General features: G+C 40.3%; 4 protein-coding genes across 7 annotated transcripts; 3 read left to right on the top strand and 1 right to left on the bottom strand.

Annotated features, from left to right (window-relative positions):
* The first annotated feature begins 49184 nt into the window (after positions 1-49184).
* Positions 49185-248821, top strand: aif1l (allograft inflammatory factor 1-like). Its single transcript, XM_067438630.1, has 7 exons — positions 49185-49190; positions 221663-221725; positions 221927-221988; positions 229046-229112; positions 233601-233642; positions 236665-236827; positions 247107-248821. Exons 2-7 carry the CDS (start codon positions 221701-221703, stop codon positions 247198-247200), a joined length of 453 nt encoding a protein of 150 aa, XP_067294731.1. The 5' UTR covers positions 49185-49190; positions 221663-221700; the 3' UTR covers positions 247201-248821.
* Positions 89319-220477, top strand: lamc3 (laminin, gamma 3). Its single transcript, XM_067438629.1, has 28 exons — positions 89319-90086; positions 111296-111600; positions 137392-137522; positions 140698-140864; positions 167469-167657; positions 170245-170362; positions 172985-173083; positions 173552-173688; positions 174914-175030; positions 183276-183474; positions 184717-184820; positions 186518-186751; positions 207147-207335; positions 207554-207805; positions 208353-208506; positions 209652-209794; positions 210233-210411; positions 210787-210979; positions 212755-212996; positions 213108-213184; positions 213270-213404; positions 213509-213761; positions 215343-215486; positions 215724-215826; positions 216600-216802; positions 217827-217970; positions 219173-219272; positions 219521-220477. Exons 1-28 carry the CDS (start codon positions 89717-89719, stop codon positions 219769-219771), a joined length of 4932 nt encoding a protein of 1643 aa, XP_067294730.1. The 5' UTR covers positions 89319-89716; the 3' UTR covers positions 219772-220477.
* Positions 248822-251748: 2927 nt separating the features above from the next.
* Positions 251749-265794, top strand: gfm2 (GTP dependent ribosome recycling factor mitochondrial 2). 3 transcript variants are annotated; one of them, XM_067438625.1, is made up of 21 exons: positions 251749-251798; positions 251879-252048; positions 252352-252436; positions 252535-252580; positions 252947-253044; positions 254194-254319; positions 255576-255664; positions 256820-256908; positions 257053-257113; positions 257194-257379; positions 257888-257968; positions 258056-258204; positions 258300-258440; positions 259007-259106; positions 259387-259576; positions 259664-259740; positions 262462-262600; positions 264127-264306; positions 264998-265113; positions 265195-265377; positions 265559-265794. In XM_067438625.1, exons 2-21 carry the CDS (start codon positions 252013-252015, stop codon positions 265685-265687), a joined length of 2301 nt encoding a protein of 766 aa, XP_067294726.1. In that variant the 5' UTR covers positions 251749-251798; positions 251879-252012; the 3' UTR covers positions 265688-265794. The 3 variants fall into 3 exon arrangements, with proteins under 3 accessions (XP_067294726.1, XP_067294725.1, XP_067294727.1); XM_067438624.1 differs by having other exon boundaries at positions 251755-252048; XM_067438626.1 differs by lacking the exons at positions 264998-265113; positions 265195-265377; positions 265559-265794 and having other exon boundaries at positions 251755-252048; positions 264198-264306.
* Positions 265795-266031: 237 nt separating this feature from the next.
* Positions 266032-285691, bottom strand: hexb (hexosaminidase B (beta polypeptide)). 2 transcript variants are annotated; one of them, XM_067438627.1, is made up of 14 exons: positions 285111-285691; positions 284793-284941; positions 284409-284474; positions 281310-281356; positions 281076-281186; positions 278823-278924; positions 276944-277076; positions 276650-276830; positions 276458-276544; positions 275023-275095; positions 267806-267983; positions 266995-267085; positions 266750-266854; positions 266032-266329 (listed from the first exon to the last, which is right to left on the bottom strand). In XM_067438627.1, exons 1-14 carry the CDS (start codon positions 285350-285352, stop codon positions 266266-266268), a joined length of 1629 nt encoding a protein of 542 aa, XP_067294728.1. In that variant the 5' UTR covers positions 285353-285691; the 3' UTR covers positions 266032-266265. The 2 variants fall into 2 exon arrangements, with proteins under 2 accessions (XP_067294728.1, XP_067294729.1); XM_067438628.1 differs by lacking the exon at positions 267806-267983 and adding an exon at positions 273866-274040 and having other exon boundaries at positions 285111-285679.
* Between the last annotated feature and the right edge of the window lie 2667 nt (positions 285692-288358).

Here is a 288358-nt window from a genome sequence, read left to right as displayed (position 1 = left end):
CAAGGACACAAGAGGACTCAGACATTATCTTCTGTCCGGAGTGGCATGAGCATCCAAGCTATAAAATCTTATGAATGTGTGCAAAGAGGACCAACATGCTGCATCACAAAGGAGTGTCCCTTGCTAATGCAGTAGAAGAGGTAAATCCCCTGGTGGAGTAAGCCCTTAATGCTATAGGTGAAGCTTGACCGCACACCTCATAGGCAAGAGCAATAGTATCCCTGACCCAATGTGACATTGTTTGTTTGGACACAGTCTGGACACAGTCTATGAAGTCTCTTCTGATCCGGTGTTCTGAATGGCAGAGGACAGAAGGTTTCAAGAGTGACAGGATGTACAGTCGAGAAAGGACCCTTAGGCAGGTAGTCAGGATGAGGATGCAAAATGACTTTCACCATTCCTAGGGCAAAGTCTAAGCAGGATGGAGATGTTGACAGAGCCTGCATATCTCCAACTCTTTTTAGAGAAGTTATTGCCATAAGAAAAGAAAACAATTTAGGGTCAGAGGTTTGTCAGATGCTGACTCTAGCAGTTCAAAGGGGGTCTCAACCAGTCCCTCGAGGACTATAGTTAAGTCCCATGAAGGGATCTTGGTTCTTACAGGTGGTCTTAACCAAATGGCGCTCCGAATGAAGTGAGCAAGCAGAGGATGCCTCCCGAGCGGTACACCACCCACCAAGGCATGGCAAGCCGAAAGAGCGGCCACATAAACCCTAAGAGTGGAGGGGCAAGTGCCTGATGTCAACTTTTCTTGCAGAAAATCCAGAACTGAAGCAATCTGGCAGAAATTTGGGTCTGCATTACCTGTCGCACACCATCTTTCAAAGACACCCAATTTATTGGCATAAACTTTCCGGCCTCAATAACTGCAGGTGAGAGCCTAGTGTCTCTCAGTTGGTGCCCATCAGGGGCCAAAAACGAAGGTTCCACAGGTCGGGCCTGGGAAGGAATATCATGCCCTCGGACTGATTGTTAGGCTGCATTAACTAGGTCAGCCGGAACTGGGAACACTTCCCATAACACCTGATGTACTTGTTACATAAAAAAGACTGGCATCTACACTAATGTTTGTCTCTCTGTTTATCCCAAGGTTTACTGCACTCGGCCGGATCCAGGCCGTGTCCGGATCAGATGGTGGACATGCGTCTGGACATGACCAACACATCCTGGTGTGTCTGCTGAGACAGTGTCATTTGGTGTCTCCTCTGAATTTACCTCATCGGCACGTCATTCTCAATAAACCCGTCTCCAGCACAATAACGCCGATCTTGCAAGTATTCATATTCTTGTGTAATCGACGCGCCATCCTAAATGAACCGGTCTCTTGCATGATACCCACCAATTTTGAATATTCCTATCTAATATGATTTATGACCTGTAAGATTGCCAGAATAATAATTATACACTGTTTAATAATAGGCCAGAGGAGAACTGGTACCCCGACTGAGTCTGGTTTCTCCCAAGGTTTATTTTTCTCCATCATGCCCTGATGGAGTTTTGGTTCCTTGCCACTGTCGCCTTTGGCTTGGCTTACTCAGTTGGGGACACTAAAATTATGATTCAAGTTATTCAACTAAATAAACAAATAAAATGAATTATTAGGTCATATTTAATCCTATAAACTATCCAAATCAAACTAGCCAAACCAAATTTTGTTGCAATATTGTCCTGTTTAACACGGTGAAGCTGCTTTGAAAATCGTCTTTTAAAAAAGCGTCATATAAATAATGTTGATTGATTGATTGATTGATTGATTGATTGATTGATTGATTGATTGATTGATTGATTGATTGACTCTGCCTGAAAAAGAAGGTCCTTCCTCAGCAGGATCGCCCATGACAAGCCTTTGAGGAGAGACTGTCATGATCCTGTTTCTCTCTCTCTTTCACTCATCACTGTTATTTCCTCATTGACGCACACACCCTCTCATTTGATCTTTATTCCCCTCAGCTGTTTCTCTTTTACTATTAGCTGGCGCATTCCCTTCCTCACCTGATTCCTCTTTTCCTCTCATTAACGATCCTATTCCGTTTCCCCTCTTCCTACCCGTCTTTGCCTGAGTATTACATTATCTTATGTGCACAGAACGCCTGTTTAACATGATCTCTGTCGCGTCTGAGTCCTGACGTGTTGGGAGCTGATTCATATTAATAGAATTCCTCTGAGTCAGAGAATCGTCACTCGTCTCCACCTCTCCCTGGGAAAGGCCTGCCTGCTCCTTTTCCCTGTCACATGGAGCCCTTACTTGCTTCCTTATTACCTCCGGGCTGACTGCAGTACTGCTGTCTACAAGCCGAGACCTGAGTTTGAACTTTATTCTACGACTGTTGTTGTGAGTTTCTTTGAGAACCTTTTCTGTTTTGTACTGAACTCTGGCAAGCCCGATTTCTATTAAAGTGACATTATTTCTCCGCATCTGCTGTGTGATCCTTTTACCTTCATGAAAGAGACACTAGTAGTGTTTCCATTACCCTTCAAATTGTGCAAATTGAAAATGCGAATTGAAAATATGTCCATTTGAAACGCAGCAATTTCGCAAAAACTCCCATATATCGCAAAAAGGTTTTTACACTCTCATGAGCAATTCGAAAAAGGAAATTTTCGCACAGCTGCATTGGAAACGTTTTTTTTTTTCTCGCATTTACAGGTCACCTGGTGCGGTGACGCATTGCTGCAACATAGGGCCTATATATTATTTTTTCCACTCAGTTGTGTTAGTTTCGAAGTTAGGCTGTTTTCTTTAACCCACGACCGATTAAGGCACCAATTTCCTTCTTCCTTTAAGACAGTAGCAATACTCTGTCATTTTTACCTATACAGATAAGTTCAAGACAAAATTATAAACTATAAACAGTATAATGTCTACTTTTATTTGTGGACTCATTGAACAAATTATGTTGCATGCACTCACTCCAAATGCTACCTTAATTTCCTAAAAAAAATATTGTGTTCATTAAATGCCAAATCTTTCTTTTCAAAACATTTCTAAATTCAGTTCATATTTCCAACAAACTAAATTTCTAGCCAAAATAATGAAAGTGGTCCAAAAAAAAAAAACCCAAAAACATTTGAGTTACCATGCAAATTCAAACATTTCACTCTTCTGATCTGATCTGACACACACACACACACACACACACACACACACACACACATGTTGGTCTATGTGGTTTACAGGGACTCTCCATAGGTGTAATGGTTTTTATTCCGTACAAACCGTATTTTCTATCCCCTTACACTGCCCCTGCCCCTAAACCTACCCATCACAAGAAACATGCTGCATTTTTACTTTCTCAAAAAAACATAATTTAGTATTTAGTATGTTTTTAAGGCCATTTGAATTATGAGGACATTTGATATGTCCTCATAAACCACATTTATAGTGTAATACCAGTGTAATACCCATGTAGTTATACAAATTTGTGTCCTCATAAACCACATAAACAGGCTCACACACACACACACACACACACACACACACACACACACACACACCTCATATTTGTGCTGCTTAAGTAACCTAAGAGGCTTTCCTTGCCATTAATGCTTGGATAACACACACATATGTGACCAGTCACGGAAAGTAGGGACACAAGTTGGTTCTGGGGCATTTGAGTTATTCACGGATTCTGAAAGTGTAGTCTCCAAGCTTTCCAACGATGTGTAACACATGAAAATCTGATAATATTTGGAGAAGTTGTGGCCATCTGAATGTAGGCCTTTAGAAAAGTTTAAACGAGAGAAAACAGCCTCTAAAATTTTGCAGTTCTCACCTGTTCTCACCTGCTGGGAATGACAATAGAGCTCATTTACATCTCATTTAGATAAGCCATACCCCCTGTAAAGCTGCATGGTTTCTAGTAACGACAGACGCAATGGGAAAAATCGGACCGCATACTACTAATAATAAAGATGCCAACATTACCATCTAAAAGCCCATTATAGTAATGGGGCTTTTTGGCAAATTATAGGATGCTAACAATTACAATTAAAACGACAGTTAAGAACAATAGGTAGGTATGGGAATCCATCCTTCCCTTGGAGGGCGGGGCAATAACAAAAGCCAGTATGAAAATACACAGAGACAAAACAAGGCAATTTCAACCTCAAAATATATGCTTTTAAATATACCATTAATGCCATCTCAAACACGGAGAGGCTTCTTCGTGATTTCAGCTAACAGATTCTGCAAAAAATCGCTTCTTTCTCAAGTTTCTCAACGCTTTCCCCACGAGCACCGAAGTTGTTCTACATGGCTTTGTGGGGAGGATTGGTTTATTTAACGAAGATGCCGAACCAGGCTAGAGATAGCCCGCGAGCATCTCTTCAACCTGTGGCATCTCTGTATACCCATAGGGGAGAGACTGATGTTGCGTTCAATCACTATCAATCAAATACTAACTCGAGTTGAGTTTTAAAGAGAAAAGAGAGAGAGAGAGAGAGAGAGAGAGAGAGAGAGAGAGAGAGAGAGAGAGAGAGAGAGAGAGAGAGAGAGAGAGAGAGAGAGAGAGAGAGAGAGAGAGAGAGAGAGAGAGAGAGAGAGAGAAATTTCAGAAAGATTTTTAAATATTTTTAAAAATTTAGTCTTAAAGCAAAAAGACATAATGGCTACAGCTGGAGCTCATCTTTTTATAGCCTCTTGTAGCAGGTGATGACGTCACAGACCGAGGCTATAATACCTTTTCACACTATTTTCACAGCTGGTTGTGATAAGACACTTCTCATTTGCATAAGCTTATGCAGCATTGAGTGTAGCTTTTGAAAGGGAACCTCAGTTTCTAACAGCATCACGGTATTAAACAATTATTTAATTGTATAAACTGTATAGTTAAATTATGGTTGTTATCATTATCATCAGTAAAATGGCTGTTAAATGTATGAAAATTTTTCTTTCTTTTTTCAGTTGAACAAATGCTTTACTATAACAAACCATTTGTTTGTTTTGTTTTATTAAAATAGATAGATAGATTTTTATTGGTATTGTCACATGTACAATGAAAGTAAAAGTGCTTCCGGTCAATGTATCATTAATTGATTCTATATAAATATAAACATAATTAAGTGTTAAAATTACTAAGAAAATAAGAATAAAGACAGCACCATAAACATACACACACTCACACACACACACACACAGGCATTACATTATACATAACATAACACTGTGCACATTATTTTTGGCAGCATTTACAGTGGTTATTGCAGTTGGATAGAAATTTTGTTTGAGTCTGTTTGTCCTTGCATTGATTAGTCTGTATCGTCTGCCTGAAGGCACCATTTCAAACAGGGAGTTCCCAGGGTGTGAAGTGTCTTTTATGATGTTCTGAGCTTTTTTGAAGCAATGCAATCTGTTAAGGTCTTCCAGTGCTGGGAGATGGCAGCCCACAATCTTTTGAGCGTTGTTGATGACCCTCTGGAGCGCATTCCTCAGAGCCACTGTACAGCTGGTATACCAAATGCATATGCAATAAGTAAGTATGCTTTCAATAGAGGCTCGATAAAAGGACACCAGCAGTCTTTGTATGATGTTATTCCTCCTGAGTATTCTCAGAAAGTACAGTCTCTGATGGGCCTTTTTTCAGTAGCTCAGAGGTATTCACACTCCATGATAGGCTGTCCTGTATGTGGACTCCCAGAAAGTGGAAGTCTGCCAGCCTCTCCACACTGTCCCCTCTAATGAGCAATGGTGTAATCTCTGTCTTCTTTTTCCTATAGTCTATAATGAGTTCTTTTGTCTATGAAGTGTTAAGAAGAAGGTTGTAGGCTGTGTACCAATTCAACAGTTGTTCCACTTCTTATCTATAGCCAGACTCATTCCCCCCAAAGATGAGCCCCACCACTGTGGTATCATCTGCAAACTTCACAATGGTGTTACTGTGATAGACAGGGGTTCAGTCATCTGTATATAGGGAGTAGAGCAGGGAACTCAGCACACAACCCTGAGGAGAGCCAGTGCTGAGGCTAAGGGCAGTGGATGTATGATGTCCCACTCTGACTCTCTGTCTACGACCTGAGAGGAAGCTGCTGATTCACCTGCATGTGGTATGTGGAAGGCCGAGGTCTCCAAGCTTGACCACCAGCTTGTGTGGGAGGATGGTATTAAATGCAGAGCTATAATCCAAAAAGAGCATCTGCACATAGCTCCCCTGCTGCTCCAGGTGTGAAAGTATGGCATGGAGTGCTGTTGCCACTGCGTCTCCTGTGGATCTGTTCAATCAGTAGGCAAACTGGTGGGGGTCAAGACTGAGGGGCAGGGCTGCTGTAATTTGCAACAGTGACCCAGTTTTTTAAAGAACTTCATCACCACTGGAGTGAGTGCCACTGGTCTGTAATTGTTGAGGCTGGTGATGTGTGGCTTTTTGGGAAGTGGGACTATGATGAAGGACTTCAGGCTGGGTGTAACAAAGGACTGTGCCAGGGATTGTTTGTAAATCATTGTAAAGACTGCCAGTTGGTCTGCACACTCCCTCAACACACGTCCTGGGATGCCATCCGGAACAGCCGCCTTCCTCGGATTCACAGCCCCGATTGTGCACCCCACCTCATGTTCCTGAAGAGTGAGGGTTGTACTGCTGTGGGCTGTTTGGGGTAACTGTACCACCTCTGTTGTTTGGACCTCCTCTGCAAATGCAAGGTCACCTTCAGCAGCTCTGAAGTTGGTCCTGTGGTTGTAAGCTGCTGGACGATGATCCTCAATCCTCCTTCTGAAGTCTGATTTGGCCTCTCTGATGCCTCTCTTCAAGCTGGCTCTTGCGGTACTGTAAAGATCACGGTTGCCAGACCTGAAGGCAATGTTCCTATCCCTCAGCAGCTGCTGGACCCTTTGGGTCATCCAGGGCTTCTGGTTGGGGTAGATCCAAATGTGTTTGTCCACTGTGACACTGTCTATGCAGTTCTTAATGTAGCACAGTACACTGTCTGTGAACATTTCCAGGTCCTGATGATCAAAGACCTCCCAGTCGGTCTTATCAATGCAATCCTGCAGCTGCACAGATCATGTAACGATTTAATATTGTACATCTCTACTTTTGATTTATTCATTCATCCATCAGTTTGCGTGTTTTACTGACATCTGCATTATACTGTAAATTCAATTTCCATGACTGGATTCCAGGAGTCCCTCTGCATCACAGAAATCGTTCAGCCTTTAGTTATAAACATACCAGTGGTGTGCATTATGGTGTTTTAAAGTGAGGAGGCCAAAAATTGTTTTAATATATCAAATGTCCCTGTTAAACATAATTGTTTTGTGGTTAAATGAACTTTACATTAAAAGAGGAATTTTTACACTGTCATGTTCTATTCATTAAAGGGGTGGTGAAATGCTGTTTCATGCATACTGATTTTTTTACACTGTTAAAGACTTGGAATCCCATACTAAACATAGACAAAGTTTCAAAAGTTAAGGTGGACGTTTGATGGGAGTATTTCTTTGTCAAAAATACTACTTCCGGTTAGTCATAAGTTTCGGCAAGTTTTTTGCGATCATGTGTCCCCTTTGACGTTAATGGGGGCGGAATTTCCTTGTATGGGCCTTACGGACAATTCTACCGGAAGAGCGTGAGAGAGAGAGAGGGAGAGAGCGAAAGCAACAGGCTATGCCCATCAAAGCGCTGGCTCGTAGGCTGCGCTGCACAGATAATGTGCACAATTAACAATGACATCAAAAAGTGCGTTTTTGGTTGCCAAACCAAGACAGTCCTGCACAGATTCCCCAAAAACCCCGCGGTAAGGCAACAGTGGATGGAATTTGTTTTTCCGGATCAGCAACTGAGTTGCGCGAATGTTTATATCTGTTCGCTGCATTTCGGTGCCGACTGTTTCATAAACAAGGCCCAGCTTGACGCCGGATTTTCCAATCACCTAATGCTGAAGGATGGAGCAGTCCCAACGATAAAGGTCCCAACGTTAGAACCGCGGGCGGTGAGTTAGACTGCTTGAAATGTCTGTGTTTTTGCCTATGCTCATCAAGTAGCCCAAACATGATCACGTATAGTTACTATATATATTACTATATATAGAAATTGATCAATGGAGCATGCGATGTGTAGTGCGTGTACATTTGTTTAGCTGGCCACTATATGTGTAACTTTATGTTTGTGTATTGTAAAAGCACTCCAAACAACAATACACAAAGAGTGGGGAAATATGTTGAACTAAATAAGCGCGCTTCTTCATTTAAATGTGCTACTATTCCGTGTCTTTCTATGTAAATACTAACTTAGCCTGCCGTGCAAAACCAGTCCTCTTAATAACGTTACAATTGTCTACACAAACCACGCGTAAACACACACACACACGTGCACAACTGCACTTCTCACATGTACACCTTCAAAGACAAAAATACGACGATATAATTCAAGTATAAATATGTAAATAACACAAGTCGCTAAGCATATTATATAGTTAGTGTATAACTTGTACCACATAGAGACGTCCTGCTCTAGTCGTTTTTGCTGCTGCTCCTGTTCAACTGCAGCCTCTGGGTCTGATTCCGGATCATAGATGTATGGCTGTATCTGATTAAAAGCCATATTTTTATTTTGAATAAAGTTTTTCCCGCTGTTAGGGATGACACAGCTTTACGACGCACTCAACACAATAGCAGCGGCGTGCACACGTCATTATTTAGCTCCGCTCACATGATACGCCCCCACCCGCTCTGCTTTTTTCGGAAAGACACGGAACAGCGCATCTTTCTTATATAATTATTAAAAAAATAAAGACTTTTCGGAGATATGCAGGATGCAATGCTACTCTATAGGTACTCAAGATTGACATGACACTGACTGAAACTGAGTGTTTCACCCCCCCTTTAAAAACAAGTATAAATGTAATCAAAATATGCAGTTTTACATTTATTCCAAAATAATAAATAAAAGCTGGTAACAAAAAAAATGTGAACTAATGTTCAAATTTTCTTTTAATCATATTTTTAGCAATCAACAAGCTTGTACACATGGACATGAATATGTACCTTTAATTTTCCCAAAGCTGATTGCTCACCAAAAAAAAAAAAAAAAAAAAAAATCAGGTCATTTTAAGTTTGATGTAGATATGACATAAAGTGGGGATATGAGTTGCTTACTTATCAATAGACTTTTCCCCATTAATTTATATTACCCTACACAAAACTCACTGCACATGTTAGGGGCTCTGTTAAAAGTCAATTGGGAGAGAGGAGGCATCAACTTAGGGCCACTATGCTCGCTGACCCACTGTAGGTACGTTCTTTGTGCCACTGGTCCTGCTTGTTCTGTCTTACGGGCGGAGATTGTAGTCCTACTGGTAAAGGACATGATAGAGCCAGTCCCTCCAGCCAAGGTGAAGACTGGCTTCTACAGCCTATACTTTATTGTACCCAAGAAAGACTGTAGGTTATGGCCGGTTTTTGGATATATTCGTCCCCAGAATTAGTTTGCAGATTTGGGTTGATTGACCTGAAGGATGCATATTTCCATGTATCGATTTTCCAACGACACAGGTCAGCCCTAAGCTTTGCATTCAGGCATATCAGTACAGGGTACAGGAACAGCATGAGCTCCCAGGAGAGTGGAGACTCCACCCCCAGGCAGTCCTGGGGGTGGCTGATTTTGAGGTGCTTTGGGACCACACAGGTAGATCTGTTTGTCACCACGTTTCACTGCCATCTGTTCTATTCCCTGTCTGAGGGGCATGGATGCACTGGCACACAGCTAGCCCCAGGTCCTGTGCAAATATGCATCCCCCCATGAGCATTTTAGCACAGATAATTGTGCAAAGTCAGGGAGGACAAGGAGGAGGTCTTGTTAGTTGTGCCCAATTGGCCCAACCAGACCTGGTTTCGGAGCTAATGCTCCTTGTGACAGCACCTCCTTGGCCCTTTCCTCTAAGAAAGGACCTGAGAAGGGGCACCCTCTGGCACACGCATCCAGGCCTCTGGAAACTCCACATCTGGTCCCTGGATGGGATGCAAAGGTTCTAAATGATCTACCACAGTCCGTGGTAGACACCATCACTTCGCTAGAGTGCCTCTATACGTTTAAGTGGAACCTGTTCCTTGAGTGGTGCTCTTACCACTGGGAAGACCCCTGAAGATGTTTAATCAGTTCAGTGCTCTCGTGCTCCTTTCTGCAAGATGGAGTGAAGTGAAGGCTGTCTCCCTCCACCCTCAAAGTGTATGTTGCCGCTATCGCCGCACATCACAATACAGTGGATGTTAAGTCCTTGCCTTGGCATATGAATATGCATACAAATATGTCATGGAAGCCAGTACTCCTGATTGCATTTGCCTCCATCAAGAGGGTGGGGAACCTGAACGCATTTTCAGTAAACAAATCATGTCTAGAATTTGGGCTGGCTAACCTGAGACCCCTGCCTGGTGGCCAAGTGCCCAAGGTTCTCAAGGTTCCGGGACCAGGCAGCGATCCTGCAAGCGCTGCCCTTTGAGGAGGCAGACCCAGTCCTTGCTTTTGGATAGAACACAAAGCTTCAGGACCTCAGATCAGCTCTTCATCTGTAACGGGGGCCAGCAGAAGGGGAAGGCTTTCTCCAAGCAGAGGATGGCCCACTGGATAGTGGATGCCATCGCCTTGGCATACTAAACCTCAGGCGTGCCTTGCCTGCTCAGGTTGAGAACCCACTCCACTAGAGTGTTGCCACTTCCTGGCCGTTAGCGCCTGGTGCCTCACTGGTAGATTTAAATATGTAGAGTTGTGGGCTGGGCGACACCTAACATGTCTGCTAGATTCTTTCGCCTCCATGTAGAGCCAGTTTCTTCCTGTGTGCTCGTTTCAACCAGCCATTTACACAGATGTTCCAGTTCTAATTTTCGGCTCTCTTCGCCATTCCTCTCCTCTTAGACCATACGCTTAAATTCTCCTGTAGCATTCCCCAAATTGGAGTACCCTGTTTAGCTCCTCTATAACCCATGGCAGTCAGACGTAGCTGACCATCTGACTCCAGGCCTAACACTTGTTGGCTCGTTTTGTATACCCTCGAAGATAATAGGGAAGTTAGAATCTCAGAAGTAATCTCAATTCTTCAGTGACATCGGATGTACGTCTTCAGGGAATGAGGTTAACAAATGTAACCAAGATGTTTTATTTACAAATATGCTGGGAAAAAAATATTTACAAAATTATTTCAAATTACAATAAAGTTTGTGTACATCTACTTCTCATATTCATGTGCACACAGGTACAAAAATCCCCAATAAAATCTATTCACACTGTTGGCATATTTTATCTCTTTTTCCCACCATGCAATGCATGTCCTGTATTAAGACATTTGTCAGTTTCAAATGAGCTCTTACAAACAATTAAAAATTACTTGCATATATCTGCATATTAACATGGACAGTATAATATGCTCTATATCTAATATGTGCTACAGATGTTTGTCACTCTACAGAGTACATGCACCCATAAGTCCAGCTTACACCCTCCATTCACTTCATTTCGAAGTTTAGTCTGGCCTTGGAATGCAAATTCCATATTTACAGTCTCTCTATCTCTCTCTCTCTCTCTCTCTCTCTCTCTCTCTCTCTCTCTCTCTCTCTCTCTCTCTCTCTCTCTCTCTCTCTCTCTCTCTCTCTGTGTGTGCGTGTGAGAGAGAGAGAGAGAGAGAGAGAGAGAGAGAGAGAGAGAGAGAGAGAGAGAGAATGTGAGAGAGAGTGTGTAAAAGAGATGATGATGAGCATTCTTTGTTCTTCAAGGTATTTCATTCAGTTCAACTTCTATCATCAGTATGTATCATATAACCTTCAAAATTATTAAAAGAGAACCGGAGAGAAAAGTGTTATGAACACAATAAAGTTGCTGACAAACCACCTATGTCCTCTTTGTGGATTCTTTATATAGGGATACACTGATATAAAATATTCTGGCCAATACCATTTATTTTCATTTTATGGCTGATTTATTTTATTTTTATAAAAATATATATTTTTTGTATTTTATTTTAAGTTTTTTAACATGTATACACAAAGTGTGGAATTTAAACAAAGCAACATTAAAATGAATAACTGTATAATTGAAACAGCGAATTAAGAAGAAAAAAGCTTCACCTCAGCAATGCATAGACTTAAAAGGCTCAAAAAATGGCTTACCCTCATGTCATTCGACTCCCGAAAGACCTCCGTTCATCTTCAGAACAAAAATGAAGATATTTTTGTTGAAATCCGATGGCTCAGAAAGGCTTTCATTGACACCAATGTCATTTCCTCTCTCAAGACCCATAAAAGGCACCAAAGACTTCATAACAAAGTCTGTCTCACTACAGTGGTTCTACAATAATTTAGACATTTTTTTTGTAAAAAAAAAAAAAAAAAAAAACATTTATATAGTGATGGGCTGATTTCAAAACAAAGATTTGAACGGTTATGAATCACCGTAACGATTCAGGATTTGGATCACCATAGTCACATGATTTAAGCAGTTTGGCAGTGTCAAACTTATTAACGCGTTACAAAACACGCCTGAGTCCGACTTTTGCCTTTAAAAATAGTTCAGTTTTGTTTTTAATCTCAAAGTAGTAATATTTTGTTTCATTTCTTTATTAAGTTAATTTAGAAAAATGTTTAGAGAAATTTTATGTTTGTTAAATTAAAGTTTAAATTTTTTTACGTGACGACCAAGCGGTCAGTGGCCGACAGTGAGTCAACCGCATGTTTAATCAATTTAGCCTTTCAAATCAACTCTTGACTTGTCTTGCCTATAATAAAATCCATAAATATAAGACACTTAAAGCATCACAATGCTAAGCCGCGTTTCCACCGCAGGAACTTTACCCAGGAACAAGGAACTTTGGGGCGGTACTCGGTGTGTTTTGACCGCAGGAACCAGGGTCTAAATGAAGTTCCGGGTAAATATTTCCCCCTCCAAACGGCCCTGCTCGCGAGGTAGTACTTTTTCAAAGTTCAGGAACTTTCGAGGGTGGAACTTGGGCGCTGAACATGCTGATTGATTTAGCATTTTATTTCAACCGGCATTTTTAAAAGTCTTTTGCGAGGTTCGTTCTGCGTTCAGTAAATATCAGTCTTGCTCTCTGTCTGGTGAGGCGTTCGTCTCAGCCATCTCACGTTCAATGTCCGTAATAGCTGATAATAATATACATTGTCATTTTAAATCTAGCTTTACAAGCTTTCTGAATATGCTAGTGCTCTTTTCTGTCGTTGTTAATTACATCTTTTGTAAACCTACACATAACCAGCAAAAGCAGTCCAGCTTGACTCTCTTCTATAGTCGTTATTAATTTTTTTCAGTCTATTTTTCACCATGTAAACGACCTGACCCGATTACTTTTAAGTGTGCGTTCTTACATGACATGACAGCGCGTGCTGCGCTCATGTTGACAAGAGAGGAAAGTTCATTTTTCTGAGGGGTAAACTTTTTATTTCGTAAGTTATGAAGATAATGTTGGAATAATGACACAGCGTATATAGCCCCAGGCAGTTTTTACTTTAACTGCGCCTGACAGAAGAATTATAATTTTTTCTGAGGTTATGATTATTACACTTTACAGCAAATAAATAGCTAATACCTTATTAGTCCTGGTGGCCGTTAAGAGTTGCTATGGCTACAGTTAACACATTCCAGCTGGTGGAGAAAACAGCGTTGACATTTTTGATGCGGCAGACAAACTGCATGTGACAAAATGATTGCGATTGAAAGTCATCACATGTAAACACAGATTGGTTTAGATAACGTCTCATGTAAACAGTCCACTAAATCTTTCAATCGGAATGACAAAAAAGTGTGCTTGTAAACGCGGCTAGTGACGCGCAAAAATGATTACTGTCCGTCACTGACTTGGAGGAGCAGTCGCACGCAGTCCTACATCACCGGACTAATTTGCCTAATCTTCACGGAACATTAGATTGCGGTGGAAATACAGACAGGCTGAGGCAGGCTGACAGCAACAGCGCTCACAAATGAAACGGGCTACATAATCTAAACAAATAAAAATAAAAAAAAAGAACATGCAGGTTCTCTTATACCTTACACCTCCACAAAATGAATATAAATCCGACCTTAGGGGTTAATGCTCTAGTCAGGAGATACATTGTTGACTTTAAGTTGCTTTTTAAATCAGTAATTAGTAATTAGTTTACTTTTTCAAAGTAACTGTGGCAACACTGGTCAAACTATGTATAGCTTTTCCTGCACACCTGATATTTGAAATAGGTGGTTGAAATAGGTGGCGGAAAGAGTTTTTTCATGAAAGCAAAATATTTGCATTGATTATAAATTACAAGGGTGAACAAGTATTCTGAATTATTAGAATGATTATTTTTTTAAATTAACTTTTCCTTTAAACTGTAGTCAATGGCAGTACCTTGAGACTTTGAGAAATTCAAGCGCTTTGAGAAAGCCACTTTTAAAAGCGCTATATAAAATAAATGTATTTATTATTATTATTATTATTATTATTATTATTATTATTATTATTATTATTATTATTATTATTATTATATTTTCAAAAATTATTTGGGAAATGTGTATTTGTCGATTAATGTCAACCTATGCATTTCTTTTCATGCGTGCTGATATCATATTTGACATACATTGTGTTTTAAGTCAAACTTTTCATTTAAATGACTGAAGTAAATATAGGCATTGCATCATTAGGATTTTAGATCATCAAAGATCATCATCAAAGACGGTGCACTTGTATTACCATGAATGAGAGAAAATGCAATGCGCAATATGGCGGCCAATGAGCCAATGAGCCAATTGGCAATTGTTTAAGTTATTGCATCACTGCAGCTGCCCTTATGGCTCTGATTGCTATAAAAACAGTATTCTTCTGACACGCACACTTAGCAAATGTGGCTGGTCGAGTCAATTTGAGCATTTAGAAATAAAATTCATGAGACGATTGATGTCAGATTTCATTGTTGATTTCAAATATGAAATTGATTCGTGGTGAACACAGCTTTGCATATAAAAAAATTCTTAAAAAACATCAAACAATAATAGCAATAGTTCCCCAAGGTATTGCCTCAGACCTCCTGTTGAAGATCCCAGCTGTTGGAGAATGAAAGATCAAAAAAATATGAAACAAGAATGTGTGTGTGTGTGTGTGTTGTTTATATTGCATTGTGGGGAACAGTCAGCGGTCCCCACTTTTCAAAAGGCTTATAAATCATACAGGATGAGTTTTTTTTTTGTTTTTTTTTTTGAGAAAGTAAAAATGCCAAAGGTTTCCTGTTATTGGATAGGTTTAGGGGTAGGGGCAGTGTAGGGGGATATAATGTACAGTTTGTACAGTATAAAAACCATTACGTCTATGGAGAGCTCCCACAAGGATAGTGAACCAGATGTGTGTGTGGTGTGAGATAGAGAGAGAGAGAGAGAGAGAGAGAGAGAGAGAGAGAGAGAGAGAGAGAGAGAGAGAGATACCTGTATGTAGTAGATGTGTGTGTCTGCTGTGTGTGTTCATGCATGCCTGTACAGCATGAAAACAAAAGCTGGCACGGCTCAGATTGCAGCAGTGTTGCTTTGCACTGTATTGTTGTGTTGATACCAACTCTGGGTGTGAGGAAATTCATTAAGAAATCATTTAAAACTCGCTCTCTCCGGGAGTGGAATTTCTGGGCTTCGTTCCAGCTTGAGATTTATGTGCGACATGTGAAGCGTCTCTTGGCCCTTTGAGACAAGAAGCTAAAGATTTAATTTTATTTGTGTACACATGTAGCAGCTGAAATAGGGAATTAAACTTACCAAGAGGCAATCTGTCAACATCTATATGTATGTTAACACATATTTAGACATTTTTCATTAACCTTGAGAAAGCTGTAAAAATTGGGTCAGTCTCTTTCAGTATCTGTTGACGTTGCTGAGATTTAAACAATTAATGTCTATGTCCACTGTATTTAGGCCTCAGTCTATTTGAATCTGTTTTGGGGTTGATATTTCTGTCACAGTGAGACACAATAAGGATTTTGAATTCTGTTTTACATTTTTGCTGGATTAATAGCACTTAAAGCGTTACTTCAGCGATTAGCATATGGCTTTGTATCAGTAGAAACCCTGAAGTATATTCAAATGATTGTGCTCCCCCTCAAATCCCCCTAAAACAAGAGATTTATGCATTTTATTTCTGGAAAAATTCCTCCTATGATGCAAATTGACGATATTTGCATCATAGGAGGAAGGTTTGGCCAAAGGCTAAAGACTACAGCCAGCAGAGGGAGCCATTTCCACATGTTTTGAACCCGCACATGGGGGATGGGAGATTACACTCAGAGCTCAGCTGGCAGATACAGGCACTCATTTAAACGGAGCTATGGTGAGCAATGTAAGTCTTTTAACTTTTTTTTGAAAATGTAAAAATGCAGAATGTTTCTTGTGATGGGTAGGTTTAGGGGCTGTGTGTGTGTGCGTGCGTGTGTGTGTTGGGTAGGTTTAGGGGTAGGGGCAGTGAAGGGGGATAGAATGAAACGCCGTTGATAAACACGCTAAAAAGCGATTATGCATCTTCATAGCACGCCAAAATGGCATACGAATTGGCGTGTCATATATATGCAATTTCATAAGATCAGTCTGGGAATGGAGAAAAAACATTACCACTTAGCGCCTCCGGTGGACGCTTCACCCAAAAAGTGCAGGTAAACGTACCTGGAGGTACATAATTAGGGTGTTGCAAAAATGTAGGCAGAGTAACGTATTTCCACGTCAATACCAGAACTTCAGCCTAAACACTAATATAGCATTAACTTTCCACAATAACTCATAACTTCAGCAGTCACATCTTTAAGCCCCTGCCCCTTTGAAAGTGAAAGTGCCCTTTTCGATCGTACTGCAGTGCCCCTGTGAACGCAATTTCTCATTTTTACCAGAGGCGATTTAACCAACCGAACGCAAAACTTTCCATTTAATCAGAAATGGTTTCAACAGTCAAGAAGTGGATACAATCACTACTTACTGCTTGCAGGTATATAGTTGGAATTGCCCCCCTTTTCAGTATCAAACGGTGAGCGAATCCTGCTTGATATTGTCACAGGTTAGAAAAACTGTCTGTGGTGAAATGGGCCAAACAAACAAACAACTTTGAATTCAATTGTTGCGGTATCCGGTTATAGATAAACATCAACCATGCCTGTTGACAGTTTTCTTCTGTGGGAAGGGTATAAAAAGTCCTCAAGTCCCCTGCACAGCCTGGAACATAAAATGTATTTCCATGATGAGCAATTTGATAATAACACTTGTTTCTTCACAATTCTTGCAGAACTTCTGTTTATTTGGCTGTGCAGTTCCACCTGGCCTTGAACATGGGCTGGCAAATGCAAATTTTGAGGGCGTACATATTAATTATTCCGACTGTTGCGTCACAGTCAGTGTTATGTTGAGATTTGCCTAATTTTCGAGATTTACATATGAAGGAGAAAACAATGGTGCTTGAGACTCACGGTATGTGATTTCCATGTACTGAACTCTTGTTATTCAACTATGCCAAGGTTAAAGACATTTTTCAATCAAGGGCACTTTAAGGGTGAATAATTGGTTCAGAATAATTTTTTCTTCAGTTACGTTTTACAGAAGACATTATGAGGCGAGGTGTCTTTTAAAATTGTTAGGGAAATGTGTCCACAGATGTCGATCTCTTTGTTTTGTTCTGGAGGTTTGATGATTTCCTCCTGAAGCCACACACGTCTAATCAGGGCTGTAGCTAGTATTTCCAAGACATGTCGTTGTTGTGGTGGGAGTGGTGCACTAACTATACTATGCCCAATATTATGTTATGTTTTCAGTGATTTGAGTTCAGCAAGTAATATCTTTCACATTATCCACAATTTCTATAGCTCATCAGTCAGGCTTTCTGAAATTTGCATAATGCCTGGTATCATACCGTTTTATATTTGTGGTACCCTTTTATTTTTCCAGTACAATTAAACCTTAATAAAAGTACTAATGTAAATGCAAAGAAACATGCATCAAAGTTTACAGCTGAAGCTTTTGAAGGACACGAGCAGCAATTCAAATTGATCTGCTTCTACTTATTCAAGCAGAGCATGCTGGCCGAGCCAGAAACGAATGAAAGGTCCACTTCTCCAAACGGCCTCGGGATGTACTGGATGTATATGAGGAACTTCGTTAGAGATCAAAGTAACATGCAAGAGCAGGTCTGAAGGTGAGAGGGGTTTAAATACCGAACCCAGTCTCAGATAAAAGCCGAGCGGCTTCTCTTTGAATTCTCCGAAGAAAAATAGGTTTCGATATCACCCCACATGAAAGATATGTCAGTCTGAGTTGTATACAGGTCAGAGAGGCTTCAGTGCTGGCCCCCCAGATGAAAGCAAAACTGTTTATGGGTCAGAGCATTTAAAGTGCTCTTACAGCGGCACACGTGTGTGTGCATGCACATCACCGCTTGATCAAAAGCAATATTCTTCATTTGTCTCCATATAATAACCGAGACACACACTGGCTTTCTGATCTTCTGCTTCAGTGAAGTGCTGCTCTTTTCACATTTTAAACCTATAAATATTTAAGGTTAAATGATGGCCCGGCCTCAAAGAAAGTGATAGGGCATCTTGATGAAAGTTGTGTGTGTTTAAGATATGCCTTAACTAGATGTGAAGCACTTGCATTGAGTTCTCACTGATGGTTGCAACACAGGCTCATTGAAAAAATGTGCCTCTATTCCAAAAAAAATTGACCAATACATACAGTACAAATCACTGAAGTGTCAAGCTGAAATGAACGCTAAAGCCAGTAAAAGAGCAACTTTCACACAAAACTATGGTAGCTAATTCAGTAAGCATTGCACTTGAGATGCAGGAAGCTCATGAACAGGTACTGTGAAACACAAGTTATGACAAAAGAGCTCAAAGACATGTAAGAAACCTGCAAAATGGCACGGTTGCTTCAGCAAATGTGTTTTAGTTAAGAACTGCAGTTATATGTACAAACTTAATGAAACATGGCCAGATTCACATTGTGTCGGATTAAACAGGCGTTTCACTTTGAAAAGTGTCACTAAACGTGCAAGACACAACGCAATATCATTTTGAAGAAATGTCACTGCGTTCTCTCAACAAGCATGGGTTGTGTTATTTATGAAGATAAATGCGGAAATAAACTGTCAGCTCAGAGCTTGTTCATTACAACAGAATATCAGATTTCTCTCTGATTTTGATTATGTGAAAAACACTGTTGATGGGCTTTGGAGTTTTATGATAGGGTACAACAGGGCTAAAGGCAAAATCTGCTACTCCTCCTATAATGTGTGACATACAGATATATATATATATATATATATATATATCGCTAAAATAATGTTTAAGTTAATAATTGTTCAAGCCAATCACTTTAGCAAAGTTTGAACTATTTTCTGTTTATTTTTTATGAATAAAAAAATATTTTTGATCAATAAATATGCTGTAATTAAAATATTTGAATATAGAAATATATCTGAAAAATATAGAAACAAAATAATTAAAAAAGTAAAGATTGTGAAAGCATTGAAGAAGATCCCATAATAATTTAATATAAATGTACAGTAGTAACAATAACTTATATTTTATTATATGATATGATTAATGTCATATTTTTATATATGATGGTTTCATTATAAATATGGTGATTATCTCTAAGGTGGACACCCAACTATTAAACTTACCATTTGAATCTAACCATGTCATGTCAACAAATGTAAAAGTCTTACTTTTAAAAGACTGCTGCCTGTAATTGCCTCAAAGATCAGACAAATTTCCACTTGCATCTTGAAAAGCGGATGTTTTGTTAAGTGCTGATGTCACGTAACACACAAGAGAAAACTGGTGCGAGGACTCAAGTGCAAAGGAGTGTATTTATTACAAAAATAGTATTTATTATGTTAAGAAACAAACACAAAACAAAAACCCACAATGGGGCAAAACACATAATCAGAAAACACAAATAAACTAAAAAAAACCATACTAACGGGGAAAGCACGGGGAAACGGGAGACATAGACATACAAGGATCCAACACAGATTGACAAAAACAAGGAGCTTATAAAGGGAAGAAATCAAGAGGGAATAGGTGGGAGAAATCAAACACTAATCAGATAACAAGGGGGAGGGGTCAGACAATTACATGAGCACATGCTCAGAATGACAAAAGCCACATGTGCACACAAGACAGGACAGGCATGTGACAACTGAAGTTTTTGCCATCAAATGGTTTAGGGGAAAATAAAATCAAAGGAGCCTCACCCCATGGAGCCTTAGCCCCGTTGTACCCTACAATACTGGCATGTACACTTTGTTTGCTAACTTATTCCAATACATTATGCATCTCATATATATTTTGCTTTTTATATTTTGCTTCATGCATTGCCCACCAACAGCACCCTAGCTATTCCAATTTTGTTGACATACTAACAAAAAAATGAAGACAATTGAACTTTGAGGCTTTCCTCTGGATATTTTTTTTCTACAGTAACCCTAAAGTGCAAAAAAAAAAAACCTCCCAAAATCCCAAACCAAATACTAAGACTAATCAAAAAAAAAAAAAAAAGAAAAAAAAAGAAATCAATTCCACAAACAGAATACCAAATTTTTAGCTTCTGATTAGCACTTCGGGACCACCATATGTTTTACTTACAGAGGTGTCCAAACTTGCTCCTGGAGGGCCAACGTCCTGCAGAGTCTGCGTCCGACTTAATTAAAAACACATGAACAAGCTAATCAAGGTCTTTGGGGTTGCAGGTTGAAGCTAAACTACAGGACCTTGGCCCTCGAGGAGCTACTTGTTAATATGCCTGACACTCCATAATGAAACAGAGTTCCCTTTTGCCATGTGACTATGATAAAGCTTCAGCAGAGCTGACTATTGAACAGTTTAATTGGAGTTAATCTATCAAAGTCTTCTCTCCATCCACTAAACTCTATCACTATAGTCTGCAGCACATGTTAATATTTTATAATGAACCCCATAGAGGTTTGAACAAGATTAGAGCTTTGAGGCGCAGTGGTTTAGCTTTTCCTGTCACCCGCTGATTTATCTTGATCGCCCTATTCATGTTTATCTTCATTGTTTACAACTGACTCCTCAGTTCCTTTAGCTAATTATACGAGGATGCCACTGATATCATGCTAATTATAGAAAGATGATTGTTATCATTATTAGATATATGTGTGCGTGTAGCTCACTCTAAAAATGGCTGGGTTAAAAAACAACCCAATTGGCAACCCAGCGCTGGGTAAATATTGGACAGAACACATGCTGGGTTAAAATAACATCATTAGTAAATTGATGTCACAATTACATTAATTTGATGTAATTGTGACACCCCTACATACAACCATGTTTAATTTTCGTAAGGGGATCATGGTTCTGTGTAATCACAAACTGTATTAATCTAACGTCTCACATGCCTACCTAAACTAACATGAGTTAGTAACTTACATTGCATCGGATTCTGAGGTAAAACTTTTGTCGTCTTAACGTCATGTAAGCTTAAGAATTGTTCCCACGAAGAAGAAAAAAAAATTAACTATAATTATGCTAATTAAAATGATTATTAATGAAAAACTTGTGATTAAGTTAATGAACTTATCTTAAAACATCTGCAACCAGTGGCTTTGCCTTTTGCATTGTCCTTTCAAAATGACAGTTTGGGAGCGAATTTAAACGAATCAAGGCAGGAAGCACGTGAAACAACCAAGCGCTGGGTTGAATCATTGCGACCCAGCAGGTTTCCCTTATCAAAAAATTCTTAAGAATTTTTAATGGAAATCGAACAACTGGAAATTTGAAACTACCAAATGGTGTATAAAATGTGATCAAATAAACCAACAAAAATTACCCAACCGTCTGAACCCAGCATTATTTAGAGTGCTGGTATTGCTTATGTTATGGGGACAAAATTTCCCACCAAGGATAATACCAGTCAATTTTGACATTGTGGGGGAAATTTTTTGTCCCCAATGAGGAAAACGGCTTATAAATTACTGTGTGTGTGTGTGTGTGTGTGTGTGTGTGTGTGTGTGTGTGTGTGTGTGTGTGTGTGTGTGTGTGTGTGTGTGTGTTAGAGGGCGCACAGGACCTGGCTTGATTTACGGAAACTTGGTTTATTTACATTTACATGTATTCATTATGAAAAAGCACAATGACAACACAAGTGTTTTTTTGTTTTGTTTTTTTGTTATAATTCTATAAAGTGGTTTTGTGACTCACAGATTGACTATAGAATGGCTTAACAATAATAAGATTTTCATGTCCAAGGTGTCTCTACACTGTAAAAAAAAAAAAAAAAAGTGACTGACCACATCAAAAATTTTCAGTTGGCTGAATTTAATTTCTGTGAATATTATTATTATTATTATTATTATTATTATTATTATTATTATTATTATTATTATTATTATTATTATTATTATTATTTATTTTTTTATAATTAAGGGTTCTGAGGGGGTTGATTTTAGTTTCTGACTCAAGGGTCCCCAAACTCAGTCCTGGAGGGCCACTGTCCTGCAATGTTTAGCTCCAACCCCAATCAAACACACCTTAACCAGCTAATCAATGCCTGTGTTTGATTTGGGTTGGAACTAAACTCTGCAGGACAGCGGCCCTCCAGGACTGAGTCTGGGGACCCCTGGTCTGACTGAACAGAGCTGGTCGTCAAATTATATAAATATAAATATTTCATTTATATTTGAAAAAAAAAAAATTTCTCTCTATTTATTGGTGAAAAAGTATCAACCACAGGGTTGTAGTTTTCTTTTGATGTTGACCTGACTCAAGAAAACATTAAAGAGACTCTTTAAAGCTTCTTTGACCTCCTTCACTGTGGAGTCTGATTCTCTTAAAGGGATATGACATCAAAAAAAATGTGAATTTTGTAATCATTTACTCATCATGGAGACGTGACTTTTTTATTCTGTGGAATTTTTCCAAATATATTATGAGAGATGCCTTTCTTTTTTCCCATACAATAGAAACAATGGTGTCACAACTCATCAGTGTGAGTGCCCGTGATCACCACCAGAGGGCACTCCACCCCGGACTGTCATTCCATCACAAACTACATTACCCATAATCCTTTCCCCGGACACATTAGTACTCCCTGTTTACACCTGTGTCTCATTACCTCTGCCTATATATGCCTGGTTATCTCTGTCATTCATTGCAAAGTCTTGTTTAGTGTCACAACTGCATTTCTGAGCGTTTCTCTGGTTTCATGTATCTTGGTCTTTGATTTCTTGCCTTCTGCGTGGATTAACATTTTGCCTGTTCCTTCTGTTTTGTTTGCCTTTTCGGACTGATTTCCTGTTATGACCTTTTGCCTGTTCTATTGACTACCACTTTGGATTACCCTTCAATAAATACTGCGTTCGGATCTTCAACCAACCTTCTGTCTCAGAGCAGTTTGTTACAGAAGACTTAGCCACCATGGATCCAGCAGTATGTCTCGTCCGTCTATGCCAGGGAACTCACTCACTCGAGGACCACATCATAGACTTTCTGAACATTGCAAACTTCACCAACCTCCCGGACTTTATGTTGATTGACTTTTTGTGCCATGGACTTAATAAACAGTTACAAAGCAAACTCGTCCGTGATGGTCCTTGAGGGTCCCTGAGTGAGTTCCTTGATTATGCCCTTCAGGTAAGCGGCTCTGCTTTCACAGTGGGTGTCATGGAGGAGGATTGTGACATTTCCACTGCACCTGCCGTGCCTGTGTCCTCGGGCAAGATGGCCGCCGAGCCAGTGTCCTCTGACAAAATGGCCACCGAACCTGTGTCTTTGGACAAGATGGCTGCTGAGCCTGTGTCCTCTGACAAGATGGCCGCCGAGCCAGTGTCCTCTGACAAAATGGCAGCCGAAGCTGTGTCTTTGGACAAGATGGACACCACTCCAGAACCTTCAGGCATCATGGACATCATTGCAGAGTTCCGGGTTGTCATAAACGGCACACATGGAACCAGTAAGGTGGTCCCTTCCAGAGCCTGGTGTCGTCTCAGCGGACCTTCCAGAGCCTGGTGTCGTCTCAGCGGACCTTCCAGAGCCTGGTGTCGTCTCAGCGGACCTTCCAGAGCCTGGTGTCGTCTCAGCGGACCTTCCAGAGCCTGGTGTCGTCTCAGCGGACCTTCCAGAGCCTGGTGTCGTCTCAGCGGACCTTCCAGAGCCTGGTGTCATCTCGGCGGACCTTCCAGAGCCTGGTGTCGTCTCGGCGGACCTTCCAGAGCCTGGTGTCGTCTCGGCGGACCTTCCAGAGGCTGGTGTCGTCTCGGCGGACCTTCCAGAGCCTGGTGTCGTCTCGGCGGACCTTCCAGTGCCTGGTGTCGTCTCGGCGGACCTTCCAGTGCCTGGTGTCGTCTCGGCGGACCTTCCAGAGCCTCGTGTCGTCTCGGTGGATCTTCCAGAACCTCCAGCCACTGATCAAAGTCCAGAGAGGGCTCCGGCCCGTGCGCCCAGTCCAGAGAGGGCTCCGGCCCGTGCGCCCAGTCCAGAGAGGGCTCCGGCCAGTGCGCCCAGTCCAGAGAGGGCTCCGGCCAGTGCGCCCAGTCCAGAGAGGGCTCCGGCCCGTGCCCCGAGTCCAGAGAGGGCTCCGGCCCGTGCCCCGAGTCCAGAGAGGGCTCCGGCCCGTGCCCCGAGTCCAGAGAGGGCTCCGGCCCGTGCCCCGAGTCCAGAGAGGGCTCCGGCCCGTGCCCCGAGTCCAGAGAGGGCTCCGGCCCGTGCCCCGAGTCCAGAGAGGGCTCCGGCCCGTGCCCCGAGTCCAGAGAGGGCTCCGGCCCGTGCCCCGAGTCCAGAGAGGGCTCCGGCCCGTGCCCCGAGTCCAGAGAGGGCTCCGGCCCGTGCCCCGAGTCCAGAGAGGGCTCCGGCCCGTGCCCCGAGTCCAGAGAGGGCTCCGGCCCGTGCCCCGAGTCCAGAGAGGGCTCCGGCCCGTGCCCCGAGTCCAGAGAGGGCTCCGGCCCGTTTCCCGAGTCCAGAGAGGGCTCCGGCCCGTGCCCCGAGTCCAGAGAGGGCTCCGGCCCGTGCCCCGAGTCCAGAGAGGGCTCCGGCCCGTGCCCCGAGTCCAGAGAGGGCTCCGTCCCGTGCCCCGAGTCCAGAGAGGGCTCCGGCCCGTGCCCCGAGTCCAGAGAGGGCTCCGTCCCGTGCCCCGAGTCCAGAGAGGGCTCCGTCCCGTGCCCCGAGTCCAGAGAGGGCTCCGGCCCGTGCCCCGAGTCCAGAGAGGGCTCCGGCCCGTGCCCCGAGTCCAGAGAGGGCTCCGGCCCGTGCCCCGAGTCCAGAGAGGGCTCCGGCCCGTGCCCCGAGTCCAGAGAGGGCTCCGGCCCGTGCCCCGAGTCCAGAGAGGGCTCCGGCCCGTGCCCCGAGTCCAGAGAGGGCTCCGGCCCGTGCCCCGAGTCCAGAGAGGGCTCCGGCCCGTGCCCCGAGTCCAGAGAGGGCTCCGGCCCGTGCCCCGAGTCCAGAGAGGGCTCCGGCCCGTGCCCCGAGTCCAGAGAGGGCTCCGGCCCGTGCCCCGAGTCCAGAGAGGGCTCCGGCCCGTGCCCCGAGTCCAGAGAGGGCTCCGGCCCGTGCCCCGAGTCCAGAGAGGGCTCCGGCCCGTGCCCCGAGTCCAGAGAGGGCTCCGGCTGGTCCATCTGCTCTGCCTGCCCCGCCGTGGAGGTCCTTAACCTCACCTGCGCTGCTGTGGTGGTCGTCTGCTCCACCGTGGGGGTCTTCAAGATCGTCTGCCTTGCTGTGGTGGTCGCCTGCTCCACCGTGGGGGTCTTCAAGACCGCCGGCTCCGCTCCGGTCGCCTGCGCCACCCTGGTCATCTGCCCGGCTAGCTCCATCCTGGCCTCCTGCTCTGCCTGAATCTCCAGGCCCTCTTCCACTACATGGGCCTGGCCCTCCATCCCGCCCCCGGGTCCGCCTCCGCTCCACCTCCCTCCTGGACAATTTTAGGAGCGTCTGGAAGCCGCTCCTTTGAGGGGGGGGCTATGTCACAATTCATCAGTGTGAGTGCCCGTGATCACCACCAGAGGGCACTCCACCCCGGACTGTCATTCCATCACAAACTACATTACCCATAATCCTTTCCCCGGACTCATTAGCACTCACTGTTTACACCTGTGTCTCATTACCTCTGCCTATATATGCCTGGTTATCTCTGTCATTCATTGCGAAGTCTTGTTTGGTGTCACAACTGCATTTCTGAGCGTTTCCCTGTTTTCATGCATCTTGGTCTTTGATTTCTTGCCTTCTCTGTGGATTACCCTTTTGCCTGTTCCTTCTGTTTTGTTTGCCTTTTCGGACTGCTTGCCTGTGTATGACATTTGCGTGTTTTATGGACTATGACTTTGGATTACCTTTCAATAAATACTGCGTTTGGATCTCCAACCTTCTGTCTCAGAGCAGTTCGTAACAAATGGTCACTAAAACAGTTTGGTTCTTTTCTTTAAAAATAACTAAAAAGAGAAAGTAACCTGTTTGTTTACTGTAGAACCTGCTTTAGCTGCCTAAAAAAAGTTTGTGTGTGATTTCACAGATGAAGCACAGTGTACAATACAAATGTTATTTGATTTGATTTATAATACATTATATATTTTGAAGAATGTTTGTAACAGTTTTGGTGACTATTGGCTTTAATTGCATGGACAAAATATATTATTTTGTGTTTCACAAGTGAAAAACTCATACAGTTTAGTAAAAACATGAAACTTGAGGAAATTATGATAGAACTGTAATTTGTGCATGAGCTATGCCTTTTAATAATTTTTAGTCTAATTGAAGGTTTTCATGTGCTAAGCATTTATTCACATTATGTTCTCCATCTTTGCTTGTCTTTGAGTCTCTCTATATTCATCTATCTGAATGTATCTCACTTCATTCTCCCTTGATTCTTCCCGCAATCCATTTCCAGTGCTGAGCATGAATACATCAAACCAATTCTGGCTAAACTATTAGCATTATACCTACTCCTACGTGCCACTTTACAAATAATTCCATTACTTGTCCATTGCAGTCACTGAAACATGAATATTGAATCAGATCAGATCCACAGGTGTACAATAAAATGGCTTTAAAGGATCTCAGAGGCACGATGGCCTACACTCATAGAAAAACAGGTTCATTAGGCATCTATATTGAACCATTTCTACTCTTAGAAGAAACATGAACCCTTCACCAAATTGAGGTGAGTAAAATGATTATGTATGTTAAATAAGATTAGGTATTTAATGCCCATGAACAGTCCTTTCAAAAGTGTGGAAAAAGCAAGTTATAAACAGCACAAATGTGAGCTGGATGCCTATAGAGGATGATGTGTCTCAGAGGGTGGCTGGGAAGAAAGAGATGTTTGAATCAGAGGCTGATGGAAAGAGCTGCAGTGTTCAGCAAAGCTGAGAAGCTACAACTGAATTCCGAAAACACCACGTTGACCTGTAGCAATAAACCAGAATTAGCTGCAGAGTGCAACTCTGATAAATAAATCACCCTGGTGTTTTGATTTGTGTCTGATAAGAAGTAGTTGATAATAAAAGTTATGTGCTAAAGGGGAAGATAATGAGAAACTGAGAAACTGTTTACACTGACATCGATTTGAAAAGACTTTAAAGGGACAATCCATCCAAAAAATGTAAGTTATGTCATGATTTACTCGCACACGTTTCATTCCAAACCTTTGGTATAACCAAACAGTTAGTTTCCACTGACTTCAGCCAAAACTATTTGATTGGCAACATTTTTCATGCATTTTCTTTGTTTTCTTAAGGAGAAAAGTGCATATGTGAAAAAAACATGAATGTGAGTAAATTATGATCATCCCTTTAAATTGTTAATTTTCAAAGAGCGTTGTCAAACTCCGGTGCAAGATCCAATCCTTCTGTGTTTTTTTTTAAGGGTTCACCTAAAACATTTAATTCTGTCACAATTTACTCACCCTCATGACATTGCATGCAAACCTGTAAAACGTTTTTCGTTCATTTTCAGAACACTACCACTTTTTAAAAAAAAGAAGAGAAGAGAGATATCTAACCGTTTTATTGACTAAGCTTTTATTCCCATATAAACATTCAACAGTCTGTGCACACAGAAAGCTCAAGCATGTTTGCTTGATGTGCAAGAACCAATGAGGTTTGTTCTTGCACATCAGGGCAAGTATGGTTGAGCTTATTTTATGTTCACTGATCAATGTTAATGCGTGAATAAAAAGACAAATCAGATCTGTTCATCATACAAGTGATCAAGTCTCAGAAAATTCTGAAAATGTTGACTAAACCGCCTGATTAATATGGCTCAGGGGGCGTATTACAGAAGCTTAATATCTTAGGTCTTAACTTAAGATATGATAGCTAAGTTTATTTAGGTTTTTTTTACAATTCCATATTACAGAAACAAATCTTAAATTGATTTAGGATTCTTATAGCCTAGAAATCTAGACGCACCCTAGTGGCAGCAAATCTAATTTGCCACGAGTGTCGTCTAGTAACTCTCAATACACTTCTGAGCTGTAAACGCCAAACTCTTGTCGGGTCAATCACATCGTGTATAGAGTCGGTGGGCGGGGCTTAACATGATGACGGCTGAGTTGCGTTTGCGTGCTTCTAGTAAACACAAAAACTGGCGAACGGCGATCTTTCGAATCAGCTTTGACCGTGACTCTGGAAGACTTGGAGTTGAGCTTTTCTCTGAGAAAAGAAAAAATAACGGCACTGAAGTCATTCTTAAGAATTAAGGGAAGATGTGTTCTGAGTTTTGCTGACCGGATATGGCGAAAGTTTAATCCTCCAACGAGCTCTGCTTTACCTTCGTTGCTCTGGTTGGTTGTAGCGCTATCCAATTGCGTACACGCCGTGCAGAGGGAGTTTGAAAGACAACGGTTTATACCGCCCCTCGGATTGAGCCCTGTTAATGGTGAGTTCCCAGACCAAACATCTTGATGTGGGTCTGGCTTGGCAGGCTAGGATTCTTATCCTATCTTACAAAGTCTCATTTTATCTGTAGTTAAGAAATCTAAAACCACTCTATTGAGTTTGGTAATCAACTGTCAGGTCGGTTACCACGCAACCAGCAATGTGCAAACTGCTTCTGAGGTAAACCTAACATCAAAATGGAGAAACAACAGCGTGCTTTTAATTTCAGTGTGGCAGAGATTGAAATTTGGCTCAGATTAAAAATTTGAACCTGCTTTACAAATACCTTTTGGGGAAAAAAAGTAAGGTGTTATGCCCAATTTATACTTCTGTGTTGAGTGTACGCCATAGCTACGGCGTAGGTTGTGTGTTGCACGCGTAGCCTACGACATACGACATACAGTTATTTGACAAATTCAGTTATTCTGTTATACTGAAAATGAACGTGCCATGGGAGTCTGTCATTATTTATGAGTATTTTATCATCAAAAAACAAAACATCCTCTGGGTCCTCCAAAAGTCTCTCCACCACCAAACGTCGCTGCTCTTCTTCTTGTATAAATAATAAATGTTACGCCAATCTCGAAAAAGGCTTTTTGTAATGTGATTTTTACCACTGGATTTCAAAAGGTTTGAAGTTAGGAAATCAGAGGGATTGTTCTAAAGGTGAAAGCTTCTGTAATACCCGTTTCCTATCCATTGTTAAGATACGTTTATGCACAGAAGTCATTCTGTAATAGCTTTGTGGTCCTAACTGAAAATGCCATTATAACCAAACAGATAAAACAGTATTCTAAAGTTAAGATGGTTCTATAATACTCCCCCAGTTTTAACAAAAATGCTCTTTTTTTTCTTTTTTTCTTTTTTCTTTCTGTGACGTGAACTTTATTAAAATCTGCATATAGTGTGGGAATTAAAGTTCTGATTTATATCCATTTTGCGGAGACACATTTATGTGACCTTAAACTTAAAGTGTCAAACTGTAGTTGCATGCACGGTCCATGGAGGGACAGAAATCTCTGATTTCCCTATAAAATATTATAAAATATCTTCATTTGTGTTCTGAAGATGAACAGAAGTCTTAGCAGCGTGGTGGAGTACGTCAGGGTCTTAGCCATCTTTTCAGAAGTGAGGAGGTGTCACAGGGTGTTTGGGTGTTTGGTTCATGTTTCATGTTTTAATGTTCACTGTCATGTTCAGTCATGCACTTCCTGGTTTTGTCTTGTGTTCTATTTTTATGTGACTCTATGCCCTCATGTGTTCCATACATGTGTCCCTGTGTCTTGTTGTAATTGGTTTATTGAGTTGATCATTGTTCAAAGGTGTCCCTTGTCTTGTCATTAGCCCTATTTAAGGCCTAGTTCAGACTTCCCGATTTTCAAACTTGTCGGGTCACTGCTCTTTTCACACTGCATGACTATGTGGGGTATCATTCAGTCACTGCTGTGTTCACACTGCACGATGGTTTAACGACAGAGGAGTTCACACTGCATGACTGAACAAGAGGAAGAATCGCAGACAACTCTCTCTCTCTCTCTCTCCGGTGCACAAACTAGTCGTCTCAATCAGTTCCCTAGTTCAGTAGTCAGGGCACTGATCAGGACATAAGTCAATGGGCTGACTCCCTGATCAGTGCCCTCACTACTGAACTAGGGAACTGATTGAGATGCAGGCTACATTTCCTAACTACACGTGTGACGTGACAAGTAAACAACGCAAGATCACACGTGCATCAGACCGGAGTTCTCAACTTGGAATTGTTATTAAAAATGATAAACTGCACAAAGTTTGCTTCAAATTGTATGTGTGCTGATTTGTGGAGAAGGAAAAAAAGAGAGACAGAAGAAATTGTAGACAGAGACAGAGGGAGCCAGGATTGTGTTCTGCAAAGACAGTTTGAGGTAAATAAATAATTTTGTAATGTGCTGCTGCTGTGGCTGGATGTGCAACTGTTTAGGATTTGTTTCTATTTGATAGATTTGTAAATATATCTATTAAAATACTGATATTCTGTCTATAACTCCTGCCTGAACCTCCCGCTGCCCTGTATCTCACTCTGTCATTGGCACTCTGTCGCCGATGTAATTTTCAGTCAGAACGCAGTTCACACAGCAGGAGTTTCAATCGCTGACAGGTCCAGATATTTAGCATGCCAAATATCTCGCGGGCGTCGGCGACTAGTCTGCGATTCTCTCTGATTGCGTCTTTGATTATTTACACTGCATGATTGTCACTCGCGTGCACGACCACCGATTTGCCTTTGATCTCGGCAAGGGCGTCGGACTGGGGGGATAAAGGGTACCGAGTAACCAGGGCCCGAGGTAGGGGGGGCCCTTAGAAGTCAGTTTTCTATACATATACATACATGGTACAGGGGCCCAGCAAGATGGTTTGTACCCAGGGCCCAAAATTTGGTGCTACGCCGCTGGATCTCGGGCATTTGTCTGCGATTTCACAAAACTTGATTTTGATCAAATCGGTTAAAATCGGGCAGTGTGAACTAGGCTTAAGCCCTCATGTTGTCATAGTCTTTGTCTGATATTAAATGGTGTAACTCCACTATTTGATGAGTCTTTGGTTGGTCAAGTCTTTGTTTTATATTAATATTTAATAAAAAGACTACTTGGGTTCATCAGCCTCGCCTTTCAGTGGATTATTCGTTACGGGGGGACAGAAATGTCTGATGAAATGCCAGTTTTATAATACAAATCCTTCTCATAATGGTTCTGATGCTCAACAAACATTTATGATTATAATAAGGGGCGGCAGTGACTCACAAACCAGAAGGTTGGTAACTCGAACCCTGGTTCCACCTGAACAAGTGTCGAAGTGTCCATGAGCAATGCACCTAACCCCAGCTGCTCCCGACGAGCTGGATGGCGCCTTACATGGCTGACATCGCCGTCGGTGTATGAATTGGTGAATGTGAGGCGATATGTAAAGCACTTTGGATGGCCCTTAGGTCTGTTAAAAATAGCTATATAAATGCAGTTCATTTACCATAAATAATCATAAATGCTTCATTTTTGTTGAAACCATTATACTATTTAAATGTGTGGTAAGTTTTAAAAAAGAGAGAAATTAATTATCTTTGTTTATCAGACATGCATTAAATTGATCACAAGTGATATTTATAATATTAAAAAAGATAACAAATGCAAATAAATGCTGTTCATTGAACTTTCTATTCATTAAAGAATTCTAAAAAGTAAAATGCATATGGTTTCCACAACATGTTTAAGCAGCACAACGCTTTTCAACATTGATAATAATCATAAATGTTTGTTGAGCATCAAATCCTCATATGAGTGATTTGTGAAGGATCATGTGACACCTAAGACTAGAGAAATGAGGATAAATTAAGCTTTGATTACAGGAATAAATTACACTTTACTATATATTCACATAGAAAACAGCTGTTTTTAATGTTTAATGATATTTCACAATATCACTGTTTTAACTGTATTAAATAAATGTAGCCTTGATGAGCAGAAGATACTAAACATTAAAAAGCTGTCAGTTAGTACTGCACTATTCATATTGTCCATATAGCCTACCTTGAGATGGCTTGGAAAAACACACATAAAGCATATTGTCATGAGCAATTATATGATTGTCAACACTTCTGCAGTCATAAGGATTATTTTCCTTCAGCTCTTCTACTCTAGCGCTGAACGCCGTTGGAACGTGATAGGGTATTACTTCTACGAATCTGTTTTGGACTTTCTGTGAGAGATCGCCCTCTGGCTTTGAGTATGAATTAGTGTTAGCGCTCTATAGTGTTCAGATCGCCTCATTTTTAGATATGAATAAAAGAATAAAATGACAGCTTGACAGGTCATGCATTGATTACTTTTTTGTCTATAAATTTAAATCTAATTTGTAATCTAATCACATTGGTTTCCACGTAAATACACTTGCCCGTGACTTCAAGATGTGTTCTATTGACTGATGTTATTAAAGAAAGCTGTCTTTAGCATCCAGGTTCCCGCCTTCCCCACAGGTAACGCCGGTTCGAATCCAGCTTGAAATGGGTCGAATAGGACTGGTGAGACCCAGTGAAAGGGCGGGGGACGAAAGTACATTTTATTAAAAGGGCAGGGGACATGTTCCCTGTTGTTGGATAAACTACCATTTATACCAGGGGTCTCAAACTGATGATAAAAAAAATATATTTTGTTGAAAATTTGGGATACTGAAAATTTCCTTTTTGCGGAGTCATTGCTTATGCCGTGCTTGCCACGCTTTCTGCCTCACTTGGCTCTGACCCCTGCTTTAAACAGTTAAGATTCGTTTTTTAACGTCTGTATACTGTAGACTTAATATCTGTACTGTACTGGCAGATTTCCCTTGTTTTTAAGTAATATTTAAAACAAGTTATCTACAAATGTACTGATATCGACTGTCAACTGACAGAAAACACACAAAAAATTAGATAATCAACCTTACTTTGTAAACGCAACATATGCTACTATTGACAGTGACACTTCCTGCTGAACTAACAATGCTAGAAGATACAACAAAAGGAAGCAGAAACAGTATAAAAGACAGTTCAAATTTAAATATAGGAATGGATGAAAATACAATGTGCATCTCAATACGGTGGCTGCAATCCCACCTTACAGGTAAAGCAAGTTTACTGTAGTAGAACATGCTTCAGCTGGCTGAAAAAAAAGTTATATAAAATGATTTATGTTTAAGAAGCAAATGTATGATAGCATTGTTGATTTTATATTTGATTTGAAATATTATTGAAACTTAATTTTGACAGCCATTTACAGAAATTACGGTCCATCTCACATTCAACTAGGTAGGAGCTGCACTTGCCTGACTAGAAATAGCAGCCAGGGGCATCAAGATAAATGGCTGCATAGTGAACTGACTTGCCTTGAGGGACTGAGTTACTGACCCCATCATTGTCAGGTTCAGTGAAATTGTGAAAAATGCTCTCGTTATCTTCTACATTTCTTAACAGGAGCTAAATATCGAGCCTCATTCATGGTCAGTTGTAGAGGTGGAATGAGCCAGTCATTAAGAAATGATTTACTCTTTAGTCATTTAAAAATATGGGCAGTTAGAGAGTAGCTCATTTACTTTCCCTGTCAGCGGGGCATGTTGTTCTCTCTGTATGAATCCTGAAGGTGAATGATATATATAAATGGAGGTAGTTCTTGACAGCTCTATAAACGTAATAATCGTAAAACACCCATAGGCGCACTCGTTGGACCTCATTGAACGGTTTCATGGCCAAGAGTTCTTAATCTGTCCATGAGTGTTATTAAGCTACATTTAAAGATTTACAGTATATCATGCACCTTAAGCCTTTTATACCTACACACCCTAAAAAGTAATAATAATAAATAATCATTTTAGTATCATATAATTATCATAAAAGTATCATGTTTTATATTTTGGAGGAAGTATCTTATGCTCACCTGTATTCGACCAAAAGCTGTAAAAGCAGGAATATTGTGAAATGTTTGTAAAAAATTTCATTAAATTCCTTTTGGACCCACTTTATATTAGGTGGCCTTAACTACTATGTGCTAACATTGCAATTAATCATTTGGTACAATTTGGTACATGTTTTTACGTTGCATGTAATTATGTCTGTAATTAATTTCTGTAGTTACATTTGTAATTACACAAATGGCACTTCCCTTACACCTAACCCTACCCTTAAACTTACCCATATCACCACATCTGTCCCTAACTCTACCCGTATCCCACCTCAATATCAGCAAAGGTGTTTTGCAATACAATTTGAACACAGTAAGTACATTGTACTTATTTTTTATGTACTTAAAGCCACCTAATATAAAGTGGGGCCTGCCTTTTTACTGCATCCTTTATATATAATTATATACACTCAACCTAAAGGATCATTAGGAACACCATACTAATACTGTGTTTGACCCCCTTTCACCTTCAGAACTGCCTTAATTCTATGTAGCATTGATTCAACAAGGTGCTGAAAGCATTCTTTAGAAATGTTGGCCCATATTGATAGGATAGCATCTTGCAGTTGATGAAGATTTGTGGGATGCACATCAACCACATCACAAAGAAGCTTGTGTTGAGATCTGGTGACTGTGAGGGCTATTTTAGTACAGGGAACTCATTATCATGTCCAATAAACCAATTTGAGCTTTGTGACATGGTGCATTATCCTGCTGGAAGTAGCCATCAGAGGATGGGTACATGGTCATAAAGGGATGGACATGGTCAGAAACAATGCTCAGGAAGGCTGTGGCATTTAAACGAAGCCCAATTGGCACTAAGAGGCTTAAAGTGTGCCAAGAAAACATCCCCCACACCATTACAGCACCACCAGCAGCCTGCACAGTGATAACAAGGCATGATGGATCCATAATCTCATTCTGTCTACGCCAAATTAGACAGACGACTCTACCATCTGAATTTCTCAACAGAAATCAAGACTCATCAGACCAGGCAACATTTTTCCAGTCTTCCAATTGTCCAATTTTGGTGAGCTCGTGCAAATTGTAGCCTCTTTTTATTCTATTTGTAGTAGAGATGAGTGGTACCCGGTGGGGTCTTCTGCTGTTGTAGCCCATCCACCTCAAGGTTGTGTGTGTTGTGGCTTCACAAATGTTTTGCTGCATACCTCAGTTGTAATCAGTGGTTATTTCAGTCAAAGTTGCTCTTCTATCAGCTTGAATCAGTCGGCCCATTCTCCTCTGACCTCTAGCATCAACAAGGCATTTTCACCCACAGGACTGCCGCATACTGGGTGTTTTCCCCTTTTCACACCATTCTTTGTAAACCCTAGAAATTGTTCTGCGTGAAAATCCCAGTAACTGAGCAGATTGTGAAATACTCAGACTGGCCCGTCTAGCACTAACAACAGTATACAGTATATAAACTTTTCTGTCTTCTCATCTTGAAATTAAGATTTCCTTAAAAATGAACAATGTGTATATGTACAATTGTTTGAGAAATATTTGAACGCATCACAAAAAAGTATGCATTGACATCTATATGGAAAAATGTGTGGCGACTGTAATGTGCTAAAGGTGAAGGTGTGTGGTTAACAGCAGTGCTGACTTGAAGTCGGAGATGTTATACATCTCATTTAGGATGCAGAGAGCCAGAGCGGCAACTATATAGTCGTGATTCTCAGTCAGAGGTAAAGTAGGCCGCATGGCACACAACCTCTCGAACCCACACTGGAGATTTTGTGACTGTGTGAAGGGAAAAAAGTGTGGGAGAGAGATGAGTCTTGGCTGCCCTCAGGCTGTAATCTTCCTGCCTGGTCTCCTTCATTGAGTGTGCAGACGTTGCCAGTGCAAAGGAACGTCAGACATGAATGCACTTAATTAATGTATGGCTACATCCCGAGAGGAGTGTGCTAAAGCCAGAGAGTGCAAATACATCTACTTCTATACCAATACAATCTACTTTACTTAACAAATCTATTCAAAATCTAACATGTGTAGATGATAAAAACAGACACAGAAAGGGTAGAAAAACAATAGTAGAAGTACAATGTGGCCTAACAAACGCCACACAACCCCATGAGCTCGGTATTGACGGGACACTTATTATTCTACAATTAACACTCCTCGGGGGGGAATTAGCCCGAAATCTCATTACTACACAAAAAACATAATTCCACATGAGTGATGTTAAACAGTGCTCAGTGTTTAGGGAGAGCTGATGACAGTGACAGCTTCGCTTTTTCATTCCATATTGACACGCTGCATGCTTCCTGCACAAGTCGTCTAATCGCAGCACACACCCCATAAATCATATTATGGCTTTTAATGCCTCTCTGTCAAGTGAGCATGTTTGATAACAGTGATCGGATTGAGGACTGGGATATTTGTATAAAGGTTAGGCTGCATAATGGAAGATGTAAATATATTTTGTAATTCAGGCTGAAATGGATTCACATGCGTTTGGTAGGTGTTTGGGTGATTTTTTTTTTTTTTTTTTTTTTTTTTGAGCATAGAAAGAAGAACGTTTTAAAAGGACCGCGTGAACAATAACTATTTTTCCATCCAAGTTGTTTTTTTTTTTTTAGAGAGAAATTTAGGAATTTATTCTGTAAATGTAACTTTGCTTTTGTTATTTTTTATGCCCCAAGACCAATTCTATCTCATGGAAATATGTACGATTCTTATGAGCATATTGAAATTTATTCACACCTCTAACTTTTTTTCTTTCTTTTTTTTCTATATCCCAAATTGTGTATTGTGCATTTAGTAGCCAAACCTGACATTTTCATTATATACTATTATAGTATTTATTACAGTATTTAATTTTTTTAATTATTTAGTTCTTTACAATAAGGTTTCATTATAACACGTTAACTAATTTAGTTGAAATATGAAAAATACTTCTATAGCATGTATTAATTATGTTAATTTCAACATTTACTACTACATTTTTTAAAATCAAATGTTGTATTTAATAACATAAGTGAATGCACTGTGAACTAACATAAGCTAACAATGAACAACTAAATAAATAAATACTAACAAATGAATTGCTCATTGTTAGCTTGTGTAACTAATTAACTAATGTTAAAAAAATAAAGTGTTGCCATTTAAGTTTTTGTATTTTTTATGTGCTTTCGTCATTTTATTAATGTAAAATGTTAATTTCAGTTGTAACTTTAGTAATTCAACTTACTTCCGTGTCTTCCCAACATTTCTAATTTTCGTTTTAAGTTTTTAAAGTTTAAGTGTTTCTTCTAATATTTATATTTAATTTCAGCTTTATTGAAGTAGCAGAAAACTATTTTTAATAGTTTTAGTTTTATCATTAGTTTTAGCATCTCTCAAATAGAAAGACAAATTTGTTGATTGCTCTCTTATACATTTTTTTATGCCATTTTATGACGTGGCTTTCTGGAATCCACTACGTCCACCTGAGAAGGGGATAAAGACTGTCAGGAGAGACATATGGACCAGTGTGTGAAGAACAGCTCCTTCAGTCTGTGTCTTATCACAGAGAACGCACTCTCTCTCTCTCTCTCTGATTGACTGACTAATCTCCACTTCTGACGGCAGAACACCAGTGTGTGCGTATTTGTGTGCGGCAGAGAAATACGTATAAAGGGCACAAAGGAGCAAACTGATGAATAAATGCACAATTGCCCAAGGCGCCTTGCCTCGGGGATCCAGAAAGAGAGAGAGAAAGTGAGAGTGAGAGAAGCGTAGATGGAAAGAAGTGAGGAGAATGAATTCTGACAGCTCCTGAAGAGAAAGACACTGAGCTAAAACAAGGATTACAGAAGTCTGAGAAAAGATAAACACAAATACAAGCACACACACTGTGAGCAAATAAATAACGCAATGATTGTCCTGAGGTAAGACAAGGGGGTGGCGTAAGTTATGCCTGTTGAAAAAGGCCTCTTTTTTTTAAGACAACACACATAGAAACGAAAAGAGACAAAGGGAGAAAACAAGAAAAAGTAAATAGTAGCTCCAAAGTAGTAGTTCCAAAGTATTTTTAAATAACAGTTGAGAAGTTGAAACTTAAAAACAGTGAATAAACAGTGATGCTGAATAACAGAATGACAAAAAGCCACGATAAAAGAAAGTGTGGCAGGTTTTCTCCCCTCTGAAACTGCTATTAATCTAATGGGGCGTATGGAGTCAGTATTTTACAGATTACTAATAGGGAAAAGTTTCTGCTCTTTAAAAAAATCAGGAGCAAAGATTTGAGTCTTTCAATTAGTGAAAAAGATTGGATCAGATTATGTTAAAATTGTAAAGTAATGTCAAGGTGTACAAATTATCCAATTTAAAATACTGAATCGCTTTTATTGGACCCCCTGAGTAGGCAATTTACGCTTGGCCTGAAAGACTCTGCCGAATGCTGGCGGTGTGAGAGTGGGGATGTATGGTCTATGGTTCTGCTCTAAAATACAGGAATTTTGGTCCAATTTTCATGATTATATTGAAGAGGTGTCAAAATTCTATAGGTATCAGGAAGTTGGCAGTCACCAGGTTTGCAAGAATGAGTCATAGAGACAAAAAATTTTGGTTTACAGGAGAAAGTGGGTAAGACAAAGTTCAATAGGTATGAGGAAGGATGAAACAACAAATAAGTGTAAGCAAATTACGATTTCTGTAATGTTTTATGGGGTGGTTTTAAAATATTCCATGAGTTAGTATAGTGGATAGTTGATAGTATAGTATAGATAGATAGACAAAAATACCTTGAACCTTGAACCTTGAGTTGTCAGGACATAGGCGGAAGCTGAGGGTTTCCCTTCTTTCTCAAACACGTTCATAACATCCATTTTAATCACTATTCCCTGATTTTTACTCTGGAACCTCCTTGTTAAACCCATTTTCACTCATCATACCCTTCCACAGATTTCCACATACTCAAACCTGATTGTTAAACTTACCATTTCCATCAAACCCAGTTTTCACTCATCATATTTAACTCAAATGAACATATAAAATAACAACGAAAGATAAGAACAAAGGTAAACAAAAAATATATATAAAAAGAATAAAGAGATAAGATAGGGTGCAATCAGTCGGACATACACTGCTCAGAGCTCATTCAGTAAATGCACAGCTGAACAGATGTGTTTTGAGTCTGGATTTGAATGTGGCTACTGTTGGAGCACATCTGATCTGTTCAGGAAGCTGGTTCCAACTACGGCTGGCATAATAGCTAAAACCAGACTCTCCTTGCTTTGAGTGAACTCTTGGTATTTCTAACTGATTTGATCCTGCTGATCTGAGTGATCTTTTGGGTTTGTATTTAATCAGCATATCTGCAATATATTGAGGTGTTGTCAAACAGAGATGTTGAATTCTTCTCTGATGCTCTGCACGAGTCAGGCAGGAATCAACCTGCATAGCTTCTGGTGCTGGAAGGGCAAGAGATGGTGTGGCGGGCAGAGGATTAGCAGTGGGTGGGTGAAACGCACATGATGAATAACGCTGGGCCACTCTGATGGTCTTTTGGTTAAAGTTCTCCATCCCCATGCATATTCTCATCGTACATGACAATTAACTGTTTAACATGAGGATTCAAACCCAGGCAAAAGGCTGTTATTAGACCGTTTTTTTTCCAGCCACTAGGCGCTAGTGTACGAAATCGGAAGGCATACATACCTTGGTGGATATGGAAGAGTTGGTCATGTACAGCGAGATCGATGGTACATTGTCTGAACACCCTCCCAGCGATGGAGGCTGTTACGGGGGCATTGGCTTCCCAGAGGGGCTGGGCCCATTGCAGTGCTCATCCAAAGAGCAGGAAGATGACAAACATCACTCGGGTCCACTCAGATGCAAAGAGTTAACACTGAGTTAAGAGTTTATAGTGAACACGGAAGGAGAAACACCCTGCAATCCTCTACAATGCCGGAGTATGTTGCTGCTCTTGCCATGGGACAGACAGAGGCAGCTGGAGAAGAAGCAGCGGGTGCTGGGTGCAGGAGTGCTTGGCGAACAGCATGCACGAGGTCTGCTGAGACTTTAAGGGAAGAACTTGTGGATGTAGGTTGTAGTGAGGATTGTACTGCGTCAACCACGGTGGCAAACGGATCCAGAGTACGATCCCCGCCTGTGTCCGAAGCTTTCTGCATAAGGTCTGGTCTTCTGTCAGGACACAGACAAAGGCAGAGGGTTAAGTGAACACTGATGCTTTATTTAACAGAGACAGGAACATAGGTAGATGGTGGATGCAGGTGAGTCTATGAACAAACACTTTAGAATAGTCACTTAGCTGAAGGATCGACATTGATTGAAGAACAGGAGATGGAAGACGACTGGATGTAGACATGGGAAATTCAGGTAAGGAGTGGAGTTATGTATGACAAGACCAGACAATGATGTGAGAGGAATGAGTTTAGTGTTAATCAGACAAGAAGAGACAAAATATGTTCATTAACGACAAGACGATGACGAAACTGCACCAATGTCCAAAAACGCTGACTAAGACTAAATTAACAGGCATTATTGTTGACGAAAAAGGACAAGACTAAAATGTTTTGCTATTTTATAATAAAAATGATATGATAAAACTAAGATAAAATCTCTCTTCATTTCCGTCAACTACTTTTCACAAGAGAGAATATTCAGCTGATATGCCTTCAAAATATTCCGAATGAGTTTGTGCTGCTGTTGCTCAAGTACAGGTCTCGTCTCAGTCTTCTGTCACTGCCATCCTGTGGCTGCAACACGAAACTACATGGAGCAGGAAAACAGTTGCCATCTGTCGCTTTCAAGCTCTGACTCATGCCCTCACTCTGGCCAAATAAATGTCATGCCAAATTTGTAAAATTTAAACATTAAATAGTGTTTTGGCGCACTTAATGTGGCATAACAGTTAAAAGCCAGAGCCATTGAATAACAGAGTGGCGACTTGCGTTCATCTCCCTGTGGCGAACGCGGTCACGTGGCTCATGGAGCCATGGTTTCACACAGTACAGTAATGAACATTTTGAGGAGATCTTTTGGTAGTAAAAACGATTTGTGCAATAATTATGGTCCATTAATGAGCCCTTAAAATATTTTTCTTTTCTAATATATGTATTATTTATATTACTATCAGAGTAGTGATTAAGGTTAAAATAGAGAATTCCAATGCAAAGAGGCAAATTTAGAGTCATTCTATATATAATATAACGATTTTCATTTGTAATCCCATGGTTTACCCACTTGGTCCCTTATGGCTTCTCTGCCTCTCTATGTATGCTTTTTGTTTTGTTGACAATGTTCCTAATTCCACTAGCCAAGGTAAAATCCTGCATAAAATGCACTTCATAAATACCTTGTATATAGTGGGAAGCAGCGATATATCCCTTCAGGTTGACGGATCTTCTCGAATGTTGTTTTTCTTGGGGATCCTATATATAATAGCCCCCTTCCAGGAGTCGGGAACTTTCCGATTGTTTAAACAGACATTAAAAATCTGAGTGAGTGGCACTATTGAGAATTGTTTTGTTGCCTTAAGTACTTCATAGGTCACACCGTCTGCACCACATGCTTTGTTGTTCGGGAGGCTGCAGAGCATGCCTGAAATCTCCTCTGCGGTGAAGTCCGCGGTTATGGGATGACACCTCGGGTCTTCCAGGTCAAGTGCGCCGCACCACGGAGGACTGCTGATCTGCTGGTCTATCTGTGCTCGTTGGCATTTTGCAGCATAATACTCATACACTTTATCAACATCGTTTATCGCAGGTGGGGGATCTAGGTACGTGCTGTTATTTAGAATAATATCTATTGCTTTACTCCTATGGTGTTCCCAAAGATAAGCTAGTTAATTTCCGCTTACCACTCTGGTTGCTCTCATACTTCTGGAATTTGTCGCTTTATTGAGTGCCGGCTGAATGGTTTCCCGAACAAAGCGCAACTGCTGATTTATCCATTTAGTGAGCGTCTCTGGATCGGGCCTCGGTGGGAGCGTTCTACAGAGGGGGAACTTCCGAAGGATTCTTATGGTGTACTTTAGCAAAGGTATTCCTAGTGGTCTCCCATCTTTGTGAGTTGCTGTGTATGATCCATTCTTGTAGTATACTCCACATAAGATGGTTATAGGTTTAGTCCAGTGATGCGGGTTGTTTCCGGTGAATTGTACTGTTTGTCTGTTATTAATTAGTTTCACATTCAGGATTTTCCTGAATTCTCTCTCCTGTGCCTGAAAGTGCATTTATTCTTGATCAGAAAGTGGGCGATTGTACTGTTCAAGTTTTGCACAAGTGGCGTGCAGATGGTTACTTTCAGGACAAACATTTGTCGGATGGATTCGCCATCCGATGTTACGGATCTTACCGCTTCTTAAAGCAGCTTTGGTTGCGAACTTCAGGGTTGAGACCAAGCACATTGTGAGTAGTCCCGATATTAAACTGATTCTAGCTCTTTCTGCGTTTTCGCCGGGAGCTACGACTGGTGTAGATGTTAATTTTCTTAGTGCAGCATGTCAGCGTGCAGCTTGCGAGCGTATGCTGCCGCCATGACACACACACACACACACACACATAAGGGTTCATTTCGGCATAGACATTCACGCGGAATTACACAGCGTAGACATACACGTGGAATCACACGGCATAGATTTACACACTGAGATGATGGTTAGTTTCGGCGTAGACGTTCACACGGAATCCCACGGCGTAGACATACACGTGAATAGCTCAAAATGCATACAGATAACAAGCCACTTGGCTTTAGAAAGTGCTGTGTATGTTTACGCAAAGTCATGATGTCATGTTGGCTGTTGCCACACTACCACAAGTCATCCTTCCATCTCCTCTGTCCAACAGAGCCGTACAGCAGCGTGTTTTGTGGTCATTGTTTCATTTCTCCTTTAAATCCTTAGTATCAAACATGATATCCGAGCAGATTGGCAGGTTTAAGATTTGATCTGTAAATGCATAACCAGATAATCTTCACCGAACATTGTAACCAACCATGGTCCTGCCCAAGATTATTTCTCAGGCTGTCGGTAGGGGTAAATCAAGGATACATTGGCCTAAAACTCCTGTAGCCAGTTTCACAGACAAGGCTTAAGCCTAATCCAAGACTATACATGTCTGTTTTAACTTCCAATGTGAAAAAGTATACTTCAAGTTCATTTTATGAAGAATACTTAAAGGGTTAGTTCACCCAAAAATTAAAATTCTGTCATTAATGAATTACTTACCCTCATGTCGTTTGACACCCATAAGACCTTTTTTTTCATCTTCAGAACACGAATGAAGATATTTTTGTTGAAATACGATGGCTTAGAATGGCCTCCATTGGCCACAATGTTATTGCCTCTCTCAAGTCCCATAAAAGGCAATAAAGATGTCTTTTCAAAATCCATCTTACTACAGTGGTTCTAGAATAATTTCATGAAGTGATGAGAATAGCAAAAAAACAACAACTAAATAACGACTTAGCAAAGGCCCATTTCAAAACACGTGAAGCTTTGAACCGTAAATAAATCAGTGTATCGAATCAGCGTCAAAGTCACGTGATTTTAGCAATTTTGTCAAGATTCACACCAATAATGTTTTTTTTCTAAGTCACATTTATAAAAGCTATTTAAATGTCTTAAGTGAACTAAACCCTAATCTTGGCTTAATCTAAGCCCTGTCTGCAAAACCGGGCCCTATAGTCTGAGTAACTTGGTACCTTCCTGAGCAAACACTAAATTTAACTCTTTATTTCCATCCTGTTAGGCTCCAAGGGTTATACATTTCTCATCATCTTCCCATCAAGTTACAAAATAAGAAAGTCCGGTTTTCCCTAAAATTTTTAGAAACATGATTTTTCAACTTCAAATGCACTGCATAACAAGAATAACCCAGTAATCCACCTTACCGCACCCCTTTTTCTAAGTTACTCATGCTCTCTCTAACTCACTGCTTTATGCTGATGACATTGATTTTTTTACTGCTTGAACATCCACAAATTAATTCCGGGGTTAATACAATGCAGTGCTATTAATTATTCATTTAATTGCGATGCACTAATGCGTAGCAGCAAGCTGTCCCTATATGGAATTTCCATTGAGGTTGGTTATGGTACAGTCATTACAGCACAGTTATTAATTAACCGGGAAGAACACGGCAGTAGCACAGAGAGCCAGACAAAAGCTGTTTTTTAGCAGCAGGGCATGTAATATTCACTTAGAAGGTTGTTGTTAATTGTATAGCTGTGATATTAGCCAAGATGGTGGTATGACGTTAGTAAAATTAGTAATTATTGAACTGCAGCGGACCTAATTTACGTTTATGCTCCTAGCAGACACTTACTGAGCAAAGGAACTTATAATAAAGCACCTAGTATTACATTAGAGGACATTTACAAACCCAGAAGGCAAGAAGGTCAGTACTGCAGGCTAGCAAGAAATGAATAGGGAACTATTGGCCAAATTACTTTTTAGTTGATAAATTACAGATAAAAATAACTTGTTCAGAAGCAGTTTAGTTCCTGTTTCAAGCTGTCATAATGATCCTGATTATTTGTGTCATATAGGCTAAATGTCGCTCTGGTTTGTAAGAATTGTTCTACCCATTTTAACAAGAAGTCAAAATATTTATGTACGGCATTCATTTATTTATTTCTCCAAAGTGTCAGTCATCTTAGAGTTTTACTTGGAAACAAACAAACAAACAAAACAAAAAAACAGAGAGGAAGTCAGTCAGAAAGTTGCGTTACTCAGTAACGGCTCTGAATAATTTACTGAGTGAGTCTTACTCAAGCCACTAATTGACATGCAAGTTTGAATCCTTTCAAGTTTGAGTCATTCATTAGAGTAATTTGTTCATGAAATGGACTCGCACTGTGTTCATTGTTGTGTACAGGAAACTGTGACGTGCCTTCTCACAACATGATAACTGAATTGTGTGGATGGACACAATTTTTGGTGACATTATTATTGTTAAATCAGTCTGGAGACCTGAATGTGCTATATTTTCTGTCATATTTTTTTTTATCACATGCTGCACCTTCTATTACAAAATGACAAATTGCAGTTAATGAATGCCCTTTTTGCACCCTTGAAAAGTACTTCAGGAAGGGGACACCATTTGTAAGAGCATTCAAAACAAAATTGAACAACTGAATCCCTTCACGGAGTGTAATTCCACTGATCTGTTAGCAAAGGGTACATGTATTGTCTTGCTATCAACAGACCAAGCTCAATCAAGACTGAACAATAGTCTGGGGAGTCTGCTCTGTATCTGCACAGAGGCATGATCAACGGCAATGGTTCAGATGACTCTGTACGCAATTGGATCATCCTTCAACCAATCAGACCAATGATTTTACTTCAGAGCATTTGATTTTATGTATTGAATGTTATGTATTATCTTTTAATTGATTATGTATGATACATTTACCTGACTAATAATAAATTGTTCCATTTGATTTTACTCTGACATACTCTGGAATTATAGTAGATCACGTCTGGACTGAATCAAATATTCTAGAATAAGCAAACATGGAGCACGGGCATCTAGGACATCAGCTAACTGGCTGCCCCTAAACGTAAACTGCCTCTGTCTAATGACCAAGACAAGTTTGTGATAAAGAGATCGTAATCCGGAATACTCATTGGTATCCGAAAGAATGGGTATAAGTTCATCAAAGGGTTAAACAGAATAATCAAATGTATAGTTAAACTTTTATACAAATGACCAAATAACCAATCGACATTCTAATCTAAAATGAAGGTCATGATAAAATGGAGTCAGATAAAAGTAAATTGGAATTACTTTGCCCTGCTGAAAAGACAGAACACGCAGAAAACTTCACCTGCTTATCGGAAGCCCTTGTTGGAACGATTAGGCGGGCCTCACAATACATTAGGTAAATATGACTACATGCAGTGTCTAAAGAAGAGATGGCAAGTTTTAACTTAAATTTGAGAACACACACATACAAAGTGTGCTTTAAAGTCATAAGTATAAAACTATTTTAAAACATAAATTAAAGGGGTGGTAAAACACAATTTCACTTTTCTAAGTTTAGTTAGTGTGTAATATTGCTTTTTGAGCAAAAACAACATCTGCAAAGTTACAACACTCAAAGCTTAAAGCAAAGGGAGATTTTTGCTTTTAAAGAAATTCATTTCTAAGGATTACAGCAAACGGCCGGTAGGGAACTGCAGCCTTTTCCACCAGAGAAAAGCGGCAGTGGCTCAGTGGTTCATGTAAATTGTCTACAAACCGGAAGGTTGGTGGTTCAATCCCCGGTTCCACCTGACCAAGTGTCGAGGTGTCCATGAGCAAGACACCTAACCCCAGCTGCTCCCGACGAGCTGGATGGTGCCTTGCATGGCTGACACCGCCGTCGGTGTATGACTGGGTGAATGCGAGGCAAGATGTAAAGCGCTTTGGATGGCCATAGGGTCTGTTAAAAGCGCTATATAAATGCAGTCCATTTACCATTTACCATTACCAGACTAGCTGACATCAGCAGCTCAAATATTTACATAAACCCCTCCTTCGAGAATATTAAATAAGGGGGACTAGGCCATTTTTTATTGCAGTGGAATAGTAGGCTGGAGTGAAACACTGTTATTTTCATCCGGATTGCAGGTCCACTTTGTTCAGTCTTACTAGGGACGGGGGAGTTAGGGATCAATGGTTAAAATATATTTTTAACTCGGTCCCTCATAATTATTACCCAAATCTCTCTCTCTGTGCTGCACATTTTTATGGAGGAAAGCTCACAATCGTCTTGAAAGATGGAGCAGTTCCCACTTTAAAAACAGAAGCTGTTTACGGGCCACAACCTGTAATTATGAATTATCTGTAATAGTTCGTAAATGCCATTGATCTGGCGCTGAGCCAGAGTCTGAGTGAGTGAGAGACTGACTGAGCTCAGTGTTTGATGTTTAGTTTAGGTTTCATACTCTTCAAGTTACATTACACAATCACTAAAATTTCACATATAACAGGAGAAGTGGATGATCTTAGGTTGTATGTGGCAAGGGGGGCGTGGTTCAGCGAGGTCTGCAGCGGGAGAGAGGGCCGCAGGACGAGCGGTAAGTGAGTGGGTTGGACGCAGATTAATAACACCTGTCTCTTGTTCCAGTAATGAGCGCGGAGAGGGGATAAAACGCCAGCGGAACCAGAGGACAGGGAGAGAGAGAGACGGACGGTTGATGCCCGAACAGAGACTGAGAAACCGGAAGCCGGAAGTGCCGACCCGGAAGTGATCGCTATTGTTTTGAGTTTGAAAGAATCTCCACACTACGGAGTGTGCCTTGACTATTGAGAGAATAAATAAAGAAGCATCAACCGTCCAGCCGACCCCCGTGTCCTCTTCCTTCCTCACATTACGAACTTTATTACACTGGTGCCGAAACCCGGGAAGGAAGTAGGACCGTGCCGCCGCCATGCAAACGCCCTCCGCCACGCCATTTGCGGACATCATCAACTCCCTCGCGGTCCTCCACCAGGACCAACATCAGGCGATGCTGGACCTTCGGGCGGACCAGGAGCGCCGCTTCGCGGCGATAGTCCAAGGCCAGCAAGAGGACCGCGAGCGGTTCCGGAGCTGGATGGATCGGGAGGTTCGCGCTGAGGCCGCCGGGCTGGCCAGCGCACCGGTTCACGTGCCGCTCCACAAGATGGGGCCGGAAGACGACCCGGAGGCCTTCATCGATCTATTCCAGAAGGCCGCGGAGGCCTGCGGGTGGCCCCGGGCACAGTGGCCGGTGCGCCTCATCCCGCTACTATCCGGAGAAGCCCAGGCGGCCGCGCAACAACTACCGGTCGCGAACCTCCTAAAATACGATGACATCAAGCGGGCCATCCTCCAGCGGGTCGGACCCCGGACCCCGGAGCAACACCGGCAGCGGTTCCGCTCCATGGAGTGGGGTGAGGCCGGCCGACCCTTCGCGATGGCCCAACAGCTCCGGGACGCCTGCCGCAGATGGCTCTTGGCCGGCGGAAGCGACGTGGACCATATTGTCGATCTGGTGGTGCTGGAGCAAGTTCACCGCTCGGCTCCTAAGGAAGACCGCCGAGTGGGTCCAGTGCCACCGGCCCACGTCGCTGGAGACGGCCATCAACTTGGCGGAGGACCACCTGGTGGTGTGCCCGGGGGTCGGCGAACCCCCACTAACCTCTCACCCCCCCCCCCCCCCCTCTCTCTCTCCCTCTCGCCCTGTCCCTCTCCCCCTCGCCCTGTCCCTCTCCCCAGGTCCCGCCCTTCAGGCCCTCCTCGCGTCCCCCCCAGAGGCCGGGGTGGGATGGGCCTAGGACCGTCCGGGAGTTCGCAGGCTCCGCCCAGGGGCGGCGGGTAGGCCTGGGCTGGCCTGCTGGCGGTGCGGTGATCCGGATCATTTTGTGGACCGATGTCCGATGATGGACATCGGAACAATGATCCGGATCCCGAACGTCCAGCGGACCACCCCCGATCAAGCAGGAGAGTACCAAATTCTTGTGAGTATCAAGGGGGGTACATATCAGGCCTTGGTGGATTCAGGATGTAACCAAACCTCGATCCATCAAAGCCTGATGCAGCCTGGGGCATTGGATACAAGCCGCATGGTTAAGGTGCGGTGTGTGCACGGGGATGTGGTGGAATATCCGGTTGTCCCGGTCACGATACAGTTTCGGGGGAAAAAGCATAATGTAGAGGTCGCGGTTAGTCCACACCTCCGGCATCCGCTAATTCTGGGGACGAATTGGCCCGCCTTTCCGGCTTTATTGGGGTCGTTATGCGCGGATGCCGCTTGGGAGAAAAAGGCGAGGAGGGGGGCGGCGCGAGTGCAGCTTGGGGAGACTGAGACGGGACCCTTGGGGACAGCTGCAGAGGAACCGAGCGGGATCGAGAGACTGATTCTCTCGGACCGCGATGACTTTCCTCTGGAGCAGTCACAAGATGAGACCCTCAAAAATGCCTTCCAGCAGGTCCGATCGATTGACGGTCAGTCTCTCCAACCTGCCTTGCCTGTCTCGTATCCGTATTTTGCCATAATAAAGGATCGGTTGTATCGAGTGACCCAAGACACTCAGACAAAGGTAGATACAACCCAGTTGTTAGTACCAAAGAGCCGCCGGGAAATGCTTTTCCAGGCGGCTCACTCTAATCCAATGGCGGGCCACCTGGGACAGGCGGCCACGCTGAATCGCCTCATGACCCGATTTTTTTGGCCAGGCATTCATGACAATGTGCGCAGGTGGTGCGCGTCTTGTCCGGAATGTCAGTTGGTGAATCCACTGGCCGCCCCAAAAGCGCCATTGCGCCCCCTTCCATTAATGCAGGTCCCCTTCGAGAGAATTGCGATGGACCTCATCGGGCCATTAGAGCGATCCGCACGCGGGCATCGTTTTGCGTTAGTCATCGTGGACTACGCAACACGATATCCGGAAGCAGTGGCTCTCCGCAACATCTCCGCGAAGAGTGTTGCGGACGCACTGTTTCGATTAATCTCCCGAGTGGGGATTCCGAAAGAAATCCTCACTGATCAAGGCACGGCGTTTATGTCACACACGTTAAGCGAACTCTATGGATTATTGGGCATTAAATCCATTCGAACAAGCGTCTATCACCCACAAACAGACGGCTTGGTCGAACGATTTAATCGCACTCTTAAATCCATGATCCGAAAGTTCGTACAGGAAGACGCCAAGAATTGGGATCGGTGGTTAGAACCCCTCTTATTTGCCGTGCGGGAGGTTCTACAAGCCTCCACGGGGTTTTCCCCCTTTGAGCTTCTCTACGGATGACAGCCCCGGGGGGTGCTGGACGTCCTGAGAGAAACTTGGGAGGAGGGACCTTCTTTGGCCAAGAACGAAATTCAGTATGTGCTGGACTTGCGAACAAAACTCCACTCACTGGGGCGGCTATCCAGGGAGAATTTGTTACAAGCCCAGGACCGCCAAAGCCGGTCATATAACAGGGGTACAAAGCTACGCAAATTCACACCGGGAGAGAAAGTACTCGTTCTACTCCCTACGTCGAGCTCGAAATTAATGTCAAAGTGGCAGGGGCCGTTTGAGGTCGCACGACAGGTAGGAGAACTCGATTATGAAGTGATACGATCCGATAGGAACGGGGCACGTCAAATATATCACCTCAACCTGCTCAAGAAATGGAATGAGGTGGAATCAGTGTTGTTGGCAACGGTGATCGGGGGAGAGGATGATCTTGGGCCAGAGGCGAGCATTAAAGCACAATCGGTCGCGCTGGCCCCTGGTGGGGATCACCTCTCACCGTTCCAACTCACTGATTTATCAAAATTGCAGGCGGAGTTCGCTGACGTGTTCTCGCCCCTACCGGGACGTACCGACTTGATTCAGCACCATATCGAGTCCGAGCCGGGCGTGGTAGTTCACAGCCAGCCGTATCGTTTACCTGAATTCAAGAAAAAAGTAGTTCAGGAAGAATTAGGGGCAATGCTCGACATGGGAGTAATCGAGGAGTCCAACAGTGACTGGGCGAGCCCGATAGTTTTGGTCCCCAAAACCGACGGCTCGGTCAGGTTCTGTGTGGACTACCGCAAGGTGAACGCAGTGTCGAAATTCGACGCGTATCCAATGCCGCGGGTTGACGAGTTGCTTGATCGGTTGGGCACGGCTCGATTTTATTCGACACTGGACTTAACAAAGGGCTATTGGCAGATCCCCTTGTCTCCATTGTCCAAAGAAAAGACAGCTTTCACCACGCCGTTTGGATTACACCAATTCGTCACGCTTCCTTTCGGCTTGTTCGGGGCGCCCGCGACCTTCCAGCGAATCATGGATAGGATTTTGCGTCCCCATGCTGCATATGCTGCTGCGTATTTGGATGACATCGTGATTTATAGTCACGATTGGCAGCGGCATATGCAGCATGTGAGGGCGGTCCTGAGGTCGCTGAGGGGAGCGGGGCTCACGGCCAACCCAAAGAAGTGTGAGATTGGGCGGGTGGAAGTAAGGTATCTGGGCTTCCACTTGGGTCATGGACAGGTGCGTCCCCAAATTGATAAGACTGCCGCGATTGCAACCTGTCCGAGGCCCAAGACCAAAAAGGAGGTAAGACAGTTCTTGGGGCTGGCGGGATATTACAGGCGGTTTATACCAAATTATTCGGACCTCACCAGCCCTTTGACTGATCTTACTAGAAAGGGGCTACCAGATACGGTCCAGTGGACGGAGCCGTGTCAACAGGCTTTTACCCGAGTTAAGGCTGCTCTATGTGGCGGGCCGCTTTTACACTCCCCTGACTTTTCTCTCCCTTTCTTGTTGCAGACTGACGCGTCGGACAGGGGGCTGGGAGCAGTCCTGGCCCAGGAGGTGGAGGGGGGAGAGCGGCCGGTGCTGTACATTAGCCGTAAGCTCTCCAAGAGGGAAGCTAAGTACAGCACCATAGAGAAGGAGTGTCTGGCCATCAGGTGGGCTCGTTCTCACCCTCCGCTACTACCTCCTGGGGCGGGAGTTCACCCTCTGTTCGGACCACGCTCCTCTCCAATGGCTCCACCGCATGAAGGATACCAACGCGCGGATCACCCGTTGGTATCTAGCTCTTCAGCCGTTTAAATTCAAGGTGGTCCACAGGCCGGGTGCTCAGATGGCTGTGGCCGATTTCCTCTCCAGAAATGGGGGGGGGGGGGGCTGCAGGCCGGACGGCTCCCCGGCCTGAGTCAGGCGGTGGGGATATGTGGCAAGGGGGGTGTGGTTCAGCGAGGTCTGCAGCGGGAGAGAGGGCCGCGGGACGAGCGGTAAGTGAGTGGGTTGGACGCAGATTAATAACACCTGTCTCTTGTTCCAGTAATGAGCGCGGAGAGGGGATAAAACGCCAGCGGAACCAGAGGACAGGGAGAGAGAGAGACGGACGGTTGATGCCCGAACAGAGACTGAGAAACCGGAAGCCGGAAGTTCCGACACGGAAGTGATCGCTATTGTTTTGAGTTTGAAAGAATCTCCACACTACGGAGTGTGCCTTGAATATTGAGAGAATAAATAAAGAAGCATCAACCGTCCAGCCGACCCCCGTGTCCTCTTCCTTCCTCACATTACGAACTTTATTACATTGTAAATCTAGCATTCCCCATCTCTGTCAGTGCTTAAACATATAACGGCGGCGTGGACACCCATAGCCCATGATAACTTTACCGATCAACTAACACAATCATTTTCCCTGTTTCCTCACATAATGTCACATAAGGTGAATTCGGGTGATTGGGACACTTTTGCCAAGTCATCTCAGTGCCTAAAAGTGTCCCAATCACAGCCCGTGATAACTTTACAGATCAACTAACACAAGCATTTTCGACCCTGTTCCCTCATGTAATGTCACATTAAATGTGAAGCATTTCGACCCTGTTCCCTCATGTAATGTCACATTAAATGTGAAGGCTAGAGGTGAAGCATTGATTGACTGATAGACAACTACTGTGTAAGTGTTTGTAACTTTTCTCATTTTTGATTGTTTGTTCATTTGTTGTTGGATAAGTGTGTCTGTGTGGTGCAGTGGTGTGTATTAGTAGTTTTGGTGTATTCTGGTGGTGTGTGTGGGAGTTAGCATTTGTTGAGTTAGCATTTGTTTGGTCTTTGCCACGTTGGGAGTCATTTTGTTGTGGGGCGTGGCCAGCGAGGTATTAAAAGCCTCGTGTGTTTGTTAGCAGCTGGCTAGAGGTGAAGCATTGATTGACTGATAGACAACTACTGTGTAAGTGTTTATAACTTTTCTCATTTTTGATTGTTTGTTCATTTGTTGTTGGATAAGTGTGTCTGTGTGGTGCAGTGGTGTGTATTAGTAGTTTTGGTGTATTCTGGTGGTGTGTGTGGGAGTTAGGCTTTGTTGAGTTAGCATTTGTTTGGTCTTTGCCACGTTGGGAGTCAGTTTGTTGGGGGCGTGGCCAGCGAGGTATTAAAAGCCTCGTGTGTTTGTTAGCAGCTGGCTAGAGGTGAAGCATTGATTGACTGATAGACAACTACTGTGTAAGTGTTTGTAACTTTTCTCATTTTTGATTGTTTGTTAATTTGTTGTTGGATAAGTGTGCCTGTGTGGTGCAGTGGTGTGTATTAGTAGTTTTGGTGTATTCTGGTGGTGTGTGTGGGAGTTAGCATTTGTTGAGTTAGCATTTGTTTGGTCTTTGCCACGTTGGGAGTCAGTTTGTTGGGGGCGTGGCCAGCGAGGTATTAAAAGCCTCGTGTGTTTGTTAGCAGCTGGCTAGAGGTGAAGCATTGATTGACTGATAGACAACTACTGTGTAAGTGTTTGTAACTTTTCTCATTTTTGATTGTTTGTTCATTTGTTGTTGGATAAGTGTGTCTGTGTGGTGCAGTGGTGTGTATTAGTAGTTTTGGTGTATTCTAGTGGTGTGTGTGGGAGTTAGCATTTGTTGAGTTAGCATTTGTTTGGTCTTTGCCACGTTGGGAGTCAGTTTGTTGGGGGCGATCCCAGCTGCTTTCAATAACGATACTCAAGTGAGTATAAATAGCGTGATAGTCCGCGGCAGCGGAAGCGGCAGTGTGAAGCCCTCCTTGTGTGAAGACTGACGAGTGTAAAGACTTCAACTCTTCCCTGTGCAAGACCGACGAGTGTAAAGACTTCAACTCTTCCCTGTGCAAGACCGACGAGTGTAAAGACTTCAACTCTTCCCTGTGCAACTCCTCTCGAGCAAGGACCTCGACAAGCCACTTGAGTATCATCTTCCTTTCATTATTTGTGTTCGGCTCTTTTCTAATTCCGATCTGGCCTTTTCTCTGATCTGTATTCACCATGTGCTTTCAAATCTCAACTATAACTACTAGCACTCGTAATTCACGCTCTGTACGCACGAGACGCCGCAATCCTAATAATTTGCGCTATATCCTAACATCCTCTGCTACTTTACTCTCTATTCCAATTGGTCTCTGGAATTGTCAGTCTGCTGTAAACAAAGCAGACTTTATTTCATCTATTGGGACTCATTCTCAGCTCAGCCTCATGGCCCTAACTGAGACCTGGATCAAACCAGAGGACACTGCCACTCCTGCAGCCCTTTCAACCAATTTAACTTTTTCACACACTCCTCGGCCTATTGGGAGGGGTGGGGGTACTGGTTTGCTTATCTCAAATGATTGGAAATTTGATCCATTACCATCTCTACCGGCCAGTTCATTTGAATCGCACTCAATCACTGTTACTCACCCTGTTAAAATCCATGTGGTAGTGGTCTATCGTCCTCCAGGTCACCTCGGTAACTTTGTGGAGGAGTTGGATGTGTTACTTTCTAACTTCCCTGAGGATGGCACTCCACTGATTCTGCTTGGTGACTTCAACATCCATCTTGATAAACACCTAGCTGCAGACTTCAGCACTCTACTGACTTCATTTGACCTTAAGTTAGTATCTACTGCGGCTACTCACAGATCAGGTAACCAATTAGACCTTGTATACACACGCAACTGCTCCACGGACAACACTTTAGTTACTCCATTACACACCTCAGACCACTTTCTCATCACTCTTAACCTCATACTGACTCCTGATACAACACGCACTCCTACACAGATTACCTTTCGGCGTAATCTACGCTCCCTCTCTCCCTCTCGCCTATCCACTATGGTTTCATCTTCACTCCCTCCACCTGCTCAGTTCTCAGCACTGGACACTAACAGTGCTACCGACACTCTTTGCTCCACTCTAACATCCTCCTTAGACAGTTTTTGCCCCCTCTCATCCAGACCAGCCCGCCCCACCCCATCTGCCCCCTGGCTGTCTGATGTTCTCCGTGAACATCGCTCTGGACTCAGGGCGGCAGAGAGGAAATGGCGGAAATCTAAAAACTATACTGACCTTACCTTGTATCAGTCGCTTCTCTCTTCTTTCTCTACAAATGTCTCCACTGCTAAAACAACATACTACCACAACAAAATCAACAAATGCTCTGACTCTCGCAAACTCTTTAAAACATTCTCCTCTCTCCTTTGTCCTCCTCCTCCCCCTCCTTCATCAACTCTTACAGCTGATGACTTTGCATCATTTTTTACAAACAAAACATCCCTCATCAGCAAACAGTTCTCCTCATCACAAACTGACAAGCACATCTCAACAACTAACACGAACACGCTTCCATCCTTCTCTCCGCTCTCCGAGGCAGATATTTCTAAACTCATCCTTTCCAATCACCCTACTACCTGTCCACTTGATCCTATACCCACTCACCTCCTTCAGGCCATTTCTTCTTCAATCACTCCTGCACTCACTCACATTGTCAACACTTCTCTTCATACGGGAACCTTTCCCACAGCATTTAAGCAGGCTCGGGTAACCCCACTGCTTAAGAAACCCTCTCTGAATCCAGCACTTTTAGAAAACTACCGACCGGTATCCCTTCTGCCTTTCATTGCAAAGACCCTTGAGCGAGTTGTGTTCAATCAACTCTCTATGTTTCTTGAAAGGGACAACCTCCTAGACAACAACCAATCCGGCTTCAAAAGCGGCCATTCGACTGAGACTGCCTTGCTCTCGGTAACTGAGGCACTGAGACTGGCAAAAGCAGCTTCCAAATCCTCAGTGCTCATTCTGCTGGATCTGTCTGCTGCTTTTGACACAGTTAACCACCAGATCCTCCTGTCAACACTTAAGACGATGGGTATCTCAGGAACTGCCCTCCAGTGGTTCAGGTCTTACCTCTCTGGTAGGTCCTACAGGGTGTCATGGAGAGGTGTAGTGTCTAAGTCACATCATCTAGATACTGGGGTTCCCCAGGGCTCAGTGCTTGGACCACTTCTCTTCACCATCTACATGTCATCATTAGGTTCTGTCATTCAGAAACACGGCTTCTCCTATCACTGCTATGCTGATGACACTCAACTCTACTTCTCATTTCAACCAGATGATCCTACAGTCAGTGTTCGTATCGCTGCCTGTCTGACAGACATTTCTGACTGGATGAAAGAGCATCATCTTAAACTCAATCTCGCAAAGACAGAATTACTTGTTTTCTCAACCAACCCAGCACTTCATCAAAATTTCTCCATTCAGCTTGGTTCATCGACCATAACTCCATCAAGGACAGCCAGGAACCTTGGAGTTGTGATTGATGACCAGTTAAACTTCACTGACCACATTACTGCAACAGCCCGGTCCTGCAGATTTGCTTTATACAACATTAGAAAGATTAGACCCTTCCTATCAGAACAGGCTGCACAACTCCTGGTTCAAGCTCTTGTTCTCTCCAGACTGGATTATTGTAATGCTCTTCTGGCTGGGCTTCCAGCATGCACTATCAAACCCTTGCAGCTGATCCAGAATGCAGCGGCGAGAGTGGTCTTTAATGAGCCGAAGAGAACGCATGTTACGCCTCTCTTCATCAAACTGCACTGGTTGCCAATGGCTGCTCGCATCAAATTCAAGGCTCTAGTTCTCGCCTACAAAACAACCACTGGTTCTGCACCATTATACCTAAACTCAATTGTTCAGACTTACACACCCTCCAGAAGCTTGCGTTCTGCGAATGAGCGGCGCCTCGTGGTTCCTTCCCAAAGAGGCATGAAATCGCTCTCACGGACATTTTCCTGGACCGTTCCCACCTGGTGGAATGACCTGCCGATCTCAATTCGTGCTGCCGAGTCTGTAGCCATTTTTAAAAAACATCTTAAGACACATCTTTTCCAATTGCACTTTTCCTATTGCACTTGACCAATACAGAATAGCACTTACTGATCATATCTACGTCTCTCATCCGGATTTGTGCCTTCAGGCGGGTATGTTACATAGTTATCATACCTACCAAAATCCAGTGTTCTGTATTTTGCGTACGTGAGTTTTTGTTGTAGATGGCTATTGCTGCACGTTTAGCTAGAATGCCATACAAAACCAACCCATTGGGCCACTGAATCCGCATTAACGACAACAGTTGGGGCATCAGCCTTAGTCCTAATGGGTTGTTATCTTAGCTATCCAAATCCAGTGTTCTGTATTTTCCGTACGTGAGTATTTGTTGTAGCTGGCTATAAAAAAAAAAAAAAAAAAAAAAAAGTTGTGTACTGTGCTAATTAATTGAGATTTCTTACAGCTCTAGGTTGTTGGCTTTGTTTGTTTCGTTGCTTCTATTGCTCTACCCTTTTTTGTAAGTCGCTTTGGATAAAAGCGTCTGCTAAATGATTAAATGTTACATGTAAATATATCAGGTGAAGTGGATGAACTTGTGTTGTAAATCCAGTAGGCTTCGACTCGCTGTCAGTGTTGAAAACATTTTAATGGCGGCGCCCCGCCCACAGCTCGTGATAACTTACTAATCATCAAACACATGCACTAGGCAGTCCACAGCTAGGCCAGCTAACCAATCTGAGCTCATTGCATATTTTTGAGGGAGCGGCTTTATAGAATCTGGAAACCATCAGACCGTTTTTACAAGAAGGGACAGAGCAGAGGTAAAAAATATGCAAATTAATGCTTTTGTTTTAAACAAAGCATGAACACATGTTACAGTGCATCCCACAAACACAATTAATCCTTCAAAAGAATGTTTTACCACCCCTTTAAGAAATTTCTCTTGTAAGAACAGCTAACGGTAGTCTGAGTCTGAAACTGCACCATTGGGCTGTGATTATGGGGTGTGTTTCAACCGAAACCAGGAAAGACCTCAATTAGATAGACCTAAAACTAATGAGAGCAACGAAAGGACGCATTGTCATATGTCAACAGAGCTCAACTGCACTGTGTTGCCAAGTCCACGTTTTTTCCGCGGGTTCTTTTCTATGTCTGCGGGTTGAAGCGACTATTATGTGATATATAGACCCATGAGTGCGAATTTAAGCAGACAACCTTGCCAAAATAACATACATTTTACCCCCCAAACACAATTTTTTTGCCCCCAAAAGTTTTTAGTTTTAACATTTTGTGGGTGGAACTAAGTTCGGCTGGCATAAGCTAACGGGGTGATTGATAATGAATTGTCATAGTAACATTCATAGTAAAGAAAAATTAAGAAATTACAAAAGTCCCCACATCAAGGGCTCTGCCCTTCAAATCCTAGTTGGAATTCGGTGTTATAGTCAGGTGCGATTTATTTTCTGGATGATATGATATAAAGAAAAAGAATTACATTCGCAAGTAAGTGTGAACAGGTGAATCTTAAATAGATATCTTGAGACCAATTTTTGTGCCAATCAGCCTGCTAATATAATTTGTCTCATCTGGCTATGAATGTCTTTTGAGATGATCATATGTAAATGTATAAATTTAGTCTCAACATCCTCATGCAATTAGGTAAGTATTGGACTTACTCTCATGGATGGCGACAGACAAGACCACTTAAAGCATAAAAAAATGCACATTGCTGTGGTGATTTAAATATTTAAAATAGTCAGACATCTCATTAGCATGTATTGTGCATATCCAAGAGCTGAACTGCATGTCAATAAAACTGCACGTACACGTGTGGGATTGGGTCCAGGGTGGTCGCTTTAGGCAAGAGAAAAATTAGTTTAAAAATGAAGGATGGCAGCTATAGACCAAATTCTGCTGGAGATGTAAATGTTTGTAAATTACAAAAATCAATTCAGTCAAATTCATATCTCTTTAACCCACTCACAATTTTAGTCTAAATCTGTCTTTCATGGTGTGTATTTTTCTGTGTATCATTCTCCTCCTTTCTCCATTTTTTTCTCTCTCTTTCTTTCATCTGTGGGGTACAGGGTTGATGCTGTGGATTCACGCTGGGTCTTTTACTTTATTGAAAAATAGCCCGGTATGGAGAGAAGACAGATGAAGAGAAAAGGGAGAAATAGAAGGATGATGGTCTCCACCTCTCTCCACTTCCCTAAAGTTTAGTTTGCGCCCCACAGAGATAGTCTGGTCAAGATGAACAATAATGACCTTTTGAATTTTGTAAAGGTCACACACACACACATAACCTAAATCTAATACAGTAGATTTCCACTTTTAAAAAGTGGAAAAAAGCACACTTTACAGCCTGTAAATTTGTAAACATTCCTATGATACTGTATGTATTTTTTTTATGTTGTAATACATATTTATGTAGGAACTACATAAAGACAGAATATTTTAAATATTTGTTTAATGCCATCTTTTTACTAAGCACCAATACCAATACTGGTAATATGTTTCAACTAGTCACATATTGACGCTTGGTCAGGACCCCTCTGCATTAATGTTTAATGCACAGGGTACCTCTTAAAAGTAAAGTTCACCCCAAACTGAAAATGTTATGTTTATCTATTTACCCTAGAGCATCCAAGATATTGGGTTGTTAGGTCATGACGTAAGAAACGCTGTTTCTGGGTCCAAGCCTCAACTCGTTTCACTTGAGAATGCCATCCACGCCCGTTTATGCGCGCTATTTTTTCATATTAAACATCAAACATTTTAGTTAAACATTTTAATTACTTACATTCTACACAACAGTCTCTGTTGTCACAGTGTTACAGACATTACAATTTTAATGATTTATAAAAGCTTAATCACTGTCTGGTCATCTGGAATTTTGGTATGGAGAAAAAGTTTATGTTTATAACTTTTTCTGTAGTATTACACCACATTGTGTGTGTATTAGCACCGTTTGTATTTTTTCTTGTGATATGAGATGAGTGAGGAGCGTTTGGACCCAGAAGCGCTGCCACGTGATGTCAGACTTAACAAGCGGATAGGTGACTTAACTCCCACTGTTGCAGTCTGTCAGCCATATAATGCATGTGAATGGTCACAGTTGAGAGCTATGAGAGTAAAAAAACATACACATACAAATCAATATTAAACCCCGCGGTTCTGACAACGCATTGATGTCTTAAGACACAAAACAATCGATGTTTGTGAGAAACCAAACAGTATTTATATTATTTTTTACCTCTAATACACCACTATGGCCCACAGCCTTCAGCACACACACTTATTATGATTATTATTATTTTAATTTTTTTCACAATTCTAACCATTAATTATAGCCATTCCACAGTATAATTGAAAGCTATCACTTTTAGGACAGATTTACTAAACAGGACAAATTGGCGTGACAGTGTAATTTCAAAAAAGCGAAGATGGGAGAGGAAAGATCTGCACGTGATCTACATACTACACACAAATGAAAGAAAACAGATCCTTTCCATAACGACCAAACACAATCACCTTGCATGATTAAATACTCTCCTATAAATTTTGCTTCTGAAATGGAAACTTACAAATGTCCATGCCTTTCCATCCATGCTTTAAGAATGTCTAGCAGGTAGGAAATATACAGAAATTTGATTAAGTTGATGAAGACATTTTGAAGTTATCAAACACTTCTCAGACTTCACTGCATAAATTATAAATTATATACAGATTAATCCACATTAAAGCTACAAAATGTAATCAGTCAAGAGCAGTGAGTGATTTTCTCTTTGTCTTTTGTTCTTTGGTTAACAATAATGACAGGCATGTTTATTAGGCTGCTGTCACTTTAAGTCCTGACACACATGACCTGAATCTGACGCACGTCTTATTTTCTCACAACTCTTTGCATTCATTTAACACTTTTTAACTGCACTTAAGACTGTGCTTACTCGACAAAACTTTTGTTTTGGCATAATTGTGTGTGTTTAAAATAGATGCTGTGTTAATTGCGTTAAATATTTGTAAATCAGCTTCAGCGTGCAGCTCCAACAGCAATGCATAACTAATAATGACTATGATTGGGACTGTCATATTACACAACATTAATGAGAACACTATGGTAATAAAACATTGTGATTGTTCATCATTTGGGTTTATTTGCCGTGTGTTTCATTGCGTTGATCCAGGAAGAGCACGTGCACAACATGAGTCATGCATTCTGGCTCGCGCATGTAACTTAGTTCAAGTTCACTTGTCCATTCGCATGAGATTGTGCTGTAGTAATTTGTAATATTACATTTATTTTGTATATATGTGATCAATCATATAGGATGCATTTCTTTTAGCGAAATAAAACGCACTAGCAAATGGCTTCAGTGTAACGTATGGCTACCGGTTTTCATTCAGTGCTTCGGCTTTAGCGCATACAGAGCACTGCATAATAACTATGAGACTGTCATATTACATAATATAAATGAGAACACTATTTTAATAAATGGTTGTAAATTCATTGGATTTAGGTGCTGTGTTCAGAACGTTGTTCCAGGAAGAGCGTGTGAACTCCACGCGTCTCCCATTCTATATATGAAAGCAACTAAATTCAAGTTCACTTGTGTATTCGCATTATTTTGTGCAGATATAATTTGTAATATTTTGTTAACTTTATATAAATTGTCGTACGAATTTTCCTGCCCATCAAAAAATTAGCAGGGCTTGCCCCTGTAGATGAATGTGCTGTTGCACGGTAACACATCAAAGCGAGAAGCGGATCGTCCTGTTTGAGGATGCGCTTGGCTACTTGGACCACGCGCTCGGCTTGCCCGTTTGCTTGCGGGTTGTGCAGGCTCGATGTGGAATGTTCAAAGTCGTATTTTCCTTTAAATGCCATCAATGCCTTGCTAGTGAACTGCGGACCGTTATCACTTATAATCTGGTCCAGTACTCCGAATCTCGCAAATGTAGCTTGTAGTCTATTTATCGCCTGCGCCGCCGTTGTCTTTGGCAAATGACGGATCTCTATAAAAGTAATAATCCGAAACAATCAGATACATCTGGCCCTTGTTCTCGCAAATGTCTATTGCGATGCGCTGCCACTGTCTGTCAGGTAGCAGTTTGACTTCAGTGGCTCTTTCCTTTGTGTTTTCCTGTTTTCACAACAAAACATGCACAAGTCAATTTTGTTATTTATATCCGATGATATACCAGGCCACCATAAGGATGAATTTACCGGTTCTCTGCACTTTGTTAACCCTAATTGACCCTTGTGGATGCACTCAAGGATATCATGTCTCAGTTCACTTGGAATACAAATGCGTCTGCCCAGAATTATCAGTCCTTCACTTATGGACAGCACATCTTTCACAGAGAAAAAGTCTAATACTTTCCAATACGTTTCTTATGTGCTCGGGCTATCCCTGCTTAATGAACTTACTTACTAGTTGTAACTGTTCATCTCTTTCAGTTGCCGTTGCAATCAGGCTCAACTTTTGAATGTGCTACAACTGTGTCAACGTAGCAGGCTATCTCGTTCTATATACTGCTCGTTCTATCATCGCCTACTGGACTTCTCGACAGCGTATCGGCTACTACCAATGTCTTCCCAGGTGCGTATTCTGCTGTCACTGCGAATTGCATCAGTCTCATTAAAAGTCTTTGACAGCGTATTGGTACCGCGTCCAAGTCTTTTTTATTAACCAGTGGTACGAGGGGTTTGTGGTCTGTAATTAGGCGAAATCTGTTCAGGCCTATGAGATACTTCTCGAATCTCTCGCACGCCCACACCCCAGCCAAACACTCTTTTTCAATTTGCGCGTACCTGGTTTCTGCCTCATTTAACCTCCTCGAACAATATGCCACCAGCTTCCAGTCTGTTTTAATAGGTCAAACAGCGGCCCGCCCATTGTCGCCAAGTCTGGAATGTAGCGTCCCATGTAGTTTATCACCCCCAGGACCCGTTTCAGTTCACTCACATTTTGTGGGGCTTGTAGCTCTTAGACAGCTCTTACTTTCTCCAGGTCAGGCCTGACTCCTCTCTCGTCTATGACATGTCCCAAGAAATAAAGCTCCTTCTGTTTGAAGATACACTTCTCTTTGTTGAGCTTGAGCTCTGCATGCTCGATCCTTTCCAGAACGTGCCTTAGACGCTCGTCGTGCTGTTTTTGGGTTTCGCAGTGAACAATTAGATGTAGACCGCAACTCTCTTTAATCCTCCTAGTAGTTCGTTCCTTTTACGCTGAAATATTTCTGCCCCTATGCTAATGCCAAATGGTACGCGCTTCAAACAATACCTAGCAAAAGGCGTTATGAAAGTAGTGAGAAGACTGCTCTCACTATGTAGGGGAATTTGCCAAAAACCGCTCGCAGTGTCCAATGATGAGAATATTTTGGACCCGGCGAGTTTGGCAAGAATTTCATCAGTCGTGGGTAGGATGAACCGTTCTGTTTTTACCTTTTTGTTTAGTTTTTTTCAAGTCTACACTGATGCGTACTTTCCCATTAGGTTTCATCACTGGTACCGTTGGTGCGCACCAGTCTGTTGGTTGCATTATATTTTCAATGTCCCTGTTCTCTTCCATTCGTTGGAGTTCGGCCTTAACTTTGGGAAGTAATGGTAACGGCCCTCTTCTCACCTGGTGGACTGCGTATGGCTCTACATTCTTTTATAGATTTATTTTAACTATTTTAAATGCTGCGCTGATTTCCTAGATTCTTTTAATTAAGCCCATCTCTACTGCTTGTTCTCAGTTAAGCAAATTGTTCACGGTGTCGCCCTCCGTGACGTGAATTGAGAACTTTAACTTTTTATCTTTGTACTCCGTGGTCGTTTCAAATTGTCCCAAACTATTTATCCTTCCACCTGGGCTATCATATTTCGCATGTGTCTGACTCAGCTTCACTTTACTTCCAAGCGAGTTAAAAGTCTCTTCATTCATAACAGTCCCGTCAGCTCCGGTATCAATTTTAAATTTTACCCGCAAGCCCTGCACGTTCAATTTCACAAAACAGTTCTCTTTGTCGTCAGCCCCAGTTTTGCTTACTGTTCCCAGGTAATATGAATCGTCATCACTTGCCTGTGTGTGTGTTGCTCTTATTTCTTCATTAACTGTCTTTGAGGAACACATACGCTCCCAGTGTCCTTTCTTTTTACATTTTCGAGGCTCAGTTTCTGCTGTGGGACATTTTTCCTTGTTGTGATGTTTGGTTTTTCCCGCACACTTTCCACACTTTCCGCACCTGCCGCCACCGACCATTCTATCTACCATTTTTTCCGCTCGCTGGTTTCTTTTCACCCCATCTTCCTTTCCTTTCAGGTCATCTGCATGTAACCTCCTGAACACTGCTTGATGTACTTTCCTCCTGGTGGCTCACCTGCTAAGCGATGTCCTCCGTCTGCTTCACCATCAGCACCGCAGTGTCTAAAGTAAGGTCTGTCATCAGCTGTAACCTTCTTGAAAACTCTTTATTAGTGATCGACCGATATTGATTTTTTATTACAGATACTGATTATTTGGATGTTTTTGTGCTGATAACCCGATATATAGAACCGATATTTATTTATTGTGTTATTTCTGTTTTTTTACAATTACAGCAACAGCACTCAACTGAACTTTTTAAACACTGTAATTTTTGCAGTTTCACTCCCTTACATACAGAACAAAAGACATTTACATCAATAAATAGTCTGATTTTTTTTCTAAATACAGTGCAGTCTTTTTAACATTAATGCTGTTTCACCTTCTTATTTATAAATACAGCCATATTAACAACAGGCAAAATACAAAATACATACAACAACAGGAAAAATATAGGGAATCCGATATATCGGTCGATCACTACTCTTTATCTCTAATACCAACCACAAGCTTATCACTGATGTTCTCGTTTTTTGGGCACCGAACTCACAACTCTGCTAATTCGTAGAGTGCATGGATGAACATCAGCCTTTCCCCCGGCCTTTGTATGCGTTGGTAAAAGCATGCCCTCTCATGGAGGATGTTCTTTTTCAGGATGAAATAGTCATTAAACCTGTTCAGCACAGCGTCATATTCTTTTTTTTGCATGTCTCTCTCAAACGTGAACGAGCTGAATATGTTCCCTTATCGAGGGAACTTCCCACTGCGTCGAAACGCTTTGGGGATGCTCCCTAAGCATCAGCGAATCTGAAGCCTGAATAAACACTAGTCCAATCCGATTGGTCGTGCGTGATGACGTCATTGTGACGGCGTACCCGGAAGTATAAAAGGGGGGCCGGCGCATATTGGCGGCAGTTATTGCTCTTCAGCATAGCGCTCTCTGTTTGGTCTGTCTATTTACTGTTGTATGTCCAGTTGCGAGTGTGTGTGTGAGTGACTTTTTAGTAAAAAGTATGGAAGGAAAGAGTGGATTCAGACAGTGTGTGCATCCGTGTCCCCGCTTCATCTCGGGATCGGATACACACCTGTTGTGTGTGCAGTGTCTGGGTGTGCAGCACGCTCGGGCGGCTCTCGAGGGAGCCGCCTGTGAGCACTGTGAGCGGCTGACACTCAGACTGCTCCGCTCTAGGCTGGCCGTGTTCGATGAGACCGGTCAGCCTCGTGAGCCCCATGGTTCTGGACCCGCGGTCGCTGAGGCGTCGCGGCGTCGCAGATCATGGGGCTCACAGCGGGATCTGTCAGAGGGCTTTGGGACTGCTGCGGCACTTTCCCAATCCTCCTCTGACAGTTCCGATGATCTTCCTCCCCGTGTGGAAGCCCGCTTTGCGGCATCTTCCCCCGGGGCGGAGGGTCCGATGCTCGTTCTCTCTGGTTCCGAGGAGCCGGAGGGCGCGGGCATCGGGGCGGGGGATGAGGTTTTTCCATCGCCTCATCCACCCGCCCAGGAGGAGTTGGTCGAGGTGTTGACCCGCGCTGTGGCTAAACTCAATATTGAGTGGCCACAGGAGGAACAGGAAGTCCGGCCACCCAGTAGGCTGGATGACCGGTTCCTCGCACACCGGGTCCAAACACCGCGCCGGGGTTTGCCTTTTTTCCCCGATCTGCACACCGAGGTGTGTAGATCGTGGAGAAAGCCCTATTCCTCGCGTGTCTCTAATCCCCCACTGTTGGACTATTCCAACGTCCTGGGGGCACGCGAGGCGGGCTATGGGGCGATGCCGCGGGTGGAGGATGCTCTCGCGAGCTATCTTTCGCCCGAATCGGCATCGTCCCTTAAAACCCCGGTGCTGCCCACCAAACCCTGTCGGGACACCTCAGGGCTGGTGGGCAAGGCTTATATGGCGGCTGGGCGGGCTGGTAGTGCGCTGCACACGTTATCCATCTTGCAGGCCTACCAGGCTGACCTCCTAAAAGAGCTGGATGAGGGCGAGGGTCCCTCTCCGGAGGATGTGCTGGAACTGAGGAAGGTCGCAGATTTGTCTCTCCGTGTTACCAGGGAGACGGCCCGTGCTATCGGCCGCTCCATGGCAGCAATGGTGACAACGGAGAGACACCTCTGGCTGAATTTGTCGGGGATAAAGGAGAAGGACAGATCCTTCCTCCTGGACTCCCCGATCTCGCCTTCTGGTCTGTTTGGGGACGCGGTTAACTCCGTCGTCTCCAGACACCAGGAGGCGAAGAGACAGTCAGCGGCATTCCAGCAGTACCTCCCTCGCCGCTCTAAGCCCGGGAAGGCTGGCCCTAGCGGGCAGCCTCAGCCGCCTACCAGCTCCTCCTCGCATCGTCAGATGCAGAAAGAGAGCGTCGCCTCTAGAGCCCCTCCTCCGGGAGCTTGGCAACAGAGGCGGCGCGCTCACCAGCAGCCCTCCGCTCCGAAGGGCGATCTGAGGAACGTCCTTCAGGCGCGGAAGGCTGCCGCGAAGAAGTCCTAGCCTCGGCAGGGCTTCTCAGGGCGGTCCCTCCCGCGAGGGGGCAACCGAGGTTGCTTCCTTCGCGGCGCCCTGGGGAAATCGATGTGGTAATCCCGCCGTCTATGACGCCTCGGGCCACATCGATTTCCCGCGAACGCACGCTGCTCCAGCCGCCTCTGGAAAGACCTGCGGCTGGGCAGCTGGCGCGTCCGCACACAGAGACTCGTTCCCAACCACTTCCTGCCGGGCAACCGCTTCAGGGGGTCGGGGACGAGGCTCGTGTAACACCCGACGCCAGCCTCGAGAGGCTGGTTCCCTTAGTAGATTATCTCGGCGCATGGAAATGCCTTCCGAGTGTATCCACATGGGTCCTGCGCATTGTAGAAAATGGGTACAGACTGCAGTTCGGTCAGCCTCCCCCTGGGTTCAGGGGGTTGACCTGGACCACAGTGGTACCAGAGCGGGGTCGGGTAATGGAACTAGAAGTAAAAACCTTACTGGCGAAGGGGGCCATAGAACATGTTCCTCTGCCAGACAGGGAGTCCGGGTTCTACAGCCGGTACTTTATAGTTCCCAAAAAGGATGGAGGGTTGCGTCCGATTATAGATCTAAGGGATTTGAATCGGTCTCTGAGGAGGTTCAGATTCAAAATGCTCACTATCCCCATGATCGTGAGTCAGATCCAGTCCCAGGACTGGTTCGTCACGATAGATCTGAAGGACGCATACTTTCATATCTCCATCCTTCCATGTCACAGGAAGTTCCTGAGGTTCGCTTTCGGGGGCGAAGCGTACCAATATCGAGTACTTCCCTTCGGCCTAGCCCTCTCCCCACGCACATTCACAAAGTGCATGGATGCAGCCCTGGCTCCTATGAGGCTTCAGGGCATCCGTGTACTGAATTATATCGACGACTGGCTCATACTGGCCCAGTCGTACGAGGTGGCGGTTCGGCATCGAGATGTCGTTCTAGCCCACATAGAGTGCTTGGGGCTGAGACTCAACACGAACAAGAGTGTGTTGACGCCGTCCCAGAGGACTACGTTCCTAGGGGTGGTATGGGATTCGACGACGATGCGGGCACAATTGTCTCCCGCGCGAGTCGAGACCATACTGGCGATGGTCTCGGGAATAAGGCTAGGCCACACCATCACTGTGAAGCACTTTCAGAGAGTGCTGGGGCACATGGCAGCAGCGTCCAACGTGATACCGTTCGGCCTGCTACACATGAGACCCCTCCAGTGGTGGTTGAAAACCAAGGGGTTTTCCCCCAGAGGGAATCCTTTTCGTATGATCAGGGTAACGCGCAGATGCCTTCGTTCCCTAGTCATATGGAAGAAACCTTGGTTTCTGTCCCAGGGGCCAGTGTTGGGAGCGTCCTTTTGCCGGAAATCCGTTTCAACAGACGCCTCCCTCACTGGTTGGGGCGCGGTCATGGACGGCCGCTTTGCGAGGGGCCCATGGGAGGGCCGTCATTCCTCCTGGCACATAAATTGCCTGGAGATGATGGCGGTCTACAAGGCTCTCAGGAGCTTTCTCCCGGACCTCCGCGGCCAACATGTCCTGGTGCGGACAGACAATACGGCTGTCGTAGCGTACCTCAATCGCCAGGGAGGGGTAAGATCGCGCCCTCTGTGCAGATTGGCGCATCTAATCCTCCTGTGGTCCCAAGGGAAACTGTTGTCCATCAGGGCAATGTATGTCCCGGGGGTTCAAAATCAGGGAGCAGACATCCTGTCGAGGCAGGGGCTGAGGCCCGGGGAGTGGCGGCTCCACCCCGAAGTGGTGGAGGCCATATGCGAGAGGTTCGGCCCAGTGGAAGTGGATCTGTTTGCGTCTCGAGAGACGTCCCACTGTCCACTGTGGTTCTCCCTCACGCATCCAGCCCCGTTGGGGTTGGATGCCATGGTGCAGACGTGGCCGAGGCTGCGTCTGTACGCATTTCCCCCGATTGCTCTGCTCCCGGGAGTCCTGGAGAGGGTCCGTCGGCAGGGGGTCAGTCTACTTCTGGTAGCACCCCGTTGGCCGACGCGAGTTTGGTTCTCAGATATCATAGCCCTGCTGGCAGGTCATCCATGGCAGATTCCTCTGAGGAGGGATCTCCTGTCTCAGGCGGCGTGGACGATATTCCACCCCCGGCCGGAGATTTGGAACCTTTGGGTCTGGCCCCTGAGGGGGCCAGGTACCTAGAGGCTGGCCTGTCGGCAGAGGTGGTAGAGACCTTACTCAGTTCCAGGGCTCCGTCCACAAGGAGACTGTACAGCCTCAAGTGGAATGTATTTTCCACTTGGTGTAGGGGGCGTGAGGTGGACCCAGTTAACTGCCCAGTGGCTTCAGTGCTGGAGTTCCTCCAAGATCGCTTCTCTGCGGGCCTAACCCCGTCCACACTCAAGGTGTACGTGGCTGCCATTGCGGCTTTCCACACTCCTCTGGGTGATGGGCCTTTGGGTAGGCACCAGCTGGTTGTACAGTTCCTCCGTGGGGCTCGGAGGATGAGGCCTGTGGCTCAGTCCAGAGTTCCAACCTGGGACCTGGCAGTGTCTCTTGAGGGGTTGGCTGAGGCCCCCTTCGAGCCACTGGAGTCAGCAGAACCTAAGAATTTGACCCTTAAGGTGGCTTTTCTACTCGCCATTACCTCTCTAAGGAGAGTGGGGGATCTCCAGGCCTTGGCAGTAACGCCGACTTGCCTGGAGTTTGCCCCGGGTGGAGTGAAGGCCATCTTACACCCTAGGCCGGGCTATGTGCCTAAGGTCCCATCGAGGGTGGTCAGGTCTTTGGTTCTGCAGGCATTTAATCCTCCGCCTCACGTGACGGCGGAAGAGGGGAGACTTCACCTACTCTGCCCGGTCAGGGCACTCAGGGTGTATCTGGCGAAGTCCGCACAGTGGAGGAGATCTCAACAATTGTTGGTGTGTTTTGGCTCACCCAAGAAGGGGTTGCCTGCGTCTACCCAGACTATCAGTAACTGGATTGTCCAGGCAATAACCATGGCTTATCAGGTGCGCAGTTTGCCTTCACCTGTAGCCGTGAGGGCACATTCCACCAGAGGCATGGCCTCTTCGGTGGCCCTCCTTTCTGGGGTCCCCTTGCAGGATATCTGCGAGGCGGCGGGGTGGGCTACTCCACACACCTTTATCAGGTTCTATAGCCTGGATCTCCCTGCGACGCCTGGCGCGAGGGTGCTCCAACCCTAGTTGTGCCCGGTTTCCGGCTTCACACTAGGACAGGCGCTACCCTCGGTGTGGCCTAGTGGGTACTCGTTCCCCAAAGCGTTTCGACGCAGTGGGAAGTTCCCTCGATAAGGGAACGGCTCGGGTTATGTATATAACCCTTGTTCCCTGAGAGGGAACGAGCACTGCGTCGTACCGCCACACCTCGGCACGCCTGGAGCGCATGCTTCAGAGCAAGGAACTGCCGCCATTATGCGCCGGCCCCCCTTTTATACTTCCGGGTACGCCGTCACAATGACGTCATCACGCACGACCAATCGGATTGGACTAGTGTTTATTCAGGCTTCAGATTCGCTGATGCTTAGGGAGCATCCCCAAAGCGTTTCGACGCAGTGCTCGTTCCCTCTCAGGGAACAAGGGTTATATACATAACCCGAGCCGTTTTCTGCCTCTGGTCTCATGGCATACATAAGGGTACTCACTTGTACCCCAGCATCCTTCTGTGTGAGTTTTGAGGTTATCCTGTACCTCGAGAAAGCGCTGTTGCCATGCGGCCCAATCTTGAGGTCTATCAAAGGTGAAGTTTGTGGGTGGAGCAAATTTCGCCATTTCTTCTACTCCACAACTTCTGACACCATGTCAAATAAGTCTCACTTACAACGACTTTGTTGATAAGAACTTATTTATTTAACAACTTGCAACAGACAGTCTTCACAGACACACTCTTGTTCTGACTTCTGCTACTGCTCATTTAGCCCCGCCCCTCCTACTCTCAATCTATCACATTACCAGGCTAGGTTGTCAATCAACAAATGCAAGTATCTACCCTCTATGACAATGAATACTGTTTTAACTACTTTACATGATCATTGATTTACATATTCCAAAATGCTGGAAGAAAAACATTGTCATGCATCAATGGTCCTAGTTTTAGCCTTGTTAATTTGTGCTGTTGTGCATTCACAAGTCACAATTTCAAGGAGGCTATGAATCCAATAAGTTTTTGCACACATGTGCGGAGTAAACCAGTTCTGTATTATTGTCTTCTTTGCAGCTGTAAACTAATATAATATATTTTCAGAAAAATAAACATAGATGTCTTTCAAATCAAGTTGGTTTTGACCAACAAACCTTGAGTGACAAACACTAAATATTTCATTCTTTTTTCTTTTCTTTTTTTTTCTTTCTTTTTTTTGTTTGTTTGTTTTGTTTTGTATTTAGCATTGTTTCCCCTCATCTGTCTTTGACCCTATCAGGACAGACCTGCTCAGGCTGATTTTAAAATAACTGATATAGACTGTCTAAATATCTTTACTTGTACTTTAACACATCCAACACACATGCAGACGTTCAAGCAAATGTTAGTCTTTGAAAGGGACGAACATCTTTCCTACTTAAAGCAGACACTGAGCTCTGAGTCAGCGAGCCTTTTTTGAGCCTTTTATGAACTGAAAACTCATGCAGCTGTGAGATCCCACCTCAGTGGAAAACAGAAATTACTGAGAATGTTTAATGTGCGTAAGTGTGTGAGCATTTATCTTAAGAATTCATTATGTATATGGGTACTTTAGGACAAGTTTATTAATTAACTAAATGAATAATCTTTTAGATGATTTATGGCAACTGGAGCCTCAAAGCCAGAAGTCAGTAAAAGCCCCAGGTTTTTGGGGGTTTTTTTTCAGATTTTAATTGGTCCGTGAGGACAGCAAGAAGGAAAGGACTATGATGTTACTAGGGAAACCATGAACCTCTACATGAAACATATTCAGCGGAATATTCACTGGACTAAATGAAGTGTATCTGGCATTTACTTATGTTATAAGTTCTCTGTTTATGGCATTGACCATACATATTGCAAGTTGAAGCACTGGATTTAAACCTGTATCACAAATGAAATGATAACATCAGTGATAAAAACACTTCCGTTTTCATTCAAACTGCTTATTCATCCTTAATGCTAAAGACATGCAGATATCAATTCATGTAATACTGGAATTTATTTTGCACCAGGAATAAAATGCATTCCCGTCCTGGAATGAATTAGAAAATGAATCTGCAATTCAATCTCATCTCATGTGTATTGTCCTTTGAATGACTTTGTACTAAACATTTTATGATAGTATAGTCATTGGTCTTTGTGAAGACTGACTGAAATAGAACAGTTACAACTCCCAAACAGCCCTTTTCTTGGTCAGTCTGAAGATAAGCAGAAGGAAAAGTAAAAGCACTCCTGTTTTATTAGTGTCAATGCTCTTAATTCTGGGTCTAATGGCAAAGTAGCCATGTCGTTTATTTCCCACAGCATTCTCAATTTGACCTTTAAAGATGCTTATCACTGACCTCAATCTGCTCTACTCCCCTTCCGCTGACTTTCCGAGTCTCTTTCATTGCCTCGGTTTCTGTTTTTCTTATTCATTCTCTCTTTCTATCAATTTCTGTTTCTCTGGCTGTCTCTCTTTTTCTTACCTGTTCAGTTCAGTTTTGATCAGCTTTATTAGTATAAGTACATATTGTCTCATTCTTGCACTTTTTGTCTTAGAAATTTAGTTTATTTATTTATATGCAGTTTTTAACAAGATACAATTTGTCTGTCTTTTATGTATACACTCACCTAAAGGATTATTAGAAACACCATACTAATACTGTGTTTGACTCCTTTTCATCTTCAGAACTGCCTTAATTCAACGTGCCATTAATTCAACAAGGTGCTGAAAGCATTCTTTAGAAATGTTGGCCCATTGATAGGATAGCATCTTGCAGTTGATGGAGATTTGTGGGATTCACATCCAGGGTACGAAGCTCCTGTTCCACCACATCCCAAAGATGCTCTATTGGGTTGAGATCTGGTGACTGTGGGGGCCATTTTAGTACAGTGAACTCATTGTCATGTTCAAGAAACCAATTTGAAATGATTCAAGCTTTGTGACATGGTGCATTATCCTGCTGGGAGTAGCTATCAGAGGATGGGTACATGGTGGTCATTAAGGGATGGACATGGTCAGAAAAAATGCTCAGCTAGGTGTGCCAAGAAAACATCCCCCACATCATTACACCACCACCACCAGTGGTAACAAGGCATGATGGATCCATGTTCTCCTTCTGTTTACACCAAATTCTGACACTACCATCTCAATGTCTTAACAGAAATCGACACTCATCAGACCAGGCAACATTTTTCTAGTCTTCAACTGTCCAATTTTGGTGAGCTCGTGCAAATTGTAGCCTCTTTTTTCTATTTGTAGTGGAGATGAGTGGTACCTGGTGGGGTCTTTTGCTGTTATAGCCCATTCGCCTCAATGTTGAGTGTGTTGTGGCTTTACAAATGCTGCATACCTCAGTTGTAACGATTGGTTATTTCATTCAAAGTTGCATTTGTATCAGCTTGAATCAGTCCATTCTCCTCTGACCTCTAGCATCAACAAGGCATTTTCTTCCACAGGACTGTCGCATACTGGATGTTTTTCCCTTTTCACACCATTCTTTGTAAACCCTAAAAATGGTTGTGTGTAAAAATCCCAGTAACTGAGCAGATTGTGAACTACTCAGACCGGCCCGTCTGGCACCAACAACAATGCCACGCTCAAAATTGCTTAAATCACGTTTCTTTCCCATTCTGACATTCAGTTTGGAGTTCAAGAGATTGTCTTGACCAGGACCACAGCCCTAAATGCATTGAATCTACTGCAATGTGATTGGTTGATTAGATAATTGCTTTAATGAATAATTGAACAGGTGTTTCTAATAATCCTTTAGTTGAGTGTATATGTAGTATGTATGTTTTTTTTTTCTGTCTGACAAGACAACACAGCAGGGCCGGTTGAAGAAAAATGTCATTCCGTGGTCGAAGTAGGGTGCAACCACTGTGGAGGTAATGTAAACTTTATTTATCCTTCTATTTGGGCACACACGGCTTGAGGAAAGATATGCAGTAATAAAAAAAATGCTTTACACACACAATGCTCTTGCCAACTGGACTATTTGCCTTTTTTTCAGCTACAACTGAGTTCCCATGGGACTTCAGCGTGAGCCGTCTAAAACACTGTTTAGATGAATTTAAACAATGGCTAAGTGGCTAAACGCATCTCATTGTCATGTAAGGGCCCTGTTCATGTTGGACAGACATTTTAATTGCATTTTGTGTCTGTTAAGAGGCCCAAATACACCCTTTACGTTAATACCCCTAAAGCTGCAATTTTAGCTGAGTGGGAGCTCTGGTTATTAACTGTAACAGCTCTGTGTTGCAAGCACCAATCCGGTTCTTCTGTTTTTTTCTATAGACTGTACTCACAAAGGTATAACGATCAAGATAAACTTAAAAATTCCCCAGAGTTGTCCTTTAACTGACCAAAGGCCACAGTTAATTTACTCTGTGAAATGTGTTCTAACCATAATCAAAACACAGATGAGAAAGAAATCTTTGGGTTTTAATAGAGGTGCACAAGTGATTTGAGCAGTGGTGCAGGATGCCTTAAGGGCCGTATTGAGTGCGGTCTATAAATGTATTCTCATAGTGTTTCCAGTCACAGTACACTCAAGATTCATTAGGATTCTATATGGAATTAGAGTCTAGATGCACAGCGTGATGGAGTGGACTCATCTTTTCTAGTCCTCTCCACTACCCCAATCCCTCCATTATTGTCTTTTTTCATCTTTATGTAACATTAGTCCACTTTCTATGTTATCCACCCACCTTTCACTCTCCAACCACCTAACTGTCTTCTGTCTTATTCTCATCATCTCTTCACACTCGTCTTTTCCCATGTCAAATTTGTATTCGCTGACTTTCTCAGTCTCATTTGCCAGAAACTTTCTTGGCCTTGTTTGAGCCTCTCTTTTTTAATTTGACAGTCGGATGTACAATTAAAGCCCCCCTGCACTGTCACACACGGGCACACATACACTCTGTCTTTCATCTAGATTAGTTACTTTTCTGTTCACCCTCTGTAATTCTTAAATTGGCAGGGGAAAAAATCATCCATAAATCACAGACTTGCTCTCACTGTCTGTGTGTGCTTGTGACTGACTGAGCACCATGTTGAGGTGCTCATGGCTCATTTCCTCTTAATAATATCAACTCATTTTTTTTAAACACACATTTAGGTTGCCCATTCATCTAAAAGGAAATCAGCTCCAAATGACTGTCTTGTCCTTTATAGCGAGCCCTATAAAGGACAATATTTCTTATACAAAGGCAACTTTGGAGCTTTATGCAATATGCATATGTGCAAATGAAGCATATTTCTGGGCAATTAATAATTATGCATTATAAAATGGAAAGGATAAAGGAAAGGCTGGTGAGGAAGTTTTCAATTCCCATTTGAACATTACAATTTCTTAAAAAGATTATACAACAGTTTATTTTATTTATTTATTTAGCTTTACCCACAATCATATTGTTGACAATAAAAATATGCATAACCAAATAAATAATTTTACAAAATCAAAATACAAAATATATATTTTTTAAAAATATGATTAAATCATATCTTACTATTTGGAAAAATAAGGCTTCAGCATCCCTGACCTAGTAGTGTTTCTAAAGTAGGGGGTGTTGAAGTGTTTTCTGTGGGGCGTTTATTTAATGTAAGCTCACACCTCACATCATGATTTACAGGCTGAAACTTGTGACTACATGCGAAAGAAAATGGTAATTGTGCATCATTCTAACACTGTCTACATTTCTTTTTTTCTTTTTTTTACAGTCTACGGGAGACCAGGGATGGTTGTAACAATTTTGATTAGTTTCTTTTAAACCAGTGCGTTCAAAATGTGATTAAAACTCTTTAGTGTCAGCTATTAAATTACATAGATGGTATCTTTGCAGCACAGCAGAAAATGTGTGGTTTTAATTCAAACACAAATTAAATGTTACAATTTACCCCATAGACTGGGTTAGTTGTAACAGACCATTGGGTGAAATGTAACATTATTATATCCATTGGGCTCACTTTATGTCCCTTAATTTGTCTTTTTCTTTCAAGACCTTGGCCAAGGGTGTACAATCTTGCACTTGGAGGGCCCCCATCCTGCAGAGTTCAGCTACAACCCCAATCAAACACACCTGAATCAGCTAATCAAGGTCTACTAGGCATAGCCTCTGTCCCAAATGGCACCTTATACCCTCACAGTCTTCCTCTGTGTCCGCACTTTGACGTCATAATGCCGCTTTGACTGCCGGGAAGAAGGCCTCTGTATAGCCAGCACCAGTGCAGGCTCGACAGAATTGTGCATTGAGGGCGTATAATGACCTCAAAGGGGGGCGCTCGCGAGCACCCTTCTGAGACCTAAAATGACAAATTGGACACCCTATGATTTCCTGGACTTGACGGACACTCGCATGCAGCGGCCATTGTAAGTTCACAAGACCGAAAGTGCACATGAAGTGTGCCATTTGGAACAGATTAATTTAATCAATGCTGCATCCCACTATAGTTTTAGACACGCACTTGCAAACTTGCCGGGACCCGCCGCCATTTTGAAGTGTGTTCCACTTTGTGAAGTGGACAATAGAAGTTTATATGGACAGACCTACCAGACAATACTTCATATGTACACTTCAGGCAGCTTCATATACCACAATGCAACACGATTGTGACGTCACATACGTTACATGCATATTGCATGTAATTTACCCCACCACAAACAACTATTTTAAATATTTTTTTAAATATATAAAACAACAAAACCCCACCTATATACATATAGAATGCTGCATTAAATAATTTCGTAAAGGAAAAACTCACGCCAACCAAGTAGTAATGTTTTCGCGGCAATATCCGGATTTAATTCCAATTAGAAGCGCCCTTTTTTGTTATTAAAAAAATGGCTAAACTGTCATTTACAACACATTTAAGAAAGAAAGATGTCTTGACAAAGATGACAGGATGCCATAACACTTTTGTCATTTGAAAGTGAACTAACAAATATGATGATATTGTCAACATCTTCAATTCAAAACCCACCCAACTCCGACTGGTTTAGAACAGACACCAGATACAAGGTAAGCTATGGGTAGGTTTTTAATCTGGCATCCGCCATGGCTATATAATACTTGCAGTTAATATTAGTGTTTATGTGGTTTTCTGAAGTCAAATGTACTGTATTAGCAATGGCAGGTTGTAAAAATAGGACTCAGACATTGTGATTTCTCTTTGTGTTATAGTTATCAGGACTCGGGTTGTATCTCTCTCCTGCTTTGTTTTAATTTTTCACATTGCAGTTGCTCACACTTGATAATAAAGAGCTTAGTGCTTACAGGTGAGTTATTTTGTTTCTGTGATTCTGTGACAATAGTAGCACCAGCACCTAGCAGAATTTTAAAATCTTAATAAAATCGTATTTTTTGAAATAAAGCAAATAGTCCTTCCGCACGTCATGCTCAAACATCACAAGCACAGGGGGGCTTGAGAAGGCATCAACATTAGACAATAAAAGGTCCAACATATGAGGAATATTTTTAGCTGTGTTTCTATGTTTTAATCGGACTTTCTTCCAAATTTAGGCCCTGTCCGCACAAACATGGGTATTTTCGAAATAGTAAAATTCACACACAAATTCAGTATCCGGTTACTGAAAACAGACTTTTTTGGAAACTCCGGCCAGGGTTAAGATTTTTAGAAACTCTAGTTTAATCATTGTCATGTAGATGGTGAAACCAGAGATTTTCAGGTGATAAACACCGCCTATACAGCGAATCTAATCCAGTAGCCTCGCCCACCGAGTCATGGAGGGCTCGTGCTAGCTTGTCAGCAAGATATTGCACTATTCCTGGTTGTGAAAGAACACAGTCGCTGCATAAGATTCCTTCGGATCCTAAAAGGATTGTGTGGTTGAACTTTATTTTTAATTTAGTTCCAGCTCACGTGGGGAAGACAGTGGTGTTCACTTCAGCTCACTGCAGGATCATTTGTAAACAAATCTCGGGTCGAATGGTGCAACACACCGATGTGAGTATAACGTATTTTTATATGTAATAGTATTGCATTGTTATAGATCATTTTGCTTATGTGTACGGGTCTAACAGAACATACATTTAGCACGCTGGACTCAGACACGTATGGGCCAGGGCTCGCAAAGCCCAGCAGGATGATGAATCTCATAATATTCCGTTCTTAGTCTGTGCTATTCTCTCTCTCTCAAGCTGACATTTGAAGGGCGGTGCGCGCGCGCGTGTGTGTGTTTGTGTGTGTGTGTGTGTGTGTATGTGTGCCGTTCACGCTTATATTGTCCGATCGTGCGGGCTATGTGTAATATAAAAATAATCGTTCAATCAATCGCGGGTGGATGAGAAATAAATCATTGTGTTTGATAAAAATGTTTACAAGCCCTCTGATCGAGAAAATTATTCCGGTTGCCGCTTCTCCCTCAATCTCTCCTCTCCCTGAATTGACAGGGGAGTTTAAGCTCATTATAAATGCAAATCTTATCCAATTTTAGCCGTGGGCGTGCGTATCTGTAGTGCGGCACGCCCATCAAAACCCAGCGTTCAGGAGAGAGCCTCAAAACCAGTGTGGAAAATAGCCTATTACTTATTAGTTATGATGTTTTTGAATGTACAAACCACACAATCATCATTAGTTGACCTCAGACCACAGTACAAAAAAATAAAAAGCCAGTTCATGACACCTTTAACTCTTTTGATTACATGAGTTGCAGCGGACATAGGCTATAGCGTTTAATAACTCTGCTAACAGCACTAATAACATTTATAGCCTACACATGGACAGTTATCTCCTTGTATTGTAGTACACTGCCTGGTGATAGCCTGGCAATTTATAAGGCAGGACACGGAGCTGCTGCTCCAAACATCAGAGTCTGTGTATTTTTTGTATTTTGTATTTTTTTTTATTATTTTTTTGCATTTAAAACAGTTCAAGAATATTTACTTCAATAAATGGCAGAGCATCACTTTAGGAGAAGTCACAATATAGAAAAAAGGGATTACATACAGTTTTTCCATTGACTAAACTTTGTCCACAATTTAAACAAATATATTATAAAATAAATAATTTATTACATATAATATACATATATAATGTATTCAACATGTTTGCCTTTTTTTCTTTTTTTTACATTTAAACGTGCAGTATGCAACTTTTGGCCACTAGGGGTCACTCATTCAAAATAATAACAACAGACGTACTTTAATGACGTCGGGAAAGTGCGTGTGCTCATGGGAGTTGTTGTCATTATTGCCACTGTCAACCAGCGAATCTGGCATCTCCAGCAGAAAACATGTTCACTGACAAGGTAATTGTTATATTACATCTCTATTATTGTTAAGTTTAGTTACGGCTTTTCACGTTATGTAATGCCAATCTAATGAAATAGCAGCGAGCTACCGTTACTTAACAAACTTATCAGTAACGTTAGCTAATGTGTGAGTCAGAATGTTGTGCGGGCGGTCGCTATGTCAACACACCTATAAGTTGGTAGGCTATGTTGACATATTAACCGTGCATCATAATTTGAGTTACTCAAATTATAGATATGTTGACATGGCATCCGCGATTGTCGAACATTCTGTATATCAACTGTTCAATAAGGAAATACATTTCAATTTAGTTTATCATTACCAACATAAAACAGTAAATGAGAGAACCAGCACTAGCAATACGTTGTTCATTGGAACACGCGGTGTGTCGCTCCCCACATTCATCAATCTAATAAACATTATTTGGAACTCAGAGATATATGAATAAGTAGATCATTATTAAATCGATATTATATGTAGCTAGTATTAACATATGATAAAAGTGACGGTCACCTTATATTAATTGACCAAGATAGTGGCATATTACCTTATGAAGCTAACGTTACCTTCTCCAGCTACATATAAAACCAATAATAGCTAGTCCATCTGCGTTTTACACATGACATCATCGTGTCACAAAATATACGGATAGAAATATACTTTTGAATCAGTTTTAAAAAGTCTCAGTTTCAGTCTCCAAAAACACAGAATCCGCCTGTTTGAAAAGCCGATGCAATACAAAATGTAACGTTATAGGCTACGTATTCAGCTAAACGCGTCTCAATGTGGTCAAGATCGCTATGCAATATGCAAACATACAGCATGTTATGATTATATGATTATTATGTTAGCTGAATGGTTACTTAAATTACCTGTTTATTAAAACGAAAGCGAGATCAGCATATCTCTCTGCAGTCCGAGCTTGTCACGAAGATTTCGCCATCTTTCAAAGGCTTCTCCAAGGTTTACACGTCTCTTGCTTCTTCTACTGTCCCAAAATCTTCTCGGGTCATTTTTTTTCACTCGTACGTTTGCGCTTTGTTGAGCTGGCAAAGAGTAGTCATGATCCATTATCATACAGACTTTTTTATACGGGTGTTCCCCTTATACTGTCAGTGATCCTCTTTGAGTTTGGCGGTTCCGCCGAGTTCCGCAGGAAGCAAGACGCAAACGTGGATATGACGTGAAAGACGGGCGACATAACGGAAATAAAGACACGGTCCGTGTCTTCGAATTAAAATATTAATTTCTCTGGATTTAGAAGTTAATTGGAACTGTCAGGATAATGTAAACACACAACTTTAAAAAATATATAACATAGATATAGTGATCTTTTATATTTTTAATGCTGAAACATTACATATTGTGCCTTTAAATAAACCCTCACAATGTGTTCAATTGTCAGCCAAAATTAGTCTCCAATATTTTTTTTTAGTACAAACACTCATACTCATCTTCACAGTCAACTGCACCTTATAATGTGTACTTATTGCATTAATTATTTAAAGCATATTTTTTTAGATTTGTGCACACCCCATGGCCTCCATCATTGCCATGAAATCATATAGCACGCATGACACAGGCGAACATGAAGCGGGCTTTTACACTTTAACACTTTAAATTATGTCATTAACTTTCCTTATAACTCTGTAATGGCAAGAAAAGAACACGCCCTTTACGTTTTTAATTAAACGCAGGACACCGAAGCTGCTGCTTCAGACATCAGTCTGTGTATTGTTTGAGCAGCGCGTCCCCTCCCCACGCAGGCAAAGGGAAAAGCAATCAATCGTCCTAAAAGCCAAAACACTTACTGCTAAATACACTTGAGAAATACATTCTCTTATTTTATCACATACTACATTTCACATATTTATTTACTTTTATTTATTTATTTATTTTAACCACCACACAATAATACAAAATAGCAAGGCAAGTTTGTGAAGCTACAGTCCACTTGGGCCCTGCACCATACAGTTACTGTCACTGAGTCCAAAGTAAAGGAACTCGTTGAAGGGATTTCCACGGAGCCCATAGCATCCCTTATTCCATTGGTTCTGAGGATGGGACCCATGTGGATATCAGGCAGCCAATCATAGCGTGGTTTTGCATTTTCATGCATACAGAGATTTTACACGATTCTATTCTATATAGTGTGGTTTTGTTAAAGTTGAATAAAGTAAACAGTCGCATGTGTACCTTACTACTTCTCACCACTGTTTCCTGATGGTTTATAGAACAACTCCAAGTTGCCCTCCTGTCAAGTTCGCCTTATTCACCTGCCGGCCATTTAAAAAAATCGTTGAACTCGAAGTTGGACTCCGATACTCTACTAATCAGTAGCAGCATTCTTTTTCGCTCACTTTCTACTTGCTGTGTGTAACAAAATCATGTAATATATCAATGATTATCTGTTTATGTATATAGTTCTCTTTTGTTAATTTTTTATTGTGTAATGTGTTTCAAACATTTTTTTTTTACTTTTGGTTGAGGTCAACTAATGATGATTGTGTGGTTTTTACATTCAAAAACATCATAACTAAAAAGTAATAGACTATTTTCCACACTGGTTTTGAGGCTCTCTCCTGAACGCTGGGTTTTGATGGCCGTGACGCACTGGAGACTTGGAAGTAAATGCCCACGGCTAGGATTGGAGAAGATTTGCATATTTAATGAGCTTAAGATCCCCTGTCAGTTCACATTAGGGAGAGGAGAGATTGAGGGAAAAGCGGCAACCGGAATTATTTTCTCAATCACAGGGCTCGTAATCGTCTTTATCAAACAAACACAATGATTTATTTCTCATCTACCAACATATTTATCGATATCGATTACTTGTCTAATATCAGTTATTGATATCGCGATACATATAGTTACCATTTTATTGCCCAGCCCTATTCTATACATGCATATACATAAATCCAGCATGGAGCAATGAAAGAGAAAAACATCCAAATGAAAGCTTTTATAATGACTATTCCCTCACTGTAGCAGCCATCAGCTAATAAGACCTTCATAGAAAAAAGACAAAGGATAGAGAAAAAGAGCAAAGGTTTGTACATAAAGGACCAGAGCCCTGGACTCTCTTGCCTAATCACTTGTTTTCTCAGACCATATTCTATATATATATATATATATATATATATATATATATATATATATATATATATATATATATATATATATATATATATATATATATATATATATATATATATATATATTTTTTTTTTTTTTTTTTTTTTTTTTTTGTCTCTTTAAATAAAAGCATCTGCTAAATGAATACATGTGAATGTAGGCCTGTATGTCCATATAGACTCCCTCTTAGCATAGTTTGCAAGATTTGGTTCACTTACAAAGGTAGCCTGTTAAAACAATTCATAATAAGAGAGATTTTGTGTAGCAAAATTGTGAATGCATCTGTCCACTACCCTTGTACTTTTCTCCAAATATTTAGTAGGTCCTCAGAGTGAAGTGTGCTCATTCATCTTGATAAAAAAATGATGGGCTATTTTTACAGCAGTTGTGGCCCTAAGGAGCTACCTGGTGGCACAGTGCTATAAAGCCACTAAATTGCACCCTGCATAGTACTATACAAGACAAAGACAATTAAATTTTGCTTTACCAGTACAGTTTCAAATGTAGACAAAAATGTATGAAAGAGTATTTATGAAATACAGTCATTACAGAGAAACAACGTAAAACTCAATGTTTTCATTGCAGCCTGCATATTGCAACCTGATTATACTAATGAAAAGTAAAAATGTCATTATTTATTTTACAGCCACTTATCTCTTCATTAAAATGTATGGTGATTTGGTTTTTAAACAATAAAATGCAGAAATTCCTGTCGGATAAAAAAACATTCATACCTTGAAATATAATCCACTTATCCTGCTATATTGCAAGCGAGACACTTTACACTTGGCAAGTTAAATATGAGACACATCATTGTATCTGCCTGAATGATGTCTTTGCATTGCAGTCTAAACAGAATGGAAATTGTGCCGCAATGAAATTGAATTACTGTCCAATCACAGTCCTGTCAATGAAAAGCAATGTCATGAGTGGGTTTCATTTATTCCTCATGTTCCTCTGTAATGACTGCATTTCCGTGTGGTGAGAATTCTCCTTCAAATAAAAGTTTCCCATAAAGGAAAATAAATCACTCTTATTCTTTTTACTCCATGCTGTGTCTGTTAAATAAATGATTATGTTGTAGTTTGAGATTACCTTGACTTAATGAGTGCACACAATCACATTCAACTCAAATGAAATTAATAGTTACATTGTCATTTACCACAAACACTCTAAGACGGAACATATTTTTTATTTTATTTGCTGGACGGAGGAGTCAATCACCACTGATTGATTCAAATATTTGTTTAAATATAAAACTAGATTATGTGAAACATTATGTGAAAAAAGTGCCTCCACAATTTTTGCCATGACTGGTTGTTATATTCAAGAAGATCTATTATATTTTAATCTATTTATATGTTGATTTGCAAAGGAAAAAAATGTTGCATTTAAAAAAGTAAGGTAAGATGGGAAAATGTCCCCCTTTAAGGGATAGTTCACCCAAAATTAAAAATTAGCCCATGAATTACTATTCATATTTAAAATTATATAAACTCAAATAATTAGCTTCCGACAGACAGCCATACACATGATGAGTACAGCAAAAGAGTAACCCCTTACTTGACGCATGACGTGTTGATGAACGCGGAAGCACAGAGGATAGAGCAAAACAAAATTATAGTGACAAATTAGTCTAAAACAAGCATTTTTACAGAGAAATGTTAGAAATGTTAAAGATTTTAATATAAAAGAGGAGGAGCTTGAGTTTGTTGCACAGCCCTTTTTTGAACCTCGAAAGGCGTCAAAGCTTGCGCTACGCCTATCCTGTCGTACATCATGCCAGGGGTTACTTTTTTGGTGTAAGTTGCTTGCATAGGCCATTTGCCGGAAGCTAGTTGCTTCAGTCTATAAAGTTTTAAATATGGATATTTTTCTTAGAAAAACCCATGCTTTGGAAGGCCTTTATTAACCCCCTGGAGTCTTATACGACTACTTTTATGATGGATGGGTACACTTGACTTTTAGATGGATACCAAAAGTCTAGTTACCTTTAAAGGAAGTGTATGTAAGATTGTGGCCAAAACTGGTACTGCAATTGTAACCGTATGCTTCTTTTAGTCTGCGTTGTGTTGGATATCATTGAAGAATGACAGGAGATCGTCAGATTGGGTCTGCACAGAAAATGTATTTTTATATAGACAGGCCGTCACGACAGCTTCAGCTCATGTTAGTGACACTCTTTCGTTCGGGAGAAAGACGGAAAAAGGGACAAAAACCAAAAACCAAAAGGCTAACACAAAACAGCAAAAACACAAATGGAGAAAACATCTCCATAAACTTAACCTTATACACATGAAACAACAATATAACTTAAAAACACAAAAATATGGTTCATCAATGCATACCTGCATAGAAAATGTATTTTAATATAGACAGGCCGTCAGCTCATAGTGACACTGCCAAAAAATATATACATTTCACAATATACCAATCCACAACAAAAGAAACATGTATTATGAATATATATGTGATCTTACATTTCTACATAACAAAATAAAAAAAATAAAGAGCTTAAACATTGTGTATTTATGTGTGCGAATTATTCTCAACCAATAATGGGGGGGGGGGCAGTTTTAAATATGTGGCAGAGGCCTCTGTGGATACCACAACATGCCTGGAAACTCGTTCTAAGGGAATTTCCACCCATTGAAACTGGAAGTTCCTCCACAGGGTGAAGGTTTGGCAGCAGGCCGAGGTCACTTGGACGTGTCGCTTTGCCATGCCCACCTCGGGACTCGGTCGCGAAGCCAGTGCTGAAGCAGTCTCATATGGAGCAACCCGAGCAGTGTTACTGTGGCTGCAGATGCCATATGCCTCAGGAGCCTCTGAAATACTTTTAGTGGGACCACGTTCCTGCATTCGATCTTGCGAAGGGAGGTCAGCAGAGACATGGTCGAGTCGATCTCCAAACCGAGAAAAGAGATTCTCTGCACTGGGCAAAGTTTGCTCTTTTCCCAGTTGACCCGAAGGCCCAGACGGGCAAGATGGTGGAGAACCAAGTCCCTGTGTTCGCAAACCTGCTCGAGATAGTTTAGGATGCGAACCCCGAGTTCCCTGAGTGGCACTAGGGGTGCCTCGATGACCTTCATGAAGACGCGAGGAGACAGGGCCAGCCCAAATGGGAGAACGACATACTGGTATGCTCTCCCCTTGAAGGCAAATTGAAGAAATGGTCTGTGTCGAGGAAGTCTGGAGACATGAAAGTATGCATCCTTCAGGTCGATTACTGCAAACCAATCGCGTGGACGAACGCATTCGAAAATACATCTTGAAGGGAAGCCTGTGCAGGGTTCAAGATGCGCAGGTCCAGGATTGGTCGTAACCCACCACCTTTCCTGTGTACAATGAATTAAGGGCTGTAGAAGCTGGACTTCATCTCGGCTGGAGGGACGATCTCGATTGCACCCTTCGCTAGTAGGGTGTCGATCTCCGCATGCAGGACAGGGGCATTGCCACCTACCATCTTATAGCTGAATCCCTGAAAGTGGGGAGGTGAACGTGCGAACTGAATCGCATAGCCGAGCCTGATGGTGCAGGCAAGCCATTTGGACAGCTTGGGGAGCGCTAACCAGGCCCCCAAAAAATTAATCAAGGGTATTATGCGAGGCACAGGCGTACCCGGCGTGGGGCAGTGAAGCGGAACGACCGGCCCAGACTCAGGAGGCATGGAAGCAGCCCGAATTGTGTGTGGGGTCGAGTTCCGCGCCCTGCCAGTCGAGACCAGGGGATACAAGGTGTCCCGCGGGAGTCTCGACTGGGAGGGGGCTGGTGACAGAGGGTACGTGGCGAGGCACTGAGGTGGCACACACTGCCAGTCGCACCCTCTTGGGGCTCAGAGGTGAATGATTCGGTTCTTTCTTTAACCAAGCATTGGCGGTCTCGACGGGGAGCGGACTGAGGCGTCTGGGCCGGCAGCAGAGAGGAAGCAGCAGCAGGCCGCTGGGGCAGTATGTGTTTAAAAGCCTCAGTCTGTCTCAGTGCGGCTGAGAACTGTTGGGTGCAGTCCGCCGAATTGCCTAGCCTGGGAGATGGGAGCATTTAGGAAGTGTGTCCTATCAGACTCACACATCTCAACCAGGTTAAGCCATAGATGGCTCTCCTCGACCACACAAGTGGACATCACCTGACCGAGAGCCTGCGCGGTCACTTTCGTCATCCGTAGGACGAGGTCAGTGGCCACGCGCAGCTCATGCACAAAGGCACAGTCAGCACTGCGCTCGTGAAGGTATCTGAGCATCCTGCCCTGATAAACCTGAAGGATGGCCAAAGCATGCAGGGCAGATGCGGCCTGGCCCACAATGCTATAGGCCCCGCCCACTAGTAAGGACGAAAACCTACAGGCCTCGGAGGGGTGCTTTGAGTCACCGCACCACGCGGGATCGCTCTGAAAACACAGTTGCATCACAACAGAATACTCCACAGGGGGAACTCCATTGTACCCTTTAACCGCTATCGAGTGCCACGAAGGCATAAGCGGCCGCCGAATGATCACACAAAGACAACGGGGACTCCCACGACTTCGACACCTCTTCATGCACCTCCAGGAAAAAAGGCACTGATGGCCAGAGATACCAATCATCCAGCCTCGAGCACTCGGGACCTGGCGGAGGATTCCACTCGGGCCCGAGGCTCTCGGTCGCTCGGATTAGCATGGCTGTCAGCTCCGGATCAGACGCGGACAATGCAGAGAAGGCGGCACAGCCTTATCCTCATCTCCGGAGGAATCCGGCACGCCTTGTGAAGTGCGATTAATGCGTTGCTTGCCTCGTCGGACCAAATATTGATGAGGCACTTACCTCTTTGGTGCTCCACATTTGCCCTCTAACGTTAACAATTTGATGCACCTTTCCGCGTCGTCAAATCAGCTGACTTGTAGCATCGCATCTTGTGACATTACATCCTATTTTTGGTTTGTTTACATGTCTTTGGTCCGTTTTGCGTTCATATATCAATTGAACCGCACCAGAGTTAATTTGGAAGTGGACCAAGACCCATCTTTTTAGCGGTCTCAGTCCGCTTGTTTGGTGCGCACCAGGGTTCGGATGGCAGCGTTCACATACAGTATGTTCAAATGAACCGCACTAACCGAGCAATCGCACCGGGGTTTGTTTTAATCGAACCAAACATGACAAGTGTGAACGCACCCTAAGGCCCCATCCACACAGAGAAGCATTTAGCTGTATACGTACGTTTTTTGTAACTTTTTGTTGTTTCGTCCACATGGATTCACTGTTTTGGGAGCCTGAAACCGCAAATTTTTTTTTTACGTGTCCCAGAGTGGATTAATCTGAAAACGACACAGTGGTGTGGCAAGCAGCGGGGCGAGGGACCGCGAGAGCGGGCCGGTGACGAGTGGTAATGAGTACCAGCTGCGTGACACACCGGTCTCGTCTTGCAGCCAAGGGACGGGAGCATAAATGGAGGAGCGAAGGCAGTGGAAGACGAGAGAGGACAAGGCCTGGACTCTATGTTGAGTTTTGCTATGTATGGGCGGGCAGTCGTCCGTGAGGGGCTGCCCGTGGTTTTACTTTCGTTTCGATTATTTATTTTGAATTAAAGTTTTGAACGTTCACCGGTTCCCGCCTCCTTCCTTCCCATCTACAAACCTTATTACATTGGTGCCGAAGCCCGGGAGGAAGGAGGGACGTGCTGTCGGAGAGCCCTCTCTGCTGAGGGGGATCACGGTGCTGAGGAGTTCGGGCAGCACGGATGAGGAAAAACCGTGAGTGGCTGCCCGAGGCGGAGGTGCTGGAGCGAGTGAAGACCGGTGGGACGGAGAGCTCGCTGCCGTGCTCCTGGGTCGAGGTGGGGTGGCTGCTGTCCTGGAGGGAGCGGAGGAGTTGCCGGTGTTCGCCTTGGGCCGGAGCCTGCTGCCGTCCGCCGTAACAGGGAGGAGCAGGGAACGCTGAGCTCGCTGCCGACTACCCTCAATCGGAGGAGCCACCGCCGGCCGCCAGGGGGTGGAGGAGGATCGGGCCGTCCACTGGGCGTCTAGCACCATCGCATAGCACCGCGAGGAAGAGCCTCTTGGCTGGTGCGGACCAAGCGGCAGTGTGTCGGGGAACCGGACCAGATGTTTTTTTTTTTGTTTTTTTTCCCTCTCTCCCCTCTCTCGTTCTGTAGCTCCGTGCTCCCATCTCCATTTCTCTCGCCTCTCTGTCCTTACCCCCAGGTGCCGCGGCCGCTGTGATCGACCCCCAGGAGAGGGGAGTAGGGTAGTAGAGTGCAGTCTCGGGAGTGCCCCACGGCCTACGAGGTGCGATGGGGGTATGTGGTGTGGCAAGCAGCGGGGCGAGGGACCGCGAGAGCGGGCCGGTGATGAGTGGTAATGAGTACCAGCTGCGTGACACACCGTCTCCGGCCAAGTGACGGGAGCATAAAAGGAGGAGCCAAGGCAGCGGAAGACGAGAGAGGACCGGGCCTGGATTTTATGTTGAGTTTAGTTTTGTGTTTGTTGGCAGTTGTCCGTGAGGGGCTGCCCGCGGTTTACTTTCGTTTTGTTTATTTATTTTGAAATTAAAGTTTGTTAAATGTTCGTCGGTTCCCGCCTCCTTCCTTCCATCCACGAACCCCGTTACAGACACCCTTGCATTTTCGTGTGTACAGCCAATCTGTATATTCTGTGAAACGGTGATGTCATCGTTTCACAGAATACAGAACCCACATCTTGCATGCTCTAAGTCTTCTTTTCCTTTTTTAGTGCATCTCTGTTGCAGAATACATAACTAATTAGACTGAGAAAAGCTAGATCAGAGACTGAACCAAAAACATAAAAGAGACATAAGATAGAGTATACATGCAGCAATATTATATATTCTATGAATTGAAGTTTATAACATAAGTATGTGTATATATGTATGTATGTAGTATGTAGTTATGGGCATCAGCCAGCAGGGGTTATTGGGGTCATGCTAACCAGCCAAGCCTTGACCCTCTCAGTTATTTAATTAAATACATGTACTAACAGCAGTTCCTCTTCTTACAAAAGAGGGCGCCTCTCTTTCAAACTTTCTCAGTCCTCTTGATACTTTTTTAACCATTCCCTCATGTAGCTCCTCCCTCTATTTATCTAATTATTGGTCAACCTTAGTCAACTCCCCTCCAACCCTTTCTCTTCCCTCTACTCTGTCTGTCTGCAAAACTCTATGGGAGAGGAAGAGAGTCTGTCTCCTGGGCTTCTTAGAGTGGAAACACATGCTGATAGAAAGAAAAATGCACTGCGGAAAAAGACTGAGGATGGAGGAATATTATTCCAGTTTCTTTACACTTTTGTTTAACTGAATGTGTGTTCATGCAACTTGTAGGCTATTCAACTTTATTGCTGCATGCCAACTCAGAGAATTGTTTCTGCATCACACAAAATGTGCGTATCTGCATGTGGGTTTGCTATTATCACATACTTCATTATGCTTTCCTTTGAACACTGAACTGCTGAACTTCCCTTGAAGTTTTTCCCTGTAGCATGTGGCTCTGATTTGGATTATTTGCTAGACTTGTTTTCGAGCTCTCTGCTCTTTTGAAGTTGTTTCTGTAATAGGCCATTGTGCAAAAGGATGGATTCCTCTGCACTTCACTCTCTTTTACTTCTCATTTTCACCACTTTCTCTCATGTTCTTGCTGGAATGGATTCTTGTTATGATAAGGAGGGCGTCCCAAGCCGCTGTTTGCCTAAATTTGAAAATGCGGCCTTCAATCGTTCCGTTATCGTTTCAAATGTGTGCGGTATACCACCTGAGGACTATTGTATGCAGACGGGGTCCACGCGTTCATGTCACCACTGTGATGCCTCAGACTTGGATCTGAATCACAACGCCACTTACCTGACTGACTTCCACACGGATGAGGAGCCCACCTGGTGGCAGAGCCAGTCCATGTACTATGGAGTTCAGTATCCTAATTCAATCAACATCACACTGCATCTTGGTAAGTAGCCAACTGTGCTTTAATATTGATGAAACCGTGGGAAAAGACTCACCATTGAATGTGCAAAATCGCAAAATGTGTACTGAATTTAGACAGATTAGTGTTAACTAAAACTAATACAAATTAGTTTTTGGTAATTGAAATCTCAAATAGAAATAGATGGGCAACTAAAACTTAAAACTTTGAAAAAATGAAAGAAAGAAAAAATGCTGCCTTGGAAGCTATTTAAATAAACTATGATGTGACTAAATATTAAATAAATAAAAAACTGAATAATTTTAATATTACTAATATATAATTTAACTAAAACACTTTTGAGACCATTAAAAAGCTATCTTCATAATTGATAAGTAACAAACACCTCAATTGGTAATTATTTTCCTATTGCAGAAAATGGATTGCAGTGGTAAAAAATCTGAATATTGTGAGGCATCCAAATGGATCATATTCTTTATCTTGCTAACCTATAGGTGTGCCTGTTTTTTTTATATATATCAAACACTTAACCCAGCATGCTGTGCTCTGTAAACTGTATGCTAACTAAACAGCAAGCAAGACAGTCACAAACAATGTAGTAGTAACAGTTTGTTTCCCAACTATGAATTTGATGTAAACACCTGAGAAATCTAATGTAATTTTGGTGGCCTATCAGATTAGATGAGTGATATCTCAGTTGGTTTAGTTCTATTACATTATTGCCCTGCAGACTTTACGCTACAGTGTTTTCAATCCTAAGCATTCCCATATGTCTGTAAGAATATGACTATTTTGAAACTATTTTGTTATTTTTATTCTGTAAGGTGAAATGTTGCTCTTTCCTTTCTTCTTTATCCCTCAGAGACCCAGTGTAGCAGTGTTGTAGCATTTGTACAAAGCAATTAAAATAACAAACGTTCACTAAATATGGTAAAGAAGCCTACATGTAACTGGCACTTAGCTGATAGGACAACAGCTTTGATTATTGTTCACTGTAAGGGTGTGAACCAACACTGGTCTCCCGGTTCGGTTGAATTACGATTATCATCCCATATAGATTAAATTCAATTCGATATCACGATGCATTGACGATTCACTGCATCCTAATATACAATTTTGTCAGTCAGTTATATGAACTGAATCTTTAATTTTACCTGCTCAAAGAAAACATGCTTCTTGAATGTATCAAACAAAACTGGTCACAGAAGACTGGTCACAGAATAGGAGCATTTAGAACAAATAGGCTACACAAAATAGTAAAAGGCACTTCAGGAGGTGGTCTGCGCTGCATTACAGTCAAAGCTTAAATCTAAATGCATCTGGCTGTTGAAAATAGATAAGTAAATTTTACTCCTCGCAACAATACTAAAAAAACATTAACGTGTGAGAGTGTGTTATGACAGCGGTACTGAAGCACGCGTCGCCACAGTCAAGCAGCTCCATATCTCATCAAGCCAGCGCTTAAAAAATTGTTTTTAATTAAAAGTAAAGAAACTGAATGATCTTTCCCATGCTGTGGCTGTGCTTGCTCATATTGCGGTCTTTGATTTTTAAATTTGCTGATGTTCAAAAAAATGCGTCTCATATCTGTTGTTTTTGGTGACGTGAACTTAAATCTGCATTCGGATTTATATTCGTTTTGCGGAGATGGCCTACATTTATATGCCCAAGTGTAAATTAATTTGTTTTGATAAAGCATAGCTTTGATTTACACACAGCGCCTGTGTTCTCCAGGTCGTGCTTACCAGGTTGTTCATAAAAGCCGAAAAGTGCCTAGATGTCGGCTTTTAAAGTAGTTGGAGCATTATAATTACTCGCACTCATCTCTTCCCTCTTTCTACCATTATATGCTACTGTGACAAAGCATGTATTCATCAAATTACTCCAGAAAATAAAATCAGTACATCATAATCGGTTATGGTCTATTAATGAACCGATACCAAATCATCCTAGTCTGCATCGCAATGCATCGAAGAAATTATGAATTTCGACACCCCTAATTAACTGCCACAGCTTTATCTCACAGGAGCTCAAAATGACGGCAGCCAGCTGACACAATTTTTTGAAAACACCGTTGGAACAAATTTACAAAGTATTTGATATACTGTATATGCCCTAGCATGTACTTATTTTTGTTATTATTATATTAGATAGATAGATAGGACCAATCAATCAAATATCTATAATAATAACTTTTGCCCCCAGTTTCACAGACGAGACTTAAGCTAGTCTCAGACTAAAATGCATGTTTGAGCTGTTTTAACTAAAAGAAACTTGCACTGACATAAATGAAAAATTAAAAAAATGTAAAAAGGTGCACACCAGTAATGTTTTTTTTTTTCTAAGGCACGTTTATAAATGCTACTTAAATGCCCTAATTAAACTAAACCCTAATCCTGTCTGTGAAACCAGGCCTTAAATACTTTTTTTCTAGAATAATTTAACTTAATTTAACTCCTCATGCTGATCACATTAAACATCTTACAATAAGACTCTACAAATGGCCATTTTGAGTGCAGTATTTCTTTTTCTTTTGTTTACACTACACTTCTTTGCTATACATGGCTATTTTCGCACATAACTTTTGAATATTTGGTCAAAAATCAAAAGTTATAGATTCACTGTGTCATTCAAATTCCATGGATTTTGCCAGTATCGGACAAACTATCAGTCTGCCATTAAGAAATTTGTCATAAATTGCAAAATCTTTGGAACTATTTGACATATTGGCGCACAATTAGGTATCGTCGACAACATGTCCAGAAGGTGAAATTTGAGCACAGTGGTCTTTAGACCAAGCTGTACAGAAATGGCTGAACGCAGAACCTAAGTTGATGGTATCTGTGTATGTTAGTTAGCTTAGCATGCTAATCTGGCTAACATGCTAAGTAATGCTTTTGTGTGCTCACTCTCTCACGCCGCATTCACACGGGGCGTAGGCGTTAACGCTTCCCATTTACTTTGAATGGGTGACATCATCCGTTGCCGAACTGAATTGTGGGCTCCGTCGCGACGCTTCACTCACGTTGCAAGCGGCAGAAGTTGAAGATTTCTCAACTTTTCAAGCGCCAGCGCAGGCGTCATCCAATCAGATCGCCGTATGCAAATATCCTACAGCAGACGCTAGCCAATTGCGTTCATTACTTCTCCGTGAACCATCCAGACGCAGCTCCTGGACCACTACGTGATATTCTTCCCGCTGTCTGCACTTTTTCAGGATTTAATGTACTTAACAGCTTCGTGCACCTGTGCAGTGCACTGACAACAACTACACGGGCAATCGCACTCACACATACAACCAAATCGGCATCCATTTCCTCTCACAGACTAGCTGTCATAAAAAGGCGCTTTTTTGTGTTGTGTTTTGGTCCAAGCGGCAAGTTAATGTGATTGGCTGTTGTCACTATGACGATCGCGTCAGCACCCAGCTTCAGCCACGCCCTCCATCAAGCGTTAACGCCTACGCCCCGTGTGAATGCGGCGTCACTGAAAGCTCCCTTTGGCAGCCTGCAGTGAATGTGTATTAAATGAGTGCACACTCTGCTAAGCCACAGGCCCTGAACCTTTTGAACCAGGTTGTGGGTTTGAAACGTATGTGGCACATACAGACTGCAAGAGGTACTGTGGCCAGAAGTGGTGCAAAAAAAAATTCTGTACCACACCTTGTGTCTTAATAATCTATTCTGAATTTATTAAATATAACAATCAGTGCATTTATATACAAAACCTTCATTTTGAATTGATCCCCACATGAACTGAACCCTGGCAGGTGGGTGGGTGAATATGTGTCTTCTGAGTGGCGCACAGCGATAAGCAACAAGCATGTGATCTAAAGATTGTGTGTTCAATTCCTACCTGGTACAACTTTATAAAAGTGTGTGTGATTGTGTGTTATTTTGTGTCATTTGGAGCACACGTAAACTCATCCGCTTTAATACCAGTTACAGCGCGAAATAAACATGAATGAGCATCTGAAAGTGTCTTAAATGATACTGCATACTGAAATCCGTATCGTTCAATCAGTGTTTCAACCATGGAAAGATGTCAGTAAAACAGCTTGAAAACAATGTAGTGTAAAATTAACTCTAGAGAGGAGCATTTTGCTAAATATATGTACCATATTACACATTCATTATAATTGTTTATGTTCTTCAATATTTAATGTTGAGTTATGACAGTTACCGTTTAAATGTTTATATTTAAAAGAAAAACTATTTGGAGTAGAAATATGGTTATGTAATTAGTATTATAACTTTATTATTGTCAGGACCCAGTGGTGATGATAATGCACGCAGAAGAAGGATGAGGAAGATGACTTAGTAAACAATAATTTAATGAACACTTCACCACTGGTAAACATAGACTTAGATCAGGACCGGTACAGAGACGGGTGTACTGACGACGACGGACCAAGACAGAGTGAACACAGAGGAACTAAATACACACACTGATGATGAAGATAACGAGGGGGACAGATACAGATAATTACCACTGGCCACTCAGACTCCCTGATAGGAGTCTCAGACTACTGACGGAGCAGACTGAGGTGCCGGCGTTTAATTGACTACAGGCTTTTATTTGAGGAAATACGGTATATCCAAAATAATTGATATTGAATTGAATCAGAATCGAATTGAATTGTAAGCTTGTAAATCGAATTGAATTGTGAAATTTGTGTTGATACACAACCCCAGTACTAATGTATCTTCCTCTTGGATTAGAAATGTGTTTTGTATATTCTCTGCAAAATTTGATCTGAACTTAAGTTTATTCTCACCATACTTCTGAATCTGTTTTTCATGTACATTCTATTTCTGCTGCTTTTACACTTCTGGCTCTGCCCTGCTGTTGCTTGCTGCTTCAGGACTTGGCCCTGCATCGCTGCTTGCAGCTATATCTCTTCTTCTTCTTCTTCTTCTTCTTCTTCTTCTTCTTCTTCTTCTTCTTCTTCTTCTTCCTCTTCTTCTTCTTATTATTATTATTATTATTATTATTATTATTATCCTCATCTCTTTCTCCACCAGACTTTTTTTCTTTTTTTCTTTAAACAAAATAACTTATTTTATTCTAGATCTTGTTCTGAGTCAACATTTTTACATATGGCTCTGCTTACATATTATAGGCAACACATGGTTCCATCCTGTTTCAGTGGGTGGTTCAAAGCTGCAGTGTGAACAAGTAGTCAAAAGTTTGGTTATATGAAGAACACATACATTTCAGTAGAAAGCAAGTCTTTGCACCTTTTTATTTCATTCCAAAGGGCTGTCAATACCAAAACAGTTGATTCATAATTTCAAAGCACAGACATCTGTCTTTCTGATTCTCTTCTTAATCAAACTTGCTGCTGGCTAACTTATACCTTGAGGTTATTAACAGCTTTCAATTTCTGAACATGAAAAGTAAAGATATTTTGATGATTCACTTGGCAGCACATTTTGTGGAAAACAGAGAAAAAAAATGATAGATCAAATGGCACTGAAATGGTTTCAATAGTCTAATTAGGCATAAAACTGAAAGTGTATGTTCTTGTGTTTGCTCTGATTCAAAGATGTCTTGCAGTTAGGTGTCTGTGAAAGGCCTTCTCATATTTCCAAACCAAACAGAATACATCCTAGGGAGGTCTACACGCACATGCGCGCACACACACACACACACACACACACACACACACACACACACACACACACACACACACACACACACACTAACCCCTAAACCTACCCATCACACAGAACTTTCTGCATTTTTAGGTTTTCAAAAGAACTCATTCTGAATGATTTATAAGCTTTTTTACCCATGGGGGCCTCAATTTATGTCCCCACAGTGACATGAGTCCACGTGAGTCTGTGTGCGTTCAAGTTGGAGAGACAGAAAACATGTCCATACATACATACATACACACACACACACACACACACATACACACACACACACACACACACACAGCAAAGAGAGCAATAGGGGTAGTACAGAAAACACTACAAAGAATAAGACAAACATGGAAAGCAGCAGAGGTCCAGTGACAGGTCAGGTCTTTCCCATACACACACGTAAACATACATAAACACACACATGCAGACTTCTAAGGAATGTTTCCACATCTGGTTTCCATTGTGGTTTTCATTTAAAGATGTTCAAAGGACCAATATGCAATACAGATGTTGGCTGCAAAAAAACTGAACCGAACATTACAAATCGTTGTGTGCCCATCGTAACGTTTTAACAACTTGTTTAGACCAGGGGCAAACACTTAATATCATGTATACTAAAAAAAATACACTTCATAACGAAACCGTTCTGGTTGGTCTGTAAACTGTTTGCAGTCATCAATTTAGTTGTACTTTCATTTTATAGTTTTTACCATCTTGTTTTATTCCCAAATCTTAATACAAGAAAAAAAGAATGAAAAAAAAGTTCTAGTTTACCATACACAGGCATGATTACATGCAGCTCTTTATAGTTTATAAATATTGAGTCTAGTCAGGTTTAGTTGAGTTCAGACACAAATACACCCACAAAAATATGTTTAGTCTACTTATTCTTTCCAGTATAACAACTGTAGCAATATATTCATGTGGCTTTCTCTAAAGTTACATACAGCGTGTACAATAAACCTGTGGGAAATAAACGCATGATATATAGCATACAGTATGTACATATTCAAAGTCCTGCAGAGTGATTCATTGTTTCGTTTCAGACAGTTCCAGTCATCAAGATTAGAGCTTTAGAGCAAGGTTAATTTTTCTCCTGCATGTGTACTCTCCATTTCTTTCATTGCCAAGATAATCTTCTCACATGCTGAGGTGAAATTATGCTTAAATGATTCCATCATGCCATGGTGTGGGTGAGCCTGTTTGTGTATCTGAAAGACAAAAACAAAAAGATTTAACATACAAAAAGTAAAAAAGACTGTTTGTTTTGTGGTGGTGACTCTTTCTGCAGAAAGCATTTTTTAGCCTGTATGGCATCAAGTGAGACATTGAAAGGTTAGTTCCTACAAAAATGTAAATTCTGTCAATAATTAGGCTCTTCACCCTCCTGTTATTCAAAACCCATAAGACTTTAGTTCATATTCAGAACACAAAATTAAGGTATTCTTGTGAAATCTGTGAGCTTTCTGTCCCTTCACTTGCAGCTCTGCAACTACCACTTTCAAGTCCCAGAAAGGTAGAAGAGACAAAATTAAAATAACCCATGTTTAACCTCAATTTTATGAACTAGAAGATTCTGGCATTTCAGTTGAAACTGCCATTATTGTGCTTAGTCACAGCGATTTATTGACACACACTCCCCTCAGCATGGCGACGTGGGTATTTCATTCCTCAGTGGGTATTTCATTCCCCATAGTGTAGGAAGCAGTGAGAGTTCCCGGATACAGCAGTAATCCTGGTTTCCTAAGAACAGGAAACAAGACTCCGTGTCTTGTGGTCATGCCTCCGGCCTGCCTGCACAGACCCTTCAGACGAAGAAGTGGATGACATGTACTCTAGGAGCCCCTTTTATACTTCCTTCATTTCCTTGTATATTGTGCAATATATTAAAGTAATGTAACTGATTAAATGTTATTACTTTCTGATTACTTTTCTGAATTTCTAACAAATGTTTTCAACGTTAATCTTTTGCAAAAGCATCAAAATAACATTGCTTTACCAGACGGCCCTTTAAATGGCAGGAGGCACCAAAATCAGGCAAAGCAACAAATTATTATTTTTCAACATGTCCTAGATTTTCACCGAAAATATTCAGATAGTACCCCTTTTTTAATTTTCACAATTTTCACAAGTAACTGTCATTTAATCACACATCTTTTTCAGATTACAGTTACATTTATTTTGTAATTAAATTATGTAGTCCAGTTCAATTTAACTAGTTACGCCATGGATTTGTCACCTCTAAACCTACTCTTAAACTCACCGTTTGTTCAACTAGCTTCATGCAACAGACCTCCGGTTATACAGACAGGGCTTAGATTAAGCAAGGCTTATGCCTTAGTTCAGTGGTTCTCAAACCTGTCCGGAGCCGTGAACTCATCGTAAACATGACACAAACGCACACCACTGGAGCAATGAAGCGTATATTTTGTAATGGTGTTGTTTTTGTATCATGTGGATGTTTTTCACTGCAATACGAAGAAGTTTGTTTTTAGCGGGTTTGGTGTCTCGTGTTGCAACTTGTGGCGCTGGTAGTGATGATTCTCTCTGACCAATCGGTGATCTGCAGTGTTTACACTAGGCCGATGTTTTCAGCTGGCTCAGTTGAGACTGCTTGCTATTAAACAGAATATATGGGGAATTACTAGCATCTCATTTCACAGATAGTTTGTTTATGTATTGATTCTATATAAAAAAGTATTTGCTGCCTTTCTCTTTGTTGTTTGTTTACACATTACCTTTTACATGGCCTTTTTACTCTTTTAGTTTTACATTTTGTCAAGGGTTTGTTTACATTTATACTTTTTTTATGGTACACTATTGAATGGCAAAGTTGCAACTTAAATCAAATGTTTTTAACCCTTGTGCATCCTTCCAATTCACTACCCTTCCGTTGTTCTCGTGGATGACAACATCCACTAAAGTAAACTGCTGTAAAAATTTATCGAAAAAAAAAAACAATCTTTTTTTTTCTTTTCATGAATCTATTAATCAACCTCAGTCTTGATCCAAACTACTAATTGTAAAAATTAAACAAAAAACTTGAATTGCCAATTTTATAAATAATGTCAGTAATTTGGGGGGGAAACACACAAAATTACTTATTTTCAATATAAAATGTGATTGCGGACTGGATTTATTGTTCCCTTTCGTTCAGTCACTCCGACGTAACGTCAGTGACTGACGAATGGGGGTTTCGCTTAGAAGCCTGTCATCTCCGAGACTAGAAAGCGCCCAATGGCAGTGCCAATGCCATGGGCATGCGAGATTTGCATGCGTAACTCCGCCTACCCACGTGGGTATATAAGGAAGTAGCTGGCATCATCGCATTATGTTTTAATGCTTCGGAGCCAAGGGTTACATACCTTTCACTCCTACAAGCCTTCTGAGTTAAGTCAGTTCTTCGAGACGATCAGGATCTTCCAGTCGGTGTTGGTGTTCGGCGCGTTCCAGCGGTCACATACTTCCTGCCTGCTGGTCAGACGATTGGTTTCCAGTTGGTGTGTGGTCCCCTGGGCGCTTCGGCATCGACTGCGAGGTTAATCCTCTCACAAAAGAGCTCACACGTGGCACGTCCTTTTCAGGATGTCTCGCCCGTGTGCTTCTGGGTGTGGCCGGTCTCTACACTCTTCTGATGGGCACTCGCACTGTCTGGCATGCTTGGGCTTCCAGCATGCTCAGGCGGCGCTTGTGGATGAGTCATGTTCTCACTGCGGGAACATGGCCATCTCCGTGTTGCGGTCGAGACTCAATGATCTCCGTGCGGCCGCCGGAGTGAGAGTCCCCTCCGTCACCCCCCGATCTGACGTGTCCGCGGCCTCGGTCTCATCCGGTCCGCGGGGCGTCTCTTCGGCTGGTGGCCAGGGTGACCTGAGGGTGATGGTGTGGAATACAGCTCCGACGCTCACGCCTCGGCCCACACCCCCCTCTGTTGCACCGGTACCCGCGAGCGTTGTGATGGAGCCCGCGGCCTCGGTCTCGGCCGGTCCGCGGGTTTCGTTCGGCGCTCCAGAGGAGGATGAGATGTCGGTGACCGCATCGCAAGGTGGGCTAGAGTCCTCCGAGGATGAGGATTCGGCTGTGCTGCCGCCTCCGGGCGCGTCAGCATTGTCCGAGTCGGACCCGGAGTTGACAGCCATGCTTGCCCGGGCTGCCGCAGCGCTCGGTCTGGAGTGGAACCCTCCGCCCCGGCCGGAGCGTTCGCGGTTAGATGATTGGTTTTTGGGTGCGCCACGACAGGACAGCCGTCCTGCCGTGCCCCCAATACCTTTCTTCCCGGAAGTGCATGAGGAGGTTGCGCACTCGTGGAGGGCCCCCGTGTCTTCTCGCGAGCGTTTGGCAACCTCTTCCGCCTTCTCCGCCCTCGATGGGGCGGCGGCTAGAGGGTACACTGGGGTCCCCCCGGTGGAGCGTTCTGTGGCGATGCAACTGTGTCCCCAGAGCGCCTCCTCCTGGCGTGGCGACCCTAAGCACCCCTCCAAGGCCTGTAGATTCACATCTTCAATGGTGTCGAAGACCTACAGAGCTGCGGGGCAGGCTGCCGCTTCGCTGCATGCCATGGCAACCCTCCAGGCCTACCAGGCCAAGTTGCTGTGCGACATGCACGAGGGTGGAGCCGACCCAGGGCTCAGAGATGAGCTGCGTGCCGCGACCGACCTCGCTCTCCGGGCGACGAAGGTTACCGCACGCTCCCTGGGCCGGGTGATGTCCACTTGCGTGGTCCAGGAGAGACATCTATGGCTCAACCTGGCCGATATGCGGGACGCCGAGCGGACTCGTTTCCTCGACGCCCCCATATCCCAGGCTGGGCTATTCGGCGGTGCGGTCGAGAGCTTCGCCCAACAGTTCTCGGCCGCCCAGAAGCAGACTGAGGCTATTAAGCATATACTGCCCCGGCGGCCCGCTGCTGCACCCCAAGCGCCGCCGGCACAGTCGCCTCAGCTGCCTCGCCGCCGAGGGCGGCCTCCTGCGGTCCCCCCCGCTCCCGCGCGGCCACAGCAGCAGCCTTCACCCGGGCCGCGCCGCGGAGCGCGCCGCAAGAAGCCGCCCCAGTCCGCGCCAGCCCCGCGGCCCGCTAAACGCCAGGCCAAGCGGCGCTCCTGACGCGGACAGCTCAGAGATGGGCAGTTCTTTCCAGGAGACGGCAGCAGGGCCGCTCCTTCCCCCGGTGGAGGGCCGGGGGAGAATCTTTCGTTCCGCTGCCGCCCCCCGGGGTGGCAGCACCCTAATGTGGTTAAAGAAAGAACTGACATACCCATCTCTGAGCACACAGAGACCGGTGACGGCAGTGTGCGCCGCCCCCGGGCCACGCCGCTCTCGTCCCTCTCTGTCGCCAGCCCCCTCTCAGAGCAGACCCCAGTGGAACGCGAGTCCTTCCCTGGTCTCCTCTGTCAGGGCGCAGCTGTTACCGCCGCCCCGACACCGGGCCGCTACGCCACCCGAGTCCGGGCCGGTAACGCTGCCTCGCTGCCCCACCGAGGGTACGCCGGTGCTCCGCATGACCCCGTTGGTACACTCCCTGGGAGCGTGGCTACAGCTGCCGGGACTGTCCCGCTGGGTCGCACGGACCATCCGGCTCGGCTACGCGATTCAGTTCGCGCGAGCTCCTCCCCGCTTCCGGGGTGTCCGGTACACCGTGGTGGGGTCCAATGCCCCAGTCATGCGTGCGGAGATCGCAACCCTACTGGCGAAGGGTGCGGTCGAGCTCGTCCCTCCAGCCGAGATGAAGTCCGGCTTCTACAGCCCTTACTTCATTGTACCGAAGAAATCCGGTGGGTTACGACCGATCCTGGACCTTCGCGTCCTGAACCGATCCCTTTACAGGCTTCCGTTCAGGATGTTGACTGCGAAACGCCTTTTCGAATGCGTTCGTCCATGCGATTGGTTTGCAGCGATCGACCTGAAGGACGCGTACTTCCATGTGTCCATCCTTCCGCGACACAGACCGTTCCTACGGTTTGCGTTCGAAGGGCGGGCATATCAGTATGCTGTACTACCATTCGGGCTAGCTCTGTCCCCTCGCGTCTTCACGAAGATTGTCGAGGCAGCCCTTGCGCCTCTCCGGCAACAAGGGGTTCGCATCCTGAACTATCTCGACGACTGGCTCATACTGGGCCACTCTCGGGACCGGGTGTGCGAACACAGAGACCTGGTTCTCCACCACTTAGCTCGTTTGGGCCTTCGGGTCAACTGGGAGAAGAGCAAACTCTGCCCCGTGCAGAGGATCTCTTTTCTCGGTATGGAGATCGACTCGGTCGCCATGTGCGCGCAGCTTACCGGCTTGCGCGCGCAGTCGCTGCTGACTTGCCTCAGGCAGATAGAGAGCAAGCGTGCGGTTCCACTGAAACTATTTCAGAGGCTCCTGGGGCATATGGCATCTGCAGCCGCGGTAACGCCGCTCGGATTGCTTCATATGAGACCGCTTCAGCACTGGCTTCGCGATCGAGTCCCGAGATGGGCATGGCGGTCTGGCACGCTCCGGGTCCCAGTGACTCAGGCCTGCAGACAGACACTCACCCAGTGGTCGAACCTCAGTTTTCTACGGGCAGGAGTGCCCTTAGAACGAGTTTCCCGGCATGTTGTTGTGTCAACAGATGCGTCCACCACGGGTTGGGGTGCCATGTGCAATGGACATGCAGCCGCCGGCTCTTGGTCAGAGAGCCAGAGCCGCCTGCATATCAATTGCCTCGAGTTGCTGGCAGTACGGTTCGCCCTGCACCGCTTCCGAGCGTTGCTGAAGGGTCAACACGTACTAGTCAGATCGGACAACACGGCCGTAGTAGCGTACATCAACCACCAGGGCGGTCTACGCTCCCGCCGCATGTCTCAACTCGCCCGCCATCTCGTTTTATGGAGTCAGAAGCGCCTGAGGTCCCTTCGTGCTGTCCATATCCCGGGGATCCTGAACCGTGCAGCCGACGAGCTCTCACGGGTTCAGCCAATCCCTGGGGAGTGGAGACTCCATCCCCAGTCGGTCCAGCTGATTTGGGATCAGTTCGGGGACGCACAGGTAGATCTGTTTGCCTCCCACGACTCGTCCCACTGCAGCCTGTACTATTCCCTGACCGAGGGCACGCTCGGCACGGATGCACTGGCGCACAGCTGGCCGCAGGGCCTACGCAAGTATGCGTTTCCCCCAGTGAGCCTTCTTGCACGTGTTCTGTGCAAGGTCAGGGAGGACAAGGAGCAGGTCATTTTGGTCGCCCCGTACTGGCACGGCCGGACCTGGTTCCCAGAACTAGTGCTCCTTGCGACAGCCCCTCCCTGGCCAATTCCTCTGAGACAGGACCTACTCTCTCAGAGACGGGGCACCCTGTGGCACCCGCGTCCCGATCTTTGGAACCTCCACGTGTGGCTTCTGGACGGGACGCGGCAGGTTTGAGTACCCTACCACCTCCGGTGGTGGCTACCATCACTTCCGCTCGGGCCGAGTCCACGAGGCAGGCCTATGCGTTGAAGTGGAACCTCTTCGTCAATTGGTGCTCTTCTCGCCAAGAAGACCCCTGGAAATGCCCGATCGGGTCTGTGCTCTCTTTCCTCCAGGAAGGGTTGGATCGAAGGCTGTCTCCATCCACCCTGAAGGTTTATGTGGCCGCTATCGCCGCCTACCATGACCTCCTGGACGGGAAAACGGTAAGTAAGCACGACCTGGTCATCAGGTTCCTGAGGGGTGCGAGGAGACTACATCCTCCTCGCGCTCCTCTCGTACCCTCTTGGGACCTCTCAGTAGTTCTAAGTGCTCTGCAGAGGGCCCCATTTGAGCCTTTGCGGTCAGTAGATGTTAAGTTCTTGTCTATGAAGACAGCGCTCCTGACCGCACTGGCCTCCATCAAGAGGGTAGGGGACCTGCAGGCATTTTCGGTTGACGAAGCGTGCCTGGAATTCGGGCCGGCCGACTCTCACGTGATCCTGAGACCCCGGCCTGGATATGTGCCCAAGGTTCCCACCACTCCGTTCAGAGACCAGGTGGTGAACCTGCAAGCGCTGCCTTTGGAGGAGGCAGACCCAGCCTTGGCACTGCTCTGTCCAGTACGCGCCCTTCGCGCTTACGTAGACAGGACGCAGTGTTTCAGGACCTCAGACCAGCTCTTTGTCTGTTATGGTGGGAAGCTGAAAGGGAAGGCTCTCTCAAAGCAAAGGCTGTCTCACTGGATAGTGGACACCATTGTTTTGGCTTACCAGCAGCAGGGACGCCCATGTCCCCTTGGGGTCAGGGCCCATTCCACCCGGAGTGTGGCCTCCTCTTGGGCTTTAGCACATGGCGCTCCGCTGACAGACATCTGCAGAGCTGCAGGCTGGGCGACACCAAACACATTCGCCAGGTTTTATAACCTCCGAGTGGAGCCTGTATCCAACTATGTACTCGCCTCTGCAAGTGGCCGGTAATGGATTGGCTCAGGTGTCTTCGCTTGCTCGCCATTCCACTCCACGGACTGGATACGTGCGATATTCTTCTCAGGTGAGTTCCCCGAGAGCCCTGAGCTCCTCCAGCACTGATGACGCCGACGCCAGTAAGTCTGCCCTTAGCCCAGACACTCGTGTCCGGCCAGGTGCCCCATGTGCATGGTTCCCCTCCGGCGACCCCCACATGTGTATTTCCACCGTAAGCCTCCCTGAGCGGGTGTATTCCCTTGGCAACCTTGCCACCTCCTGGGGTTAAAAATCCACCTTCGGCTGGTACCCCAGTGATCTTCCGTATGCAGCCCCCCGGGGTCATACGTGTATCCCTAAGTCCTCCCTACGGGTAGGCATCTTGGCGCATATCTCCTCCTGGAATATGCCTCCCAGTGTACCTTGGTATTCCTGCGTTAAGTAGAGGCCTTTGACCGTCCTACTTGCATCAGGGTTCTCACGCTTGCGCAGGGCACTGGAAGACAGCCGAGTGGCGTTATTGCATTGGGACCCCCATTCGTCAGTCACTGACGTTACGTCGGAGTGACTGAACGAAAGGGAACGTCTCGGTTACGTATGTAACCCTCGTTCCCTGAGGAGGGAACGGAGACGTAACGTCCCGTTGCCACATCCGCTGTGCCGCTGGAACGGAGTTCAACTTGGCTCCTCAGCAGGTAAAACATAATGCGATGATGCCAGCTACTTCCTTATATACCCACGTGGGTAGGCGGAGTTACGCATGCAAATCTCGCATGCCCATGGCATTGGCACTGCCATTGGGCGCTTTCTAGTCTCGGAGATGACAGGCTTCTAAGCGAAACCCCCATTCGTCAGTCACTGACGTTACGTCTCCGTTCCCTCCTCAGGGAACGAGGGTTACATACGTAACCGAGACGTTTTACTTTGTATCACAGTCTTGGACATGTCAAAGATTAACAACAATGTACACTGGCTTTGATGCATTGTTAGTTTTAGTGCAGCAACAGATAAAAAAATTTGACAGTCTTGGTTTACATGTCACATTTTAGTATCATATGGCTCGCTTGCAACTTCAACCAGGGGCTAGTTGCATAAACTTAGCCACTATGTTAAGACTGTGTCTTAAGCACTAATTTGTACAACTAGCAATTAGTCAAAATGTAGACTAATATCAGACTTACTTTTCTAATTCAAATTGAATCAATCTACCATTTTATGTAACTGATTTTAAAAAGGTAGGACCAGTCTTAAAGAAAAAAATTAGATGACTTACTTTTAAGACTAGTCTAAGTGGTTTATACAGCCGGCCCCTGGACTAACAGCTTTAACTAAAATGTACGCAAGCTTAACCGAAATTATTAAAGAGTGTTTTCAAACATAAGGATGGAAATATTAAAGCTTAGAGTTTATCCTGAACTATTATTGCTTTTGTGGCAGGTCGCATTATCCTGCTAAAAGAGGCCACAGCCACCAGGGAATACTTTTCATGAGAGGGTATACATGGTCTGCAACAATGCTTAGGTAGATAATGCGTGTCAATGTAACATCCACATGGATGGCACAACCCGAGTTTTGCCAGCAGAACATGGCCCAAAGCATCACAATGCCTCTTTCGACTTGCCTTCTTCCCATAGTGCATCCTGATACCATGTATTCCTCAGGCAAGTGACACACATGTACCTAATCATCCATGTGATGTAAATGAAAGCATGATTCACCAAGCCACCTTCTTCCATTGCTCCATGGTTCTGATGGTCACGTGCCCACTGTTGGTGCTTTCAGTGGTGGACACGGGTCAGCATGGACACCCTGATTGGTGTGTGGCTATGCAGGCCAATAGGCAACAAACTGAGATGCATTGTGTATTCTGACACCTTTCTATCAGAACCAGAATTACCTTCTTGAGCAGTTTGAGCTACAGTAGCTCGTCTGTTTGATCAGATCACACAGGCCAGCCTTTGCTCCTCATAGGCATCAATGTGCCTTGACTCTGTCACAGGTTCACCACTGTTCCTGTTGATACATACTGACCACTGTAGACCATGAACACCCACAAGAGCTGCAGTTATGGAGATGCTCTGACCCAGTCATCTAGCCATTACAATTTGGTCCTGGTCAAACTCGCTCAAATCCTTAGGCTTGCCCATTTTTCCTGCTTCTAACACAACAGGCTTGTTCAACTTGATGCAGCTTTGCGCAGACCAATTGGAGAAATTGTGTCTGACTTAAGGCAGCGCCGATGGCACGTGACTATGACATATGTCAACAAAGTACCACGAGAGCGATTCGAGAGCAGCTGCACCATAGACCATAAAGAAAAAAAAGGACGACGCGACTTCATTGGCTTCCGCAGACGACAGTTGAAGCCTCCATAGGCCTGCACTGGTGCTGACATCTTAAGCTGATTTGGGATGAGTTTAGTTGGGTCTGCACAGTAGTGATCTCGGGACCAGAGTTGCACAGAGAGCAGAAAGTAGAGGTGCAAGATTAAAAGCTCACCCACACTCTCTCAGATGCAGAGCAATTCAGTATGTTGGTGTGAAATAAATAGTTATGGAAATGTAGAAATTAAAGCCAAAGCTCCAATCTCCTCCCGAAAATCCAGAGAAAAGTCTGTTAGTGCCTCAGTGACAACTTCATTTAGAAAAGCTGTCAATCTCAACTGTCAGTCATGACAGCACATCCCCGTGTTTATATTTTTAAATAATGAACTAAAACGAAACTTATTTAAAGGTGTCATGAACTGGCTTTGTCAATTTTTTTATACTGTTGTCTGAGGTCAACTAAGGACGTTCGTGTGGTTTTTACACTCAGAAACATCTTAACTAATAAGTAATAGGCTATTTTCCACACTGGTTTAAGGCTCTCTCCTGAACGCTGGGTTTTGATGGGCCTGCCATACTGGAGACTCAGAAGTAAATGCCCACAGCTAGGATTGGAGAAGATTTGCATATTTAATGAGCTTAAGCTCCCCTGTTAGTTAAATGAGGGAGAGGAGAGATTGAGGGAGAAGCGGCAACCGGAATGATTCTCTCGATCACAGGGCTCGTAAATGTCTTTCAAACAAACGTAATGATTTATTTATGATATATCTATGTTAAATCTTTTCTACCCGTGATTGATTGGACTATTTTTTTATATCACACATAGCCCGTAAGATTGGACGATATAAGCACGAACTTGCTATCTTCCTCTGCATGTTTATTGTTGTTGACCAGCTAACACGATCACCTCCATAAGTCCGTGGGTGAGGCTACTGGATTAGATGCTGTAGAGGTGTGTTTTGTAGCACTATGACGTAAGAATGAAGCACAGGACCGTTTGCTGGGCCTTGTGTCAATAAAAGCTTTTCTTTGACTAACAATGAAGTTTTCAGCTCTGAAACTTACAGGATATTTCTTATATCACCATGACCTTTTATATATCAAATGCTCAAGGGAAAGATGATTTCTCAGTTGATCACCCCTTTAAAAAAACGAACACCTGAAATGAAACCATCGTGATAAAAACTGCCTAAAAATGACAGATTTTTTTTTTTTTTTGGGGGGGGGGGATAACATGAAGTGTAATTTGATTGTTTAGTTTGTCTCGCATTCATTAGAATCCACGGAGGGGCGGGGGTTATGAGCTATACTGGGACCAGCCACCTGGGGGGCGATGGAGGCGTGGAGGCTTTAGTTATTTACAGGAGTGCTTCAGGCTTGAATTGGCTCTATCACCCACTCACTTCTCCACCTATCGCTGGTGTGTGGTGAGCTGACTGGCGCCTTTGTACTGTGGCTGCCGTTGTATCATGCAAGTGGAGGCTGCACACTGGTTGTGGTTGAGGAGAGATCCCTGACATGAGTGTAAAACGCTTTGTGTATACAGTAGTACATATGAAAGCACTATATAAATGACTCATTCATTCATTCATTCATTCATTCATTCATTCATTCATTCAGGCTTGGGCTGCTCCTAAGTGGCAACCTCCCCCAGTTTCTCTTGAAGCCAATATGGAAGTGACTTAAACTGCAATTCCTCAACAGGCTCCAGAAGGGAGCAGAATCTCATTGAGCCCCATGTTAAAATGTTCAACTTTAAAAAAAAACATACAACTAATTTTGCCCTTCATGAGAACTCTGAGGGGGGTGATTTTTGTTTTTATAACTCATTTGTTTACATTATATAAAGCCTTAAAAGGATACTTAACAGTGGCGGCTGGTGATATATTTTTTTGGGGGGGCGCGGGGTTTTTTTTTTGGGGGGGGGGGAGATTTACGTATATTTAAGAATAATTGCGTATATTTAAGTATAATTGTTAATTTAAGTATAATTTACTTATAAATTATAATAATAATAATAATAATAATAATAATAATAATAATGTATATATAAGTATAATTACTTATAAATTATTTTACTTATTTATAAATCAAATAAGTAAAATAAATACAAAGCAGTACCAAGAAGCATGTTGACTAAATTCAAGCATTAAAGAGAAAACAGTGTCTGCACTTTTTATCTTTTTACATATTTATTTCCCATATATAATTGAACAAGGAAAGGAAAAAACAAAAGTAGCAACAACAGACTGGCATGTTGACTACTTGAACATAAATTTTGCTCTCCTTTCTTTCTGGCCAGTAAATTTCTCAATTACTCTCTGATTAAAGTCAGTCATCTCAGTGACAAGTCTCTTTTCCATGGAGAGCAATGCAAGTGCATTCAGCCTCTCCTGGGTCATGGTGTTTCTGAGAAAAGTTTTTATTCTTTCCAAGGTCGAAAAGCACCTCTCACTCACTTTGAAATAAGAGACAGTGAAAGCAAAAAAAGGGCAATGCTACCGTCACATCCAGTCAGCCACCTCCTTTTCTCATAACGAGAGCAGGTGAAGCTCCGAGTGTAGCTTCGTCCTCTGTCACTGGACTGCTGCTGAATTTGTAAATCGGGCTGGTCCGGTCCGAGATCCTTAATTCTTATTTTTTCTTCCAGCGAACGCCTTGTGAAAGGATTTTTTTGTAAATCAATCACAGAATTTAGTTTGACTGCTGCCATCTCTACGAATGTTTAGGCGGGCGGGGTCGGAGTGACGTTGTCTCCAACGCTCTCTCGCAGTAGTGGCCAAGAGCGTAACATTGAATGACAGTTGACGAGAACCAATCAGATTGGATCAAAAAACATGTATGCAATTCTGATTCGCCAGGGACGCAGCGACCTGCGCCCGGAGGAGAATCTTTAAGAAACCAATTAGAGACCAGCTTCAGGTCACATGCTGCCCGACGATTTATGGACTGAGATAGACATCCATTTGTCCGGCGTCCCTCGCCCATGAAACCGCATGAAACATTAAAAAACATATAAAATAGTTTTTTTTTATTAAATGCTGAGGCTCTTAATTACCCACTCATACATCATATGAGTAAACTATTTTATTTTAATTTCATTTTTATATAATTTTTGTATACATGTATATTTCTGGAATTGTGATGGGGGCGGCGCCCCAGCGCCCTCTATTGACAAGCCGCCACTGATACTTAACCGTTTTTTTTTCCATATTAAACTATGTTATTCCCTTAACTAAAACGAGTTTATACATGCCTCTCTCATCCGAGTGTGTGCACTTAATCTCTCTGACGTGCGGTGTCATTTTGATAGCATTTAGCTTAGCCCACTAGGCCCATTTCATTCACTATGGTACCAAACAGAGATCAAGTTAGAAGCCACCAAACACCTCCACGTTTTCCCTATTTAAATACAGTTACACGAATATTTGAACAATCAAATATGATGACATAAAATAAAACGTGGCCTTTTTCTTAGTGGATTAAAAAGGAGAACTATAATGTATGGTGGAATAGCACTTCTGAGAGTTCCTCAACTCGGTGCAGTAAAAAGTCCCGGCTGAAAAATCCTCCCTCACATCTCCTCCTCACTCTCCCCATTCTGTCAATAGGGGGGAGGGGGAGATGTGAGGGAGGATGTTTCACTTTTTACTGCGCCGAGTCGAAGCACATCAATACTGCATCATTTAATTACCGTATTTACATTATTGTAAGGGTATATGTATAGGCTTAAATAAAAAACATCTGTTAAGTAGAAAATGTATTTATTGTCATTTTATCGTGAGATTTTGTGTATTTGTGTGGCAGAATTACAGCGCCACTCACTGGTCTGGCATGTATACTACATGGTTTATAGTCGGTTTCAGTTGTGTGTATGTGGATAATTCTTTAAATAAAACTGGAAAATTATTGGCAAAAAAAGATCAGATTGGGAAAGCTCTGGCTTCGTGTGGACTAAGTGCAGTTCAGTTTGTGTGTGTTTACTGGGTCTCGTCTCTGTGTAGTTGTGTTTTGGATGTACCTTGTTAGATTTACCTTGTTTTAATTAAAGCCTGTCTACCTTCTTCATCATCTTTGTGTTATATGTGTGTTTAGTCTCCTACACATGCCATGACAATATTGTGCCTGAAATGTGAGTTACTAGCTACTCAATATTAATGTTTATTTAATTGTTGTGTACAATATCACCCTGCAATCAGGCTGTTCATCTGTATCAATACAGTCATGAACAAAATTTCTGCTGACTACATTTAAAAGGGTTTGATTTAATGAACTGGGTGTTATTAGTCACAGTTATAGCCAGTGCACTGGCAGCAGGAACAGTTTCTCTGGCGCAACCCAGAGTTAAAGACTTCTCAGGAACTCTCCGGTTAATTTGGACAAAATTTGAGCAGCAATTAAACAGACAAAGTACCGCCAAGTACGCTATTTTCTCCAGACACAAACTCCACATATTCTTTATAGACAAACAAGAAAGCTGCTTGCCGCACTAAACTGGTAAAATGTCTTCATCTTTTTTTCATCCCTGTTTTTCTTTTGGCTTAAGCTAACACTTTTGCACTCTTTATTTGCCCCAGACGTAGGTCATACAAATGGTAATCTGTAAATATCCCCTTTGAGAGCTATTTTTGCCTTACTTATTCCATAAAAAAAAAAAATGTTAATATTTGGATACGGATTAAACCAGTTACTTTAGTTGTTATCATTTTTCATTGTAGATGCAAATCTTACATTAACTCAGTTTACAGGAAAATGTAATTATATCCTGGACTTTAATTATCAGGCTACCGGTACATTTATTAAGGAAGGTCATGAATTGTGTTGGATCTGTCCAGATTAGCACTAATAATTGTAATGACAATAATGGTGTTGTTGCTGTTTTTCTAAGGCAAGGCCTTTGAGATCACATATGTCCGTTTGAAGTTCTACACCAGCCGACCAGAGAGCTTCGCCATCTACAAGCGTACAGAGGAGAATGGACCATGGCAGCCATACCAACATTACAGTGCTTCCTGTCGAAAGACGTACGGGAGGGACAATAAGGGCTTTATACGTCCAGGCGAGAAGGAAAGGACGGCACACTGCACAGATGAGTTTAGTGATATCTCTCCACTAACTGGCGGAAATGTGGCCTTCTCCACATTGGAAGGACGACCCAGTGCCTACAACTTCGAGCAGAGTCCTGTGTTACAGGTATGTTCTTTTTTTCTTTTTTTTTGAGAGCTTGGCTGTCATCTAATGGAATATTATTATTTTATATTTGGCCCATCTGGATACATATTTTAGAATGCCAAATAGAAGCATGAACAACTTATAATGTAATCCCAAGGGATTTAGTGTATATGCATAAATATTCACTTTCATGGCTTGTTGAGAATAGCTTGCTGTTTTAGTTAGCGGCTCATCTCCTCAGCCTATGGATATGTAGATGGTTGTGCTTTGTTGTTTCAGAAGAAAGCTTTAAGGGAAATATGCCTCACTGTCAAGCTTCTCTAACTTTCAAACTTTCACAGCAGAATCTCACGGCTAAACGTGAGTGTGCTCAGCATGCTGTGCTACTAAATACAGCCTGCAACCTTTTTCAAAGATTTCTAGGGAGCTTCTTCCATGCAGAGATACAGTCACAGCCACCTGAAGTTCAGAAAACCAAAGGTGACAGGCAGCTGCCAGGGCTCATTCAACTATTTAGTACATTATATGAATACACACATATATCTGTGTTTCTGCAACTATGGACATTTTTGGTCCTGTAGACCTCTAGAAAATAAACACTTAATTCACACTCTCACTAGTTTATTTGCCTTCTAACGGCTTCCAAATCCTTATATCCATACATCACAGATACATTTTTTATATATATTTTTTATTTTATTTTTTTATTTGTTTACATGTCCATAGCAGTGTCACTTCCAAAATAGATTTACTATATATAGCACTATATATAGAATTCTATAATAGTTATATTGTTCTATCTGTTTTGTTCTTTTTTGTTGTTGTTGTTGTTTTACATATTTTGCCAATTATGTCTAGAAATGTCACGCAAATGAAATAAAGATTTTCATACAATTTAAATGGTTTATTGTTCACCCATTCTAATGGAAAGGGTAAAAATAGTGTAGTCTAGTTAAAATAATAAAATGTTTGCATAAAGGCATTTGAAAATAATTTAAATTTCAAATAATAAGAAAGGGCTGCTCAACAAAATGCAATACAGTTTTGTGAACTTCACATTTTAATGAAAATAAAATCTTGTCTGGAACATCAAAGTGTGCAAAGCTGAAGAATGTACATATACTGGAATAGGTACGGCCTGAATCAAACCAAATTTGACAGGATATGAGTACCTGCAAAAAGAGCATTCAGAATGGGAAATCACTCACATCTTTTTTTGAAAAAAGAAAATTGACGGAAGGAAAAGTGCTATAACAAAAAGGTCATACAGTACCTATTCAAGCTGATGGGCAAACCTCTTAGGTTTGTGAAGCAAGTGGATTTTGAATGCAGCTTCCCAGAAAATTATATTTAATAATTAAATCGCACAGCTATTGTAGGTTAGATTTGAAAAATAAATCTATGTTTCAAGATAAAAATGTTACAGCAGGATAGAATAAGGGCGGCAGGTGTTGAGTGCTTTAAGTGTGGGATTTATTGATTATAGTGTATCGGCAGTTCTCAAATTAACTGTCAGTACATTCTGCTATTCTTGCTGGAGAGTGAAACTGAAACTGTTCATTTACTTGCAATCGTGCACACCAGATCTCTCTTTTGTGCACAGTTGAATATATTTAGACCTATATTGAGCAATAATGCAGTGTGATAAAAAAAGACCTTTTCCTCTTATTAGTTGCACTCAAATCATCCTTGTTCACATAATAAACTCACATAACTACATGAACTTAAATTTATTGTGTTGTTTCTACTAAAAAGGACTATTGTCAGCTTTACCTAGGTGTTTGTTTGGTTAACAAACTGGGCAGTGGATCTGTTAGCCTGACAAGCCAGACCCACATCAAGATATTTGGTCTGGAAACTCACCATTGACAGGGCTCAATCCGAGGGGCGGGATAAACGGTTGTCTTTCAAACTCCCTCTGCACACAATTGGATAGAGCTACAACCAACCAGAGCAACGAAGGTGAAGCAGAGCTTGTTGATAGATTTCGCCGTATCCGGTCGGCAAAACTCGAACACATCTTCCCTTTTTAAGAATGACTTCAGTGCCGTTTTTTTTTCTTTTCTCAGAGAAAAGCTTAACTCCAAGTCTTCCAGAGTCGCGGTCAAAGCTGATTCGAAAGACCGCTGTTCGCCAGCTTTAATTTAGGGTTAATTAATTAAGACTGGAGAAAATCTGATTTTATCTGAATATGTAAGGTCACTCACTGTCGGGACTGCAATTGTTATTTAAAAAAAGTTAATTTTAAAAGATGGAACCAGATTGGCTGACCTGTGCATGCTCACTCAATGAATGGATCTGACAGGATTAACGATACCGCCGACTGAGTGGACATTTTAATTAATAATTTGATACAATGCACTTATTGTGTACATACATGTTTTTACATTGCATTTACATTTTAAAAAAATACCTGCATGTAATTACATCTGTAATTAATTTATAATTACACTGTTGGCACTTCCCTTACACCTAACTTACCCACCACACCTGTCCCTAACTCTACCGTATCCCACCTCAATATCAGCAAAGGTGTTTTGCAATACAATTTGAACACAGTAAGTACATTGTACTTATTTTTTGATGTAAGTACATAGCACTTAAGGCCAATTAATAAAGAGGGGCCCATAGTACCTAAGGCCACCTAATATAAAGCTATGAAGATGTATTTCTATTTCAGCAGGCAATAAGAACTATTTGTACAGCTACATGAGTGAACTGGGCCAAAATACTTTTTTTTCAAAATACAGCATATTTTATGATGTAATGACCGAAAAGATATTTTAAAGTATATGCCTCCTGTAAATGATGTACATTGAGAGTCACATTACAACACAATTTTAAAGTAAGATGTGATTATTTATTTATTTTAGTATTTGATTGTTCTTTCTTACCAGGTTCTTATTTTTTTAGACACAACAATGTATACATGTTACATGTGCGCTGACATTTTTGATGTTGAACGCTAGCATTTTTGATGATTGTTTCTGTCCAGTCCGCTTGATTTATTGCATTTAACCACAGCAGTAACAGCCATGCGATTTAAAATCTCAAATTGGAGCCTGTACTCTATCTATTCTGGCACCTGGGACCCAACAACACAACAAGATGATATTTTAAGCTTCTTAGTCGACTCTGTTCTGGTTTGCATTGGCCGCCTCCAGTTTCCCCTTTGTTTTGCCTCCAGCTAACACTGTGACGTAACTGTGACGTTGGCACATATAGGGTCTATTGGGGTTTGCCTGGAACTTGCACATGAACCATTTTGAAGGAAAAGCACTATTAGTGGACGGCCGGCTAATATCCAGTCACAAAAGGTTTGACACCCTTGTTTGCAACTGTAGTTAACTTTGATCCATTCACAAATAAATAAATGGAGTAAATGGGGTCCTTAATATGCAGAAGTTGAACAGGCATAAACATATTTGGACAACTGAGGTTTGTTGTGGAGGTGTGAAAAGGCCAATTTTAAGTAAAAGATTTTTTCACATTCAATCTTTTCATCATTCTCCTTTCTCACTGTTTCAAAGAAAAACAGCTAGCCCGTCTGTTTACAAAGACGAGAGGCACCAGAGGACATCCAGAGAGGGAGCAACAGAAAAGAGGGATGTCATTTTTATTTAAGAGCAGAGATAACAGTTTGGCTTCTTGTGATTGAAGCTTGTAGCAAAAGTGTGAAATAGAATCTCCCTATCACACAGGTGGGAGATGAATTGAGTTTTCAAAATAAGGATGTAAGGGGACCCTAGTGGCCCCACAAAGAAGAGAAGGAACTGGAAGAGTGCTTGAGTTGATGTAGTCCAGCTGTTGGGCTGAGGCGTACACAGTAATCAGCATGTGTACAACACACACACACACACACACACACACACACACACACACACACACACACACACACACACACACATATCTGGTTCACTATCTTTGTGGGGACTCTCCATAGACGTAATGGTTTTTATACCATACAAACTGTATTTTCTGTCCCCCTATACTGTCCCTACCCCTAAACCTACCCATCACAGGAAATATTCTGCATTTTTACTTTCTCAAAAAAACTCATCCTGTATGATTTAAAAGCCTTTTGAGAGGTAGGGACCACTGGCTGGTTCCCACAATGTAGGTAATCTCAGGTTTTACTATCCTTATGGGGACATTTGGTCCCCACAATGTAATATAAACAAGGGCACACATACAAAGACACACACACACACACACACACACACACACACACACACACACACACACACTGGACCTGGCTTCTCAAGGCTAAACAGTAACCACTTTATTGAGTGAAGCTTGTTTTTGTTCAACCTTTTTATAATGACTAATATCTAGAATGCATTTCTCACACATACATCTGCATTGCCTCCTATAATGAGCTCTCTGCGAGCAGAAATCATCTATAGACAGCAGTAGAACTAGGATTCTCCAATTACCCAAATGTCACCTTGTTGCTGGCCTAGTTATTTTCATTAATTTACTTGATTTCCTGTGATTGACATGAGGGTATGCAGCCAGCAAGAAGGATGGGAATAAATGAGATGAGATCTAAAAAATAACAGCATTTGAGAATGTTAAATTGCACTAAAGTAGTGTGTACTGTAGGAAACGTTTTACAAAAAGTAAAAATGGGGGCAAAATACATATGTTTTTGTCAGCTTTGACAAAAATTAGTAAATCACATATTTAAACAAACAGAGTAATGATATAAAGCCTGTTCAAATTAAAAACAACAACAATGATAACTGTAACCGTATCCACACTCAAAGATTATTTTGTATTTTTATAGTTCACAATTAATTTATGCTCTGTGTGTGTTATTGCAGTGCATATGTCAAAGTCGGATGGATTTGTATTGGCCAACAATATCTGTGCTCTGTGATGTTATTGTTAGAGTTATGGTGTGAACAGGGTTGTGCAAAATACAGATTTCAAGAATTGGTTCCTTTTTAATTATTAATCAGTTTGAATTTTCTTTAAATTGGACACACACTGCAGGAAATTGAATTTAAAAAGACAAAGTACAAATTGAACTTGACCAGAAAATGCTTGCTGGGACTTAAATTTGAGAATGTGTGTGTGGAAAACTCTGTAGGTTTCTAATAGATATGTCTATGCCTGTAAAAACCTATTCTATAAGAGTTGTCAAGGTACACTTTTATTTAAGTTTATCCTAATTGTATTTCCTCAAATAACAAATACTTCATATTATTCTGAAATGTTTTTGGTCAAACCCCCCACCCCCAACACACACACACACACACACACACACACACACACTCTCTCTCTCTCTCTCTCTCTCTCTCTCTCTCTCTCTCTCTCTCTCTCTCTCTCTCTCTCTCTCTCTCTCTCTCTCTCTCTCTCTCTCTCTCTCTCTCTCTCTCTCTCTCTCTCTCTCTCTCTTTCTTTCTCTCTCTCCTGCGTCTATTTATCTTTGTTTGCCCTCATTACTTTAATCACTAACTCTTTCACTCTGTAATTAGAAAGTGTAAGTAGTCATTTAGACATTTTGAAGTTTCTTTAATTTTCTTGTCTCGCCTCTTTTCTAATGTCTGAACTTTCCACTGCCACCAGGTTTCTTTTACAGTGCAGCTTTATTTATGGCAGTTGCAATCTGACCGCTGTGATCAAATACTTCTGGTGGAATCAGTTTATTTTCATGTTTCCTTTCAAAAAGAAAAAAAAAGAAAAAAGCGTATTAGTCTTACTAGACGTCCAATATAATGGCTATGCTGAGTGTGGTCCATATATAGTAAGAAAGCTAATTTGTAATTTTTGAAAAGTGTCAACACAACAGGAAATGACATCATCTGGTATAACATTTGCTCTAAACAATAAAAAAAATGATATTCAGTAGTATTTGCAATATTCATTTTAAACTATTATCTTTCTTTGTTAGCTTTGTTTTGTAATTTTTTTTATAGATCATTATAAAAATTTCTAGCTGAGTAGTAGTATTTCTTTTAAATTTTAGTATGTTTTTAGTTATTTGCATATGCATGTGACTGCCATTTTGAGAAAATCACCTTTAAAGTTGTCCAAATGAAGTCCTTAGCCAGGCATATTCCTACTAATACTAACATATTTTTAAAAAATATTCATGGAACATGATCTTTACTTAATATCCTAATGATTTTTGGCATAAATGAAAAATGTATTGTTGGCTACTTCCACAAATATACCTGTGCAACTTAGGCAAGGCAAGGCAAGGCAAGTTTATTTATATAGCACATTCATGCACAATGGCAATTCAAAGTGTTAAAAATAATTAAAACACTTTATTTTGATAGTCCACTTTAGACATTCTGCTAACGTCTCGGTTACGTATGTAACCCTTGTTCCCTGAAGGAGGGAGCGGAGACGTACGTCAGAACTGAACCGACGAATGGAAATAAGATCCCATTCGTCGGTTCAGTTCTGACGTACGTCGAACGTGACCGACTGAAAGGGAACGTCTCGGTTACGTATGTAACCCTCGTTCCCTGAAGGAGGGAACGGAGACTTACGTCAGAACTGAACCGACGAATGGGATCTTATTTCCATTCGTCGGTTCAGTTCTGACGTACGTCGAACATGACCGACTGAAAGGGAACTATAATTAACTTTGCAACTACAGTAGACTGTCTGATTAATATTTACTAAAACTTTATTTTGTCGGTCCCCCAACAGACATTCTACTGACTATAAGTAAATTGGCAACTACAATTCAACTTATTCTACTAACCCGAACCCCAACACCTAACCATAACAGTCTACTGACAGTCTACTAATACTCTAATGAGAGTTAGGTGACATGTAGTTGCAAAGTTACTTATAGTTAGTAGAATGCCTAAAGTGGACTATCAAAATAAAGTGTAACCAAAAAGAAAAACAGATTCCAGATAGATTCTTATCTGCCTGATTCTAAATTGCACACATTCTGAAGCACACTGCTCTCCTTTTTCAATCTCTTCCAGTCAGACAGCCCTAACCAAAAGTAATAATCAACAGATGCAGAAGAAATATAAATATACAGTTGTAAAGAGAAGTAAAAATAATAAAATTATGATAACCAAAGATAAGAACAAAGGTAAACTAAAGCAGTTATAAAATGAATAAAAAGATGATGCATATGAGGTGCAATCAGATCGGACATACAGTGGCACAGAGCTCATTCAGTAAATGCACAGCTGAACAGATGTGTTTTGAGTCTGGATTTGAATGTGGCTACTGTTGGAGCACATCTGATCTGTTCAGGAAGCTGGTTCCAACTACGGCTGGCATAATAGCTAAAAGCAGACTCTCCTTGCTTTGAGTGAACTCTTGGTATTTCTAACTGATTTGATCCTGCTGATCTGAGTGATCTGTTGGGTTTGTATTTAATCAGCATATCTGCAATGTATTGAGGTCCTAGCTCATTGAGTGATTTATAAACAAGTAGTAGTACTTTAAAAATTATCCTAAATGTAACTGGAAGCCAGTGTAAAGACCTGAGGACTGGTGTGATATGGTCATATTTTCTGGTTCTGCTCAGAATCCTGGCAGCAGTGTTCTGTATGAGCTGCAGCTGTCTAATGGTCTTTTTGGGAAGGCCGGTGAGAAGGCCATTACAATAGTCCACCCTACTGGTGATGAAAGCATGAACCAGTTTCTTGCCTGGAAACAAAACATCTAATTTTTCTCTGGCAATATTTTTCAGATGATAGTTATTGCTTTGACATGACTACTGAAACTCAGGTCTGACTCCAAAATCACTCCAAGGATCCTGACTTGATTTTTTTGTTATCAGACCTTTAGCCTCAAGATATGCGTTCACCTTGAGAATTTCATCTTTGTTTCCAAATGTAGTGATTTCAGTTTTGTCTTTGTATAACTGAAGATAGTTTTGGCACATCCAGTTGTTAATTTCATCAATGCATTTGCACTTATGACTGGCTTAGTGGTCCAGGGTCACATATTACGTGCAGTCATTATTTGGAAAGCATCTGAGCTGGAAGTAAAAACTGTATGTTGTGCTGTATCTGGATTCAGATTTAGCAATTATGTCCTGTTACCACCAAAGCATTCACAATTTGTCTGAAGGTCTTGAGGCAGTGCAGTTCTGCATTTTTGTGATCATTAAAAAGAATGATGGCACAACACACTTCCCATTTCCCCTCTCCGTCACTTTTTGTATGATTGATCGTTTTAAGCTTTTAAAACCTCTGTCAGATTTTTAATAGCTGAGCTTTCCCTAATGGCCCAGTTGCCCATAGATTTCTGCCCAGTGAGGCGTACATCGACATGCTGATTATAAAGCAACCCCTGATCAATACCTAAGCCAGTTTACATGGAGGTGGTGACAAATCTTGGTGACAAAACAAAATCTTTTATTTTGTTATTTGCTTGTCTGTTACCATTTGAGCACTCTTTTTTTCCTCATTCTCCCATTCTTTCTATTTCTCCATCTTGGCATGCCTGCTTATTTTAATGAGAAAATAAGCTCGCATTCACTTCTAATCTGAATCTATGAAGTCAAACCCTTTCATTACCACACACACACACACACACACACACACACACACACACACACACACACACACACACACACACACACACACACACACACACACACACACACACACACACACACACACACACACACCTCTTACTCCCTCTTATTTCTCTCACTGACATATTGTTAAATTAAAATGTGCAAAGGGAAAATTACTCATTTGACTGGCCATTTACAACTGGCACGTTTTTTATTCAGCTGAAGCCGCCTAAATTTCCATGAGATGAGCTTAATTCTTTGGATGTTATGAGGATGAGCTGACCTTTGTAACTGCAGCAGACATGAATTGTGAAGCATGTTCTTCATTATGGCATCTTGCCTATTTCAGTCCAGAAAGATACCATTTTAAAAACCCTTCAGCTTACCTCCTCAGCCCAAAAAGCCTTTCCACAGAGAGCCTTAAATACAAAATCACAAGAAAACAAGAACTCAAAAGACTTTACCATTGAAGAAACAGCATTTTGTAGAAAACACATGCATCAAAATTAAAGGTGATGTATGTACATTTTTCACTTTACTAAAGCATCATATACAAATACCATAATATGCTTGAAGATATGTAGGAAACATACTAAGTTCACCTACTTGTTTCTCAGAAAAGCAATGCTACAGCCAGTTATTCTATTTTGTGTTTCATGTCGGAATGTCTGTATTTGATCAGTTTGGTCTGCAATACCGCACGCCGCCAGTTTACTCAATATTATTTCAGCACCACAGGTTGCCAGTTGGCGGAAAATTGCATCGTATTGCAGCCATGGAAGCCAGCGAACAAACTGGGTCAGAGATCACAGATTCTACCCAACCTAAAAAGCCTCAGCATCCATCTAAAAATATCTTATGAATGAGAACATATTAAAATGCAATAAATCAACTGATCAAGTTTTTTGGCTTTCGTTGTCAGTTGTGCTCACTCCTGTTGTGTCCTCAAGCTGGCAACCCTCGTTAGAATCAAGTCTAAGCAAGACGGGGCGTAACAATAAATCAATCAATCAACTTTATTTATATAGCACTTTTACAACGACGATTGTTTCAAAGCAATTTTACAAAATTTGATTTGGCTGTACAGTCATTCTGGTGAAAACAGTAATATTATCAGCTTATTTTAATTTATCATACACTCAACTAAAGGATTATTAGGAACACTATGCTAATACTGTGTTTGACCCCCTTTCACCTTCAGAACTGCCTTACTTCTACAAGACTTGTCTGGTCCCACTCCACAAGGAGTATGGCCGCCTCTCAGGCACTGTTGGAAGGGGCTTCCCTGCAGGATGTCTGCGATGCGGCAGGCTGATCCTTACCGCAAACTTTCGTTCGGTTCAATGATCTAGACATTAATGCTACTCCGGGGGATAGGGGGCTCGCCTCTTAACATGCACAGGCGGGCATTCGGCTCCTATGGGGACGTGGGTATTCTCGTTCCTAGAGCGGTGACGCAGCGGGAGTTCCCATGAACGGGAACGTCTCGGTTACGTCTGTAACCTTAGTTCCCGGAATTGGGAACGAGACGCTGCATCACCCGGCCATACTCCCCGCATGCCCGCAAGCACGTCGTTTCAGCCTATTTACAGAAGCTAACAGCGTGTGTTTGCCGGTGGGCTTTATAGTTTCCAGGTCAGTGACGTCACCCGCCTATGACATTCCGTCTCTCTATTGGACTGCTGATATACGTGCTTCACGACGCAATCACGCAGAGGTGTTCCCAGAGCGGTGACGCAGCGTCTCATTCCCAATTCCGGGAACTAAGATTACAGACGTAACCGAGACTTTTTTATATCTTTAGGTTTGCTGTTAAAAATGCCAGTGTGAAGGCCAAGCAGACCATTACAATTACTGTATCATTTTCTTTTTTTGGTTCAGACCACACAAAAAAAACAACAGAACCAAACAACCAAGTGTGAACATACCCTAAATTGCTAAATCGATTGACAGCACTTGTTTCATCAGTGCTTATTTTTTGCCAGTTTATTATTGATTTTGTATTTACCAGTAGCTGATATTGTACCAAAGCCAAAATGTGTATACTGATTCAAACCTATAGGCCAGGTAGGCATATTAAATAACTACCCATTTAAACCTCATTTCTTGTGCTAACTTGTATAATTGAGGACCTGACACAAGGTTGACTTTTTCTATCTCCTCTGCATATTTCATCAGCTTTGACACCAGCAGACAGCATATACTTTTAATATTAGCATTTAATCCTAGTGTGTCTCCTACTGTGCTTTCAGTTGAAAGAATTTAACAGACACCCTTTCCACTCTTATACCTCTCAGAAGAAGAAAAAAATGGAGAAAAGGAAGGAAGTTTGAACTTCAAATCAGATGACAGAGACAAGAGGCCCCCTGGGTTGTATTTCAATTCTGAGAATAATTTGAGAGAAGGAAAAAGCTCAAAGAGAGAAAGAATAGCACTCAGATCAACTGCAGTATGCTCTATACACACAGTCATGTCTGTTACTCAAAACCTTTTTGTTATGAAGGTTAGAAAATCTTTCAATTTAGGTGTTTTTAAATTGGGACGGTTTGATAACTAGCACTTGTTTGGTTTAGCAATGGTTTGTTTTGTTTATTTATTTTTATAATTCAGAAGTGTGGCTCTTTTGGCACTGACGACTGGAGTAATGATGCTGAAAATTGTTTTCTACAACATAGATTGCTCTGACCCATACTGAAAAACAAATTTTATTTAGCAGTTATTTTTGAAAACGGATGTTTCTATATAACTAGACAGTTTGCGTGTGTGTGTGTGGGGGGGGGATGGTAACCAGTGAAATTCCTTTGAGATTTGAAAAGGAACCAGTGGCAAATTAGACTTCCGAGTTCTGATGCCATCCCTGCACCGCTCTATTTCTGCACTTATTCAGATTATATCTTGTTTGGGGAGGAGCCTGATGTTGATCCATTAATGTATGCATGCTTTTCCTTTTTCATCATTACTAAGCAAATGAGCTTGAATTAAAAAAAACACACACACACACTATAATCAGATATTTGGTGGTTTTCTGCAATATAATAGATTAATTCAAAGGGGGATATTTGTGTTTTTTTTGTTTGTTTGTTTTTTGTCTGAAAACCATTAATATATTTCCTCTCCACCAACAAAATCCACACTGAAGATGAAAGTTGTCCTATGAATTCAAATTTAATTTGTTCAGTCATCCATTAAATCGGCATGCATGCTCTCTCTCTCTCTCTCCCCCTCTGTCTGGTTGAGCCTGAGAGCTGGGTGTTAAATTGGAACACCAGCATTGAATGAGAATGAGAGATAGAGCACATAAAGGGAACCGCACAGTGAACTTAAGCAATCAAATTAAAAAAAGTTATTCAGTTTGAAATGAGGGACAAGTCTCTTCCTGATGCATTCTAATCACGAAAACCCTCCTGGCTGCGACCCACATAAGGGCATGATACGAAAACAGAAAATGGAATTGAGAGGTGAGGTGGGGGTAAATAATTTACAGAAATGCTGTACAAAAAGTAGAAAGTGTGATTCTAAACTCTTCAAAGAAAAAAAAAAGAATGAAAACAGACAGGAGATTGAGAACCGAGAAACTATTTCTCCATTTTCACTTAATCGCTTTGTCCTTAGTCAGCAGTTTTTATGAACTCACCCGCCAAACCGGTCGAAGTAAATGAAGACTAATTAAGTGCTTGCTGCCGTATGTGAAAAGAACCACCAATAAACGATCTAATAATTAACCTTTCAAAGATTACTTCCATCCTGCCATGTAAGTAATATCTCAAAGAGCAACTCACTGGTGACAATTAGCCAGTGCTGGCATTAATAATGATGAAAGTTTATTTATTTTTTCTATTAAAATCTGCATTCACTTTGAATGCCACTGCCATGGATTACTTGATTATTCATGTCAGAGTAGTAACCCCTTGAGCTCTTTTAATGGAAATATGAATGCTTGTTCTATAAGAAGTTGTTATTTTATTTTTATCGATCTCTCCATTTTTAAAATTGTCTTTATTTCTAGGCGCCATATATGCAGTTATAGATAAGCAACCCTTTTGATAGTCACCTCATGGCGTTTTGTGTGCTTTTATTACTAACCCAGGGGACTTTCTTTCGTGGTACAGGGTTTGAGCCAGTATGCCAAGCTGTGAAGTGACAAAATGATTAATCATGGCAAAAAGGAAGAGAGAGGACAACTATTGCTTTTATAATTAAAAGACAATGCAGCGAGTTTGCTTCCTTCTTCTCAGAGAAAATCAAAAATATCAGAAAGGCAATCAGCACATCCTTGAGTTGCTCTGGGTTCAGACAGATCAGACCAAAACCTCTATGTCTGATTTCGAAACAATTGACGGTAAAATTTTAGAAGACACAGTACAGCACCTTAAAACATCAACCTGCGCCCTTGACGCACTCCCCACTTCTTTTTTCAAAAGTGTGTTTAACTGTTTGGAAGCGGATCTCCTAGAAGTGGTGAACTCCACACTTCTCTATGGGACTTTTCCAACCGCCCTTAAAACTGCAATAGTTAAGCTTCTTCTGAAAAAGAGAAATCTGGATAACTCCATATTGAGCAACTAAATCTCCCTTTCATAGGCAAGATCATTGACAAAGTTGTTTTCAATCAACTAAACAAATTCTTAAACACAAACCGATTCTTTGACAATTTTCAATCTGGTTTCCAACCGCATCACAGCACAGAGACAGCGCTCATAAAGATTATAAATGATATTCGCTTAAATACTGATACAGGTAAAACATCAATTCTGGTTCTACTCGACCTCAGTGCTGCATTCGACACTGTTGACCACAACATACTTCTTGACAGGCTGGAAAACTGGGTCAGGCTTTCTGGGATGGTCCTCAAAAGGTTCAGGTCATATTAAGAAGGGAGAGGTTATTATGTGAGTATAGGAGACCATAAGTCTGAGTGGACATCCATGACATGCGGAGTCCCACAAGGGTCCATTTTTGCACCACTCCTGTTTAACCTGAATATACTGCCACTGAGCCAAATAATGAAAAATAACAAAATTGCTTACCACAGCTATGCTGACGACACCCAGCTCTACTTAGCACTATCAACTAATGACTACAGCCCCAGTGACTCCCTGTGCAAATGCATTGATGAAGTTAACAACTGGATGTGCCAAAACTATCTTCAGTTAAACAAAGACAAAACTGAAATCACTACATTTGGAAACAAAGATGAAATTCTCAAGGTGAACGCATATCTTGAGGCTAAAGGTCTGATAACAAAAAATCAAGTCAGGAATCTTGGAGTGATTTTGGAGTCAGACCATGTCATGTCAAAGCAATAACTAAATCAGCATATCATCTGAAAAATATTGCCAGAATTAGATGTTTTGTTTCCAGGCAAGAAACTGGTTCATGCTTTCATCACCAGTAGGGTGGACTATTGTAATGGCCTTCTCACCGGCCTTCCCAAATAGACCATTAGACAGCTGCAGCTCATACAGAACACTGCTGCCAGGATTCTGAGCAGAACCAGAAAATATGACCATAGCACACCAGTCCTCAGGTCTTTACACTGGCTTCCAGTTACATTCAGGATCATTTTTAAAGTACTACTACTTGTTTATAAATCACTCAATGAGCTAGGACCTCAATACATTGCAGATATGCTGATTAAATACAAACCCAACAGATCACTCAGATCAGCAGGATCAAGTCAGTTAGAAATACCAAGAGTTCACTCAAAGCAAGGAGAGTCTGCTTTTAGCTATTATGCCAGCCGCAGCTGGAACCAGCTTCCTGAACAGATCAGATGTGCTCCAACAGTAGCCACATTCAAATCCAGACTCAAAACACATCTGTTCAGCTGTGCATTTACTGAATGAGCTCTGTGCCACTGTATGTCCGATCTGATTGCACCTCATCTATGCATCATCTTTTTATTCATTTTATAACTGCTTTAGTTTACCTTTGTTCTTATCTTTGGTTATCATCATTTTATTATTTTTAAATTCTCTCTACAACTGTATACAACTGTTTCTATTGTTATTTTTATATATTGTATTCTTTTTCTTATGCATTTGTTATCCCTATTTTAGTTCCTTTCTATGTAAAGCACTTTGAATTGCCATTGTGTATGAAATGTGCTTATAAATAAACTTGCCTTGCCTTGCCTTGCCTATATGACCAATGCAGATAAACAGGTTAAAGAAAACTATGCATCTGTTTGCTTTTCTGTCAGCTCATATAAGCCCACCTTTTATAACTCATCACTGTCGTCAATGAATGAGTCTTCATCTTATTTAAATAAGCCAGTTCTCTGAGTAAACATTTTAGTGTCAAGTCTAGTTGTGTTCTTGTCCCGGCAGCAAATCTAAAACACTCATCGTTACTCATTTTAAAAGCAGCTTAATGTTCTTAGGTTAATAATTAAATAACTTGCTGGTTGTTATTTCTAATGTCAGCGACGTAAACCATAGCTTTACAGCTTCAATAAATAAATAAATAAGTGAAATGAGTCTAAATGTCATCTGAGGACCTGTATGACATCCATGCTTAAATTAAACCCTGCATTAATTTAAAGGGTTCATGAAAATAAAAAAAGAATTGTATACTGTTGTCTGAGGCTATGACGTTTGCATGGTTTTTACATTCAAAAACATCATAATGAATATGTAATAGGCTATTTTGGCGTGCATGTATATGACACGCTCTTGGGTAGGATGAGGGTGGTTTGTGCGTTCCTACTATTTATATGCATTTTCGTGAGATCCGGCTGCTGTGACAACGTGCTAAATTATGTTCAGTTAGACACGTACACATAATCATTAGATATCAAATGGTCTGTAACAGTGCAATAATATCACACATAAAAAATAAATAAAAAATGTTACTCACATAAGTGTGCTGCTTCATTGATTCATGTAATCTCATCCTGTCTGCAAATCCAGTCTCTTGTTTATAAACGAATCCGTGGTGAAATGAAGGAACAAACATGCGATGTCTTCCACGCGTGAGCTGGATATTAATTAAAAATAAAGTTCATTAAAAAGAAGTTATATTAAGTAGTTTGTTTGTGTATTATGTTTTAAGTCTCTTATGGTCATGAAGGCATTTATTTGGTTGAAAAAAAACATGATTAAAAATAGTAGCATTAAAATTAAATTAAATTCTCATTTAAAATATATAATTTTGTAAAAGTGTTGTCTATTTTAATGTTTTAAAATGTAATTCATAGCTGTGATGCCAAAGCTGAATATTCAGCATCATTACTCTGGCCTTTAGTGTCGGATGATCCTTCAGAAATAATTCTAATATGATGATTTGCTGCTCAAGAAACATTTCTAATTCTTTCAGGACCACTATCGTCAAATATATTGATTGACTATTAGCATATATTTTGGATTGGCGGTATGGTTCTGTTACAGCTTAAGCATGGATAAGAGCAGGGAGAGCAGCAATAACCCCCCTCAGGGTAAACCGAACAGAACCAACATGATATATTACAGATATCATTAATGTTCGTGTTAAATGTACAGAATAATTCAGAATTTCAGTCTGATTCAAGGGGAATTAGAATATCAAATCCTGACTGGACAAAAGGAGGAGCTGGGGGTGGAGAAGGGTAAATGAGCTCTGGGGAAACGCGATAGCTGCTGATAGTACTGAAGTAGCTTTTATACGTATGCTGTGATAGACGTTGTATTCCTTTAGGTAGACATGATCAGCTGATAGCCAGCTGATGTGAGCTTGACTAATGTGACCTGCCAGAACTGATGCTATACGCTTGATTATTGTTGTAACAACCACTACGTCTTTTGTTTGGGATTCCAAAAGAACAGCATTAATTAAAAATAAACATTTTTTTTAACAAAAGCCTTTACTATCTGTGGCAAGGGGGGCGTGGTTCAGCGAGGTCTGCAGCGGGAGAGAGAGCCGCGGGACGAGCGGTAAGTGAGTGGGTTGGAAGCAGATTAATAACACCTGTCTCTCGTTCCAGTAATGAGCGCGGAGAGGGTACAAAACATCGGTGGAACTGGAGATCGAGGAGAGAGAGAGATCGGACGGTTGTTGCTAGACACAGAGACTGAGTTGCCGGAAGCCGGAAGTGCTGTGAACCGGAAGAGAATCTTGTTTATGAGTTTGTATGATTACACACGCTTGAGTGTGGAACTGAATAGAAATAAAGTAGCATCAACCGTCCAGCCGACCCCCGTGTCCTCTTCCTTCCTTCCATTATCGAACTTTGTTACACTGGTGCCGAAACCCGGGAAGGAAGTAGGACCGCGCCGCCGCCATGACAACACCAACGCCCTCCGCCTCGCCGTTTGCGGACATCATCACCTCTCTCGCGGCCCTCCATCAGGAACAACACCAGTCCATGCTGGACCTGCGGGCGGACCAGGAGCGCCGCTTCGAGGCCATCGTCCGCGGCCAGCAAGAGGACCGCGAGAGGTTCCGGAGCTGGATAGACCGGGAGGTTCGCACCGAAGCCGCCGGGCTCGCCAGCGCACCGGTCCACGTGCCCCTACACAAGATGGGGCCACAGGACGATCCCGAGGCCTTCATAGACCTATTTCAGAAGGCCGCGGAGGCCTGCGGGTGGCCCCGGGCACAGTGGCCGGTGCGCCTTATTCCTCTGCTGACCGGAGAAGCCCAGGCGGCCGCCCAACAACTACCGGTGGCGAACCTCCTGGAGTATGAAGACCTAAAGAGGGCCATCATCCAGCGGGTCGGCCGGACCCCAGAGCAGCACCGCCAGAGGTTCCGCTCGCTGGAGTGGGGCGAGGCCGGCCGACCCTTCGCGATGGCCCAACAGCTCCGGGACACGTGCCGCAAATGGCTATTGGCCGGTGGAAGCGACGTGGACCACATCGTCGATCTGGTGGTACTGGAGCAGTTTATCGCTCGGCTACCCAAGAAGACCGCCGAGTGGGTCCAGTGCCACCGGCCCACGTCGCTGACGACGGCCATCAACCTGGCGGAGGACCATCTGGTGGCGTGCCCGGGGGTCGGCGAGCCCCTACTAACCTCTCCCTCTCTCTCTCCCCCCTCTGTCTCTCCTTCTCGCCCTGTCCCTCTCCCTAGGTCCCGCCCTCCAGGGCCCCCTCGTATTCCCACCAGAGGCCAGGGTGGAATGGGCCCAGGGCAGTACGGGAGTTCGAGGGCCCCGCCCAGGGGGGCGGGGCTGCTGGGGTCGGGCGGGGATAACGGTTCCGGTTCCACCCCCCCTCTGCGCTCATTTTCCAGGGGCGGCGGGCAGGCCTGGGCTGGCCTGCTGGCGGTGCGGCGACCCGGACCATTTTGTGGACCGATGTCCGATGATGGACATCGGGACAATGATCCGGGTCCCGGACTTCCAGCGGACCACCCCTGATCAAGCAGGAGAGTACCAAATTCCTGTGAGTATCAAGGGGGGTACATATCAGGCCTTGGTGGATTCAGGATGTAACCAAACCTCGATCCATCAAAGCCTGATGCAGCCTGGGGCATTGGATACAAGCCGCATGGTTAAGGTGCGGTGTGTGCACGGGGATGTGGTGGAATATCCGGTTGTCCCAGTCACGATACAGTTTAGGGGAGAAAATCATAGTGTTGAGGTGGCGGTTAGTCCCCACCTCCGGCATCCGCTAATTCTGGGGACGAATTGGCCCGCCTTTCCGGCGTTATTGGGGTCGTTATGCGCGGATGCCGCTTGGGAGAACAAGGCTAGGAACGGGGCGGTGCGAGTGCAGGTTGGCGAGACTGATACGGGGCCCTTGGGAACCGCTTCAGAGGAACCGAGCGGGGTCGAGAGACTGATTCTCTCGGACCGCGATGACTTCCCTCTGGAGCAGTCTCAAGATGAGACTCTAAAACATGCTTTCCAACAGGTCCGCACTATCGACGGTCAGTCCCTCCAACCCACATTGCCCGTCACGTATCCTTATTTTGCCATAATTAAGGATAGGTTGTATCGAGTGACCCGAGACGCTCAGACAAAAGTGGATACAACCCAGTTGTTAGTACCAAAGAGCCGCCGGGAAATGCTTTTCCAGGCGGCTCACTCTAACCCGATGGCGGGCTACCTGGGACAGGCGGCCACGCTGAATCGTTTAATGACCCGATTTTTTTGGCCAGGCATTCATGACAATGTGCGCAGGTGGTGCGCGTCTTGCCCTGAATGTCAGTTGGTGAATCCACTGGCCGCCCCAAAAGCGCCATTGCGCCCCCTACCATTAATGCAGGTCCCCTTCGAGAGAATTGCGATGGACCTCATCGGGCCATTAGAGCGATCCACACGCGGACATCGTTTTGCGCTAGTTATCGTGGACTACGCAACACGATATCCGGAAGCAGTGGCTCTCGCACTGTTTCGTTTAATCTCCCGAGTGGGGATTCCGAAGGAAATCCTCACTGATCAAGGCACGGCGTTTATGTCACGCACGTTAAGCGAATTGTACGGATTATTGGGCATTAAATCCATTCGAACAAGCGTCTATCACCCACAAACAGACGGCTTGGTCGAACGATTTAATCGCACTCTTAAATCCATGATCCGTAAATTCGTACAGGAAGACGCCAAAAATTGGGATCGGTGGTTAGAACCCCTCTTATTCGCTGTGCGAGAGGTCCCGCAAGCCTCCACGGGGTTTTCCCCCTTCGAGCTTCTCTACGGACGGCAGCCCCGGGGGGTGCTGGACATCCTACGAGAAACTTGGGAGGAGGGGCCTTCTTTGGCCAAGAACGAAATTCAATATGTGCTGGACTTGCGAACAAAACTCCACACCTTGGGGCGGCTATCTAGGGAGAATTTGTTGCAAGCCCAGGACCGCCAAAGCCGGTCGTATAACAGGGGTACGAGACTACGCAAATTCACACCGGGAGAGAAAGTGCTCGTATTACTCCCTACATCGAGCTCTAAATTAATGTCAAAGTGGCAGGGGCCGTTTGAGGTCGCACGACAGGTTGGAGACCTCGATTATGAAGTGATACGGTCCGATAGGAACGGGGCACGTCAAATATACCACCTCAATCTCCTTAAGAAATGGAATGAGGTGGAATCAGTGTTGTTGGCGACGGTGATCGGGGGAGAGGATGATCTCGGGCCAGAGGCGAGCATCAAAGCACAATCGGTCGCGCTGGCCCCTGGGGGAGATCACCTCTCACCGTCCCAACTCACTGATCTATCAAAACTACAGGCGGAGTTCGCCGACGTGTTTTCGCCCCTACCGGGACGTACTAACTTAATTCAGCACCATATCGAGACCGAGCCGGGCGTGGTAGTTCGCAGCCGGCCGTATCGCTTACCTGAACACAAGAAAAAAGTAGTTCAGGAAGAATTAGGGGCAATGCTCGATATGGGAGTAATAGAGAAGTCCAACAGTCACTGGGCGAGCCCGATCGTTTTTGTCCCTAAGACCGACGGCTCGGTCAGGTTCTGTGTGGACTACCGCAAGGTGAACGCAGTGTCGAAATTCGACGCGTATCCAATGCCGCGGGTTGTCGAGTTGCTTGATCGGCTGGGCACTGCTCGATTTTATTCGACATTGGACTTAACGAAGGGCTATTGGCAGATCCCCTTGTCTCCATTGTCCAAAGAAAAGACAGCTTTCACCATGCCGTTTGGATTGCACCAATTCGTCACGCTTCCCTTCGGCTTGTTCGGGGCACCCGCTACCTTTCAGCGCCTCATGGACAGGATTTTGCGTCCCCATGCCGCATATGCTGCTGCCTACCTGGACGATATCGTGATTTACAGTCACGATTGGCAGCGGCATATGCAGCATGTCAGGGCGGTCTTGAGGTCGCTGAGGGGAGCGGGGCTCACGGCCAATTCGAAGAAGTGTGCAATTGGGCGGGTGGAGGTAAGGTATCTGGGCTTCCACTTGGGTCATGGACAGGTCCGTCCCCAAATTGATAAGACCGCCGCAATTGCAACCTGTCCGAGACCCAAGACCAAAAAGGAGGTAAGGCAGTTCTTGGGGCTGGCGGGATATTATAGACGGTTTATACCAAATTATTCGGACCTCACCAGCCCTCTGACTGACCTTACTAGAAAGGGGCTACCAGATACGGTCCAATGGACGGAGCCGTGCCAGCAGGCCTTCACCCGAGTTAAGGCTGCCCTATGTGGCGGGCCGCTTTTACACTCCCCTGACTTTTCTCTCCCTTTTCTGTTGCAGACTGACGCGTCGGACAGGGGGCTGGGCGCAGTCCTGGCCCAGGAGGTGGAGAGCGGCCGGTGCTGTACATTAGCCGTAAGCTCTCAAAGAGAGAGGCTAAGTACAGCACCATCGAAAAGGAGTGCCTTGCCATCAGGTGGGCCGTTCTCACCCTCCGCTACTACCTTCTGGGGCGGGAGTTCACCCTCTGTTCGGACCACACTCCTCTCCAATGGCTCCACCGCATGAAGGATACCAACGCGCGGATCACCCGTTGGTATCTAGCTCTTCAGCCTTTTAAGTTCCAGGTGGTCCACAGGCCGGGTGCTCAGATGGCTGTGGCCGACTTCCTCTCCAGAAATGGGGGGGGGGGGCTGCAGGCCGGACGGCTCCCCGGCCTGAGTCGGGCGGTGGGGGTATGTGGCAAGGGGGGCGTGGTTCAGCGAGGTCTGCAGCGGGAGAGAGAGCCGCGGGACGAGCGGTAAGTGAGTGGGTTGGAAGCAGATTAATAACACCTGTCTCTCGTTCCAGTAATGAGCGCGGAGAGGGTACAAAACATCGGTGGAACCGGAGATCGAGGAGAGAGAGAGATCGGACGGTTGTTGCTAGACACAGAGACTGAGTTGCCGGAAGCCGGAAGTGCTGTGAACCGGAAGAGAATCTTGTTTATGAGTTTGTATGATTACACACGCTTGAGTGTGGAACTGAATAGAAATAAAGTAGCATCAACCGTCCAGCTGACCCCCGTGTCCTCTTCCTTCCTTCCATTATCGAACTTTGTTACACTATCCTTTTGATCAACTTAATGTCATCATTGCTGACTAAAAGTATTGATTTCTGTATAAAGATATAGGTAGAAAGTCTGGATGACCTAATTCACAACTGATTTCAATACAGGCAATGTAACAGGGATAATACAACAATTTAATAAACAAAAATATACATAGCATACACAATTTGGGGTAAAACACACACACACACACACACACACACACACATTAGTGTACCTATGATTATGAGGAATTTCCATAGGCGTAATGGTTTTTACACTGTACAAACCCTATATTTTAACCCCCTACACTGCCGTGCCCCTAAACCTACCCATCACAGGAAACTGCAATGCCATTCTGCATTTTTACATTTTTAATAAAACATGGTTAAGTATGTTTTTAAAGCTATTTTTATTATGAGGACACAGGAAATGTCCTCATAAACCACATTTACATTGTAATACCAGTGTAATAACCATGTCATACAAATTTGTCCTCATAAATCACATAAACAGGCGTACACTTAGAAAGCATGCGTGACGCTCACAATCTTTTTAGCCTCTACTCACTGCATGAGGACATGAATGCACACAATCTCCATAGCCATTTCACAAGCATTTTACCATTTCATTTAAGAAAAACTATCATCATATCATCAACGCACAGAAACTCAAAGGTCTTCATGGCAACCCATCAAAATAAAAGTTTAACATGAAGAAATGTATGAAAATGTATTAGGCTACTGTTGTACAGTACTGTAGATTAAGCCATGTCAATGTAATAATAATACAATTACTACATTTTATTTAATGTATTTCTTTTTTCAAATAGTTAAATAAAATACTCAAATAGTTCCAAAGAGATTTTGCTGTGGTACCGAAATTTGTACCGTAAACTGTCAAATTTGAATGGTACTGGTACCGACTACTAGAATGTTGGTACTGTAAGGTATAAATGCAGTGTTGTCAGTAATTTCCTAAAAGAAGATATCTTAGAAGGCAACAAGATTAAGTGGCCTGCTTTTTGGCACAGATTTCACATTGGCAGCGCAACTAGGCCTATGTCTTAAAATATTGTCTACAGAGGCAGCTCATTAGATTGTGGAACACAGCTTGTATCTCTCTCTCTCTCTCTCTCTCTCTCTCTCTCTCTCTCTCTCTCTCTCTCTCTCTCTCTCTGTAGTATTGGAGCCGTTATTGTTTATGATTCATTGCACATTGTTTTGCCCCAAAATAAGCCCTTTTCTACATGATACACAAGTTCTGCAAAAACAAAAACAGGAGAGACACAGGAGAGAGAGTGTTGAAAAAAGCAAGTAGGCATAAAAAACGGTGCAAAGCTATGGATGGTGAGAGAAAAGGGACACATGCCGGGAGGAAGATAAAGAATATTGTACACAGAGAGGTGGAAGCAGAAGAACAGAGCGACATATATGATAAAAAACAGAAGCAGAGTCAGAGGTGCATCGGTAGAGAGACAAAGAGGCATGGAAGGGTTATTAGTTTATTTCTTTTGTTTACTCAACTGCTCTGAATAGGAATGGACTTTTCTCCTCCGAGAGGAGGCTTGGATGTGCTTGCAGGGACGTGCTAGTCAGCTCCGCTCCTTTTTTATCTTGTTCCCCCAGAATGAAAGATGTGTGCTCTCACCTCCACGCGCCAGGCCGCCACACTGGGCTCAAAACCCATTAACACGGACAGAAAAGGGGTCAACAGGCCAGCCACTGATAAGGATGACCAAACTCTATTGCAGTATTTTCACATTAACACACAAACACATGATTAAACCAAAACACACACCTGACCAGACACAGCTATACACACACATGGTAAAAATGAGGAAGGCTCTATTTCTTTCTGACATCTCATTATTTCTGCTTTTCTCTGTATCACATACACATGAATACACAGAGGTTCTAGCTTTGTTTTCCTTGAAGTTCACTTCAATTCAAGAATTATGAAAAAAAGTTGTTATCTAGTGTGCTCGATATTTTTATGACCTCAGAATAACCTCTCGTCTTAACTACATCTGTTTTCGTGCTTCGAAGCTGTTGATAAAGCACATACTGAAATATAAGTGTGTAGTATGAATATAATCTAAATTCGTCTATGTTCATATTGTCATGTGACTTCATTTATGCCATTTGCTGTTCTACTCCAAAGATTATTCTAAAAATGATTCTAATTATTTTATAAGTTGTCACCCTAATTCAAAGGACCAAGACAGAGTGTAACTTAATGACTTAAATACACACAGATGATAGGCATGACGAGGGGGACAGGTGACACAGATGAAGATGCAGATAATTAAACACAGCTGGACTAGACTAAACTAATGAGGGATGACTGTGGAAACAGACATACATGTGACAATACGCCCCCTCCGAATAGGTGCGTCCTCGCACCATAATGGGAACATCTGAGGAGGGAGGGCGGGGGCTCCGGAGGAGGGCGTGGAAACACAACCTGAAAACACACAGAACGTTCAAAACAAAGAAAAACAGTCCAAGGAGGAGTGGAAGGTGGGAGGAGCCATGGGAATGCCTTGAACAGAGACATCCAGATGGAGATCCAGGTCCCAGCCAGGAATATGCCCCAAGGCGGCGTCGCAGGAGCAAGGAAAGGAGCCAGGATGACAGGTCGAGGCGGAGCGGAGCACTCGGAGGCTGGAAGCAGAGCCATGGGCTTTCGATATCCAGGGATCGATGACTCCCAGCGGGTCCGAGGGGTAGCCGCGCCGCTGAGAGGAGGCTGAGATGAAGCTGAGGGACTGATGGGAGGAAGCAATGACTGGACTGTAGGAGTGGCTGAGGGCTGAAGAGGAGACTGAAGAACACAGATACTGGTGACAGGACTTTGGTTGTTGATGGCAGTTTGGAGAGGTGGTGGGAGAGAGAGGATGGATGGGGTTAACAAGACTGACGAAGAAGATTCAGATGAGATGAGGGGGCACAGGAAATTGGTCTCTCCACACAAACTGTCCATGATGTTCCCGCAGTACTCAGTAGGATGGGTGGGGCTGGTCTCCATTCCCTTGAACTCCACGAGGACTCCCTCAGCAATGGGTCAGTCATCTCGCACACCTGGTCAGATGAGTTCCCCTCAGGCTTGGGTGAGATGTCCGGCTCCCTTGCTGCCGAGGTCTTCTCTCCGTGTGTGGTGGGCACATCCTGCCATTCCTCGCAGAGAGGTGGTACTGGGCTGGGTCCTGAATCAGGATCAGGATCCCAGCACCCACTCCACATACGATGAAAAGCTCCCTCGAGGGCCCTCCCCGGACAACTGTGCCCGTGTGCCGGCGTTAAGACCCACAAACAGAAACGAGCACAGGCAGTAGTCCGGGAAGGTGGTCTGATAGGCGAGATCCAAATACTGTTCTAAATGTCTCTTGAGGGAGCTTTCTCCCTGCTCAAGGCACATGAGTCTGACCGCTGGTTCACAAAAACGGAAAACAAAACACTGAACACGAAAACGGGAAAAAAAACTCCTACCAACGCTAAACGTAGCTTTACTTCTTTGTTTGTTCCATCAATCTGTCGCGCACCAGTGATGATAACTCATGAGGACAAAGAAGAACTTAAAACAGGACTTTAATATACAACTCTTTCATAGAATACTCACACACTGGTATACTTAGATGTATAAGGAGATGTGTATGGAGACAGGTATACAGACGGGTCTACAGACGTCGACGGACCAAGACACTTAAATAAACGTATAATATATAATATACAATATACAAATATATGTATATGTATATGTATATGTATATGTATATGTATATGTATATGTATATGTATGGGACAGGTGACACAGATGAAGATAATTAAACACAGCTGGACTAGACTAAACTAATGAGGGATGATGGTGGCAACAGACATGCATGTGACAATGATGATGAAGCTGAATTTGCAGAAACCATTACTCCAGTATTAAAAATAAAGATTCAAAAACAGTTTTCACAGCGATGCCTTAGAAAAGAACCATTTTTGGTTCCCCAAAGAACCTTTCAGTGAAAACTTAAAATGACTGTTTTGATTTGTTTTTCTTAGTGTGAAGAACATAAACAATTTAGCCTTTTTCCTCTATAGAGAACCTTTGGTAAACTGGAAAGGTTCCAATGATGTTAAAGCATAGATCATAGATCATAGATGTTAATGCATAGATTCTCCATTAATGCCAATAAAGAACCTTCATTTTTAAGAGACCGCTCAGAAAGAATTTTAATATGCTGCTTTGTTCAAGAAAAATGTCTTATCATTAATGTTGGAAAAAAAAAAAGTTCTGTTGTCACTTTTGATCAATTTAATGGATCCTTGATTTAATAAAAGTTTTAATCTAATCTTTTAAAAAAGTTTGTGTGGTAGACAGAGCAGATATAATGCAATTCTCTCTAATTTTACTTACCTCTTCCTTTCCCTCTGCAGGACTGGGTGACGGCTACAGATATTCTCATCTCTCTGGACAGATTGAACACTTTTGGAGACGAGTTTTTCAAAGATGCCAAAGTGCTACGTTCATACTTTTATGCCATATCTGATTTCTCCTTGGGGGGCAGGTGAAAAACACAACTATGTAAATATGTTGTATGTGTTTTAGCTGTCACTGATGTTTCATTGGCAGATGAATACTGATAAAGAGAAAAGAGAAAGGGAGAAAATGATGGAAACTGGCAAGTGAGTGATAAATAAGACAATTAGAAAGAGAAAGAGTGCTAAATAGATAGCAAGAGGAACAGTGCTTTAGCTAGAGAGAGAGAGAGAGAGAGAGAGAGAGAGAGAGAGAGAGAGAGAGAGAGAGAGAGAGAGAGAGAGAGAGAGAGAGAGAGAGAGAGAGAGAGAGATTTGCAAGCCATTTGATCTGTGTTTTACATCTTAAGTGTATTAGTAGTATAAACAGGATGTGGAAGAGACAGTGTTTGTGAATTTGTGTGTCACCATCTGTATATTGTTTGTGTCTGTGTCTGAGTTTGTGCATGTCTGCTTTTATCAGCTCATATATCAAAGTGTCTCTTTGGCTGATTATTTGAGTTTTTTCATAATAAAGTGCACAAATATGTTAATTCTAGTTCCCTTTCAGTCAGTCGTGTTCAACGTTACGCCGATACTGATGTATGGGGGTTCTATAAGCTGTCCGGGAACTCACTCATTCAGCTTTTTGCCTCTGAACCGAGTTGTTGTTTTTACTCACTCTGCCATTCACCTTTGCTAAGAAATAGGAGACATTGTTCTGTTGGAGAAATGGTGTATTCAGCTGTGTTTCGCTCCACAAAGTGCACAGATAAGTGCTGCGATTCCACCCTCGGGTGCCTCAACACAAAAGAGAGTTTCCCCAAAAGAGCAAAACACTGGTGATGTTGCATATTTTTGAAGATGGCATTCCACCCATGTGTTTCTCTGACACCCACGGATCGCTGCCTCAAGTATCTGGAATCGATTCGGGACACATAGGCAGACCTTTTTGCTTCTCCTGAATCCTCCCATTGCCAGCTTTTATACTCCCTTTCCAAGGGGACCCTCGACACGAATGCACTGGCACACAGCTGACACTGGAGTCTATTCAAGTATGCATTTCCCCAGTGAGCCCACTTGCATAGAGACTGTGCAGGGTCAGGGTCATACTGGCCCACCTGGACCTGGTTCTCGCATCGAATGCCCCTTGCAACAGCTCCTCCCTGGTGGATCTTCTTTCTCGGGATGGGGCACCATATGACACCCGCATCCAGATCTCTGGAAACTCCACGTGTGGTTACTGGACAGGACACTGCAGATTTGAAGGGCCTACCTCTGGTAATGGTGGACATTATTGCTAAAGTCCATTAAATGCAGTCCATTAAAGCCAGAGGCCCCTTTACTAGGTGAGCTCCACCTTGAAAGTGTATGTTGCTGCTATTGCAGCACATCACAATGCAGTGGACAGTAGGTCTTTGGGAAAGTATTGGGTTTGGGTTCCTGACTAAATCCTCCTTGGCCATGCCTCATCCCCTCATGTGATCTCTCTGTAGTTCTTACAGCTTTGCAGAGGGCACCCTTTTGAGCCGCTAGAGTCTGTCAAGCTTAAGATCCTCTCCCTTAAGACAGTGGTCCTGACCGCACTTGGGTCCATCAAGAGGATGGGTGACCTGCAGGCATTTTTTTAAATAAGCAAAATTTGCTTGTAATTAGGGTGGCTGACTCTCTTAAAATCTTAAGAACTAGGCCTGGATATGTCCAGACTCCTTGTCTGGACCAGGTGGTGACTCTTGCAAGAGAGTCCACTGGAGAAAGCAGACCCAGCCCTTGTGTTGCTGTGTCACGTTCGCTCCCTGCGCATTTATGTTGACCACACCCATATCTTTAGGAGCTCAGCAGAAGGGAAGACTTTCTCCAAACAGAGGTTGTCTAGTAGATAACATTGCCCTGGTGTACCAAACTCAAGGCATGCCATGTCCCTTTGGAGATAGAGCTGACACTTCTAGTGTAGCCTCCTTTTGGGTGGTAGCGCCTGGCTCCTCTTTAGCAGACATATGAAGAGCTGCAGGCTGGATGATACCCAACATTTTTTTTTTCATCTTTGTGTGAAGCCAGTTTCTTCTTGTGTGTTAACAATGTAATAATTTGTTAATAAGATAACTGTCTTGGTGTCCCGCTTGCAGTGCCATTTCTTTCGGTGAGTGGGTGTGAGTGCTTACTTTGTCTCCAGATTAGTTCCCCAGCTGCCGAAACCTGTTTTGAGGTTACTCCAACACCTTTGTCAGTCAGACTTGGCAGATGAGCCTGACACCAGGCCCAGTACTTGTGTTCATTCCCCATTGTTCAGCCCCTGTACTGAACTAGGTAACTATATGTTGTGATTCCCCTTGGGTAATCCCATATGTGTATTCGTCCATGGTATGGTATTTTCCTTGAAAGTGTCTGCTCTATCAGAGTTATGCATTTGTAGTATTTCCATTTGTTTTCAGACAGATTTATATCATATGTAGTACTACCTCAATAGTAAGTCCACTTGTTCCCTACGGGCAGGATGTTACCTCCGTAATGTCCCTTTCCATCTGGATATCCAACCAGTCGTGACTGAATAGGGTAAAGAAGAAAGGAACTACAGCTATCGACCTTCCCCTTGAAAAATGATGTCCTTCCAGGCACCAGGTACAGTTCGACTTACATGGGGAAGGGTCAGCCATTGTCAGTATCGACATAACTTTGAATGTGACTGACTGAAAGGGATCCCTGAAGTTCCCTATTTGAGTTGCTGGCTAACTTATATACCCATATGTATGGAGGAGTGGCTTGGCATGCAAATCTCATTCGCCAATTTTCATTGGCCCATTTTCTTACTACCCAAAGGTGATTGGGCTCCCAAGTTAGACCCCATACGTCAGTATCAATGTAACGTCAGTTAAAACAGTAACCGAGACATTGTCAGGGCAAGTTGGTGAAAATACATATCACCTGTTTAGCTGTAATTTCTGCCAAACAATAGCAAACACTGTGGTCAGAATGTATTTCTACTTAGTATTTTTGACAGTATTGATCAATTCTGCCAATTCATATTCTCTGTTAAGGGCCCTGTAGTGGCATATCAAATTTTGCTTTATGTTTTGGTGTCATTTGGTTTTAAAATCAACCATCTGTCTTTGTTACTCTTGTCTTATTTTTTTTTAGGAAAAGAGATTTATTTTATTTTCATGAGTGTCCATAGAAAACAATGAGCCTTGAAAGTAGGCTAATAATGTGCTCTTAACTGTATTGCAGATGCAAGTGTAATGGCCATGCCAGTGAATGCATGACCAATGAAGAGGAACATTTGGTGTGTGCTTGTGAGCACAACACTGCAGGGGTCGACTGTCAGCAATGTGCTCCCTTCTACCAGGACCGGCCATGGGCACGGGCCACCGCTGATTCAGCCAACCAGTGTGTGAGTGAGTACGACCTGATTCTGTGTCTATTTGGTGTAGATTCACCATGAACCTGCAAGTCGAAAGTCATTTCTGTAGCAGCTTTGAAAGTCAGTGGAATATTTTTTTTTCTTCTTTAAAAATATTTTTTTATTATTATTATTTTATTTTTTATTTATTTTTTGCAGACTGCCTATCAGTTATCACTCTTGTAAGGTCATGTGAAGTTTTGTGAATTTTTGGACACTAATCAGTTTATAGCAAAATGGAAGACGGCACAGTGGGTGCACCCATGGCCATACTTAGAAAGTATGTTTCCATTTTCTAAAAAAGAAAAGATGGCATTAGTTGGCATACCCTTGATGCATGTCTCATAAAATGTTACAAAATGTAAATGTCGGGTAGAAAGAGAAGAGTAAACAGTTGGGAGACTATCAGGTGTCTATCAGAGTATAGACTCTTTCGGTCTTAAAGTGACAACAGCTTTTGTAAAGAGCTTTGTAACTTTAAGGATTAAAGTTTTGAAAGAGTTTAAGGTAATCACATGCTAGCATGTTCAGATGGAGCATCACTGACTGGCTCAAACCACCATGATGGCATAATATTTATTTATACAACAATGCAACAATAATAAAATAATTGCATTGACATAAAAAAGGAAATTTACTTTTGATACTTAAGTACTTTTAAAAACAAATGCTTCTGTACTTTTACTTAAGTAAAAATATGCTTTTAGAACTTAAAGAGTACTAAGAGTAATATTTGACTAGTAATATTTTTACTTTTACTCAAATAATAGAGTTATGTACTTTGTCCACCTCTGGAACCAACAACACCTCAAATAAAGTATTCTTCAGCCTGTGACAGCGTGCTAAGTTATGTTCCATTAGAGACTTACACATCAGTGATGCGCGGGTCAATGTATAAACAACCGGAACTCGACCAACGTTTTCAACAAACCTGCCCGCAACTCGGACCAGAAAAAATATATGTACCCGACCCGCTTCCTGACCCGGATTTTTTTAAAGTAGTAAATGCTCATCGTAGCGTCAATTTATTCTTTTTTTTTTTCATTTCCTTTTCTTAACAATTAAGGGCCCCACTTTATATTAGGTGGCCTTAAGTACTATGTACTTACATAAAAGAAAAGTACAATGTACTTACTGTGCCCATATTGTATTGCAAAGCACCTTTGCTAAAATATTGAGGTGGGATACGGGTAGAGTTAGGGACAGGTGTGGTGGTGTGGGTCAGTTTAAGGGTAGGGTTAGGTGTAAGGGAAGTGCCAACTGTGTAATTACAAATGTAACTACAGAAATTAATTACAGATGTAATTACATGCTGGTATATTTTAAAATGTAAGTAAAATGTAAAAACATGTAGGTACACAATAAGGGCATTGTATCAAATTACTAATTACAATGTTATTACATAGTAGTTAAGGCCACCTAATATAAAGTGGGTCCCAATTAAGATGCTACATGTGTTCATCCAGTCTAATCGAAGTGTGCGTCTCTCCCTGGCTTTCCCAACAATCCCGCCCCCTTTCAGAAAATACATAAAACGGACATTACTGACTTATATGCATTTAAAAGTAGCCTATTAAAATGGTACAATGGCATTTCAGTTCAACATGTTGGGAAATCGCCAATCGGGCATTTTGTCCCGCGTCAGGAAAGGGGTTAAAAGGGCTATAAGGTGCCGTTGGTGGCCTAAAACAGAAGATTAGCCAACTTATTTTTAGATTTCCTCACACTGTGTAGAAATAATATTGAATCAACCATACCTGGGTTGAGAGGGTTTCTTCTCACCTCTTTGACACGACCTATAGAGCTGAATGTGCGCTGACTGGCTGCACTTATGCTCGAACACAGAGGATCCTCCTTGCCAATGTATTTCATAGTCAATTCTGTCTAGTACTATATAAATTACAAAGGTTTAATTGGCATCTTAATTTCAAACGACCCGACCGACCGTGACCAGAATATCATAAAAAATATTTTTGGATGACTCGTAACCGCGGATGACCGCAGGCACCCGCTCATTTAGGATCAACCCGCGCATCACTGTTACACATAATCAGTAAATCAAACGATCTGTAACACGGCAATACTATCACACATTAAAAATATATATATTACTCACATAAGTGTGCTGCTTAATTCATTAATGTAATCTCATCCTGTCTGCAAATCCAGTCTCTTGTTTACAAATGAAGTAACAAACATGCAAGGTTTTCCCCACTTGAGCTAGATATTCAAAAAAAATATATTAATCCTATTGAAATCTTAATTAAGCTTATGTAGCATGTTTATTGCTTAGAAGTTCGACCCGATTCAGCTCCACGTAGGCCTATGTTATTTATCTATAAAATATCATGCACAAATCGGTGGGCAGAGCTACAGAATCAGGTGTTCGTTGTCTTAGGTTAAGGCGTAGTTTCACCACACTCTGACATCACATGGAGGCAGATTCCCAGATCAAGCATTTGCTGAGCCAGCTGGCAATAAAAGCTTTTCTTTGACTAACAAAGAAGTTTTGGACATATTTCAAAGGCTGAATGAATTTTTAAATTCATGACCCCTTTAACATTTATTTATCTTTAACAAGTATCCTTTTAGTCAGGAGGCCTCAGAAATCTGAAACCATTTATTAGGGATGCATGATAGTGGATTTTTGCCGATATCCAGTATTTTTCCACTCATTTTAGCAGATGCCGTTATCTGCATAATCTGCAAAAATCCACTATCGTGCATCCCTAATGCAATAAAATATATAATAGCAAAACATTTATTTAGTCTACACATTTTTTGTATGATCTTATAAAAACCTTGAAGTTAATTCTGTTAAAAGATAAAAGTTAACCTGGTTGATTAATGTGTTAAAAATTAACACTGCAAAAAAATTATATACATTAAAAATAATAATAATAATAATAATAATAATAATAATAATAATAATAATAATAATAATAATAATAATAATAATAATAATAATTGCATTTGTTTTTTTATTTACAAAACCCAAGTTTGTCAGTGAAATAATTAGAAAACTTGTATTCTTGGTTAAATACCTTAACTAAGGTTAAAGACAATGGACACATCACAGAATCTTTTGATCACAGATTTTACAGAATCAAAAAACGCATCATTTAGCCTTTTAGCACAATAACTAAGAACGTTTCATTTGTGTGTTGTATGTTTGTGGGCTGTCATGCGTCTCTGGTAAATACTTTAGGGGGAGGCTGTAATTGGCTATTCTGACAAACCCATAAGCCGGAAAAAGCCATGTTAATTATTTTCATTCTGTATTCCACTAAGCTCCACGTTCCTTTAATTAACTTTCAGTGGTCAACAGATGGGTTTCTGTTGGCAATTGTTGTCCCTTCTCATCAAAGTGGATTTAATGAATAAACAATTTTTTTTTTGGTTTCAACAGCACTCTTTTTTGGTGAGGAGGTGGAATCAACTGCATTCCATGCATGGTCACTTTGCAAAGTTCTTCATCACAGACTGTGCCAAGTTTATCATTTGCATGGCAGACTATCGGAGTTGCCACCATATGCCTCCCTCATAATGCTTCAAACAGATACGTTAATTGACTAAGGACGTCTTTTTTACCCTCCAGACTTAAAGTAAAGAAAAAAGAAAAGAAAATCCAGCTCTCAATCAGAAAAAAATGCCTGTTCTTAGCCATTTTGATGGTTTGTTATCACAGCTTCCCAATATCCAATATTTCCAAATTGCAATATTCTTCTTTGCATGACTGCATCCACCTAAAAAAAAATGAAGAGCATTTAAAGAAACCTATAAATATGTATTAATCACAGCCTTTAAATAGGCATATTTACAAAAAAAATTAATAAATAAATTATAAGTACATCTATGTGATGCAACTATGTGAAACCCCCAAAAAATGTATTAACCAGAAAATATAAATGTTTCCTAGATTTGTTCCAAGTTCATCTGTTTTGGCTAGGCTTTTACAGTAATGCATGTTTTATTTAAAGGTGAAGATGTTTTCAAACAGGCTTCCTGGACACTGCCTATCTTTTATTATTCAACAAACACATAGTCCTGCCCCATTGCCACGGTCAGGTGAACCAGGAACAGGCTGAAGACTCAAAAGATCACAATCAAACTTTAATCTAAACTTCACAAGAACATACAGAAAGGCAACGGAAACAAAACATAACATAAGTGACCATACAAAGACTGGGTGAACAAGAGAAACACATACAAGATCATTAAACAGACACAGATTAACTGAATGAACTCATAATAACATGACCATGGAAACAAGGAGTGGCGGGAAACTGGACAAAAGGAACAAAACAAACACAAGCAAAACAGAATGAACATGTGACATCACTCCCCCCTCCCGGAAGGTGCGACCTGGGGATGGTAGGTAACAGGCAGGTGGTGCCGGAAGTTCAGGAGGCCATGCTTGTGCATGAAGTTCAGGGGACCACGGAGGTGCCAGTAGCTCAGGAGACCATGGCAGTACCTGAAGCTCAGGAGACAATGGATTTGCAGACCCTTCAATGACAAGGCTGTCTTTAAAGGTTCTGCACCTCCATGGTTTCCTGAGCTACCGGGGTAGCTACGACAGGAGGGACAGGAGGCAGAGTCATCTCTGGACTCGGGGCAGGAGACAAAGCCCTTCTAGACTCTGGTCATGGGCTGGAGCTTTCTCTGGACTGGGGCTGGAAGTGGCTCAGACCAAAAGTCTATTAGCCCTATTAGGCCTTATTTATACTTCCGCCTGGCTCCACTGCTCGAGCCTCCGCTGACTGCGTGCGGTCCTCCCCAAACGGACGAGGCGTTTATACTTGACACTCTCGCCGTTGTGCTATTCTTTGAAATGACAGAGGGCAACTCGGAGTAATTGTTCTATAAACCATCAGGAAAAAGTCGAAAAGAAGTGGGCTAATGTACACTGGTGATGATATTTATTTTAGTACATTTCATCAAAAACCACACTACAAAATAATCGTGTAAACTCAGTAAGTAACCTAATTTGAATGTGCAAACTGGGGGCCGGTGTGATGAGACGTCATTCTCGGCTAGATACGCCGAGAACTCGTTCATCTTCGGATGCGGAGCCACGCGCTGTTACAAAAAAGCGCTGCACACCGCCAGGCGAAATGGGGTCTTGCGGACCCAATGCGCACGACCGCCCCCTCCCCGTTGATGTCATTTTTGCCACCCGCACCCTAGCGCTCATGCGGACACGTCGAGTATAATCAAGGCTTTATGCAAGGGGACAGGAGATGTCCACTTGGCTAGAGTTGAATGGTGTGACTGTTTCAGAGGGGTTGTCACAATGGACAAATGAGTGATGGTTTAAGGGTGAGCTGGAGGAACGACATGCTTTCGGATAGGGACCGGACGATGATTGTCCTCATAGACTCAACTGTGAAATCAGAACAATTTAAATAAAGGACATAATTAAGGAAGTTTGTTACAGACCTATAACAATCGCCAGAAGAAAATATAGGGAATAAGTAATTGTCCAATCCCATCCGAACAAGGCATTAACCATCTGATCACTCCAGCTCACCATATAGCAATACTCACCAAAATCCTCCACATACCACTCCAAAGGACGACCACTCTGCTTGATGATGAAGAGGAGGTGATCTTCAGCCATTTTTGGTGTTAGTCTAGTCATCTCTCATAGCCGGGTGAACCAGGTTTTTTTGGTAGTTGATCTACACTACAGTTTATCCTTCATAATAATTATGCATTTATTTTGTATAGCGCTTTTAAAGGTTGCTTTCTCAGAGTGCTTTACAACACAAGCAAGCACAACATTATAAACTTAAACACAAATTACAAAACAACACAAACAAAAATAACAGGAAAACAAACACTGAGTAAGCAACAAACAAAAAATGTATTTAAATTAAAAGCGATCCTAAAATAAAAAGTTTCAAGACGCGTTTTAAAACTCATTAATGAATTTGCTTCCCTGATGTCAGACGGGAGAGAATTCCACAATTTGGGGGCATAAGATGAGAGAGCCCGAGTTTTAGGAACAACTAAGAGCCCACTCTGAGAAGAACGCAGGTTGCCACTACGTGTGTACGGTGTTAAAAACTCCGTTAAGTACTGAGGAACCAGAACATGCAATGCAGCCAATGCATATGTTAACATAATAAAAAATCAACACAAAATTGTACTGGTAGCCAATGCAATGATGCCAAAACATCATATAACCCATATGATTAACAGCCCTAGCCCCAGATAATATTTTAGCTGCCGAGTTTTGCGAATATAGAAGTTTGTTGATACAGGATTTGTAAACTCAGAAAAGAAGGGCATTAGGCATAAGGCATAGGAAGTAGATGTGCAATATTTCTGAGATGAAAGAATGAGGTCTTAACAGTGTTCTGCACAAAAGGCTCAAACGACAGAGAGGAGTAAAAAATAACTCCAAGATTTGTCATTTTACTTTGTAACTCCAAGGCAACATCATCAACAGACAAACCTAAAGAACTAGCAGTGTGCAGCTGATGGGGAGATCCAAGAAGCATGACTACAGTATAAGAACTATTCAGACATAAATTTCTTAGACGTAATATTAAGTTCTTAATCTCTTTTTTTCCAGGATTCTATCCCCCGGTTTCAAAGACAAGGCTTAAGCGAGTCCCAGACTAAAATGCATTTTTGAGCTGTTTTAACTCAAAGCAACTTACTTTACACTACCATACCTTAAAATCTGTCCCAGATAGCAAAATTGCTCTGGCCCAGATCCGGCCCACACTTTACACTTTCATCTGGCCCACTACCCGCGTGGAATGATGGCACTTGGGCGGTCCGCTCCCGTTTGCCAGATTTAGGCCGCAATCAAGCCATAGCAACGCCGCATGTCAGCCATGAACAAAACGCATGAAGCAGAACTGGCCCACATCTGGCCCAGATAGCAAAATTGCTCTGGCCCAGATCCGGCCCACACTTGACACTTTCATCTGGCCCACTACCCGCGTGGAATGATGGCACTTGGGCGGTCCGCTCCCGTTTGCCAGATTTAGGCCGCAATCAAGCCATAGCAACGCCGCATGTCAGCCATGAACAAAACGCATGAAGCAGAACTGGCCCACATCTGGCCCAGATAGCAAAATTGCTCTGGCCCAGATCCGGCCCACACTTGACACTTTCATCTGGCCCACTACCCGCGTGGAATGATGGCACTTGGGCGGTCCACTCCCGTTTTTCAGATTTAGGCCACAATCAAGCCATAGCAACGCCGCATGTCAGCCATGAACAAAACGCATGAAGCAGAACTGGCCCACATCTGGCCCAGATAGCAAAACTGCTCTGGCCCAGATCCGGCCCACACTTTACACTTTCATCTGGCCCACTACCCGCGTGGAATGATGGCACTTGGGCGGTCCACTCCCGTTTGTCAGATTTAGGCCACAATCAAGCCATAGCAACGCCGCATGTCAGCCATGAACAAAACGCATGAAGCAGAACTGGCCCACATCTGGCCCAGATAGCAAAATTGCTCTGGCCCAGATCCGGCCCACACTTTACACTTTCATCTGGCCCACTACCCGCGTGGAATGATGGCACTTGGGCGGTCCGCTCCCGTTTGCCAGATTTAGGCCGCAATCAAGCCATAGCAACGCCGCATGTCAGCCATGAACAAAACGCATGAAGCAGAACTGGCCCACATCTGGCCCAGATAGCAAAATTGCTCTGGCCCAGATCCGGCCCATACTTGACACTTTCATCTGGCCCACTACCCGCGTGGAATGATGGCACTTGGGCGGTCCACTCCCGTTTGTCAGATTTAGGCCACAATCAAGCCATAGCAACGCCGCATGTCAGCCATGAACAAAACGCATGAAGCAGAACTGGCCCACATCTGGCCCAGATAGCAAAATTGCTCTGGCCCAGATCCGGCCCACACTTGACACTTTCATCTGGACCACTACCCGCGTGGAATGATGGCACTTGGGCGGTCCACTCCCGTTTGTCAGATTTAGGCCACAATCAAGCCATAGCAACGCCGCATGTCAGCCATGAACAAAACGCATGAAGCAGAACTGGCCCACATCTGGGCAACAGTTCATTTGAATTCTGGCCCAGATCCGGCCCAGATTTAATACCTTGCTTTGGCCCACATACCACGTGGAATGATGGCACTTGGGTGGTCCACTCCTGTTTGCCAGATCCAGGCCACAATCAAGCCATAGCAACACCACATGTCAGCCATGAACAAAACGCATGAAGCAGAAATGGCCCACATCTGGGCAACAGTTTATTTTAATTCTGGCCCAGATCTAATACCTTGCTCTGGCCCACATACCACATGGAATAATAGCACTTGGGCGGTCCGCTCTTGTTTGCCAGATTTGGGCCACAATCAAGCCATAGCAATGCCACATGTCAACCATGAACAAAACACATGAAGCAGAAATGGCCCACATCTGGCTAACAGTTAAATTTAATTCTGGCCCAGGTCTGGCCCATATCTAATACCTTGCTCTGGCCCACATACCGTGTGAAATGATGGCACTTGAGTGGTCCACTTTTGTTTCCCAGATTTGGGCCACAATCAAGCAATAGCAATGCCACATGTCAGCCATGAACAAAACACATGAAGCAGAAATGGCCCACATATGGCTCACAGTTAAATTTAATTCTGGCCCAGGTCAGGCCCAGATCTAATACCTTGCTTTGGCCGATATAAACCAGAACTGACCCTAATGTGGGCCACAGTTGGTCTTTTACACAATCCTCATGTGGCCCACATGCTGTTTGCCAAATCTGGTCCACAATCAGGCCATTGCACAATTCAAGTTACCTTTCTTTGTTAATGCTTTATAAAGTTTCAAAGCAGATTTACAGGAATAAACATGAAAATAATTATTTAATTCTTCAAACAGAGTTAAATTCTGCAGTAAAGCAGCCCTAAAAAGGAAATAGTGTCACAGCTGAAGTCAGGTCAGTGTTGATTCAGTTCTGTTCAATAACTGTGTAAGGTTCATCAATTATGAAATCAGTTCAATTTGCTATAAAGCAGCTTTGCAGAAAACATGATGCAGCGCAGTTCAGTTCTCCTCCAATAGCATCAGTGCAATTAAATCAATATTATATAGACATTAGAAATACCATAGACATTTTGTAATTCTTGCTGCCAATGATACAAAAAAATTGTGCTTAGAAACAGTCTCTCTGACAGCGTGCACATGTCGTCAAATGAGGTGTCTTTCACTGCTTACTGCACTTTAGCAGTTTAAAATCCCTTGTTTTTTAACCATAATGCTTAAAAATGCAGGCAGATGATAAGATTTCATTACCACACAAGCAGAACAGCAACATAACTACGATAGAGATGATGGTCCAAAATCAGTAGCAGTTGATACATTTCTACCAATTAATCATATCTACCAGTATATAGCCCACCCCTATTGTAGAATATTAAGCGTCCCAAACTAAGTAAGCCTAAGGCGACAGTGGCAAGGAACCCAAAATCCATCAGGTGACAGAAATGGAGAAGAAAAAACCCTTGGTAGAATCCAGGCTGAGTTGGGGGACCAGTTGTCTCTGGCCAACGAATATGGTGTGAATATGATTCAGGCTGCATTACAAGTCAGACTATGGATTGCAATAATTCAGAATATTTCATCTAGATCCACCCGCTTGAAGATCAGGATACAACATGCCGACATGGAGTTGAAGCTGGCCTTAGGGGTCTGTGCAGAGGACAGAGGATCTGTGTTGATGGCTGTTAGCAAGTTCCTCACAGGGGATCCGTCTCTAGGAGTTGTCTAGTTGACATGTTATCTGTTGACATTTAGGGCTGCGTTGATATCTAGATGCAGGTCCACCATCTGATCTGGATTTGGAGCAGATCCAGCTGACAATGGTAACCTCGGGATAAGAATGAAAGATTGTTAGCAAAGAATACACCAAATAAAACCATTACTGTACCTTATCGCTGCCATATTTATATAAAAATGTGTATGTCACTTTTATGTATATAGATTATAACATCCTAAACACTAAAATTAGGGTTTTATTGACATGATTTATTATTTTGTGCAAAAAATACTGAAAATTTGGCTTCCCAAACGTTGATTTTAATCGTGTCTGGATTTACTTTCAGTGCAGAAACAACTGCTGATCCTTGTATCATTTGGATAATTTCTACAATTCAGAAAGATCAAACAGATCTTAATATTAATCTGCACAAGCGACAATCAGGTCAGTTTTGGGAAAGATCTTGGGACATGTGGTCTTCACCTCACAGCCGGTAGGAAAAAAATCGGGATAGGACTCAGAAATCATGTTCATGGAAGTGATTATTAACGTTTAGGGGTTAAACGATACACTCGTGTCACGATTAAATATGTATCTCGATACTGAACTCCCGACACGATATGTATCCCGATACGATATGTATCCCGATAAGCCGAAATAAAGTTTTTATTTTTATTTTGTACTTTTTTATTGTTATTATATTATTATTTGTGTATTATTATCAGGACCCACAAATATTCCCCCATTGCATTATTATTAATTATATTTAACATTATGATTTGTCATTGTATGATTCTATGTAATGAGATTATTAATGTAATAGTGTCACTGAAACTCTGTAAATTAAAAAACAAAAATCCCTCACGAATTACTCACACTTTCAATGCAGGCAGCATTGCTCATGCTCGCTACGTCCTGCTGTTCCTGCTATTAATGCAGTATAAGAATGAACCATATAAACTGCTTTGAATAATCATACTACTAAAACTAAATGTGATCTGGTGATTTAAATTATGTTTGCGCTTTCACTAAGGATTGCCGCTTTAAATGGTGTTTGCACTTTGACTTTGGAGGAGTGCCACTTTAAATAATGTTTGCGCTCTCACTTTGAAGAGGGTCATTCCAGCAGTGCATGCATTTCAGGTGATCAATGCAATCAATCACAGTTCTAATCGCAAGAAAGTGTGTCAAAATGGCCGCTCTCAAACTGTAAATGTTTAGCTCATCCAAGAATTTTACCTCACTTTCATGTTGTTTTTGCACGTCACGCAATCATTTGAACGTCTGTGTTTACTACAGAATGTTCACTGTGTTAAAGCTACACTGTGTAACTTTTTTAGTTTATTCTTAGCTAAAAACACTTAGTTCTTTCAAAAATATGTGCTCATTAATGTATGTAATGTGATGTAATGCACTTCTTTCAAGTAATAAAGTATTCTCGTAAGTTTATAATATACCATTGAAAATACATACGGGTGAGGGGTTCGAATGCCGGTCGTCATGTTGCCCCTCCATCTTGAAAGTACATTAGCCAAAGAGGGACATACCCGTAAATTCAAGCTTCGCCTTTCGCGTTTTAACACTCGATGGCACTCATGGACGAGGTTGAACTGGATGCCATGTTAATCTTGGACTAAATTGGCCACTGTAGGAGTTAAAACAAAATCGGAATTGAGAGGAACAGAAACTAATAATCACTGGTTGGTCATATACCTTTTCACCACTAGATGGGGGAAATTATCACACAGTGTAGCTTTAAATATTTTCACCACATAAAGCCATTGTGTCTATTCAGAAGACTTGAAGATTTCAGAAGATTTGGATTAGACCACTTGATTACTTTATTTTTTGCATCGTTTAAGTTTGAGAGTAATGGACTTTAAAATGGGTTTCATAAAGAATATCTTCATTTGTGTTTGGAAGTTAAACGAAAAACGACATTATGGTGAGAATTATGACAGAATTTACATTTGAGGTACATTTGTAAATTTGTGTCTGGGTAAATTATACCTTATAAATAGGCTTACTACAGCAAGTTGAGCCTTGGATAAAACAACTATATTGCAAATCATATTGTTTCCATCAACGATACATATAGTCACATTTTATTAATGCGATATAACAATTTATCATTACATCCCTATTAACGTTACTGCAGTGTGAAGCAGAGCAGGAGCGAGTGTTGTGGAGCTGAGCAAGGCTGCTGGAGTGATTGTTAATGAGATGAACAACACAAGCCTCACGAGCAGCGCGAAAAACTTTGATTATGCCATAGTCGCCGGCACCATGCTTTTCTGGTAATGAGTATGAGGTAACGCAGCTCTGTTTATCATATAACACATTTGAGTGAGTTTTAAATTATGTTATGACGTTACTCTGTGCGTTCACTCAGCGGCTGCTGTGACACTTGTTAACACTACAGTCGGAGTAAAGTGCATCAGCAGAATAAAACCAGAAACCGAGGGTTAAGAGATATGATGACATCGTTAGGCGACGCCCTCACACGTCCCGGTTCCTCGGTTAAAATAGCAATTTTCTCACGATTTACAAATAGTTGGAAACATTTGGGATATTGAAGGTTCTCAACTGAACAAAATATGTAGTATTGGCCTAGTGGTATTGGGATATCTTACTGCAAATGTTACATAATGCTATTTTACAAATCTAGACGCACCCTAGCGGCAGCAAATCTAATTTGCCATGAGTTTAGTCTAGCAACTCTAAATACACTTCTGAGCTGTAAAAACCAAACTCTGGTCAGGCCAAACACATTGTGTGTAGAGCCAGTGGGCGGGGCTTAACATAATGACGGCAGAGAAGGTTCCGAGAAGGTTGGTTGTAGCGCTATCCTATCGCGTGCAGAGGTAGTTTGAAAGACAACCGTTTATCCCGCCCCTCGGACTGAGCCCTGTCAATGGTGAGTTCCCAGAGCTAACTTCCTGATGTGGCTCTGGCTTGTCAGGCTAACTTAATGCAGTTTTAAGTGAACATTTGGGGAGCAGTTGGGGAAATGATGTCTAACATTATATTAGATCTGTGAATTAGGTCTTTATATTTATGTTAATGAAACAATAAAAGAAAAAAGGTAATCACTCACTGTTCTTAACTGAACTACATTTGTAGCTTTAATAATGATCAATTCATTTGTAATAAACACACTAAAGACTAAACATTGATTTTTTTTTTTTTGATTACCGTATTTTCCGGACTATAAGTCGCTCCGGAGTATAAGTCGCATCAGTCAAAAAATGCGTCCTGACGCGGAAAAAAACATATATAAGTCGCACTGGACTATAAGTCGCATTAGGGCAGAGCTGGATCCGCGCGCATGCGAGCACGCGAGCACCCGCGCGCGCATGCGAGCACCTGCTCGCGTGCACTCGCTCGTGCCCGCTTCACTGCATAACCCGAGCAGAAGAAAGAAAGTTTGAAGTGAGTGAGAAACTTGTAAGGGACTGGCGAAAAGCAGAGGTTACTTTAATTGTGATGAAGAAGAAAAAGAAATCTACTTGCGGACTGTAAGCAAGATGGCCAGAGCTGAAGGAACGAGTCCACAGAGGCTTGAACTCTCTGCCGGGAGAGGCTCTGCCGCGCGAGACGAACCCTGTGAGAATCGTCCTCCGCTGCATGTTTTACTACATGCTGTTTGTATTTTGCAGAATAAGATTTTCTTTATGGGGGCATTTTGTTTGTGTTCAGTCTTTCTAAGTTGTTGTCTATAAGTAAATATTAGGCTAGGAGCAGCATAGAGCGCATTCTCGCGGCTATATGTTTATTCTTGTCAGTCAGTATGAATTAAATTTGATATATAAGTCGCACCTGACTATAAGTCGCAGGACCAGCCAAACTATGAAAAAAAGTGCGACTTATAGTCCGGAAAATACGGTATTTGTTTTTCTTCCCTAAAAAGTTTAGATAAGTAAAACACTACAATATCTAAACAGCTCTGGGAGAGAAAAAAATTAAGAGACCACTGCAATTTTTTTCTTAAATCAGCATCTCTACAAGTATGGAAGCCTACAAGTATATTCTGGCTTTACTGGCATAGGGATACAGTGAGCGTCGGGTTGCTTCCATCCTTAAAATTTTAAAGACGGCGGTTCATAAGAACAAGGTCAGGCAGCAGACATTAGGGACAACAAAGTTACAGACTGGCAGAGGGCGAAAACGACTCTACACTGACTGGAATGACCACCAACTCATTCGAATGTCACTCAACAACCATAGGATGACCTCAGGTGACCTACAAAAAGAATGGCAAAAGGCAGCTGGGGTGAAGTTCACGGCGAGGACAGTTCGAAACAGGCTCCCAGTGGACAGGGCTGAAGTTGTGGAAAGCTAGAAAAAAGCCCTTCATCAATGAGAAGCAAAGAAGAGCCAGGCTGAGGTTTGCAAGAGACCATAAGGATTGGACTGTAGAGGACTGGAGTATGGTCATCTTCTCTGATGAGTCCAATTTTCAGCTTTGTCCAACACATGGTCTTCTGATGGTTAGACGGAGGCCTGGAGAGGCCTACAAGCCACAGTGTCTCACACCCACTGTGAAACTTGGTGGAGGATCGGTGATGATCCGGGAGTGCTTCAGCAATGCTTGAATTGGGCAGACTTGTCTTTGTGAAGGACGCATGAATTAAACCACGTACAAGGTTGTCCTACAGTCTAAAAAATGCTGGGTTAATAACAACCCAAGTTGGGTTGAAAATGGACAAACCCACACATTGAGTTGTTTGAAAAGGTCCATTCACTGGGTTCAAACAACCCAATTTCTGGGTTTGTCCATTTTCAACCCAACTTGGGTTGTTATTAACCCAGCGTGTTTAGAGTGTAGAAGAAAACATGCTTCCTTCTGCTCTGACAATGTTCCCCAACTCTGAGGACTAGTTTTTTTGCAGTGGTCACTTAATTTTTTCCAGAGCTGTATATATATATACACACACATATATATATATATATATATATATATATATTAGGGATGCCACAATACTCAATATAATATTGAACCGTTAGGTACGCATTCATGGTTCAATATGCGCTGGTGAATTGTGTTTTTTTTCGGTTTTGCATTTAATTATTTATTTCCATTTCCCCCCGTTTGAAATATTCCCATAGACAGTAAAAGAAATGGACAGAGCTATCCCATTGACTTCAACGGCGGAAAAATGAGGCCAATCAGAGGCACTCACTTCCTGATGGCTGAGCGAACTGCGCAGGCTCAGACTGAGCTTGAGGACGTAGATGTGATGTGAGCCTCCTGTCTGACAGCTGTAGGTCTTCTAGTAGTTGTGGAAAGTGAAATCTGAATCACATTGTTTAAATATTTTCTCCCATTGCTTTTGGTTCTCTATGGGCTTCTCCCCATTCTTCCCCCTTGACTTTATCAGACTTTATGTCTCCACGTCCCCCCGACTGCCTCATAGACAGTAAAGATTGCCTGCGAGCGTCTCCTCAGGTCTATACGGTAATTTCTCAACTGTGCGACAGAGTCGCGTTGGTTATGACGCAATCGTTAGCCTATTTTTACAAAAACAGCTTCTGCGGGGCGATTGTGTAAGATACAAGGTAATGGAGCCTTTTATGCATTGTCGAGTTTCTTTAGAAATAAACAATGGACAAATTGAGTCTTTAAATGCCTCTGATGTAAAGTTATTCACTGTCAAAGACGCAAAAATGAATGGGAGTCAATGGGATGCTAACAGCAGGTGATGGCTTGGTTAGCAATGGTCTGATCAAGTCAAGGGAGAAGCATGGGGAGAAGCCCATAGTGAGCCAAAAGCAACGGGAGAAAATATTTAAACACCCTATGGGTGGAACGCTTTCCGAGCGCTAGATTACCCCCTTGAATATTCCTCTTTATTTATTCTGCTCTTTTTTTAATGGTTTGCCTGAGTCTATGCGCTGATTTGAGCAAATATCCAATCATATGCACTAAAGTTAAGGGTGTTTACCCGCATTTACGTTTATACTCTACATTTATTCATTCAATTTCATACTTAAATGCTACTGTACATCTCTGAGCTGCCACTGTAAATCTTTATATATATTTATTTTATTTAATACAATACACTGGGAATGTGTATACATTTTTTTATGTAAAGTTTTAAGTTTAAGTAAGGGTTTTCAACTCTTTTAAGTAAAATAAAGAAAGAGTATTGCAATAAAAACCATTTTATCCTTAACCTTTTTCTGTTCCTGTCACCTAAGAATAGAAGAGCAAAAAAAAAACCCGAACCGAACCGGAAAACCGTGGTTAAAAACCAAAGTAAGGTTATGTATTGAACCATGGACTAACTGTATTGTTGCATCCCTAAAATATATATATATATATATATATATATATATATATATATATATATATATATATATACAGTTTCTATTACTGTTTTTTATTGCATATTTCTTCTAATTTTTATTAACAAAGATGAAATAGATGAGATAGACCTAACAAGTGAAGTGAAGTGTAGTCCCGGATTTACTCCAAATGATTACAAACAATTAGTAAAATAGACCGTGTAAATTACTTGCGTGTCCATTTTCGTTACTCCTTTTCTCTCCTCCCTCTGTCTCACTTGCAATTTGAAGCCATCTGTTGAAGTGGGATTCTACAGCTTACTCGCTTGCTCTGTGATCCTGTTGTTTCTGTAATACAAGTAATACAACTAGTTAGTGCAGTTTAATGTCAAATTTATACATAGATGAATTTCAAATTATACATTATAATTATAATATTATAATTGGGAAAATACGTTGACCATACAGACCTGACTGCAGGTTGGTATACAGTAGTGCTGCAACGACGCGTCGACGTCATCGATGACGTCGACTACGGAAATACGTCGACGTTCGTGAAATGCGTCGACGCGTCGTGTCAGACGTTCATCTCGCTTCTGCTCCTGGTTCTATCACAAAAACCTAGACCGCGAATATCAAAAGTATGGGAATACTTTAAACAGAGGCCAAACAGTGTTTCCCACACATAGACTAATTTGTGGCGGACCGCCACATAATCAATAACGGCCGCCACATTCGTCATTCATTCATTTTTACGCTATTTAAAAGAAGCACGCATATTCGTTTAGCTGCATTTCCTTAAATTCTCTCTCCGCCCTTTTGCGCGTCTCTTACTCACTCACACACACACGCGTTGCATTCGACCGTAAAACAAGTTTTATTGCATTTTGGCGCATTTAGTATGACATAGCTTTTTAAACCAGAGCAGTTGAATAACAGAGTTGCGACACGCCTTCATCACGCGGCAGCGCGCGGTCACGACGCTCATATAATTCTAAACAAGCCAGCGCGGTGTCAATCAATTCAGACCAGTGTTTCCCAACCGGGATCCCGAGCAAAAGTTGCGGGGATGCACTTACACTTCGGTTCATCTCGCATCTGATGACGCATCTTTAATATGGGTTGTAACTTGAAAATAATGCTGTAGCCTATGTATGTTTCTGTCGATGGATACACGTGCTGACTCCTCAGGTATGCACTACAACAACAGCGATAATAAAAGAAAAACGTGGGCAAAACGGTCTCTCTTTGTAAACTTTATAAAACGCATGCGAGTGCTGCTGTACGTCCGAATATGAGCAGTCATTTTCACCGTCATCACCCCCGTGTAGCCAGGAGACTCGAATGAGAAGATCTGTCTCTGTGCACTCGTCCCAAAGCGCGCAAATATTGAGTTATCTTTCAAATCCTGTGCTTAAACGGACAAACTCACAAAAAGTATGTCAAAATGTCACAGCCTACTCTATGCCTTAAGTGAACTTTATACAGAAAATACGACGACTATCCGTGGGTCTTAAAGGGGCAGTAGCATTCACTGCTGTCTGTTTAATGTCAAACAAAAGATAAAGACATCACTCACTGCTCCTGACTGAAAAGCTTTTGTAAGTTTAATAAGGATTATTTTTTAATTTTAAACAGTTAAATGTGTGGTTATTTTACTTTTGATTACTTAATTCCATTTCTCTACCTAAAAACTAATGTTAGACCTACCTGAAAATCCTGAAAAGCATTGTTTATTTTATTCTCATCTTTGCTCAATAGTATTTATTTGTGCTGCTGCTTCTATTTAAGTTATCTGTTCTTATTTTCTTTATTTTCATTTGACAGTAGTCCTTTTTCCTCTGAACATAGCAAATACCGAACTGTACTGAAACGTGAACCTAAAACCGTGATACAAAGTGAACTGTGAGCAGTCTGTACTGTTACACCTCTAGCGTAACTTATGTGAGGGGGTGCCACAGAATTGTGAAAAATTTCAAAGGGTAAAAAAATTAATCGTTAGATTAGTCGACTAATCGAAAAAATAATCGTTAGATTAGTCGACAGAAAAAATAATCGTTAGTTGCAGCTCTAGTATACAGTGAGTGAAAGTGAAATCATGCTGGTCTATGCTTTTTTTTTCAGCAGAAGACAATGTGATTTTCAGTTCGAAGGACTTCTTTGTAACGTTAGTGATGGGAAGATCAGATCATTTTACTGACTTGGATCTTTAAATCATTTAGCAATCACCTCAAGTAGCGCAAACTTTGATAACAACTTCATATTTAAAATAAATAATAAAATAATGATAATAAAAACTATACATATTGCAGGCAAAATATAAAATTATGAGAAACAGATGATTCATTTAGGTTATTCTGGTAACGTTAGGCCTTGTTCATACTTTTGTCACGTGAGAGCCGCATAGACTAACGTTAGTACAGCAATGAAACAGACAGATATTAATATTTTATCACCATTTATTTACCAGTTAGTAATTATCAAAAATCACGTGACAAATGTATGAAAGAGAGGTGAACTAACGATAATCAACTTGAATTGCTAACGTTATGTCACTTACAAAATCCTTCAGGCAATGGCAAAAGTTTTGAATTGACAAAATAACTAATGTTTGATAGCTAACAATTGTAGCTTTCATTAGCTAACGTTAACGTTTTAATATCACATAACATGCAGTAAGTTACTCCAACTGAATATAACGAAGCAATCCCTAAAACGAAGCAATATTTTTTTTTATTAAATCTTACCTTAACTTTCTTTGCCGTTTTCCACCGTCAAATCTCCAAACAATAATCCCCCTCTGCAGCTCCGTCTTTTGGGCGCCTTTTCCGCGGCTATTTTTTAAATTTAAAGGGCCGGAAATAGGAACTCGAACCAGTTGATTTTAAATATATATATATATATTATTATTGTTTTATATATATATATATATATATATATATATATATATATATATATATATATATATATATATATTCTAGCAAGGGATAAAAAATGTTTTTTGTAATGAAAGCATAACAAAAAAAGGGTTGAAAAAAGTTGGCTTCAAAATAACAATAAAATGTTCTCATAGCAGGTTTTGCTGATTTGTCATTCATTTAGTCTACTCTTAAATGCATATCTCAATTAATATACTGACAGGTTATAGGACAGGACATATATGATACAGATAATATTCAATGTTTAAGTCAATATTTAGCAAAAATGAAAGACAAATTGAGTATTTTATTTATAATAATTTAGAATATCAGGGTCACGTGAAGCGGTTTATAAGATGACACTGCCTTACAGTTCCATACATTTACAGGTGAATGTGATTTCAACAAGACTGTTTCTGGATATTTATAACATTGTTAATCCTGCATTCCAATCAACAAATCATATTTCAGTGACAAGCTTAAAGTTTATGTCAAGTTTATGTTTAAATGCAGGGTTTGGTGCTAGTTATTTACCTATCATTTCCCTCTGGGTTAGGTTAGGGTTAGGGGGTTAGGACTATGTTTCATGACAGGAATTGTGTTCCAGGATAAATATATGCATATGTTGACCCAGGAATATGTCCTACTTAAAATCATGACAAAGATTTTCACATACAGCAACTCAAAATGTATCTCAGCCAAATATTCAAGTCAGGACCATTAAAAACAGTTCACAAATTTGACCTGTTGCAAACAATTCATAATCAGACACACACACACACACACGCACGCACGCACGCACACACACACACACACACACACACACACACACACATATTTTCAACCTTCTGTAGCTGTCTGTGTGTACACAGTATACACACAAACATGATTTTTATACTGTAAAAACTGTATATTGTATCACCCTACACTAAACCTACCCCTAAAACTTCTACCCTTCACAGAGAAATCTAAACTTTTTTTTTTAAATTTCAAAAAGCATAATTTTTAATTTAGTTTTCTTCATAGAGACCAAAAACATCCCCACATGGACAAGGATTTCAAATATTGCCAGTTTTGTGTCCCCATAACATAGGGTTTACCTAGACCACACACACACACACATTGTTTTTTGTGTGAATTGTGGGGACTTTCCATAAGCGTAATGGATTTTACACTGTACATTCTATCCCCTTACACTGCCCCTACCACTAATCACAGGAAACATGCTGCAGTTTTACATTTTCAAAAAACATAGTATGTTTATGAATCCGTTTACATTGTGGGGACCGCTGGCTGGTGATCTCAGGTTTATATGACATTGTTTGGTCCCTACAATATAATATAAACAAGTACACACACACACACACACACACACACACACACACACATTGCCCCTAAACCTACCCATCACAGGAAACATTCTGCATTTTTATTTTCTCAACAAACAAAAAAAACCCATCCTGTATGATTTATAAGCATTTTGAAAAATGGTGTCATGGGTAATGTCCTCATATTTCACCCTCTCCCACATGTGTCATACCCATGTCATAATACACATTTAATCAGTGTCCTGATATTTAACAAAAACATGCCCACACACACACACCTCACACACACACAGACACACACACACAATTAAAGTTATGTACTTTTTTTATCACAAGGCAGGCCAATGCACAACTGATATAGTCTTTTTGTCCAGATTAAACTGTACAATTAAGAGTTGCATCCTATCAAACATAGCCCAATTTCGTTACAAAGTATTATGCCATATTTTCAAATGTGGGCATTTTTAGCTATACATCTAAATTAACTGTAATTATATTTATGGCATATTTTCCATGTCAACTAGCCTAGAAATCTAGACACACCCTAGCGGCAGCAAATCTAATCTGCCGCGAGTGTCGTCTAGCAATTCTCAATACCCTTCTGAGCTGTAAACTCCAAACTCTGGTCTGGCCAATCACATCTTTCGAATCAGCTTTGACCGCGACTCTGGAAGACTTGGAGTTAAGCTTTTCTCTGAGAAAAGAACAAAGAACGGCACTGAAGTCATTCTTAAGAAGGGATGATGTGTTCGGAGTTTAGCCGATCGGATACGGCGAATGTTTAATCTATCAACGAGCTCTGCTTCACCTTCGTTGCTCTGGTTGGTGTAGCGCTATCCTATCGCGTGCAGAGGGAGTTTGACAGACAGCCATTTATCCGCCCCTCTGATTGAGCTGTCAATGATGAGTTTCCAGACCAAACATCTTGATGTGGGTCTGGCTTGTCAGGCTACATGTCAACTGTACTGTATATTTGGCAAACATGGCTGTAAATGTTATTAACTATTAACAGGCTTACACCCTGGTTAGCCAGTGCTGACTTTGCTGTACATTTACCAAATGTGGCCCAAATTTGGTGTAATGTATTCGGGCCATATTTGCTATGCCATGTGTGGCCCACTTTAGGTTCACATTCAGATTTGCCAGTGATTACTGTCCCTCACCTTTGCCAAAACTGCCCCAGATATGTTTTAACATAATTGGGCCTCATTTGCTGCACTATTTATGGGCCAGTTTAGGTTTACAGCCTGGTTAGCCAGTGCTGACTTTGCCATATATTTGCCAAATGTGGCCTAAATTTGGTGTAATGTATTCTGGCCATATTGGCTATGCCATGTCTGGGCCACTTTAGGGTCACAATCAGATTTACTGTCCCTATTGGCCAAAACTGGCCCAGATATTTTTTTAATAAAACTGGGCCACATTTGCTGCATAATATGTGGGCCAGTTTAGGCTCACGCTCTGGTTAGCCAGTGCTGACTTTGGCATACTTTTGCCAAATGTGGCCCAAAGTTGGTGTATTATGTGCAGGCCATATTTGCTATGCCATGTATGGGCCACTTTAGGTTCATATTCAGATTCACGAGGGATTACTGTCCCTCACCTTTGCCAAAACTGGCCTGGATATGTTTTTAAGAAAACTGGACCATATTTGCTGCATTATATGTGGGCCAGTTTAGGTTCACACCCTGGTTAGCCAGTGCTGACTTTGCTGTACTTTTGCCAAATGTGGCCCAAATTTGGTGTAATGTATTTGGGCCATATTTGTATTGCCATGTGTGGCCCACTTTAGGTTCATATTCAGATTTGCAAGTGATTTCTGTCCCTCACCTTTGCCAAAACTGGCCCAGATATGTTTTAACATAATTGGGCCTCATTTGCAGCACTTAATGTGGGCCAGTTTAGGTTCAAGCCCTGGTTAGCCACTGGCCAGTGTTGCCATATATTTTCCAAATGTGGCCCAAATTTGGTGTAATGTATTCGGGCCATATTTGCTATACCATGTCTGGGCCACTTTAGGTTCAAATTCAGATTCACCAGTAATTACTGTCCCTCACCTTTGCCAAAACTGGCCCAGATATGTTTTAACATAATTGGGCCACATTTGCAGCACTTAATGTGGGCCAGTTTAGGTTTACACCCTGGTTAGCCAGTGTTGACTTTGCCATATATTTTCCAAATCTGGCCCAAATTTGGTGTAATGTATTCGGCCCATATTTGCTATGCCATGTGTGGGCCACCATAGGTTCACATTCAGATTTGTTAGTGATTACTGTCCCTCACCTTCTCCAAAACTGGCCCAGATATGTTTATAAGAAAACTGGGCCACATTTGCTGCATTATATGTGGGCCAGTTTAGGCTCACATCTTGGTTAGCCAGTGCTGATATTGCTGTACTTTTGCCAAATGTGGCCCAAATTTGGTGTAATGTATTCAGGCCATATTTGCTATGCCATGTGTGGCCCACTTTAGGTTCATATTCAGATTTGCGAGTGATTTCTATCCCTCACCTTTGTCAAAACTGGCCCAGATATTTTTTTAAGAAAACTGGGCCACATTTGATGCATTATATGTGGGCCAGTTTAGGCTCACGGTTAGCCAGTGCTGACTTTGCTGTACTTTTGCCAAATGTGGCCCAAATTTGGTGTAATGTATTCGGGCCATATTTGCTATGCCATGTGTGGCCCACTTTAGGTTCATATTCAGATTTGCGAGGGATTTCTATCCCTCACCTTTACCAAAACTGGCCCAGATATGTTTTAACATAATTGGGCCACATTTGCAGCACTTAATGTGGGCCAGTTTAGGCTCACATCCTGGTTAGCCAGTGCTGACTTTGCTGTACTTTTGCCAAATGTGGCCCAAATTTGATGTAATGTATTCGGGCCATATTTGCTATGCCATGTGTGGCCCACTTTAGGTTCATATTCAGATTTGCGAGTGATTGCTATCCCTCACCTTTGCCAAAACTGGCCCAGATATGTTTTAACATAATTGGGCCACATTTGCAGCACTTAATGTGGGCCAGTTTAGGTTCAAGCCCTGGTTGGCCAGTGTTGACTTTGCCATATATTTTCCAAATGTGGCCCAAACTGGGTGTAATGTATTCGGGCCATATTTGCTATGCCATGTCTGGGCCACTTTAGGTTCAAATTCAGATTTGCGAGTGATTTCTATCCCTCACCTTTGCCAAAACTGGCCCAGATATGTTTTAACATAATTGGGCCACATTTGCAGCACTTAATGTAGGCCAGTTTAGGTTCAAGCCCTGGTTGGCCAGTGTTGACTTTGCCATATATTTTCCAAATGTGGCCCAAATTTGGTGTAATGTATTCGGGCCATATTTGCTATGCCATGTCTGGGCCACTTTAAGTTCAAATTCAGATTCACCAGTAATTACTGTCCCTCACCTTTGGCAAAATTGGCCCAGATATGTTTTAACATAATTGGGCCACATTTGCAGCACTTAATGTGGGCCAGTTTAGGTTTACACCCTGGTTAGCCAGTGTTGACTTTGCCATATATTTTCCAAATCTGGCCCAAATTTGGTGTAATGTATTCGACCCATATTTGCTATGCCATGTCTGGGCCACCATAGGTTCACATTCAGATTTGTTAGTGATTACTGTCCCTCACCTTCTCCAAAACTGGCCCAGATATGTTTTTAAGAAAACTGGGCCACATTTGCTGCATTATATGTGGGCCAGTTTAGGCTCACATCCTGGTTAGCCAGTGCTGACTTTGCTGTACTTTTGCCAAATGTGGCCCAAATTTGGTGTAATGTATTCGGCCCATATTTGCTATGCCATGTGTGGCCCACTTTAGGTTCATATTCAGATTTGTGAGTGATTTCTATCCCTCACCTTTGCCAAAACTGGCCTAGATATGTTTTTAAGAAAACTGGGCCACATTTGCTGCATTATATGTGGGCCAGTTTAGGCTCACATTCTGGTTAGCCAGTATTGACTTTGCCATATATTTGCCAAATGTGGCCCAAATTTGCTGTGATGTATTCGGCCCATATTTGCTCTGCCATGTGTGGGCCACTTTAGGTTCACATTCAGATTGGTTAGTGATTACTGTCCCTCATCTTTGCCAAAACTGGCCCAGATATTTTTTAAGAAAACTGGTCCACATTTGTTGCATTATATGTGGGCCAGTTTAGGTTCACACCCTGGTTGGCCGGTGCTGACTTTGCCATAAATTTGCCAAATGTGGCCCAAATTTGGTGTAATGTGTTCGAGCCATATTTGCTATGCCATATGTGGCCCACTTTAGGTTCACATTCAGATTTGAAAGTGATTACTATCCCTCACCTTTGCCAAAACTGGCCCAGATAGGTTTTACCATAATCGGGCCTCATCTGCTGCACTCAATGTGGGCCAGTTTAGGTGTACACCCTGGTTAGCCAGTGCTGGCTTTGCCATATATTTGCCAAATGTGGCCCAAATTTGATGTAATGTATTCGGGCCATATTTGCTATACCATGTGTGGGCCACCTTAGGTTCACATTCAGATTTGTTCGTGATTACTGTCCCTCACCTTTGCCAAAACTGGCCCAGATATGTTTTAACATAATTGGGCCTCATTTGCTGCACTTAATGTGGGCCAGTTTAGGTTCACTCCCTGGTTAGCCAGTGCTGACTTTGCCATACATTTTACAAATGTGGCCCAAATTTGCTGTGATGTATTCGGCCCATATTTGCTCTGCCATGTGTGGGCCACAATAGGTTCACATTCAGATTCGTCAGTGATCAATGTCCCTCATCTTTGCCAAAACTGGGCCAGGTGTTTTTTACTTAATTGGGCCGCATTTGCTGCATTATATGTGGGCCAGTTTAGGTTTACACCCTGGTTAGCCAGTGCTGACTTTGCCATACATTTGCCAAATGTGGCCCAAATTTTGTATAATGTATCCAGGCCATATTTGCAAATTCCATGTGTGGCCCACTTTAGGTTCATATTCAGATTCGCCAGTGATTACTGTCCCTCACCTTTGCCAAAAATGGCCCAGATATGTTTTAACATAATTGGGCCTTATTTGCTGCACTATGTGTGGGCCAGTTTAGGCTCACACCCTGGTTAGCCAGTGCTGACTTTGCCATATATTTGCCAAATGTGGCCCAAATTTGATGTAAAGTATCCGGGCCTTATTTTCTTTGCCAAGTGTGGGCCACTTTAGGTTCACATTCAGATTTGCCAGTGATTACTGTCCCTCATATGTGCCAAAACTGGCCCAGATATGTTATAACATAACTGGGCCACATTTGCTGCAACATATGCGGGCCATATTTGGTTTACACCCAGATTAGTCATTGTCGGTTTTGCCAGATTTTTCCCATAGGTGGCCCACATTTGGTTTGTGATATTTGGGCCATATTCATTAATTATCATATGGGCCACTTTAGGCTCATATTCAGATTACACATTGCCATGAGTGCCGCATCTTTGCCTAAAAAGGCCCACATGTGATTTAAAATATTTGGGCCATATTTGCCATTTTACTTGTGGGCCACATCAGGCTCACATACAGTTTATCCGGGCCATAAGAAGGCCTGCAGTGCCGCATCATTGCCTGAAGTGGCCCACATCCGCTTGCTATCTGGGGTCAGTGTCATTGATTTGCCTCAAGATGCACACCAGTAAAACAATTGTTGTTGTCCTAACTGAACTAAGGCCTAATCCTAGCTTAATCTACGTCCTGTCTGTGAATGTGAAACCAGGCCTTTAATTGATAGAAAGTAAAAAAAAAAAAATTTAAAAAAATTAAATTAAAAAAAATGAAAAAGCATTCTGAATGGTAGTGTACATTTTAGTGAAATGCAATTGCAAATGCTTACTTATAGTTGTCTATCTACATTAATAAAGTGTGTATATATATATATATATATATATAATTTCCTTTAATGAGCATTTGTCCCTATCTGTTGTACGTCTCCTCTAGTGTAACAGAGTGTAATTCTTTCTTCAGCAGCAGCTCAAGAAATTGTGTTCCATTAGAGAGTGATAATGTGATGGTTATTGCACAGTCAATTGACTGACGGAACTGTAATAAAACGAGTAATGCCCCACAATGCTCCCCTAGGTGGCGGATGCATAAAAAGCTGACTTAGTGCTTTCTGGTTGGGTGATGTGTTGAAAAGAAGAGGCATGTGGCAGGGGAGCTTATTAGTGTGTTTGTGAAAAGGCCTATAAAAAACCGAACAAGCTGGTTTAAATGTATGTCTACTGCTATTTCTAATCAGTTTTATCTTTTTTGCCTATTTTTCCTCTGTTTCATCCATACCTGTTCCTCCATTTCTTTCTCTTACTTCTCAGAGTGTAACTGCAGTGGTCTTGCTGATGAATGTGTGTTTGATGCTGAGCAGTACCGCAGCACAGGAAGTGGGGGGCGCTGTGTTGGCTGCAGGGAAAACACAGTTGGCCCTCACTGTGAGCAATGCAGAGAAAACTTCTTTAGATCATTACCGCAGCATTCCTGCCAAGACTGCAACTGTAATACAATGGGTAAGCATGTGCAATATGTAATGAGTGAGCATATGTAAGACTCCAACTATAATACAATGGCACACACAATCAAAGCAATTGTGCACCAGTCACTCTCATACACACTTTATATGTTAGTATCTTATATGAACCGTAATCAGACATAAATGCTCTCTATCTCATATACTCATGCAAATGTACATCTATAGCCTACATTCTGTACAAATATACAGCTACAGTGGGAAAAATAAGGCACACAAAAACACATAGCTACAAAGAAATTAAATTGGGTTTTTATAACAATAGTTATAATATCTATTTCTACAATATCTATGTTTCCATTCACAATTTGAGAATTTACTATTTGCTCAAAATATTGCATTAATAATTTTTTGCGGAAGCCTATATAAGAAATGACTAGCATCTAAGGGCGCGCTGTTTCATGCATACTGAGCTTTTTACACTGTTAAAGACTTGGATTCCCATCCTAAACATTGACAAAGTTTCAAAAACTAAGTTGGACGTTTGATAAAGTATTTCTGTGTCAAAAATACTCCTTCCGGTTTCTCACAAGTTTCGGAGAGTTTTTTTTTGAGTATGGGTCGGCTTGACGTCGACAGAGCGGAAGGTCCTTGTATGGGCCGTACGGGCTCTTCTCCCGGAAGGGTGCACGCGCAAGCGACCGGACCAGAGCGAGAGAGGAAATGCATGCCCATAAACACTGCACTCAAGGTGGAGATCCATTTGTCCGTGCAACACTTCTGTCGTGCCGCGCCGCACTCCACTTTATTCCTATGGGTGACGTCAAGCGACTTTAACGCGCCCACACAGCATTCCGGGAAGGCAGCGCTGCATTTGAACCGATTTGAACGTAGAAATGATGGGAAGCTTCACATCACGCTTCAGTCATGTCGCAAAAGTGGATCTCACTGCTGTCACAGGATTTCACGAAATCAACAATGTTGGGTATCGATATCGATTCGGGGACAGTGCAGTTTTTTCAATATACGAATGACAATCACAGGATAAGTTATTTATTATCTGTCTGCAGTACTGGAGGCTGCACTTTTAGGACCGTCACAGTTTCAGGACAGCATTTCTAGGACCCTCGTGTTTTTGTGACAACGCCATCTAGCCAACAAAGGAGACCTGTTTGAAACTTAACCTAAACCTAAACGCTAGTGTGTGTGAGTGAGATAGTGTGAGTGTGTGTCCCTACATTATGGGGATAAAATGTCCCTACAAAGATGGTAAAGTCTTGAAAATTGTTGGTCCCCATTAGGAAAATAAATTACACTAAGTGGTGTTTTTTAGACATTTGTTTGTGATGGGTAGGTTTAGTGTTGGATGGAATATACAGTTTGTACAGTAAACAAAAAACAAAAAACATCATGTCTGTGTAAAGTCCCCATAAAACATGAAAACACAACATTGCTTGGTCTTGCTGAAGTGAGAGGCCTGACTGAGTTGAAATCCTTCTGAGGCTGCTTTAAGTTATCCCAGTCTCATCAGCTGAGGCTGAAAGAAGTTTTAGTCCTCTAAGGAGCCTGAAAACATGCCTGAGAACAACAATGGCACAAGTGAGACTTAACAGTACCCACCAGGATGACACAGACTGTGTTTGGCTTCTTCAGATAACAAGGAACAAGATAATAGACACACTGACTGGATTACACACGAAGTAAAGTTACGTTTGTTTTAAACTGTCCCCTTGTCTTTATTAGTTATCTGTAACATTACATAATAATTCATTATTAATTAACAATGTGAATGTCAATATACAACTGAAGACTAATGTTATTTTGTGCTATCTTATGAGAGACTGTTCTGGGGGGCAGATTATTATTATTATTAATTAAACTTTGGCTCTGATGACTTGAATGATCACAAGAATGATTACTTTTTAGATATGTGAAATAAAAATGGTCGGCTTGTTCGTCCAGTTATCCAGTCACAACCACTGTTGAGGCAAAGTCACTTGAGTTTTTTGCAGCGCATGGAGGGGACTTCATGGTATATGTGTTTCCATCTTCGCTTCTTATCAGATAAAAATGTATCCGCCTCAGTTGAGCATGAACAGTTTTTCATGCACATTTGTAGAATTTATGCGCATCTTGGCATTTCAATAAATGTTTTTTGCATCTCAAAATGCACATAAAAAATAGGTGGATCATGGAAACAGCTAATACAAATAAAGGTGATGAATAGGGGAACATTTTTTATTATTTAAAAAAAATTCAGATATGCTGTCTATTTGTGTGATATTTTGCAATATTAATGATTGTTAATGCAAGGGGAAAAATTTAGCACATTTAAAATTATTTGTCGCTGTTTAATTACACGTTAATCATGTTTATCTTGTATCTGAAATATCTGATTTTGCTTCAGGTGACAAAATGTGTGTATTAGATATGTTAAAATTAGCATGTATTAACCTTTATTGGATGATTTTTTTTTTAGCTGGGGAAATTATTCTTTAATGAAACTGAAACTATCCATGTACTCATTAAAAGACCTAAAGGCTACAAATGTCTGTCAAAACCATAGACTGTAAAAAATAACCCAAAACGGGTCAAAACCCGTCTACCCTCTTTCTGTCTCTCACCAGGTTCTATGAGTTTGCAGTGTGATGCAGATGGAGTGTGCGTGTGCTGGCCAGGTGTGTCTGGTGTGAAGTGTGACATTTGCAAGTCTGGCTTCCATTCTCTTGGCCCTGGTGGATGCAGGTAATGAGAGCGGGAGTATCTCTACCAATAATTCGTCAAATGAGCAAAAATATTGGATTCTTGTTCTAACTACACTGGAAACCCTTAAATAACTCACACATAGCAGAAGTCAGCCAAAGTGCATTAATTATAAAGATACAAACAAACCAGAAGGTCCATTTACCATTTATTACCTACCCCATCACACTAATCTTCGGAACAGAACAATGCTGTAAAACTCATTTGATTTCATCCAAATTACACCACAATTGAAACATAATTATATCACCATTTCAGAAACCTTTTTAGGGATTAAACACTACACCATTGCAGACTATCTGTACGCAGCGAAATATTTAAAAATGTAGAACAATCTTGACAAGACAACCAGCAGATGCAGGAAAACATGGCTTCCACAACAGGAAAGAGTCCTTGAATAATAATCTTTTTAAAATTGTAATATGATACCAAATTCACAACCAAATAAATAAATAAAATCTTGGTAATGCCACAGTACTTGTTTATTCATGAGGAATAGTGATTGATTTCACTTGTATCTGCACCTCTAACACTGAACTTATGTTCATTATTGCTGTACTTATTTTTAGACTTTAGTTGCATTTATTTATTTATATTATTTTATTTTATTTTTTACTTTATTTTATCTTTATTTTATGATTTAAGATGAAAAAAAGAAGCAAATATTTTATGCGCACCGAGGCTGCTTTTATTTGATCAAAAATACCATAAAATAATAATATAATATTAATAATATTAATAAATACACCGATCAGGCATAACATTGACAATATTTAATTATTGTGATATTCCTAATATTGTGTTGGTCCCCCTTTTGTTGCCAAAACAGCCCTGACACGTCGAGGTGTGCTGTGGTATCTGGCGCCAAGATGTTAGCAACAGATACTTTAAGTTCCCTAAGTTGTGAGGTGGTGCCTCCATGGATCAGACTTGTTTGTTCAGCTTGTCCCACAGATGCTCGATTTTGCCACCAGGGGATACCATTTCCATGAAAGGGTGTACATGGTGTGCAACAATGCTTAGGTAAGTTGTAAGTGTCAAAGTAACATCCACAACATGGATGGCAGGACCCAATGTTTCCCAGCAGAACATTGCCCAAAGCATCACACTGCTTCTGCCAGCTTGCCTTCTTTCCATTATGCATCCTGGTGCCATGTGTTCCCAAACGCAACAAACTGTGATGCACTGTGTATTCTGACACCTTTCTAGCAGAACCAGCATTAACTTCTTGAGCAATTTGAGCTACAATAACTCGTCTGTTTGATCGGACACCACGGGCCAGCCTTCGCTCCCCATGTGCATCAATGAGCCATGACCCTGTTGCCGGTTCACCACTGTTCTATCCTTGGATCACTTTTAATCAATATTGACCACAGCAGTCCGGGAACACGCAACAAGAGCTGCAGTTTTGGAGATGCTCTGACCCAGTCATCTGGCCATCACAAATTGGCCCTTGTCAAATTCGCTCAAATCCTTACGCTTGCCCATTTTTTCCTGTTTCTAACACATCAGCTTTGAGGACAAAATGTTCACTTGCTGTCTAATATGTCCCACCCACTAACAGGTGCCGCGATGAAGAAATTATCAGTGATATTCACTTCACCTAGTGCTCATATTCTTATGCCTGATCGGTGTCTTATTGCAATTTAAAATAACTTTTCTATTTTAATATATTTTAAAATGTCATTTATTCCTGTGATGTCAAAGCTGAATTTTCACCATCATTTATCCAGTCTTCAGTGACACGTGATCCTTCAGAAATCATTCTAATTTGCTGATTTGATGATCAAATACCATTTCTTATTGTCAATAAAACAGTGCTGCTTAATATTTTTGTATATTTTTAGGAAAAAAAGTATATTTTTTTAGAATGCGTTTATGAATAGAAAGTTCAAAAGAGCATACTTTTTTTAATAGAAATCTTTTTAAACATTTTAAATGTCTTTACACTAAATTCTTTATCAATTTAATGCCTCCTTGCAGAATACAATTATTAATTTCTTTAAGAAAATCTCCCTGATTGAAAATTTTTTTAACAGTATTGCATTTTTTATTGAAACCTTTTGTTCAATTTGGTTTTTATTATAAGAAATATTATAAAAAAGAAAGAAAGATTTCAGTATTGAGCTGCATGCAGATTATATCCACCTGAGGAGATATGCACATTGCATATGCACACTCAATGATGCAAATAATGGTGTAATGCAAAAGAAAACACAGGAGAAAGGCAAACGTCAAACAAAAATGTTATACCCCACTGCGCTTTCATGTGGCCCATGTGGGTCAGTGTTTTGGGGTACAAATTAATTGGTTCACTGGAGCGAAACGTGAAAGAAAAGAGATGAAAAGAGAGAGAAAGAGAGGTGAAAAGTCACTTGTCAGGTAGGAGAATTGTGGGTAATCACAAAGCAGGCAAAACTGTGGTTTCAGGCCATGTTGCAGCAGATCATGGTGAAAGTTTAAAAAAAAAAAAAGTTTACACTTGGTAGAGCAGCTCTGACCTAAGTCTGTCGGCCGACTAACCTGCACACTACAGGCACATCAGTGGTCACGGTGGCTCATTCATCTATTTATATCTGTGTATGTGCATGTGTGTTCAAACAGGTTGTGTGAGTGTGATGACAGGGGCAGTGTAGGAGTGTGTTCAGCTGAAGATGGGCGCTGCTATTGCAAGGCTAATGTAGAGGGACACTCCTGCAACAGGTGAATATCTACTCCTCACCCTTGCATACCATCTCTTTCTCTGTCTTTAACTCACATCTCTTCTCTCTTTATTTCTCATCTGCAACATTTGGCATGCATTTTATCATTGACAGAGCAAGATACTTATTAGCATATTCAGCACAGACCAGATCCATGACAAATAATTGTTATGATTGCAAAATACTACAGAAATCAGTCATTTATGTAAATTAAGTAGTATTTTCGATCAGTTGTAATACATTTTATTTTGTCGCTTAATAGGCCTACTACTATGCCCATGTCATAAACAAATTCCTCCTGTTAGCATAAATCAATGGAGAAATGCACATTTGCACTCCTCTCAATAAATAAGCACCACATTTCCCAGATCTTCATATAAATGATTTGATCAATTTGAGGAAAACTGAACACTTTCTACCAGTACTTGGCTATATTAGTCTGCTTCGTGTGTCTTTGTTTGTATTATAGGTGTAAACCAGGCTCCTTCCACCTCCAGCTGGATAACCCAGATGGCTGTAAGACATGTTTTTGCTTTGGACACTCCCTTGCCTGTTCGTCCTCCAATCAGCACATGGCTATTAATATTACTTCAGACTTCCTAGAAGGTAATTTATCAATTACACTTTTTTTTAACATGATTTACATACTGAATATCTGTGATCACAATTTTCGCCCCCCCACTGCAATCACACATTTAAGTGAAATGTGTGTGATTGCAGTGGGGGGGCGAAAATTGTGATCACAGATATTCAGTATTATATTATACTATATATTACACAGATATTCAGTATTATATTATACAAATATTACCTGATCAATATTACAAAACGTGCTTATAATATAAGCACGTTTTGTAATACTGATCAGGTAATATTTAAGATGAATATTATTAGGTCTGGGACAAACCATTTACATGCTGATTTATCGCGATATTTCCAGCCGTGAGATGTTATCGATACTCTGGCACCAAGTATCGATATTCATTAGACTTTACCGTTTCATTTAAGAAAACTGTCATATAATGAACACAGACACAGGTCTTCACGGTAACCTGTCAAAATAATAGCTTGTTTTAATGTGAAATTAGATATATATTAAATGTATACATTTTTCAAGCTTATGGCTGTTTGATAGCTGTAAATGAACTTATTGTACATTGTTGCTATTTTAAAAAAATAGATGAACTGTTAAATGAAATACATGATCATATGGATGATTTTCTTGCAATATATCGTCTGTCAGAGTTTCGCTGGTGTTGTGATATATCATTATCGTGGGCAAAATATGGTGATTGCATCGTATATTGTGAGTTATCCTGTTATTCCCACCCCTATTTTTTATGTAACTGACGTGTTTTAAATGACTTTAGGTGAATACATAGTAGGGTCCAAAGCAACTGAGACCTCATTGAAAGTGTATTTAATATCCCTTTTTAACAAAGGTTCAGTATTTTTAACATTTAAAAAAAAAATGTGAAAAGATTTGAATGATAAAACAGAAAAAAATGTGTGATGTCAGATTAAATAGAATGGTTTAAGATTTCGCACATATTTCAGATTATTTTTTGATCTGATCTGATAAATTTTTTAAAATGATTTATGTGACCTCATACAGATGGTCTTGCTTCCACTGAAGCACAAGACACTCCAAAATCATTTTGTTGCTCATCTAAAATCATTTTGGTTTTACAGAAACATCTGGAGTTCTAAAATGTACTAACATTTTAATGTAACTATTTATGATGATCATTCAATTTGCAGAAAAACATTTAATCTTTTTGTATTAAATAAAAAGAAAGGGAAATCTTTTCTATGTGTACTCTGTGTTTAGATCCAGACGGCTGGAAGGGTGTGTTCTCCGAAGGGCACGAGCAATCCCTCATCTGGAAGGAGGGAGAAGTCTATCTGTTGCCCTATAGAGAGGAAAATGGCTTCTACAAAGCACCTGGTAGGACAGCAAGTAGGCTATACACTTCCCCTTAGAACATGTGTTAATAAAAGTTGGTCTTCCTTTAAACTACTCTAGACTATTTAACAGACTCTCGATTACAGTCTCTGTCACGATGGCTGAGTTATGTAATTATGCTCCCAATTAGAGAACATTTCAGGACGAGGACATATCTACAAGTTAAACCAACACAATTGATTTACATTACGTCTGTACAGACTAAGCTTTGTTTGACTTTATGTGATAGTATCATTTATTACAAGCTTTTTTTATTTAGCGAAAACAAACAATTGATAAACAGAAAGCTAGAATTAACATGCATGGCCATAAATAGGTTTCATCATGTAAATATGTTAAGTGAGTATTTCATAGAGCAGCCTTTGAAGATAAACCAGCTATACAGGCCAGTCCAGAGGCGTTTTAGTCCACAGTGTAGTGGACAGGCTGAGGGCGTTTTACTCTTGTCTACACAGCAATTTACCGCCGCGGGAGACACTTAGCCAGACCAACTTGGCCGCTCACTCTGGGAGAAATCCTGTTAATATGACGTCTTCATGTCTCACACATTTTCTCATGGGCTACACGTAGACACAATGTCTTGGGATTGAATACACTTAAAATACATGAACGTGTCTTTTTTGTGATGCAACAATTTTATGGTAAGGATTCTTATGTATCCGCAATGTCCTAATGTGCGTGTTTAGTGTCATCTATCTTTGTTTTCCCACCACTGACTGGCTGCAGAATGCAGCGTTGCCCCTTTTGCTGCTCTTTGGAGCACTTGGTGCCGTCTCTCTTATCGCTGCGGCGCAGGGCTTGTTTGTGCCGCTCTGGCCGCTCCGCTAAAATGCGCCGAGATCTATTGCTCCCTCGATGCGTTTAACGATCTCATTTGCTTTCCTTCCCTCCCTGTTTCCCCGTTCGCTCGCGCCTCCTCATCCATGTGCATTTAGAATACAGCCACCCTGACGGCTCCAACAGCACCCAAGGACCTTTTAGATTATCCTTTTCATAAATGTCATTCCCTGATTTGCGCTGTGCTTTATTTGGATCTTTAATGCTTTTCACACATCACTGGTCTCAGCAGAGAGGAAATTTCTATGTGAAGGAGGAACACTTCCCTGATTAAGTCTGTCTTGAGTATTGGAAGGAGTTTAATAGATGGTATGAGTGTGTATGTTTGCGTGCGAATGGTTTTCTCTTGAATAGCTCATCTAGCTGGGCACAGCTTTGGGCTTTTGACACCACTGAAGCTGCCATGTCAACAGAGGGGTGACAAGATACCATAGCCAAGCAGCCAAGCCAAGAGTTTAGCTGGCTGACTGAGCCAGACCGTGTGTGTGTGTGTGTGTGTGTGTGTGTGTGTGTGTGTGTGTGTGTGTGTGTGTGTGTGTGTGTGTGTGTGTGTGTGTGTGTGTGTGTGTGTGTGTGTGTGTGTGTGTGTGTGTGTGTGTGTGTGTGTGTGTGTGTGTGTGTGTGTGTGTGTGTGTGTGTGTGTGTGTGTGTGTGTGTGTGTGTGTGTGTGTGTGTGTGTGTGTGTGTGTGTGTGTTGTGCAGTCTCCCCAGAGGTACATCTGCTCCATGGTGAGAGGAAAGAGTGGAACATTTATCATAGCTTTGAGGAGAAAACAACATGTCACATACACACACACGTGCACACATAAACACACATACACACCTCCCAAAAGCTGGTCGCAAGCTGTCTCAGAGTCACAAACACAGATGGAGAGAAACGGAGGTCGCCAAGAGATTAGAGTTTGAGATGGATGGGGCTTGGAGGGAGATCTAAACGTCCCCATCCTCCGAGAGTCGTGTCCAGGTACCACATTTTGTCCATGAGCAACTTGGCCAGTGCACCCTGACAGCCAACCATATGCCTGGAATAAATCTCTCCGGCAATCATGGCTCCTGGCGTGACATATCAGATGTGATCAACTGAGACAAGTGGCACAAATTATGCTCAATCCTTTAATCACTGAGATTGATGTTTAAAGCCAGGGTTTAATCGTAATATCTCTCCCAACTTCACCTCCCTGTGTAAGACTGTGCTGATTGTAAAACGCAGATATATCAATAGAACTGCAGCAATAAGGCCAATTAGATTTATGAATGGACACCTCTATTAAAAGGTCTGATATATGCCGCATTGATTCTGCTTCGGGATTATTATTATTATTTTGTACAATGGCGTGGGATGAAACCCGGAAAAAGTGCAAGCACACCTCACTGTGGTTGCAATGAGAAGCTCAGAGGTAAATACTGAATAAATACCTGATTTATAAGCCTGTCCACCCTCACTGACTGATCTGCCTTGCCGATACTGTATAACAGAACAGGATCTTTGCTGTTTTTATGTCGCTTTTTTTACTTGTTGCTCCATACTTGGATGACTTTTTAATCTGTGGAAGATATTTTGAAAAATGTTGGTAAGCAAACAAACTTTTGATGACTCCCATTATATAGTCCAAAAAATAAAACACACACACACACACACACAGACACGCGACTTAAAGGGTTACTTCAGCGATTTAGCAGAAGGCTTTGTATCAGTAATTTCACATTTCTACTGCATTAATGAACCAGTTTAAATACAAAGCTTATTGCTAAATCAAAGTAACCCTGTAAAGAGATGAATACATGTAAAATTACTCTTATGACACTCCCCCCCCCCCCCCTTGGGACATAAGAGAGTTATTTGTAGAAATACCAGTTGGTTCTGTTCTGTGTGTGTGTGTGTGTGTGTGTGTGTGTGTGTGTGTGTGTGTGTGTGTGTGTGTGTGTGTGTGTGTGTGTGTGTGTGTGTGTGTGTGTGTGTGTGTGTGTGTGTGTGTGTGTGTGTGTGTGTGTGTGTGTGTGTGTGTGTGTGTGTGTGGGTGTCATACAGTAGAAGTCAATTACAAAAAAAAAAAAAAAATGTATATCTTCTTTTGTGTCCTGCATATGAAATAAAGTAAAAATATGATGACAATTTTGTTGGGGGGTGAACTATTTCTTAAAGGTAAGTCTTGAACTCACAGCCTTGCTTTCATTTATTTTAAATAATTTTGCGTTCTACCCTGACTGGGGTTTATTGCAGTGAATGGTTAAAAAAAAAAAAAAAAATGTTTAATTTCAGTTACTTTAGAGATTGTTTCTTCACATTCTGTTCATTTAAGTACAAACTCAAACCCCCAGAAAGATGTAGAAAATGCCTTTTCAGCAGGCCTCTCCCTATAAAAAAAACCCAGATGCTCAATCCATCCCCTCAGAGGGACTGTTTGTGTGAAGCTGAGGAAATTTAATTGAGGCTCAGTGGGTTTAATTGAGTCAGGGAAAAGTTAAAGCCTGGATTGATTGTTAAGTTTGATGGCGGCTCGCTAAATGTCACCAGGCTTTGTCGTCGTGGTGACGATTAATTTGTTTGTCAGAGAGAGGGTTAACACCTCCATTTAATCAAATCTGATCTTGAAGAGATAGGAGTTAAACGTGGGGTGCTAGAAGCTTCTAACACTATTGACTATATTTTCTCATTTATAGCTTCAGTTTTTCCATCTCTGGAGAGTCTGTTTTGGGTGTTTTATAGCTTCAGTTTTTCCGTCTCTGGAGAGTCTGTTTTGGGTGTTGGAAGAAAAAAAACGCCTGCTGTAGATATTAGATTTTTTTTTTTAGTTTTTTTTTTTCACGTTAAAGTTTGCCTCAGCATCTCTACGGGTGCTGGAGTTTGTGAATAAGCTCTCATAGGGAAGGTTTCAGAATGCTGTCAGACCTGAAAACAACAGGAATCCAACAGGTACAGAACATTTTAGCCTCCTTTTGTTGAAGTTGACTCATACTTGTCTCTGCATGTGGAACAGCAGGGGTCGGAGAAGAAAATACACTCCCGCTAAGTATCTAACAAGCTTTCAGGTTGTCGGGCTTTAGAATGTTTTACAGCTCTTTGTTTTAGGTGAAGCATGTGGCGCTGTTCATGTATTTCAGGGCTCAGTTCGATGGTGAAGAGATGATGGGAACAAGAAACTCTTAGGGGTGCCACATAATGGTCCAGTAAGAGATTTGAACCCACAGAGTGGTCAATGCTTTAGATAACAGGAAGGACTATAATTTTGATATGATTTGTTTGTGGACTTTCCACAGTATGCCAAGAATTTGAACTAATGGACAAGGACATAGTTAGATAGATAAATGGTAAAAACTTACATTTTGCCATACCTGCTAATGGCCAGTGACTTTATCGGCCATACATATTTTACAAGCCTTTAAACTGTTTTTGCAAAAGTTTTGTTTGACAACAAAAGAATTAGTAGCCTATCTAATATAAATTTAAAACATTAAGACAATTAAAACATTGTTTCATTCATACTGCAAATCATAATTTTGGTCTGAATATAAGACTGTGGCAAGCAGCGAGGCGAGGGACCATGTGAGAGCGGACCGGTGGCGAGTGTTAATGAGCGTCAGCTGCGCGCCACACCGGTCTTGTCTCCGGTGGCGGAGTGACGGGAGCATAAAAGGAGGAGCGAAGGCAGTGAAATACGAGAGAGGACCAGGCGTGGACTTTACGTTGAGTTTTGTTTATGTTTTGTTATGTGTGTGTATTAAAGGTATCTATTAAAAGTTGTTGAATGTAACGCAGTTCATAGATGGGAAGGAAGGAGCCGTGAACCGGCGAACATTCAACAACTTTTAAAAAACAAACAAAATGAAAGTAAACCGTGGGCAGCCCCTCACGGACGACTGCCCGCATATATAAATATGATTGCGGCAAAATCTGAAGTCCCAACTGCAGAATGAAAATCATAACATCTTGTTTTATCCAATTTAACTTAAGGCGAATGGGCTTGTAGTTTGTACGCTATCATACTGTACACACTTTTAAACAAAGCTTGCACGTCTATCCTTTACAAGGTGTGTTTAATTATTTGTTTTTGATGGGGCGCCTGAAGCAGCTGGTGGTGCCCCGGGGCCTCGCAGGACCATAATTCATCCTGGATCGGGGCCACTGTATCTGTAGGCGGTTAGATTTTACTCCTCACAGAAGTTAATGCTTGCTTCAGAACATTTTCCAGAGGTAAGTTACACTGAGGAAATAAAGTGAAAGTAATACCTGTGAAAAATGTGATAGAATAGGATGGAGAGGGTGAGCTAAGGGAAAGACATACTGTAACAAAATTGTCCAGAGATAGAATAGCCAGTGGTTACAGTAAAATAGTTTTATTGTATTGAGACTTTGAGAGAAATTCCTACACCTGCTGGAGGTGATTGGAGGCTCTGCTTCAGAGTAGTTGTTGTGCTATGTAAGAGGTCTCTCAATACTTCTAACCTAAGGGACGTTCATACACAGAACTCATTTGAGTTCCACAGCACTATTTCTCTATTGTTTTTCAATGAAAACATGCGCAAGGCTAGACAGACATGCTTGGACCTGCGCTTGCCTCTTGAATCTTTTGCGGTATCTTGCAGTTGATAAGTTAAAAATAAAAAATAAAAAATCTCTAAACATTTTTTTTTTTCATTCTACTTCCCATCATGTTTTTTTAAACTCAAAAAGGCATGTGAAAGCCGCCTTCCTCACACTCTTAGAAGAAAAGGTTCTATATAGAACCTGAAAAGATTCTATCGGCGCTACGTATTTGGAACCCATAAAAGGTTCTATATAGAACCCTTATTAAGTGCCAAAAGGGTTCTTTCTTGTCATTATAGAACCTTTTTAGCATAAAAGGCTAAAAAAGTATAACTCCAAAGAGCCTTTTATGCTAAAAAGGTTCTATAATTCTATAAATTATAAAAAGGTTTTTAAAGGTATGCTAAAAGGGTTCTAAAAGGACTCCTTAAAAAAACCTTTATGCTAAAAAGGTTCTATAATGACAAGAAAGAACCCTTTTGGCACTTAAAAATGGTTCTATACCATCTATACCACTTAAAAATGGTTCTAACCTTTTAGGGGTTCCAAATACGTAGCGCCGTTATAACCTTTTCTTCTAAGAGTGCAGTTACCCACTCATTTGATTACAAAAACATCAGGTCGTGACTCATGTTCTATACAAAAATATGTGATTTTATTATGTGTAAAGTTTAGCAAACATTAATGGTTACTGTGTTTTAAACAGGGCCTAAAATGATTTGTGAGTATATGAAATCGGCAGTTGGCCATTTTTATGAATTCTAACAATGAAAGTGAACAAATGTGAATAACGCTCTGGACAGATGACGTGCTAGTGCTGCATCGTCACAAAAGTTTAAAATATTTAAATATTCAAGTGCAAGAAGACGGGAAATCAATACTCACACACTGTGAGGGAAGTTTAGTGTTTAGACATCTAAAGCTCATGTGAAAAAGCCACTTCTCAAACAGTACGCGAATATTGAAATGTGCTCTATTTTACGAACATATGTCACAAAATGCATGTCTCGGTAAGTAGTAAGTGAAGACATTGTATGGCTTGATTGAATGTAAAGAGTCGAAACAGACAACACGTGTGTACAGTATCAGTATATTGGATCGGTGCATTATTAGGTCGTAAAGTGACAGCAGTATTTTGCTGTTGACTGTTTATAATGTTAAATAAAAAGGACAAAAAAGTCACTCACTGCTCTTGACTGAATATCTATTGAAACTTTATCCTGTAGAGCCGATTTTTAGTAGAAAATGTAGTTGTAATTCTAATTGAAACAGTTTGATATCATGTTTAATGCTAATATTAACATAATAATCTATCTAAATGCAGTGTCAGGATGTTTGCTAACACACACACACACACACATACACACATACATGCACGCACACACACACACACACACACACACACACACACACACACACACACACACACACACACACACACACACACTTGTTTGTTTTTGTGACATACGGGGACATTCCATAGACGTAATGGTTTTTATACCGTACAAACCTTATTTTCTATCCCCCTACACTGCCCCTTCTGCATTTTTACTTTCTCAAAAAAAAAAAAAACTCATCCTGTATGATTTATAAGCATTTTGAAAAATGAGGACATGGGTAATGTCCTCATATTTCACCCTCTTCTTGTAATAGCTATGTCATACCTATGTCATAACGTATATATAACGTGAGTATATGAGGACTGCATAGAATAAGTAAAGAGGTTTTAGACACAATTCAAACCTCATTTGTACTGTGCATGTCTGTGGCATTCATTCGTTATTTTACATTTGATTATTTTAATTAATGTCTACTACAATGACAGTTATTGTTAAGTCATCAAAATTAAATTGGATAATAAGGATTTGCCTTTTGTTTACATAAAACTACTGTTTGCACAAAAATTATAAGTAACCTTGGAAAACAGATAAATCCGCTACACGATATCTGTACATATTACAAGGACACAAGCCCTGTGTTGTTGTTTTTTAAGTTAGAAATGAGATTTAATAACGCATACTGCTCCATTCTCTACAAGTATTGAAAATAATGCTGTAGCAAAGGAAGTGTAATAGAGCTAATGGCAAGCTTGACTGTGGCTGCTTTTTAAAATGTGCCAGCTACTTAACATCTACTCTGGCTTATTTTAGAATACATGCTTATTCAACGGAGATGAGTTTAGCGATTTAGGCCTAACAGTATAAGCAGTTATTATACTCTCTCTCTCTCTCTCTCTCTCTCTCTCTCTCTCTCTCTCTCTCTCTCTCTCTCTCTCTCTCTCTCTCTCTCTCTCTCTCTCTCTCTCTCTCTCTCTCTCTCTCTCTCTCTCTCTCTCTCTCTCTCTCTCTCTCTCTCTCTCTCTCTGTTTATATATGCTTACATAGCTCAGCATGGTGTTCTTTGAAATCTTGTTAAAGCTCTTTGAGGCAGGAGGATATAAGTGGCCATTTTGATTGTCCTCTTATACAAGAGATGTACTTACACAATCAGATCAGTGAGATTCAAACTTCTTTCTCCAAACCACAAAAACCCACTTCCTTTGGTAAACAGAACATTTTGCTCTCCTATTATATTTTTACAGTTGTTATCTGTCACGGTCACACTATCTTCATTGTACTAGTGTTTATCTTTGGTAATCGGGTCATTGCAGCTCAGTAGCTGGTGTAATGTGCTGGTAATCTGCAGGTTGTGAGTTTGTGTTCCAGAAAATTCTGTGCTGCCCTTGAGCAAACCACTTAACACAATTCACAGCCCAGCTGTTGCTACCAGATAGATCTTACACTCATGTTTGCTTAATCACACCATGGTCATATACAAATTGGAATATGCATGGGAATTGCTAAATGTTTTATCTTTATGTTGCAGATAAATATCTGGGGAACAAGTTGCTAAGTTACGGACGGACACTTAGCGTGTCATTTACGGCTGAGCTGGAGGAACTCTTGCCCAGAAGTGTGACTGTGATGCTGGAGGGCTCTGGAATATTGGTTTCTGCTGATTTGTACTTTAAACAGGATCATTATTCCTCACTGGAGAAGACACCCATCAAAACCTTCACTCTCAGGTGTGTGTGTGTGTGTGTGTTTGTGTGCGTGCGTGCGTGTGTATGTGCGTGCGTGCGTGCGTGGGTGTACTTGTTTATATTACATTGTGGGGACCAATGGACCAGCCAGCGGTCCCCACAATGTAAATGGATTCATAAACATATAGGCTACTAAATTATGTTTGTTTTTTTTATGTAAAAATGCAGAATGTTTCCTGTGATTGGGTAGGGGCAGTGTAGGGGTATATAATGTACAGTTTGTAGAGTGTAAAATCCCTACGGAAAGAATCCCTTACGCATAGTCCATACAATTCACAAAAAAGCATTGTGTGTGTGTGTGTGTGTGTGTGTGTGTGTGTGTGTGTGTGTGTGTGTGTGTGTGTGTGTGTGTGTGTGTGTGTGTGTGTGTGTGCGTGTGTTTTTCTCTACTATTCACTCATTTTTAGCCAGAATATTAGTATTCAAACAGAAATGTTTTCAAGTTTTAATAGTTATTTCAGGCACAAAATGAGTATGCAATACTAGATTTATTACAGAACTGAGATTTCATGGTTATAAATATATCGTGGTTGTTCCCTTGGAAGTGTAAGTGTTATAATTTCTTCTTGCAGCGCCACTAAAAGCTGGATATTACAGCAATTACTACACCGTTTTCAACCATTTCCATTTAGCGCAAACAACTTGTGAATTGATCACCAAAAAAAGAATTTTAATACCAGGTGGAAACAGTGCTATATGCTATAGGGAAATATGTTTGGATTGCTTAAAATAAGGGGCTCTTTTGTGTTCTCTGAGAAAGGTATTTTCAGTTTTCAATGGCAGACTGAAACATTTTTCCATTGAGACCACAAGGCTTATTATAAAGTTTTTTTTATACTTTTAATTGTGAGTATAACATGAATAAACATTTAAAAAAAAACTATTGTGTTTGTGTGTTTCAGCATGGCACGTTTACCTAAAAGTGTTTTCTGCTAACCTGGAGGTTGTTTTGTTCGTGGCAGCTTTTGCATTTTTTTGTTTTGACTCGTATATTTTCCTACCAGAGTGGCAATAAAATGTATATATTTTCTTGACTCATTCATACAGAGACATTCCTTTTTTTAGGAATGTTCGTTGGCTTAAATTGACTAGATCTAGTGTGCCTTAATGAAGAGCCTTGGTTTTACGTAAAATAGCGTATACTAAAAACACTAGTTATTATAGCAGGCACATTCACAGTCACATTTCTAACTATTATGTTTCTGCTTCCTTGCTGCTTTCCAGGTTAACAGAAAAGGACGTAAATCCATCTGTAACCCCGTTTGAATTTCTCCGAATGCTTTACAGTCTAACTGCTCTTCACATCAGCAATGCAGGGGGACAGAACTGTAAGTCAGTGTTTATATATTTGTGCACATTTTTAGGCAAACATGACATTAAACTGAAATGCAGACTTATTATAATTGATTTAAAATGGACAAATGCTGAAAAAGGGCATCATTGTGCATGTCATCTTTCCAAGTAAAGAAAGTGTCACATAGTGGAATACACAATATAGCTGAGTGAATTATATGTGTAAATACAGTTTTTGCTTTACATTCTGGAAAATGTACAATGGTAGCTAATGGAAAATATGAGTCATGAGTGTATTGCGTTTAACATTTAAGTTTGTGATTTCTGGTTTGGCATTCATTGTTTTTAGTTTTAGTTCATTTTCAATGGTTAAGAGAGGAACCAAGACAATTTCTCCATTCTTCTTCTTCCTCCTCCTCCTTCTTCGTTATTATTATTATTTATATAACTTTTCATATAAAAAATATACAATTAGCTTCTCAAGGCACTTAACATAAATAGTACTTATTGTTTTTGTTCAGTAAATCTGTTAAAAATACATACATTTTATATAACACATCTACAGTTTGTATCTCAAGCCACTTGTTGTTGTTGTTGTTTATTAAATATAATTATAAATATCAATATAGTGCCTACATTTTTAATTTCTACATATTTAATAAATAAATATCAGCAGGAGCAGAAAATAAAGCAGCATAATGTACATCTTCACTCGGGAAAAAGTAATGAGCTGTAGAAAAAGGGAAAACGACAATAAGAAACCTAAACTGCATATATACCTGCCACGCTGCACTAACAAATACATTAGGAATAAATACTGCAGTATTTTAATCTGAGATTAACATTTAATTTTGTATGATTCTACGGAGGAACACTACTGTGAAAATGTTTTCTCTCTCACACACTCTCTGTCTCTCTCACGTCTGTTTTCTCCATCAAAGGAAGTAAATTACAGCTTACCAAAGAGCATAATTATTCCTCTACCACGTCCTGCACTAACAGGTTCCTCTCATTGATCCTTGGAGACTGGTGTGCTGAAATAGGTGCATTTTTTTACCGTTCTCCCTTTCGTCTACAATGTACACATGATAATCAGTTTATGTAAATGAACACACGCATGCAACTGCCAGTATCTCCCCAAAGCACACATAAACATTGGTCTTCCTGGCCATGTCCTGATATGAAAGTTGAGACGATAGGATTCCCGAGACCCTGGAGAAAGAGAGAGTTGAGGTGAGAGAAACTTGATCTGTGTACAGACTCCCTCTATCACTATTTATTAGGCGGTATGGATCCCTGAGAGAAACAAAGACCCGCTCACCTTCACCATGTTCCACCTCTCCCCACTCAGTCCTTATTGATTAATTCATTCCTTGTTCATTTATTCATACGGTGATCAAAGATTCTATCTGCTTGCACCCAGTGCTCCTCATGTCTGTCTGTGTGTAAGCAAAGGTGAGAGAGAGGCAGAGGGGAGCTTTAGCAGGCAGGCTATGCAAGCTACATCGTGAGGGCAATTACAAGGGGACGGGTCACCGTGATTTCACATTCACTGTAGCTCCATGGTGGAGTGCTCTTCCCAAATCCATCAGAAGGGCTAAAACATTCTTTACCTTCAAAGAGGGAGAGAAAAAAACAGAACTCTCCCACATTTCTTCTGGAATCTTAATGAATAGAATGTTCAAAAGAACACCATTTATTTGATTTTCTTCTCTTTTTTTCTTGTTTACAGACACCTCTCAGCTCTCCAGGGTAACCCTTGAATCTGCAGTTCAGGCAACCTACCATCCTGATGTGGTTCCACATGCTCCGTGGGTGGAGGTGTGTACTTGTCCCACAGGATTCACTGGGCAATTCTGTGAACTCTGTGCTCCTGGATTCACCAGAGAGACCCCTAATGGTGGACCCTTCTCCCCATGTATACCTTGCAACTGCAATCAACATGGGACCTGCCACCCTGAGACAGGTTTGGAGTGTGTTTGCTTATTTGCATGCAGTCTGTACACGGCTTTCATGCATCGGATGTCTTCCAATTATACATCATATACTGTTTTCCTACAATAGCAATGTGCTTTGAAGCCAAGTTGGTTGTGGCAGCCATCTTGGTTTGGCGTCTGAGCAGATATTTTTTTTTTTTTTTGCAGAAACACTTTTGGCAAAGGTCTAACGTCTAATTTCTAATGTTGATTGACAGACACACATCTAATGACTTAAAGAGGTCATATAATGCCATCTTTGTACAAGTTAATATTCTTTATTGTCTAAATTAAAACCACAATCATGAGAACGGCGTCCGACAATGTGATGTCACACGGCTTGATTTGAGGCAGGGAAAAACATATAAGGAGATTAAAAAAAACACTGGATGAACTTTTATCATTTTAGGATGGTTGTGTACAGACACTGCCAACACAAATTTCCATACAATCAACTTTTAAATGTGCATGTGACCATTATGACCCCTTTAAGAGATAGTCATCCAAGATCACCCAAAAATGAAAATTCTGTCATCATTTACTCACCCTCAAGTTGTTCTAAACCTGAATTTCTTTCTTCTGCTGAACACAAAAGAAGATATTTTGTTGTATATGTTTGTATCAGAGCAGACAGAGCAACTATTAAAGGGTTAGTTCACCCAAAAATTAAATTGATGTCATTAATGACTCACCCTAATGTCGTTCCACACCCGAAAGACCTCCGTTCATCTTCAGAACACAGTTTAAGATATTTTATATTCAGTCCGATAGCGTATCTAGGTGGATGCACACTATACTGTCCATGTCAAAGCTAATAAAAACATCATCAAAGTAGTCCATATGTGTCATCAGTTAGTTAGTTAGAATCTCTTGAAGCATCGGAAATACACTGTGGTCCAAAAATAGCAAAATCTACAACTTTATTCAGCATTGTCTTCTCTTCCACATTCCACATTCCACTTCTCTTCTCAAATAAAGATTCAAACGGTAATGAATCAGCTTGATTCATGATTTGGTTCGCCAATGTCACGTTATTTCAGCAGTTTGGCAGTTTGACACGCGATCCAAATCATGAATCAATCTGCGGATTCATGACCATTTGAATCTATATTTAAGGTTTGGGGAAAAAACGCAGAAAAGAAGACGATGCTGAATAAAGTCGTAGTTTTTACTATGTTTGGACCAAAATGTATTTTCGATGCTTCAAGAGATTCTTATTAACTGATGTCACATATGGACTAATTTGATGATGTTTTTATTCCCTTTCTGGACCCTGACCACAAAACCAGTCATAATGGTAAATTCTTTGAAAACTGAGATTTATTCATCATATGAAAGCTGATGAATTTCATATGATGAATATCATTCATCATCATCATCAAAATCTGAGGTATTGAGAAAATCACCTTTAAAGTTTTACGGTAGGAAATGTACAAAATATCGTCATGTCTTCAATATCTTCAATATCAACATGATCTTTACTTTACTTTTACTATCTATAAAAATTTTGATTCTTACAATGTATTGTTGGCTATTGCCACAAATATACCCGTGCAACTTATGACTGGTTTTGTTGTCCACATAGCTGAAGAGGATATCGTCTTGGTCTGGAGCAAGGTTTACGTAATGTAAAGTGTCAATAAGTGGAACAGTCTGAAATCACCAAAAATTTTCACCAAAGATTTACACTGTAAAATTGTGTGATGCTATAGAGCTGGGGAGGACTCTCTGCACAGCTTAGTGTCATAATACATGCCTGCCAAAGACATGCTAAATTTGAATACATCCTGCTCACTTTATGACTTAAAATAGTCCAGAAAAATATGAAAAATATGAAAATATTTTTTTTTTTCAGAATGCTAAACACATTTACAATTTATTATTGATTCAGTTTAAATAGAGATATATTTTTGATTAATATTTTGCAGACAAAATAACATTCAGAATTTTTTTTAATTAGCACTTATTCATCCAGGATGATAATTTTGAATCATTTATCGTGCAAGTGTCAGGTGTGGCATTTTCTTTAAGCTCTATCTAAAGGCCAGCAGCATCTTCTTTTGACTGTGGCAGATAAAGCTGGTGGTTAGTGTCTGCTGTTCAATGAAGCTTTAAGCAACAGGGATCAGGCTTTCTCTTTTGTTGTGCATGTTGGCTGTCCACTTCTTTCCCTGTCGTGGTTCATGGTTGCTTTGTTCTTGTGTACAGAATAGCCTTCATCTCTCAAAAGAACAATATAATGACATGAGAAAATGTATTTGTGTTGGGCCATTTATAAAACCAAAATTTTACTTGAAAATGTGCAGTGACTTACAAGAAAGACATGTGTATTCACTACTTTAACACAAGTGAAAAAGACATGGTTCTGCTGTTTCCTCAGTTCATTAAGCAGCACATCCATTTTCAAATGTGCTAATAATAAGAAAAGACTTTGAATACCAAATCAGCACATTAGAATGATTTCTAAGGATTATATAACATAAGCTTTTCTTAGTAGACCGCAGTAATGACTGCTGGAAATGGGGCTTTGCGATCATTGCGCTCATTCTCTCTCTCTCTCTCTCTCTCTTCTCTCTCTCTCTCTCTCTCTCTCTCTCTCTCTCTCTCTCTCTCTCTCTCTCTCTCTCTCTCTCTCTCTCTCTCTCTCTCTCTCTCTCTCTCTCTCTCTCTCTCTCATGTCTTTAGAAGTCTCACCAATGCTGCATTTATTTTATTTAAAAAAATAATAATAATAATTTTGTAAAATGTTAAAATGTAAAATGACTGTTTTCTATAAGAAAATAGTTTCACATGATCGTTCTGATGTGATATACAATCACCTAAAAGATTATTATCACCTGATCAATTCTCATTAATGTAATTATCTAATCAACCAATCTCATGGCAGTTGCTTTAATGCATTTAGTGGTGTGGTCTTGGTCAAGACAATCTCCTGAACTCTAAACTGAATGTCAGAATGGGAAAGAAAGGAGATTTAAGCAATTTTGAGCGTGACATGGTTGTTGAGTGTGGTGTTGGTGATTCAAGCTGATAGAAGAGCAACTATTGCTGAAATAACCACTCGTTACAACCGAGGTATGCAGCAAAGCATTTGTGAAGCCACAACACACACAACTTGAGACGAATGGGCTACAACAGCAGAAGACCTCACTGGGTACCACTCATCTCCACTACAAAAAGGAAAAGAGGCTACAATTTGCACAAGCTCACCAAATTGTTGAACAGTGGAAGACTGGAAAAATGTTCCTGGTCTGACGAGTCTCGATTTCTGTTGACACATTCAGATAGTAGAAGTCAGAATTTGGCGTAAACAGAATGAGATTATGGGCACACTAATTTGGCAGTTTAAATGCCACGGCCTACCTGAGCATTGTTTCTGACCATGTCCATCCTTTTATGACCACCATGTATCCTCTGATGGCTACTTCCAAGAGCATAATGCACCAATGTCACAAAAGCTCAAATAATTTCAATAGGTTTCTAGAACATGACAATGAGTTCACTGTACTAAAATGGCCCCCACAGTCACCAGATCTCAACCCAATAGAGCATCTTTGGGATGTAGTTGAACGGGAGCTTCATGCCCTGGATGTGCATCCCACAAATCTCCATCACCTGCAAGATGCTATCCCTATCAATATGGGCCAACATTTCTAAAGAATGCTTTCAGCACCTTGTTGAACTCAATGCCATGTTGAATTAAGGCAGTTCTGAAGGCGAAAGGGGGTCAAACACAGTATTAGTATGGTGTTCTAATAATCTTTTAGGTGAGTGCGTAGCCTTTAGTCACTTTGGATCAATTTAATGCATCCCTGTGTAAAAGTATTGTAAAAAATTATTAATTTATTCAAACAAACAAACAAAAACATACTGACCCCAAACTTTTGATTTATAGTGTATATAGTTATAATAAGAATATGAAAAAATAGAACCTTTAGTTTAAACAGTAACCGTTTTAAACTGCAAATTTTGATTGTATTTTGATTAATTAAAATACAATCGTTTGCTACGTTTGGTGAACAGAAGGTAAGAAAAACATTTCTTTAGAGTTTCAACTTCACACTTTTGAATGGTTGTGTAATAGACGTACAAGTACAGCCCCTATCTCTTCCAGATAAAAACAAAAAACAGGAACTCCTCTATCAAAAATACGATTTGCTCTTTTATCTAAAATATAGAACTTCTATTCCTACAGCCAACATATTGAGTGCTGCAATTTCACCCATTCATTTAAGTGGTCTTTTTATACTGTCTCTGACAAGAGCCTTCCAAATACATTTTTATACCTCCAGCACAATCACTCAAATGTTCCTCTCACATCCTCTTCTTGTTCCTGTCATTTTCTGTACTGCGTCCCCTTGTTCCTCTCTCACTTTTCTCATTCCTCCTCTTGTTCTTTCCGTGACCCTATTAGCAGCTAGAATGGCAGGCTGTCTTTCTGTACAGGGTAGATAGAGTTCACGCTCACTACTCTTCCCTCTATTAGACCTGCGAGCCAGCCACCGACTAATTAATTGTAATGTCGATTCCACAACAAAGAGTGTTTATTTGTGTCTGTCTCCTTTCAGCGATGACTCCTGGCATGGATTGAAATATTTGTCCTCCCATCTTACTTTCTCTTGCTCTCTGTCTCTCTTTCACACTGATGAGTAATTTCACTCTCTTAATACGCGGCAAATTAAACCTCCATCGTTCTTATTATGAGCGTAATGTGTGATTAGTTTGGTACAAGTCTTTAACATTACAAATTAATGTCAGACATGACTTTATCTACCACTCCGGGTAGGCAAAAGGATGAACCAGAGCGAGAGATTCGCAAGTATGCAAGAAAAGGGGAGGGCATGGAAGGAGGAAGGAACGAGGGAATCAAAGCAATAGGAGATCAAGGGGGCAAAAGATCGAACGAATGTATGCACAGGAAATCTCCACCTCCCAGGAGAAAAGGAGGAGCCCTCTTCTTTTATTTATTTATGAACCTGTTTAGCTTCAAAGCAGATTTTGCCTAAGTCACAGCGGGTGCTGTTCATTGCCATTTAGCTGCTTAAATATTTTCCAGGTTCGTAAATAGAACTAGGCCTGCAAGGTCCCCGCTGAAAACCAGCACGCTTATCATTAGCATATGCATACGTCACTCTTCATTTTTCTCCGCACCAAAAACTCACTGTGTTTTAATCTCATTTCTTTTTCGTAAGCCTAATTATGTGTTGTTAGTCCTTTGATGAGCGTTAATTCGATCTCATTTCCGCTTCAGGACTGGTTAGTTGCGCTGATTGGCCACGCCCCTTTGATGTATTAGTTCCAAGCGAGAGGGTGTTTCTCACGGTAATGTAATACGATTGTAATTGGCTGTTAATTGGTTATTAGTCTTGTCACTCAGCACAGGTGTTGTTTGTTCGGTCAGAGATAAGAAAGGAGGGAAGCTCGCCTCTTCGGGCTGAATCCAGTGGTGCTTCGTAATTGTGATTTATTTCAAGTCTGCCCGTTTGTGTCATTTCTATTTTCCTGCGAGCAATACAACAGATTGGAAAATGTTAATATTTGTGGCGGAAAAATGGAACTGTGGCACAGTGTTGCGCTGGAGGGCTAATGAAGTCAAGCATATGTCCTTTGGATGCACATATATTTTGCGTGCGTGCATGTTTTCTGGTCTCTTTCTTGAGTGCTTTTCCTGACTGTGTTAATTTAGGGGATCCCATCCATAAAATTAGGCTCAGAAGACTTGTATTTGTCTAGGAAGAATGAGGGAAAGAATAGAGCGAGCTTTCTGAGAATGGGGTTTTCATATAAATGTGTATATATACATTTTATCTGGAACAGTCACAGAGAGTGTGATAGCATTCATATCTCACCCAGGTCAATTGTGTCTCTGTTTTATATTCTCTCTTGCTCTCATTTTCTTTCTCTCAGCATCATTTGCGAAAGTAGATGTGCGTCCGTTTTTAGATCAGTAAATAAAAGCATAAACACCACGTAAAAATAACATCCATCTACTTTCCCTAGCAAAGGATGTGTCTGAATATTTACTTAATTAAAACCAGCAAATGAAGAAGAAAAGCAGCACAGAGTCCCACAAGCATGTACAAAGAGAATTTAATGGCCACCACAGACTTAAATATATATTCTTAGATCCATGTGTTATATGATGTCCAGTGCTCAAATGTGTTTTTAAAATGTGTTTTATAAGGGTGAGTCATTCATTTAAAGGGTTGTTTTTCTGTATGTTCTATTCTGATTTTTTTCTCTCTCTCTGTTCCAACTGTCATCATTGTCCCTATAGTGAAGCAGGCATTGAAAAGGAGGTGAAAAAAGATAATGAAAGGACAAGGAAAAATAACTGGAAGATATTCTGTAGAAAAGACAGCTGTCTTTGTCAGAAAATCTGCAGTCTATTTTTCAGAGAAAGTGAAAGATTGAATGAATAGAGTTTTAAAAAATGAATAAAAAGGACTAGAAATAGAATCTTTGTAGCCTTTTAAATGTATTTAAATTACACTTTTGATAAATTTTATGTTTTCTTGCTGAAAAAATTAAATTAAATAAAAATAAAATCTTATACTGACCCCACATTTTTGAACGGTAGTCTATATAATAAGAAAGATTGAAGGCCAGACCAAAAAACACCAGGCCAGTGTTATATATTTTGTTCAGTTGAGCTCTTACAATATCCCACATTTTTCCAACTATTTGTAAATTGTGAGAAAATTGCTATTTTAACCAAGGAACCAGAACGTCTGAGGGAGTCGCCTGTCAATTGCGTCATATCTGCGTTAACCTCGTTTCCTTTTTTTTTTGGCAGAAATGCTTTACTCTTAGCAGTGTGTAACACGTGTCACAGTAGCTGCTGAGCGAACGCACAGAGTAACGTCATAACATCATTTTAAACACACTTAAATGTATCTGATATAAATAACAGCTGCTTTACCTCTTACTAGTGACCAGAAAAAAACGGAAATGCTGCCGGCAACTGTTTCCCGTCATAATAAAAGTCCCGCTGCTCGCGAGCCGTCTGGTGCTTAACAATCGCTCCAGCGGCCTCTCTCATTCCCTCAATACTCGGTCATGCTCTTCTTCCATGAACATTAGGGGTGCACGATACCAGTACTCAGGTGTCGGTCCGATACAGTGCTCAAGTACTCATACTCGTAAAACTACCCCACTACAACCGCACCCGATACCACTTTAACACACCTTCAGATGCGGTGCCGCGCGGAATTACATTCGCCATGCACACCGCCATGTGAAAAGGGTCTGGCGCTTTCAATGAGCACGACTGCTATGACTTCATTTTTGCCGCGCGCACCTTCTCACTAGTGCGGAGCATACACTCTAAAAAAATGCTGGGTTAAAAACAACCCAAGTTGGGTTGAAAATGCACCGACCCAACAATTGAGTTGTTTTAACCCAATGGTTCAGTTGTTTTAACCCAGTGGTTGAGTTGTTTTAACCCAGTGGTTGAGTTGTTTTAACCCAGTGGTTGGGTTAAATGTTGCTTAAGACAACCCAACTGCTGGGTAAGAACAACTCAACCATTGGGTTAAAACAACCCAATTGTTGGGTCGGTGCATTTTCAACCCAGCTTGGGTTGTTTTTAACCCAGCATTTTTTAGAGTGTAGAGGTACGGACGTGGTGAGTAGGTTTTAAACCAAGCTGAACCTCTTGTCACGCATATACCTCTCTCGGTAGTGAGTAGTGTTGAAAGTGAAAGTCTGTTTAGTAAGCATGTGCGATCCATTTGAAAGAACACTATGTATAGTCAATTACCATTCTGAATGCTGCTAAAAATAGATAGATTCATTGCATGCGAATGCTCGCCTTGCATGATCACTTTATTAAACTTGAACTAGGGTGCGAACTACGGGGGAGGTAGGGGGAGCCTGGCTCCCCTAAATAGAAACATGGGCTCCCCTGAAAACGTGATTTGTGAAATTTTGGGGGGTCTCAAAAAATATTGACACTGTGTTATTTTGAGGTGCAATTTCAGTTTTGTGTAATGTAATCATCGTGGATTATTATATGTAAAATTGCTAAAAATATATAATTAATTCATGCATGACGGCGATTTAAATCTAATTCACTTCAATAAAGATAACTATACATGCTGTTCTTGTCATGACCATAGACCGTAAAAAAATATGGACGACTCGACATCATCCGTTTCCGCTTGTCAGATTTGAAGCTTTTAGGCGGCCTTGCATGCGCGGACATCTTGGGATCGAGTCTGCGCAGTAGTGATTTCGGGACCGGAGTTGCGCAGTAGAGAGCAGGAAGTAGAGCAGGAAGTACAGCTGCGATATCAAAAGCCCGCCCACACTCTCCCAGATGCAGAACAATTAATTATGTTGGTGTGAAATAAACAGTTATGGAAATGTAGAAATTAAAGCTAAAGCTCCAGTCTGCTCCCAAAAATTTCGAAAAAAGTCCGTTAGTGCCTCAGTGACAACTTTACTCAGAGAAGCCGTCAGTCTCAGCTGTCAATCATGACGTCACACCCACCGTTTTTATAGCATCAAATAACTAACTAAAACTAAACTTATTTTAAAAACGAACACTTGAAATGAAATCATCGTGATGAAAACTGCCTTCAGTGACATAAACTAACTTTGGGGAAAAAATATTTGAAGTGTAATTTTATTATTTAGTTTGCCTTGTGTCCATTAGAAAACACAGAGGGGCGGCTATACTGGGACCGGTCACCGGGGGGCGATCGAAGCGCGAAAGCTTCAGAAAATGAGAGGGAGACTGCAGGCTTGGTCATGACCATCAAGGTGTGGTGGCGCTGCGGTGCAAATTCCACTCATGTTAGTTTTTTCTTTCTTTTTCTTCTAACTGTTCAGTACATGTCAATGCAAAGATTCGTAGAAAAAAATCATAAACGGATATCCACTTCTTGATCTTGGATTTCTGGAAGAACAGCAAAGGAAGCTGACCCCAAGCCTCTGTGGTCGATTCTGTGATAAGGCATGTTATTCCCAATTATGTGTTGTGGCTGGGTTGATATAGGTATGTGTAACTATCGATGTCTTAAGCCTAGTTGAACGGAGGAATTATGGTATTCTTCTGTAGCCTGACGAGTAACTTTAAGCGTTGTTCATGTGAACTCAAAGACAGCCGGATGCTTTGTTTATAGACTATTTGTGGGTGGCTTTTTGACCTATCAATTCGTGTTTTTTTTTTTTTCCTTTATTAAAATCAAAGATGTTCTTCAATGATTGTATATTAAGAGCAGGGACACGTTTGTGTGCGTTTTGTGATTTCACCGGAAAGAATGGAGTCTCTCTCCGCAATGGCATTAAGCGATATATTGACACGCTCGTCTGTGTGTGAAGGAATATACAAGTCCCACGCAAAACCTTTTACTGTATATGCGCGCAACATCCCCCCCCCCCCCCCCCAAAAAAAGTGGGCTCCCCCAAAGGCCACAGTATAGTTCGAACACTGACTTAAACGTACACTAAAGCAATGTCAGCCATTATAGACATATTGATTCAAATCAACTGAGACAATGGACAGCACAGGACTAATACGTCAAACCTAATAGCCTATTATAAACAGATTTCCTCTAATAAATGTTAGTCCACTATGAACCCCGATAACTTGTCCATTACCATGGCAACTACTTACTTGTCCGGGATGAATGCGCTTCTTGTGTATGAAAAGTAGCTGCACGCATGGCAGACGGCAAAATCGCAAAAAGCTTGTCATTAATTGTTATACTAGTTTGACATAACGTAACAGAAAAAACAGAAACGTTTTATGTAAGCTTTCACAATCCTCCCTCACCTTCGTGGACATTTATCTGAAACTGTCGCGAGCACCAGAAAAAAACAACGCATGCAAAGCCTGAGGTCAAATTAAATGATTTTGATTTGGCTGCAGATACACTTTTCAGAATAAGATATTCATTTCAAGATATAACATTGACACAACAGTGATTTAAACATATCCTTTGTAAAAAAAAAAAAATATATATATATATATATATATATATATATATATATATATATATATATATATATGTGTGTGTGTGTGTGTATGTATGTTTATGTATGTATGGTATTATTAAGTACTCGCATCAGTATTCGGTATCGGAAAGTACCCAAATGTAAGTAGCCTACTTGTACTTCTACCAAAAAAGTGGTATCGGTGCATCCCTAACATGATTTCTGCCCGAGACCTATCCTGATTCTTTCCCATCGGCTGTGAGGTCAAGACCACATGTCTCAAGATTCTGAGCTCAATAGTGGCATCATTAAGCTACGCCTTTGTTTTGAATAGGCGCCCTCTAGCGGATGGAAAAATTACATAGTTTTAAGACAAAACAGTAAATGGTGAAGAAAGCATAAATAAAAATGCACTTAAATAAATAGTTTTGCTTAGTTAATTTCAAAGATTTATTCCATCTGATGCCGTTGCAACAAAAAAAAGTGTCTGGCCAACCATCTGGAGCCTCATGAATGAAAATTCTACAGTCTAATTAGCTCTAATGCATTGTAGGCCTAACTGTAATGAATATTCTAATGAGCTCAACCGGGTTATGACTGATGTAGTCCGACAGGTACCGGGGGTCTAGCGCGCCCTTTTCCCAAATGATAGCCACAGGCATGGGTCCTTTTCATGCCTCTTTTTTTTTGGAAAACGGGGGATGCCTTTATTTTTACTCTCATTCTTCCACCCCTCTCAAAGAGTCAGGAAGGGCCCATGCGGAGGTGCTGACATTTAGCCACCCCAAAGCAGTGAATAATTCAAATAGAAGAGAGGAACAAATGTCAGGTGCTGGGAATAAACTTGCCTGAAGAGATGCAAGATTTCAAATAAAGACATTGATATGATAATCCCAGCAGACCTCTGGCCATGGATATTACCCTGTTTTGCATAGCACAGATGAGTCTGTGAATATTTAGGTTTCTGATTTGAATATAAAATGAACCCGGCCTCTTTTGTGACCATTAGTTGGACAGCATGTAATATTAACTTGATTCATCTTGATTGATTAGCCAATAAATATGGACTCCCTGTGAGAGAATGTTAAACTGATATCATTGATATCACTGTCAGTCGTGAAGCAGTTTGAGGGTATAAGAAGACTTTTGTTTTAAAATGCAAATGAATGCAACTTCCAAGCCAGCAGCTTTTGATCTGTGCACAGGGAAGTGGTTGTTTGTGTGTGTGTGTGTGTGTGTGTGTGTGTGTGTGTGTGTGTGTGTGTGTGTGTGTGTGTGTGTGTGTGTGTGTGTGTGTGTGTGTGTGTGTGTGTGTGTGTGTGTGTGTGTGTGTGTGTGTGTGTGTGTGTGTGTGTGTGTGTGTGTGTGTGTGTGTGTGTGTGTGTGTGTGTGTGTGTGTGTGTGTGTGTGTGTGTGTGTGTGTGTGTGTGTGTGTGTGTGTGTGTGTGTGTGTGTGTGTGTGTGTGTGTGTGTGTGTGTGTGTGTGTGTGTGTGTGTGTGTGTGTGTGTGTGTGTGTGTGTGTGTGTGTGTGTGTGTGTGTGTGTGTGTGTGTGTGTGTGTGTGTGTGTGTGTGCATCTGCCAGTCAATAGCTGCCACATCTGTCTCATATTACCATAAGGGCAACTTTAACATCCGCCGAGGCCGACAGACAGATGGTAGCCAGCATTTATTTTACACTCAAACAGAATTAAATGTAACCTCTCTCACCTTCCCGTTCTCCCTCCTGTCTCTCTCTTTATACCTTTGTGACCAGGTGTAACTGGCTCTTTGTGCTGAAAAACGTCATGTGATTAATCATTTCAGCTGTATTGCACAGATTCTCATCACAGTTGCAATGCTGACAGGAATGTCATTCGTCATCTTCAATCTCTGTTATGATTTGAATGAATCTGGTCCAAATTTGCCCATCAACCTGTTGCCTTTGGATTGCAACATGACTGGGACAATGAACTGAAATTTGAATTTGGTCACAAAAGAAAGAAAAAAAATCTGTAATGTTATCTCAGTTAATGAGTTTGAATCTAGTGTTTGAAAATCTCCCATTCTCTTCACTCAAAAATAAAGATTGTGTCATTTCTCATGCTCACATTTTTCTTCCATAAAGCCATAAAAACCACAAAATGTGCAATGCACTTAAAATAAATGGAGACTGAAACCATGTTGTGTACTGCAATCCAAGTCTTTTGACTTCATAAAAAGACCAAAATTGTCTTGTTTTCTTGCTTTTTGTCCAAGATATAGCAGTGTACAAAAACATGTTTGCTCTGAATTGTGTTGTGTTTTTGCTGTGAGTCCTCTGTTTTGTTGTGTAAGAGAGTGGTATTGATCTTTGTGAGAGTTCTGGTTTGTCTTGGTGAAGTGATATATGGGACAGTGGTTCTTTTAGTAAGACTTTGAGTTAATTTAGTTTCCTCCAGGTCAGACCGACACAGACACATGTGCCTACGCACACACACACTGTGTTCCCAGACCTCCCAAAGACTGGAAATAAAATGCCTCCTAAATCTAATTCAGCAGGACAAATAAACAGAAGAAGAGGAACACGGCCGAACCCAGCTGCTTATAAAATCAGACAAAAAACAAAAACCCAGACACCCCTGCCGTCTTTATTTAAAGACTCCAGACATCCTTATGAACTAAGGTGCTTTTCATTGAAGTTATCACACACTGGTTCCCGTTATTGATCTCTCAGTCCATCTGTCTGTTCCTCTCTGCTTCTTGCTTTTTCTCTGTCTCTGATTTGTATCTATTAACGCAGTCCAAATCTCTTAAATCACAAGAATGGAACACTGTCTTATAAGGGTGTGTGTGTGTGTGTGTGTGTGTGTGTGTGTGTGTGTGTGTGTGTGTGTGTGTGTGTGTGTGTGTGTGTGTGTGTGTGTGTGTGTGTGTGTGTGTGTGTGTGTGTGTGTGTGTGTGTGTGTGTGTGTGTGTACAATTCATATACTTATTCACAAATATAACACATTAGCATTATTATTTGTTACATTGTTAAAAAGTCCATTTTCCATTTTCATTTTATTACTGTTATTGGCTTTAGATTATCATGATCTGCCCAATATGATTTCCTCATTACAAGTAACGTGAATTACGTAATCAGATGAGTTTTTAAGGCTAGTTCTTAAAACATTTGGAAAATGTATCTCTTGGTTTTATTTGTGAAATGTTCTCAACATGTTCTATACAACACTGAACCACAATTTCTTAAGAAAATATACACACTATTTTTAATTATCATCATTCATTTATTTTGTGAAAATTACAAGACCCATGATTCATTTTTTACAGTGTACGATTATGAGCTTAATTAGTTTGCTTGAAGTATTGCATTTACATGAGGTAAAGTTTACTCATAATATTGCCAAAATCCCATTATAATTGTATTATGAGGGTGCATAAATACACTCATTGTTAACACAGCTCGTTTCTGTACAGTTGAGGTAAGTAAATGCATGCTCACATTTAGTCTAGAGTCATGTGAGCATGCATTTACTTACCTCAATTGTACAGAAACTGATTCAGTAGGCTTCTTCAAAATGAATAACACAACAGTGAAATGCAAAACAGTAATTCAATATTTTAAACAATACAAATATACTTTATGTATTTAATCTTACATTAAAGCTGCAGTCCATAATTTGTTTTGGTTGAATATGTTTTGAGCAAGTTCATATCCAGCCAGATTCAAAACTATCCCTTACCTTAGATTCACAACGGTAAGCTTGTAATAATGCTATAATCTGAGTACCGGTAGGTTTCTGTGGGAAATTCAAGCATGGCACCATTCGTGTATGAAGGAGTCCCGTGTAGGCTATAACACATGTGAGGATGCTGCAGGTGGTGGATCATTTAGAGCCTTTTCTCACAACAGCTGGAATCATTCAATTTATCATTTTGATGGCAGATTGTAATCCAGAAATGTCCAAACAACAATCAACAACTGGAGATTCACACATAGTCAAAAGCAAAAAAATTGACTGTACAGAAATTTAAATCTACAGGTAATGCTAATACACAATAAATGCATGTAGTCACGCAATGCTGATGTTTTTAACAGTTTGAGAACAAAGTATAACAATAATAAGAATTAGTTTGATAAAAGGCAGGGGCCTATTGCACAATACAAAGATAAGGGATTAAGCCGGGATATCCTGGTGATCTTGTCACCTGTATGCAAAATGTAGTACCCCGCTGTCATGTAAACGTACCCTGACACACTCACACCAAGAACGATAGCGATAACGAAGGATAACTGTATATTAGGGGAAATTGAGCCTGGATCACCAAGATATCCTGGATTAATCCCTTATCCTAGTTTTGTGCAATAGGCCGCTGGACTGGTAATCTGGTATAACGGGCATTTTCCCGGTTGGCCGACGCATGGAACTGCAAAAGGCGAATATCCGCACACCGCAGTCGCTGACAAACGTAAGCTGCGTTGTTGATGCTGCTCTATGAATGGCACTTTGATTTCGAATTTTGTTTTATACAATCATATGATAAGGCAACATTGCAGGTTCTGTGGTGAATCAGCTGAAAACAGCCGCGAGCAAGTATTCATGATGAGGTAAAGTGGAAAACAACAATACACACAACTACAAACGTTTCACTTTAGCACAACCTTGCAGAGCTAACAGTGTAGTAATATGGTGTTTTGTAGGAAACATATTTTATTAAAAAGGTTGCTATTGCTATAGAGGCCGTTTTCATATTTTCTACAGGGGTTTAAAAATGGTTTAATTACAAATATAATAGTTTATTATACATGTTTTTTAGAAACCACATAGCCATGGTAATGAAGATCATTGTTTTACCTGTGACTGCCATCTTACATTTAAATAAAACTGGCCTACAGTTAAACTACAGTCAATGCTTTTTTTCTCTCTAAATGTTTTATTAACTTTTTTAATAGATCTAATGAAATTTAACTAAATGTTATTTCAATGAGAACCTCATGAAAGATAGCTATCAGTGTCTTACATAAATTAGGTGTTAACTCATGAAAAATATGATTGTTTTTAAAGGGGTAGTGCAATTCAAAAATGTGATTGTTTATTCACCCTAATGTCATTCCAAACCTAAATTAATTTATTTCAGTGTAACATAAAATAAAATAGAGTCTGTTTTTTGTTCATACAATATTCAAATGGTAGCCTAACCAAAATGGCTTGCTGCTAAAATTCTTCAAAATATCTTCTTTTGTGTTTCACTGAAGTCATACAGGTTTGGAAGGACACGAGAGTGAGTAAATGATGACAGCAATTAAAAGCAGTACATTTGCTTTACTGCATCCTAGTTTAAAATCATCAGTGCTTTACTGCCAAGGGCATTTCTGTGTGACAAAAGTGCAATATAAAGTTTGTGCATTTCCAGTAAATTCAGTAATATCTTTTTCCTTTGCTAGTTTTATTTATTTACTCAAATTTAAGGCCCTAACCCCCGTAAAAACATTCATGGGGTGACTCATGGGCCGGATGAGCTGGGTTTGCCAGGGTCGAATTTTAGCCCCAGTCCAGCCCTGGTTTGATATGATAAGAGCTAAGCGATCATTAAATGTAATCACCGTTGGTAGCGTGATTTATTGTGATTTTATTATGATGCTTTTTTTTCTCAGTTGGTCAGAACAAAAGTGGCAGACATGTTACTTACTTGTTCAGATGGCATTTTCTGGTGAAAATTCTTATTTTGGTCACACTTCCAAGAATCTGTGATCACGGAGTAGTACTAGTAGTTGTTGTTGTTTTAATTGCTAAAGTAAGTGGGTTTGAAGTGTGAACTTTCTTCTCCTGTGTCCTATTCTTTTACGATCCAGACTGTCAGAATGGCTGAAAGGTTTGTTTGAGCTGCGCCATCTACTGTACAGGCATGAATTTGCATTTCCTTCAGCCTAAAACATATTCATTGTGAAAGCGCCTTTAAATCTGCCAAAAATAGAACTTCTGTTTTTTTGTTATTAAAAAAGCAATCAGGCCACGCCCAGATGAGAATTACAAATTATTTTAACACATTACTCTATATAAAATTATCAACTGAATTACTGTCATTTTTAGAGAGTAACGCAATATTGTAATGCATAAAGTTGTGTTATTTCTACCTCTTCCTCTCTTTGCTCCAAGGCCCCCAGCTATCTCTCTCAGTGAAACCTTATTAAATCTATTAGCGTTAACCTTGCAAATTCTCTCAGTGGCATTTAGTGATTTGAGGGACAGCAGGAGTCTGAAGTCTTTGTCCTTAAATGTTAATGATGTGATTACCTGATTGATAGGTGTAAATTAGCCATCACACAGAGTGCCAGTATCTCCACACGACTTTGCCGACAGTCAGACCGAGGTGTTTTTTACCATCAGCTTATACTGCACAGTTTTTACTCAAAATGATTTTGACATTCCGATGGTTTATTAGCTTGTTTCTGAAGGCATATTTTGCATAGACTGGTTGCTTTAAGGGAACACCAACTATTATTCACCATATCCCCAGGAGTTAGATAAGTCAATACAAAGCATTTTTATCTCCGTCCGTGCCATAACTCTGTCTGACGCACGTCGCTAGCCATAGCTTAGAACAAAGACTGGAGGTAAACGACTCCATCTAGCCTACTGCTCAATAAGTGACAAAATAACACCAATATTTTCCTATTTACATGTTATTATATGTATAGTTACATTGTGTAAAAGTTGCAATTTTCTAAACCGATAATAATATGGTTAGGAACTACACTCTCATTCCTGTGTGATAATCAGGAAACTTTGCTGCCGTACCATGAGTGCAGCGGCAAAAGGATATTACGCAGTCTCTGAAAATAGGCTAACTTCTGTCAACACAACCAACGTGACAATCTGCTTTTACATGTGTGCTGGGGACTATTTGCAGACGCTGCGTAATATCATTGCGCCTCTGCACTCATGGGACGGCATAGTTCCTGGATTATTACACAGGAATGAGCGTACACAACTTTTAATCTTAGTACACAATGTAACTATACATGTCACAACATGTAAATAGGAAAATGTTGCCATTATTTTGTCACTTGTTGAGCAGTATAGGCTAGATGGAGCCGTTTACCTCCAGTCTTTATGCTAAGCTAGCGGTGGGTGAGCCAGATGGTTGCTGCGTCCCAATTCGCAAACTATCCGTACTAAATAGTATTCAAAAATAGAATTAGTATGTCCCAAATTGTAGTATGTAGAAAAGAATATTAGTTGGATGAGGATTTGATTAGAACTAACAACCTTGGAATTATTGAAGTTCGATAAGAACTAACTACCGCATTTGTAGTAGAACAACAAACGCGGATAAAAAGTGTAAAAAAACTACAAACATGACGATGTGCGAGTCTGATGGTTAAGTAGAGAGGTTTATGCCGCGTTCCAGGCAACCCGTGACCCATGTTTTTCCAACCTTCTACATGTGAAAGTGCACTGGAACAGCTGTCAAACCCGTGACTTCCAACCCACGAACTCGCACTAGATTGATGTACTCCCAGTTACGAGTTCTGACGTCACATAGCCCGCAAAACAACAATGGCAGCCCCTACAGATGCTGTGTTTATGAGTCATACATTAAAAACCAAATTGTTTATTAAAGTAAGGTATTGCTTTACATTATTTATCAGCAAATTATGCATTATGGGGCGGCAGTGGGTCAGTGGTTCATGTAGGTTGTCTGCAAACCAGAAGGTTGGTGGTTCGATCCCTGGTTCCACCTGACCAAGTGTCACGGTGTCCGTGAGCAAGACACCTAACCCCAGCTGCTGCTGGATGGTGCCTTGCATGGCTGACGTCGCTGTATGAATTGGTGAATGTGAGGCGATATGTAAAGCGCTTTGGATGGCCATAGGTCTGTTAAAAGCGCTATATAAATGCAGTCCATTTACCATTTTATGCATTATCAGCAGCTTTTCTAGCGTTAGCGAGTTTTCAGTCCATTGAGTGCAAGAATGAATTAATAACAAATTCATTTCCAAATATACAAATAAAGTAAAATAAAAGGTATAACAGTTAGATAAGCTGTTATACCTTTTATTTTACGTTATTTGTATCGACATTTTTTCTCCTTTTCTCTCAAATAAGCAAGGAGTAAGCACCTTTAGTGATAGAGATGATTGTAAATGAGCCGTACGGTCCGCCATGCTTTGTTTACATCTAGCTACCACAATTCCTCGTGCTCAGGCAGTTTGGCGTGACATTGCCTGGAACTCTTCAAAGCCCTGAGTCCTGGTTTGAAGCTGTAACTTGCGGGCTGAAAAACCTACCTGGAGCGCAGCATTATATTAAGGGCTTAAGTGCTAAATTATCAGTATTTAACCTGACAAAACAATATTTATTCAGTGTTATCCACATTATATTTCACCTGCAACAGCATTGTGATCTTTTGTAATGATACGTTTGGCCATTCACTTTTAAATGCATCATTATATTTAAACTGCAAACACATGAGGAGAGTCTCTGCATGAAAGACCCGCGAATGGCAGATCAACGTGCGACTGCATTTCTCTCCGATACAGTAGGAGATTAAACTGAATGTGGAGGATTTGAACTGTGACGATGATTGACAGGGCAGTTTAAACGCTTGACAGGATGCAAGTGAACAGAGTCTGTTAGAGATGACAAAGTTTATGTCCCAAAGCTTGCATACTCTTTTTCGACACACTCAAAAGTATTTACTTTTTCTTCACAAAAAGAGTACATACTCTTAGGTTATGGTGTAAGTAGGCAAATTAGGATGCAGCAGGAGTTATGGCACGCACAAAGATGAAAATGCCATGGATTTATCTAACTGGGGGATATGGTGGATAAGCTAAAGTCACAAAAGTTAGAGCATACCTTTAAGGACATAACTTCTTTAACACTAGCTTTTTATAATTTATTTACTTCTGTTTTTGTTATGCTGGTGATTTGTTTTTGAATTGTCTCAATATGGAACTCCAGCATTAGGGCTGATATTCAATTCAGTAGTTTTATAGGTTTTCCCTGGAATATAAGAGTGTCAGATTCACAGTGTTATTTATGGTGTTATTTTCTTTGATCTTTCTGGATTCTTTCTGTCCTTCCTGAATTTGCTTTACTATTCAGCTCATGTGCTCTACATATTTCATACACACACAGGTCAAGAATGTGGTTCTTTCAACCATGAATATACTTATGTAGTATATATAAAAGCCGAAGGTCAGGATCTTATAGCACATTTGCCCAATAATCTGATAGATAGAAGGACATGTATCTGGAGATTTTGTTAGAACTTTATTTTCTTATTGATAAAAAGAATAAATTATTTGAATTTAGTTCTTACCACTAAATCCTAAATAATCTATAGTCTTTTGAATATATATTTGGACAGTCTTCAGTAGCTTCAGTTTAGAGCAAATACAGTCAAGCTGCATAGTTACAGAATGGTCACATCTCTCTCTCTTTCTCTCTCTCTCTCTCTCTCTCTCTCTCTCTCTCTCTCTCTCTCTCTCTCTCTCTCTCTCTCTCTCTCTCTCTCTCTCTCTCTCTCTCTCTCTCTCACTCACTCACTCACTCACTCACTCACTTACTCACACACACGTTCCCCCTACACCCCCTAAACCTACCCATCACAGGAAACATTCTGCATTTTTTACATTTTCAAAAAAAACATAATTTAGTATGTAAATAAATTCGTTTACAATGTGGGGACCACTGGTTCTTAGGTTTATATTACATTGTGGGGACAATTGGTCCCCACAATGTAATATAGACAAGTACACACACACACACACACACACACACACACACACACACACACACACACACACACACACACACACACACTATATGTAATGATTTATTGCCATCTGCTGTTTTCGATGGGTAGTGCACTGTTTTGTCCCCCTTAACATTCAATGGGTTTATATATAAAACAATTATAAATTGTTTGCAATATAATTGTATATATTCATCTTATTTTTATTATAAAAACATTATACAAAAAAGATGAACTTTTTTCATATTTATAATACTGTTTTCTAATGTGTAGTCTTTAATATGCGTAAACATTATGATATTTTATTCATTTGTATTCTTTATATAATGTGTATTTGTCTTTATTTAGTATGTGTGTTTAGTAAATCTCCACATGTGTATCTCTGTAAAAACTGTCAGGGCATGTGGGCAGAATCCAAATGGAGCCCAGCGTTTTACCCAGTGGCATATTCTGGCTTGTTTTTGTGCTTACACTGACAGCGTTGAACTTCTTGCCTGAGCCGATAAAACGATACGTGATGCTAACACCCCGGTGTTTCTGCAGTCAACCAGAAAACCATTTGAGTTTGTTTGCTTTTGTAGAAGCTCATACTGTATTCATGCTGTTTCAATGTTCGTGTGTAAGGCTTATTGAATCTAATGATTGCATGAGTGTGCTTCTATTCAAAAGAGGATCTTATTTTGCTGTATTTGCTCTCTTTGTATGTGTTTTATTGCAGGTGAGTGTGACTGCACAGACTTCACCACAGGCCGCTATTGTGAGCGTTGTGAAGATGGTTACTATGGCAGTGCACTGACTGGCAGCTCAGGCGACTGCTTACCTTGTCCTTGTCCAGATCGCACCACCTGCGCCCAGGTGCCAGAGACGGGGGACGTGGTTTGTACCAACTGTCCGACAGGCCAAAGGGGTCAGTTGTAGTCAGTTTATGTGCTGTTTGCATAATTCTGACACACAAATACTCAGTAAATACAAATAAAAGTAAATACATTATAGTATACATTATACACTCACTATAAATATTTGTACATTCAGTCATTTATCAGATGCTTGTATACAAAGCACATACACAAAGAGCAGAAATAAATAGTTTGTCAATTCTGCTAATGGATTTTAACGTATTCCCAGGTGTACTTTGTGAATTGTGTGAAGATGGTTTCTATGGCAACCCTCTGGGCTGGGGTGGCACAGTGCAACCGTGTGTGATGTGCGAGTGTAATGGGAACGTAGATCCCAACGCTGTGGGTGTGTGTGATCACATGACTGGACGCTGTCTGAAATGCCTGGGACATACAACTGGTGACCATTGTGAAAAATGCAGATCTGGTTACTACGGCAACGCTTTGGCCATTGAACTTTATCCAGAGCGCAAGTGCAAACGTGAGTGTCATTTAAAACATAAATGTGGCACACAGTGAAGACATTTGAACGTTGATTTCGGGTGTGTATAGTCACTACAGGATGTATTAATCAAGAGCTTTTGCCTGCATTGTCCCCATAAGGACAGCGTGATATGAAATTGCCTACAATGTGGAAACCAGCCAATGGAAAATGGTTTAATAAACATAGTGCATAGTACAAGTGTAAAAAAGAAAACTCAAAGGAGTAGGAGACAGAAAATATAATTAGCGCAGAATAAAAACAATAGAACTTAGAGTAAAACCAGTGGTGCTTTGAGACTTTAAATCTGAGATTAAATTATTTTTGAGATGTTCAGCAACATTAAACATTTTATCCTTCTTCAAGAACTTACTTTGTTGCATGCCTCATTAGAATGTAATCATAAAAATAAAAACATTTTCAGCATGAGTTATACAGCACTTATCATCATGTGGGTGAGAAGATTTTTCTGAAATTCTTTGTACAAATTGTTGGCATAGATTTTAGGGTATTTTGCATTGTAAGGTTGTGGATTTCTGTTTCTCAGCGTGTGCATGTAATGTGGCCGGGACATCAGGTTCCCTGAATGACTGCAATCCAGAAACAGGAAATTGTGTTTGCCTGAGTCATGTGACAGGAAGAGACTGTGGACAGTGTGAAACTGGCTACTTCAACCTGCAGCCAGGCTTAGGCTGTGAGATGTAAGTTTTGGGATCTGTCTGTCTACCTGCCAGCCTGTCTGTTTGTCTTCCCGTCTGTGTCTGCCTTCCTGTCTGTCTGTCTGTCCGTCTGTCTATCTCTCTACCTTTCTGTCTGTCTGTCTGTCTGTCTGTCTGCCTGCCTGCCTGCCTGCCTGTCTGTCTGTCTGCCTGCCTGTCTGTCTGTCTGTCTGCCTGTCTGTCTGTCTGTCTGCCTGCCTCCTGTCACACAATCATTCTACCTTTCTGTCTGTCTGTCTGTCTGTCTGTCTGCCTTCCTTCTTATCTGTCTGCCTTACTTTCTGCCTGTCTGTCTATTTATCCGTCTGTCTGTCTGTCTGTCTGCCTGCCTCCTGTCACACAATCGTTCTACCTTTCTGTCTGTCTGTCTGTCTGCCTTCCTTCTTATCTGTCTGCCTTACTTTCTGCCTGTCTGTCTATTTATCCGTCTGTCTGTCTATCTGTCTGCCTTCTTGTCTGTCTGCCTCTCTGTCTGTCTGTGTGCCTGCCTTTCTGTCTGTCTGTCTGTCTGTCTGCCTGTCGGTCTGTCTGCCTGTCTGTCTGCTGTCTGTCTGCCTTCCTGTATGTCTGTCTATCTGTCTGTCTGCCTGCCTGTTTGTCTTTCCGTCTGTGTCTGCCTTCCTGTCTGTCTGTCTGCCTTCGTTCTTATCTGTCTGCCTTACTTTCTGCCTGTCTGTCTATTTATCTGTCTGTCTATCTGTCTGCCTTACTTTCTGCCTGTCTGTCTATTTATCTGTCTGTCTATCTGTCTGCCTTCTTGTCTGTCTGCCTCTCTGTCTGTCTGCCTGTCTGTTTGCCTTTCTGTCTGTCTGTCTGTCTGTCTGTCTGTCTGTCTGTCTGTCTGTCTGTCTGTCTGCCTGCCTTCTTGTCTGTCTGCCTGCCTGCCTTCCTGTATATTTATATGTTTGTCTGCCTTCCTGTATGTCTGCCTGTCGGTCTGTCTGCCCGCCTGTCTGCCTTCCTGTATGCCTGTCGATTTGTCTGTCTGACTTCCTGTATGTCCGTCTATTTGTCTGCATGTTTGTCTGTCTGCCTTCCTGTATGTCTGTCTGTCTGACTGCCCGTCTTTTGGTCTATTGGAAAGACTAAATTGCATAAATGCTGCACTCTCTTTTTCTTTTATATAGGTGTAACTGCAATCCCATTGGCTCCTCCTCTCCAACATGTCATCCAATCACAGGGCAGTGCATGTGTCGAACTGGTGTAGAGGGGTTGTCATGTGACACTTGTCGAATGGGATTCTTCGGTTTCTCCTCTAGAGGCTGCAGAGGTATTAAATGTCACAAAAGTCAGAAAAATGTATTTTAAAATTCTTTATTTAAATTATAATTTTGTATCGATTTTACTTTTTCTATTTTTTAATTATTAACAAATATTAAACAAATTAAAATGTAAATATTAAACTAACTTTGATCACTATTGTGTAATTAAAATGGTTTGCTATGTGCTAATCTTGTAGTAAACTGTCAATGTTACCTTGCTAACCAATGCATTTTACTGTGAATTCAGCTCGGTAAACTTACAACTATAACACTTTGTTTTGATTAATTCTAGCGTCTAATATTCTAATATAATAAAATATCTAAGCAAATACATATACAATATTTTATACAATATTTTATACATAATTTTGTCCATTGTGTCTTTTTAAATAGCTATTTAAATGTTGGAAAGTCATTGTTTCTCTTTGTCAATCTCCCACCTATAGCATGTAATTGTGACCCCATGGGCTCAACCTCAATGCAGTGTCATGGCAATGGGACATGTTCTTGTCGCCATGGATTTGTCAGTTATAAGTGTGACAAATGTGAACTGAATTACTACCAGAACCACCTGACCCACCAATGTGAGGAGTGCCCTGTGTGCTACAGTCTCATCAGAGACCAGGTGGGTGAGAGAGAGATGATGAAGCATGATAAATGATCTGTTTATGTAATGGTTGCCCAGCATATTAAAAGGCACACTATTACTTGTTATCTTACTCCCTCACTAAGTTCCTTTGCTCAGACACTGTAGGCTCCTCTGACCTACATCTTCCTGGTTGTTCAAAATGAGCATGAATGGGTGGTAATGCAAGGCGGATTTTAGCTCTGCCCTTTAAATGATTGTGCGAAGCTAATGGGGTTCAATAATAAGGCGTGATAATCAAACCTACATCTACTGCAAATGAGTGCTATGGTTTTTCCACACATTGTCTCTAAATTCTCGTTTTCACATGTTTATATATGTGCATTTTATTATTTTGTATTGTTATGTGTACAGGCCAGTAAACTGAAAGCCAGACTGCAGGAGTTAGAGACGCTGCTTAGCAGTTATGATTGCAAAAGATACAGTCGGCAGTATCGTGGGCGCCAGCAGCACAGGCACCAACATAATGGCCTGGACAATCACATACAGAAGGACCAGGTCGAAGACTATCTGCCCAATGCCCTGGAGGACCTCCTTGCTATTCAAGGTGAAAAAAACCTGCCCTTTAGACAAAAGCAGGGCTTTAAAACGAGAACAAAACTCAATCGTTTCACTACGAGCAGAATCAGTATTTTAAAGGGTTAGTTCGCCCAAAAATGAAAATTCTGTCATTAATTACTCCACCTCATGTCGTTTCAAATCTGTAAGACCTCCGCTCATCTTCAGAACACAAATGAAGATATTTTTGATGAAATCAGAGGGCTTCCCCTACATAGACAGCATTTTAATGACCACTTTCAAGGTCCAGAAAGGAAGTAAAGACATCATTAAAATAGACCGTGTATACAGGGGTTCAACCTTCATTTTATGAAGCCACGAGAATACTTTTTTTGTGCAAAAAACAAACAAAAATAACAACTATATTCAATTGTGCTGTGTTTTTGACCTTAAGTAAACGGTGCGGAACTTCCGAGTACTACAACAGAGCAGTTGTAGAACTCGGACAGAGCAGAAGGGTGTCTGGTATTTGTCATCTAGTCATAGCCAATTAAGACTGTGCATTACATTTTGTATTTTATAACACAAGTTTTTTGCCCACATAGCTAACTTTGTAATGTGTAAATTGATAATAAAATTTAAAAAAAACATAATGCAATGCATTTACTGCCTCAGATTATAGATAAGAGCATTCTAATGATGGACAAAACACAAGTCCCAGACATTCGCTGCTAAAAATCCTTCTTATCTCCATTTGAACTTGTTTTTGGAAAATGTTAATAATATAACGACACGCCATTCTCTGACCATAAAGCCACAATACTAACTTTGACAACAAAGAGTTTAATCGTTCAAATATATATATATATATATATATATATATATATATATATATATATATATATATATATATATATATATATATATATATATATATATATATATATATATATATATATATATATATATATATATATATATATATATATATATATATATATATATTCTACACTAACCTGCAATTTTTGCCTCGTTTTAAAACATACCACACTTGATAGGCTATAACCTGCCCTCGGATAACTCCTGCGATCCAAAAGCTAATGCCAACACATTACCATGCATCTTATATAGGATGACTTAACAACTGAGCGCAGGCATTTCAATCACGTTGGAAGCGTCACGTCACATTTGCATATAGGTTGTACTATTTAAATTCATTATGGTTGACTGCCAAATTAAAATATTAAACAGTAGGTTAAAATAACATTATTAACCAGTTAATGGTCATTTCAAAAAAGCGTTTCTGTTCAGAATATTTAAACTTGATTTTGTTTTTGTTCTTTGAAGCGGTTCAGAACCCTGGACAAAAGCCCTTAAAGGGATAGTTCAATAATAAATGAAAATCCTGTCATCATTTACTCGCCCTAAAGTTGTTCCAAACCTGTATGAGTTTCTTTCTTCTGCTGAACACAAGAGAAAATAATTAGTAGAATGTTAGTAACCAAAAATTTGATGGTCCCCATAGTGTTTTGTCATATTTTGGTATTAATGTTTTTACTGTATTTCTGATCTGAAGAGACTTTGAAAAGAAAGCTTACCCACTTTTGAATGTAAATCTAAAACAGATTTGTCCAGTAGGGTTTGGACAGTCACAATTTATAATAGTTTATTAAAGACAAATGTGGAATGTATCAAAAAAGTGATATTTTGTTGTTGGACATGCAAATTTGTACCTTGTTTCAACTTTGTTGCTTCTGCCAGTGACAGCCGTTTTGTTGGAAATTACACTGCTGATGTAACACTGATGTTCCTTCTTTGATGCAGAGGCTCGTGAAGCCTTCATTAAGCAGTTCTCACAGCTGGAAACATCTGCACAGACTTTACAGCTGCAGCTGCGCAGCATTGCAGCGGCGCTTAACTGCAATTTGACAGGCAGTGGAAAAGAATTAGAGAAAGGAAAGACTCCAAAGGGTGAAAATGAGTGTCAAGAGCTTGTTGACACTCTATCCACTGCTCTGAATATGCAGGACCAGCTTCAGAAGATGACTCTTGACCTTAACAGCATGGTGAGTCTGCACGGATCAATTAAATGGGTGTCTAATCCATCTGACCAGAGAACATGTCTTAATGGAGGCTTTTTACATCTCCGTGCTTCTCTTCGAACATCTTATTCTCAGGTCATCCCTTCGGTAATCCCTAAAGAACCAAACAAATGGAATGCCATAGTGAACGAATCTGAGGTGCTAGTGAAAAGGTTAGCAGAAATATTGACTACAAATCTGTCTAAATGTAGATTCAAGTTTTAAATGTGACTTCTGCAACATGTTTTCTTTTAACAGCCACACAGACATGGCAGCTCATATAGCACTGACAGCAGGAGATGCCTTTAAAATGGCAAACAGAACATATTCACAGCTTATAACTCTACTAGAGGACAACTCCACAGAGGCTCATGTACAGGATCTCACCGAGAAGTGAGTTACATTATGTAACATTATGTCTGTATTCATCAAGCGCATTTTGCTGTTCCCTCAATAGCTCATTTTAAATGTCACTATCAATTTTTTTTGTCTGAAAGGCTGGAGGAGATGCAGAAGTTGAAAGAGAATCTTACTCTTGAGGTTAATGAGACTTTAGTGACTCACCTGTCACTTCAGAGGCACAACTCTGAAATAGCCGCCATTTTAGAGAACATCACTGCTTCACTATCAGAACTACGCAGAACAGATGGCAATTTCACCTTCGCAGTGGAGGAGTCCAATATAACATCTTTCTCACAGATGCTTAATCAAGCAAATGTTACAGCAACCCAGGATCCTGAACTCACAGAGGTTTGTCTATGTAGTCTTGATGGAGATTGTGGTATTGCTATTGATGCATTAATACACTGAGGCCCGGTTCCACAGACAGGGCTTAGATTAAGGGTCACCATGATTTTGCCAAGCAAGACATGTTCCTGGATGAGTGTAATTGTTGATCCTGGAAGAACGTTCCTGTTCCCTACCCCTAAACCTAGTCTAGCGTAGCCAGACCTTCCTGACGGCAAAGGTCTGGACTCCAACGCGAACTTTATTGATCAAGGACCCCAGTGGATGTTTGACCGACGTGTAACGCAACCAATCACAGTTCGTTTTGTTACGTGTCATGTTTAGGGTCGTGAAAATGTATGTCTCTGCAATAACAGACCAGTGCGCGTCTATGATTCATTCAAGAATGTTAGTCTTCACATACTTTTGAAAACCCAGCGTTTAGCTGATCAAGGTAAGCGCACATTGTCACATTTGTAAACACAACAGCGTTCTTCTTTTACGGGGGAGTTTGTCGTCACAGCATTCATTTCAAAGCAGACCGTTAAAGAACGCAACACACGCGTCTCGCGGACATCCTGCTGGGTATTCCAGAAAGCAGGTTATGTGACATTCCGGGTATGTTTAAGAGTAAGGTGGGAGGAAGGAGCAGGTTATGTTCCAGGCTAAGTTTGCTTAAGAGGTATTCAGATATGTTTTATATAATTATTAAGTTATTAATATAACCAAATTTGTTTTAGTTATATAATATACAGTATTATATATTAATTCTAAAAAATAAGAAAAAAATAAGTTTAAACCTTTATGCAATTCAAATATATTTATTATTTATTTTATTGTCATCTCATATGGACATTCAATTCATTAGCACCAAACAAACAATATAATACTTATTCTCAGTGAATAAAGATTACTTCTTAAAATAAAACATTGAAAACATTATTATACAACCACTAAATAGGTGACGTTATGCACTTAGTATAGGTTATTTAAATCACCATTAAACAAAAGAAGATAAAGTAGAATGTTGCGCTTTTTCTTAGCATTTGTTTCCATGGTGAATCATCGAGAATGTCTTGTGTGTCTGAACTTACACACAGATGCATTTTTGGAACCAACATACCTTGAGTAAGCAAGGTTTGGGTTAATCAACCGAAAGTTCAAGGTATGTTAACCCTATCCTAAACCCGACCCATCCCATCCCCGAAAATCAATAGGATCAATAAAGATGTTGATCCAGGAACAGGTTTTACTTGGTCAAATCATATTAACCGCAGATAATGCCAGGATTTAGGCCTTAGTTCAATGGCTTTCATAAACGTGCCTTACACAAAAAAAAACAAAAAAAAACATTAAAGTGTGCATCTTGAGACAAAACGATATCTTAAAATATGTCTGTGCAATTGCTTAGTTAAAACAGCACAAACATGCATTTTAGTCTGGGAAGCCTTGTCTGTGAAACCAGGGGTAGTTGTCATCACGCATGTTTTTTTTCAAAGAAATATCTGACCCAGAATTGACAATTGTCATAATTTACTCATCATCAAGTTGTTCCAAAATACTGATCTGTATGTGTGTGTGTGTGTGTGTTTATCTGGATTTCAGAGCGAGGATCTGATGAATAGGACAACCGAGTTGGAAGTTTCTGTTCAGTCCAAAGAGCATATGGTCAATAAGACCAGAGAGGAAATTCAGCCTCACGTGGACAGTGCTGAAAAACATCTGAAAACTGTTCAAGAGCTCAAAGAGGTAAAGCCCTTTCTTCATTATCAAAGAAGTATAAAAAATCTCCTAGTAATTAGAGGTCTAGCAGTTCTTTCATCCTGTGAATTTTAGCACCTCCTGCCAGTCAGTCCAGTGGGAAATGTTAAAGCATGAGAGAAAAAACAAAAGAGATGTGTTCTCAGCTCAAAGCAAATTCAAATGTGACAATTTCCTGCCAAAAGACAATGTAATGAGATGCATCTTTTGTCTTTTTATCTGAAGCTGACGGCTGTGGCTGAGGGATTTAAGGTGTCAGCCGTCTCCTCTGTGGTGACAGGGAAAGAGGTTGAGGCGGAGATCCTGTCTCTACAGAAGGGACTGGAAGGTAACTATTTCTGCTTTATACTTCTTTCATATTTCCGCTGTTGATACAAGGACTCCTTTTTTTAAAGTTTGACACTTGAAAGAACATGAGCAATAAATGTGGTAAATATATAAGTGAATATTTTTAACTTACTGCCATACTGGCAATAGAGCTAATTGAGATTAAAATTAAACATTTATAATGAACAAATAAGATAAATGTAAAGGTATAAAGACTATGGTAGAGCTGAGTACTAAGAAATACAGCAGTAGAAAGGTGTACGCTACAGTTGTAAAGTTTTGGGTCACTCCTTGAAAGACATTAACTTCAAAGCTTGAAATTGATCAAGAGTGACAGAAAAAGTACTTATATTGTAACAAAAGATTTATATCTGTTCTTCTGAACTTTCTATGCATCAAAGAATCCTGAACAAATCTATCATGGTTGCTGCAAAAATATTGAGCAGCACAGCTGATTTCAACATTGATAATTATAAGAAATGTTTCTTGAGCATTAAATCAGCAAATGATTTCTGAAGGATCGTGTGACACTGAAGACTGGAGTAATGATTGCCTTCACAGGAATAAAGTACATTTTAAAATATATTCAAATCTAAATATTTATTTATATACAAATATTTGGCTGTATTTGAGATCAAATACACGGAGCCTTGGTGAACCAGTTGACTTGAGATTTCTTTTTTAAATTAAAAAAATCTTACCAAACATTTAAATCATAGTGTATAATGGAAGAAGGAACGTGTGAAAATGATATAATACCGTATTCTGCTGTAGACATTGACCAAGACTGGCCTCAACTGCCTACACTCAGCAAAGGCTATCTGAAGAGAGAGAAGTTGCTGAAAGAGAAGACACTGGTGGATGTGAAAAAAAGAGTTAGGCAGACGGAAAGAATGATCAAACCTGCTGTGGAGAATGCTACAGCGGCGAGCAGCACAGCTAAACAAGCTGAGGAGTCTGCAGATGCAGTGGCTAAAGTAGGCTGAAGTGCTTAAACTATTATATTTGTTTTTTAGTCATTTTTGGCTAAAGTTTCTGTCCAAATGACAAATAAGCAAGAAAGTAATTCATTCGAAGTATTAGTTGGTAATATTTTTATGCTATAGTTCATTCTGTTAATGTCATTGATTAATGTTACATTGTGGTTATATAATTTGTCGATATAGCACTCTGAAAGGCAATTTAATCAAGTCCCTTAAAGGGTTAGTCCACCCAAAAATGGAAATGATTTCATTAATTACTCACCATCATGTCATTGGACACCCGTAAGACTTTCGTTCCTCTATGAAGATGTTTTCTGTTGAAAGCTGATGGCTAAGAAAGGCTTCAGATAGGCCTCCATTGGCATTCAGTACATTCCCACTCACACATCGATACAAAGTCCATCTCACTACAGTGGCTGTACAATAATGTTACAATGCGACAAAAATAGTTATTGTGTGCACAAAAATCAAAATAACGACTTTATCCACCAAATTATTGACGTGAACTCAACGCATGCGCAAGAATATGACGCAGATTCGCCATACAGATACATGACCCGGAATAGGAGGAGCGCCGCTATCGCCCGAGTTCACGTCCGAGACCTACATGGAAGACAATAACTTGGCGGATAAAGTCATTATTTAGATTTTTTTTGCACACAAAAACTATTCTCGGTGCTTCGTAGAATTATTGTACAGCCACTGTAGTGAGATGGACTTTGTAACAATGTTTTTAGTGCCTTTTACGGGTGTTGAGTGGGAATGTACTGAATGCCAATGGAGGCCTATCTGAAGCCTTTCAACAAAAATATCTTCATTTGTGTTCCGAAGATGAACGAAGGTGTTACGGGTGTCCAACGACATGAGGGTGAGTAATTAATGAAATCGTTTTCATTTTTGGGTGAACTAACCCTTTAACCCCCAATATGTGTATAAATAATGCATTGCCTCAAGAAGCTGGGACTGAAACAAGAGCTGATGGGAACTGAAAGACCTGTTATGTTTTTATTCATGACAGGATGCCAAAGCGTCTCTCACACAGGGGAAACGGGCAAAACATGCATCTGGACATTTACGTTCAGCTATGGACGCCACCCTGGAGCAGTTGACTGAGCTGGAAAGCCAAGCTGCACAGAAACAGGAAACCATGGAGGCAGAAGAGGTAAACAATTTGGCATGGAATTGCCCATGTTTGTCTATTTTGCTTGATCCTCTGTGTCATTATTATTAGAAGTCAGACTTCTGCAGGACATTCTGTACCAGCGGCCTGTTTAGGGATTTCAGACATTGCAGTACATGCAAAAAACCTGTATCATTAAAGTATTAAATGTGATAATGATCAGCAATGCCCAGATTACAGTTTTTCTCAGTCGCTTTGGTACATTTCTCGAATCAAACTCACAATTTGCAAAACAGTAAGTGCATTTCTCAAAACAATTTGTACAAATAGCAAAACACCATGGATAACCTGCAAAAGCTGTGTCAATGAACATGTCAGTGCCATCAGAATGACAAGTCCTTGTGTCATTGTGTACGGATATGACAGTCAGATTGTTTAGTCATGTTGTCAATATAACAATTTACTCTGGAGGGATGTTCTGATGGAAACTACGGCTAAAGTTTTGATGACAGTTATTGCAAGAGAATGGAAAAGATTCAAATTTACACTCTTACTGTTTGTACTGTATTTTATTGACAGAACATGTCATTGAGATACAGAAATGAAAAGACAGAACTGAATAGCACCCCAAAAAAAAAAATTAAAGAAGAAATGTGAACATAGGAAAAACTGTACAAGCGGTTCTATAGAAATATATATATATGTATATTTCTATAGCACCTGCTAGTTGATGTTTCATGAGAAGCACCTTCGTTAGAGAAAGTCAAGATTCACCTGGGAGCAATTTACCAATTCAGAACAGATTTAGAAAAAAGTCTAATGGACATATAGAAAGTATAGGAATATGCTTGACATATTATGATAACTTGTTCAACCATTTTGCATGTAAAGACTTATGCTATGAGCTTGTGCCTAGATGTTGTAGGGGGTGAGACAATTCAACAGAGACCCAATATAATACATTTTGATCAACATGACATTAGCAACTGATAATGTAGGAAACAACAGAGAATTGTACATAATGATTGGCATGGCTGTACCAAAGCATTTGCAACTTGTTCAAAGAAATGAGAAACGGCTTTTTTGATGTGCACAAGTGACACAATGATGTGAGAATTGAACAGGTAGTTTTGAGAATTTCAATTCTGATCTGAGAAATGTACCAAAGCGACTGAGAAAAACTGTAAGTGACCGAGGAGGTTGTTTTTGCATTTCCATGATGTTAATGTGCCATTTCTCCTCAGGACATGTTTTCTTCAAGGGGTGTGATAGACAACATGGAGACAGCCAAGAGTCAGCTAGAGTCCTTTACAAACACACTAACTGTGCTCCTTAAACAACTGGGTAAATACACAATCTTATTTTATGTATTTTTTTTTTTATCCTCGCATCCCTTATCGGAGATAAGCTGTTGGGAGGATGAACAGATTTATTTTATTTTATTTTATTTTATCCCCACAACACTATATAGGGAAAGCTGTTTTGAAGGATGGATTTTGTTTTTTTTCTGCCTTTTTTCAATTTTTATTGATATGATTTAATAATAAATGATTAATTTAAAAATCATGTTTTTCTCCCATTAATGTTGGCAGAAACTAATGTGGCGCTGGAGAACTATGACCATATCTTGAATGAGACGGCAGCCCGTCTTCGCGTTCTCCAGGGTGCTGTGGAGAGTCCATCTCTCACCGGAAAGATCCAGAGCCTTCGCAGTGCTGCAAATGATCAAGAAAAACAGCTGCAAAATCTTGAACAGAACCTGCAGGACATACGAGAAGAAAGAGACAGTCTGGCAGACATTGCCCAGAACTTGCCAAAAACATGCCCACTCAAAGGGCACTGAGCTGGTGGGAGGAAGAAGTCTATCAGTTATCTAGTCTTGTTAGTCACCACAGAAAATCTGAATCAAGGAAAGCTATAGAAAAGGGGGAACAAATATCTGAAATCCCCCTCTTTATTCCTCTTTCAACTATGTCTGTTCAGAAAGCAATACTGAACATTTAAACGACACATTAAAATGTAAATTGTTTATTAACATGCATTTGCTGTGAAGACAGAGTGGCTTTATTTACGTATTTACTCTAGTGGTAAGAATTAAAAATGCAAGTGATTGCATTTATAAACTAGCACTTTGAATTGAAATCACCAGTAGTTAAACAAAATGTCAGCGTGGTCATTATTATGCTTCTATATAGAATAACATGAACATTAGGCTTGAATATTGACTGATATGATATGACATTACTGTAAAGATATGGTCCTTTTTGGCCACTTGGGGGTGCCATCTACACACAACAAATCTTGTTGTACACTGTCCTGCACATGAGTTTGAAAACTGAGAATTTGGTTTTAAAGTCAGTAAATTGAGATCAAATAAACATTGTGTGTCATGCTGCTTTAAATAGTGCGATCATACTTTGAACATTAGTGTGTTTACTTGTGAGTCTGTTGACATGCAACATTACTTATTTAATATCTAACATGGCATATTAAATATTTATTTTTGTGCTTATTATCCATCTGTTCATAAATTCTTGTTACAAAGGAGATTGGCTGAATTTTCCATTATTTGGAATATATTATCAACATGGATGTCTGTGTGGCTATTGTTTGCTTCTTTTCAGTTTTGATAGATCTTGGCTTATTATTATCTGCTTCCTGTGAAGACTGAGCTTTTCATCTGTTATCTAACCCATTCACTGAGCTAAAAACCTTTAACTGTTCTTAACCCCATTCAACCAAAGACTACAGACACTCAGATCTCATCCATTTCAATACAAAGGGAACCGATGTTTATGTCAAAAACAGCAAACCAAACTTACTAGTTCACACATTAACACACATTGTCAAGTCAATTGATCAAGCACAATGATAAAGAATGCAGCAGTAATTGTGCGAAATGAAATGTTTCTGACTGCAGGTCAGAGCAAAGATTAAATCACAGAAACATTTCTAAACTGAGAGTTCAAAATTAAATGAGAACAATAGGAGGTAAGAAAAAATACTATATATTTGTATTTAAACAAGAGCGTGAAATGGAACAAGTGCAATATTTGCAGCTCTGTAAATGCAATAAGATATGTATAATATTTATTTTAAAAAGTACTTTAAATGGGGAGTTGAGCACAGCCGGAATAGAAGGCCTGGAACCATATGCTTATTTAAAAATTAAATAAAATGTTTTTTCGTTTTGTTAAATAAAATAACTTTTCCTGCTGGGGGAAAACAAATAAACAGCTCAAACCAAGCTGGTTGACTGGTCTTCCCGCTTGGTCATAGCAGATTTTAGAGGGCTTTTGGACACTTTAGATGGTCAGACTGGGAAATTAACTGACCAACCAGCTAGTCACCATCTTCAATCAGCCATCTACACGTGTTTGTTAATTCATTATATATATATATATATATATATATATATATATATATATATATATATATATATATATATATATATATATATATATATATATATATATATATATATATAATTGTTTGATAGGGAAACATTTAATCTACTTACTACAATGAAATATAATATAGGCCTACAGTACAGTTTTCCTTTCAGCCTGCATTACCTCTCTTCACCACACGATGGCGTTTGTGGCTGCATTCCTGGCGGGTAGTGAGCGCATCACTGGGAGACCTGCGCGGCTGCGACTCTAACCAGCGTGAGATTCCCTCTCGTCTCTCCTCATAACCGACGCCGAGCGGTCATCTATCGCCAGTCTCTCCTCTCTCTCTCCCTTCGTTACCACCTCTCGACCGTACCAGCATGCCTTCCAACCAGAATTTACAAGGTATGTCGTTGTCGCCAATCTGTTTTTAGAAAACCGATGCTTTTATTCACCGTTATACGCACGAAGCCTGTTTTTGTTCTGTGCGCGTGTGTGTGCGTCGTTAGCGGCCGACTGTTCTTATCTCATGCCTGCAAGTGCACCAGGCAACCTGGATAAAACATCCAGACGGGTGTTTAACGGTCGCTATGTCTTATTTTTCAGGCGGGAAAGCCTTCGGGTTGCTCAAAGAACAGCAGAGGGAGAAGCTGGAAGAAATTAATAAGGTAAATAAGCTAACGTTGATAGATAAAATTGTCTTAATCTTGAAGCGAGTTTATTTCGTTGGCCTGAAACGCCTCCATTCATTCACTCCCCTTGTGTTCCCAAACGCTTTGTCTGTAGATGTTAGAGTTTTTTATTGTTATTATTATATTGAGTCCTTTCTTTGTCGTGGTCTCTGTTAAATGTTATTTCGGACAGCAGCGGAATTGTTAAGCTCGATTTTTTTTCAGTAGCATGACCTAATTTAGTTAGACAGCTCGACCACATTAAGCCGCAGATCATTTCACAACCCAGAGCAAGGCTGTGTCTCAACCTATTGAGCTGCCTACGAAGACAGGATTTTCTCCATTCTCACGCACGAGACGGTGAAAATGATACAAATCCCTGTCTCGGTAACTTTAGGCAGCTAATTAGGATTTGAGAGACAGCCCAGTTCAACCCGCGCATGAGTCATCCAGAGCGGCGTTATATTTTAAAGGTGTCCTCTCTAACAGATAGGCCGTCAGCCATTGGTCGGACAAACAGATAACACACGCCATTGGTTTAAAGCTACACTGTGTGCATTTTTTAGTTTATTCTTAGCTAAAAACACTTAGTTCTTTCAAAAATGTATGTACTCATTAATGTATATTTACTTCTTTCAAGTAATAAAGTATTCTCGTAAGTTTATAATATGCCATTGAAAATACATACGGGTGAGGGTTTCGAATGCCGGTCGCCATGTTGCCTCTCCATCTTGAAAGTTCATTAGCCAAAGAGGGACATACCTGTAAATTCAAGCTTCACTTTTCACGTTTTAACACTCAATGGCAGTCATGAACGAGGTTGAACTGGAAGCCATGTTAATCTTGGACTAAATCGGCCACCGTAGGAGTTAAAACAGAATCGGAATTGAGAGGATCAGAAACTAATATTCACTGGATTGTCATATACCTTTGCACTGCTAGATGGGGGAAAATATCACACAGTGTAGCTTTAACACGTTTTGAGTGGATGTTCAAACAACCGTCACAGTTTTTATTATTGTGGAATCAACATAAATAAATGTACTATGAACATATCAGGGCTTGACATTAAGAAAGTTTACGTGCTTGTCCTGCGGACAAGTGAATGACAGATTTACTTGTCCGAGTAAAAAAATAGCGTATCCGGATATTTGTCAACTTTGTGATATTTTTACCTTTTTATAAAGGACATTTACCTATTATTAAATATAGACTATGCTTCAGCTTTAGATTCTTACATTTTATCAATAAATTAAACTAGAATAAGACGCTATATGGCTGTTACCAATCAATTTAAATAATTTACACAGAAAAATGAACACTGCATTAAATAATGTTGAGATACTTTTAAGTATTTTTGGAATATACAAATAAGAAAGGTTGGAAAGAATGTTTAAACATGAAACTAAACTGCCAGTAGGTGGCGCAAGTGACCGTCTTAATGAGTGAGTCATTGAGTCGATTGGTTGAAAGGGCTGAATCATTCAAAAAAAAATCCACTTGTTCCGAACAGTGAAGTGTTTACCAGCGTGAGTGCGGGACATGTCACACATCAGATAGGAGCAATAGCAAGTCCCAATGACCCAGTCAATCCCTAAAGCCAGGAACACGCCAAGCCAACGGTCGGCCATCGGGCAATGTTGGGCCATTTTTGAGCATCGGCAGACTTAGTTATTCCGGTGTGTTTCACACAGTAAGCTCTAGTCGAACCCAGTCGGTGAGAGAGAGAACTCTGATTGGTTGTTCAGATTAGCGAATGAATCCATGTACGAGAATAAGAGCAAAAGTGATTCAAGCAAGCAAGTAAATGAAGACCGAATAGACATCTTACCCGAGAAACACTGCACAAATATTTTCACAATAACATGAACCGAGTAGACTAAAGAACGTGATCAGCGTGATTGGATAATATTTGCATATTTAATGAGCTTCAGTTCCCCTTTCAGTTCACGAGGGAGGGGAGGTTTTGAAAGCGGCAACCGAGATGATTCTGTAGATGATGCTTATTATTCTGTAAAGGCGGTGTTTTGCCACATGATGATGTCAAGATTGAGCATTTGCTGGGCCTGGCGTCTATAAAAGCTTTCCTTTGACTTATAAGGAAGTTTTCATCTCTGAAATTTACAGGATAATCTTATATTACTATGACCTTTTATATATATCAAAAGCTCAAGGGAAAGTTGATTTCTCAATTCATCACCCCTTTAATATACAGAGTCCAGTCCTACATTTCTAAATTAAAGCTTCACTTGGATACCCGTCACATAGGGAAGATAAGACTGCCGTAGTGTTCTTTTCATGCTGACTTTAACATTGAAAAAAAATTACCTACTTAACCTTTAAGTAACAAAGGGTGTTTTAAACAATCCCAGACCTTTACGAAAATCCCATGAGGCTTATTTTCTTGAGCCGTGTTATTTTAAAGTTAATATTTAAAATCACCCCTCTTTGAAGTGATAAGAGGCAGTGTGTCCCCCCGCAGCCGGCTGTCTCTGTGCTCTCAGACGGGAAACAGGTGTCTGTGATCCAGCATGAATGGACCCATTATTATGTGGGAGAGAGATGGAGGAGTGGGCAGCAGTGGCATTTGAGCTGCAGCCTCAGCGGCTGTTCTCTCTTGGACTGCAGCTTGTGGAAGAGACAGCTTGGTTTGGTCACATGGACATTTAGAAATGATGAAAAAATTAGGTCATGTTCTGGCCTACTAGTAATGACATCTGGGGCACTTACCTGCACATTGTGTACTGGCGAATCTCTGGAAACGTGTCAAGAGCGTTACATTTCACATAAAATGGTCAATTCTATTCATTATCCATTTGAAGACATGATTAGCAAGATTTTTTTTTTTTTTTTTTAAATGTGACTGACATGAAAACAAAGTCACAATTGAAATAAATCAAATTATCATGACTGAAAGGGAAATTCACTATCTGTTTTCTGAATGCATTTTATTGGTCTAACTGTAACTGTTAATGATTTATCCATGCATATGCTTCTTCGTGGAGTGTTTGGACTATTAATGAGGCCAGTTTTGTTTTTGAAACACCTTTGTCTTCGTGCTTGCTGACCACATCATAACACAATAATATTGAATATTGTGATATTAAACCACTCAAAATAACTGCAAGTGAGATTCCTTCACCATGACAGATGTGTTGATGCTAAATAATCTGATAAGAGCTCTGTGGTGACTGTGAATTACAGCAAACCAGTGGAAAGCAAACTGTGTACTTATCAAACAAAGCAAACTCACAGTAGAGTTTTGGTGTGAAGGAATATTGATGTGTTGTCGTGACTGAGTTAGAAGGCCGCACTCAAGCTCTTCGTCTCTCGACTGATTCTCACAGCATTTTCATCTTGCTGATGAGTCATAATTAAATGTTCAAGGTTGAACATTTGCTCCTTGGGCACATATAGATGCGCACACATGCTGTTTGCTTTTGTAAAGCCTTCACTTAGTCAGCAGCATCACCCACCACCCGTAATCAAAATTCTCATAAACGCACCCACACACACTGTGTGCTTGTCCTTATACCCATACACACACTCTCTAAGGCTGATAGCGAAGTCTCATATCACACATGTGGATCTTTGATTTACAGGAATCTTGTCATAGATCATTAACAAAGATGTTAGAATTAAGCAGCCAGTGTTTTCGATTCTGCACTGGTCGGTTTTCTGATAACAGGAGGACTTTGGAAGTCCCTTTTGTTTTGTTTCTCTTTACAGTTAGCTCTCTGCGTTTATCCTCTTACTGACACCAGTTCTATTAAGTTTTTGACCAAAGCCTGTTATACAGATAAAGGGTTAGTTCACCCCAAAAAGAAAATTGTCTCATTAATTACTCTCCCTTATGTCGTTCCAAACCCATAAGACTTCTGTTCATCTTTGGAACACAATTGAAGATGTTTCTGATGAAATCTAAGCAGTTTCTGTCCCTCGGTTGACAGCTATGCAAATACCATTTTGACGCTTCAACAAGTTTACAAAGAGAACGTAAAATTAATCCATATGAATTGACCCGTTTAGTCCAAATTTCGTGACCATTTTATACGATTAACAGATTTAAAGGTCCCATTCTTCGCGTGTTTTCGAAGCTTTGATTATGTTTACAGTGTGCAATATAACTTGAGTTCATGTTTCGGGTAAAAAAACCCAGTATTTTTCACACAATTTACTTATCTGTACAGCGCTGTTTCCTCTGTCCTAAAAACGGCCTAATGATTTCCTTGTTCTATGAAGTCCCTCCTTCAGAAATACGTAATGAGTTATGATTGGGCCAGCGCTTCCCGTGTTGTGTTTGGACAGCAGCTTAGCGCACTTTGCCCGGAAAGGTCCCGTCTCTTACCATAACGGAGAGATGCAAGCGCTGAATGCGTGCTCTTCTCCACGTGGGAGAGCAACAAGACCACGCCCCCTTTTTTGCGTGTTCTTGTGGGCGGAGGGTTAGTCAACAAACAGTTCTAGTGACGTCATTACATCTCTGCACTTCCTGCTGTAGTCCAAACCGGCCGTTCGCTGTAGGCTTTGAAAGGGAACTTCTGTTAAATAAAATATCTCGCTTGACATTGAACTTTGAGCTTTATAATTTCACAGGTATTATTTATGCTCTAACAGCAACATTACACACTAACTAAAGTTTGAAAGATGGAATCGCGAAGAACGGGACCTTTAAGTCTTTTAGTCATTGATGAAAACAATCCTTCTGCCTCTTGCTCACTCTCTCTCCTCTCCCATCATGAGTGCAAACGCCCCCGCCGCACACAGAAAAAAGGGGTGTCTGATCGACCAAACAGAAGAAATGATTTCCCCGTCAGAGAAAGTAGAGCCTCAGAGCATGCCTACCTAGTACATAATCGCCATAGACCAGTGCTAGTTTGAAGGTGTTTACAAGCCGGACATAAATTTTCTGGAATGATTACTTTGGCAAGCTGGTTCGAACTCTTGATATGAACTTACAGTTTTGGCCCGATTATGTTCAAAATTCTATCACGCCACACCAGGCAAACTTGAAAAACAGAAATGCTTCCCACATAACCTAGAAATATTAGAGAATTGTCTGAAAGTTAATCCAGTCTGAAAGGTTTTCTATGTGGAATTGCTCTTTTTTTATAAGATATTTAACCAGCGTGTTCTGTTGTGATATTTAAAAATCCTTAGATATTTATACAGACCGGAAAAGACATACCAGGTTCATTGGCACGCATTAGTGGCTTTCGCACCAGGTAGTTATAGAAACTAGCCACCAGGGCAGCCTTCAGAGAATTAATATTCCCTTAGGATAATTTTCCTGGTTGCATTCGCACCTCCAGTTGGAAATTTGATGTGGCGTAATCCGTCACGTGAGTCCTGCCATTCTGGTTGTTGTGCGGCACTCTTGACTGCGCTGACAACAGCTTAGCCATAGCCTGAGTACAGCTCTCACATACTCTGTTTTTATTTGTTTATGATCTGTTTAACAGTCCTGCTTTATACATTATTAGATAGAACTGTTAAACAAAGTAAACACCATATACTGTATTATAGAGTTTGCCATGTAGTTGATGGCTAATGTTGCAAGCTGAGCAGAAATAGATATTCTGTTCTATATTCTAGACCAATTTTGTCATACCATTTTCCATATGGTTCATTAAAATTAATCTTAAAAGGGGGGTAACAATACATTGTATATTGAGATCTAAAAATGGCACAATAATATCTTTGATTAGAGTTAGTTTTACCCAAGTGGCAACCTCCCGCAGTTTCTCTTGAAGCCAATACGGAAGTGACTTGAACTACAATTCCTCGACTGGCCACTAGGGACAGGCTTCAGAAGGGAGCAGAATCTCATTGGCTCCATTTACACTGCATGGTTCAAGTGACCCAATTCCAATTTTTTCCTCTCATGTGGCACAGATCGGATATGACGTGAACATGGAAACAGGAAAAAACGCATGAATTCCGATATCCTCAGATCGGGTTCAGGCCTCACTCATATTTGGTAATAAATCAGATATGATTCGGATATGTGCATTTGCGTCTGCCATGTAAGCGGTCAAATCGGATATTCCCCAGTAAATGTGAGTCGTTAAAAAAGGGACGGAGGCGAATGACGTCGACTCAGGTGGACACAAACTGCAATTGAGATCTCCTCTTTTTCTCCGCCTTACGACTAAAAATGTGTGTAAAGCAAAACATTGAATAATCATTTCGCCTGCATCCATTGCATATCGCGCCGTTTTACTTCCTTTTCTGGGTTAGAACGTCTTGGGCTCTTTCGCCAGTGTATAGTTTATGCAAATATCGGATACGGGTCACTTTTACAAGATGATGTAAGCAGGTCATAAAAAAAATCTAATATAGTCACCAAATCAGAATTTGCATCAAGACCTGCAGTGTAAATGCTGCCATGTTAAAATGCCCAGATTTACAGCAGAAAAAACGTGTTTACAGCTTGGTACAAATTGTGGTTTTGGTCTTTAATTTTGACCTTTATGACAACCGTGAGAGGGTGAATTGTTTTATAACTCATTCGTTTACATTATATAAAGCCTTAAAGTTCTGCATAATTAAGGGCGTGGCCACTTTGACAGGTGGATAGCCATTTATCTGCTGTCTGTTAGACATCGCTTCACCTCAGCTCCGCCTACGTCCTGCCTCTTTGCCCATTTTGATCATAATGATTATAAATAATAAACTGTCAAATTTTTAAGGTATTGGTACCGACAGACATTTGGGTGGGCTCAGCCCGCTCCTGGCTATGCCTGGATCCGGCCTTTTCCTAACTATTAAACTAAAATCTTTCCCACTTCCTGCAGTGTGAACATGCCAAAAAGCAAGTGCTGCTGTCATTAGTTAAATTAACTATGAAAAGGTTCCTCTGGTGTGAAAGCCCCTAATGAAATGATCTTTTGAAGCACATTTCTAATCTAGAGAATAAAACTACATGGTTGAGAGTTTGCACTCTGTTTACTCTCTCAACTTCAACCATGAGAAAGAACAACAGTAATCATTCATCCACCCAGTCTGTTCCAGTTAGAAATCATGCTCTCTCTTTCACTCTCTCTATTTACAGGAGTTTATGGAAGATCAGAAGTACCGGGATGAGGAGGATTTACCAGAGAAGTTGGATTCTTTTAAAAGTAAGAGTTGCAAACTAACGGATAGTTGAAATGTTTCTCTCCAGTGTTTATGTGCACAGGTTTTGTGTGTACTTTGTGGCGTGAATGCTAAGAGAGCTTGTGTGGGTGTCTGCGCATGTGTGATTGACTTGCTTTCTCCATATGGTCTAGAAGGAATGTGCGTGTCTTGCCCCCTTGTTGTTGTTTTAGCGCTAAGGGTTTTGGACATGTGCTTCTTGTGGGAGAGGAAAATAACGGTGTGTGTGTGTGTGGGAAAGGACAACTGGAATGTAAACGAACAGTCCTCTGAGCCTTTTTAGTCAAAGCTTAAATGTGGTTTTGCTTTTCTCTGTGAAAACCCTCATGCAAACTTCAGCCACCTGAATCCTGAAGTCATCATCTTGCTCTTTCTAATGCATGGGTATATTTGTGGCCATAGCCAACAATACATTGTTTGGGTCAAAATGATTGATTGTTTTTTTTTTATGCCAAAAATCCTTAGAATATTATGTAAACATCATGTTCCATAAAGATATTTTGTAAATTTCCTATGATAAATAAATAATACAATTATTATTAGTAGTAATATGCATTGCTAAGGACTTCATTTGGACAACTTTAAAAGGGTTTTTCTCCATATTTAGGTTTTTATTTGCACCTTCAGATTAAAAAGAGAAATTGTATATCGGCCAAATATTACCATATCCTTACAAACCATACGTCAATAAGTGATTTATACATTTCAATTTTAAAAAATAATTACACACACTCGCACATATTGAGGGTCACTGTGCTCAGGTCAGACACAATCCACGCACACATTCACCTGCTGTCTCTCAGGCTGTGGCACATCCAAACGTATCTTGCAGCCAGTGCTGCTTTCTTTCACTCTCCTAATATTATCTTTTATTTGTTCTACTTCAGTCATGATTATAAAGTTATACGGTAAAAAAAAAAGTACAGTATCAACAACTCTAATTTAACTCTAAAACAAGTGGTGAACATAGGGATGCTCATTTCGGTTAATTTTCCCGACTGACAACCGATGCTCATTAATCGATTATTAACCGGTTAGATTATAATATTGAAACTATAATTAAAACTATAATGTATGGCGGAATAGCACTTCTGAGAGTACTTCGACTCGGCGCTGTAAAAAGTCCCGGCTGAAACATCCTTCCTTACATCTCCCCCTCCCCCCTATTGACTGAAATAGGGGGGATTTTTCAGCCGGGACTTTTTACTGCACCGTGTTGAAGTGCTATTCCGGCATACAATATAGTTCTCCTTTTTAATCCGCTTTAAAAAGCGCCATGTTTTATTTTATATCACCATACTTGATCATTTAACTATTAGTGTAACTGTATTTAAATAGGGAAAATGTGGAGGTGTTTGGTTACTTTTAACTTGATCTCTGTTTGGTACCATAGTAAATGAACTGGGCTTAATGGGCTAAGCTAAATGCTATCAGAATGTCAGCACGTCAAAAATAATCTCCTGTTTTTACACTTAGATCATTAAGGGGTAGGGATGGGTACCGAAACCCGGTATTAAACGGGCCCCGGGGCTGAATTTTGAAAGACCGTTGTATCGATAAGCTGGGCCGTTATCGGTTCTGCTTTCGGTACTTTTGAAAATACACGTGACGAGAGAGAGAGAGAGAGCGAGAGAGAGAGCGAGAGAGAGCGAGAGCGAGAGCGAGAGAGAGAGAGAGAGAGAGAGAGCGCAAAACGACAGCCCTAATGAGTGATGACGGAGGACAGAACTAAACATTCAAACATAGCCTGGTTATACTTCACACTAGATTGTGATAATGTGATTTTATTTTAGATTTTGGTTTCTTTGGCAAAGATTTTGGCTTTAGATTTTGGAAAAGAATATAATTTTAATATTTATGTCTAGCGCAACTTAATTCCGCTTGCAGCAGTAGCCTACACTGTCATTTCTCCCTATAACTTAAACTGACAAAATCAGCACGATCGGTGATTGTTGTAAAATACAGTCTAGCAACTGCTGGTAAATTGTGGGACACGTTTAATAATAAAAAGAGCGATTAAAAGCACAAAAATGTGCGCAAGAGATTGTTCCCAAGTCGGCGCGCGCGCTCTGAAACAGCCCGCAACGAGACGAGCAAATTATACTTTCGGTTTCACACTCGCGTCTAAACGATCAAATGTACACAAGCATCTATGTCAAAATGACCGGCTTGGAGAGTCTCTTAAACACAACACAATTTGTGTCTAAAATGGACGTTGTTATTATGGATAGTTGGGAGAAAATGTAGTGCATCTGCCTATTATCAGTCGCCTATAGATCTGCACGTCTGTCTTAAAGAGGCAGCAGTGTAAATAAACATGATGATGAATTACTGCGAATTAAACAACCAAATGCAAAGAGAAAATCCCTCACAGCTCTTGAATGAATAACTTCAGCTTTAATAAGCATTAATTTATCCTATCTATGATAAACTATGCAGTGTTATTTTACATTTGATTACTAGAATTCTTCCTGAAATTAAAGCAATGTGTAGACCTATATAATGTGTATCTTTGTTAAGTGTGTGTATGGGGTGTATATATACATATATATATATATATAATGGTAAATCTCAAAAAGTACCGATAAGAATACCGTTAAAGTACCGGACCGATAAGCAGTATCGTTAAGAGTAGTAATACCGTTAAAACCTTAACGATACCCATCCCTATTAAGGGGTCATGAAACCCTCTGCTTCAGCAGCCCTCAGTTCTCACCACAGTTTTGAAAAAGGCTATAAAAGTGTGGATTAATCGTTTGTTTCAAGACTCTGGGTCCACTGAAGAGACCTTGTTTTTGATCCATTAATGCATCTCTCATTTATTGTTTTTGATCTCTCTCACTCTTTCAAGTGCCTGTCAATCAACATGTGCTGCTGTGTTAAGTGAGGTATCTTGACATAGGATAAGAATATGCAGACTCATGAATAATTAAGCGAGGCCCTTTTCTCATTGGATAAGGACACGTCAGATTGAACGCATACGTCACTATGTGATGTTGGTACAAAGATTCATTTTAATCCACAAATTGAATGTAGAGAAAAAACAAATGGATGGTAGCATTTACTTCTATGATGCTCAACACTAATAACTATATTAAAATCTCAGAAAATTTGGTTTGGGGTTTCATGACATTTTAAAAACATACTTAAGTGTATCCATTTTATACTGTACATTGTTGTGCCGGGTCCCCTTACATTGAAATCATGTTTCAAAACGGACAAACTTCTCGACAGATCGCTAGTCTCTCTTTCTGCTCTCTCCGACAACATTTTTGTCCTGTGTCAGCCACCGTAGCTTCTCTATATGCTTTGAAAGGGAGGGGTGAATAGTTGCAATATGCAAACCTCACCACTAGATGCTGCTTACATTTACACAGTGCACCTTTAATATCATTTGTAATATCAATTTGTGCCTGTATCTGAAACAACTGTCCTTTTCTGCTGGCATCATGAAATCATTTTACTTTCTAAACACCTGTCTCCATTTTGGTGTGTATTGGCCTCCTTCTCTCGCTCTCTCGCGCTCTAGTCAGAAATACATCCGATTATGGAATAAAATGGGGAGCGGTTTGTGAAGCATGTTGACTTTAGACCCGAGGGACTCTAAATTATTTACTACCAGCCGTTCACAGTGTATACATTTGGGTTTGTGGGTCATTTTCAAGAGGGAGTGATCGGTTAAAGGGGTTAAGTGGTTCTGACTGTTAGAATGATTTCTAGTTAAACAGAGTGAGGGAAAAAAAGGATTGAAGAAAATGACAGAAGTCAAAGGCACAAGGGGCAGGAGATTGCTCTTGACACTGTTGAAATGAAGGCCCTTGCTCACACACAAACACGCATACTGACATTAGTGGGTCAAACGCTGCGGCAAGTGCTCAGACTGTGTATGCCGCTGCCCTAAATCCAGAAATTAAATGAGAGTATGGAGAAAAAGAATATAGTTTAGAATAAAAGGGGACACCATCCAAAAAAAGAACCATTCAGAGAGATAGTGATTTAGTCAGGGAAAATGGAGAGTTACATTTAGGCAGTGTCAGTGCATTTCGATGGACAACCTCTCTTGCAAGCTCCGTTTCACACACACTTATTGAGCTCGGGGCTGAACAGGCTGCGTTTGTGTTCGTTGGGGGCTATTGTAACCCTCTCCTTCCCATCAGCCTCCTCTCACGGTGACTCCGTTACATTTTCAATGCATCCACTCCAACAGAAGACACATTGTGAGATTGAAACAACACAGAATGAGGAAGAAGGAGAGGGGATGGAGAGGAAATGCTCTGGAGCTAGAATAATCTAGAAAAATCAAATAGGACAAGGATTCAGATCTGATGCTAGCTGTCCTCATTTACAGATATAGTTTGGCCATGCTTTTTGAAATAGGCCTCATTTTGGTTAATGCTTTGTACATTGTTTTTGCTACATTGTACATTTTTGCATTGTTTTAAAATGACGCTTGTTTTTATTTCAATCCACAGATAAATATGCAGAGTTTGACCTGAACGATCAGGGGGAGATCGGTAAGTGTGTGTGTAGTTAAGTCTGTGAGCGTTAGTGAGGAAGTGTTCATTTGTCATTCCACTGTGTATGCGAAACCATGCTTGATAGATGGGAAACATGAGAACTCGCCTGTAACAAATTAACGGTCACTGTCACATGCTGTAGAAAGAGTGGGAGTGAGAGGTGAAGTGAATCTTTGGACACTGTTTCTGTACATTAAATTTTAATGATTCCAAAAATTGTACAAGCTAAATGCCTATTTTTAATAATTTTAAGTCATCCTAATGTTCCTAGAACCAACCTGAGAAGTTGCTGTGGGGAAAAAAAAGAAATTTGCAATTTTGCATCGTAAAACATGTTTCAGTTTCAATGTCAAACCAACCTAAAATTGGAAAATGATTTGAAAATCTGTTATTGGGGTAGGGATGCGCGATATACCGGTACTGGAAAAATACCGGTATATATTTTATTTAAAACGGTACGATATCATGATTTGGCACATTTCGGTATATGCTGCTTTTCCGAAGTTCACCGCTAGATGGCAGCGCGCTACCCCAACTGACCCGAAACAATCGGCTAATGTGACAACAACATAGACGAACAAAATGGATTAAGCAGTCGAATCTCACTCAAGATGCCCAAAACGAATTAATAAAGAGAGGAGTAGAAGTGACATTTGTAATGACTTTGCTTATAAAACTGATGAAGAACCATCAAACCCAGCCAAGAAGCATCTGTCTCTATCCTGACTTTAAGACTTCTGAAGAGATCGACAGGTCAGTGAATCATTCAGGTCAGTGAATCATTCAAACCATCTCATTTAGACATTTATTTTCTTTAACACTGATCAACGCACACACACAGCCTAACATAAGATCGAATATCACAATCTCCAGCGTTCGTTTCAACCAATGACATTTAGATCTCATTATATTTGCACGCGTACTATTGCACTGTTTACATTCGCGTTAGACACCGCCGACTGTGTTTATGTGAATAACTTACTCACTAAAGACGGACATTTGTACATAATTCTGTGTATTTGACTGTTTAAGGAAACTTAATGTGTAATGTGCGAGCGTGACTATACAGGCGTGTGTGTGTGTGTGTCGTATTCTCATATCTCCTGTAACTGTTATTACGAAATGCTATAAAATCTCTTGCGTGTTCAAATGATTTCCGTTATCCGTCCCGAGACGAGCGTGAAATGTTGAATCGGATTGCAGATTGCTTTAGTGTAGTGCGATGTCTTTTGAAACCAGAAGCAATTTGCTAATTTTGAGAGATTTTTGCTGAAATTATTTCTCACAAGAAAGTTTTCAAATGCCTGATTTGATGTGATAAGCTTCGCTGATTAATTTACTAATAAACATTTGTGGTAATTTCCCACTTTATAAACTCAAAACTTGCATAATTGTTCTCATTCGCGTCCAATATACCCGCGCTAATATCAGACCTTGTGGTATCGATTTAATATCGGTACTTCGGTATTAGATTGTGGTACCGTACCGAAGCCAAAATTGTGGTATCGAGCCATCCCTATTGGGGAAAAAAATAAAAAAATTCCATCAAAATACAAAACATACTAAAACATGTAATATAACTTTGTGGCTGATGTAACCACAATGTAGATGGGGATAAATAACATTAATGATATTACTAAAACAATATTTAAAAATTTATATTATGATAAATGATTAAAAACATAGCTCAGTTTCACTTTTGACAATGCATTCAAATCTTCAAACAAATTGAAATCCTGCCCTATTTTCCACTTCTTTTTCAACCAGAAATGCATTTCTATGCAAATGACAGGCTTGCCCACATCATATTTGGAAGAAAGTAGCATAGGCCATCATTCCTGATTGTGAATCCAAACAGCTGAAAGTTTGTGCCACAAAAATGGGGGCACTTCAGAGGATGATTCATAGTATACTTGAACAAATGTGTAGTTTGTGATAGCAAGCATGTTTATATGAGAGAGGCGTACTGTACAATGTGGAACGTAAAAATTGAATACACAATGAGGAAAAAAGTCTTTGAAATCTATCCATTAATGCAAATTATGTGGGTAGATGAACAGTGACTGTTCTGTGTAGATCTGCTTTCTATGGCAGTAAGTTTGGTGCTGTATCAGCCCTGTTAGATTCACACACCCAGCAAAGATCACACATATGTGTTGTTGTCTTCAGGGTGTTATCACATGTTCATTATTGTTAAACACAGTGCAAAAGTTGAAATGCATTTCTGTGAATGTTAGTGTTGTGCCACACTACATAAATAGTTTGTTTTAAAGCTACACTGTGTAACTTTTTTTAGTTTATTCTTAGCTTAAAACACTTACTTCTTTCAAAAATATATGTGCTCGTTAATGTATATTTACTTCTTTCAAGTAATAAAGTATTCTCGTAAGTTTATAATATGCCATTGAAAATACATAAGGGTGAGGGTTTCGAATGCCGGTCGCCATGTTGCCCCTCCATCTTGAAAGTACATTAGCCAAAGAGGGACATACCCGTAAATTCAAGCATCGAGTTTCGCGTTTAGAGGGGGGTGTTGTGAGGGGGATTGCCATGTTAATCTTGGACTAAATCGGCCACCGTAGGAGTTCAAACGAAATCGGAATTGAGAGGAACAGAAACTAATATTCAATGGATGATCATATACCTTTTCACCACTAGATGGGGGAAAATATCACACAGTGTAGCTTTAAGTAAATGGAGATTTTTGGATGAAGCTGACCACTGTTTTTTTTTTTTTAACTTGATACCACACTTCAAGCAAAAAAGAAAAGTGAAAACAAAACGTAACTCAACAGCCAAAGACATCAATCTGCATGTGTACTTGGACTGCACATTCCTTCAAAAGGGTTAATGATAGATATTCAACAAATATATGGGCTAATGGTCTAGTTAATTTACTAGTTAATTCTTGGACAACTAGTCAGCCATGCCATCTTTATTAGGGCTATATCTGTCAAGCTGTTAGTCTGTGTGTAGTAGTTTTCTGTATGTATGATGGCTGTATGTGTTCCCTTTGTAGACATGATGGGCATGAAAAGAATGATGGAGAAGTTGGGTGTGCCAAAGACTCATCTGGAGATGAAGAAAATGATCTCGGAGGTGACGGGGGGCTGCAGCGAGACCATCAACTACAGGGACTTTGTGAAAATGATGCTTGGCAAGCGATCGGCTGTTCTCAAACTGTAAGTGTGTGTGTTTAAACCTGTTTCTGTGGTTTGTGTATGTTCTTTCTAAGGCTGCACCAACTCATCTGTAAAATCTAATTTTTGCAATCCCTTACATACAGAAAAATCTACTAAATACTAACTACTTACTTTACATCAATAAATAGTCTGAAAGAGTGCATTTTTATGATTACAGTATAACTTTAATGCTGTTTCACCTTTTTATTTATAAATACAGCCATATTAACAACAGGCAAAATACATTTACAAAGCCTAATGTTTTCAAACAGAAAACATAAATAAATTAAATTTGTCTATCAACTCCACATAAATGGAGTTGATAGACAAATAACGTTAATGGCACGCTTGTATGCAATTCTCAAAACGTTTATAGGTGAATCCAATATTACAAAACCAATACCCGATTATGGGAAAATGCTTCAATATCGGGAAAAATATTGGGAATCTGAAAATATAAAATAAATATAAATAAATAAAAAATGTTTTTTGGCTTAAAATATCAGGATACATATTGAATCGTGACACGAGTGTATCATTACATACCTAATATTTACAGTAAGTTTTTACAAAACATCTCCTTGAAACATTTCGCATAAATTTTTTTTATCATTTTGACCTATACAATGTATTGTTGGCTATTGCCACAAATATACCCATGTGACTTATGACTGGTTTTGTGGTCCAGGGTCACATATTTCTTTGGAAAAAACATATGGTAAACAGCGGGGGACAAAGAGTGAGCTGCTCTTAGCAGAACAGAGAACAGAGCTTTGATAGATGCAGAATTTGTTTACTGCCTTTGACATGTTTTCCTCAGCGCATAACATGCATTGTATAGTTATACCCTTATCTGTTTTAAATGTTAGAAAGTCCCACAGGTATTTGCATTTTGCATATTCTCACAACAAACATCTTATTAAACTTCACAGTCCTCATTGAACGAGCGCCGGTGGGCATATGCACGTCCAACATTTTTGAGAGCAGTAACTGTAAAGGCACTATTGTTGGAATAACATTAATTTATAAATAAAATCTATTAGTATTATTTATTAATATAATTACTAGGGTTGGGCATCGAGAACCAGTTCCAACTTGGAACCGTTTAAAAAATAACGATTCCATTAGAATTGTTTAGAAAATTTGTTTTCGGTTCCGATCATCGGTTCCAAACGCGCAAGTTTTGGTTTCCATGGCCACCTGATTTCCAGTGTTTGCGCGCCCGCTTGTTCTTTTAGCCCCTGAAGCCCGGTAAACGCCGCTCTGAAGTGTGGATTTATTTCACTTTTAAAAAGCCTGTGTCGGCACAGTGCAACTAGTGTTGTCAAAAATATAGATACTGAAATATCTGAAAAGATACGATAGCCTGCTCAGTTTCTACAGTATCGATCCCAGCTGCGCCCTCCTCTCCTCTCCTTCTCTGACCGACAGCGAGTTGACGCGCAGCCGCATATTCTCACTCAGCCCGGTTAACCCTCTGAACACGGCGAACGCGCGTTCTGCTGGACTTTTCCTTACGACAGCGTGTTAGTGTTAGTGTGTGTGATCGGTCTGAATTTCGCGCGGGATTGCACATAATTCTACAAATCCCTCAGATTTCAGGCTCACATCTGAAGCGCACACACACACATACCGTAATAAAGCCCCCTCTGACATACAAGTGCAAATGTTTGCTTCTTTTTCCAGCTTATTATTGGTCAAATACAATCAACCAAATTGTCAGTGCACATTTTGAAGAGTATTAATGTAAACACAGTCATAAACAGTTCAGGAAGAAATGAAGAATGAGTAACAGGAACAGTGTTCAGGATCCATGAGTGCGGCAGTTCTTAAAGGGACAGCAGTTATTTGTTAAGTTAAACTACAAAAAGACAAACGATCACACTGCTCTTGACTGATCAACTTGTGTAACTTTAATGGTTTTATATGAAACGATTTAATTTTTTGCAAAAAACATTATCCTATGTTATTTTAAATTTAATTAGCCACTTTGCATTTTTTAATTCAGTTTCTTACCTGAATGTTAGACCTACCTGAAAAAATAAAGCAGTCTATTTCATTTATATATTTTATTCTATTTTATTTATTTGTGCTATTTTTTGTAACATGTTTATTTGTTCTTATTTAATTACTGTTTAGTCGTCTTTTTTAATTAAATTTACCATTCGAAATCAAGCTTACTTGTGCTGTGTGTAAGCTATTGCAACACAATTACCCCGTTGTAAAAAATACATTGAGTTAGCAAATATTTGTGAGAGAATTTTAATAGTAATTGATCAATGTTTATATAGGAGAAAAAGCTTAAAAACTTTATCATATAAAGTGATCTCTTCTTTTTGATTGCCTAGCCTTTCAAAAGACAGACAAAAAAAATAATTATATAAAACATATCTAATTGACAGTATATACAGCGTTTTTCCCCCGTGGTATTGAAAATAGCATTGAAAATTGATGTGACATGTTTTGACTCCACCCCTCAAAGAATCAGAATCGAGAATCGAAAAGAACCGGAATCGAAAGTAAGAATCGGAATCGGAATCAGAATCGTTCAAATCAAAACGATGCCCAACCCTAATAATTACTATGTTTATACCTCATACAAGTTAATATTTTGATTATATTTTAAATGTAGTCCATTTAATGTCTGCATTTAAAATAGCTATTTTTAGGTTTAGAATGTATCTTAACCCTTTTTTTCTTACACAGGGTATCCGCGGGGTCTTGAAAAGTATTAAAAGGTGATAAATCAATTTTGGGAAAATGAAGACCCTTATAAAGTATTAAAAAGTCTTAGCACGGCTTTATAAAGTCTTTATTTTTTTAAAAATATTTTGTTCAAGCTTTGTCAACAGAGTTTGACTCGAAAAAGTATTTATGAATATATTTATTTTCATCCCCATAAGTATTAAAAAACAACGGGGCACTCAGTCTGAGATCGGCTCGGAGCGCGCGCGCGCCAGGGATGGAAATTAACACCGCCACCAGCAAAATGCAGCTGATTTTGAGTTGTGGCGGGTAAACTCGCTTCACCTACTGAGCTGTTTCACCTCTGTAAACTTTGTTCAATGCATGCGATTGCTGCCGTATGTGCGCAGAAGACCAGTCGTTTTCTCCGTCATCACTCGCGTGAAGACGCGCCGTGAGACTCGCGCGCTCTGAGAGAAGATCTGACGCTGTGCATCATCCCAGAGTGCGCACTCGTCTCACAGCGCGCAAATATTGAGTTCTTTCAAGTCTTGCGTTTAAACGGACAAACTCACCCAAGAAGTATGTCAACATGTCCATCTTGATGAGTATCCTGGCAGACATAGTCTGAATATGCCTTAAGTGAACTGTATAGTATGCACAGTCGAGAAAGACGAGCATATCCCTGCATCAGTACCATTTACTGCTACCTTAGTGATGTCCTTATTTAGTTTGACATTAAACAATGCTCTTGATTGAATAGCTTTTGTAAGTTTAGTAAGGATTAATCTTTCATTTAAACAGTTAAATATGCAGTTATTTTACATTTGATTACTTTATTCAATTTCTGTACCTTTCTGCAGGCCAGTACATTATTATTTAATGTAGGCCTACACATGAGTGAGGTCGAGTTTTGAATTTTATTTTTCGGTTTTCGGCTTTGGTTTCTTCTTTTTTTGGTTTCGGCCAATAATTTTGATTTTGGTGCATCCCTACTGACAATGTTCTGCTTGGTATATTGTCAACACGCTTCAAAGATGCCAAAACTAATAGTTTCATTGTTGGGACTAAAAACCATAAAACTGGAAGCCATAAAAGACCACGAATCATCGTGAAAATGTCAGTATTTAATTTAGCCTTGAGATTAAATAAACTGCTTAAGTATTGTAGAGCTTGTAATATTAATTTTCACATGCAGTTACACATTGTCAGTTAAACACAAAAAAGTGGCTGGTAAAAACATTGAGTGGTAGACTTTGAAAAAAAGTTAATTTCCATCCCTGGCGAGTGCTGTCTACGGGTGACGTCATGTATTTTGCGAAATGCGCAGTTAGGTAATGTGTCGCCCTCCATACGTTGTAAAACAGATATGCAATATAAACAATACAAAATTGGCCTACGATAGAGATTTTAAATCTACATTCTACTACGACTGTTTATTAAAGGTTTGTTGACGATTAGAACTTGAAGTGTGATGAGATCTTAAAATATTTTGAGAAGGTCTTTAAAAAGTCTTAAAAAGGTATTGAAATTAACTTCAGGATTCCTGCATATACCCTGTTATAATTTATAGCATAGCCTACATGGAAACATTCACTATATTTGTTTTTAATAGGCTTTATATTACACTGTTTGTAGAACAGCATTGGGTAGGATTTGGAATAACATTGTTTGAAATAATGAATTAAAATATATTGTTAATTAAAAAAAATATTTTGAATGTATATCATTTTCCCCCATCTGATTGGGGGGGGTATCAACAGATTAACTAATTATAAAAAAAAAGGGTTAGTACAGCCCTGGTTATATTTGCATCTTGTTTTTAATATTGGCAAGTGCTATTATGCAGAATTGTTGGACACTCTCGGAGAGCAGCTATTTTTAGATATGTCAACATGTGTGTTTAATCTTGTCAGCACATCCAGTGCAGGATCAGCATATCTGTGCCATTATCTCTGTGCGAGACGGATCTGCTGTGACAGGTGATGTCATCACCATGAGACACTAGGGGTTGAATCAATACCAGAAATGTGGCTTTGGTACAAGCCTCTAGTACCTCAATATCAATAGTAAATCAATACCTAAGGCAATAAATAAATGGCATTGATTGACTGATGAAATTTAATTATGGATGTCAGTTAGTAATTTTGGAATTTTTAAATGAAATGGAAAAAAATCCACAATTTTTTGGTGGTCTTGTGTTGACTTTTTTTTTTTTGCAACAACTCAAGTGACTAAAATTTTGTTACAAAAAGTTCTATGTCATGCTGCCTGAACTGTGGAGCACATTGTCGTGTAGGTCAGGCATTGAAGTTTGCAAAATGATATGTTGATCATGTGTGACTTTTTTTTTTTTTTGGTGGTGGTGGTGGTGAGGTGAGCACCTTTTTTTTTTTTCATGGTGTCATTCTTTTGTTTTCATTGCACTCTGGCATTTTTTTTTTATTAAGGATGTTCTGATCAAGATTTTGCAACTGATAGCAACTACCAATTTCTTGTCGTCGTGATTGAGATTGTGTCATCGCAAACCAAATCCTTTAAATGCCCACTGAAGTGCCTTGTGGAGAAGACTGAGCTTATGTATTTGCTTATCACAGGTCGGCCAGAGCTGTTGAGCAAAGCCACATTTGACAGCCACAGTCGAATAGATTTCCCATTTAGATTTAATATGAAACTGTTACTAAAGCAAAGCAGTGATGATAATCATGCTGAGGATGTGTAGTTATGTGTTGATGTCAAATTGAAATTTATGTCATGCATGGCAGCAGGCCGTTTATTTCTTCTACTCATCAGGGCTTTTTCTAATGCAGTCTCTGTTTCTCCTCCTAATCTCCTCAATATCGCTTGAAAATATAGCATTCTGTGCAGAATTCAATTGGGTCTGATATGTTTTGTGGTATGTGCCGACTCGCGCATATGATCCATTCTGTGCTATTGTGTCTCTGGACCGGACCAGAATGCGTGCATGCATTCTGACGCATAGTGACACTAACATGAAAACGAGACTTCATTTGTCCCAATGAAAAGCATTTTTACACTGTCTGAATATTTCCCTACCCATTATTTAGTGCACTATGTGCCATTTACCATATAGAAAATAGAAATGGTGTAAAATAAAATAGTAATGGTAAAAAAATTGACTGATAACACCACAGATTCAGCGTCTATTTATAATGTATGAGGCTGAGGCACTTTAGATTCTAGAGAGTATTTGATTGGACAGGAAATATGATGAGTCATGTCACCAAAATCATTGATCCATATTGGCAGAAGTGAGAGCCTGTATGTTTTGAACACTGATATCTTGTGAATGCAAATGCAAATGTTAAATGCTATTGTTTTGGAGCACTCTAGCTTCTAGATAATAGTAAGACTAACATATTCATACTAAAAGTATGAATTCATAAAATTCATATCTTAAAAATTAAAGATTAAAAATCTTTAATTGTTAGCGCTCTCATTCAGGAGCGCCGTACCGGCAGCGCGTGTGCTTCAGATGATCAATGCAATCTGTCACAGTTCTAATCGCAAGAAAGCTTGTCAGAATAACCGCTCTCAAACTGTAAATGTTTTGCTCATCCAAGAATTTTAATTCTGCATTTACTCCCTCTCATGTTGTTTTTGTGCGTCACTCAATCATTTGAACATTTTTACATTGCGATATATCGTTTGTGTATACACTGTGGTTTACTAATGTTTTGTGAAGTTACAAAGCAGAATGTGGTGCACAAGGCCAAATTCAGTAGGGCTGTAATCAACCAAAGAAAATCTTGGTCGACTGAAGTCATGAAATTTTCAACTAAAAATGTATTAGCTGTGCATAGTACAGGCCTTGTTGTCTGCCTAAATTAATTATAAATAAGCATAAAAAAGTAGTAGGCTATTTGCAGTATATTAAAAAGTTTTTGACCTGATTATTTTGCACTGAAATGATTCCGACACTAGTCTGTCGGCTCTCACAGCGTTACATCCGGTGCACCTGCGCAATATCATAGTACTATATTTTCTGAAGTCATGCACTAAAAAAAAGAGGCAAATTTCGAACTTTTGCAGTACAGTCAACTTCGATGTTTAAGTTATTTCAACTTAAATGATGTTAAACTGACTTAAAAAAATTAGTTAAATTAATTAAAATATCTGTATAACTAATAAAAACAAGTTTAACATTGCTTAACTTATTTTGATGAGTTAAAACAATGTAAAAACATGTTTTCATAACTTATTGAACATATAATTTTTTACAGTGTAGTCGTTATCTAGTAATATCATAAGAACTTTTGAGGAATATTCAACATAATTCAGACATTTTTAAATTATGCTCTGTGCAGCTCGAACATAGCTCAGCTCAGCTTTGTGGCTGAGACGCGAATAGACTATTAACTTAAAGCTTTTACTCCTAAACACAATAGGCATGTCCACTTAAAGCTCCAAACAAAGGAAAAATAATGTGCCTGCAGTTATAAAACGATTATTACATTAAAACATCTAAACATTGTTGCGCTATAAAATGCGAACTGTTTTTTGCAAAATTTGCATTTGACTTTTTTCCCATTTTAAATGTCTTTGTTGACATGGTAGAAGAGAACTGACCTAGGAAAACGCTCTCACAATTAAATAAGTAATATACAGCAAAGTAGCCAACTTCAATCTGTCTCTCTTCTCCAGTGGGTTGGACTAATCCAAAAGAAAAGGGGTTCTGAAGACAGACTGTTACCTGTGAAACAGGGGTGCTCTGAAAACACTCCCATTAGCAATTAAAGCTTTCCACCTGATGAAATGAAAGTGGCAAAAAATGAACAAAAACTATTTTATGGGTTTTCTGAATTTTGGTCGAGCCAGAACATATCGACTAATAATCAACTGGGAGATTACAGACCTAAAATTTAGTGACTACATGTGATTTATTGGCCAATACCGATCTAGTTTTAATTTTGTCACCCATTTTTAATTTAGTCTTAGTCTTATGCTAAATGTCCTTGTAGGTTTTAGTCATATTTAGTCATCACACATCTTTTTTTTTAGTTGTCAAGTTTTAGTCGACTAATGGTATTAGAGATTATTTCTAATACCATTTCAGTCAAATACCGTTTCACACATCTCAAATATTGGTTAAATGTCATAATTACTAGACAATACACTTGATGAAGGATTTTTGTTGAATGCAAAATGCAACTATGTTAAATTTAGCGATTTCAATCAGTATCAATTCAAAGGTTTCCTTTTTAAGCACCATTTTAAACTTTTTTGTGTTAAATTATATTTGCTCACATTCATTAATATTCGCTTGTATAATAAAATAAAAATATTAGGATGCAAGGTATTAATGTTTAAAAATTTTGCATTTAAGAAAATCTAGTCTAGATACATGTATATTTATTTATTAAAGAATGCTATTTATTGTTTGAATTTCGTATTAAAACAAATTTGGCATGAGATTTACTGGGCCAGAGTGAGAGTGAGTCAGAGGCTGAAAGCTTGTGCCTCACGCAAAATGCGTGACAGATGGCAACTGTTTTCCTGCTCCATGTAGTTTCGTGTTGCAGCCACAGGATGACAGCGACAGAAGACTGAGACGAGACCTGTACTTGAGCAACAGCGCAAACTCATTCGGAGTATTTTCAAGGCATATCAGCTGAATATTCTCTCTTGTGATGAAAAAGTAGAGACGATTGTTGACGAAAATGAAGAGAGATTTTATCTTAGTTTTTATTTTATGCCAAAAGTTTTAGTCTCGTCCCTCTTCGTCAACAATAATGCGTGTTAATTTAGTCTTAGTCAGTGTTTTTGCACATTGATGCAGTCTCGTCATCTCGTCTTAGTCATGGAAAAAAGGTTGTTAACGAACATATTTCGTCTCATCTGGCGAAATTAACACTATAACCGATCTGCAGCCAAATGATCAGACCATCCTTACTCAAAATGAATATACACACTTGTACAGTAACACTTGTGTGCACACACAAATCTTGTTGCATGGGTAGGAGATCCAGCTATCCCCTAATTATGGCTGTTAGTGAGACAAGTGTGGATGTTGTCCAAGCTGCCACAGGTACTCATGAACACCTCACAGTCTCAGTGGAAGCGATAAACGGAACCTTCAACTTCCCTGTTTGTCGTTCCTTTTTTGTGAAAGACATGGCTATAGTTTGTAAAAGAAAATTAGATTGTCTGTAACAAACACTAGCTTGTGCAGTTTCATGATTGAAACCATCTTAAGCCATTTTTCACAAGGCTTTTTAGTGGACAAAGACTGGAGTTTTGAAATCATCCACACAGAAAGTGCTCAGATTTGAGAATCACGGTAAATAATATGCACCATAGTGTATGTTGGATCTCAAGTAAATCCCCGTAGCAGAGTGAAATGAAACCGATATGATTGCAGTAGCGATTGAAGACATGGTGGAGAATGCGGGCAACATTGCACAATTTGTGGTATGGTTTCTGTACATAACTTCAGCACAAAATTCATCCGATGGAATTGTGTTCAGATCCTATATTCTACACATTGTAAATGAGAGATTTGTGGCTAACTGTTAGTTGACTTAGGGCTTGTTAAGAGCTTATGACGGATTTGTCGAGGTTTACCTGAAACAGAAAGTCGCAGTGGTCTGAATAGATCGGTCAGCAATTCTTCACCGTCACTGTCATCCCCTGTTCTCTCTTTTATCTCATGTATTCAAAACACCAAGTTCATGTTTTGTCTAATCTAGATTTTGTGGTTCCACAAGCTGGTCCAGTTTATTTTATTTTGCAGTGCATTTATGCTCTCTAGCTTTCTTTATGAATCTACTGCCTTTGCTTGTGGGAAGCTGGGGTTGCTTATAGCCAGGGCTGGACACTGAGTGGACACCATGATGCATTTTAACTCCCTGTATGTGGTGTTCTTCAATACCTGTAGTTGTACACTGAAGCCTTATGTGCCTAACGTATATGTGCATATTATACATGCTGACCTGTAACATCATAGCGTTTATAATACATTTATAATATAATAAAACATGTTATGTAAATTACAGTTAATTTAATAGTGTTGTTATTTTACAAATTTATTTGATATTTCTCACAAACTTCTAAAGCTAATTTTGTTTCCTAGGCGCACCTTGTTTGTTTTTCTGATAGATCAGAAGTTAATGGGCACACTCACTTCCATTTAGAGGTGGTGTGAATAAGCATGCTCATATAGTTGCAAAGTTAAAGGTTCTGATTACTCCTCTGTGCCAAGAGGAGTTAATTTGTTAACTTTATTTTACAGTGTCCTTGTTACACGTTACATGTAGTTACTATAGAAATAACGTATAATTATCTATGTATAATTATATACAACTTGCTTAAAAAAAAAAAAAAAAAAAAAAAAACTATTCCTAACCCTATAGTAAGTACATGTAGTTCATTATTGTTACTCGTATAATTACACTGTAACACAGACACCTTTAAATAAAGTGTAACTGTAATTGTTGTTTATTCCATTATGTAAAATGTGCATATAATGTGTATCTACATTCATATTCTGGAATATTGCAGATCTGATAGTTGAAATTTAATTGCTTGGACTTGATTTTACTGACGACTAAATTTGTCCTCCTCTCTCACACAGGGTTATGATGTTTGAAGATAAAGCCAACGGCACCGGCACCGGCTGTAAACCCGACGGACCCCCACCCAAACGTGACATCACCAGCCTCCCATAGAGCAGTGAAGATGGATTTGATTGCCGTCCCTGCATTCGCAAATCCCACCCATTTACCATTAGGTGCTAGGTTTCTATAGCCTTACCTAGAATCTTTTTGCCAAGATCCAGGGAAATCTTAGTTCATAGATGGACAAAATTAAGGGACAAAAGTGTAAGATGTCTATATATTTGCTGTGAAAAAGTTGAAGCGCGAAGTAGCTTTTTATAAGTAAACAAATGTATATATTTATATGAAAAGGGTGTTTTTGAATAGTGTTTACAAGCACAAATAATCCTGTGGGTGAAGTACTAGTGAAGTTTAGTGTAACACTGCAAGTGTACTAGGTATAGTGTGTATGGGATGACAATTTTAGCTTGCAAGACAGATTTTAAGAATTAAGATTGAGAATTAAGATTTTTCGTCCCCCCCAACTGTTATTGTTTTATTTTATTTTTAATTTTTTTCATTATGTTCATGTTTGCCAGTTCACTTGTCGTATTTGCATTTTGGTTACTGCTTACCTTGTCCTATAGTGTAACATTGTAGATGTTTGTGAGGCTCTTTTAAGCTTGAGTTAGTGCTCAGCCATGAAACTGATTTCCAAGACACAGGGAGTGAGCACACTGGGTTTTGAGTTAGGGAGAAGGCAACAAAGGAACCTTCCTTTTTCACTCTCATTCCTTTCTTAATCTCATTTCTTGTCATCCTGTTTCTGCGCGTCTACTGACTCTAGTCGAATCTGTAATGTTATTGTACTGTATAAGCACATTATCAGTTAAGTATACGCATATTGTGCTGACATGCTTTTAAGCACAATTTTAGGCAAGCTTTTATAAATTCTCCTGCTTAAATTGGGAATGTATGAAGGATGTCACTGATGGCATTTTTTTTTTTTTTTTTTTTTTAGATCTGTAGGAGGGTTGGTTTTTTTAGTCAACTATAGCCGATTAGTTTGAAACCACTCTTTCCAAGTGCCTCACTCAGTTTGATGTAGCAGAGGTTTTGAGTGAAGCATCTTTGAAATGGATTTTGTTTGTATGTGTGTGTGTGCGAGGTTGTATGTGTGTGTGCTTGAAATGTAAATGCTCGTTTTTGAGACATTCCAAGAATGTCGTTGTGTGGTGTATTCCTTGGAAATGTTGTCATGTTTTTAACCCAAGCAAAATGTGTTGTGCAGCTCTGATGCAATTACTCCAGTAGTGCTTTTGTCCTCCATTTTATTTTTCACTGGTCTCATCTAGTTTTCCTTGTATAAGATGTGCTATGTAAGGCAAGCAAAATGATCTCAAGGGTTTTTATTTGTATTTTTTATTATTAAGATGTAGACAACGGATCAGTCAGCATTAGCAGGTGTGGCTTTCACGTACATTTCAGATTTGATCTGCTAACAAAGCAACTTTTATTTGTCTCTGTCACATCATATTGTACTTTTTTTTTCTGTGCCTCTGTTCAAGTTTATCTCAATAACATTTTTATTTTCATCTTTAATTAAGTGTGAAATAATGGCTGAACTGTATTGCTCTTTATTAGAAATACATTTGAATAAGTTGTTTTCTGTCAGCATATTAATTAGCAGAGGCATTTGCAAACTTTTTTTGCACAAACCAAAGGAAGTAAATATCCTACTGTTACACCTGAACTAATAGTGGAGTTTTCTTTCTCTTTCTCTTCTCTCAAAGATTGTTCCCCAAAGTTGTTTACAATCTCTCTTTGTAGACATTCAAGGATGTCTTCATTTGGGGGATTTTTTTTTTTTTTTTTTTTTTTGGGAAGGTTTGCTTTTATCTTTCATAATACTAAAATTGCAAGTTTTCCTTCGGGTTAAAGTGTTAGGTGTAGTCTAATAATTATGATTAACTTTCTGTAAACACAATAGAAGTCTATGGTACACACTTTTCTGTGCCTTTTTTGCAGAAAAATATTCTGAAATGTTTTACCAATTTAAAGTAATTGTTTTCTGGTTGATTATACCCAAAAGTTGTTCATACAGTAGACTACCAGTAAAATTAATGTAAATCTGGGACCAAAATTATTCAGACACTTTGACCCGTCCATGGTTTGCTTAAGTGTTTTTTTCTTGAATTGCTAATGTGACCTTTTAGACCCCACACTGAACAAAATTTGATTTATAAAATTTGATTTCCATGTCTGGATAAATATGGAAATAAAACTAAGCTGTATTGCAAATGAGTTTCCAGACTAATGCCCTTATTCAGTTTTCTAAAATATAAAATGTATAGTTTCTAAAAAAATAAATGTATATTACAAGCAGTTCATGACACAAGTTTAGTGAGTCGAACCCAACTGAATGAATGCAAGGCACACAATTCATTATGTATTATTGTCTTTGATTCTATTGAAATGTGTGTGCGCCACTTAAAACCGCAACAGATAAAGCAGCAAATGATCATGCAATAAACTGATGTGTCAGAAGTGAATAGGGCCTGTGCACAGGATTTGAAGTTTATTTTCATAATGTATGCATGTTATCACTTCCAGAAAACCAATGGGAAAGAAAGTGAGATTATTGTATTACATGCCAAATATAATACTGTAAGAACCATTAAATATGGTCAGAAATGTCTACAGACAGGATTGGATATTTGAGTCTGGAAAACTCCTGAAAGGCCACTGTCCTGCGGAGTTTGGTTCACCTCTGATTTAGATGTATGAACAGACAGAAGCCATAATAACTCACGTATATTCACATGCACACATAAATAACTTATACACTTTAAACTGTAGACTGTGAAACTAGCATGTATGATCTCAGCCATGTTTAAAAATATGCTGTAATTGTGGTAATGGCCACAGAAACACTGTGGTGTGTGTGTAGATTAAGTCTTTTTTTTTCTTCTTTTTTTTTAAAGTAAGCTTGAAGATTAAAAATAAATAAAATTGAAATGATGGAACTACAAAGGAACTCAAACAATCATAATGTTGCTCTGGACTAAACTAAACTACTTAATTTAGCCTAGCTGTTTTTGTTAACATTTTGAAAAACAGAAGTTATTTTCTGGGCCTTTCCAGAATAATGATAATGAAGAGAGCCTTTTCATTTGAGTAAACTCAGTGGTCCAGCTCACTTCCTCATTAGACTTCTGTTTTACAGATCTAGACAGAAGTGGCCTTATTTTTACCCACAGTCTAGTTCTTTGTACAGCTTATCTGTAGTTAAACTGTTTCAAAATCAAGTCAATTTATCTCATCCACACAGCAGGTCCATGTCCCTTTTCCACATTCTGCCTGACAGAACATTTAAAACAGAATGTAAATGTCACATCACATATAACTTGTAATACTTGTAATTCCCATTGTGGCAGAAATAAATACAACAAGTAGGCTATACGGACTGATAAAAAGTTCCGCAACAGTGGGATCAACATCGCAATTTATTCTTTAAAATGCATGTTTGTATGTATCCTTTTCACATCTGTAATACCTTGGTCAGTTAATAAGAATAATTTATGTGGTTTTATGTTATTTATTTGGAGTTGTTTCATCATGACTTGAATCACTAGTCGAGGTTGATATAGGATTTAGAAAGTATTAGTAATAAGAAATGAAATACTTTTTGGAGAGACTAATTTGTACAGTAATCTAATTACACTATTGAAGATGTAATTAGTAACTAGTAATTAATTACTTTTTTTAAAGCTACACTGTGATATTTTCCCCCATCTAGTGGTGAAAAGGTATATGACCAGCCAGTGAATATTAGTTTCTGTTCCTTTCAATTCCGATTTCGTTTTAACTCCTACGGTGGCCGATTTAGTCCAAGATTAACATGGCTTCCAGTTCGACCTTGTCCATGAGTGCCATCGAGTGCCAAAACTCGAAAGGCGAAGCTTGAATTTACGGGTATGTCCCTCTTTTGCTAATGTACTTTCAAGATGGAGGGGCAGCATGGCGACCGGCATTCGAACCCCTCACCCGTATCTATTTTCAATGACATAAACTTACGAGAATACTTACATATACATGAAGTAAATACATTAATGAGCACATATATTTTTGAAAGATCTAAGTGTTTTTAGCTAAGAATAAACTAAAAAAGTTACACAGTGTAGCTTTAAAGTAATTCAAACACTTCATATAGTAGTCAGTTGATAAGGCTTAAACGAGTATCATAATGGACTGCATTGCCCTCTACTGGGGTGAAATGGTAAAGCACAGCAATCGGTGGAGCTCCTTTCAGAGATTTAATTTATTTAAAGGTTTCAGGCTTTCATTTATTTAAATATATATTTTTAAGGTTAGTTTACACTTAGTTATTGTATCCAGATTAGATGATTGAATGTATACAGTTAGGTACAGGAAGAAGACAATATTGTTTGTTATTGTTCAGTTCCACAGATATGGACTTAAGATGATACATGTACTAAACTTTGCAATCACCTTTCCATATTAGTCTTTTTTATCGTAAATCCCCATAAAGTATACAGTCATATCATATCTAATCTTTTCTTTTAATTTCAAAACTGTTACTGTAACTTTAATGTTTAATCAGTGGGTCATGGAACATCTTACTGTCATTCATGTTTCTAACGGACTTATTTACAAATGCACCAATACACGTGTGCGTCCAAAAACTGGCGCCGAGTGGAATGATTCTGGTATACAGCTTTTGACAACTACCAGTTAACAATGTTACGTGATTTAATGTGGAAACATAATAAATACGATTTTGTTTCAGATTTTTTTAAACAAACCTGTGTTCCGTGAGGTCCGACTCATCCGATCTCAACGTGACTTTGACAAAACACGGCAGTCATGTGTCATACTGTACAACCGAAGCTTTAACTCTTCAGTCAAACATTCCTCCTCAAAATGCATTTAGGTGTAACGTTACCCATCCTCCGAGGGGTAAGTTTGTGCTGATGATTCATTGTCTGCCTTAAATGCATTAACGTTAGATGATAAACATTTGTCATTGACAGTAATATTCGATAACAGCACTTAGAAATAAAATATCATGGTTACTACAGTAAAGCCTTGGTAATTGAGATTAGCCATCTCTGTTGATTTTTTTAAGGCATCTCATATATTTGTGTATCATTGTTTTACTTTGTTAACTGTACTATGGTTACCATGGTATTTTTATTATTATAAAGATTGTGTGTCATATTACATAGCCTCACTCAGCGTTGCACCATTCATTCCCTTCAGAACTTCAGACAATTGATGAACAGATCACAGACATGGAGATGCAGATGGAAAGTGGCAATTAATAGAAAGTATAGCTTTTTTCAAGGTAAAGGACAGTAATGAGTAATGCATGTTTGATATGAAATATACAGAGGTTTGCATATTTTGTGGATTTAAACTCGTAACTTCTTCTTTTTTCTGCAGATGAGGTGAAATCAGTTAGAGCGGTGGTCAGCCCTGACATCTCAAAGTAAGATATGATGAATAAAGTGCTACTATTTAATTGGTCTTGAATGGTGTCAGTTCAAGTATTGTATTTTGAGTAAGACACTTGGAATCACAAAAAAGGGTAGTAACCAATGGTTAAATCAGTGTAACTATAGTATTTGTTATGAAAAATTGCAGTCTTGACACATTTGTAGGCTGTCTGACTCACTAATAATAGCTTATGTAGTGTGAATCTACGTTTCAGATAAATACCACAGACACTACAATTATTGTTACTGTAGTTATTGTTACTGTACAATTATTGTTACTGTTTTATTTTATTTTTTTAAGGGGGCCATGTTTTTATAATTTCCTTTTATTCACACCAAATGTTTATGTTCTTGATCAGAATTCGTAACATAGGCATCATGGCACATATAGATGCAGGGAAGACCACCACAACAGAGAGAATGCTGTACTACTCTGGCTACACACGGGCTCTTGGAGGTGAGGCGGAAAGAAAACGGCTGAAGAATGTTGTTCAATAAATAAAAGTACATATGAAAATATTAAATAAAAAACTTAAAACTCTTCAATAGAACACCAAGTACCATACAAAACTAAATAGTGTGTCTAATGACAAAGGTTAATAATATTTTGTATTACAAAATACAACCGTAGATACTTCGCTTAGATCGTTCACTCGATCTTTCTAGCAAACGTCACCTTTTCCACCATATATGTTAAAACGAGTCATTTGACAAGGCTATTCATTTTGAAAAAATATAAGTTATATATTTCTATTTTTGAGAACTGAAGTATGGTGTTTCCTATGATGTTTTTGCCTGTTTGTATTTAAGATTAGGCTACATCACAGTCACTGCGTAACCTTAGCCTACATTGTGACTAACGTTATATAAACATGCAATATCATTGACGAAAAAAGACAAGTCTAAAATGTAGACTGAATGACACTTCAAGCAGAACATCTCAAATGGAGATTGATAAAATGCAGCTTACTTTGTTTATTGGTGTTTTCAGATCATCCGCGCGAGAGAGAGCTCGCGTGCGTATAGTTTCCAGATTGGACATGTTTAGGTAAAACACCGGATAGCATACGGGTTTTTTCACAGAAAAGCTCTGTTTGGGGGATTTAATTACTGAAATCTGGCAACCGCACGAACGGGAGCTCTTTCTCGCGCACAGATGATCTGATTACACCAATAAACAAGTAAGCTGCATTTTATCAATCTCCATTTAAGATGTTTTGCTTAAAGTGTGTCATTTAGTCTGTCTGTGTTCTGTCAGGACTCACGAGCTGAACAGCTAAACAGCTGAACTGGCCTGAGCTGCTGAAATAAGCCAATCAGAGCAGAGCTCTACATTAATATTCATGACCCTTCCAAATAAGGCAAAAACAGAGCATTACATCCTAGGGACAATTTATAGGGTTGTAAATGGACCTTTAAAACTGTATCTGGACAATTTTTGCCCCTAAATAAGCCACATAACCTCTATGTAGATACCAGAGAACAATTTAACATATTGTTTTAAATCATTCTAGGGCACCTTTACATAAATGTGAGTTTTTGTTTTCTGTCATGTGATTGTAAATGTGTTTGTCTGTGTTTGTAAATGGTCATATGTTGTGTTTAGATGTAGATGATGGAGACACTGTAACTGATTACATGGCCCAGGAGAGGGAGAGAGGAATCACCATCCAGTCAGCTGCTGTTACCTTCGACTGGAAAGATCATAGGATTAACCTCATAGACACGCCAGGTACACATTCAAACCTACAGCATTGTATTCTATCCAGGGCAAGTGACACGCATGCTCCCATCCACAGTTGAAATAAGATCTGTGCTCATTATATATGCATATAGTGTGCAATTAAAGGCACAATATCTAATTTTTTACCACTGGAGGTCGCAAAACAAAGTCGTAGCTCGATGACACCTTGATTTTGCACAATCATGGGAAATGTCTTTGCCTCTACAGACAGTGGAAAAGAATCCAATGGGATTTGGGCGGTAATCATATTCATGGATGAAAAAAAAATACTTATTACATTTACTGTAGTATGAAGCAGTGAGGTGCTGAAAGCTGCTGGAGCTGAATGAGGCCACTTGAGCAAACACTAATGAGAGGCGCATGACACTCTGCTCCAGAGCAGTGGAACTTTAATTATGCTGCAGAATAACTTTAGTTTCAAAGTAACATTGTGTTGAAAGTCATGTTATAATGTTCATTCACTCAGCTTACACTGCAGTCAGCTAAAACAATATTAGGCATGGTAAAACATGGTACTCATGTTAAATCAAGAAAATGAGATTTAAACAATAAGGCTAACTGTGTTAAGCTACTTAACAGTGATTAGTTTTCTGTCAATGAATGTATCGGAAAAGTTGCTTGCCTGTCTAATAAAGGCAATAATATATTAAAGCGTCTATGGTGTTTCCATGGTTTCTACTAAATAAAACCAGAAATTGAGGGTAATGTGGGTATGATGTCATTGTTAGGTGATGCATGGGCATGGTCTGGTTAAAATTGCTTATTTCTCTGAATTTAAAAATGCTTGGAAACATTTGGGGCAATGTAAGTACACAAGTAAATGAAATATATATTTTGGATATTATATTTTTTTTTTAGGATATTTTAATCAAACAATCATACATATTGTGCTTTAAACATGTAACAGACTAACTTATGTAGTGTCACATACTTTTGATACATGTACACAACCATTCAAAAGTTTGGGGTTGGTATATTTTTTTTGTTTTATATATTATTATTATTATTATTAAAGTAATATTGTAAGAAATATATGCCCAGTTTAAAAATAATTGTTGTATGTTTTAACATATTTTAATGTAATTTATTTCTGTTATGGCACAGCTGAATTTACTTCATAAAGTAAAAAAAAAAAAAAAAAAAAAAAAACAGGATTTTTTTAAAATATTTTTTTTGTAGCAATGTAAAAGTCTTAATTATTGTAGTGTATACACAATAATGATAGATTATCTTTTTTTTCTCAGGTCATGTAGATTTTACTCTGGAGGTTGAGAGATCTTTACGAGTGCTGGATGGAGCGGTCGCTGTGTTTGATGCTTCTGCCGGAGTGGAGGTTTGACTGAAATTAATTATTAATATAATGAATTATTAAATTAGTAAGTTATTTATTATTATTATTATATAATTTTATTATAAGCTGAATTTGTAATACAAATGTTGTAAGCTCGCCCAAATCATCCCAATTGAGGCTAACGATCCGCGGGTGAAGGTCACTGCGTGTTCGATCTTTTCAGCTGGGCAAATGGATTTAATTCCAATTTATTAATTGATTATTTGGTAATTTATATTTAATAGTTTAACTAAATATTTTTTAGTTATTCTGTTTAATCCTTTGTTGAAATTATACTATTCATGATCTACTAGAGATAGTTAATAATCAGTAATCAAAATGTAACAATTTATTAAGTCAGGTAAATGTATAATGCCAATTACATAATCAACTCAAAGATAATCCATACATAACATCAAATACTCTGAAGTACAAAAGAAAATATGGATACCTGACTTCTGAAAATTAAATAACTCTGAGTGTTTGAGACACTCAGCGTTACGTGCTGACCCATATAAAGATTATGCCCTGAACTCTTTTCTTTTCTAATGCAGCATTTTCTTAAATGCCCAGACCAAGACAGAACCTCTTTCAAATGTAAACACGTGTTCACAATGAGAATGAGCATTAATCAAGTCCTATAGACTTGTATTGACGGCAGGAGGTAGAGAACATTTGGCAAAAGACACGCCACCCATCGCACATTAATCTAAATATCTCTAAACTCTTAAAACATTGATTATCTTTAGGTTAACCTCTGTGGTAATGAGATCTTTGTACCAGTCGCACTGAGACATTTCAAACAATATCAAACGCATATACTACTGCATCGTGAGGATTGATATTGAATCAAATAGATTTTGGGTGTATTTTCTGTGATCTCAGCATGAGAGGAAGTTGGAGTTGGGGGAGAGAGGGTCAGCAGAGAAAGATGTAGATTAGGTGATTACTGAGGTGAGACTTGTGTCTCGAATAGTCCGTGGGAGACAGTTCAGATGTTAATTTCCTTTGTTTTCTCAGAGAGTCCTCATTCCTAAATTAGACATTACGGCATTTGCACGTTTTTTTCCAGTCCTACAAGGAAACGTTTTCTGTTGAAAAATACAGTTTATGTATTCATAAAGTGGTTTTACTTTGTGATTTTGACTTGAATTTCAGGCTCAAACCATGACTGTGTGGCGGCAGGCAGAAAAACATAAAATTCCTTGTGTGTGCTTCCTGAACAAGATGGACAAGCCTGCAGCTAGGTTATACACACACACATCTTTCTGCTCATTTCTCAGAATCTCACACTTACATTTAAAGCATCTAATAACATGTTTGCCAAAAAAGTAACGTGTTATTAATCTGAATGATTGACTGAGGTTTAATCTCATTCTCATTTCTCCTAGCCTGATATACTCAATGGACAGCATAAAGACTAAACTAAAGGCCAACCCTGTTCTCCTTCAGGTAACCTTTTTTTAAGCATGTAACCAACTACATTTACAAATTAAAAATTTTTTTTTCTTGATATTTGGTGTTATTTGCAGGTTCCCATTGGCTCAGGAAAGAGCTTTACCGGATTGGTGGATTTGATCACTAGGCAGAAAATGACTTGGCAGGGGAGCTCACTGTTATATGATGGTCGTGCTTTTGAGATCAGCGCCCTCCAGCCCTCAGATGACCCAGATGTGCTCCAGGCTGTCAGTGATGCCAGGGGCACTTTGATAGAACAGGTGAAACGCAAAAATGTGTCTGAAAACAAATGAGGAAGAAATACTTCTAAATTTGATGTTATTCTCAGTGCACTAAATTCTTAAAGGAATAGTTCAGCAAAAAAGTACAGTCAGCATTTTTTCTGCAGAACACAAAAATACATACCGTATGATTTATGAATATTGTTTGTGTCCAAACAACAATGGACACTGACATTAACTGTACGGTGGGGAAAGACGTTTGTCAAAGTATCTTTTTTTGTGTTTAACAAAAGAATAAAGAGGTTTATAATTTGCAACAAATTATAAATTCATGTGTTTTTTTTAAAGCTGTACTATTCCTTTAAATATTTTTACTGGTGCTTATTGTTTTTGTGTTACCATATTTTTATTCATATCTCATTCATATCTAAAGTTTTGCCACATTGCTGTTAGTAAAGTAAGATCATCATGCTGTACTGTAACGTTTCCACATTGCTGTAAGTATACAGATTGAGATATATGTGCTTTGTTTGAGCTGTGTGGACAGGTAGCAGATCTAGATGATGAGTTTGCAGATCTGGTACTGGGAGAGTACAGTGAAAACTTTGATGCAGTGCCTGCAGGGAAGGTAAGAATATACCGTTTGTCTGTGCATGCTCCATGTTTCTCTTTATTATGAGCTATGGAGGAAACGCCATTGAAATTGAATATCCAGTTGCAGGAGGCAGTGAGGAGAGTGACGTTAGCTCGTAAGGGGGTGCCTGTATTGTGTGGAAGCTCTCTGAAAAATAAAGGAGTTCAACCTCTTCTTGATGCCATCACCGCTTACCTCCCTGCCCCCAACGAGAGGAACCATGAGCTGGTGTGAGTACACCATCCTTCAGCCTCCCCATCAACTCATTCTCCTCAAGGACAGTAAATCGTGTAATATCTATGTATATGTGTTCCTGACTTTCCAGCCGCTGGTATAAGGATGATCTGTGTGCGTTGGCGTTCAAAGTTGTCCATGACAAGCAGAGGGGTCCACTTGTGTTTGTTAGAATCTATTCAGGAAGCATGAAGGCTCAGTCGGCAGTATACAACATCAACAGGAACAGCACGTATGTTCAGTGAATATTATATTTTCAGGAAATTAATTTTGATGTCAGACTTGTGCAATTGTCAGTGAATAAGTCCAATGCCAAATTGCTATCATTCTCTAAAAAAACACTTCAATTGCTTACAAAAAGAAGGGAGGAGGGGAAGCAAAATTACTGTGGTGTCAACAAAAAGAAATTTACAACAGATTTCTTGATTTCTTTACTTCTTGACTATAATGATATTTTACTAAATTGTCAAGATATTATGTTTTATTAAAGCTTTGGAAAAACATGTTCAAATGATCTGCCCAATCAGTATGATTGGAGGCTTATATATAGATAGCCGACTCCCTTCCATTCTAGTCTTTTCTGCATCCCTCCGACACCCCTGACTTCTCACTCTCAACTAGTTTCTATCCTAGCCAGGGATATGGAGGAGTACTCTGAATTTGGCCCACATTCCGCGTTTGGCACGCCAAATACGCATACTCTTTTACTCTATCTAATTGTTTCTACGTGTGAACTCGTGAAATTGTTTATTTCAGCTCTACTCTCAATAACAGTCTTTTGTGTTTTTGTCACTCCAGGGAGAGAATGAGTCGTCTTCTCTTGCCTTTTGCTGATCAGCACATAGAAATTCCTTCTTTGCCTGCAGGAAACATTGCCCTCACCGTAGGACTCAAACAGGTACACTCAACTTTCATAGGACAAAGAAAACGTACATTTACTCAAATAATGATAATATAACACCCTTGTAATAAGGTCAAATTACTAATATCAGTTTTACCCTCTTAAAGTGATTTGTATTCTAGTGCTGATGTGAACAAAAAAAGAAAGAAATGGCAGCCACCATAAGGTGTACAAAACTAATATTTAGTTTCCTTGCCAGCTGATACGAATAGAGTCATCTAATGTATTGTACAATTATAGAATAGTATTTTTTATCATTTTTTGTGTTCTGAGTCAGACCGTGACAGGCGACACCATCGTCTCCTCCAAAGCCTCAGCAGCAGCTGCTGTTCGACGTGCTCAGAAGGATGCAGAGAGCAAGAGGAGCTCACACAGGGAGAGCAGCAGTCTTGCTCTTGCAGGGGTGGAGGTCCCTGAGCCTGTGTTCTTCTGCTCCATTGAACCTCCTACTATGGCCAAACAAGCAGGTAAAAACATTGTGAACATCTCTTCAGAAATGAATTTTCCAACAGGGCTGTGCCAGGATTGAGATCTCAGTGTGATTTGTGAAACAGATCTGGAGCATGCACTCAACTGCCTGCAGAGGGAAGACCCCAGTCTAAAAGTCAGAACTGACCCTGATTCTGGACAGGTAAATGAGTCATTTACACAGTAGTACATTTCTATTAGATGGTACAGTTTACATTGCTTATTAGTGCTTGCAAATGTATTTACATATTTCCGGCCCTTATTATGCTATGTTAAAGGTTCCTAATTTTGTTTCATGTTGCAGCATATATTGCATATACACAGTAGTGTACAGTGAGGTTTCAGTCAGGGCCTTCACTAACAATCAACACACCCCACGTCGCCACCATAAAAAACACCACACACACTAATACATACAAAATACAATCATGCACTGTATGTACTACTGTTACGAACCCCGCTTTAAAAGTGCTCGTTAGGAAGGGGGCAAGCAATATAAAAGGACACGTGAGACAATTTAACAAGGCAATTTAACTATTTATTTAAACTTGATACCACTGCACTCAATTGTCACCATTTAGGCAACTGGTGAAATGAATCAAAATCAACTCACTGGCACAAATACTCTTAAACAAACAAAAACACGGACCAACAAGAACGTCAAAAGAAGCACAGAAAAAACCTATTCGGCTAACGGCTTGACATCAGGATGCAAATGAAGCTCACGCAGCCCATCTGCAACGGCCATAGCTTATTTCACATAGATTGCTCACAACCCGTCAAAAGTTCAAACGGCTGATGAAATCAGCGGGGGGCAGCGCCAACACACTGGGCCTCTGGGGCATTCTATCACTACACATCAATATTTGATTGGCTGATGACACACGTCAGTCAAAATTATGAACAAAAGTAGCTGTGTGGTGTTAATTAAAAAAAAAAAATTAAAAAAAAATTATGAACAAATGGAAAATGGCAGCTTCAACGGAAGAATAGCTATACTACATTATATTTAGATGCTGATTTATGCAAAATACAGTCTCAGTATCACGAAAAAATAACCACATTCTTTCTGGACATATTATTGTAACATACTGAAATGGACAGTCATTCAATTTAGACACGTTCAGACACACATAAATTTAAATTTAATTATGAAAAAAAAAGATTTTTGAATTTGACAGGGCTAGCAGAGAAGGCCCTGATAGCCCTGTCAGCCACCACTGCGTTATACATATGTACATTGCGGCATCACATCTTTTCTCACAGTGTCTGAAACAGCCTGATAAAGAATCCAGTCTCTCTAAAGCCATACTTTCTGCAAGCCTTCTCTGCTCTGATTGGTCCGATGGATTAGTCTGTTGCGATTGGTAAACTAAACGTCCAATACCATATCTGTATTTCAGCTCCGGAGGCTTCCTCAGCACTTACTGTGATACGAACTGTAATGATGGTGTTGGTTTTACCGTGTCAATTTAAGCCACCTTCAAGAGTCCTCATTCTTTGGAAGTGCATGCAAAGTGGATTCATAGTAGCACCGTCTTCTTGACATGTTGACAACACAAACCAAGCTCTGACTCGACACTTTTTCTGTTGAGAAGTTATAGTTGAGCCCTGGACAAGAAGACACTTTTGGTGGGCAGCAAATGAAGACCATGCATCTTTTTTTACAAACCTACATAGTTTCGTTTAGGAAATTAGACTGTAATTACATCAGTCATTTCTTTTCAGATAAGGTGCACTTTCATTTTTGTAATTTTGCAGACCTTTTATATCCACAAACCGCTATATTACACAACATGAAAGGTAATATAATAGGGAAAAAAAAATTAGGGAATTATAAAAAAAGTATAATAGGGACATTTTAAAGGAAATGTATGTAAGAAATGTATTTCAATTAATCATAAAATGGCCCTGATATGTCACTAGACATTAAGAAATCATGTTAATTTTAAATACTTATATCACTGACAACAGTAGTCCAGCCAGGATATTGTCATTTAAACAGGGCTGGCGTTTGCTATAGGCGAGCTAGGGCGACAATTGTGTTAGGGGCACAAGCGCGCTCTAGTGCTGCCCATTACTTCCCATTAAGCATACAATCGGAACAAGCGAAATACAACATAATGTTTATTAAATATGATCATCATAGGGCGCCCCCTCAGCCACACGGAAAACTCCATCTCGCCTAGGCCAACCAAAGAGCTAGAGCCGGTCCTGCATTTAAAAGTTGTTGCTGCAGCGCTCAACTAGTGTTGATGTTGACATGTTGTGTTTTGGCCTGAAGCTCCACCCTCCACCTATTGACCAATCATGAAGTCAGTAGTGTTTCAGCATCCGGGTTGCCAGATCTGCTCTAGATCTTACCACAGCTGCAACTACAAACGTTCCTGCTGATCCTGCAGCCGATCTGGCAACCTCGAGTCAGGGGGAGGGGGAGAGGGGTTCGCTCTACAGTCATTTGAAAGTGATTACAGTACCAGTTTTTTGCCACAATATTACATACACGTCCTTTATGTAGATATTTACTGTATTTCCATCTTACTTTTAGTTCTTTGAACTAACCCCTAATCCTAAGCATTACATTTTGACATAACTCATCCTGCGTCCTTTGTGGTTTGGACCTTGATTACGTTGAACCTTCAAGGAGAAGAGTGCTATTCATTTTCTATATCTATTTCCAATATAGATTTCAGTTGAAATCATAGAAATTAGAAATTGCGGTCCAGGGGCACTGCGGATCGTAAAGGGCACTTTCACGATTACAGGGGCAGGGGCTCAACCCCCAACCACCCCCCCCGCTGTGAACGCCACTGATCATAGATATAATATTATTGATATATTTATATTCTCCTTCTCTACATCTTATTTATCCACTTACACACAGACGGTACTGTGTGGCATGGGAGAACTGCACATTGAGATTATCCATGACCGTATAAAGAGAGAGTACAACATCGAAACACATCTAGGACCCTTGCAGGTGGCCTACAGAGAGACCATCGTCCAGTCAGCAACTGCCACGGGTAAGTCCTCCTCACGGTGCTAGTCTACCTCTGTTATCGCTTTGCTTGTGGTGAATCATTAAAAATATTTCCCAGTGGCAGTTCATTGGTTTTGTTCGTCTGCTTCAGTGTTTTATGAGAACAAATTATGGTTACAATAGACTTTGTACATGCTAAAGACAAGGCATAAAACAATAAATTGGAAACCAAAACAACATAACCAGTCACATGCCGTTTCAGTGTACACTACCATTCAATAGTTTGGGGTCGATAAGATGTTTTTAATGCAGTTTTTAATCTCTAATCTTTACTGACTGAATTTATTTGATCAAAAATACAGTTAAAAACATTATATTGTGAAACATTTTAACAATTTAAAGTAACTTTTCTATTTGAACATTTTAAAATGCCATTGCTTCTTGTGATGGCAACTGTATTTTCAGCAGCCATTACTCCACATGATCATTGATAAATACAAATATTATCAATTTTGACAGTTATAGTGCTTAATATTTGTTCTCACTGCCTGGCCAAAAAAAAAAAGTGACTGTTTGGATTTAAATGAGCAAAAGTTTAAGAGTCAATGATTGATCACTATTGCAGTGATTTCTGTTTCTAACATGTTATGTTTGGCCTCAGCTTTTCTAACCCTAATTGATGAATTGTGTAGCTTTTTATTTCTTTATTTTTTTAGACACATCATGGTCATATTCCTGGATGATGATGTCAAGATTCATCAGGCTCAAAATGTGAAAGAATGGTTGAGAGGGAGCATTTTTACACATTAATTGGCACATTTGAGTCCAGAACTTATATTCATTGAATGTCTTTGGGATGTGCTGGAGGAGACTTCACAGAGTGCTGGACAATTGCATTGTCAATACTTGATTTGTACCAAACATGGATGCACCTCTTGGTGGAAATGGCATCACAGCATTTATTTTAATCAAGAGGTGCATTTATTTTTGGTCCAGATCATATATTGACAATGCAAGAGTCAGCACTCTGTGAAGTCTCCTCCAGCACATCCCAAAGACTTTCAATGAATGTAAGGTCTGGACTCAGAGGTGTGAAAATTATCCTTGCTCCCTCTCAACCATTCTTTCACATTTTGAGCCTGATGAATCTTGACATTGTCATCCTGGAATATGGCCATGATCTGTCTTTCTAGTTCCTGCATGATTGTTTAAGAAATGAAAAGCTACACAATCAGTCAATTAGGGTTAGAAGAACTGTTGCCAAACATATAACATGCTAGATAGTATAACAGTGATACATTTATTTGATTCTAAACACAAAATAAATAAAAAATATTACCGACCCCAAACAATTTATATCACCAATCGTATCAATGCTTTCTTTTTGCTCCAGCTTCATTATTGTAATCCACACTTCTAGATACATTTTGTAATAGTCCACCTTAGACATTCTAGTAATTATAATTAACTTTGCAACTACATGTCAACTTATTCTACTAACCCTTAACCAACCAATCTTCTAAGACTCCAAGTAAAGTAAATACCAGTATGATTGTATGATTATTTCAGACTCGTTAGATCGTACTCTTGGAGACAAGAGGCATGTTGTTACTGTGGAGCTTGCTGTCCATGCTCTGCAGGAGTCTAGCGCTTCCTGTGACATGACTTTTGAGGAGGATGTAAAAGCTCAACTCCCTGCTGATGTCAGAGAGGCTGTGGAAAATGGAGTCCAGAGTGCCTATCTTCAAGGTAGCCAGGAAAAAAATGTTTTGTGTCTGGATCATTCATTACTTCCATATACAATACCATTCAAAAGTTTGGGCTCATATTCATATTTTTTTTATTTTAAGAAATGGATACTTTTAGTCAGCAGTGACACATTAAATTCGACCTGAAGTGACAGTAAAGACATTTAAATTTTACAAAATATTTAAATTAAAAAGATTTATCATGGTTTACACAAATATTAAACACCACAACCGTTTTGAATATTGATATTAATAAGAAATGTTTATTGAGGACCAGATCAGCTTATTTAAATGATTTCTAAGTGATCATGTGACACTGACTAATAGAGTAATGACTGCTGAAAATTAGCTTTGGTATCACAGGGATAAATTATATTTTAAAATAATTGAAAACAATTATTTTAAAATATTATATATATTTTGAGATATTTCATAATATTAATGTTTTTACCGTATTTTTGATCAAATAAATGCAGCCTTGGTGAACATAAGTGACTTCTTTCAAAAGCATCTTGCAATCATACAGAACCCAAATGTTTATAACAGTATTTTAGAATTTAATCTGTAGTGTATAACAGATAATTTGGCTGTCCGGCTCCAGTTTTGCAGTACACTTGAGCAGTCTATAAGTCTAATGTTCCTGTCAGCCATGTTCTGTTGGTAATCCATGTCCCTTTTCTTCCTCTGTGCAGGTCCTTTGCTGGGTTTTCCTCTACAGGGAGTACAGACCGTCATCCAGCATGTAGGTTTGGAACCAGGCACTTCTGCAGCCATGGTGTCGGCCTGCGTGTCCCGCTGCATGCTGAAGGTACTCAAACACTATTCTGTGTCAGTCATTTTCAAATAATACCACATCTGAGTTGATGTCCTTCTGTTTGTATGCATGCAGGCTCTGAAGCTGGCTGGAGGGCAGGTTTTGGAGCCGGTGATGGCTCTGGAAGTGACCGTAGGGGAGGAACATTTGAGTCCTGTGCTTGCAGATCTCGCCCAGCGACGTGGTACTATATGCGACATCCAAAGTAGACAGGAAAACAAGGTTTTGGTGGCTACAGTTCCTTTGGCTGAGATAATGGTAAGTGTGCAGTGCTGTCTGTCACTAAAAAATATTACTTTGAAGTAATGTGTCAGTAATGGTACAATTTAACTGACATTATAAAATATGTATAGTAAGGCCAATACATTTTAACGTTCACCACATGATTACTTTGTTGGGAATATTCATTTTATATAAATGTTTTTTTTTTTGCCTCAAGGGCTACTCAACTGTTCTGCGCACTTTGACCTCTGGGAATGCCACTTTTTCTCTGGAGCTGTCCAGCTATGAGTCCATGAACATTCAGGACCAGAACACACTGCTCAACAAGATGGCTGGACTGGCTTGAACCAGTAACTGTCGCCAGCTGAAATGACTGTATATACAGATACGAATTTTGATTGTTTTCCGATTGGCTGCTTCATTATGGTCCAGAAGACAAATCTTAAAGAGACTAGCCTACATGTGGACATACCCTGCTCAGCCCACATCCAGAGACCCACTACTAATTGTTCCTTTGAAGAGGACAGTGCAAGGTAAAAAGTGCATAGTGGTGTGATTAAATATAAATATGTGTGTATGTATAAAATATAACAATTTTGCAACAAAAGGGCATCCATATTTTATTTAAATGTTTCATGTATTAAACACTTATTTGGAAAATAATTAAAAAGCAGACCACATTTCACACACTTCAAATTCTATAAAATTTATTTACAAGATTATTCATTACCATTTAATAAAATGTAAGCCTACAGAGGCAGAATGTAATCCATTTAATAATTATAAAACATCAATTTCTGGATAACTGGCTCAGTGCATACAACAGCAAATCATGGTATTGGAATGGCTAACATGGCTTGATGTTTTAAAAAGTGTTTCCCTGTTATTCCCTTTAATTTTGTAGTGTAAACTAAACCCTGATGTTCACAGGCCCTTGTACTCGTGGCGGCAGTGGCCAACAAATAGAGGTTCTGCAGGAATGCCTCTCCTGTTTGGGGGAAGGAAGAAAAAAAAAAAAAATCACTTTCACCAGTGAAATATACAAAACAAATGCCTGTGCAAATCTTTAGTATTTACTTTGTATTGCTTTGTAAATGGCTAGTAAATAAGAAATTAACTGAACCTGCACTCAAGTAATACGTAATATAATACTTTACATTTTTAAATTCTCCCCAATCAACCTAGAACAGGCTGCCTTATATAAAATGTATTTGTTATAATCATTAAATTAATACTAAAATTAAGAATCTAAAAAATAAAAAAAAAATAAAAAAAAAAATCCAAAAATAAACAAAGGACTGCTAAGCATTATGATTATTACACGAATGCATAATTAAGGAATAAAATAGAACCGTATGTTGTATTATTAGTTAATTACATCATTTGAGAGGGTCATAGTTTAACTCACTTGACCATGCGGCAGCGATGCTGGACCAGACGATTATAGGCATTACTGATGTCTGTCACGCTTTTATCACTCCATAACCTCTCAGCAACAGCACTGGCTCGTGGCCTGCAATGGCACAACAACAAAAAATTACATTGTTAATATGCAAATAAATACTAGGTTTGGTTTTGGAACAAACTCAGTTTTGCTTTCACTTTTATGTTTTATATATTGCACCATTAATTAATTGCTTGTTTTGTACATACCAGAGTCGAGGAGTGAGGTTGGTGGCATCCACATACTCTCCCCAGAGACAAGCCTCTCCTCCAATCACCAGCTTTTTCTGTGCATCTGTGCCTGTTGTCAAAATACCAATTTAAAAAAACACTTTTAAGAGATATATATATAGTTTTATTGTAAGACTTATTAGTGCAAGACAAGTCAAACAGCTAGAAGCTGTCACAAGGCTTCCCCTTAGCGGTAGTGAAATACATTCAATTTACTAAATGTTTTACAACAGAAAGGTCTAAGTTGTTTGTCTAAGAAGCAAAGAGTTGGTCCTGTTTGAGTTTGACTCTGTAAGCTCTCTATATGTATCTGTTTTGTCCATATGTCAAACACCTGAATACCTGCAGACAAAGCAAACTATTCAAACTGGTCACATGACAAACATGTTTGCAGTATCTACTAAACAAAAGCAGGTCACTGACAATGCCTTTGCTATAAAAAAAACGTTGAAAAATATGAGAATATCTGGTATAAATTATTCTCTACAAATCAAATGCCACCTTTTCTATTCAAACCGGTTGCTTTTGATTCAGTGTGGCTGTTCTTCAAAACCTAAAACAATGTGTTTGTACAAATCTCAGCTACGTTAAACAAGAAAATTCACCAAATTGACCCCATTAACAGACTCCACAAATGTTTTTTAAAGAGGTCAACTCCAACATCGATAGCGTCTTCTTTTTTTTACTCAACTTTGAGATGATTTATTTATTTTTTACGAAAAAGAAACAGAACAGGACGAACAGACACCCAAATAAATCCAAATAATATTTATCAGCGAATGAGACACACCAGTGAAATTTTGGGGGTCGGCTTTGTAAATGTTCACCCAGTCCTGGCCGTAGCTGATGCGGTTGAGGTACCAGGGTGTGGAGAGAAGAGCATTGAAACCAGCTGCCGTTACCTGCGCCATCTCATCTTGGTACTGTGGCTGTCGTTTCCACACATGGATCTGTGTGTCGGCTTTCAGCTACATATGTACACATACACGCATGTATAACACACAAACGGACACACTTTAACATCTAGACAAATTCTTCTGGACTGCATTTAAGGTCTCTCTTCACAAGGCTTTTAATGCTTCAAATCAGATTTACTTATTTGTCAAAGATACCAAAGTTACCAAGCTGGGACTACAAGTAGTGAAGAACTAGTAACTAGTAGTTCTGAAAGTTACATACTTTGTTACAAACATAGTTGCATTTAAAGTGACAAAACTAAATAGATGTACAATATTTGGAATTAAATCAATTTAAAAAATAATTACTGCATTAGATCTTGAATGTAGTCCAGAGAAATACACCCACTGAGTTTCATGTTGCCCTAGGCTGTGTTCCACTTTGCTTTTATACGCATACATGAAATTCCCTAAGCACTTCCCCTCTGGGAATCTCTGTCGCCATTTTAAAGTGTGTTCCACTTTGGCCCTGTCCAAAATGGCACCCTAAACTCTCAAAGTCTTCCTCAGAGTCCAAAATTCCAGGATGTAATGACGCTTTGACTGCGGAGTAGAAATCCTCTGCGTAGCTTGCAAACTTGCAGGCTCAGCAGAACTGTGCATCAAGGGACGCACAGCAGCCGCAAAGGCCGTTTCTGAGCACGCTTCTTTAAGCTTAAATGACAAATGGGACTCTACAGTCTTGTGGCATGTGCACGCAGCAACCGAAACACGACACACGTCTACAAGACCGAAAAACCACATGAAGTGTGCTATTTGGGACAGGGCCTGTGTGAAGTGGACAGGTAAAGTTTATAGCCCACGGTTTTGACTGAAGGAGCGAGTCTAGATCTTAAGTACACTTCAGGCATCTATATAAACACATACCTATATACTAGAAAGGGTAGAAATGTAAATAATTTCCATAGCGGATTCCAAGTGATCAAGAGCTTAGGGCGTTCCAGTTCAGCCCATTGCAAGGTTCTGCCAGTAGTGGACACTCATGCAACACAAGGAATGGGATACATCCGAGTTAAAGGGTTAGTTCACCCAAAAATGAAAATTATTTCATTAATTACTCACCCTCATGTCGTTGGACACCCGTAAGACCTTCGTTCCTCTTCGAAACACACAAAGATTTTTGTTTAAAGCTGATGGCTGAGCAAGGCTTCAGACAAGCCTCCACTGGCATTCAGTACATTCCCACTCAAGACCCATAAAGGCACTAAACACATTGTTACAAAGTCCATCTCACTACAGTGGCTGTACAATAATTTTACAATGCGACAAAAATAGTTGTGTGCACAGAAATCAAAATAGCGACTTTATCCACCAAGTTATTGGCGTGAACTCCACGCATATGCGAGAATATGACGCAGATCCGCCATTCAGATACATGACCCGGAATAGGAGGAGCGCCGCTATCGCCCGAGTTCACGTCCGAGACCTATATGGAAGACAATAACTTTTTTTTAAAGTCTTTTTTTTTGCGCAAAAAACTATTCAAGTCGCTTCGTAAAATTATTGTACAGTCACTGTAGTGAGATGGACTTTGTAACAATGTTTTAGTGCCTTTTATGGGTCTTGAGTGGGAATGTACTGAATGCCAGTGGAGGCCTTTCTGAAGCTTTTCTCAGCCATCAGCTTTCAACTAAAATATCTTCATTTGTGTTCCGAAGATGAACGAAGGACTTACGTGTGTCCAATGGCATGAGGGTGAGTAATTAATGAAATTTTTGGGGGGTGAACTAACCCTTTAACAAGACAGAGGGAAGTTGGCGAGGGAAAGGCATAAAAAAACAAACTGGAACGCAGCCCATGGATGCTTAGCTTTGACTCTGAATCAACATGCATGCTCTCTCATTTTTAGATATGTCCTGTTTTAGATATTTTAAAGAATATGGTTAACCAAATATTTTTCTTTGCATTCCCCAGAAAAAAGAAATTCACACAGGTTTAGAACATCTTGAGGGTGAGTAAATGTTTGGTGTAAACAAGGCTGGAGCAAGGTGGAGGAGGAACTATGGCAAAGCATATCATTCAAAAGTTTGGGGTCAGTAAGGTTTTATTTTCAGAAATGTATGCATAAATGCATCATTCAAATACTTTTTAAAAAGATTACGACTTCAAACGTTTGAACGATAGTGCATCTAGAGTGACACTTGCTGGAATGTGTTCTTTCCATAGCATATGGAAACCATTTTATAATGTCTTCAACAACTAAACTCAAGATAGGGTAAGAGCTCAGTTGATCGGGGTGGTCAAACACACTAAAGCTGGGCATACATTGTGCGATTTCAGCATGGTTACCTATAGGGCTGCAACGATTCATCGAGTAACTCGAGTTAATCGAATCAAAAAAATCCTCGAGGCAAAATCATCTGCCTCGACGCTTCGCTTAGTCCATTTAACTACACACAGATATTGCAGAAAGACATTTTTTGTGTAAGGACTCGGAGTATGAGCGGATTGCGGTTATATCCGCGGTTCAGGTGCATAAACATCCCAAACATTGCAGGTGGATGAGAGAAATCGTTAATATGTTGATTTTAATAAAGACTCATATCACGCTAAAACGCAATGAATGCGTGTCGTTCTTTAACTTTCGTTTTCAGCTCATGTCGAGATCAAAGACCGCAATGCGAGAGAGAGAGAGCGGGCGGGCATCAGCACTGGTAATATCATTTAATATCGCTGTTTTTAAATGAAGACAACTGTGTGTTGAGCTTCAGGATGCGACGCTGAACATTTAAGTTTCATTTGCGGCAGTTCACGCGTCAGCTGAGGAGATACGAGCAACTCCAAACACATGAACGCGATGGAGTTTGCAGCTTTGCACATGGATCACCGTCATTGTGATGTGTGTGAAATCTTTAATGAGACTTTATATATCCTACTTGATAATATCTTCGAAATGCACCATTGGATGTTCTCAATACTAGGCGCAACAAATATCAGAACAAGCTGTAACGCGCGCGCGCGCGCGTGTGTGTGTGTGTGATGAGCAGCGCTCTTGCTTTCAGAGCTCAGAGCTGCGTGCTTTCATTGATTTGTGTAATTTAAATATCACACTTTAATCATATTTATAGCTACTAACTTAAAACAAGCTGTGTTACAATGATGAATGATTAGCTCAAAAGATCAGCATGTGTGATGTACTTTATCTGAATTAAACATATCTCGCGTTTGATCACGTTCTAGCGGTTATTCCTCCGTGTGATGTATAGGTTGTCGACCCTGGTTTATGTAAATGTAATTTTGCCAAAATATTTTTTTTTGTTTTGTTTAGCAACCTACTTCAGTGTAGCTAATATGTGACGATAGCATCGCGCTTAACACGGAGGATTTGAAGTTGTGACGATCGGGTGCTGGTGGATGGTTTGCTTCTAACAGCTGATTCGGTGACGATAGAGCATCCGCACATCTCTTGCTCCAAGTTAACCTGTCCAATACATTTTGCTTCAGTAAAGGAGTAAATAAGACAGTAAATGCTTATGTCATGCCTGAGCTGAAGCTGATACATGAAAGTTAAGTTGCACAACATAAATACAATGTTTAGTTATTTATATTATTTATAGAATATTTATAGAATATTAGAATATTTATATTATATAGAATTTATAGAATATTTATATTATTTATATTGGCATTATTGTTATTTATATTACTACTATTTAGATTTATTGGTTGTAGGTTTAGTTTTAGATTGAACTATGTTTACCTTTTTAAAGTAATTTGAAATAGATTTTTATTTAATATAATATGGCAAGTGTATGCATTAAAATTGTTTAGTTTCACAGTTATTAATGTATGCAATTTCAGCAATAAAACTTAATTTTTCTAAAAAGAAGACAAATTAGATGTTAATTTTAAGATACGCGTCTTAGTGTCTCTTATTGCTCTTTAATAAAGAAAAATTAATTATTATCCGATTAATCGATTAATCGATCGATTAAGTGGTAGATTAATCGATTACAAAAAGAATCGATAGCTGCAGCCCTAGTTACCTACTCACACTGTACGAGTAGATCGCATGCGTTGTAAAGCCAAAGCTCACGATTTATGTGTGGTCTGACCATCGAGTGCGACTTTTCTGCTCACACTGTATGGGTGAAAAGTACGCAATAAAACCCCCGTGCCTTATTGCGACGATAGACCGTGCTGTATTAGAGAGATAGCCTATCAAATGCATCAGCTATCAATATCAAAAGGATTTAGATTTATGTATACAAATTATTATTACTATTATTAGAGTAGGCCTACTTTTATTATTAAATTGATATTACATCAATTTGCACCCCCTCCCCCCAACAATTTCATAATGCATAATCGGCACACTGCATAATAAAATAGATGAATTACTCCTCACTATTTAAAAACATTTAGCCCTATTAAAACAAGGAATTATAGGTCTATAATTAAATGATTATCATGTCTATAATGTCAGAACACTACAATAATGTCAATCTCAATGCAAAGTAAGAGCGTAGATTTATCTATAAAAAAACTTGTTTAACACAAACTGGGCCTACTTCTATTTTTTTTCACACAATATGGACCAAAAAAAAAATATTAAGAAAATAAATTAAGACAGTAGGCTACGTATCCCATGTTAAATTAGATTTATCTCTTGTCTGAGAAAATGCGCCGAAAGCATGTCAGATTCTGTAGTGAATAATTGACTGGGTTTGAGACCGCGTTTGAACATTGCGTGATATCCACTGACTCGCGTTCATGAATTAAAGTGGGAAAAGAAAAAAAGGACAACATGACATTGTGTCAAGATGGACAACGGTTCCTACTTCCTGTCATAATAATATTAAGTAGGCTAAAAATTAATTAATATTAAATAAAAGTAAATAAATAAAGTGTGAAAGTAAAACAAGTAGCCCTAAATTAATGATTAACTAGCTAAATGAATAAGAGGCACTGGATATGCTATACACGGTGGTTTGTAATACTAATTATCCATTTTACAACACAAACTGGAGGCACAACACTTTACTTAATTTCTGCTATTTGATAGCTGCCTACATAACTGAAAGATCTCACTCTTTTCGTTTTTTTCCTTGCTGCTTTAAAAAAAAAAAAAAAGGTTAAACTTCTGCTTTTGCGGAGTGAGGGAAAAAAGGGCAATCAGTTCATGGCTTTGCTTCAGCTGTGCGATAACCTCACGAGGGGCGAGCAGAATTTCTGACACGCCAGAAATTCATCCGACCATCCGATTCCCGATCGGGAGAGGTTTGTCGCCTCTCGTTTCCCCCTGTACACTGCACAAACACCTTACGACAAACGACGCACGATAAACCTGAATATCGGCACGACCCAAAAAAAGAGTCGCACAAGTCAGAATTCGGCTCAAAATCGGACGAAAATCGCAGTGTATGCCCAGCTTTACATACTTAGACAAAACTAAACACGACAACTTACTAGTGACAAGCAAAACCAAGAGCTACAGAGAGACACTTTAAACACTACAATGATTGCACAGAAATACAGAACGTTCTATATACTGTAGATGTACATCTATATTTGGTAGATGACAAGAGCGCATGTGTTCCAGTAAAAAAGCTGGTGTTTTTCAATGGAGCATCTCTCCACAGCTCAACCCCCAAGCTTGTTAGTGAATTAATACCAGGCCATGTTATCATTATATATATATATATATATATATATATATTTTTTTTTTTTTTTTACTATATTTGATTCAAACTCAAACTGAGTCTGGGCCATATTTCTTAACCCTAAGTTGCAAATGAGACATATCAAAACCATAACACATAGTTGTTCAATTTAATGTTCAACACATGTAAACAGTGAACTGAATAACTTGTTTCTAAATGACGGTTTAAAATCCCTAGATTAGTAAACCAGTGGTGCTAAAATAAAATGAGACTTTAACTGAAAAAACTGACCAGAGAATTTGAGTGGCTCAACTTTGTAGTACTTTTGCCAGTCCTGTCCATAGCTAATGTAGTCCAGGTACCAAGGGGCAGAAAGAATGGTTGTAAATCCTGCTTTAGTCACATTCTGTAGCTCCTCCTCCATCTTGTTCCCAATCCACACCTCCACAACAGTGTCCTGTTTCAGCTGGAACATGCATAAAGCACAATTATGTGCCCTGATGTTTTTTTTTTTTCTTCTTCTTGACGGGAAAATTAATATAGTCAAGAATTTACATCTACTTGCGTGTGCATTAAAAAACAAAAACAAAACAATTTAGTGGCATAAGCAGTGTCTAGGCGATTGTTTAAATACATTTGAATTTAAAGAACTACAACTGCGTTTTTTTTTTTATATTTCTTTGATATTTTGATATTTCTTTGATTTGATATGGCTGAAAGGTGCTGTTATTTTCTGTTATTAATAATAACCTAGTACTGTTCTTATTTTATGCTGTTACTTTTTGGCTAAGAAACATTTAGCATTTTTCTTATATTAGCTATATTATTTTTGAGTATATATATATATGTTTAAGATACATTTGTACAATATTTGCCTTTATATTTCATGCATATTCTCTGATGTGTGTGTGTGTGTGTGTATATATGTATGTATGTGTGTATGTATGCATGTATATATATATGTATATATACGTGTGTGTGTGTGTGTGTGTGTGTGTGTGTGTGTGTGTGTGTGTGTGTGTGTGTGTGTGTGTGTGTGTGTGTGTGTGTGTAAGATTTTTTTGAAGGTAACTAGTTACACAAAAAAATATAGATATTTATATCAAAATCATGAATTGGTCAATCGTTCTTATAAAAATCAAGATTTCATTTTTTTTTTCTGCCATATCGCCCAGCCCTAGCATTGGCTTGTGAAAAAGCAAGCACGCAACCTATTTGTGATTAAGAAGGTTAAGGAGGAGTAGATTAGACTTTGATTTTAAGTAATTTGCCATTACAAAGCATTGTGGACCTTCTAGAATGTAAATTAATAATATCTTTCAACTTAGAGCTTAGCCTAACTACTTTTTAAAAACAAACAAGTTCCCAATAAGGAGCCTTTTATGGATCTGCATTACTTTCAAACAGCACAAGCACATCCACATGGATAAAGAAAAAAGATGCCTTACCTTCACCCCATTATCAAACACTTCCTGCCACACCATGTAACCTTTTTTGGTAGTGCCCACAATGTCAAGTAACCTGTGTATCATTGATGAATAATGTAATTAAAAAAAGATCAGATTGTGCTCTGATTTATACTTTCACACAATTAAACATAATTGCCCAATAAACATATCTTCTAAGATAGACAAAGATTAAACAATAACTACAATTACATAGTAATAGTATCAACAAACCATCTTGGGCCAGTTGTTCAAAGGTAAGCTGATTGGATTTTGGTTATCGGATTGGATCAAATCTTGAGAATGGGTTGTTCAAAGGGTAAAGAAGGAATCTGAAATCAGATTAGATCACGGAATCCAATCCTAGTTTTAATCTGGAAAAGACCTTCAGTTTGTGCTGTTCAAAACTTGTCAGTAGGATTTGGATAACTTTGATCCAAAAAAACAGGATTATCCGGATCCCAACTCAATCAATTGTAGGATTTCAAGGTGGATTCCAAGAAGAAAATGTAGTAAAACTTTAAAACTGGTCAAAAAATACAACATTTGTATCATACAATAAACAATATATTTTACTCTTGATTAGTTAGGCTAATCGTTAAAGTAATAAATTAGAAGTAGACATTAGGCTACCTTTTAAGCCTTTCGGTAGCCTACAGTCAAATTTAAAAAAAAGATTGAGCCGCCATAAAATAATCCTCAAACAGCTGTAAATATCAAACAAAAATATTGTATTACATTTTAAGTGTTTTTTTATCACTCAGACTTTTTACTTCTTATCAATTATGAGATAAGTCAAAAGTTCTTCAAGCGAATGCAAGGTTTCTCAGGTGATCGCTACGCAAAACTTCTGAGAGAACGCAAAAGCATTTGAAATTTTGTTAACACTTTACAATAAGGTTTATTAGTTAACAGTAGTTAACTACATTAGTTAACATGAACTAATAATGAACTTCACTTTTAAAGCATTTATTTATCTTTGTTAATGTTAATTTCAACATTTACTAATGCATTATTAAAAGCTTGTTAACATTAGTTAATGCACTGTGAACTAACATGAGCAAACCATGAACAGCTGGATTTTTATTAATTAATTAGTTAATGTTAATTAATACTTTAACTAATGTTAACTAATACAACCTTTTGTTATTTAATTATTTATTTATTTATGCCAACAGCATGTCCCTTCAGTGGGCTCCGTAGAGCACTAGTAATCCAGATTTGGTCATCTGAAAAAGTGTGTCTGGATCAGGGCGATCCAATCCAATTTTACTTTGAAACACCGGCACAAAAGCAAGATAGATTACCTGATCCTGGATAGCAAAACATGGGATTTCATTATCCAGATCATTTTGATCCAGATTTAATATTTTGAACAACTGGCCCCTTGTTATGCATAAATGGACAATAATAAATGGATGTTTAGTGAAGTTCTGACCTTTGAATGTAGAAGGACTCCAGTTTGGTGTAGTCTGTGCCAAAGCCCTGTTGCTCCATAAACCTCTGAACATCAGGATTGGACTTCCTACAGGAACAATAAGTAGAATGTAAGCATTGCATTTGATATACAATATGATAACAATAGGAGTTCATATTCTAAAAAATTATTTAGGTAAGAAGCTTTTCGCACCAACAAGTGAAGTCAACCTCGTCTCCCCCCAGGTGAATGTAGGCATCAGGGAAAACAGTGCTGATCTCTTTGAAAAACTGGGCCATGAACTCATAAGAGGAGTTAAAGATGGGGTTCACTGGCCCAAATGTTCCAGAAGGAGTAGAGCCACTGAAACAGGGTGTTAGCAGATTCTTTATGCCTATGGGAAGGAGCGACAGAGAGAGAAAACAGCTGTTATATTAATCAGTAACTGAAACATCTATAGCATATCTATCTGTATAAAGCGGTCATTGACCATGTCCACCAACTGACCATTGCCCCATGACTGTGTGTGTCCTGGGGTGTCAAACTCCGGGATGACCCGGATCCCCCTCATGCGGGCAAATTCAATGACCATCTTCACGTCAGATGGCGTGTACACATGTGTGAAAGGATGAAAGGCTCCCTGTCAGTCACAAAATAAATAGGGAAAACATGATCAAACACAAAAATAAACACTTCCCCAGTTATTTTTTACAGTGCAGTTGGATTCTACGGCCAAAGCATGTGAACTGAAGCTAATGCTTTTGACTTAAAGAGACAGTTCACCCAAAAGTGAAATTGTCATCATCATTTACTTACCCTTTAAGGAACACACCACTATTTTTGAAAATAATCTAATTTTCCAACTCCCCTAGCCTCTTACACTCCTTGCCATTTTTGGGGATTTCCGCCTGGATTTGGCCTACTCATATTGAAAAGCTTCCCATACACACATAGTGGTCTAGGTTCAAATAGTTGGTGTCATTTTACAGGAAACCCTTTGAAGTTACATAAAACACTGCTAAAAGTGATAAACATGTAAGTATGTTTTCTACGCTGTAATAACCCCCCCAAAAAGTAGGCCCATAAATTCTTTTTTGAAAGTGTAACTCAGGCCCTGTAGCACACACTAGGAACCTGCAGAAAGTTTGGGCTATTTCCACTAAACTTCAGAAAATAGTGGAAAAAAGAAGTTAAAAAAAAAAAGTCCGGAAAAAAAATGGCATTTGGGGGTAAAATGTGTGTTATTTTTGCAAGGCTGCCTGCTAAGATTTGCATTCATGGGTCTATATATCACATAATAGTCGCTTCAACAAGCGGACATGGAAAGCAACCCTCGGAAAAAAAACGTGGACTTGGCAACACAGTGCAGTTGAGTTCTGTTGGCATTTGACAACTAACGTAATGCGTCGCTTCGTTGCTCTGATTAGTTGTAGGTCTATCCAATTGATGTCTTTCCTGGTTCTAACTAAAATTGAGTATGACCACATCAGGCTAGTTACATTGTGTACTAAATGAAAAGTTGCGATTTTCTTGGCCGGTATGGCTTGGAACTATACTCTCATTCCAGCGTAATAATCAAGAACTTTGCTGCCGTACCATGGGTGCAGCGGCGCAATGACATACACCTAAATATTTTAACTTTTTGGAGTTAAAAGGTAATGGTCTAATCAGATTCAATGATCTATGCTAAGTTATGCTAAAGTCAGCAAAACCCAGAAATTGGCTGAATGGGGAATTAGAGTCAAAAATAGCAGTGTTCCTTTAAGTTGTTAAAGTTGTTAAGTTGATGGACCCTATTGACTTAAAATTTTATAATATACTATGGAAGTCAAGCGAGTCCATCAACTTTATTATTACTGACATTATTCAAAATATATTTTGTGTTCAGCAGAAGAAAGAAATCCATACAAATTTGGAACAACTTGAAGGTGAGTAAATGACAATTTCCATTTTTGGGTGAACTATCCTTTTAAGCTGAAATTTCTACTCTAAAGGAAACTGACATGTCCTACAGCAGCAGCAGCAGTATGATCATTTTGTTGTACATTTTTATCCCTTACCTTTCGCTTTCAATGCAGCAAAATAGAAAAAAAAAATCAGAACTATTTTTTAAAAAAACTTTTATTTTAAAGTATGCCTTATTTTTTTGAAGTCTTAAACCTGGAATGTTGCAATGTTATTATAGTTTGATACATTAATTTGTGTTCCCCTATTTACATGTTGGCCACCAACATTACTGATAATAGGAGTTGAAGTCACATATTTTATGATTCTAGCATGGTAATCCACTAAAAAAATATATGAATGACATCTACAATATATGTTGTGCCCTGAGGCAGTCAAGCTTGAATTCAAAACAGGTCATGCGGTTGCTTTATATACTCACCTTCTGACTTAACTCAGGGAAAGTACGGCTCATATAAGGAAATGACGGATCGTCCACAATGTGCCAGTGGAATACGTTAAACTTGTTCATCGCCATTGCTTCCTGTGAAAATGAGACGTCTCTTTACTGAACACTGTGGAACAAGAAACATTTCAAAACCTGCAAGGCCATTGCACGTGTCCATTAACAAATTACAAAGCTATGGACAAACTAATTCTCACCACTGTGCACTGGCCACAAAAATATTTCTAGACAAACCTTGTGATGAGCGTCATATCTCGTGATAAGATTACTGTCATATGTAAACGTAAAGAATGTGACTTTCCAGTCTTTAAAATAAAAAAAACATATTTGAGCTACTCAGCTGACACATGTCTTCAAATGAGGAAACAATGTTGAAGGTTTTTTTCAAAATGACATTTTTGGCATTTTTTTAAATGAAAAAAATGCTGTGTCACCAATTAAATCCCAAAAAGAAAATGTCTATCTAGACTCATATATGTGTTTTAGGGCTGCAACGATTCATCGAGTAACTCGAGTTAATCGAATCAAAAAAATCCTCGAGGCAAAATCATCTGCCTCGACGCTTCGCTTAGTCTATTTAACTGCACACAGAAAGTTGAAATTGCAGAAAGACATTTTTTTGTGTAAGGACTCGGAGTATGAGCGGATTGCGGTTATATCCGCGGTTCAGGTGTGTAAACATCCCAAAAATTGCAGGTGGATGAGAGAAATCGTTAATATGTTGATTTTAATAAAGACGCGGAACTCTCATATCACGCTAAAACGCAATGAATGCGTGTCGTTCTTTAACTTTCGTTTTCAGCTCATGTCGAAATCAAAGACCGCAATGCGAGAGAGAGAGCGGGCGGGCATTAGCACTGGTAATATAATTTAATATCGCTGTTTTTAAATGAAGACAACTGTGTGTTGAGCTTCAGGATGCGACGCTGAACATTTAAGTTTCATTTGCGGCAGTACACGCGTCAGCTGAGGAGATACGAGCAACTCCAAACACATGAACTCGATGGAGTTTGCAGCTTTGCACATGGATCACCGTCATTGTGATGTGTGTGAAATCTTTAATGAGACTTTATATATCCTACTTGATAATATCTTCGAAATGCACCATTAGATGTTCTCAATACTAGGCGCTACAAACGTCAGAACAAGCTGTAACGCGCGCGCGCGCGCGTGCGTGTGTGTGTGTGTGTGTGATGAGCAGCGCTCGTGCTTTCGGAGCTCAGAGCTGCGCGCTTTCATTGATTTGTGTAATTTAATCACACTTTAATCATATTTATAGCTACTAAATTAAAACAAGCTGTGTTACAATGATGAATGATTAGCTCAAAAGATCAGCATGTGTGATGTACTTTAACTGAATTAAACATATCTCGCGTTTGATCACGCTCTAGCGGTTATTCCTCCATGTGATGTATAGGTTGTCGACCCTGGTTTATGTAAATGTAATTTTGCCAAATACGTTTTTTTGTTTTGTTTAGCAACCTACTTCAGTGTAGCTAATATGTGACGATTGCATCACGCTTAACACGGAGGATTTGAAGTTGTGACGATCGGGTGCGGGTGGATGGTTTGCTTCTAACAGCTGATTCGGTGACGATAGAGCATCCGCACATCTCTTGTTCTAAGTTAACGTGTCCAATATGTTTTGCTTCAGTAAAGGCGTAAATAAGACCGTAAATGCTTATGTCATGCCTGAGCTGAAGCTGAAACATGAAAGTTAAGTTGCACAACATAAATACAATGTTTAGTTATTTATATTATTTATAGAATATTTATAGATTAGAATATTTATATTATATAGAATTTATAGAATATTTATATTATTTATATTGGCATTATTGTTATTTATATTACTACTATTTAGATTTATTGGTTGTAGGTTTAGTTTTAGATTGAACTATGTTTACCTTTTTAAAGTAATTTGAAATAGATTTGTATTTAATATAATATGGCAATTGTATGCATTAAAATTGTTTAGTTTCACAGTTAATAATGTATGCAATTTCGGCAATAAAACTTAATTTTTCTAAAAAGAAAACAAATTACATGTTAATTTTAAGATACCCGTCTTATTGTCTCTTATTGCTCTTTAATAAAGAAAAAGTAATTATTATCCGATTAATCGATCGATTAAGTGGTAGATTAATCGATTACAAAAAGAATCGATAGCTGCAGCCCTAATGTGTTTATGTCAAGCCTGTCATTATAAAGAAAATAACTTCAGCTCACCAAATTGGCCAAAATGACTTTGAGTGGCAGGAAGTGGCGAGACGAGTCCAGGAGGATCCCTCGGTGGGCAAACCGTGGGAAATCTGAGATGACGGTCTTATTGATGTTGTTCTGTTGAGAACACAAAAAATGATTGGAGAAGAGTTTAGACAGATCAATAGATTAGATAAATTCATATATAAAGCCTTAATCAAGTACAAAAATGCAGCAAATAAGGGTTTGCTTTGAACTTACAACTCCATAGTCATCCTCATAGACCAGCTGGCTGAATGTTTCCAGTCCTTACAACAATAAACATATGAGGAAGTTAACCATTGATGAAAGTATACATGAAAATACATTTTTTTTTTTTTTTTTTGGAATGGACAAAGACTGCAGTCTCTTCTTCTTTAAAAGTTATGTTGGAAACTTGGGATTGCATAGAAATTGAATTGAACTGCTATCTTAAAGTATATGGGGTTGTTAAATGCGATAAGCAGTGGCCTATATTAAACTTTTCCTGTGCTACAAGTGTCATAAAGAACATACTTTAAAGGCCCACTGAAGTGCCTTGAAACACGCAGCATTATTCAATGTGTTGACGTAATTTTCCCTGAAACAGCTCCTCCCTTTTTTTTGAAAAAGCCAATAGCCTTCCGTTAATACAAAGTTTGACTAGAGCCTTTCGGTTTGGTAATGCCAGTTTCCTCTAACTGTTTATCATCATAATCTCCTCCATATCGCTTAGAAATGCAGCATTCTGTGCAGAATTCAAATTGGTCCGATATGGTTTGTTGTCTGTGCCGACTCGAGCATATGGTCCGCACTGCTCTCTCATGTCTGTCGCATAGACTGTAAAGAAATATGGACGTAGTGTCCGTGACGTCACCCATAGGATTCCAATAAGCCGTTCTGAAGCTTAAAGTAGAGACCAGCTGGGCGTTGCCATCTTGCGAGCGAGTCATCGCGTGTCACTCCCGGATAACAGAAACTGGGCCAATAGGCGGGATGTGGGCGGAGCTTAGGTGACAATAGGTGTGTTCGACATCGGCTGCAGCTGGATGCATGCGATCGGCGAGAGTAGCCGAGTGCAGGCGGGGAGGAGCTGCAAACGGAGACGTGAAGTTGGACACTTTCTGCTTCCCGCAGTGACGCTTGCGCTGCGTTTGCAAACTTTATCACAGCTGAAGTTAAATAAATGCAATATTTCTCAAATACACAGATGTTTCAAATGACATTTTCATTCAAAATTTATGTACTGCTTAATAAAGCTAAGCCATCTATTTGGACAAGATTAAAGTTCAACATATAAACCTACACTATCAATGAAGTGTTGTCAACGGTTTTGATCAGTTTTAGTTGGCTAAACATGAGAATATAACATCGCGACTACATGAAAAGAGGTTTTACTATTATAAATTAATGATTTGTGAGCATTAGCGTAACATAAGGTTTTAGAATAAACATGAAACAAACGTGATCGCTGTCATGCAGTGAATCCGGCCAATCGTGGATCAGCTGTGTTGTCATCAGAGCTCGAGCAGCCTGCTGCAGTCCCCCTTGAGAATCTGCACCAACTGCATCAGCTGGCTGCTCTCGAATCGTTCTCGTGGTACTTTGTTGACCTACGTCAGTCACATGCCGTCGGCGCTGTCTCAAGTTGGACAAAATTTCGAACCGGCATGCACTGCTTCAAGTTTGCCGCCGATCGGTCTGCCCATCAGTGGGTGAAGTCGAACAAGCCTTACGACTATAGGCGGATAAATGGCTATCCTCCTGTCACTCAAAGTAACCACGCCCTTAATTATGCAGAACTTTAAGGCTTTATATAATGCAAACAAATGAGTTATAAAAAAATTCACCCCCTCACATTTGTCATGAAGGTCAAAATTAGCCTTATAGGTCAAAACCACAATTTGTACCAGGCAGTAAAAATGTTTTTGTTTTTTTTTGCTGTAAAGGTGGGAATTTTTAGCCTAGAAATCTAGACGCACCCTAGCGGCAGCAAACCTAATCTGCCTGCGAATGTCGTCTAGCAACTCTCAATACCTTTCTGAGCTGTATTCGCCTAACTCTTGCCGGGCCAATCACATCGTGTATAGTCGGTGGGCGGGGCCATAATGACAACAGCCGAGTTGCGTTTGCGTGCTTCTAGTAAACACAGAAACTGGCGAACGGCGGTCTTTCGCATCAACTTTGACCACGACTCTGGAAGACTTGGAGTTAAGCTTTTCTCTGAGAAAAGAACGGCACTGAAGTCATTCTTAAAAAGGGAAGATGTGTTCAGTTTTGCCGACCGGATACGGCGAATGTTTAATCTATCAACTAGCTCTGTTTCACTTTCGTTGCTCTGGTTGGTTGTAGCGCTATCCTATCGCGTGCAGAGGGAGTTTGAAAGACAACCGTTTATCCGCCCCTCGGATTGAGCCCTGTCAATGGTGAGTTTCCAGAACAAACATCTTAATGTGGGTCTGCCTTGTCAGGCTAGGGAATTTTAGCATGGGGCTCAATAAGATTTTGCTCCCTTCTGGAGCCTGTCCCTAGTAGACAGTCAATGAATTGCAGTTTACATTACTTCCGTATTGGCTTCAAGAGATCGGGGAGGATGCCACTTGGTCTGCAGTCTAACTTTAGACCAGAGCCGTTGGTGTTGGTGTGTGTGTGTGTGTGTACTGCCGCGTTGCGTGAAACTAATGTGAAACCAGACTTCATTCTCCTCAACTATAAGCATATTTACACTGAATCGTTTCCTATACGTTGCCCTTCTAGAGAGCATTTGATTGGACATAAGATTTGATGAGTAGGTGAAGTCTGATGATGTCATCAAAATCTGTGATTCATTTGAACAGAAGTGAGAGTAAGTTTTGAATGCTTATATCTCCTAAAACTGAATTGTTTCATTGTTTTGGAACACACCAGGTTATTTATAACTTTAAGGCTAACAGTCATACTAAAAGCGAAAAAACTTAAATTTTGATTTCAGTGGGCCTTAAGTTTGTCTGTTTGTTAGAGGAGTTTGTAAAACACACTACCATTCGAAAGTTTTTTATGGCTGCATTTATTTGATCAAAACTACCGTAAAACTATAATATTGTGAAATATTATGACAAAAAAAATCCTTGATGGCAAAGCAGCAGCTGTTTTCAGCAGCTGTTATTGCAGTCTTCTGTGTCAAATGAGTGTCAAAATGATTCTAATACAGTATGCTGATTAGGTGCTCAATAGAAATGTTGTATTGTTGTCAATGTTGAAAGAAGCTGTGCTGCTCAATATTATTGTAATATTTTGTCTGGCTCATTGCTTCAATAGAAATTGAAAAGAACAGCACTTTCAACATTGTATTGGTTCGCTTACCTCGCAAAGCTCCCCATACATTAGCAGCTTTCAGCACAGCAGAGGGTTCATCAACTGACAGCTCATCTACAGAGAGCAAAACTTAACAGTTACACAACCAAAACAATCACAGGTTGATCACAACACATCTGATTGAACGAACAATAAATAATTGACTTTGATAAGTCAGTTTAGTTTATATTTCGTAACATGAAAGTTACAGAATACATTGCATGGGTCAAATGTTACTACATCTAAAAAGAGCTCGCCACGTTAATACTTTAAACCGATTACAACTCCGACAAGCAGATGTCTATTATTGGATTTGCCAGCTAGTCTTCTACAGGATTATAGATCATTGAGGTTACGGTGTTGTGGATCAGAGGCGGAAGGGAAAGAGCTCACATGACTCGTCGGTTTGCAGACTCGGGTAACCGTCGCACTCCGGATCAGCTGATGTGACCCATACCTTAAGCTCCACAAGATCGGAATCAAACACTTTCTTTCGGCTCTTCTCGTGCTTCTTCATTTCGCCAAACACGTATTCAAAATATCTGCAAGGCAAATGGTCAGTTCGTGTGTAAGCTGAACCCAAGTCGAATATTGTTGACGTGGTGGAGCGCATTGCTATATGAATCAAGCCTGATTTCCTGTTACAATTAGCAATAGCATCTTTTTTTACCACAATGTCAGCATAAATGTAAATGAGATACAGTACGTTACCTGCGAAATGCATTGTCAAGTAGACTGCAGCTCGGTCCGGCGGAGGACTCTTTCGCGTGGACGATCTGAAATCTGGCGGAGCTTAGTTTAAAAGCGACGGCGGACGACTGAAATTTTTGCGGTAGTGGCCACAGAGATATTTCATCCAGCTCTTTCTGTTTTCCTAGAAAGTCGCCAAAGAGCCACCCGTGGCAGACGGATACCCCCAAAAACAGGAGAGCAAATTTGAGTAGACTGTGCATGGCGACGCTGAACGGTCAGCTGACTTCTGCTTCCTGAACGGTGTGAAGCTGTGAACTGAACTCATGAGTGAGGAGGATGTATGGGCGGTGTTTACCTCAACTAAATCATGGGACCTAACATTACTAATCCACCACACCTCCCTCAGTCTTTAAAGGGCTGCACAGATCCTCTATCTCTGATTTTGTACAGAGCAAAATGAGGGTCAATAGGCTATTTGTAGGCTATGCTACAGCAAAACGATAAAGTGAAACAAAAAAGAAACGAAAACGTTCTAAGAATAGTTTCTTGTACGTTATTTTGCAAATGTTAATTAACCCTTGTGCATTGTTCAAATTGACTACCCTTTCGTCATGTTCTTTGCTTGAAAACAGTCACTACTTAAACTGCTGTAAAATGTTTTTATTTTATTTTTTTGCATAAATCCATTAAAACGACTTAATGTTAAAAAACTGGATTTTAACTCTATTAAATGATGTGAAAAACACAAAATGACTTATTTTATGTATAAATTGTGATTGTTGACTGGATTTTTTGTTCTTTTATCACAGTCTTGGACATGTGAAAGATTAGAAAAAACATTGGTTTTGATGCTTTTTTTTGTGCAGCATTAGATTTAATTTGTTTCTCCCTCATTTACTGTTTGTGGCTGTTTTTGCCTAATGGACTTCCATTATAACCATTTTCTTTTTATTGCAAAGACACCACATATTCATGCATTTTTGATTGTTGATTGTTTTCCCTGTTGGGAAGAAGTAAAAGTAATTTTTACTATTGATAACCAGGTGGTACCATTACACACTAACAGCATATTTCAAATCTTTCCTTTGGCCATGAATTGTAATAATTATTAGAGATTTTTGTACAATAAGTAAATTTAGGCACATTGGGGAAAGACACACGCACACAAACACGTACATCTGGTTTACCATCTGGGTGAGGACTCTCCATAATGTTTTTTATACTGTACAAACTGTATACTCTTTCCCCTTACAGTAAACCTAAGCCTACCATCAAAACCTTCTGCATTTTAATATTTTCAGGGAAAAAAAGTAATTCTGTATGATTTATAAGCTTGTTTCTTCACGGGGACCAAAATATGTCCCCATAAGGACACACATTTAGGATATTGCCATCTTTATAATGACATTTTGTCCCCATAATGAAGTTAAGCAGGCCAAACACATTTGTTTTTGTGAAATGTGGGGACATTCCATAGGCGTAATGGTTTTTATACTGTACAAACCATATTTTCTGTCCCCTTACACTGCCCCTGCTCCTAAAACTACCAATCACAGTAAACATTCTGTATTTTTACTTCTTTTTTTTTTTAAACTCATCCTTTATGAATTATAAGTATTTTGAAAAATGGGGACATGGCCAATGTCCTCATATTTTACCCTCTCCTTGTAATACCTGTCATACCCATGTAATTATACACATTTGTGTCCTCATATTTCACAAAAACATGCCCCCACACACACACTTTGAACTTTTTTCTAAGATAAATCCCTTGTAGTGAAAAAAATGATTATTATTATTATTTATTACATTTGGTTGTTCGTATCAGAAATTGCACAGTAGAAAATATAATCAGGCAACAAAAATATTAAATGATTCATTGATTAACCATTAAAGGGTTAGTTCACCCAAAAATGAAAATTATTTAATTAATTTCTCACCTTCATGTCGTTGGACACCCGTAAGACCTTCGTTCATCTTCGGAACACATAAAGATATTTTTGTTGAAAGCTGATGGCTGGGAAAGGCTTCAGATAGGCCTCCATTGGCATTCAGTAGCTACATTTCCACTGACCCACTCACAAGACCCATAAAAGGCACTAAAGACTAAAGACCTACACAGAAGACAATAACTTGGTCTTATATGATGAATGTAATATTTATGATAAAGTCATTATTTTGTTTGTTTGTTTTTTGCGCACAAATACTATTCTCGTCGCTTGGTAGAATTATTGTAGGCAGCATCCACTGTAGTGAGATGGACTTTGTAACGATGTCTTTAGTGCCTTTTATGGGTCTTGTGAGTGGGTCAGTGGAAATGTACTGAATGCCAATGCAGGCCTTTTTGAAGCCTTTCTCAGCCATCAGCTTTCAACAAAAATATCTTCATTTGTGTTCCGAAGATGAATATTTTTGGGTGAACCCTTTAAGATCATTTGGATTAAATAATAGAAATTTAAACTGAGCGAGAAGATATGCAAAGAGATTTGTGAAAGGCTGTGAATGAAACATTCGTATGGATGAACACTTTTGTGTATTGAAAATACTTTGCAGTGTTGTGTATTGTACTAACACAATTGAAAATATGCCGTTGTGATATTAGCAACACTTTTACTGTTGCTATGCATACGTTTGGCAACGGGGATAAAAACCCTTGGAAAAGCTGACTTTATTTGACTTGTATTTGAACTTTGAAGAGAAGAGGATTACATGAGCGCTATAATTTTTAGATAGGCCTAGTAAACTAAAATTAAATGAGTAAGATAATATTATTCTGCAGGATTTGCAGTGATAGATTAATAGTGAAGCGTGTGGTTTTTGGTTTTTGAGGACATGTTATTTATAAAGAATAATTATATTTAAAAAAAAAAAAAAAAAAATTTAAATCTTAAAACCATAGACTGTAAAAAACAGGTAAAACGCCCCCCTATAAGCTGAGGGGTAAAACCATAGATATGGGTAAAACTATGCCCTTTAAAAAAGGGGCATAGTTTCTCTCTATCGTAATTACTAACATATTTAAATCTATCAAATCCTTTGTTTTACACTTCATGCAGTATAACTAGGTGTAAATATTTAAACAAAATAAATAAATGATTACCTCAAGAGAGCAGGCTAGCTTGATAGCACAGTTAGCTCACTGGTGGAGGGTGGTGACCCAATTATAAAACTTAGTTAAAATGTCTGTGAATGGCTAATTCATTAATGTTTATTTTTTTATTTATTTTATTTATACAACATATTTGTTTGCATGACTTAGTTATATA

This window comes from Pseudorasbora parva, chromosome 3 (genome assembly GCF_024679245.1).
Source record: "Pseudorasbora parva isolate DD20220531a chromosome 3, ASM2467924v1, whole genome shotgun sequence".
In the NCBI taxonomy this organism is placed as follows: Eukaryota; Metazoa; Chordata; class Actinopteri; order Cypriniformes; family Gobionidae; genus Pseudorasbora; species Pseudorasbora parva.
The sequence above is the reverse complement of the archived record's forward strand: the minus strand, read 5'-3'. Positions and strand labels throughout refer to the sequence as shown.

What these genes read in the sequence shown, in the direction of transcription:
- lamc3 (XM_067438629.1), top strand. Translation starts at nt 89,717, where the DNA reads ATGGATTCCTCTGCACTTCACTCTCTTTTACTTCTCATTTTCACCACT. An exon ending in GATTTCTCCTTGGGGGGCAG is followed by an intron (nt 137,523 to 140,697) that starts GTGAAAAACACA and finishes ACTGTATTGCAG; the next exon opens with ATGCAAGTGTAATGGCCATG. An exon ending in TCTGAGGTGCTAGTGAAAAG is followed by an intron (nt 213,185 to 213,269) that starts GTTAGCAGAAAT and finishes TTCTTTTAACAG; the next exon opens with CCACACAGACATGGCAGCTC.
- aif1l (XM_067438630.1), top strand. Translation starts at nt 221,701, where the DNA reads ATGCCTTCCAACCAGAATTTACAAG. An exon ending in GAAGTTGGATTCTTTTAAAA is followed by an intron (nt 229,113 to 233,600) that starts GTAAGAGTTGCA and finishes TTCAATCCACAG; the next exon opens with ATAAATATGCAGAGTTTGAC. An exon ending in CGATCGGCTGTTCTCAAACT is followed by an intron (nt 236,828 to 247,106) that starts GTAAGTGTGTGT and finishes TCTCTCACACAG; the next exon opens with GGTTATGATGTTTGAAGATA.
- gfm2 (XM_067438625.1), top strand. Translation starts at nt 252,013, where the DNA reads ATGCATTTAGGTGTAACGTTACCCATCCTCCGAGGG. An exon ending in GTCAGCCCTGACATCTCAAA is followed by an intron (nt 252,581 to 252,946) that starts GTAAGATATGAT and finishes GTTCTTGATCAG; the next exon opens with AATTCGTAACATAGGCATCA. An exon ending in ATGCAGTGCCTGCAGGGAAG is followed by an intron (nt 257,969 to 258,055) that starts GTAAGAATATAC and finishes TTGAATATCCAG; the next exon opens with TTGCAGGAGGCAGTGAGGAG.
- hexb (XM_067438627.1), bottom strand. Translation starts at nt 285,352, where the DNA reads ATGCACAGTCTACTCAAATTTGCTCTCCTGTTTTTGGGGGTATCCGTC. An exon ending in TCCCTGAGTTAAGTCAGAAG is followed by an intron (nt 277,077 to 278,822) that starts GTGAGTATATAA and finishes TGTGACTGACAG; the next exon opens with GGAGCCTTTCATCCTTTCAC. An exon ending in CATCGCTGCCGCATGGTCAA is followed by an intron (nt 266,330 to 266,749) that starts GTGAGTTAAACT and finishes TCCCCCAAACAG; the next exon opens with GAGAGGCATTCCTGCAGAAC.